The following is a 243,793-nucleotide window of genomic DNA, read 5'->3' as shown; positions in this document are numbered from 1 at the left end:
CTCTCAAAATGGATTAAAAGCAGACATTTCATGCCGGGTCCACAAAAAAGTAATTTCAAATTTTAACCCTTTTAAATTTGACTTAACCACATGGACACAATAAAATGTCATTGACCCATAGTCACATGTTTCCCCTCTGTTTCCTGGTGTTGCAGCAGAGCTTGAAGGTAGCCTGACCTGGATGACGTCATAGCACCGCCCACCCTGGCGTCAGAGAGTCAAAGTGTAAACATGGTGACAAACAGATGAGACAGACGCCAAAATGGTCTTCGAAAGCCTGGTTGTAGACGTCCTCAACAGATTTTTAGGGGACTACGTTGTCAACCTTGACAGCTCACAGCTTAAGCTCGGCATATGGGGAGGTAAGCGAACTTGTGCTTGTAATTTTAGTTGAGTAGAGCTAGCTAGCAAATGCTAACAGGCGGTAGCCACTAGGCGTGTGTGTCAGAGAGCTGCCTCAGCTGTCAGTGTCACTTGATTTGTCCCGACATACAGTTAAAAAGTGCCCAGTGCGAGCTAGATAGCGCAGGTAGATACTAGTTGGACAGTCAGATCAGTCAGCGTTGTTAATGTCTTGACTTCTACGTTCACTTGTATCTTAGCTGACTTGCAATTGAAAAGGCTGCTTGCTGAGTGCTTTTCTGTGAATAGAGAGATAAACGAGTTGTTCGGGGTCACACCCTTTCACACAGTCAGGTTATGACAATGTTTAATTCAGAGCCCTGTTCACGAGCGCGTCCAGAAAGTCGCATGCTGACCGCCCAGTACAACATATGGTAAACTGAGAGGATTAGCAGAGAGGCTACATTCTGAGTGCCACTACAAAACATGTACCAACTTGTAGCACAACTTCTAAGTCACAGTAAATTCCTTTGTTTTACTGTTTTGTCAAACCTCTTTTATCACAGCTTGACATGTGCTTCTTTCAATAGCAGTAGTGATGATCAGTGTTTCTCATGGGTCTCATGGGGAAGATTGATGTGTCATGGATGACTTTAATTAAAAACTGTCAGTCAATAGACTTAATAAATACACTTCCAGGTATAAGGACTGTTTACTTAGAGGCCTCATAAAAATGTAAAACTTTTTGGCTTATGAATATGTGCATAGTAACAATCAGTAAATAAGTATTCCTTTCATCACAGGTGATGCTATTCTTACAAATCTTGAAATAAAGGAAAATGCCTTGGTAAGTTGCAAAATAAATGTGCAAGTAAGCAAAAATGATCATTCCATTTTGGCAAATAATGATGGATTTATTGTTTGTTTTATTTATTGTTTGTTTCTTGCAGAGTCAACTTGACATTCCTTTTAAAGTGAGAGCTGGACACATAGGTGAGATTGTAGTTACTGTCCACATCTGACACTTTTCCTTTGGTACAGAGGAACATTTCTAACTTTGTGTTTCCTTTAATAGGACGACTGGAGCTAAAGATTCCCTGGAAGAACTTGTACACCCAGTCAGTGGAGGCTACACTCGATGGTGTCTATCTGCTCATAGTCCCCACAGCAAGTAAGAACACTGTCTACATCCTGCTCAATACAATAGAATTACAGAGATATAATCCATACTCCTCAAAGAAACCATAGTGTATACTGTCACTTTTCTCTGTTTGAGTAGAAATATCTGTTATATCAAATTCAGTCTGACGAATAAGCTTTAGTACTTGCAGACACAACATAGTCTAACACTGTAGTCACACAAAGAAGGTATCTTACTTATTCATGACCCTGAAGTGCATGTCAGGACAAACAGGAAACTCAATCTTAACCTTCTCTACTTGTCATTGTTCTCTAAGATGTACGGAACAATAAACATTTTAATGGATGCTGTTCATATTCCAGGTATAAAATATGATGCAGAAAAGGAGGAGAAGCAGCTGCAGGAGGCTCGCCAGAGGGAGCTACAGCGGATAGAGGAGACAAAGCTGAAGGCTGCAGAGCAAGGTTAGGATTCAACTTTCATTTTATGGAGACTGTGTGTGTGTGTGTGTGTGTGTGTGTGTGTGTGTGTGTGTGTGTGTGTGTGTCACATATTTGTGCCTGTTTTCTTCCAAGTAGGTTTTTTGACAGGTTTCAGAGACATTCTTAGCTAAGTTCTCAGCTAGAATTGACAGTAGTAATCAGCACTGTTGTGTTAGGTTGCTGGAAAGGTAGCAGCATTGTCATTGAAAACAGAGAAAGCTTTGTTGTATAAAGTTAGACGCAACAAAATAGCAGGAGCAGAACATTTTAACTTGTGTAGTCATGATTTGTCTGGTTTGAGTTCCTGTGTTATTTCTGGAGCAGCTGTTGCCACTGTGTTTCTCGGTTGTTATGTGAATACTAAAGTAAATGTGTAAATAAACTCTGGGCAAACTTTGGTGTTTTAGTAGTAAACAATACTGTGGCTTTACATTTCGCAGACCAGCTCAATTTTTGCCACTAAACTATAGATATTAACAATAAGATGGTACATATGTATCCTTATTGTCATAAAGTATAGGCAACAGTTTCCTGTCGAGGCATTGAAATTTCGAACAAACAAATGCAGATTAGACAAATGCATCATAAGACTTCTGACCTCACAGTCCAATTATGTGAAAATTCATTTACTGCTTAGTAACATCCTAAAATAAGGAAAGTTTGTACATTAAACTATGTCTTCAATAGGAATAGTGTAGAAACTAATATGCAGTCTAGTCTAATAATTAATCTTGGTCACCAGTTGCAATCATTATCATTTATGAGTTGATGCAATTACAAAACAACTCTTGCATTTGTTTTCTTCCTCAGAAGAAATGAGGAAGAGTAAGGTTATTTCAACACACAGCAATTAATAATCATTGTTAGTGAAGCAATAAATAACAAAATCTGCAGGATCAGATCATTTCTCATATTCTTAGTATTTGTTTTGTGTTTGACAGAAGACCCCAAGCTAGAGAAGCAGGACACCTTTGTGGAAAAGCTTGTCACTCAGGTCATCAAAAATGTGCAAGTCAAGATCTCTAACATCCATGTCCGCTATGAAGATGATGTGAGTATTCAGGCTTGGTATATATAATGAAACTTAAATTCAAAATGACTCAAATTTGTGTTTGTAGATTAAGCAGTAAATGTTAAATGAAGGGAAAAAGTGTTGGTTGAAATCTAGCAGAGCAAATTTAGTCTCAAGTAGTCTTAAATCTTAACTCTACCTCCTCTTATTCTTTTTCACAGGTCACTAATCCAAACTGTCCTTTGTCATTTGGAGTGTCACTTAAAAACCTCAGCCTTCAGGTAACATGTTCTAATGTCCCAAATATCAGCTGTATTAAATAACATTAAAACATAAAAACGAAACATAGTTATACATGCATAAAAACATTAAGGTAATTTCATCAAGGCCCCTGTATCTCACTTTTTGTTTGACCTTATAGACGTCTGATAAAAACTGGAATCCCAGCCTTTTGGATGAGAACGCAAAGCTCTTTTTCAAGGTAAGAAATTCAAACACTTTATCTGTCAGTAATACCTGTACCATGAAGCCTATGCACTCATATATTACTGGGAATAACAAACATATCCTGTGTGACAACCAGGATGTGTTTAATTTCATTTGATTACTTTATTTTAAGTAAACTGGAAGAGTCTCTTATTAGGCTGTTTGAACTACAGTACATGTATAATTTAAACCAGTTGGTTCATATCTGTAGAAAGAGTTTGTCAGCACTCTTTCCAAGAACACATTTTAATATTCCTTTTAAACTTCCTTTGGGCCCTGATCCAAACTTTTCATATCATTGTACACTGTCAGCTCTGTTTGTCATTGTAGCAAGCTGCACTGCTCTAATTGCTTTATGGTTTCTTTCCTGTCAGCTGGTTCAGTTAGACAGCTTGTTTGCCTACTGGAGCGTCAACTCAGTACTCTTCTCCAATCACAATGCAGAGGAAGCTTTGGTGAGTCACCTTGTAATTACTGTGTTTTACCTTGTTTCCACCAACCTCCATTTATCAATGTTATTGTCCGTCTTATTCTCTTGTTAAGGCTCAAGAAACAACCTCATTATTGTGGGCAGTTTTCACTTCTGGATAGAAAAGCACACTATGAAAGGCTTCATCCGCAAATCGTTTTTAAAGCTTTTGCCATAATTGACTCAGACTTGAAAAATGCTTCTAAGATCGATGCATTTTTTGTTAATCATTCATTTGATCCACAAATGCTTTGGCCCTTATAATATATAGAACTAATGTTTAAAGACTGTGTAAAGTGAATTTTCTTCTAAACACATTAAATAGGTCATAAATATATTTCTAAAAAAAAGGTGTAAAAAGCATTTCAGCCATTTAGATTTGAATTGTGGAGCTAGGCTTCACAAACTGTGTTTCAAGATTTCTGTGTTCAGGATTTAGGAAATCACTGCCGCATTACGTAACACGGCGGTGATTGGCATAAACCTGCCCGTGCTGTTGTGTAGAGGTATAAATACATTCAGTGCACACTACTACTACTACAGTCTACAGCAGTAGTCACCAACCCTGCTCCTGGAGAGCTACTGCCCTGCATGTTTTAGGTGTCGCCCCACTCTAACACACCTGATTCTAGTAATTTTCTCGTTATCAAGCCCTTTACAAGCATCAGTTGCTTGATAACGAGCTAATAATTAGAATCAGGTGTGTTAGAGTGGGGAGATACCAAAAACATGCAGGGCAGTAGCTCTCCAGGAGCAGAGTTGGTGACCACTGGTCTACAGTTAGCCGCTGAGCTAGCCTCTGGGCTAGCAGCTGGGTTTGCAGCAGAAAGCTCTCAGATGTAGCGTCCATGTTTCGGGTAGAGGTGGAGACTTTGGCTGTGTTTGAAACCGCATACTACATACTACATACTTCCATCCTACACACTACACACTAAACGACCAGATAGTAAGCAGTCCGTTTACACTGTAGTAAACTACACGATAACCCACAATGCATTTCGTCCCTACTCGAGCTGAAATCAGCAGGCTGAAGTGGATTTCATTTTAGCTCTAACTCTGTAAATATACAACTTTATCCGCATTTCTAACCTTTTTAGGTGAGAAAGTATCCCTTTAGAGCCACAAGGTGACGCTAATTTGTCCAAATAACACCTGTTTAAAGTTTTGTTCCTGCAAAGTCGGAGTTAGCCGTAGCGAGTTATGCACTTCTGGTAATTTTCATAAAAATAAAACACCTGTTGCCTTTTATTATTGAGAAAACCATAATGATAGAATTGGTGCTTTTATTTTGAAAACAAGAAGTGAACATACCCTCGCTGTAGCTAACTTGAAACCACCGAGCTGATGATCTGTGACGTTTATATTTTGGGTTTTTTTTTCAGAAGTTACATTGCATTTTGGGTAATTTGAGTGTGAGCAGTCAGCTCTTGATGCATACTCCGCATTTCTGGCGAATTGAGTAAACCATCCGGGAACTTCTCACATACTCTAAATCACATACAACGCAGTTGAAACACAGAGTTAGTACAAGTAGTAGGAAACTATGCGGTTTCGAACAGACCCGATGATTGATAGGTGACACTTGGTAGGGGGCGGGGTTTCAGCGAACTCGGCAGGCACTCCCACAGCGTTTGGGAGCAGAGAAAAAGGTTGCTTTTTACACAACTTTGAAGAATTCCATATGTTTGGTGATTTTTTTTAATCATTCAAATTTGGCAGAGTGGTTAACTCCATACTTTTCTGTGGTACTGTATGTCAAACTCAGAACACACATTTATTCTTACTTTACACAGACTTTAAAAGTGTTAATATGTGAATGTGATGTTATGATTTTTTAAATTTCTGTGCATGTTGTTGCAATATAAATGAGGCTGCTTTTCTTGTGTCTTCTTATAGCGATGTCTCAAGAATAGCATGGAAATCGACAGCTCTTATCCTGTCGACCATGATTTCAGTGAGTGTCCTTTATTCACATTTTTAAACTGTCCTTTAATTTGCTCACTTTTGAAATTTTGCTTTACTTAATTTCACCACCTAAAGCCACATTACTTGTCATGAATGAACAAGTGTTTAGTATGTACTGTGGTATGTGCAAATAAATGAGAGCATTTGTTACTTGGTATATAATGCAGTGCAGTCCCTGAAGAGATGCGCTTGAATCACCACCAACACATTTGAACAGATTTTCAGCACATTTGAACAGATTGTGTTTTTAGTTTCAATCATAGGCATGAGCTAACAGGTTTTTTAAAGGTGTAACATTGCTAAAGAAAAACATATTCACAACTCTCATATCCCACAAAACTACAGGTTCTTTTTTTTCCCCATTAGCCGATAGAAGAATTAAGCAGAAAATCATTAACAGTTATTCTTTTTGCTGGACCACAGTTTTTCGTCCCATCTCAGCGGCTGCTAAACTTCGCATGAATCCTCGGTCAGATGTGGACTTCTCTTCTCCTAAAGTGGACTTGATGGTCAATCTCAGTGAAGTGGCGATTGAACTTAACAGACCCCAGGTAGGAATATGTGTGTGCGTGTTATTTATAAACCTGTCTGTCTGTAAAAGCCTGGCTGGAACAGAGGTTTTTGGGTTGAGGAGTTGTTAAGTGATGATAACAGCACTTCTGTCAGCACTTGGTCCATTGAGTAATTGCTGATTTCATTTCTCTCCAGTACATTAGTATCCTGGAGCTGCTGGGCTCAGTGGATATGATGTCACGGAACCTGCCGTACAGGAAGTACAGACCTGTTGTCCAGGTCCACAAGAATGCCCGTGTATGGTAAGAACTATCAGACTTTAATTATGAATGCCCACAACACTAAATATAAACATCTTCCGTTGAACTCAGTTTAACTACAATGTTTTACCTCTTTGTCATTTTACTAAAGCTGCTACTGTTTATGTTCCTACCATCCAGGTGGAGGTATGTCATCACAAGTATCCTGGAAGTGGATGTAAAGCCTCGTCTCCACATGTGGTCATGGCAACACATTCGTCGACACAGGATCGTGGTGAAACGCTACCGGGAGCTCTACAAGACCAAGATCACCAGCAAGAAACCCAGCGAGGAGTTACTCAAGCAACTAGAGGTGGGGAGGACAGAAACTGATGTATAGATGGACTTTGTAAAGAAACAGGGTTGTGGAGAAGAACTTCATAACCTTGCAATTGAAAAGGAGCACCATAGAGTCTCTTTTCCCACTGTTTATCACTAATACTCTAATATTATAACTGAACAGAGAGAAAGAGAGCAACAGATGATATGAAGGAAAACACTAAATATTTGGTTGTGTCTGTCTGAAAAGATTTGTAGAATCTGATAATTTATTTACCATGCATCCATTATTCCTTAACTTATTTGATCTCATCCTTTGATAGATTATTTTATCTGCCATGCTAGTAAGGCAAATTTAAATGGAATGGAATTGGTAAAAAATATACGAGGATGGACGAGTGCAGAGGATAAAGGAGATAGATGAGCTGAAGAAAGAAAGGAGATAGTTGAGGGAGGGAGTTAAAATTATTCTGCAAGTCAGAGATTAGACTTGCTTTTTCTGGCAGATGTTGCTTTACAAAAAATGTGTTGTTTACAAAGCCTGACTTGACTGCAGTGACCATCACAGCTGGCCCTGACCATGTTGGTGCACTTGCTGTGGTTTTTGATTGGAGCCCCCCAAAAAAGTGTAATGATAATTCCTGCAGTCCAAGAACTTAAAATATACATTGACACTAAAATGAAGTACCTCCAGCCAAGACAAAGTCCTCCCAGTCCTTCAGACAAAAAGGCGAGTTGGGCTGTCATTCAGTGAATGTTTGGTGTCATTGCCTGATGTAGCACTTAAAGTTTAGTTGATGTTTGGATGAAAGCTAACTGACTAGTAAGGCTTTGAAAATCAAACCATATGAAAACCCTGCAAGTCAATGGGGAAAAAAGAGAGGAAAAACATCATCAAAAAAAACATCAAACATCCATGTCCCACTCATTTGGTGCCTCCTCCTGCCTATGTGGCCTATACCATGGGCTGTCTCTGGTGATCATAAAACATTGCCTGGGTTTGCAAAGGTAATTCATTATTAAGCAATTACATTCTCCACATATTCTCTCAGGATGGATGCATTTACTCTGATCACTCTCTAGTCATACTTACTCTCCTATCTGCTGTAAAACTCTAAAGTGATCGATTAAAGTGCATTTGAGGTTGAGGTTATATTTCAGAGAACTACAACATCGAATCTCAAACCACCCCAAAGCAATTTAGGTGCACTGCAAGCATCAACTTCTCATAATGTGATTAATGGACATAAAGTAATGGATGCATTCCTGTAAGGAGTAGCAAGAATGTGCTAAAACTTTCTAATCAATTTATCTGGTATCTATCCTCAGGAGCCGGAAAAGACATTGGATATTTTTAACATCACGTTGGCTAGACAGCAGGCTGAGGTGGAGGTAAGCTCTCTGTCTCACCTGTTGTGGGCACTTTCAATTTGTACACTCACATTTGTATTCATGGTATAAAATGTAATATTTTAAAACTTTACTTTGTGCTTAACTGTTAATGTCTTTCCAATCTTTATATCTCCAGAATTAAAATTTACAAGACTATACATTTTTTTTAAATATTTTCCCATGTAAACCTAAGAAAAAAAAAGTAAGCTTAGCCACCATACTGTCTCCACTGCTTCCAAAGTACCATCAACATATGAAAAACATTTAGTGCAATTAATGTAGATGTTTTTATCAGTATGTGGGTAAAACACTGGATTTCTCATTTTTTCTCATGGGGTACAACAGTTGGATCTCCTGACTTGTGTTTGTCTTCCCAGGCGAGCAAGGCAGGCCTGCGTATTTACCGTCCAGGGATGAAGATGGAAGAAGAAGAGTCTCAGGGTTGGTTAAGCTGGGTGTGGAACTGGGGAGGAGAGCCTGATACACAAGAAAAAGAGGTCAAGACTGGAGGTAAGATATGGAAAATGGATTTATCAGGATATATTGTAGAAAAACAGTAAAGCATGCGCATAGTGAATATACACATATGAAAAATAGGACAAAAGCCAACAGCTTCAGTATATATTTCTAGTAATAGTCAGTAGTGTTAGCTAATGAGTTTCTCATTCTTCAAATTCAAGTCATTTCATGCCATCTCCTGTCACTCAGGATCAGGTTTTGATGAGCTGTTAACCTCTGCTGAGAAAGCCAAACTTTACACTGCCATTGGATACAGTGAGACTGCTGTCAATTCCAATCTGCCAAAGGACGTGAGTCACTTCTTTCCCCAACACTCACTTTTCAACTAATAATACACTTCCTTTCAGCTTTCCATCGAAGTTTATCATTATTTCTATGATCAAAATACGAATAATGTATCAGATACTGTAATCAAAATACTGTTTTTGTTTTCTTTATAGTTTGAGGACATGAAGGTCAACTTCCACATGGAGAAGCTGTCCGTATCCATCAAAGACAACAAGGACAAAAATGAGATCATCACACTGACTGTGGGAGAGCTCATGTCCACCCTCACACAGAGACCTGGAGCACAAGCCATCAAGTTTGTCATCATTTTTTAGTTGTTTTATTTTGTGGGGGTGTGTTCTAAGAGTCTGCACAAATCTGTGACTAACATATTTTAAAGAAAGACTGTGATTAATAAATTAGAACCAGTAAAAGCAGATAGATAGTCAACACTTTTCATTTACAGCAAATTAGTCTGTAACACTGTAGGGAAACTTTGTTTTCATATTTCAGAGTGTAGACTCTGCAAGAAAGTAGTAACCTTTTTTTTTGGCATGGTTATGTAGGATTCACCCTTTTACTTCCATTAATGATATCTCCTTCTAAGTATTCTGCATTGGTGTCACTAACATTTATTTTCCTTTCTCCTTTTCATCAGAATCACAGCCAAGCTTAGTTTGTTTGAGGTCACAGGTCTGGCCGATAAGCGGCCTGCACCGACCCTCCTGTCATCAAGGAAGGCGGCTACAGGAACAGGGACCCCGCTGCTTAGTATTCTATTTGAGACCAACCCAATGGACGACAGTGCTAATCAGCGTCTTCATGTGGAATCACAGCCGCTAGAAATAATCTATGATGCTGTGAGTGGTGTGTTTTGTTAATCTCATTAATGAGCTAGATAAAACCTGAAAGCAGCACAAATCAAATACATTATTTGTGTGTGTGTGTGTGTGTGTGTGTGTGTGTGTGTGTGTGTGTGTGTGTGTGTGTGTAGATTACAGTGAATGGCATGTCAGCATTCTTCATGCCTCCTGATGACCTGCAGCTAGATGAGCTCACCAATGCGACCCTGATGAAACTGGAGCAGTTTCGAGACCGCACAGCAACTGGTCAGTTCCACACATACAATCTACTGCTGCTTATCAGGAGTAGATTTAAAGCATGGTCACAACTCTGATGTTTACATTCCTCCATCTTTGTTTTTCCTGGACAATTTTCATTTTTCATTACCTACACACAGATGTCTTGTCTCAGCCACTCCTTCCTGTTTATTTTTCTTGAGACTGATTATTTCCTGACATTTTGAGCCTGAGTGTTTACAGTGGCATGATGCACTCCAGCTCATTTGAGTACATTCAACAAGGCCTAAGGTTTTCCTGTTCTATCACTAAAGTAGAAATGTACCAAGCAAAGCCAACTTCTTTCCTCTTCAAAACAATGATGTTCGAGAGTATATAATCTTATTACAAAAGTGATAATGACCATAGTGCTTAATGATAAACTTTATTAAGATTAATTTGCACCATCATCATCATAAAAAAAAACAGAAATAATTGTCATGTCACAGAAGTTTGCTGTATTTAATAAAAGAACAAAAGCAAATCTGTTGTTGCCGTTATTTTCTGTTTAGCTTGTATCGTCTATGATTGACAAGTTAATGATTGTTTGTTTGTTTTTTAGGTCTAATGTATGTGATCGAGACCCAGAAAGTTCTTGACCTGAAGGTGAACTTGATGGCTTCTTACGTCATCATTCCACAGACCGGTTTCTACAATGCAACTCAGAACATCCTGCTGCTGGATCTTGGACATTTCAAGGTCAGAAAGTGGAAAGCCCGGAACTGGACTGAAAATCTGACCCATGATTGTTCTCAAATCAAAAACTAGCTGGTGTTTTGATCATGAAGAGAAAAGTATCATTAAGGAAGGGATCCTTTATCCCTATGGAAGCTTCAGATTTGTACATTTTAGTTTACTTTTGTTTTTTTGTTGTGTTTTTAGATGTCCAGTCAGAGCAAGAAGCATCTACCTCAGCTGTCGGCGGGCTCCAGCAACATTGAAGACATCATGTCCAGAGCCTACGACAGCTTTGACGTTCAGCTTAGCAGCCTGCAGTTCCTTTATAGCAAACCAGGTACACACGAGGACATGGACATTTAACACAGAGAAAACTACATGTAAAAAAGGGATCAACTATTCTTGTCGATCTGTTGGCTGGCAGCTATATCTCAGCAAATAAAATTAACAAATACGGTAACACATGGAAATCAAAACATTGTTCAAAAATGCTGTATGTTTAGCATTGAGAGAGCGATATAATCATACATTGACATCCCTCCAACAAGAGTCTGTGTGTGTGTGTGTGTGTGTGTGTGTGTGTGTGTGTGTGTGTGTGTGTGTGTGTGTGTGTGTGTGTGTGTGTGTGTGTGTGTGTGTGTGTGTGTGTGTGTGTGTGCTGTAAATGTTGTGTAAGTTAAATGTAAAACATCTACTCTGTGTGATAGATGGTGACTGGAAAATGGCCCGTAAGCAGAAACAGTCACCACTCCACATCCTGGAGCCAGTAGATCTTAAAGTGGTGTTCAGTCGGGCAATGGTTGTCAAAGACTCACGTATGGCAAAGTAAGTGTGTAGTGTTTTCTTTACACTTGATCAACAGTTAGAGACCTACTGACAAATGAGTTAAATAAGCAACAACATAAAACAAAACACAAAAGTTGTCTTTTTGTTCCCCATTGAACCATTTTTTTGCTTAAGTCCTTCACAATTTGTAATCAGCAATTTGAAAACCTAATGCTTATTTTTTATTTAGTCAGTTTCACTGACATTAAGAATAATTGTTAAAACAGAAAAATGTCAAAAGGCCCCCATTAATACCATTTCAGACAAACTACACAGTAAAAACTATAAAAAGTTCAATTGAGCTCAGCAGATTAAGGCAGACTGAAATTAAGGGTCATAGGTTTGGGTGTTTATCTTTGTGCTTCCATGTTTGCGTACGTGTTCCAGGTATAAGATCTCTGGAGAGCTTCCTCTGCTTTCTCTTCGTATCTCTGATGATAAACTCCGAAGCGTTCTGGAGCTGGTAGAGAGCATCCCTTTACCAGAGAGCAAACCACGCAGTGCTGGTCCATCCTCAACTCAAAAGGTAAGAACACTCACAGCCCCTTTATGACCCAGGCCAGAGGATAAGATAAATGGCCTAAATGGAATAACAAACACTTTTTAATGCAAATTAAACAAACAAACAAACAAACAAACAAACAAACAAAAATCAGGAAGGAAGGAAGAAAAGGAATTTGTTTCTGCAGTCGCTCCCACATTTCACAATTAACAGTTCGTGTTCTTACTAGAGGATAGAGAATGGAGTAATGAAATTAAATAAGATGAATATTAATTGATGATTACTATGTACCACAATGTATTAATAACTTTGAGATTTTAATAAAGTCAGTAATGTGATACGCTTCTTGTTGGTGTGATTCATGTTTTGTTATTTCCCCCTCAGTCAAAGCAGTCGTTCACCCCCCAGCTCACTCCCAGGAGACCTCTGAACTTAGCCGACCAGCGCTCCTCTCTCATCTTCGAGTCATGTGAGACCATCAGCATCACTTCATTGGGTGAGACACAGATGCTGCACATACAGTAAATGCAGTCCATAGTCCGGTCCTCCTCACTCTTCACCTTGCATGCTGCTCTATACACATAATCAGTGCTAAATACACTCTGTGTGTTTACTTGTAAAACACTTGGTTCAGTTTGTCTGTTTGTTAGTGTTGATTTGTCTGCAACCCCTCAGGGTCAGAAGAAGATTTGTTCTACGATGCTCCTAGCTCTCCACTCGGTGATAAAACATTCTTCCCAGACAATCCCATGCCCCTGCGCTACGCAGACTTGCACAAAAGAAAAAGTCTGATCAAGGAAGACACTCAGAAGAACATGACTGACTTCGTTATGACATTTGAAATCAGTGAGGTACAAATCATTTTTGTTGAACTAGGTGACAAACATAGTTATTTTATACTGACTTCAACTGATGCCATTTTTTTATATCTAGAGTTTGATTTTTTTTGCTGCTTGAAAGTCTAATAGCTTTTAATTAATTTATTTTTGCATTCTATTTAACTGTATATTTAGAGTATTTACATTGCAGACAGAAACCATGCAGGGGTCCAGCCTTTTAAATCTAATGTTGATCTAAACTCTCAAATTTAATTCTATCTGCAACATGTTTTTAGTTAACCTATTTATTTATCTGTCCGGTTGTTCTGACATGTAATTCTCCTTTTTTCTTCTTTTCTCATACTTCCTTCTTTTCACACATCCCTTCTTTTTATTCTTTCTCCTCCCTTGCTTCTATGACCCCTTTTCAATTTTCTCATTTCTCTCATCTTTCCTGTTATTCGTACCCACTTTTCCATTGTCTCTCTACATGTTCTTTCCCTCTATATTATCTTTGTCCATCTAGTTTTCTGTTCAGTTGTGCCGTCTGTCTGGGGATCAGGAGGTCACAGTGCTACACTTGGACATAGAGGGTCTGGGCACGGAACTGAAACTGCGCACCTTTGACATGACATCGAACACCTACCTTAAAGAGATCTGTCTCAAGTGTCCTGAATACATGGGTCAGTAATTGTCTCTTTTACTTCAGCCAGTTCAGGAGAGTTTGTGAATTAATGGTCAGGTGAGTGTCGATTGCAGTTTTTATTTGTCACCTTTGATTTGTTTCCTTGTGTAGATTCTGAAGAGAAGCAGGTTCAGCTGATCACAACTCTAGACAACACAGAGGTTGACCTGCTAACCCTGGAGTACATTAAAGTACACGTGATACCATACTTTGAAATAATATACAGTCATTCCACAAATCAACAATGTCCTGAATGATTATTATCTATGGCTTTCTCACTGAGTATTGTATGCATTTTCTAGGCGGATAAGAATGGACCAGAGTTCAAGTCTCAACACAACAATACAGAGCAGCTCATCAAGGTGGGATAAATGCAATTAAATAGTGATTCAAATTTAGATGCTCCAATGGTATTCTTCTCTGCTGGGTTATACCAGTTAAGAAAATGTATAGCATGTACATGTAGGTTTCACTGTTGTGTCAGGTTTTATGTGAAGATAACACAAATGACATTTAAAAGCAAACTTCATTCTCTTAAATCTGTTAAATAATAATAAATAATATGTGTAAATATAAAAACAATTGTACTTAATGCAAAAAAGGAAAGTTTGTTTTATTAATCAGCTCCTCTTACTTACTTTTAACATTAACATTTCCCATCAGGTGACCTTCTCATCCTTGGACGTTCATCTCCATACGGAGGCTCTTCTAACCACCATCAACTTCCTCAACAACCTCCTGCCTCCATCCCCTAAGAAGGAGGGAGGGCAGGAGGAGCTCCCCACCATCCCTGAGGAGGAAGAGGCAGAGGGGGAGAGGGAGGGGGAGAAAAAGGAGGAAAATACTGTAGCCAAGAAAAAAAGTATGGTTACACCCTGTTATCTTACATTTTGGGATTTGATTTATATACCGTATCAATAAGATCAGATGTTAACGAGTATGTCATGTCTGATGATTCATGATTTAGATTTGTAATATCAAATGATAAGTTGTGTTTGCAATAATCAATGATAAACCCTGTTTGAGCTTTATTAAATTTCACATTCTAGAGCCTTTCATCTTCTCATCTTTAATCAATCCATTTTCCTCTCCTTTGACTTTTTCTACAGCTTCAAAGAGTTCAAAGTTTGCAGACATTGTGAATCTCCACATCAGAGCTGATCTCCGCTGTCTGAAGGTTTTCATTCGAGGAGAGAAAGCCAGGATTTCTGAGATCAGCATTGAAGGTGAGGAAGTCTTTTAGACATAAGTCCCTGTCTGTTGTAGCTAATATTAACATTTCTGATTTGTTTCTGTGTGTTGCAGTTTGCATGTATGTGATTATATGAGAAATGCTTTCTCTTTGTCTGACTTTTTCTTTAAATTTTCCAGGTCTGGTTTCTGAGGTTCTGATGAGAAAAAAGAACATGGAAGTTCTGGCCAACCTGAAGAATATTGTGATCCTTGACTGTGACAATGACGCCTTTTACAAGAAGGTACAGTTTCAGTCTTCAAAAACTTTAATAGTCTACATTAATTTAGCTAATTGCATTGCTGGTCTCTTCTTAACATGTCTTTTTGTTATAATCATTTTTTATACATTTAAGACTAAATTCAGATTTTCTCTCTTTCTGCGTTTGAGCTACTTCTGTTTTTAGCATTTTTGAATGTTGCCAGATCACTATTTGAGCTGACTAGTGTTGCGAAGTCTTGTTTCTTCTTCCTGCTCAATGCATCCAGATGAGCTGATTTTTAATAAAGTAAAGTGTAGCTCTGTTTGCTTTAATTGTGCTTCATTGTCTCTCATTCATTTCTTAGGCTGTGTCAATAGCAGACAAGGAAGTGTTTGCCTTCCGCATGGTGAACTACACAGATGCAACAGAAGGAGATGCCTATTTGGACATGTCTAACGTTGACACCGCCGTCTCACTGACTGTGGGATGCATCCAGGTCATCTTTCTCAACAAGTTTGTCTCCTCCATACTGGTAAGAATCACACATCCCCGACATAATCCAAGAGTTTTAATAGTTTGCATTTTCTCCTTTTGCTCACCTGTGGGGATGGTCATGTTAAAACCCAACATATATATTTGTGTATCACACTCAATTGACATATTTCAAGAATATGTCAGTGTTTTGTTTTATAATGCAATGATAAAATCAATAATCGGACAAATTACCATGACATAACATAGAATATATTTTTCTTTTAGATATTAATTGTTATTGCTGGTATTATTCCTTGTTTTAATCCAGCGTTTGAGTGGTAATGACTATTGATCATTAAAATAGATGATATATATCATATACTATGAGATCTATCATGTCTTTAGCTGGTAAGTATCTTACTCATTCACTTCAAACTGTCTAAGGTTGCTTACATAGTCTTTTTTCTGCTGTCCCATTCCCACTACTAATCATTTCTCTATTTTACTGTTTTTGCGCCCCTTCCTTCTTCCTCCCAGGCATTTATCAATAACTTCCAGGAGGCTAAAGATGCCCTGGCTGAGGTGACAGTCCAGGCTGCAGAAAAGGCAGCGTCAGGTGTGAAAGAGCTGGCAGAGCGCAGCACACGGATCGCTCTGAACGTCCACTTCAATGCGCCTATCATCTTCCTCCCTCAGTCATCCACTTCTTCCAATGTCATTGTGGCTGATCTCGGCTTCCTCTCTGTTAAGAACAGTTTTGTCAAGCAGCCCTTTAAAGATGATGCAAAGATCCCACCTGTTGTGGATAGAATGACAGTGAGACTGACTGACCTCAAGATGTACAGGTGTGTTTCCAGCCATCCTTATGTTCACATGCTGAAATAATATAGTATTCTGCAAAGCAGTAAAAATGTGACTGAATTAAAATCAGCTATTGTTTCAATAACTTTGCTAATAACCGTTGTGTTGTTGCCACCTCCAGAACCACATACATAAATGAAGGATTTCAGGGAGAGACCCAGCTGTTGATGCCAGTCAGCCTTGACTTGGAAATCCAGAGAAATCTTTCATCCAACTGGTACCACAGCATACCTGACATAGAGATCACTGCTCATCTTAAGCCCATGAGTGTAAGTTGTGGTGTATGGTAGCATGAGGAGAAGAGTGTTTTACCGCAACTGTGGTGTTTTTAATGAGCAATCTTTTTCATTTGAGCATTTTATGTCACTTTGTCTCTTTTTCATTTAGTCTGAGGGTTGTTAATGACTCCTACTGGATTAATAATTAATATGTGTACAAACTAGGATATATTACATTTTTATTAATATCTGGAAAAGTTAATTGTTCGTCTATGATCCATCTCTTTGTGTTTTGACATTGAATTCCAAGATTAGGTACTCAGTAGTGTCAAATCCTTTGTCATTTCCCGACAGCTGATCCTCAGCCAGGATGATATGACAGTGGTCCTGAGGACTCTGAGTGAAAACCTGTCGGAGAAATCTGATGTTGTCCCCCTTCCAGCTCCTCCACCAACCACAGACCCCTCCTCTGACTGTGTGTCCAACAAAGAATCCCAGGGCTCTGGGACCACTGGACCCGCCAGCAGTAAGGAGGCAGACTTTTTGTACTGCAAACTTCTAGGCAAAAAAAAAAGAACTTACAGTAGTGGGCAAATGAGCTAGTCAGGTCAGTCCTCAGTCAGGGTTCTTAATCTCAATTTAGTACAGTATGTTAATATTAAGGATCTAAGCGTTTCCATGGTTATGAAACTCCAAGAAGAGTCAGGAAATATACAAATGTGTTCTATGACTGGAAATATTTTGGACCATTGTAAGCAAATACCATTGAACATTTAAGCATATCTTTACAGGTAACACAGTGGTGACAGCGGCTGTTGTGGAAACCCAGAAGAACAGTAAACTAAAGAGCACGCTCAAATTAGACTTCAAGTTCGACTCCATGACACTTGTCCTGTACAGCCCAAATGGAAATGAGGTAATACACACACACAAGCATACACCAGGCACAAGTGATGAGTATATAAAATAAGACTGGTCCATCCTTATTTTACAAGACTTGGTTAGCTAACACAGTGTACATGTCGTTCTGCAGATACAGCAGTTGGACTCACATGATGAGCAGCTGAAACTGGCAGAGTTTACTCTGGGAACCATCTCTACCTCCATCCACATGTTCTCTGACAGCTCCATGAAAGCTTCAGTACGACTGGCAACCTGTCTACTAGATGACAAGAGACCCAAAATCAAGATGGTCACCCCGAGGTACTGGACAAACACACACACACACACACTCACGCAGAGATTTGTATTTTGCACACTTCCTCATCATACAATATCATGATAAAATACCTAGACTCAAAGCTGAAAATATAATATTTTGTTAAAATTCACAGCAACAACATATGCCAGCTTGACTGTTGTTGTCAGTGTCTGTTCTCAGATAATAATGTATCTTTTGTAATGCAGTGAGTTAGGTTAAGTTGATATGAGTTAACCTAATTGCCATTACAACAAAGTAAATGAGCCCTCTACATGTATATAGGAAGTGGGTCCCTTTCCACAGAGCCGGCCATGTTGCAGCGCCAGGTTTTGACAGTAGCCCAGAATGGACAAACCAAATACTGGCTCTAGAGAGAGCCTTTTGCGGCCACTGTAGGTTCTCCTACATAGATGCTGTAGCGGCCCTTTTTCAGGCCGCTGTACTACCCTTTGCGGGCCCCACCCCCACAACCTAAACGCACTATTCAAATGAATACTGGGACTTGTGTTTTTGCTGATTAGGTGTGACTTCAGCCTTAAACTCTCACTTTGCCCAGTTTTTTAAAATTTCTCTCATTAATCTCTTTAACCCTCCTGCCAACCCATGTATTGTCCTCCCCAGGATGATGGAACTGTGTCCTGGTGCAGAACAGAACATGATGGTGGAGGTGAACTACCGTCAGGGCCGTGATGGCACCACTTTGGACACAGTGGTGCAGGATGTGTACCTGTGTGCCAGCATGGAGTTCCTGCTCACTGTGGCAGATATCTTTCTCAAGGCCACCCAACAGGGCTTCGCTCAAGTTCCACAACCCAAGAACAGTACTGGATCAGGAGAAAAGAAAAACATTAACTCCTCTATCACATCTAAAGAGTCTAGTGAGTTAAAGAATTGGTTTTAATATAGTTCGCTAACAGTGTGTTAAAATAGGATTGTCATTTCAGCAAGATGAAACTATAAGATAAGTTGAGAGCATATGTGAGTTGCATTAATTTAACAATGAATTGAATTAATTTGGCATTAACTGTACTCTATTGTCTTACTCCCCTTGACTGATGTTTTCCTCTGATGTTTTCTGCCGCTGTCAGCTGCAACTCAGGCCGTTGTGTCAAAGACAGAGATGAATGTCTGCGTGCGAAATCCAGAGATTGTTTTCGTGGCTGACCTGACGCGTGCCGACGCCCCAGCCCTGGTGATGACCACACAGTGTGAACTAGTAATGAAAAGTGATGCAGAGGGTTCACAGATGACTGCTGTTATCAAGGACCTCAAGGTTCGTATTTTCATCTTAATGTAACCCTGAAAAAGTGGACTTTTTTGAAACAATAAAATAATTGATATATCACAGCATTTAAGAATAACTCATATAAAAAGTTGATTTGGATGGCTATTGTTGCTGTAGGTAGTGGCGTGTCCGTTCCTGAGAGAGAAGAGAAAAAACAATGTGACCACAGTTCTACAGCCGTGTCAGGTGTTCTTCCAGAGTACTCAGTCCTCAACCTCCCCTCAGGCTATGGAGGTGTCCATCAATGCTCTCACACTGAAGGCAAGTGTTTCATGATCATTACACAGGAATTAAATTGAGAAAATATATGTCATTCAAATTGAAAATCGTGATACCCTTTAAAGTGACCCTTACCTTTGTTACATTTTTACACATTTTTTTGTTTAGGTTAAAATGCTATTAATAAGGTAATGGTACTCTAAAATGTTAGAGAGATCCACCAGGCATAGAAACTCATTATTCCATTCTCATATGGTCTGTGAAAACTCTTACCAATCATATCATTCGGTCTGTATGATAAAATTGTATCTTTTGTGAGTGCGGGGGTGGGACATAGGAGGGAGGAGGGGTTATTGCTGTTCAAGTTTTTTCAAAGTGCTGTGTGAAATGCAAGAAAGGTAAGATTCGCTGTAAGTGTCCCTTTGATGTATTAGTTTGCCTGACTGGTCAATATTGTTTAAAAATAAGCAAATTGATTTTAAAAGAGGCAATTAGTCTAATACTTCTTACGATTTGGCAACATATATTTTCTCAGCTTATATAAGTTTGTATCAGCCATCATTAGAGGAAAGAAAAAAGTGAATGTTGAAGCAAAGAAAGTTCTATATGTGTAGAATTAGACATTGAAATTTAACTTTTGATAGTTCAGTTGGTATGAAACAGTTTTATGACTCTGCTATCTTGCCCCCCTCGGTCTAGGTATCTCCAATCATCATCAACACAGTCATCACCATCCAGTCTGCATTGACTCCCACAGCAGAAACTCCAGAGGAACTGGAAAGTCCCGTCCCCGTGGACATGTGGGAGAAACGGGGCTGGAAGGAACTCAAACTCTGGTTCCTAGAGGAGGAGGGGGATGAAGACATAAAGTCACTGGTCCCATTGATACCACAGGGAGAGTCATTACAGGTATTTAACAGTAGGCTGATTGCTTGATATAAGACACCCAGTGAACAGGTTGTTTAGATTTTGTAGTGCTTATTTTTATTACATTTCAATGTCACTTTTATATCACAAACCATTGATCTCTTTAGAAGTAGTATTTTATTCCATGCACTAAATAAACTGTATTTTAGCTTCTTTTGTAAGAACAGGGTATTTCATAGACTGTCCATCCCTGCAGGTGACCATCAAATCAATCTGTCTGACTCTGGAGGCTGGAGTGGGACACCGAACAGTCCCCATGCTTCTGGCTAAGTCCTCCTTCCATGGAGATGTCACAAACTGGTCTACACTCATTAACTTACACAGCGAACTCAACTTAGAGGTAACACACACAAGCACAGAAATGTCTCACGTTTATTCCCTAAACTTTATCCAGAATGGATTTTTTTCAAGGTTTTTTTCTGTGCCTTCGATATCAGTTGCTCCATTATAAGATGAATTATGGACACATTTGTAACATTTCATCAAGATTTTGACATAATTGCAACATTTATGGTAACTTACTGCAATATTTGACATATTTCAGATGTTTATGTGTAGAATCATGTTCCTGTAGGCTGTTAAAGTTTCATTTGTGTTTTGTATGTTTTGTGTGTAGGTACACTATTACAATGAGATGATGGGAGTGTGGGAACCACTGCTGGAGCCCTTAGAGGATGAGACAAGAGATGGTTTCAGACCCTGGACATTAAAACTGAAGGTACTCATACACATACATGCGTGCGCACACACACACACACACACACACACACACACACACACACACACATATATATGTATATACGTACATATATATATATGTGTGTGTGTGTGTGTATATATGTTCAAAGTGATATTTTTCAAGTTTTTAATACTCTTATCAACATGGGAGAGGACACATTTGCTTGCTTTATACAATTGTATGTTCATTATTATTGCAAGCGGGAGGAGGGCTTTCTGTATCAGCTGTATGCTTGGCCAGCAGGTATTATTTGAGACTCAACGTACTCCGGTGGTAACTCAATTCACATAGACAATAAATGCAAATAACCTTGGTCTTGTTGATAGGCCCATCTGGCAAAGCTTTGGTGCTGAATATGCCATTCATAAGACCCTTTTTCTTTTCTGCTCGTAATCCAAAACCTTACTGTTACTTCATTTCCTTATTTCTCAAACTACCGGCCAGGCCAAAGGTCAAACAAAACGTGCGTGCGTTAATCAAAAAATATAGTGCTGTTAAAATTAATTTGCATTATTAAAGCTGTAGTTGGTAAGTCTTATAAAAGTAACTTTTTTGTCATATTTGCTAAGACTGTCACTATGTAAAGACAGCATTACATGAAACTAGTAATCTGTAAAAAAACAAAAAACAAAAAAAAAACAGGCTCATTTAGCCCCACCTACTGCTCCTACTGCAAATTGCCAGAATCCACCGCAACCAATCAGAGCCAGGGTGGAGTGTCTGACAGCTGCCAACCACTGCTCACGCACACAGCCCCCTCCCCCTACCTCCTCAGCTCAGTCAAGCTCATATCTCCGAGTTTCTAGGTAAGGTATAGCCATGTGAAAGTCACTGTAAAGCGTTTTATATCTAGCTGTGTGGAGTGTAGTTCATGTATTACCGATCGCATGCACATCCATGGTCGCGTGCCTTTGCGTGTACGTCAGCCTCCTCTGGTGCTAAGTCCTCTCTCTCCTCAAAGTTAACACGTTAACTTATATATAATATATATTTATAGTCACATATGCACACATACATACAGTGTGTCTGACTCTACTATTCCATAATTAGATGAAGAAGAAGCCAGTGAAGCACACAAGTTGGGCAGATGAAGTTGATTACAATATCCCAGACTACAAGACTGTCATTGCCATCAGCAGTAAGGACCAGCTCAACATCACACTCTCCAAATGTGGACTGGCCATGCTGAGTAATCTGGGCACGGTAAGAAAAGGGGCTGCCATCATCATCATCAACAGGAAACTGTCAAAGGATGGGTGGATATTTATCTATAATGTTCATATTCTCATCTTTCTGCAGGCATTTGCTGAGGCTGCCAAACAGACAGCTGAGTGCTTTCAGAAGGATGAAGCTCCTTTTGTGGTGAAAAACCGCCTGGGCCTGCCAGTGTTTGTCTGCCACAGTGAGATGTTTCGTCCCATTGGCCAGCAGAGCACCAACCGCACAGTGGAGCTGCAAGACGGGGAAACCCTCGGGATGGACTATTCAACCACAACAGACTCCGACCAGTTCTCCGCAATGACCTCCTTGAGTGGAAAAGACTTCTACATACAGCCTAGTAAGATACACTTGATACGCACTTACAGTATTCTGTATGCCGTATACATATTCCAAATTTCAATCATAAGTCATGTCAGCATCACCAGCTACAATGACTGCCAACACAGTCTAGTTAAATACAAAGCCTACACTGAATTTTATCACGACAACCCACCCCCACCCCACTCTCTTTCCTAATATAAGAAAATTGCCTAAACCCTGAAGTCAAACACATACTGTATGGGCTGATCTTCCTCTGTCCTCTCCAGCTCCGGTGGGCCATACCTCAACCAGTGCGATCCCCCTGATCAAGGTTGGCAGGGGAATGTACAGTGTAATGCACAGAGAGTCTGGAGTCACTCGCTTCCTGGTCTGTCAGATTTACTCTGTGGAGGGCAGCAAGTACATCAAGATCCGCTCTCCTTTCCAGGTACATCACTGATCATGTTACATACATACATGTTAACTCATTTTCTGTTTATCCTATCTGTGGGATAGTATTATATAGTGAGTAGGCATCATATAAATTACGTTGTCCCCTCAAGGTACATCAACCCCCCTGTTGTGTCTCAAGTTGATATCATCTTTTAAGCTAACTGAATATGTATTAATATCAATTAGACAGGTGGTTCATTTAAAAGGCAGCAGTGACTGTGTATTATTATTATTAGCCTTTCCTGCCAGATTGTACCAAAATCACTGAAATAAAATGTTCCTTTTCATAATGCACAAGTATTAAGTTACTTTAAAACAGATAACTGATCAATATGATTTTTTTTTAAATTATTTTTTCATTAATTTTCTTCTTTTTTTTTGTCCAGATCATCAATCATTTCTCAATCCCATTCAAAGTTTTTGAGGGGTCGACATGTTTGGGTACAGCTCTCCCTACCGAGGAGTTTTGTGTGCCTCTGGACTCATACAGGTGAGTGCAAGCACATGAACTAGCCTGCACATCTATGCACACATCTTTGTCTCCTTTTTCTCTCTCTGTCTATATTTTAATCACAGTCTCATTTTTCTGTCAGTCTTTGACCCATATTTCATGTCTTCTGCCCCTCAGGTCTGAGCTGAGCATTCAGCCAATAACAGAGGAAGACGCTGACAATCAGGGTGTGCAGTTTGATTGCTCAGAGGGCTTTAGTTACGAAGATGTCAACAATCTGCAGCCTGACTCACGCCTCCAGCAGACCTGCCGTCGCCGTGGAGAACTCAGTGGTGTGCTGATGGTCAACATTGTGCCAGTTACGGACACTGTGACGTTCAAACAAACTGGGGTTGTGGGGGAACACTTTGATGTGCCCTTTGTGCTTCACCTGTGGCCTCCCATCCTGCTGCGCAATCTGTTGCCTTATCCCATTGCCTACGAACTAAAGGTATGACCTTACTGGTAGTCACCATATACATGTACATATATATGTATGTATGTATGTATGTGTGTATGTATGTGTAAATAGAGATTGAACTACATTCTGTCACTTTTCATTAACACCCTGTTTCGTAACCAAATACCTGAAAAGCTATTGTCATCCCTATTAGCCTCAATGGTAATTGTTTAGAGCTAATTAACAAATGCTGCCATATTAACATGCAAACATAAGTTCTGCCTAGAAGGTAGAAATTTGATTTAAAAATATTCCAATGCTGCTGATCAACAGTAATGTGTTCACCTTTAACACATGGAGTGCACAGACAGTGTAGGTGGTCTAAATAATTCATTTCAGCACAGTGAATATTACTCTTTGATTAGTCAATTTATAATCAATACACTCCAAACAATGTGAAAGTGTATTTTCTCTTTTTGATGCTGAAACCTGACACTTGATGTTGACTTATGTTGTCCCTCTTTGGCTCTTTGGTCCACAGGACAGTGGAGCCTCTACCCCTGAAGCCACTCTGAACCCAGGCCACTCTGCCCAGCTTCACACTGCAGTTGTCGACCAGTCAAGTCTCAATCTCCGCCTACTTAATTACTTGGCTCAGGATTGGTCCTCTAAATACAGGTCAGACTGCTTATATATTTTGCTAGTATATTGGTCATTGCATAGATAAATAGTAATAATTATCATACATTTGATTGTTATTGATTGATTTTTGAGTGACAACATCACTGTCATAGTTGAAATCCAATACTACAGATCACCAAATTTTCTTTTGTAGGAACAGATAAAAGATAATTAATTCCCCGATAGCATGTTTTTTAACCTGCAACAGAAGAAGAGGCACATATTAATCACCCTCATTGTATCAATATATTTTATCCCATCATACAGTCTCCGTAGTGAGCAGGAGGAGATCACCTTCATCGTGTTCCAGTCTCTCCGAGAGCCCGAGGAGGATGATGGTGAAGGGTCAGAGAGAAAGAGGGAAGAGTTGGATATAGCAGTGCATGTTAAATATGACCTAGGACAGACAGTGGTTGCTATCCATTCACCATATTGGATGATGAATAAGACGGGCAGGTTGCTGCAGTACAAGGCTGATGATATCCACCGCAAACACGCACTGGACTACGACATGCCGCTGCTTTTCTCCTTTAAACCTCGTTACTTCTTGAAAAACAATAAGGTAAAGGAAGTAAAGGCATACATCAAGTAGAAATTAATTAAAAGTCATTTCAAAATGATGTTATGTTCAAAACCGAATACATAGGCCCGTAGTATCAGTACTAAGGGGAACTTTCTGAATTAGCACATTTAGCTGCAACAGGACACTAGGTAGATACTGAAGAAATAATCTGACCGATTTTCCAATTAAACTATCCACTCAGTCGAATTTTGTAACTATTATTTAACTAAGAATTACAGAAGTCACAGATAGCCCTATTTATGTTACAGTAAAATACTGCTTTGACAATAACTTGTTTTTGGCGTTTCTTTGGTTGTACACTGAAATACTGTGGTCTACATACATAACTTCTACCTGTCGTTTCTTATTGATGATTTAATACTTTGAATCCCTCAGGTCCATCTAATGATCTCAGACAGCGAGCTGTCAGATGCATTTTCCCTGGACACAGTTGGTAGCCATGGAGATGTGAAATGTAAAGGCCGATACAAAGATTACCTGGTGAGAATTGGCCAGTGATGCCAAAATTCAGACATGAACTCATTCAGACCTTTACTTGACTTTAAAGAGCTGGATGTATCAAGATTGAATTTAAATTAGGGCTGTGTTTGTGTTTGTGTTTTACACAAACACAGCATGTCATATAATGCAATGAAATTAATTAAACTAAGCTTCTTAAAAGCTTTTTTAAAAAAAATCTAATTATTCGAACTACTTACGTAATCGTTTCAGCCCTAATTTAAATGTTTTTCACATGTCAGTGAGACTTGGTTTGATATTAGAAAAGTACATAATAGTGATGCTGTGTATTGTGTGATGTCTGCCTCAGGTTGGTGTAAAGATTGATGCGAGCAGTTTCAGTCTGACACGCATCGTGACCTTTGTGCCGTTTTACATGCTGGTCAACAGAACCAAGCACACTGTCTACATCTGTGAGGTGGGGCAGGAAAACTGGACCGAGGCTCAACCAGAACAGGTCAGAGCCAAGTTTTATATTGTTAGCATCTGTGGTTTGTTAGTTTTTTTCATTAAAACTTCCACCACATGGATCCTTAATCAGACACAACACGATTATCTTACACTTACCTGACTTTTGGGGCATGAGCAAAACTGACCTTTTGTTGCAGAACTCTAACAAACGTTTCTGATAATTAAGTTATTATAAAGTACTGAATGACTTTATGTGTAATGAGATGAAGCCCTCATTGTATTATTCAAGGTCTTGTTTTATTCTACATTTAGTCAGCCATACCTTTCTGGCCTGAGAACGACACCAAGCTGCTCAAAATCAAAGTACAGGGTTGTTTATCGCCTCCTCGGATTATTGACTTCACACGACCAGAGAACTGCTTATTGCTGCACCTGGATAACTCTGTAAGTACGCACACACACAGGGCTAATGGTCATCTGTGTGTATTTAGTCATTTTTTTATACAATATGTACTGTGTAAAGACCTTGTTTTTCTTCTGTAATAGTTGATGTTCAGGTATGTCTTGTCCTTTTATAATCACCCTCAGGACATTGAAGGAACTCAGTGTCTATATTCCAGTACGTAGACTGTTATTGATTTCATTCTGCAGGTGGGCGGGATCATTGTCGATGTGAACCTATCAGAGCACTCTGCCACAATCAGATTCTCTGAGTACCATGACGGAGCGGCTCCCTTTCTCATCATCAACCACACCAAAGACCAGACTCTGCAATTCCATCAGAGGTGAGAGAACCAAACGTTGACAGTTCAGGGGAAGTAAATAGACAATCTTTAATTAAAACAAATAATTACATACTTGGTTGATTATATTTGTAAGTGGTCTCAGACTGGGAGGAAAAAGGACAAAAGTCAGATATTAAACATGTCTGAAGTGCAGAAGAGAGAAAAGGAGACAGAGAGTGGATGAGAAAATGATGAAAATACAGTTGAAGTACTGGCTGAGGATGGAGTGGCTCCACATGCTTTATTTTAGTGCTTGAACAAGCTGTTAGTAGTCATCCTTGTTTGCTTGGAACCTGATATCTTCAGTGAAATAACATTACTAACACAAATGAACACTTCCACAGCTTTTTTTTAAATATTTCACGGTGCTTCTGAAGTTCAAGTGTTGTCTGTAAATGTGCTCTGAAAGTTTTCCAACTCATGGTGTGAATGTGCCACACTTGGTTTAAGTTTAAAAAAATGCACTATGAACAGAAAATCTCTCATAAATGAAAGTAGAACATTTTGCCTCCTATGTTGTGCCATTACAGTTTCTTCCTCTTTTTATTCTGCTTCTGTGTTTGGTTTTAAACCAGTGTTTTTCTTTTTCAAAAATATTTGTTTCTAAATGGAAAAAAACAGCAGTTTTTAATTATAGTAGGACTGTTTTATGCACAATATTCACACTTGCATTGATATGTGTTTTTCATACTTGTTGAATGACTTTTTTCTCTTGTTGCAGAAACCTTTAATAGTTGACTATAACTAACAGTGCTTGTTTTTTGCTGATAGCAGTTTATGTTTGTGTGTTGTGGGTTATGCAGCGCCCGGACAGAAACCTCGTGGGTGGCTGATGAGCTGCTCGATCTCTCCTTCTCAGTGGAGGAGGACAGGTAGAAAAATATGAAAAGGGAAACTCTTTTGACACACTCTGAACTCAGAACAAGAAAGAGAGAAGTAAAGAAATGGAGGCAGGAAAAAACCATGAAACAGAAAGTGCTGCATAAAGTTGTTTATTGGTGTTGCACTTTCTGTAGGTGCCAAATGATTTATATATATGTTAAGAAAAAATATTGGAAAAGCTGAGTTGCCACATTTTATTGTGTTAAAACAATTTTCACACAAAGTTGGAACTGTGATTTAGAGCAAAATTTAAGAGTTTGCGGAGGATGACCCCAGGTGGAAGAATGATGTATAACATTGAACACCTCCAAAGATTAAGAGAGATCGTAAGAAGCAGAGAAGAGTGCAGAAATAAATAATTGATGCAGCCTTTAATGGAGGATTGGTGTAACATTAAAGAGTTTATGTCATAGTCATTACAATGTGACAGTACGTCTGAGTGCAGAGTGTGGTCAAATCGAGAGTCCAGGTAACAATAAGTAGAAAGAGACAACTTCAGTTCTGATTCTGGTTTGTGTTTGTGTAATCTGCTCCTCACCTTTACTATGTCAAAATTACATTATTACTGTACTTTTAATATTTCCTGTACAGTGAAAGTATAAATCATCAACTACATTATATCATTTGTTCCAGTATCCAATGATCACCACTATGCCTTGCTGTCACTTAAACAACATATTTATACTTCATTCCTTAGAGTGACTGTAGTAGAGTCGGAGGAGCAGGTTAGACATTTAAACCCATTTATTCATTTGTTACTATGTTTCTTTGGTCTCCTATCAAGTGTTAAATCATCTTTACTTATAGAAATACTAGTTTTGAATGCCGCTGACTGGATGGGATTCTGCCAGTGGAATCACACCTCCTGCTTCTTCTAGTAGTTCTGTTGCATTGACTAGTTTTCTCTTACTTTTCCATCTCTATCCATAGATTATGGCTTCCCTACTACCTCTCTTTCTTAAGTTCATTTTCTTGTCCGCTTTGTGTCGTCGAAGTAGAGATCAGTATCCTTGTGAATGTGCGTTTTTAAAAACTTTGTCTCTTCAGTTAAAGGAGAGGTATTGGGGACTTTTGGGATTGGCTGTTGTACTGTCATATAATGTCATATTTCTGTCTGTTTCTTGGAAATTTTTATGTACTCTGTCAGGCAGGTACGTTGGATTGGGTGGTTGTCATGGCGATAAAGTCTTGGTGTTTGGGCTCCGTTATATTGTCCTCTGCTTCATTGTTACCGCCGTCTGTTATCGTTTGCTTCCTGTCATATCAAATCAAGGGATTTTTTTTTCTTGATTTTCAGTGTTTGTATGTTATGTTACTGATACATACAGTATGTGTCTGTGTGGGTGGCTTCCATGTATGTGCAGCTCTCAGAAGGAAGTGGAGCAGGAGGAGTTGGATCCTGGGAGAGCCATGCATTACACCTGGGCTGAACCCACTGGGTCAAGAGAGCTTTGCTGGAAGTGTGGAAGTTACAGTGGGAAGCTGAAGAGTGAGGAGGTACCGTACCTGAGCCAGAACAATGTCTGTTGTTGTGGACAGATATTTATTAAGTCATTGTTTTTCTCATTTGACACCTTAATATCTCATCTCTTAAAAACTGAATCTGCCTCTGACCGTGTCTCTCTCCAGCACATAGCAGGAATCAGTCTGCATTTAGCTTGACAACAGTTTTATAAATAAAAACACCAAACATTTAATGGCTTCTTCTCTCATGTGAGAATGTGTTGCTTTTTTGTCCTTATATATAAATTGTAAATTATATGTAAGTTGTATATTGCATATAATTACTTATGTATATTACATATAATTATGTATTATGTAATCACAATATTTTTGTCATAGAGAGTAAAACATTTGACAATATCAGCTTGTGCTATAGGATACTGTGGTGGGGAATCACCATTGCTTACCAAATTGCTGCTAAATTGTAAATGTGGTGGCGGTGATGTGTACAGTTTCCATGTATTTTGGATGTAAACATAGTTGTTCACATGAGATTTTATGATGTTTGTATATTTGTCTCCTCTCGCAATCTTTAGGACCTGTGTGAGGATATGAACAATGAGAGGAAGCTGTTTGTGATCTCCTTTTATGAAGGTAAATACAAGGAGCTTGAATTGAAATGTTCAGTTGACTTAAAGTCTGTGTAAAGTCAATTCATTGATTTACTTCTAAACATATTATACATGTTGGAAAATGGTCACAGAAAACATGTGAAAAGGTTGATAACTATGGAGTACTGAATTTTGGAGATAGAGCCTTAAACTGTTTCTCAGCCTCTCATTTTTTCTGATTTTCTGAGCATGCAAAAAAGGGCTACTCTGTGATGTAGTGGTGGAAATGATTTGCCCGTGTGACCTTGGCCTCTCCCCGACCGAGAGTCCGCTCTCCTCAGTGGTTAACCTGCTTTGTGGCCAGTTATTGTTACTACATCTAACACTACTATTACTACAGTCTCTACACAGTTAGCCAGTTAGCTGAGTTAGCTGCGGAGCTAGCGGCAGAAAGCTCTCAGACGTAGCGTCCATGTTTCTGGTAGAGGTGGTCACTTTGATTGACAAGTGACACTTGGTCGGGGGCGGGGTTTTAGCGGACTCGACAGGCACGCCCACAGCGTTTGGGAGCAGAGAGAGAGGCTGATTTTTACACAACTTTGAAGCCTAATTTCATATATTTGGCATTTTTTTTAAGCATGCAAATTTGGCAGGGTGGTTAACAACACACTTTTCTGTGGTATGTCAAACTCCAAACACATATTTATTCTTACTTTACACAGACCTTAAATACAATCTGAAATGCTTTACAGTTGGTTTATTCACTTGAAATGACTTCGCAATAACTTCACAATTTGTTGAGAGTGCATGAATGTTGTTATGGACTAAGGGCACAATTATTATAACTATGTGTCATAAAACATAGTTTATGAAATGAGTAGACAGCAGGGTGCCTAGTTTCAGGTCAGAGCTTGTGTTCTTCTATGATTAATTTAACAAAGAATCAGTGAATCTGCAAAAGCTTCTAGGATACAGTGTTGTGTCCTCTCTGTAGGGGAGAGTGGATAAAGAGACAACCAGCATAATCCTTTTTTGATTATTAAGTTTGGTATGTTTTGTGTGTAATGTTGATCCAAAGGTCTCCAGCGTGTTGTGCTGTTTACTGAGGAGCATCGTATCTACAAACTGTTGTGTGAGAGTGAGAAGGCACAGCTGGCTGAACAGGAAATTATCCTGTCCCTACAGAACATGGGCGTGTCTCTGGTCAACAACACTAGCAGCCAGGAGGTCTCCTTCATCGGGATCACAAGGTAGATAGTCAGCAACATACAGAAGACATTAAATAACATGCACAAAATCTGGCCAAGCCCAGAACTGTAGGACACATGTACATATTGAGTTCAATACATTTAAATTTGTAGTAAAAGTGATTGTAACTTAAATAAAATATAATAAGATTAACTAAAATCCAACAAGTGTAATTAAAGAACTGTAGTTGATCATAGTCAGCCAAAATAGAAACCTGCAAATGAAGGATCTGCTTTAACTCTCGAGTTCTTTTGTTTTGTAAATGGTGAATTTTACATTAATATACTGCTTTATAGTTCAGATTGTTAAAACCAAAAACATATGGCTCCAGACTTTATAGGGCATACTTAATCAGTGTAATTCATTGTTGGTCAGATGGGATTTAATTGTCAGACAGACAGGCTGTAGCTACACAACCTATAATTTCTGTAACCTGTACATTTTGTACCAATTGCAAATTATTTTCTCCTACTTAGCTCGGATGTGGTGTGGGAATTAAAGCCTAAGAAGAAGAGTCGGTGGAAGACTCTGAGCACTAAAGAAGTTGAGATGCTGGAGAGCAGCTTCAAAGAGTACACCGAATCCGGACCCATTGACAACGCCATCGTCGACCTTGAAAACAACTACCAGGTTAGAGACTTAATATAATCAACTTTCTTCATTTGGTCCAGTAACAAATGATCAATACAAAATTTTACTTACAACATGGGATCTTATTCATTAAATAACCTTAAAAAGCCTCAGCTGCAGGTGGTCTGTGCTTGGTTTGTATTACTTCAAGAGCGTTTTGCAACTGTGACCTGATTTATTACTTATTATTAGCATTTGGTCTATTTCATTTTGAGCTTCCCAAAAAGAGCATACTGTATACTGTATGTTGGGGTTAATCAGTAATGAAAATAATAATTAGTTACAAGCCTGATTTTTTTCCTAATTGTCTCTCAGGTGAGCTTTACTCCCAACGGCATGGATATGCGGATGCTGCAGCCATGTGATGCTCCACTCAGAAGGCACTTCCTGCCTGGGGTGAAAGTGGAGTACAGTGTCTCACCACGACAGAGTTCCTACCGCATCCAAATCCACCGCATACAGGTAAAAAAGAAGTCCAGTTTAAGATGAAAATAAATATTTTCCTTTTAGCGTTCACACACATTAGATGTTATGTACATCCTCCCCACAGATCCAGAATCAGCTGCCAGGAGCCATCTTTCCCTACGTTTTTTACCCTGTGAAACTGCCAAAGTCGATCACCATGGATGCAGGTCTGTTAATGTTCGACTTAAGACTATACTTTTGTTATGGAGTTTTCAGGCTGTAATTTCTTTTTGTTTTCATTTTTTTTACAGAACCCAAACCTCTAACTGATATCAGCATCGTTACCAGGACAGCAGGACACTCGGATATCTCTCGCATCAAGTAATTATTTTTCTTACTGCAGTTGTTTTATTATTTTACTGTAACATTTGAAATACAGATATTGTTTTCTCAGTTTGGCCACTAAGTTCCTATTGAAATGTCTGCCTGTCCCAGATACTTCAAGGTGTTGATTCAAGAAATGGATTTGAAGCTTGATCTGGGCTTTCTTTATGCCATCCTGGACCTGTTCACCCCTGAGAACGCCAGCATCATGAGCTCAGAGCAGGAGGTCAAATACACTCACAGTCCCTCTATTTTCTTCAGATTCTGTCATACATTATCATAAACTTGATCAAATCAACATACAATGAGGTCCATGCTAATTTCTGTTTTTCTGTGCCTGTGTATGTGTGTGTTTGTCCTATGTGTGTGTTCTTGTGTATGTGTGTGTTTGTCTTATTCCTCTAGGTGGAACTGTTTGAGAATGACATCGAGAATATGAAGACAGAACTGAACAGCGTCTCTGCTGCGGACACTTCTCCTATCAGCCTCTATGAGTACTTCCACATTTCCCCCATCAAGGTGTGTATGTGTGTGTCAGTATGTTTTTTTGTGTCTTTGCTTTCATCTTCAGCACTCACCACCACTCTGATAGTTGCAGGTCTTAATGTAGTACAACGTTCATTCTGTTGGTGGCACAGTTTTTTTTTCTTTTCTTTTTGTTTGTACTTGCCTTTGTGTTTTGTGTAATTTGATATTGTTCATGCTTTTTGTTGTTTTTTAATTGGTTAGTGAGTTTGTTTTGTTTGGTTTTTGCTGAATAGCAATGTTATTTTTAAATAAATAAGTAAGAAGAGGGCTATGAACAAGCATTTTAGGCATCCTTACTTTCCTGCACCTTAATTACTGTCTTTTTTATTGAATGTATTTGTTTACTCATTAAACTAATTTAGTTTATTGTTTACATTATAGTCTGTATAAAAAAATTCCCAATACTTTTATTTTAACCTGAATGATTTCATTACTGTTGTAATTCACCGTACAGCATCCAGAAAAGGAATTAAATTACCTGTGAGAGTAATAGAAAAAGTAATAAAGAACTGTGTGGAGAATTACTACTCCATTTGTTTAAAACATACTGTAATGCTGTAATCATCAATTGCAAGCATTTTAAAAAGGACTTAACTTAACTTTAACTTTACACTAAAATAAATGTGTAAAAGCATTGAAATCTACTCAGTAGTGACACAGAGTTAAAAACAACGATTAAAATCAGAAGTGGCCATGCTTAGACTTGTCTCTGTGTTTGCAGCTGCACCTGAGTTTCTCTCTGAGTTCAGGAGGGGAAGACGGCTTGAAGGAGAAGCGAGATACAGAACTCATCCCCGTCCAGTCCCTAAACCTGTTGCTGAAGAGTATTGGAGCCACACTCACTGATGCACAGGACGTCGTCTTCAAGTATGTATGCACATGACGGTGAAAACACACATTACATAAATTATACACAGTAACTTTTCTTTTTGTGTGATTAGTTGTTGGAGGAATCCTTGCAACTGTACTGAGACTTTCTTTTATTTTAGGCTGGCCTTCTTTGAGTTGACCTTCCAGTTTTGTACCACTCAGCAGCTTCAATGGGCGGTCATCAGACATTATTCTAAACAGGTAACACACTAATACACAATGACAGTAACCCAGAAATAGTTGAAATTGCATTTTTTATTTGATTTAAACCAGACGCTGGATACATGTCAGCTTAGCAGTATCCATTTGTGTATATTTCAGGCTATTAAACAGATGTATGTGCTGGTGCTGGGCCTGGATGTACTTGGAAATCCTTTTGGGCTGATCAGAGGACTGTCTGAGGGGGTGGAGGCCTTCTTCTATGAGCCCTATCAGGTAGTAATATAACACAAGAACAAATAAGCACCAACACAATGTGTCAGCATTAAAAAACACATCCGTTTTAGAGGTCATCATTTCAGCTAAACATGTACATGATTACTTATCTATTAAAAGACACCAGAGGTATTGATTATTGTTAAGTATCTGCATAATGCTCATATTAACATAACAGTTTGGCTGCATGAAGCCACTACAGTGCAGACATTGTCTTTGTGCCTCCTTCATTTTCATCATTGGCTGTTGTCTGGGGTCTTCTAGGGAGCCATCCAGGGGCCGGAGGAGTTTGTCGAAGGAATGGCTCTTGGGGTGAAGGCTCTGGTGGGGGGAGCCGTAGGTAAGCAAAGGCCTCATATGTCTCATATTATGTATTAAGTCATTATTTAGTCATGTTATATGTGTATATTCAGGAGAAACTTGAATGCGAGTTCTGTGAATATTACAGTTTATTTCTTCATTTTGGCTTTTAGTTTATGCAGGATGAAATAAAGTTGCAAAGGATGAAGTAGATGTTTTAAAGAATATATCTGACTAAGTATAAACATTCACCTGCCTCATAGGGGGGATAGCAGGTGCAGCCTCCAGGATCACAGGTGCCATGGCAAAGGGTGTTGCTGCCATAACGATGGACGAGGACTACCAGCAGAAGAGACGAGAGACTATGAACAAACAACCCAGCGGCCTGAGAGAGGGGCTGACCAGGGGCGGAAAAGGATTAGTGTCCGTACGTAAAAACAAGAAACTTTTGGATTGTTTCTTATTAAACCTGTTTATCATAGGTTCACAATTTTTTCCATCATAAAAAGTGATACATTTTTCTTGCTGTAATCATTCCTTCTGTCCAAAGTAGTCTAATCAAGTCAGTATCTTTCAAAGTTATTGTGATTTATAGTACCAAATTCCCTCTTTTTATTTCGATCCACTGCAGCTAAACAGAAAAAACTCCATTGAGACACAGAAGGAATATTTTAGTAAAAAGACTGTAACTGCAAGATATCCACTTTAGTTGACTTACTCAGATGGCTAAAGTATCATAATATCTTGTGGTTACCTATCCTTTTAAATAAGTGTTGTGAACTTTAAAAATATAATGACTTAATTGAATCTGTCATCGCTGAATGATTAAACACTTAAAATAGAGCAAATTGACCACTTAAATTGCTTCTACTTGGTAACATTGTCATGGTTTCTTTTCAGGGATTTGTCAGTGGTATCACAGGGATTGTGACCAAACCTATCAAAGGTACGTTTAGTCTGTCTTCCATTTTTGTGATGGCATTAGAAAATTGAATGGTACAATTATTATGAACAAAATTAATGCTTTAAAATATTATATCAGGATAACTGTCAATCCAGCTAGTATAGATTCCTGTTTGTGGCTCTTGCACTCTTGCATGTATTAATATTAATCTAATGTAATCTTTATGATGATTATGATGTACTGTTTTGCAGGAGCACAAAAGGAGGGTGCGGCAGGCTTCTTTAAAGGTGTCGGCAAAGGTCTGGTTGGTGCTGTAGCCAGACCTACAGGAGGCATCATTGACATGGCCAGCAGTACCTTCCAAGGGATCAAGAGGTATGGGGATTTTACAGCCGTGACATTATATAAAAAATGTTATTAAAATACTCATATTAGAATACAAACCATGAACGTTTTCACATGTTCTTGTGAATATTTGTGTATGTGATCACACTGTGTGTATATGCAGTGACTAGCTCACTTTTGTGTTTGAATACATCAAGAATCTTCTGTATTCCCATCATGAATTTACATCTTGTCCCATTTCTAGAGCTGCAGAGACTTCACAAGATATTCAGTCTCTGCGTCCTCCTCGCTTCATCCACGAGGACAGAGTCATACGACCATATAAGGAGAGGGAGGGCATTGGCAGTCAGATGCTGCAGGTAGGACACACATCTCCACATCATCAGATTCCACGCTCAGGCCTAAACAAATCATAGTTTATGAATATTATTATTTAATTGAGATTACGACAGGATTCATCTTTGTATTTGCTCAGGTTTGCTAGTGAAGTTTTGTGTCTGTGTTCATGCAGACACATGAACACAGACATGTGATTCCTTCAAGAAAACTTTTTTAACCCATACCCTCAGTCCACTTTATTTTAATTAGCCTTTTACTTATTTCAGTGATGTTTGTGGCTTTTCATGTTAACAGATCGGTAGAAAGTAACTCAGCTCAAATCTCTGGTGTTTACTAACCTCTGTGGCTTTATTTTAGCTGTAACAAGGTCAAATCACTTCTTTGCTACCAATCTAAATGTGTGAGGAAGAGGAAGAGAGATATGTGAAAACCCTCACTGCCAAAGCAAAGATTATGTTTTCACCCTTTCATAGGTTTTACTAAAGCATAGCCACTGTGCAGTGAGCTGCCTCTCTGTTTTTGCTCTGCTCAACTAACATGAGGAAGCTTTGTGATGTGGTAAATGATGGTATCTATATCTGCAAGGTTTTAACAAAATCAGCTGTAATTATAGCAGCTGCTTGGATAACGTGTTGTTGATAGCATATTCATTTCAATTTGGTGTTGTGACACATATTTAACAAATATTTTAGAATAGGTTAGAAGTGTCTCAGTTTTGCTTCATTTAAGCTGCTGGTAACTTTTTGGTGCCGATATTATTCTAAAGTTGTACTGGATGGAGTGGGTTGAAGTTGCTGCTTACGAGTCTCAGGTCAGAGCTACATTATTGCCTACTAGTAAAGACACTGTCTGTAGAATTTCCCCTAAAGTTTACAGATGGGTGACAAACTAGAGAAACCAAGTCCCTTAGTAAGATTTTGGGCAACAATGATCCTCCCCAACAGCTTCAGGACCTCTTTATGTAGACCATTATTCCAAAGGATATTTCATAATTTGGTGTTTTGATGATGATGGTGGGGATCTTCGTCTAACATGAAGGTCCAAAAGCTCCCATAGTTGTTTCTCCATTCATGTCATCTATCTGTATCAGCAGCTTTAGATGTAGGCCACGTTTGTATGGGTATAGATGTGTTTGTGATAGTTTTAACCCCTGTGCCGAATTAGGACTAACTGAAAAATAATAATACATTTCATGCATATGTTTCATGTTTCTGTCATGGCTGTGTGGGAAACAGGCTTCAAAATGCATTGTGGACAAATTTAATTGACTTCAAGAAGCTTTTAACTACAAAGCAGATAAACACAAGCAGTTTGTCCACAATGCATTTGAAGCCTGTTTCCCCAAATAGAGAGTTGGATAACCACGTTTTAGAAAGCTGCTGGGTAAGGACCAGACTGTTGTTAATTTATGGAAAATACATTTTTTATCATTGACTGATGTCATCAGGTGAGGTTAAATCAACATCTATCATTTATCTCAAATGATCACATCACGTTTACCACTTTGGTAGGTACAGCTGACTGGGTAGAAGCAGGTTTCGTCCCTGTCGGTCTGACCTCTGTCTTCTCTCTTGTCATGTCCACAGAGGAGATGGGCCTACAGTGAACGGAGTAGAACTGTCTCAGAGGATGAGGGTGATGAGGAAAGCAGCTAGCAGTGACAGCTGTAGTGTAGTATTGGTGCTTTGTATGACTGTAGTCTGTACTGGAGTTTGTTATCTCTCTGCTGTCTGTTAGTCAGGAGTTCCCAGAGGCCTTAGGGTGAAAGATGTGACAGAAATGTGTTTTTATGCATCTTATATTTTGTAATTGTTAATTAACTTTTCTTTTATTTTTGGATTGGTTTAAGCTTAAATTAATGAACTCCTATCATCCTTTTTCTTTCATCACAAAACACTTATTTTATTATTACCATTGTTCAGATACTCATTCACTGTTTAGAACATCCTCATCAAGTCATAAACTCCCGGAAGACTCATTTCTCCTCATTAATCAAAGTCTGTTTCATCACTCTGTCATTCACTGCCACTATTCACTTCTGTCTTGTTCTCAATAAAGTCTTTCAGTTTCAACTTCTACCTGTCATTGTCTTTGTTTCATCCCATCCTTCCTCACCAACCCACAACATCTTTCTGTAAATTTCACTTTGCTGAGAATTGTGGACTGTGTTTTTAAAGGCACTTGAATTGTCATAGAATATACACATACTGACATTCACATTTTAATTTAATTCAGACATACCGCAGTGTATAATAATTTGGGTAATTCTGAATGATTTATTCTTCTTTTCTTCCAGAAAATTGAGAACGGACGTTTTGCGAAGTACAGATACTTTGCTCATGCCAAGGTCAATGACTCCGACTTCCTGATGATTACCAAGAGGTTAGTGTTTTTCATCATCTTATTGAGTTAGTGAAAAGCATTCCAGATGTTTTCTCATCAGTAAAGAGAAGCTCCCTTTTCCCAACGGACACAGACTCATTGCTTAGTTCAGCCAAACCATTTAATTGTTTCGCAGCACATTTGATCATCATCAGTATCTGACCAATGGGGATATTTCTATGAGTTTGCTTCACTCTACTCTACATGGAGTTTTTTTTTTACACATTGTGTGCTTTCTTTTCCAGGGGCATATTTTTCGTGACCAAAGGCACATTTGGCCAGTTGACCTGTGAGTGGCAGTATCTGTTTGAAGAGTTCACCAAGGAGCCACTGATTGTAGAGGACCGCCGACTTCGCATCGAGGCCAAGGTACAAAAACAACAAATACAGACAAGTTTTACTATTGTAATCCAAATCAGAAACTTCCCTTTTTACCATCAGGAGACTTACGTTGAAATAGCTTCTTCTTTTTTTTTTTACAAGTTTCCACATATAGGTAAAAGTGTAAATTGCCCCAGAAATATTCATTAATAATATATCAGAGTATTCAATCAAAAATGTTGTAATGTTATTTTTTGTCAATATTGTCCAGCCCCACTTGGACACACTGAAAAACATATTACATATGAAATGATTTTGGTACAACAATCCTCATGTCACCTCTCAGCAGAGATTTCAGCAAGTTTGGCTTTTTTTTTTGTTTTTTATATATGAGAAGAGATTAAAGAAAGATACAGTTTTTTAACACTGAGGTTTTGTTTTTAGCCATCATTTTTGTTGTAAATAGAAGATAACTAGATAACCTGTTTCATTCATTCTTTACTGAGATTCAACAATGCAGCGACACTGGTAGTCAAGCTCCTTTTAGCTTTGAATAATTCTGCTGCAGATTTTTGCACTAAACCTTTTGTCTTGTGACCTGTAGGAGAGAGTAAAGTCTGTCTTCCATGCCAAAGAGTTTGGGAAGATTATCAACTTCAGAACCCCCGAGATAGCCAAGGTAAGTAAGATGCTCTGACAAAAATGTACATGTATATCTTTATTTAGTATTAATTTTTTTGGTGAAACTCCTCAGAATGATCTGATATCCACTATCTCACAGTCATCTGTTTCTCTGTCACATCTAGGCCAAATATCTGTATGTCAAACCTGTTGTCGTAGAAGATAATGTTCTAACATTTTGTTCTCATTCGCTTCCAGTGGGTTCTCACCAAACTGGAGGACGCAAGAGAGTTTACGCAAAACCTGACTGAGAAATGATCTGAGTGAGAAATGATCTGAGTGAAAAAAAACAAACCCACAATGAACACACGAGAACAGTGTGTGTGTGTCAGTGCCTTTGTCCTTTACTGCATGCTCGTTTTGTTCACCTCTATGTGTGAGTAGTGGTAAAAACACTCAACAATGCTGATAGCGTGTGTTGGGGGGGTGGGGGGTGTAGTTTATATGTGTGCATGCTTACAGCAGTGCTACAGTATAAATGAACAGTTAATTTACTTATAAACATTTACCACAGATGCTCTGATTCTGAATGCATCAAACCAAACATTGTCTCACTGTCTTTTGCTGTGATATACAGTATAATTGATTTTAACAAATTCTTTTATAGTACCTAAAACTAACGCTACGTCTGAGTTTACAAGCACACCTCATCAGTATATGCTTTAGTCTTAAACGCTGAGTAAATTGGAGAATTTTCCATTTCCTAGGCCTTCATGTTGTCATAGTTCTGCTGCCATTTTCAGTCAAATGCACTTTTTAGTTGTATTTGCTTTCATGATGTATTTGCCTATAGAAATGTGTATTTTACACTGTAACAGCTACATTAGTGAGAGACAAATCTTGAACATTTTTGTAACACTGTGTCGACATACTTTATAATGTTGTTTATTTACTGGATTACATAAAAGGGAAGTTAATTTCAATCTTGAGTGTGGCTTTAACACATCATTTAAAATGCACAGTCAGTGAAACCTGTTTTCTTTTACTTCACACTTTTCTTATTTTTTATACATTTCTGCAAGATAAAGACTGTTCTGTGTGTGATTTAGAGACGCATGCTATTTTTATACTGTACTTACATCTATCAATCTGCTGTATATTGATCTAATAATATCCTGTATATATCCATCCTCACACAGTAGTCTGTATTAAGACGTTGCAGATTGTAATGTGTGATTTTTATGTTTTTATACCACACATATGCAATGCCAACTATGTTGATGAAATATGCAGAGAAATGTCTATTTAAAAGAAGTGAATAATAATGATGAGGAGCTGCTGTTTGCTCTGACGTATATTTTAAAAGTTTGCTTTGGGTTTGGGGTGCATCGCAGTTTAATAATTACTAAAAATGTCTCTGTTGCCATTAGTTCTTGTCTTTTTTGTTTTCGGGGAGCAAAATGTTCACTGCAGTGGCTTATTTTTTTCTCACCGTTTTCAAAAAAATAAAATATGTGTTTCAGATTTCAGTAGTGTGTCATGTCAATTTTTGTCATGTACTGTACAGGTTTTCATTCTCTCCCATAGTTCTCTTTTCCACCCAGAAACACACAAAATACTCTCTTTAATTAAGTAACTATAATTTATTTATTTGTTTAATTGGAAATGACCATAAATATTTTTCCATTTCTCCTGAGAAGAGACTGTTGAGTAAAGTTATTCAAAGCACAGTTTGGATTATTTACATCTAAAACCAGATAAGCTGTGCTGTCTGTCCTGAGTAAATAAGGCACTTACAGATGAAAGAAGACACTGGTGTTAGAGAAGAAGGGTAAAACCAACAGAGGGAACTCTTAACAACTATCAGTTCAAGCACACAAGTTCAGTGTCTAATCACAGTACATTTTAAGAAGTAATAAAATAAGTAGACCACACAACTCCCATTATATTTTTGGTAATTTTCTCATTTTCACTTCTAGTATAAAGTATTTTCTTACAGTTTGTCTCTACAAAGCCTGAAATGGAAACTACAAAATCTACACAACAACTGACAGATGATCATACTGACAGACTGTTACATGTTCATATTCTCTCTAAAAAATATAAATATCTTCAGTGTTAAGTAACCCAAGAATCTTTTTATGTGTAAACTGGGAGAAACTATGAAAAATCTAAATGTTCTTTGTTTTGACTGCCAAGAGAAGAGAGTTTTCTTGTATTGAATTCTCCTATTTTGGCTCTTCTCACGTCTTCCCCTTTTGGCGCCTCTCCTGTCGTGCTCGGCATCTTCACACCAGATTGAACTCCTTCAAGTTGTGTCTGAGGATGGTGTCTTTGACGGCCACGAAGACGAAGCGGATGTTTTCTGTGTCTGTAGCGCAGGTGAAGTGAGGGTACAGGGTCTTGTCCTTGTCTGGGTTTTGTTCTTGGTACATTTTCAGGATGAATTCTTGAGCAGCTGTGGGATCCTGCTGAGGTCCTGTGATTAAGGGTTGAACATTTTGTCAGTGAATAGGACGTGAAAAATGAAAATAGTCAAATATGATGAGAGACCAAATTTGAGAATGTGTATTTTCTAAAAATCTATGTTTTTGTGTTTTTTTGTCTTTTAATACACATTTTCAGTAGCCTTGGTATACCCATGCTCTCATTCCAGCCAGATTCTACTTTGCTCAGAGATTGAGACGCGGTCAAGTGTCACCCAGGCTACATTTTCAGGGTTTTCTCTCCCACATTTTACACATTACGTGCCACATACAGAACCAGTCAAAAGTCTGGACACACTTTCTAATTTAAGTGAATGGAAGGGTGTGTCTTAACTTTTGACTGGTACTATAATCACAAGTTTATCACAAGATCCGTGCATAAAAACTGTGGGCGCTTCTTGTGATTGTACTTGTATAAAAGTAAGAATGAAGATTAACATAGATATATAAATAGGGGAATATTACTTTTCCTCCTAACTTTTAATTTACATCTAATTAAGCAAAATCAATGCCATAGTGCAATATTAGAATTCAGTCACTGATCTGAAAGTCCCACAAACCCCAAACTCTTGATTGTTCTTGAGCCATTATGTTTTCTTTCATTTAGACAAAATTGCAAATGCAGTCTAACATGTGATATTCCCTATCAGCATATATCCAGGATGATTATTCATATTAACTAACTAACCTGTGAAATCAGGAAAGTAGTCTGCTAAGTGAGAGTACATGATTTTCTCCTTGATGATGTCAGTCTTGTTGAGGAAAAGGATGACAGAGGAGCGCTGGAACCAGGAGTAGGTGATGATGGTTTTGAACAATGCCTTGCTCTCCTCCATACGATTCTGAAATAAAGAAAGAAGCATTTTTTTCATAGAATCAAAGTTGCTCCTAAAAAGAGCTTTAACACCGCATCATGATCTACTGATGAATTGAAGTCTCACCTCGTTGTCGCACTCGGCCAGGACCTGATCGTACTCGCTGAGCGCCACCAGGAAAATGATGGACGTGACGTTCTCAAAGCAGTGGATCCACTTCCTCCGCTCTGACCTTTGACCCCCCACATCCACCATCCTTACGTAACAACAGCCAACACCAACCATAACAGGAATGGCATGCCATGTCAAAAATCAACTGTGTGCTACATAAATAATCATCATTTTTATTCAATGTATAAGTGTATTGTATCTGACCTGAAGATGACATTCTCCATGTCAAAGGGATATTCGATGATCCCCGTGGTTGGCACTCGGACTCTGAGGATATCCTGAAGGTCAGGTATGTAAGAGGGCTTTGCAATTCGATCCAGGTCAGTGAGATAGCTGAAGAAATGTAGAAGAAACATAGTGAGAGACTGAGTAAAGCAAAATAACAGACATGAAAGAATCCAGAATCCAGAAGAATACAAAAAGAACCACTTAACACACGCCCCTGTTTTTTATGCTGTTAGCCTAAACGACATGCCCAAGTTGTGAGCAGCACAGATCCCACATAGTTTGAGACTCAGAGATGTGTCTGGTATCATTGGAAAGGAAACACTCTCAGGATTCTTGTAAAAGTGTCTGTGTGATTCTGTGACTTACTGACAAAGAGTGGCAGAGGTTACAATGATGGGGTTGTTTACTCGCCCATAGGTTTGCCTTTACAATGACATGTGTACAGACATTCAGGGACCTCTCAGCAGGATATAGACACAATGAGGCCACAGCCACATGTCTTGGCTTCATGCAGTCCAAATTTGGAGTCAAAAGACCAAAAGATGAATTTTTCTGAATGATTATTCAACAGGTATGTCCATGCGTTTTCCTCAGGTCCTTTTTGGAGACTCCAAATGGACACTTGGTTACCAAAGCTGTATAACCGCAATCAAACACCTATAACTTCACATCCCCTTTGCCTACAATAAAAATCTTGGTCTCTAATGAAAGCTGACGCCATATTATTATTATTATTATTATTATTACATATATCTATCTATCATACCATCTATCTATCTATCTATCTGTTTATTTTGGTATAAGTCATATGTTAAGTCGAAGAAGAACCAACCGTGTACCAACATGCCGATTGCCGAGTGCCTAATGATATATGGTTCAACTCTTTTACGCACAGGGCGCACGCCGGTTACGCTTGGAGTTTGTTTATGGACAGCCAAACTTAATAGCTTAGTATCATACACCGTTGGAAACCTCTGACTATTGGCTAAAAGGTTATCAACTTCATTTCACCGAATATTTCCATAGGCTATAACAGCAGTCAATCAAAGCCATGTCGTCATTGTTGTCGGTCACATGTCCTGATTGGCTTTGGAGACATGTACTGCCTAATCCTAAACACCGATTGGCTTGTGTGTGGTGTCGTCAGAAGCAGAAGAGGCTCACGGTCGTAAAAATCTAGTCACGTGTACTCTGAGATGGACGTGCGGGTCAGGAAATGACGTAAACGGACTGTATATGATTTGTTATTTGTGTTATTACGTTACGTGTTGGACTAAATACATGGACATATTGAGGAAAGTATTTCGGTTTTATGGAAACGGATTTCATATTTCACAAGAATGGATATTTGGCGAGCTGTACAGAAAGTGCTGAGTCATAAGATGATCGTTGTGGATAAAGGGAAGACTTTGAAGGTATGTAGCATTATAGCTTTTCTTACTTAGCTCAGGGGCTAGCCGAGCTAATCGCTAATACTATTACGGCTGTGAGCAACCATATAAGTCGTGAGTGGTCTTGAATGAATCAGAACAATCTAAGCTTTCCAACAATGTACAGCATGAATACATATGTTTAGGGGTTGGTGTTTAAAACATCCAGAAGAACTTGTGGCTACCTCCTAACATCCGTCCCGTTCCGTAGACGGAACAGCGTATGTTAAGTGGTTAAAAGAAAATATGAAAAATGTATTTATACTAACATGAATGTTAGCAGTGACTTATTATTTAAAGTCCCTCTCCACTCAAAAATGTGTTTTGCTTTTTATCACCTGCACTGAATGATATACGTGCAGAGTTTGACACTTGAACACTGTTTTCACATTCATCTGCTGCAAGTTGAAACTTTCTCTGTACTCTGCATAAACATCTCAGTTTCGAGTTTATGTCTTATATCTATTATTTTTCTATTTATTTGTTTTTAGAATTTGATCCAATTTTTATTTATTTGACTTAACCATCTTTGGTGACAAGCAGTAAGATTTGAATATTTTAAATCTAAAAATACAAAACCATAAACTTTATAGGTGAAAGTAAAAAGGACCTCAACTCATTGTCTTCAATGGAAGCTGTAGTACAACAAACACTTACGATATAATATAAACAGTATATTACATTCACTGAGACTGTGTCAGAGAGATGTTGTAGTAATATGCAATATTTATACCTAAAGTTACATCTATTATTGTTAATTTGTATCAGCAATCACCTCTTTTTAATCAACTATGTATTCAGTATTCAGCAAAGAGAGTCTGAGCTATTTTACAAGGTAGCATTGGGTCAATAAATGGCAGTGGGATTGTTATTGTGTAGTATTTGATAGTGGTAGTGGTTGTGTGGTATCTGGCGTTTGTTACAGTAATAGCACCAGTGCAGAATATCCATTGCTCACTATTTTGTGGAGTCGGACAGCTGGTACTCCCTGCGTCGGTCATAGCACTCCTGTACTCCTCCATCGTTCCACAGATTCCCGATGCCTGCTACATGCTTCAGATCTAACTCCTCCACCTTATCCACTTCCACATCCAGGACTGAGTTTGCAATACTCTGTAAAGACACAGATAGACAGAAAGACATTGAGAAAGAGAAGAAAAGAAACAAGATTAGATTTTACTTTGACACAAGATACTTTCTTATATTCTATTATCCTGAAACTTAAAATAAAGATTAAAGGACATGTGGGAACATATTTCTATTTCTCTCTCTCTCTCTCTCTCTCTCTCTCTCTCTCTCTCTCTCTCTCTCTCTCTCTCTCTCTCTCTCTCTCTCTCTCTCTCCCTCCCTCCAGGAAAGAAAAGGTAACACAGGTTTTGTAGATGTGCTGTATTTTCAGGATAGTAATATCATTCTGTACTCTACTTGACATCAGTCATTGATTAAATTGAAAATTTATGGAGAAGGCCTGCTCAGACTCTGTACCTGGTTGTTGGAATCAGAGAAAGCTATACTGAGTGTCTCCATGGCTCGGATCATGGTCTGCATGGACGTGTAGATATTCTGGTAGACCAGTTTGGCATAGCTCTTCCTGTCCTCTTCTGAGTATCCTCCTCCGTGGATAATCCTCATTTGTTTGATAAAGGTGCTCTTTCCACTCTCTCCAGTACCTGTTACATAAAATTAAGATTCAATCCAAATAAGATGTTTTACATGTGCCACTTTTTTTTTTTCAGTATTACTGCATCTTCACACAGACACAAGTATTCAGTGAAACCTTTGGCCAGATGTGTGTACAGGAATTTACCGTACAGAGCTGATCTTTCTTTTGTGACAGCAGTAATGTTATATTTTGTTTGTGTGATGTTTATAAGTAATTTTGTGTAATTTTGTCCACAGTAATTGTGACAAAAAAAATGTTTTAAAGTAGCTACTGCTAGTATCAGTTCAGCAGTGCCATTGTTTCAGCTCAGAAGAGACTTGATAATGGCATGTAAAATACTGAATTTGTTTAAGCTTTCAGCAGAAATTGCACACCTTACATTTTTTATGATATAGTATTATGATTGCAAGGCCAGAGAAAAATATATGTGATGATTGATTAACATCTGGATTTGGAAGTAAAACTAGCAATATCACAATTTTAAAAAGTTTTTCATCACATTTTTTCGAATTTTCACTTTAAAAGTCCAGCATTAAAAATGTAACAAGTAAAAGTACTGATGTATTATCAGCAAAATGTACTTAGAGTATATAAAGACTACCACTGATGCATTGAGGTGGAATTAATTCACATAATGTTGAGAAGCACAATAGATCATATGTTAGAAACTTTTTATATTTGAACTCAATCTGCCAGTTTACTATTAACTAAAGCTAAATAAATGGAGTAAATGTAATAATTGTTAGTTGAGTAACATATTACCACTTCTCTATGCATATGTGTAAGGCTAACACATATGCATAGAGAAGTGGTACACTGTAAGATCAGATATATTAGAACATGTGTCAGTCTTTTTCTGTGCAGCTTGTTACTAAGGATTAAGTAAATACTAACAAACAAACATGCACTATGACCATGTCCGTGCAGGGACTGACAGGTAAACTGAGCGATTTGAATGTATATTTGACTGCCAAAAGGGCTCCTGTCAATATCTGGGTGTAGTCATTCACATGACTGACATCCTTACAATAGCATTTTGTCTAAATCCCCAACTTGGCCAGCAGCACAAGTATTTCATAAAGAAGATAATTGGTACATGAGAGTATGCAAAGAATGATATAAAATGTTGATAAAATATACAGATATTCAGACATCACATTTGAACGATGGTTACACTGCACTAATAAAACAGGTGTATCAAATTTAACAAGGCTAATTTACTCCCACTATTTCCATGACCGTGTGACACACCATCATCATTCAACTTTGCTTTAAGCTGGAGCTATTAGTAAAACGTTTTTTTAATCAACCTTTTAACCCATAGCAAAGCCATGTCAGCAGAGCTTTTTCTTTTGTTCACACAGGTACATATTTAATGTCTTCACTAAGTAGAGATCAGATTAAATCCAGACAACAGATGAGTGTGTGTGCAATGCTGACAGAAAAGTGAAGACAGTGAAGAAAGCAGAGAGACAGGGTAAAGGTGTATGTTTGACAATTGGGGCTCTGTAGAGTGTTAGTGATCTGCATTAGGACATATAATCACTTTCAGCTGTTCCACGTACAGTCAAACAAAGAAATACACACTACTGATTTATACTTCATGATAATAAATGCACAAATTCACTAACTTTGATGTAAAGTTGCTCTTTTTTATTAGGGTAACAGGAACGAAAGCTTGTTACACTCTCTCTCTCTCTCTCTCTCTCTCTCTCTCTCTTCCTCTCTCACACAACACACACACATACACACACACAACCTCCTGATTTTCTCATTCAGACCACATGGTGTTGAATGCATTTGTTTAACAAATATGTGTTTGTTAACAGACTTGAATATTGGAAGTTACACAATTTCTGTGCATGTGCTCACAGTATGTGTGAGTGTGCATTTTAAGTACACACCTTTATCTGTATCTCTGCCTGTCATCTCTTCCCAGGAAAGTGTGTTGAAGCTGTCTGATGAGTGAGAGTGGTGCTGCAGTTTTCTGCTCTTCTGGCTGTTTTGCATGCCATTATGAATACTTGCGTCTTTACATCTTAGCAAACAAGGCTCAGACAAATCATCAAAATTTGAATGCATCTTGTTTACAAGTCAAGTTTCTTGGAGATGAGTGAAGCCCAGTTAAGACAGGCAGGAAGACACTGTGAAGGAGGCAAATCAATGTTCTGCATTTCTATAATGTTTTTACTTGTTCAGAGTGAGAGTTGCCCTTGAATGAGCTGACATGTTTCTACGAGGCCTCTTTTATCATTTTATCCATCCTGGTAGTCTTCATGTAACATATCAGTCCAGATCATGAGTTTGGACCAACAACTGGAATTTGAGCTTTAGCCCAAGCATCAAACTTTTTTCTTTCTTTTTTGCTCAATACAGAAAGGAAAAACATTGACTCTAATGTTCCTTTATAATATTATAAATTACAAAGATGTATAGCAAATGTCTGAACCAAGCTAAAAATATTATTCACATTTTTTACATTCATACATATTAGAATATCATAAAGCAACATATGCACCCCTTGCTATTTGTTGTGTCTGTGCTACTGTTTGGTATTTGTACTTAATAAAGAGATTAGAATGACTGTTAATTACATGCTCTGTTCATCTTCTAATTAACTGACTAAAAACTTCAGCTCTGTTAGATAAACACACTTACAGTATATCTGATATAAACCAAATATTCCAAGGGTTGAATATAAATACATTTATTTTGTCTTTGAAAATTCTCCCCCGGTTGACACTTCCTGAATGACTCACCAATCAAATACATTTTGAGACTCAAGAAAATTTTACACATGAAGATCAGTTTGGTGTTACCCAGCCTCCTGTCAAAGTTTGAAAAAAAAAGAATCAGGGTTGTTTTGGATTTGCAAAATTGAGTATTATTTTGGTAAAATTTTAACTTTTTGTTGGTTTTGGTCTAAAGAACTAAATACATTTTAATTTAGATCAATACAATTTTAGTTTAATTTTTGTCTTTAGGCATTTTATGGCTGCAGCTCTCACTATTTTTATTGTCTACAGTTAATGTAGTTATAGGTGTCATTCTCCTCTGTCACAAGGTTAGAGGAAAAGGCTTTACATCTTCACAGCCAATGTACTGTACATATCATTCTGCACTGCAGTAATAAAAAAGACTGACTCTCCTCAATAAATCTTGCTGTTATTTCCCAAACTCGCTCCGTCTATGGCAAGCCATTTTAACATTTAAAAGCCAGACTGAATATGAGTTGCAGATATCTGTAATTCAGTTTTGCCTAGTCAAAAAGAATATTTCAGATATCTGCAACTACATTCTTCCTATCCACAATTGTCAATTCAGATATCCACAACTATGTTCTTCCTAGAACAAATGACGTCACTTTAACCATTCATGTGTATGGGGTTTGTCATTACAGATATCTACAATTCAGTTGCAGAGCTGCTATGTGAATTATGGATATCTGTAACTGAAGTACGACTAGTACTAATACCAGTTCGAGATATCTACAATTTGATTCTGACTAGTCATAATTCCAGTTCAAGATATCTTTAATTCACCTCAATTAAAGGTATCTACATGTCCCTTTTCGGATATCTTAAATTAAGTTTTGACTAGGCGAAATGACGTAATAGATATCTCAAACTGGAATTAGGAATAGTCATAATTTCATTGTATCTATTATCAAGTTATCGATATCTTGAACTGAATTTTGATTAGAGATATCTGAAACTGAAGATATCTGTAACTTACATTCCACCTAGTCAGAATGTAACTACAGATATCTCTATATGTTGTTTCGCCTAGTCACAATTACGTTACAGATATCTTGAATGAAAAATACAACTATCCAAAATGTAATTACGACTAGTCAGAATGGTGTTGTTGATATCTACAATGTTAATCCTGGATAGTCAAACTTTGCTTTTAAATGTTAAATCTGCTTGCCATACTCCCTCTCTGTCACTCCTGCTCACCTAGAATTACCACAGCTCTGCTCTTTTGTGTAGGTTAGTGTATGATGAAATCAGCTTATTTGTCTGTGTTTGTTCTATGTATCTACAGTATGTATGTTTGTGTTTCTTTGCTAATTTGAATTGTATGTCTGGTTTCACCCACAGGGAAACTCACACACTCACAGTTTCCCCGTGGGTGAAGCATACTGACCACACACGATTAACACATTCACACATATATACTTGAACCACCTACAAACTTTCTCACAGGGGAAGGTGGTGTGGTGTAGTGCTGGTTGCATGAATGAATATGTCACAGATAAGAACTACTATCACCTGTTACACTCTGCCCCCTCACTTTTGTTTTTGCAACTGAAATGAACATGGTAGCTGAGGCTTTCAAGGAAAAGGTCAGGCACAACATAAACTATTGCCATCATGCACACAACACAATCCTAATCATCTCCATTGAATCAGTCTGTTATATCAGTTCAGCCTGATCTAAACATCCACACTACAGCACATATGTCAGAGGCTGATGTTTCACTATGAATGTCAGATGGTTTTATTTATGCAAAAAATAGTAACGCTGATCATTTGTCATAATAAAAATGACACAACATGCTGATGATAATATAATGATGAATGAACGAATGAACAAATGAATGAATGCAAACATAATAATCATAGAATATTATCATTCATGTTATTTCTCATTATAAAAATCAAGAAAAGATGTAAAGGTTGTAACCAACAAGAAAATGACTCAATTAATGTGTGTTGATCCCCGTTTCCCAGTTGTCTTCCTGGGTAAAAGGATTGAAAACTTGTTCAATCTTGCATCTATGTTAATATTTGATATAGATACTATGTGCTTGCCTACTTGGTTCATAGTCGGGTATAGAAAAATGCACTTTGCTGTTGTCATGTTTAAGTGCTTTCACTCTTCATTCTGTTTTTCCCAAAAAGTCCCGGACTTCTGCAGTCAAATTGTAGCTGGATAAATGAACACTACTTCAGGGACTGTGCAAATACATAATAGCATTGACGTGGGTACTTCTCTGGTCTGGTCACTGAATCCAAACAAGAGTCACAATGTGAATGTGTTGATCGTTCATGTAGCTTCACTCCCACTTGCCCTCTCTGGGGATGTGACAGTTATCATCCAAATGAATCCACTGAGACCTCTGAGTTGCTCTCATCAGGTAAATAAACATAATTGTATTTCATCTAGATGTCAAAAATTACAGATTACTCAATAACATGTAATGACTTGTTATAATATTTTCAGATACTCGCAAAATCAACAAAAATATGAAGGTATGACACGTACATTATACTAGTTAAAGTAAATATTGTAATGTGACTTAACGTATTCAGATTTTAAGTAACCATGATTGCTCTTCTGTAAAATGTTGTATAAAATAATATGTTCTCTATGTCAAAATTTGTCATTGTCAAAAGTTATACACAAACTAAATAATGAGTCTTGGTAAGACTTTTTTCAGGTAACCAGTTATACCTGTTTCTGCTTGGTGTCCAGCTCATCAGATTTGCTCAGAGCTTTTCAGCAGCTCCTACAGTACATTGTTACCCCCAGCAGCAGTGAATGGAAGCAGCATGTGTCACAATCCACATAGTGTTCAATGTGGATGTATGTCATCTACTGCTCTTAACTATCCATGATGTGCTGGTCATCCACCATACAGTGAGCTGAGGAAATCATTCTTTTTAAACAAATTGAATGGGTTGGTTAAAGTGTTTTGGGCAGCAAGCTGAAGCTCTATTTCAAGAGAAAGCCCTTTCTAAGAGAGCAGTGGTGGTAAACTTATGGCTCATATCCCGTTCAGGGCTATATTTGCATAACTTTTGCATGAGGTGCGTCTGCAGCAGCTAGTTATGGTTTTCAAACACACCACTGACTGAGGCCTTGACAGTGTCTGGTGTCCCTGAAGTGCTCCCACACTGCTGCAGTAAAATATGTTGTTGCCAAACTACGGATAGGTGTTGTTTGGATGCTGTTTGGCAACACCCTGTTTCTTCTTTTACTGGTCATCCCAGGTGTTTCCAAAGCCACAGCAGTGAACATAGAATATAACATATAATATGGAATATGGAGCCTCAAGACCATCTCAGCCAGCATCAGACCTGTTGAAAGGTCCTTGAGCAAGTCAGTGAACTCATACCAGGAAGTGAGCCATTGTGCCAGTAAGCCAAGACCCCACCCTCAGGTAGTAGTCTATGAGCATCAGAGGCCTCACATTATGGACATTTGCACCATAAAATACATGATGTCACACTATTTAAAGGCCACCATGAAGCAGGACTATACTCCTGAAATATACAGGGACCTGTTACTCTGCTTACTGACACTGTCTATCTGCAGTAGACTACTGATCACTGAAACCTTGACATCGATATTTTCTACTAATTTTTATTTTCTAACTCAATTTCATGAGTTTATCCCAAATGTGGGGGAGGAAATACAGTCCAGAAACACAGTTTACAGTGAGGGTTAAACTGGAATCGAGCTGTCAAAAGTAAATCTCGATTTATTTTAAATGTAAACCAGCTGAGGTCAAAGATGCATCATCTTGAACTGCAACCTATCTCTCTGAATGTGTTTTTATTTAATGTATTTCTGCACCATGCGGTAATCTCTCCATAGTGCGTAAAATCAATGGCACGTTCATGGCGCGCAGCTGCTCACACTGAAAGTCCGGGAAATGTCAGTGCGCTGTGCTCACTGGACCACATCCGCAGACAAGAAAGATAATGAAGATATACAGATAAGAAACATATGTCTCCTTAATGTTTTCATGACATAAAACTTCCACAGTCATGCCTATCAAAATTAAACGGGGAACGGCACATATCCCTTTTCTTTCCTGTAATTTCCCTTTTATAAAGTGCGCTGTCCCACCTGCCTTGATACCTATCTGTCCTGACTCCAGGTGTGGTCAGGAAGCAGTAAAGTAATGGCAAATTAAATGCCTCACCGACGTCCCCACGGATACACCAAACAGCAAGCAAAATGACAAATGATTATTAATGTAATTATAAGGACAGGAAGCCACATCCTTATACCTTCATAACTTGCACCAGAGTGACTTGACTGTGGTCAGTGATGCTCACCTAATAGCAGCAGCTTCAGCTCCCTGCGAGAGTCCTTCTTGTCTCTCCTCAACTGCTTCTCGATCTCCTCGTTGATCCTCTGGTTCTCTTTCTCCTCCGCCGAAACACAACATCCAGCCATCATTTAAGCTTCACTCTGCCAAGTGCAAATGTTGTGAAGGCGTGTGGAGATGTCCGCACCGTTTAGTCTCTCCACTCGCTCTCCTCCCTCCCTTCACAAATTCAGAGGGAACAGGCGCAAAGCATCTTTGAACGTGTCTTTTCTTCCTCGAAAGTCCAAATGAGAAAAGCTTATATTTAATGTTTTATTATGGTTTAAATATTCCGCGCCTAAAGCAGAAAGCTTTTTAAGATTAAAAAGTGCTGGCCTTCTTTGATAAGGTTGTGTGGTTGGTCTGAAACTGGAGGACACTTGTTGAACTTTATCTAGTCGACTCTGAAAGGCGTGGCACCAGTTGTAAATAGAAAAGGATGAAATAGGAAGTTGACATCCACAGCCAGCAGCAGATTGTCTTTACCTACAGCCTGTCATAGATGATAATGAATCCTGACAAACACTGTGAATGGATGTGTAGGGACGATGGTAAGCTTTTATTAAAGAAAGCTGCAAAGGAAAGTGTCCCAAAAAGTATATAGGAGATATATTAGACCTATGATCAACTAAATGTAGCCAACTTTTTTATACGCTAGTAATGTTTTATTGGACGGGTATTCTGCTTCAGTCTGACTGCCATGTGTCCTGATGTCCACCAGGGGGCAGGGAAGCCAGCTGAAGTTTTTTGTCTTCTTCCTGAACTCATAAAATAAACTGTGCTTATCTTAATAACAGCATTTAAAACTTTGCGCTTGGAAAGATGAGAAAGGGTGTTTGAGAAGCATGTGGGTCAAAAAAAGTGTGTTTGAATTTCATTATATGATCATTATAATAAAACAAAGGACAGAAAGAATTAGATGTTGTATAAAATGAAACAGAGTCAAACTAAGATGCTGTTAAGTAGAAAATTATAACAATTAACTCAATTATATAGCATATATGACCCAGTAGGAGTATGATGGTGATTATTATTTAGATTGAGAGGTCAGCTCCTCTGATACAGTTAAGAAGGCATGTTTATAAGAGCTCATGAATTTAAAATCCCAAAATCGAATTTTTTATTTTTTTTAATTTTTACAGGATGCTGACTGATTGTGCCTCTATGTTTTGGACATGTGCTCTTCCAATGTGACATATAGTAAAATCCATGAAGTTCTTGCAAGTCTCAACAGTGACTGAGGCTGTCTTTTCAGCTGAGGCAGAAAAAGCACAAAGTTTGTTCTTTTGTATGTGTGATTGTCAGGATAACCTCGAATCGTCCCACATTCACCAACAGCTTATTTAATAGATGTCAATCATTTAAGTATATTGAGAATTGTGTATGGGTAATTTTGACAAAATAACCACAGGCAGTCTGAGGGCTTTTGTTTGTGCAGTTTACTCTCTTTTTATCCATACTGTTGTCCCCTTTGTGAACAACTTTCCCAGTACATACATTTATGAGAAGCCCATCATAATGATTGCTTTGCAACAAGAACATTTACAAAAACTGAAAAACTGAATGTGTTATCTTTAGAGAGAAACAGGAAGTGCAAGTATTTCACTTTTCTTTTGGGTTGAATGTTGGGCTGTGCTCTCCTTGCCTAAAAACAATATGTTTTCTGTCCTGTTGGAGAGATTGTTTAGGACATGAACATGAACCCTTTGAGTATATAAAAGCAAAGAATTCATGAAATATGAATTTTGTTTTCTTGAAGTTGTTCAATGATTTACAATCAAAATGTTGTCTCTCATCTAAATGAATGGAGGCATTAGGAGTTTTACATCAGAATGTAAACAAAGTTAGTTCTCTGCCAACCAAATGTTAATATTGTTTAAAATATCTTTGTTTTTAAATAATTTTGTGCACATTAAAAGAAATTATGAAAAAGAAAAGACCTCAGATTAACCTCTAAGGGGCAGCTTGTTTCTTGGCAATATGCTTGCTATGCAGTATATTATTCTACTTTACAAGTAACTGTCCAAAATTAAGTCACATCTGTCTTCACCTGACAAAATTTTCATTGCTTGACAGAACTTTATAGTACAAACTGTACTAGTTCAGTTACAACATGTCTACAGTCGTCTGGCAGAGCATTACGCTCATGTTGTGATGTATTGAATTATATGATGGAGAATAATGATATAGATTCAAAGGTACTGAATAGAAATGAAAACTCAAAATAAAAATCAGAGTCGACATACTTTTGAAAAGAAACATGTTGCTTCATTCAGAAACATGTTGAAAGAGTGCGAGTTTATGAATACAGGAGACATTTTTACACAATCATGACTGGAGATCATAATAACACTATTCAAATGAGCTGTTTTACTTCATATAATCAGGATTTGGAGGAAAAGAAATGAAAAAGTAGGCTAGATGAAAGCAATCAGATGACATGTCTGAGTAAAAAAAAGCAGTATATGGCTCTGCAGTTCTACATAATGCAGTACTTAATATACTGAACAAAATGCTGCACAGCTCTTGAACATTCTGCATGAAATCTGAACAGCAGCAGAGTTTTCCAACACTGTGTGTCAGCAAGTCAGCACCAGCTGGAGTCTGTGTTCTCTTAAAGGGAAAATCCAACTTCAGTTTAACTCCTATGTTCTCCCTCAGAGAAACGTTGTGAGCAGGAAAACTGTAAGTTGTGCCTCATATTTGTTTTACTCAGTTATATATATGTGTGTTTTGTCAATTTTTATCACTTCGACTTTGCACAACACTTATTGAGGCTCAAATACCGATGGACACTCAGAGGGTTAAAAGCAGTATGTGGTGTTTAAACAAGGATTTTCCCTTTAAGTAACAGTGACAGTGTAAATAGCCACTTCACAACAGCGGGGACACAAGTTACTGATTACTGTAAGTCTACAACAAGTGATCATCAACACTGATAAGTTTAAACTATAGTCCAGCTTCAAAACATCTCCTCTGGCAACAAGTAGAACCACTTTAACACCATTGTAAGCAAAATCCAGTAAAATGTTGGATGAGTTAGCCACTCAGTTTTTCTATTAGGCCCTGCTGTTGATAAGTGGTCACTATACTGTCCTTATTTACTTTAAGTACACTCTAAGATGGGGCTTGAAATGAACTTGTCTGCAGTGGCTGTTGTCTGCCCGAATCAATGCTCCTTGGAAGCAATTTCAGCAGCCAGCCGAAATATGGGAAAAATAAAAAAAAACAAAAACACAGGACCTCCACGTGAGGGCTGATTACCTGCCAAAGTGGCTGGTAGATGCCGGACCACAGCCAAATGTGGCAAACACTCTCAGTGGGAGGCTGGTGGTGATTTGGAGTCCAGATTGTGACACCTTGCAAGCCTATTGTACACATCCTGATGTGTGATGTATGAGCTCTGTATGTGTTGTAATGCACCGTGGCATTGGATTTTAAGACATGAATCTTGATGTGACAGCAGTATTACAATTAATAGTTGTGTTTGATTACAATTCACTCGTGATGTGCTTATAATGTTCTGTTGATGTCATAGCTACATGTGCTACACTTCAAAGCCAAGTGTTCCCGGGGCTTCTTATAGCGCTAAATAACAAAGGGGTTAGACCACCTAGCTAAAACCAAACAATCCTCCAGCTGCACAATGGGGCATTATTGGCCGCGCTAGCTGTACTTCTCATAAAAACACAGGTGCCTTGCATGGGACTTCAGAGGCACAGCTTATTCAATAAGGCAATATGTACATGTGAATTGTTGTTTTTCCTATATTTTCATTTCATAAATAAAGTCTAAAATAATACTGTACATTCTAATTAAACGGTGGATCAAGATGAAAAAAATAAATTAAAAAAGCACCTGTAAATAAACCATCCTAATTAGGCCAAATGGGTGAATCATTTTTTTTCCCCTTGTGTACACTGACTCAAGAATACTGAGCTCCTGTCAGGGTGGAGGTTCATTTGAGGTGGTGTAGAGTGTGATGGCGTTCCCGTCTATTAGCGCAAATAATCACACATCCCTCTAATCTTTCCATCTGCTTGTTGGCTAAAGATTGTTACACAAATTTGGAGCCAAAGCGTCATTTTTCCTGCCTGCCACCCACCTTCCTCTAGCACAACTTGTTATGGGAAACATCTTGCCTACAAAAGGTGGTTGGTGGCGAGGTGGGGAGATTCTCAAAGTGAATTAATGCTTTATGAGAAGCTGAGTAATGTACTAAAATACAAAAGAATAAGAATCAATGTGACGTGGTTACACCTATGACAAGTGCTCTGTTCCTGAAGCCAGTTAAGAACTAAACTATTAAAATTAGCCCTGTAGATTGGATTCAGTCTGCAGTTGTTGTTTTTTTTTCTCTTTTCATATAAAAGTCAATTTAACAAAAATGGCTACTATAAGTACTGGCATACCAACCTGCTCTGCTGCTAGATAATAATATTCCTCTTTATGCAGTTCTGAAGCTGAACAATGTTTCTTTGCTGGGAAATAAAAACTGGCAAAAAACACAAAATGTACATTCTCCTCTTAAAAAAAAAAGGAAACAAAAACAAACATGTAAATAACATATTTTTTCTTCCAAAAAATGAATTAGCCATTAGACATACAATACAATTACATAGATACATATTTCCAATACCGCACATTCAATCTGCCAAAAAAAGTAATGATTACAAAGCCAACAAAGATGCTGCCATATATATATATATATATAGAGAGAGAGATGTATGTACAGTGATTATAGCATTCATAATTGCACTATGCCTCAATAAATGTAAATTACAGGCTTATGTTCTAGGGAATTGTTACAAAAAGTACTCAAAATAACTCAGGGATGAGTAATTGCAAATCAGAGGTTCCAATCAGAAACGAGAAGGGCTTCCTTTGGTACAAACTGAACATCAACACTTGGCCCTTTTACGCAGAAATTAGCCAAATGTATTCTCTGCTATGGAACTACAATAAGCTGGACAATTATAAAGACACGGGTAAATTGTGATTGGATAGTCTGTAGGTCAGGGGGGAGGTACTTGCAGCCATGCGCAAGCTTGATAGTTCTAGCGCGTTGGGTAGCTTCCTCCTCTCCTCTCTGACAGCCTGCTAACAAACTGTAGCTTAAAATCAGTTCAAGCTCTATGTGCATGTGTGTGTGTGTTTGTGCGTGTGTGTGTGAGTGTGCGTGAGAATGTTAAATACTTCAAAACTTCAGGAATTGGTTGGCCAATGAATAAGTCAGGCAGTAAATTCAGTCAGTCCGTTCCTTCTCCGTTCATTAGCTCCTTTTCCTGTCCTCAAACACTTGATTTCATTAAAAGTAGTAAACAGAGCAAAGTGGAGTTTGGTACTTGAGTTGTTTTGGCATTGGCAATAAATATACATATCACCATAACAAAAAGCGTTAATGTGGCACAGTTGAACATAATCATTGAACCACATTGTCTCATGAATTATTACCTAAGCTCCCTTCAGACTTAAAGTGACCGACCCCGTCATGATTTTCACAACATGACGGAGTGGGTGTCCCTCCTCACCTTGTCACTCAGAACTCAGAAAGGCTCTCTACCTCATAGTTAATCGATGTCGATGCTGGAGAGCTGACGAAACATGTAGACATGCTTTATCACCCCCCCCCCCCCCCCCATCCCCACAAAATTGTCCATTCTACTTCGCCACTGCCCTGTGCTTCCATGCTCTTACTCATCAGATGGTATGAAAGTCAATGCAATGTTATAATGATAAGGATTCGATCAATATGGAAACAATGTGAAATACTTTAAAGAAATCACAGTTAATGCCTTATTTATGAAGAAACTTGCCAATCAGTCCTTTGAATGAAGAAGGAAGCTGTCAATTAGAGATCTGATGGGCAACGGGACGAAGCATCAGAATGAGCGGACAGGTAAGGAGGGAAGAAAAAGAAAAGAAAAAAAAAGGCATGAAAATCTTTTTTTCCCCTTCCTTCTTGTTTATAAAAAGGCAGGAGGGAGGGAGCCGTTGTCATTGTTCCAGCTCTGAAAGTATCACGCTGACAGACAAAATGAGCCCCCAAAATCTCGAGTGCACAAAGAAGTTTCTTTCTTTCTGTCAAAAACCAACAAAAAAAACTTCTATGTGCCAAATCTAAAAATGAGGATTGTTGCTGCACATGTTCAACAATCGCCCCCCTAGGACTCTTGCGAATACCCCCCTAGCTCCCTACATTTTATCAACTCCTTTAAATAGCAAGATAACATTTACTTTGCTCACCCTCTGGGACCCAAGAGATCAACAAATAGCAAATAAATTAGTATTACGCAACCATCAGATTTGTTTTCCTCAGATCTTTTTCATGTGGGTGTATATGATCTATCTTTTCACAGATTGCGTCAGTCAGTGTGTTGAGGGCATCCTGTTGGTGCCCCCGACCCCCTGCTCTCCTCTGCTCTGCTCTACACCAGGTTGTATTCCTTTAGGTTGAGCTGCAGGATGGTGTCTTTCACAGCCGCAAAGACAAAACGGATGTTCTCTGTGTCAGTGGCACAGGTGAAGTGAGAGTAGATGATCTTATCGCTGTCTGGATTCAGGTCCACAAACATCTTGAGGATAAATTCTCGCCCTGCTTGGGCATCCCTCTGGGGACCTGGAGAGAGGAAGATGATGCTGTATTAACAAATAGGCCAGAAGGTAGACTGAATTGTTGGTTTCTTCTTCTTTAAAAAAAAAAAAAAAAAAATAGAACCAACCTTTTTTAGAACATCTCCCCTTGCAAGCAAGTGCAGGCTTATCTTATAATATTATAACTAAAAAGCGTCATCCTATAATTAATTCTATTTAAGACTGTGGCTGTTTTGCTGATACCGACATCAGCTTTTTGATAACTAGTCGTGAATTATTACTTAACACTACACTGTTTCCAAGTGTCTGCATTCACTCATTAACTTTAACATTTTCAATCATCTTTTGCATTTTTTTGCTCTTACATCAAGGGGATTATTGGAAGCTTTCTTGTTGAATGCTTGCTATTCTTCCAACTTCCAAATAATGAAAATCTGCCCCTTTAATTATTTAGTACACAGAAAATTAGATCTGTTTAAAGTCAGGCAATAATTGTCACATTCACATCTAACCTGAATAAGATAAAAATAACTGACAACTCACAATTACCCACTTATAATCAAATCAACCCACAAATCATTAACTAATATATTTTGTATCCCACTAATCCAACACATATACTAGACTACAGAGAGTATTTTTGGTGTGTTTGCAATGCTGAAAACTTTTAAAATGTGTACAAAGACAGGTGTACATTTAGCAAATATTAGTTTTAGTAGCTTAAAAACAAGCTCAGTGCTTGATGCCAATGTTTGATGTTTTGGTGGGGCTGGATTCCCTCGCCTGGACTGCCTGTCCTGCTGCTGATACTCACCATCATACTCTGGGAAGTAGTCGACCAGATGAGAGTACATGATCTTCTCCTCCAACAGGTCCTTCTTGTTGAGGAACAGAATGACTGAAGAGTTTTGGAACCAGGGGTACGTGATTATTGTCCTAAACAGGGCTTTACTCTCCTCCATCCGGTTCTACAGAGAGAGAGAGAGTTTGTGTGTTTGTGTGTGTGTTTGTGTGTGTGTGTATGTGTGTGTGTGAGGAGGGGAAGTGTAAAGTGAAGAGGAGAGAGACATACAGAGAAAGGAGAGGAAGAGAGTTTATCATTTAATTAAACCAGTCTTTCATACTCATTAAGTACAGATTTTAATAAATGCTCTACCGCACCAGAGGGAGAACTGTAAGGATGAGCGAGAAGGGCGGCCAAGTCGCCTTCAAGGCTTTAATTTCTCCCTCACACTTGATTTCAGTATTCAGCTGAACAAAACAACCATTCTGAAAGTAAGCCTTAGATATCATCACATCACCAGTACTGCAGCGCCATACATAATATCTCTTCTATTGTATTAAAACTAATCTAATGGCATCAGAGTACAAAGGACGTGCAGCTGGTCAGTCTCTCTTCACTACAAGTAACAAAGGAAGGAAAACACATGGACCCACAGTCAGACTCACATGCATAGGAACACACACCTGCTCATTAATGCACTTTAACAAACTGTATTCAAAACAGCTGGCTGATCATTTACAAGTGCTTTCCAAGGGAAAAAGAGGTGAAGCAAGGCCAGGCTGGAGGAGAATCTGATTTCCATTGTTTTAAATAAGGAATAGCTTTTCATCTTCAGAGCCAACTCATCATCTACATCATGTCAAGACATTTTAAAAGACGAAAGTGCTTTTCATATAAAAAGACATTGTTACTTAATTCTGGTTGCTTAAATTAATTTAGCTCGTGTGTGTGTGTGTGTGTGTGTGTGTGTGTGTGTGTGTGTGTGTGTGTGTGTGTGTGTGTGTGTGTGTGTGTGTGTGTGTGTGTCATTCACCTCGTTGTCTGATTCCACCAACACTTGGTCGTATTCGCTGAGGGCTACAAGGAACATGATGGATGTGACATTCTCAAAGCAGTGAATCCACTTCCTCCTTTCTGACCTCTGACCCCCGACATCCACCATCCTGTCCAAACAGGAGCATCCAGAGAGAGATGTTATCGTCATTACAACACTGGAAATGTTTGCAGCTCTATTTGAATGTCTTCTTCATGCAGAGATGTACACATTTTAAGGTGCAGTGGGTAAGTTAAACAAGTCAAATAGGATGACTCTACTGAATATCACATGTCACCAAGTGTTCAGCAGAGTAAGAGCAGAGTGCCACTGTGACAACTTCTATTTTATTTCAGCTGAAGTGAGGAAAGGGGAATTTGCTGTATATTTCCTGTAAAATCCTCAAGTATCAAGAGTGAAAGTACATGTTCAGTGTGGTGCTGTTTCAGTGCCAATGCCACAATCTAAAAGCTCTTAATTAAAAAATCTGCATTCACTGTTGGATATTTTAAGCTTCAACAAAACATATTTTCTTATCTTAATGCACTCTTTAATAGAAGAACAACTTACATCATTTTTTTTAAAATTAAGGACAACCCTCAGTTTAGCCTCTGTCTGAAACAGGCCATTGTAGCTCCTGTCTCTTTAAAACAACCCCCTTTAAGACTTTTACCTCATGTATTGGAACTTCGACTAGTTTTATATATAACTAATTAATATATAACTTACAAACAACCCCCCTCCCCCAAACACTAAAAGCATTTTATGTCCCCTTTAAGCCTCCCAAAACGGGATACTCACATCATGTAAACTTCCAGGTCTGTATGGTCCCAGTGACAACAGCTAAGTAGTTGTAATCTTTGTCTACAGAGGTCATCATCGACAGTGCTGTTCTGCTTCCAGATGTCAGATTAATCTCACCTGAATATGACACTCTGCAGGTCAAACGGGTACTCAATGATGCCCGTGGTCGGTACTCGAACCCTTAACACATCCTGCTGGGTGGGAAGGTAGGCTGTTTCAGCGATTCTGTCCAATGCGTTCAGGTAACTAAAAAGAGAGTAAAAACAATCCAGGATGTCTAGTATTTGTCATCACAGAAAACATCCACTTTAATTCTGTTTCACTTGATACTGTGCTTTCTAGGACTAGCTATGTCCATTTCACCTTCATCATAGTTTTAAAAGCCTGTACCACTGTGCTTCTACTCACTATTTGGTAGAGTCAGAGAGCTGATATTCCCTCCTTCGATCATAACACTCCTGGATGCCTGGGTCATTCCATAAGCTCTTGATTGCATCTACGTAAGGGTTCTCGAACACAGCGACCTTTTCGACGTCCACCTCTCTCACGATGTTGGCGTTACCCTGGTGGAAAAAATATGGAGAAAACAGCTGTGATTTACTGGGACATACAAATTGATTCCTAAAAACTTCATGAAGGTTTTTTTTTCTTCCTATGAAATATTATCAAGTGTCAATTCTAATTATCACCGGTTTATTTTCTTACTTGCATATTCTATATTCGGAAATGTCTTTACACCTCCAGGCTCAACTGGGACCTAATATATCAGGGCCAAATCCCACTGGGCCTATTAAGGGGAAAGTTTTGCTGCCCCAGATTCCCATTAAAGCTCTCCTGTGTCTCATGTAATGGGACACAGGAGAGTGTTGAGATGTTGAAACTGTTACTGTGCTGTTATTCTTAATGATTATGATTTCTTTATTGTAGTTTTCAAACTTAGTCATGTTAGGTTTACTAGACTTTTACACTACACATTTAACTAGGACATTTCCCACATATAGCAGCCAAATGATAAGATATTCAGTATATTTTGACAAGCCAGTATACAAAAAAACTGCAAATTATAACAACAATATATTAACATGAATATGTATCTGTACAGTCTGCTTTGAAACTTGACTGAAAACTGTGTAAATCCATCTTCATTCTGATTGTGTATACTCACTACTGACTGTATACTCACTGTCAATAAGCTGCAGTACTAGAGAAAGTAGGAATTTAATTCTTTGATGTGCTCCTTGACTCATATCAGCAACGTGATAAATAGTAAATAGTAGTAAGATACACTGCTGATGTTGCGGAGTACTCTACAGGCCTACAATAGTACGATTAACTACCATGTAAATGCTCAGAAAGAGAGGGTAAACACGATCAACAGGTTTCATTTTCACTTCCTTCGTGATGTCAGTGAATCTTTGTCTAAAGTAAACTACTTCCCATTTTAGCCTTATGTATAGGACAGCACTAGGATGTTGGTTACAAAGCATGACAGTAGTTCTTGTATTTGTATTTGATTAATACCGTACATATCATAACTCATTTCAAGTCTGGGCAACATGAACAAAATCAACTATCCCAATATTATTGACCAAATAAATACTGTAATACTGATATTACAACAATATTGTATGGATGACTATTTGTGCTTTCACAAAATATGAATTCAATTAGATTTTTGATAAATAATCATCTTAAATGTGGATGTAATGACTAATTAAGTCACTAACTAACTAAAGCAAATAATAAAAACAGCTCAGAAACTAATTTGATCATTTTACTGTAAAAGCCTTTAAAACTAGGAGAAGTGAAATGTTAGTACTTTGTCTTCCTTGACCAAGAAATTTGAGATGTGCAACCTTTTCATATTTTTCAGAACACTTATGTCATATCAGGATATTACAATATTCAAAAGACAATATTTAGTCTCATATCACGATATTGATAAAATATGGATATACTGCCCAGTCCTACTGTACATTTATTTTGTTGTATTTGTACAATTAAGTTGATCTTAATAGTTCGACAGCATTATAGTACTCTCATTATACAGAAACTAGTTAACTGACACAATGAAACGAATGACAGGGATTAGAAGCATGTTTTGCAGTGTCTGACTGGGCCATGGCAGAAAAAAATGCTTCATTGACTTAACTAATCAGATCAATAAGATGGAAACACTGGTGGTGCACTGGAGCTATTGTATAGTGAAATGAAGGGTGGGAAAACAAATACACACTTTGTATATTTAATTGCATGTTTAACAAAAAGTAAATATGGCAGCATTATTTTCACTGGGTATATCTGTGGGATGTAATTTAATGTTCAGCATGATTAAAACATTGGTAATGTCTCGGGGCTGAAACAGTACATTCAGTTTCATTATTGTGGAAAAGGAAGTGAAAGCAAAAATGATCAAATATGATGCACCACGACAGCACAAATTCAAAAAGACCTGCTCAATTTAACTTTCAACTAGGTGTTATACACTGCACACCTGGTGTGACAGATTTAACACTCTTTTTTAACACTGGTTGTTACAGCCTGCTGCTTTAGTATAAAGATGTGTTGTTCCACATCAAGTCTAATAAACTCAGTGCTGACTGTGTGCAGCAATGCAACATCACGTTCATATTTCACCATTTAAAAGATAAAGTTGTTATGATAAAAGCTTTTTGTAGATTCTCAATACGTCAGATATACAGTAACAGAAATGAAATGGTAGCATTTAATACGTGGCAACCTGTTGTTTTATCTGGTTCTTATCTTCCTGAAATCTGACAACAAGATCTGCTCTCATTATTCAGAAATCAATACTGAAATACCACTGCCACTTAAGATATAATACCTTTGATAAAAACTCCACAAACTATGTAAACTGTCACCGACTGTGGGAATCAAATATTCTCCACTGTGCAGACTGATATAAAAAAAGGATTAATTAAATAATCCCAGATGGAGGCATCTGATCAACACCTTCACAATCAATTTAGCAACAGTTATGGAGATCTCTGATCCCTCCTGTAGTTACACGAATAGGAGCAAAGTAAAGTAAGTTCTACTTCATGATAAAATGTCATCAACCAAACAACATCTCTAAAACTATTTGGATTGTTATATATTCACATCACTATGCATAGTTTTTTAATTTTTCTTTTTTCTATGCATTATTAGTAAAATGCTTGATTTATCAGCTCTTCCTCCCCAAATCCCCATAAAACCTTCTGATCAACATATTGTCAGGCTGTGACTGGGCAGACAGGAGCTGCTCAGCTGTAACATGAAATGGACTGATTTATAAACAGTGTTGCTGAGGTGATGACTTCTACGCTCCACTTCCTTTCATTTGTCACTCTCGCAGGGAATAAACTGCGTGCAAAAGGTCACTATAACAGCTCCCAGAGCTATGGCTACAAGGGCAACTCATATGAAGTGGCTGAAGTGAAGTTACGGAAAGTTGAGGTCAAATTTGGGTAAATGGTGCAGTGTGGGTCTCTCCTGTGTATTTGCATATGTACTGTATGCATCTGTGGATTGCAGTGCATGGAAACACACAAGCAAACACAAACACACAGGGGTGTGGGGTGTGATGGAGTGCTTTAAGGACACAGGAAGTGTCAAAAAGGACAGGAAACGATTATGGATGGCTGCTCCAAATAAGATAGACAGAACTCTAAAAATATACAAGCACACTGCATCTACTTTCTTTCTCTTTCTTACACCATTACAGAGCTAATTTCAGTTTGGGGAATTTGAACTGTTTTGAGTGAAAGGATCTCATTTACCTTGTTGTGCTCATATTTGTAGGGGATCTTGAGCGTCTCCATGGCCCTGATCATGGCCTGCATGGCTGTGAAGATGTTCTGATAGACCAGTTTGGTAAAGCCTCTTTTATCCTCGTCAGAGTAACCAGTGCCGTGGATAATCCTCATCTGTTTGATGAAAGTGCTCTTCCCACTCTCTCCAGTGCCTGAAAAAAGTAGACAGGGAGCAGGGACAAATGATCAAAGTTTATTTATTTTCTAGGTTTGCAGGGTTTCATTTTAACCAGATAACACATTTAATCTCTCGTCTCAGCATTCGCACTCCTTAAATGGACATTTACTAGTTTATGACTTTCATGGGACAACAGTGCACATACATTTTTAAGTAAACCTCTTGAGTTAAGTGAAAGGGCCTTAAAATGTGTGAAATATGTTATTATTCTTGTAGATGAGAGTCCATACAGAGAGATAGTGTTGCAGTTGAGGTGGTTGCATCCTCAGTCACTGGCCTAAAAACAGAATATGGTCTTTACTATTTTGTCAGTGATACCTCTGTGGCCTGCTCTCTAGTCTCTTCTGCTGTGTTGTCAAAACAATCAGGTCAAATTCCACCTCAGAGTTAGTCTGGGATCAGCTTTGTGTTAAGTAGACATGGCCGTGGAAAAATGCAAACACTGATAATAATGTACATATGAGAAACATTCACTCTTTCATTTAAAGCACAACACAGGATTGAAGTGTGAACGAAGGGTTAACCCACTACCCTCAATCAAAACATAAGAAGGGATTCAGCCATCGCTCCTAAATTGATTGACAAGTCATTTCATACAGAGACTAATACACGACAACAACTAAACCAAAATGATATGGTTTCTACTTGCTATATCAATATTGATAAGGTATATATCAAACCTTTGTGGTGTTTTGCCCTTTAATTATCAATACAACAGCACTTTATCATTCCATCTTCACCTTAACTGTTACCCTGTGGCAACACACCCACAGCAGAAACCACGTTCAACCATGTTATAGTGCTAATATTGGTCTCAATGAGCCCAAAGCAAACTAAACGTTATCACCTTATAAAGTTGGTACTGTAAACTGATTAGTAAACAGCTGCTGATGTACACACCCAATAGACAAGGAGCAACATTAGCATTACATTCATATTATACCCCTGACCATTACACAAATGTGATTCAATATTCATTTGGCTCAATTTGAGTCTATATTAAGCCCTGAGTGAATCCTGCCTGCTGCAGCTGGAAACAAGCTTGGGGAGAGCAGAGCTGAGGGCCAGAAATCCAAAACAATGACCTAAAACAGACTTAAAGGCTCTGTAGCACTACAAGGAAACTGCAGAGGTAGTGTTAACTATGTCGGCCACTATGAAGGACTCCTTACATTACACATTTTCACTTAATCTATGTTAACAGTAAAAGTTAATGCAGCTTTAAAGTCAAGTGCAAGTAAAGTGCCAACCTTGAAAGAGTGGAACTGACAATATTCAGGAATTATGGAAACATTTAAAAATGTCTATAGAGGGAAATAAGCTGAATCATCGCTTTTAAGGGCACAACATCCTGTCCCGGAAGAAACATGTACACACACACACACACACACACACACACACACACACACACACAAACACAATGTACAGACATGCACACACACGTACAGTATGTATCCACTCACTCATGCACCCAGTCACTCATGCACATAATATTATGTGCTGGCAACATTCCTCCCTGCCTGTTTACTTCGCTCGTCTCAGTGGTGACAGGAACTATTTGGGTATGAAGAGCTGGGGGTGTAGTTTCTCTTTGGTTCATTGAGAATCTTGGCAGGCTGACTGAAAGGTCTAACTTTACCTTACCGCTAACTTTTGAATAACTTTGGCAGTACGGAGTGTGTGTGAGTGTGTGTGAGTGTATGTGTGTGTTTTATTATGTCAGTGGCCAAGAGACATGTGATGCATTCCAGTGTAAAGTCTCTGTTATAACAGTCTGGATGTGCTACACTACTTTGCACTGTGTAATATAAACTCTACTTCAGCCAAATGAGCCTCTCCACTGTGGGCCCATAACAAAGTCTAAGCACTTTACAAAAACCAAGCTGCAGACTAAACTAGCACTGAAATCCTATTAATTCTAGTGAAACAGCTTTTCTATATTAAGGTTGCCGACTGAGATGCCTGATATGAGGAGGTGGGGTAGTGACATACAGTGAGTGAAGACAACGCAATTACCCTTAAAGTACTCTTGAGCCAAGCATTGTGTTGAGCGTGTAACAAAGAGGTTAGATAACATATACACAGAGGGATCAGAAAAACTTAAATCTAAAAAGTGCTTTTTTATCTACCTGTGGTTAGGTGAAGTAATTTGGATATATGGAAGTAAGGCTACACCAATTTTATTTGCAACTTACTAATCTGTTCTGACATATTTGAATACATTAAAAGTCACCATGATTACGTATCATCACCTTCTTACACACACACACAGACAGACAGACACACACGCACACAAGCACACACACACTCCAATAACATCAATGACAAGTTGTAGGTGTTGAAGGCCATAAATAGCGCTACACAAGAGTTAATGCCTTACTGCATCCAGCCTAAAAATAGATGCTGTCTATTTTTTAAACAGGCAAAGTGGAACAATGAGTAATCTCTCAAAAACTTACATTAAGTGTGCCAGTGGGTTTTGGATTTGTTCAGGTACAAAGGATCTGGGTTGCTTTTGTGTGACACAGTTCTGATCAAACAGAGACAACATGAGATGCAGGCTCAAAAAGATGACTAGTCTGAAGTCAGACACAGAACAACTTTCTTCTGCATCTGAGTCCTGATGGTTCCTCTCAAATACCAACACCACAACAAGAAAGGGAGAGAAAGAGAGTGAGAGAGAGACAGAGAGACAGAGAGACAGAGAGACAGAGAGACAGAGAGACAGAGAGACAGTGAGTGTGGTAGGCGGCATACTAGCATAAACTCTGGCCCTTAGAGGCTGCTGAGTCACCTTCCAAACCAATGCAGTGACCCCAGATTCATGCGCGTTTCAGGTTGGTGTGACTGGATCTGGTCTGAGTCGAGTATCTCTGATCTGGCTCTGTGTCCTGAGGCCAAGCTCCAGGACTTGAGAGCATAGCTGGAAGAAGAGGCAGAAAAAAAAGAAAAGAAACAAACAAAAAACCCCACACAAAAAATGAACACAGGCCGCTATGTGTCTGCATGTGGTGCCTTCATTTACCTATCTGAAACTTATCTGTGATCACAACCTAGCCCATCAGACTCTCAAACTGTAAAAACAATAAGATCAATGTCATACGGATAAAGGGAAATTAATGACATCCTATATTAAAAGCCAGTTTTGGAGTGGCCACCACTATTTCTTAAAAAGTTGTGTATTTCAACAGCACCTGAATGCACCACAAAAACAGTGTCAGCTATGCACAGAGCTGCCTTCAGATGACTCTTTCGACCAAAAAAGGTTGCAAAAACACTGATATGGTGCTTGAGCAGTCAGGCATCAAATGCATGAATGAAGAAAAGGAAATAAATTGACCCTGAGAGCTTAGCAGCACCTCAAGGAGAGTTAACACACAGAGCAGAGGGAAGGAGGGTGGGCCCGGGGAGGCATAGTACCATATTCACTTATGTTAGTGCTTCAGTGAAAGTTGCTATGTGTTGCTGTAGCTGCAGTTTATAGTATCTGAGCTGTAGCCGAACAATGTTACATACTTAAGATTTACTGCTTGTCAACCTGTATTTTCAGGCCTTGGATTATAGCCCTGTTCCCTGGCTACCGGGGTCTGGGGTTCAACAAGGGTCAGAACACAGCTTGGCTCTGAAATATAAGGGTGAACTATAGAATCATTACAGGAGCACTGAAGCAGATATTGGTTGGAATCTCAAGCCCTCTCCATCATAAATTCCTCTCTTCTCAATCTCAGTTACTTGAGCAGCATTTTGAGTTTTGCATTCACTCTTAATCTGAATTTTAAAAAAGCAAATAAAGAAAGCACCACCCCTTCAGGTTAGGTTAGAAGTGAAGTGTAAATACTGCAGTAAGCACTTGTCATGAAGATAAAGCTGACAGCTCAGTTTAAATGATTACACGATTTACGAGGTATAAATCTGTGACTGAGCCGTGATGTGTATTGAACTGATGGGAAATCTCACAGAATATTCAGCAACTCCAGAGTCAATTTTGTGTCCCTTTCAAAAGGAAACTCACTCACTGGTTGTGAAATGTACTCAGTGTTACTGGCAGGCAGCCCTTAAGCTAGGACCAGGAAATCTCAAGGCAAAACACAAAGCAGAGGCATGAACTTGATAAAAAAAAATAGTGCTGTGTAGTCATGTGTCTGATATTCTTCAACAGCATTTAAAGTGTGAATATATACATGTTAGAGCAAGTCATTATGTAAGAACAGCTGCAGATGTCAGCTTATATGTCAGTAATGTGAAAAAGTCTATATTTCCTGTCAATATCATGCAACATTGGAAGTGCACTGTATAAAATGCAGATACAGTGTTAAGTATTTAATTGTATCATGTTATAACACCATAATAAATGACTTCAGTTTAACTCTAATTCTGCACTTTCTATTGCTGCTGTTAACTTGGCTGCATCCATACTAGAATCATATGACATCTTTAGTGCTTCCTCTCACAATTACAACCATGTGTTTGTTAAACGCTTGTTAAAAAGTTGCGGCAGACGTTGTTTCGGTCGTAGCCTCGACAACATTTCCACAGCTTTCAAAAGTGTGTGATTGATAAAAAGCGGCCGACAGTGATTGGGCAGATGAACAGCAGCCCTTACAGATGATATGCAAAATATGAGTGTCAAAAGTACAACCGTGCAGATTAAACATGCAGCGATGACTTTGTCCAGCTGTTGGATTTACCAGAATAAAAGTTGATCAGAGCTGTTCTGCACGTACCCCATCATCCCACTTCTCTATGATTTTCTTTTTTTTTATATGTGTGTATGTGCATGTGTGTAAAAAGGGGCCAGACATCATAAACTGGATCCAATGATCACTTGAGGATTGGAACTAAGCTGTGCCACTTTTGTAATTGAGCAATTTCAAATTAATTTAGCTGATAGACACAAGCCTGATAATTATTCATGTTCATCCCTTTTGACAGTCAACTGATGATTGAGACCTCATTGCTTAACACATATAAGTCAGAGGCATATCAATATTATAGTAATACACAAATGATTTTCTACACTCTAAAATGTGGCCTCATGTTTGTAGATACAAGTATTCATGGTCCATACAAACATTGAGCAAACATGTTCTTCCTGTTGCACCATGAGCTCAAAGCACCAAAGCATGTTCCATTAACATTGGATGTAACAGTAATAAAGTTAACACAAATTAACTTAATAAAGATGATTGATAGTTGATTACAACCTACAGGAAGTCCTTGGCTTCCATACTGTACTGACACAAACTGACACCAATGCCTGCCTAGAAGGTGGAAAATGACTTTGAAAAATGTATAAAACCACCTGTATTGTCCACTTTCTGAAAAGTATCCTAATTATCTTAACACAAACCATCTCGGTTTCCCAGTTCCCTTTCTCCAAGAACACAGAGCCTCTGTTTCTTTCCAGTTTCCAGTCAGCATGTCACCCTAAGTTGCTGCTTACTCTGCTCCTCCGTTCATCAACATCCCATGACTGCACAGGTTTGGAATCTCGGCTGATGTTAAGGATCTTCTGCACATCTCAGAAAAATTTTATTCTCTATCTCAGCAACCAGTCAAAAATCCCTAAAGCATTGTCCACTGTTCCTCGGTCAATGACCCAGAAAACAAATGTTTCAACTTTTGCTGAATTCTGTCGTCAAGAAAATCCTAAATATCCGCACTTTACCAACTCAATTTTGACTAGGTTGTCAAAGAGAAGGCCTCAGATTTAAGCTAATAGCACAGTTTCCATAGAAGTCCAATTTCTCTAAAAGAAAAATCTCAAAGCTTAATCCAGCTGTTGATGTCAGAGGATTGCTCTGACTCCTCTTTAATCTCACAAAAGTGAATTTGAGTGAGAGGTGTGCCCTTTTTTGCAGATATATAAAGATTAAAAATTATTGGGCTGCTGTTGATGTGCACTTGGACTGCTAGCATCAGGACTGGCTTAATAAACTATATTTTATGTCTTAACTCGGATAACATGAAGCATTCTATATGTCCATTCATTATATCCCGAACTCTTTCTGTCATCTGTCGTTTTGGAAGACTCAATAAATCTGGCTAAGCTCAATCTTAATAACTTCCTAGCATCAGAGCACTGCATTTTTGTAGACATTTTGATGGAGGAAAGCACAGGTGTTACTGATAACACTGACGATGGCTCCTTTCCAGTAACTATTGCAGCACAATGCAGCAATTAATCTTATTAGATACACCTGTGTTTGACAAGTAAACCCTAACCCTATTAAACTTTAGTTCCTTTCCACATTCCTGCTTTTGGATCTATGTTATTTCATTAGCTCTTTCATTAGTCTTTACGTATGGTATGTAATGTACTGTCTGTCAGTGATCAGTTTCAGCAGGTTCTTGCCAAGATGCCCTGCGTCATTGTTCTTCATCCTTTGGCACAGTTTTAAATGGAACTGTCTTGAGTCACCTTTGTTAGTGAAGCCTGTTGTATCTCTAACTAATCAGCAAGCTTTAAACCAAGTGTGTGCCAGACTCCCCCCCCCCCCCCCCCAACTCCCACTGCAGCTATTCTTCCGAGTTGTTGCTAGTTATGTATTCTTGGTCATCTGCCCGGGTTAAATTAGCATTCATTTCTGTACATCTCCTTTATCACTTTAAAACACCTTAAACTGATATCACATGGACAAGGAGGATGGGTTAAATGCTTGTTTGTTGTGTTTTGACATCCTCCATCCCTGTGGACACAAAGTATTTAGCAGAACTCAAAGCTTATAAATTCTTAATTATAAGATTATACGTAAAGCTCTGAGGATTGGTAAAAAACAAAGCTATGGGTATGCTGTGCTGAAGAATTGACAAACTTCTAAACTTGACTGCAGAGTTTTGTGCTGAAGTCCCACCGGACACAAAGCAATTAGGGAGTGAAAATCCACAACACACAGATAGCATATGGGTTAATGGAGCCATATAGAGGACACACACACACACACACACACACACAACTTCCTCCCGTTAACTCGACCACTTGTAGTGGGAGTGGTGGTGGTGTCCATAAGAAATACACACAGGGACAAATGGAGATGTATTTCACTGTTAATTCAGAGGCCTGTGGGTAAGATGATATATTCTATTTGTTCCTGTCAAACTGAAAAATGCTTCATTTAAATGCTTTTTGAGCACAGGGGTCAGCGAGGTCTGTTATTCTGGTTTAACATAGACCATATTTCTATCACATGTCCAATTTATACGCCAGTCACCCCCTTTAAATCACCCCCCTAACACCTCCAGACTGCAGACAACCATCTATCCATATCTCAACAACTACACTCATGAATGCCGGACAGACATAGAAGTACGCAACTTTCTCATTATAGAAAGTTCATAAACTATAAGTAGGTTTGTTGAGAAATCACACGTATGGTTAACTATTACAGGAACCTTTTAACTCTACAACTTAATGCATCATATATTTCTCATGACTCCATATTCAAGGACAGTAATTGAAGGCATTAGAGTGCTGCTAAACCACTCAACATAATAGCCTGTACTGATACTGATAACAGTTACAACACAAACCATTTTTGAATATGAATCATAACCACAGATTCTTTGGTTTCAGGGCAGCAAATGTTTTGTATCAGATGAGAATAGTGACAAATTATTCAATAAATACTATTAATATTGTTGCACATACAGTTATTTCCTCATTCTTACACATCATCACTTTTTGTGTTGGGTCATTGGCTGTTTATGTGCTTACATAATGTGCAAATTGTTGGGTATTAAAAGAGATTAGAGGCCCACAACAACACAATTATTTGTGCGTATTTAACAACGGAGGTGGTAGTCAGCTCCTTCAAATCCTGTTAAAGGGGATTCATTTAATCAGTGTGTACTAACGGGGGGCAAAGAGGAAACCTTTCACCTTGAAACCCATCTTAAAACATCCCTAAGGAGCTAAAAGGAGTCTGGATGAAATTATCTAAAGTTCCCAGTCTGTTCCACCACATTCTGCTCCATGCCTATTCTAAGTAACTGAGAGAGGAGGGCACCGGATCAGGAAGCGAGGGGTTTCTGGCACCACTCTACAACCGCGGTCATCACATCTAATGGGCTTTTTGATGAAAATCTAATTAAAACCGGAATGGTGAGTAAATGACTTGTTTTCCTCAAATTTCTCCAGTATGACTAATACTTCTCGACAGGGTTGACACCCCCTTTTCACAACACCACACTGTAAAAATTCAGTACAAACATTATGAGAAATGTTTTTAAATATTATTAAGATATTTGTGGCTTGAAAGGGAAACTAGGCCTACTTATCCGTTTCAACTTATTGTGTCTCTCTACTTATTGAACTGTTGCTGCATAGGGTTAAAATTAGTTTGAGACTGATTAAAAAGAATGAAAACTAAAGCTGGGCAATATAGACAAAATCATATATTGCACATATTGTACTGCATATATGCATACATTGTATTGTAATATAACAGCTAGAACAGTATGGTAAGTTCAGAAAAATACATAATGTTACTGTAATGCAGCCTTTAAAACCAGGAAACCAAACCCCTTATGCCATATTAGGACATCCAAAATCTAAGAAGATATTTAGTATATAATATTGATATATTGCCCTGCCCTACTAAAAACTATATATTATAGTGGAACCATGGGCATACCATCACACAGGCTTCTATATATTACAGGACAGCATGCTTCCAATCTTGCTTTATAGACTGACACCTGTAATATAATCATTGCCAGAGTTAGGTGTTCAGCTGCAATACTGTCTTGATTACTCCCAATAAAAGGCTAGACTTTGGCCCAGTCAATATGAGACACACACACTCATAAGCACAACACCTGGATGGGCCCTCTAGGCCTGGCTGCACAGGTTGCTGCCCGGCCAGTGAGAGGAGGCATGGAGGTGCAAGGTAGAGAGGTAGAGAGGTAAGGTTTCCAGTGAGTGGCAAGCATTTGTTTCCTGGACACTAACCAGCAGCAGTTATTCAAATCAGGTGGTTTATTCTTTTTGGTTTTACACAGGGAGTCATATAGTACAGTCCTGGCTGGGGCGAGCATCTCCTCCCTCTGCTGCTGACCTGCCAATCTGTGCACTCGACTCATAATAACCCCCTCAACTTCACTCAGGTGGAAAGCCCCCCCACCCACCCACCCTCCCATTAACAGACCCCTCACTCCATGCACACCAGCACCACCTCCTCCTCCTCCTCCTCCTCCTTCCCGTGTTTGTCCCCGCAGAGCTTACCGAGAAGCAACAGTTTCAGCTCCCGGCGTGCGTCCCTCTTATCCCGGCGGAGCTGCCTTTCAATCTCGTCGTTGATCCGCCGGGCTTCTTTCGCCTCCTCGCTGAGACAACACGCCATTATGGATTCCAGGGTCATTTTCTCCCTCTATCTCTCTCCTTTCTTTTTTTGTTTTTTGTTTTTTTTAAAAAAAACACGCACTTTTTTCCGCTTTTTCTTTTTTTTTGTTGCTCTTACTGATTCATCCAGATTTCAGTACGGATGAGTGGAGGCCTGTGAGTGCCAATATAACGTCCTCATACAGGCCCACTTGTGTTGAAATAACGCGTGGACCCCCTTCCAAATGAAGCCTGTGAATAGCCAACAGATTGTGGTGTGTGAGGGGGGGGGGAGAAAAAAATTAAGATATTTTTTTGAGAAATTATTGACAAACCCCCCCTCTCTCCCTCCTCCTCCTCCCCCCACCCTCCCCCAGTTTCGGTTCGCTTTCTGAGGCCTCTCCGACAGCTTCACAAAATAGTCTGGAGGTTTGAGTTAATTGGTGTAATCTGCTTTTCCTTCTCAATATGATCAACAGATCCTTTTGAGACACATCCTCCGTGCTGCTCTGTGATCCCGAGCCACCCCCTCCCCTCTGTCTCTCTCACTCACTCTTCAAAGTCTCCAATGTTGTTATTTTTCACGCTACAAAATCCCGTCCCGTGCTCAGGTTACAGTCCGTGGGGTGAGCTCAACACGGGGGAAAAACACATGAATAAAGCTGTCCGGTTGTTTTCCAGAGGATCGACTCCCCGGGCGTGGTAAGGCAGAATATGGCGGACTTTCACTCCAATCCGCTAGGCTGGGATACAGTACAGTTATCTCTCTCTGTCTGCTCAAAAAAACAAAGTGAGCCACACATAACGTAGCGTTTCAGCTGGAGCCCTCGACACGGCAGCTGTAAAACACATCCCGGTTCACGTCCACGGCTCAACAGTGGGCTGATAGAGAGAGGAATAAACGCCGTGTTGTTGCTTTTCCCCTCCCCTCCCGGCCAATCTTCTCCTTTTCCTCAATTCTCTTCATGTATTTTTATTACAGAGGCCATCCGCTCCTCCGCTGGCAGGGTGACGTCGGCCTCCCATCGACAAGTGGAGGCGGGGGGAAGAGGAGAGGAGGGGGTGTCACGTCAAACAAACGCCACACAAGTATTTGTTTATACCCCAACCTGTGGAATTAAAAAAAAATGGACAAGCTGGGCTCTCTATGAGCAGGCAGGGCAGGTCCTCTTAAATTCTGTTTTTGTGCTGATTTTGTGGGATAAAGTCACAGTGGAGTGTAACATCAGTAGCTGTATAGCCTAGTTTAATGGGAGGCAACTAAAGTTATTATTTGTTTATTTGTTGGTTTATTTAACAGGGGCAGAACACATTAATAAACCTTGCTGTGTTTCATCTGTAGCTCCTGGACAGATGTTACAGAGCCACCCTATAAACAGATAATTGATAGTAACAAAGTTACTGAGATCATTTTTATTTTATTATAGAGAATATTAATGTTAATTTAAAATATATTATTTAACACATAAACACAAAGGTTCATAATACAAGACATGCAAAACAAAATGAGAGACGCTGTTAGTGGAAATGTGGACTAGACCACATTGTCCTTCACAAACTAAAACATGCAAAGCAGAAGCACAGACATAAGAAGTTTGCACAGTGTATAAAATGCATAAATCAGTCTGGCACAATAAAGGCAAAACCACTAAGACATATATGCAGGTACATGTGGGCAGACTGGCGACAGCAAACAGCAAGGGAAGTTCAGCACAGACAGACTGAGGACAGTAAGATGCTATTGAGTTTCAGTGCTGACAGAGTACTAATTAACCATTTCTTTACTTGTTTTTGGCAAATATCCTTTTTTTGGAGGGGTATGGCAGTGACTACATGATGATCACTCATGGAGGCCATGGTAGTCTCAATGTGCAAGCAGTGGGCACAGTAAAAACTATACATGGATGTAATCCAGTGGCAATATAGTAAAATGTCCTTTTGTGAATGATTCTGCCCTTGATTCAACACCAACTATTTTGATAATTGATTAATCGATTGGTGTCACTTTATTATTGGTCAGGACAAAACAAAACATTTGAAGACGTCATCTTGGGCTTTTTGAAACAATGATCGACATGTTTCACCATTTTACAGACCAATCCATTGATCGATTAATCTAAAAAATAATCAACAGATGAATCAGTTATTAAAATAATAATTAATTTCAGCCCTTAATTAATCTTGGCCACATGCCATTAATTTTTTTCTTTTTTTGAAAATACCACACATTTCTAGTTTAGTGACCACCTGGCAGAGGTCATGCTTGCACAGTCTGAGTGTGCAGATAACCGACTTAATATCATGTATACCTTTGTGCGGTTCATTGGCACTGTGATAACTATTCCCTTTGTGAATGTTTTATTCATGTTGAGACTAAGAGGTATCCACATTGTGATATTATTGTTGCAGACTTTTTTATTTCTTGAAAATGCAGAACTGTCTCTCACAAACACCAAATATATTATTTATATATGATTTATATTAGAATGCATTGCTTTTAGCTAGCGTGCCTATAGCTTGCAACGTCATGTTGATTTGAGTCTGTGTCTTAACAAAAACAAAATATTGTGGGGTTTATACATGTCCTACTTATAGCAGGCAATTAGGGTACATTATTGTAAGTGTCTTCAATTGGACCCCATCCATTATAACAGTTGAATCATCTGATCTAAAAGTCTTTAACAAACTGGGGAGTTGAAGCAGTTGTTAGCCGCATTATTCCAACATCAGGCCCATACACTTACCGACTGATAAAATGATAAGTGGATGGATAGATAAAAGGATGTTAGAGGCATATCACATGTCTTCAGTTCTTCCATTATGATCATCCCCACTGTTCTTGCTTTTTCCATAACTAACCATTATCATGCTCTCATTATGGAACGAAACTCAATCATAAGTCAAAACAATATTATGTAAGCTGTTTTGTTTTGGGGGTGGGTTTTAAGTGGGTCATGGGCCTACAGTGGACTTCTCGGGGCCTACAGTAATGAGAACAGTAATGAACTTGGGTCCCAAGTGACACAGTGAATTTCTCATTTGGATCTTGCATTTGGCTGTAGAATGAGCGCTGGTCTGCTAAATAGGCCCGTTTTTGTTTAAAGTTTTTGTGTTTAATGCAATCCTGAAAGTTTTGCAGATATTGTTTCTTGGTTGGTCACATGCTGCAGTCCACGTGCCTGACCGATTTACTGAGCAGCCCATATACCTATTCTTTATATGTTATGTGCCATCTAATCATTTTTTTACTCTCAAATATTGGTATCGGCATCAGCCCCAAAAAACCAACATTGGTTGGGCTCTAACCTGTGATGGCAATGACAAAGAATCCCCCCCCCCCCTTCTTTTTAGGTATCATGGAAAAAAGTGCACAAAATGTAAGTCCTAGTCAAATGAGATAATGGGTATTTCCAGAGCAAAGTTTATGACTTTTTAACATCATCATAAAAGATCTACATGATGATTTTATTGCTTTCTGCTGTGTGTGACATAGATCTCTATGTTATGTCCTCGTGACAGTGTAGGTGAGGCAAATGGAATTTGCACTATAAAGTCAGAGATAAGGGTTAGAGTGAGGTGAAGACATTCATGAGTTACTTTTGTTTTGCCTTACTGCACATATTTTAGTAAGTGAAGTACTGCAAATAAAAGCATGTCAAGAAGTCTTGTCCATTACACTGGGGAATCCAAAATAATGTGCTATCATAGACAACCTGAGGGCCTATTTTTATTATTTATTTTTCAGACAGGAATGTACAAAAATAGGGATTGTTTTACTGTCTCCAGTGTGTGTATGAAATAGTACAAGTAGTGAAACATGTACATGCAATAGTCATACATAATCAAATTTGGAAACTATTATCCATTGAGATAACATGTTTAATTTATAATTACTTTACTTTGTCATAGAATGACTGAAAAAGAGCAATTTGCAGAAGTCCTACTTATTTAAACTATTCTTTGTAAACAAAAAGTTACAATTGAGGTCACCTCACATAGGTATTGAGCTGTGTTGATTGTAACCTAACTAAGTGGCCCATTTAGACCATTTAAATGGGGACATGCCAGTGACTCAGTGCTTAATTTTATTCAGCACACTTGTTTAAATCATGAACGACTGTGTGCGTATCCCTGTCTGTTGGTTTAATCTTTCCTGTCTGTATCTACCACACTGGCAAAAAATCAGAGCCAGAGTGAAGCACATAAAAATATAAAAAGAAAAATGGTTAAATAGTTCTAGTAAAAGTAATGTTCGCTGTCCAGGGACCCGTCTGACTCGTCCCAGATTTGCAGCTTGGGGAGCCATGTCAACCTGTGACTGTAATGAAGGGCAACCAACCAGTTCTCTAGAGTGACATTCAGCCACAGGTCAGTAACATTTTAACCTGTCATGTGTTGCTCAGCATAATATTGTTTAAAGTAGAGATTCCACTTCCCAGTGCACCATGCCGATAGCTGAAAACCATGTAAATGATTTCATATTTTCTCGTATATTTCTTGGGATGGAAGGATTACTGATATCTACTAAATAATAGTTTCAGCCATTAAACTAGGAAGAATTAAAATGACACAAAACTACGGAACAATAGGATTTTCCTATGTCAGTGAACATTGCTGGGGCACAGACATCATTGAATGATGTACAGATGTGTTACAAATAAAGGAAAAACTGGTAGAGGTCTGAATGTTTTACCCCTACATTGAGGGGATCTTGTAGCTCTGTGTTGGCCCAACTCCTTACTAAGACACTTAACGTTTGTTTTACCTTTAATTTGTCACCCATCTGTAGGCTAGATGTACATTTTTACAGATCTTCAGGGACATTCTCTCAGTTTGGGGTGCAGGGATGGTTCTCTGTGTCTCAGGTTAATTCTGGCATGGGTATAGATATACCAATTAAATCACCTGTTCATAGAGATAAATCACATAAAACTTTCTGGGTCATTTCATCATCTGTGTAAAAAATAAACTTGAGTATGAATAGCAATACTTACTCACCTTGGACACAATCCCACAAAACAGTGCATATGTAATTCATGTGTTAGATTTGAAAAACATACACAGTAAGAAATTTAACAATCTGTTGTTTTTTCTTAAAAACTTTTATTTTGTAAGATATTATACTTTGGACTACTTCCTGCCTCATGTCACATGACCGCGTCCTCGCCTAGCTACGAGAAAGCGTCGCTCCATGGTCGCTACGGAGAGAGGGATGGGCTTTTGTAGTTTGTAGACACTTGTGTGCACTTTTTCCACGCAGTTAGGAGCGTTTACTGTCATGGCAAGTTGCAGGAAACGATTCTCGGTCGTTTCGATAACGGCTCTATCGAATTTAGACGTTTGTTCATTCACGTATAGGCGCTGTTAGTGCATTGTATCTATCCTGGCTGGCATGACCGAGAAAGATTAGTTAGCATGCTAGCAAGCTAGCCACACATCCTCAGCATCACACAGCGAGCACGCCTGCCAGTGACAGGTAAGATTAAAAAAAAGAAGAAAAAGTCCTTCTCTGCATGACTGTGTACCAGTACTCACCCATTATTTCTTCTACTATTAGTAACTCTGGTGAAAACCTCTTGGTGTTGTTGCATAATGATTGCCAGTACAGTTCATAGCAGGTGTTTTCGAGTGATTAATTCCTTGTGACAGTAATGATACGGCTCTAATAGGATTTTCGCCCTCTCCATCCTGTCGCTTGTTGGAGGAGTGCGGCAGGAATGGGGGGGGGGGATTTGCTATGTGTTCTCAGAAATACACTTTGAAAAACAACCAGACTGCAAGGAAAGCTGTAAAACTATCTCAGGCTTTTCAATCTGAATTATGTATCATAACAGCCAATAATGATAAGCCAGTGATTTGCGGTGGAACATGCACTGTGCTGTCGCTTTATTCAAGCTTAATGTGATTATATAGTTTCACTTACTGACCTACTGAACTTTTGTAAAGTAAGTCAGGTTGTAAATAGACTTAAGCCATTGCTCCTCAACATCACAGGTACAAAAAACATGGACAGACATGTAGCTTGTAAAAATAAAGCCCCTGAGAAACCTGGAATGTGTGTCTCTTTGTATTAGTGTGGTTGCAGGTTCCTAGGCAGACATGGGCAAACTACAGAGCAAGTTTCGCAAGAGGTCTGAGCTCTACAGGTGAGATGTGTCCTCTGCTGAAAACACTTACCATGTCCATGTTTCATATTCATTCTAATCAGGCTTTGAGTTTGTAGTCCATTCACACAATAAAATGTCAAAAGAAAGTATTATTAAAGATGCCAGTATGCATCCTAAACCCCTACATTTTGGGCTTTGTTTTTGATTATTATTGTCGGCAATGCAGTGCATAAATGAAATGGAGGATGTTCTTATATATATAAACTGTGCATAGGAGGTACATAGCTAAGGAAAATCTCCTGAAACAAAGAAAAAAAATCTATGAGAAAATATTTTGCTTTTTCTATGTAACGTTTGAAATGGGCAGGAGATGTCGATATTATGAAGATCAGTGTAGAACGTACTGTATAGTATTAGACTATAAGATTGTTTTAATTCATCTTAAGAAGGTTAGTTTTAGCAGTGTAGGCACTAATGTGGGAATAATACAGAGCTAAATTTAAGGCTGTTATTTTTACCAGCATTGATATTGAAGAAAAACAAATACATTTGTAATAATAAATAATCTTTATTTATATGTATATGTTTCATCATGTGTATTGATTCCTTACTGTTTTTTTCTGTGCAGGGCATCTCAGGGGGAGAAAGCAGATAACACCTTTGACAGTCAGGTGGTGCAGTATGAACCTGCACATCAAGGATGTGTCAACACTGTCACCAATCTCAGCCCAGATCTGTGTGTTTCTGGTGGAAGTGACCAGGTAAACTCATGCATGCACCTCACACTCGGCACAATCTGCAAAAGGCCTCAAAATTAGATTATTTACAGCGACTACAGCTGTTCAAAGGCCTTATCTCAGACGTTGTTTTAATTGATTGCAAATGTTTTTAACTTCACCGTAATCTTATCTGTTTATTTGTGTTCATTTATCATTTTATTTTCTTCAATTTACCTACCCAAAATTGTATTTCATTTTTGTTGTTGTTTCTCAACACCATTGTGTTCATAAATAAGTTTATTATGGACCAGCCAGTCTTGTCTCCAGAGATGTTCAGGTGGTAAATTCAACTGTGTAATGCTTTTCAAATAAAAGGAACTCATTAATATACTTTTGTTGTGATTTGGCGCTATATAATTAAAGATTGATTGATTGATTGATATTAATAATATTGTCCAATTTACATGGTTATATAAGTAGTGTGATGCACCATGTAGGCCTAATTCAAGGGAACAAATTAAAATAAATTGTATGTGTGTGTGTGTGTGTGTGTGTGTGTGTGTGTGTGTGTGTGTGTGTGTGTGTACCCCTGTAGACGGTGGTGGTCTATGACTGGAAACAAGGCCAGATGTGTCAGTCCTTCCAGGGTCACAACCGAGAGGTCTCCAAGGTAACGTCAATAGTGTGTGTACTGATAAAGGTGTGACGCTTGTTCAGAGCCGTCACACATTTCACATTTATGTACGCTCTGTTCTCCTCTTTATTCTACCTCCATCTTTCTGCCAGGTGGTGTGTTATCCAGGCAGTACATGGATCTTTAGTGCCTCACGGGACAAGACTGTTCTGATGTGGGACATAAACCAGGGGGACGAACCTATTCAGGAATATTGTGGGCATGAGTTGGTGGTCAATGGAGTAGCTATCAGTCCTGGTACATACAGTAAACACAGACACACAGACATAGACACACACACACACACACATACAGAATATTTTCACCCACTTATTTTACCAAAATACAGAATCACTTTGTAGGTAGCTTACTATCAAAAACAATGTATTTATTTATTTATCACTTACTTAAGCGCTTTCAGTTTTACTGTGTATTTCACATTATGAATATTAAAGATAAAGTAGAGCAACACTGCCATCAACAGCTCATCTCTTCTCTCTGCAGAAGACAGTCACCTGCAGACTTTGTTAAATATCTGTGTTTTATTAGCTGCCAGTCATCATAGCATTAAATATGCAAAAGTGGTGAAAAGCTATGCACACAACTGATAAAAAAACCAAACCCTATGGGTAACTGTTGGATGGACATTCCAGAGACATGTAAATTAATGTTTGTAAGGATCTTCACTGTCTAATCTTGTTATTGATCTAATTTAAGATGTGATGGAGACTTCTCAACAAGTTAATATCTGAACTGATCTCCTGTCTTGATGCTGCTACAGAAGATGAAGTAAAATATCAACCAGCTACAACATTCATTCCACATGTTTTGATTACTATGAACACTGGTACAGCCAGTTGGAAACAGTGGGTTATCTTTGGATTATTCTTTTTGGCAATAGGAACAATTCTTTCATGTTTTATGTTGATGTATTAAAATTGAATGTTTCTAACTATTTCAGAGCCTCTGTCTGTGATATAGTAATTTTATGCACATTGCCATATTTTAATTAACTGATCTGCACTGAACATGTGGAACTTTTTTTATTATGGTTTACAGAAGGGACAAAGCTGTGTACAGGTTCTCGGGACAACTGGATGTGTCTGTGGGACATTGAATCAGGAAAATGTGAACAGAGGCACAACATTTCAAGAAACCTGGTGAGAATAATATGGTGTGATTTTGTCTGTATGTACACAGCCTTTTACTAAATGTTGTTTCTAGCATGCTGACTTGCCTCAGGTGTGGACCTAAACATGAAAAATAATTAAATCAATAAGCCATTCAATCTGACTTGTACTTCCTCCGTTCATGCCCTGCAGGCTCTAAACTTTTCCACTTTCCTCTCTCGTCTGTTCAGGTGACTCATGTGTGTTGGGTGCCAAGCAGCTCCTCTATAGTCCAGACCTCTGAGGATAAGACCATAAGGTATAGAAAGATTTTGCTACTACAACTTCACACGGCAGTTTGAGCTCGAAATGATACATTACAGTAGAAGTGTATATGTGCCATCTGCAGCAAAGCAAGTATCAAAACTGAGTGGAAATCCACTTTGTACACCGCTGGTTGTAACACTTGTTTAGTTTATTGTCCGTTCATAAACTAATACTGGCAGAACATGTTTAGCATGACCTGTGCAAGTCAGTAGGTCGCATGAAAACATGAATTTATGCAGTTGTTGACAATTACTACTGTTATCAGGTGCAGTATAAAATCTTGAGATTGCGCCTGTTGTGCATTCTCTTTCTCACAGGTGACATGAGAAGGAGAATGCCCATATACTGCTAAGTGAAACATACAGTTCCAAGAAAAAGTATGTCAACCTTTTGAGATTACTTGGATTTCTGCATAAATTGGGCATAAAATGTGTTCTGATCTTCATCTAAGTCACAACAATAGACAAACACAGTCTGCTTAAACTAATACTGCACAAAAAATTATATGTTTTCATTTTTTTATTGAACACAACATGTAAACATTCACAGTGCAGGGTGGAAAAAGTATGCGAACCGCCTAGGCTAATGACTTCTCCAAGAGCTAATTGGAGCCAGGAGTCAGCCAACCTGGAGTCCAATCAATGTGATGAGATTGCAGGTGTTGGTTAAAGCTGCCCTGCCCTATAAAAAACATTTTTGAGTTAGCTGTTCTCAAGAAGCATTGCCTGATGTGAACCATGCCTCGCACAAAAGAGCTCTCAGAAGACCTACGATCAAGAATTGTTGACTTACACGAAGGTGGAAAGGGTTGCAAAAGTATATCTAAAAGCCTTGATGTTCACGTGTATACGGTAAGACAGATTGTCTACAAATGGAGAAAGTTCAGCACTGTTACTACTCTCCCGCAAGAGCACAGCCGCAGAATGCTCAATGAGGTGAAAAAGAATCCTAGAGTGTCAGCTAAAGACTTACAAAAATCTCTCGCACATGCTAACATTTTTGTTGACAAATCTACAATAAGTAAAACATTAAACAATAATGGAGTTCATGGGAGGACACCACGGAGGAAGCCACTGCTGTCAAAGAAAAACATTGCTGCACATTTGAAGTTTGCAAAAGAGCACCTGGATGTTCCACAGCACTACTGGCAAAATATTCAGTGGACAGATGAAACCAAAATTTAGTTGTTTGGAAGGAACACACAACGCATGTGTGGAGAAAAAAAGGCACAGCACACCAACATCAAAACCTCATTCTAACTGTGAAATGTGGTGGAGGGGTCATCATGGTTTGAGCCTGCTTTGCTGCCTCAGGACCTGCATGGATTGCTGTCATCGACGGAAAAATTAATTCCCAATTGTATCAAGACATTTTTGCTGGAAAACTGACCAGACCATCTGTCCGCCAACTGAAACTCAACAGAGGATGAGTGATGCAACAGGACAACGACCCAAAGCTTAAAAGTAAATCATCAACAGAATGGCTTAAACAGAAGAAAATACGCCTTCTGGAGTGGCCCAGTCAGAGTCCTGACCTCAACCCGATTGACATGCTGTGACATGACCTCAAGAGAGCAATTCACACCAGACATCCAAGAATATTGCTGAACTGAAACAGTTTTGTAAAGAGGAAAGGTCCAAAATTCCTCCTGACTGTTGTGCAGGTCTGATCTGCAACTACAGGAAACGTTTGGTTGAGGTTATTGCTGCCAAAGGAGGGTCAACCAGTTATTAAATCCAAAGGTTCACATACTTTTTCCACCCTGCACTGTGAATGTTTACATGTTGTGTTCAATAAAAAAATGAAAACATATAATTTTTTGTGCAGTATTAGTTTAAGCAGACTGTGTTTGTCTATTGTTGTGACTTAGATGAAGATCAGAACACATTTTATGCCCAATTTATGCAGAAATCCAAGTAATCCCAAAGGGTTCACATACTTTTTCTTGCAACTGTACATACTTGCATGTGATGTGATTTGTCATTTTATTTAATAAACCAGCATGTCAGCATGATTATGATTCATCTCCCTGAACTCATTGGGCCTTATTTACTAAGATCCCAAATAAAGTGTACTAAATTGAGTGCACAGTGCAATAGATTGCATGTCTTAATGGAGAGTTTGGATGAGCAGAAAGCCTGCAAGCGCAGAATGAAATTTGAACAGATCCTAGTGGAAGAGGTTAACAAATATATTGAGTTATAACAAAAACAAATATTACCAGAAAAATAATAAAATAAAAATATTAACACAGGTGGAAAAAATCTTGCACCATTGAAAGACGCAAGCCTCAGTGCGCTGCATTAGTAGTATTTGCATTCATTTTCTTTAAACTTGGATTAGGTATTGTCCCTGGCTTGACCTAATGAGATGTCACTGTAGTTGATTTGGTATTGAATTTTAAAATTAAGATAAGTCAAACAATTCTTCAGATTCTTGCTCTGATAAAATACAAGCACTTGCTTCACTTTCATCAGTGTCTCTTCTACTTTGTTTTTTGGATAAATCTTAGTTTTTGTGTGTAAAACTGTACATATACAATGAGTGTTTTTCTATAGTAATATGTTTGTGTGACTGCACAGGGTGTGGGACAGCCGTGCATGGCAGGTGACCAACACTTTCCCAGCCAAGCAATACATCCAGACCCACTGTGACGTTTCTGAAAATGGACACTACTTGGTGTCCAGCAGCAACGGCTTTGGAGGCCAGGGCTGTGAAGCCACGGTGAGACCGGTGGAGGTGTTTGTATAGAGGTGGTTGTTGGCTGTATAGGTGTGGTCGTACAGATGATACAGGTTGTCAGCTTGTTACCTACTTCCGTGGGATTGACTGAGTAGAAACTAGACAAAGCTTTACTGGAATAAACAATGTGAAATGAAATCAAAGAAAAAACAATTGGCCATTACCCTGGAGTACCTAGGTTTCCCTTGAGGGTTAAAGTCCACCATCTAGCAGTCTGTTTGGGCCCTGGTTTAGACGATGGGCTTTGCTTGTATACCGACCAGTTTTCTGTCTAAACTGTAAATATGGAGATATTAATCTGGTGCAGGCACACCTACTTGATTTGCTACCAGTGGTTCTGTAGTACAGTCTGTTGTAAAATAAAATATACATGATTATTAGAATGTTTTTGGCACAGTCTCAAATGTGTCCACTGTGTCGTTTTGATACTTTGTAAAAGTCTGACATCATCATTTGTATTGAGTGGAGTTATGTCTGTGTTACCAGCTCTGGGACCTGCGTCAGCCTGGCTGTAAGGTTGTGGAGTATAGAGGTCATAACCAGACCACAACCAGCTGTGTGTTTCTGCCTACACCTCCTGGTGGCACAGCTCAGGTAGCAACGTCCTCCCATGACTCCTCTGTCAAAATCTGGGACCAGAACACAGCAGGTAACACACAGAAAAACAAATACTGATACACACACACACACGCACATGCACACACACAGAATCTTTTCATCCACTTATTTTACCAAAATACAGAATCAGTTTGTAGATAGCTTACTATCAAAAACAATTTATTTATTGATTTTCACTTGCTGAAGTCCCTTCACTTTTACACAGATTTCACAGATACAGACACATTTTGTGTTTCTAACTCTCCTCCAACCCCTCTTCTCCCATCCCTCGGCTTCCTCTCTGCTCAGTTTGTTTAGGGACACTGTGTCTGGATGGTGCTGGTCCACTGATTGCTCTGGCTCCAACTGAGTCCTCCAGTCTGCTGTGTGCCAGTTTCAACAACGGCATCCATCATATTCAGGTGAGCCAGGGATCAAACCAGGCTCAGGGCTCTGGGGCAGGTTCAGGTGGAGCTGGCGGACTGGACATTAAAGTTGTGGCACGCTTCTGAAAGCCCAGAAGAGCTTGATGTGACCTGACCTGATCTGTGAACATCCATTGGTACAGTGAGCACTATCACTGGATGTGGATGTCATGTGGACATTTACAAAAAAAAAACAAAAAAAAAAACATATTTTGCTTTACTAGCTTGCCATACAGTGAAGAAAGACACAAGTGATTAGAGAGGAAAAAACAATGGGATAATAATGACGTGCATTGCACAAGGGATGCAGCTTTGTGCAGCAGAGCCACCTGGATGTACATCATGTCTCTTCCTCTGAGAAGTTGGTCTGTAGAGTAAGTTACCCATGAACTGAAGGGACTATACACACCAAAACTAATCTTGATTGGACCGCTGCCTTTTTGGACCAAGCCAGGCAACTTGGGGATTACTCTCAACTTTCTACTTCAACTAGGCGGGGCTGACTGGAGGCTTCTTGCACTTGTTGTGTTGCTTTTATTGGTGTTGCAGACTACAGCTTCATGGGAAATTTGAAATTGGCAGGAGTGGTAGTAAAAATTTGGAAACGCTGAATGAAAAGCAACTATTTGGTGAGGTGTCTACTTCTCATGAGTCTCAAATGAAATATAATTTTATACTACGTACGTGAGTACGTGATTTTCTTTTCCTGGATGTAATTTAGGAAGTGCAGTCAGACTTGAAGTCTTGTTTGTCAAACACTTGATAATTGTTTTTATCACCAAAACAGAGTAATGAAGAATATGTATATGTAACTGTTTATTAGTTGGTGCTGTACCTTTAACCTGTTAAGTGTTAGACCAAATGAATACTTATGACACAGGGCTGTACAAACATGCTTTGTTTTGAGGTAGAGTTCAGTCAATAAGCATTTTTAAAGATACAGATTTCAATATTTTTGAACTGAAGCTGCCAATAGCTGATGTCATGTGCCGTTTTCCAATATATTTAAATTTGAAAATTACTATGCAAAATAAATCCCAGAGTCACTCCCTTTTTGAAAAAATATTGTTTTCATAAATAAATGGGGAAAAAATATTATGAAGGAAAACAAAGTTACTCAACATTAAACATGCTAGTTACATCAGAAAGTGTTTTTTCAACATTGTTTCTAAAATGTAAGTGGCGACCATGCTATTAACCAGATATTTAACCACTTTTTTAGAATTAACAACCCAAACTTAATGTAGTTTAAGCAGCAAATGCTAATGTTAATGTTAGCAGCCTTAAATGAGTGAGCTTGGCAGCTCATTACATTCCTGCCTGTGCAGATAAAAATCAGTACGAGACCACGGTTTAAACATGTGTTCAGATTACTAAGAGAATTTCAACCACATTAAAGTCACATGATTTACTTTTTTCATGTAGACTTCCTCATGACCATCTTTCCCCCAAAGATGTGTAGGTTAAAGTTTCTCAGGGCTGAGACTCAATCATTTCAAACAATTCTCTGCAAATAGAGAACAGGTTGGCCAGGGGGAGGGTCACTGGTTGAATCATTGTCCCCTCAAGTGATTCCAAATGTACTTAACATGGATATTAAGGTGAGGGCATAAGAATGAGTTGTTGAACAGGCATGAAACAGTCAAAGTATCACAGGCTAGAGCTGAAACTCAATTAGGAAGAACATTCAGTCAACTATGATGTGTGGCTTTGTCATACGGTACTGAGGAGTCCACATTCAGACAGACGTTTTGGGAGAATCTGTTGTTCACTCTAAACATCACCAGTTTATTAGATTTTTTGTGTTTGTTTAATACTTTATGGTAAAGCAATAAATACAGCATTTTACAATGTCTGAGGAGTACATCTTTGTTGAAGCTTAATGTTTGACTTGGTCACAGCCTTATGTTTAATATGCTTACAATAATACTTTCATATTTGTCATATAACATTCATACTTTCAGTGGTGGAATGTAACTACAGTGACTACATACCAAGCATTTTACTGTACCTAGCACACATTTCAGGCATTTGTACTTGAGTATTTTCATTTTGTGCTACTTAATACTTCTACACAGCTGCAGGTCAGAGGGAGATATTGTACTTTTTTCCTTGCTTACATTTACCTTACAGCTGTGGTCACTGGTTACTTTACAGACTAAGATTTTACATACAAATATATGAGTTTATAAAATATAATAAACTACCAAACAGTATAAAACAGTTATAATAGGCCCTGTCTTGACCAACAGTAAAATGCTACTGACACATCATTGCATCAGTAATACAAATCCTATACATAATAGTGTGACAGTACAGGGGCCATTTGTCTGCATGGAGTGTTTTTTACTTTTGATACCTTAAGCACATTCATCATAGGAATGCTTATGTACTTTTACTTAAGATATATAATCAGACACATTATTTAAGAAAATGATATCTCATCTAGCACTAAATGCTTTCCTCATTTCCTTCAGTAAGAAAGAAAAGTACTGCAGACAAATCAAATCACTGATGGTATACCAGCTCAATCTGGGAGAAAAGAACATTAGAAATGTAAAAAAAAAAAGAGTAAATACTGCCCTCTATTCCACTAACATAACTGATGTCACTGTCACATTAGAGGTGTTTATGCTTGAAAGCTGCTCTGCATGACTTACATTTCCTATTAACAGTCAAAACTCACTGGAGGAAACTGGAGTTAATTGTTTTGCCAAAGGGCACCATGACAATCTGTTTAGAGAATGGACTCCTCCTGCCCAGGGTTTTTCCAACTGGCAGCCGTACAGTTACAGGCCTGTTTCTAATCTTTAATTCACTGTAACAAAGATGTTCTTGGCCATCACCTTGTGGTTCTTATCTTAGAACCACACACACACACACACACACACACACATATTCACAATAAATTATTAATGGAACAGAAAATGGAAGACTTTCAATCCTACTGCAGTGTTTAATTTATTCAAATCTGGACCTCATTTTCACTTCGTCACAAAGAAAATTTAATTTTTGCACCAACAGGTTTTCATAAACTCACACACGCATACAGAGTAGACAACAGCAGGCAGAACAGTTTGGCGCTCGTCATGTTACTGAAGTACAGAATTTTGTAAAAAAGGTCTAGAAATGTTGAAATAAAAAAAAATAAATTCAAATTTTAACAGATACAAATAATTGCCTTAAATAAAAAAAAAAAACATCATTGGCACAGCATGTCAGAAAAAGCAAGCTACATGTGAATAATAGGAACAAGTAGGATACAGTACATTAATAGACAGTTTCAACAATAAATATAATCTGTAAAATTCGTTCAAGTGCTGAGGTGTCAACAGAGACATCCATTGGCATCTTTCAACATCAATGCAGTGATGTCAATACAGCGTCATGGTATTTTGAGTCAAAACCTTGATCCTTTTGGAGCTTTTGGAATATTTTTATGTTGTATTTTATCTCAGAAACTGACATTTTTGTGGCGCTAGAAATAATTAAAACTATGTGAGAGCACTTGTGTGAATGTTAGGATTAACTGTGTAACTAATTCATGATTCTTTTCTTTCCAGTTTTAAGTGAAGTGCCCCTTCAAATTCTGAACCAGTACAGTATAGCACATATGTGTTTAACATTAATTATGCTTGACATGAAATACATTAATGAATGGAAAAGTCAGCCTGTTCAGATCAATCTAAGACCGCCTTAGTGGCAATATTCAATGGGATATCATGTAAAACATTCCTCAACTAACATACATAATTACTATTCACATTAACACCTTCATAAATCAGACATGCTGTTATTAGTAGAACATACATAAGTCATTGGAGATAGATTGAGGAGCCACAACACAAGACACCAGGATCGAACCCCTCTTTCACACAAGCTATTCTATCATATTTAACCATTGTACTGTAGATCTCTGAAAATGTTTCACTTTAGAATTTTCTTCCATCCCCCTGTTCTGTCAAACTAGTCTGAGTGCAAGGGTTGCTCTAAACATAAACATGTCAAAGATAATAGAAAGCATGGCTGTGATGATAGAATTAAAGAAAACACCTTAACGACACAGAGGGTTCGTGTCCAGTTGTCTTGTAATGTGTAACAACCCTCATAAGAATGATAATTTGATCTATACAGTACAGTAATCAGTGCAAATGTTGAAATAAGACTCATTAAACAAATATCCATAATATAATTGATTTCTCACTAATTGGTCAAATGAAACACTAACATTCAAATTCCCACAATCATATTTGGAAGCGGTTTCTACCTAAATTGTGAACAATATGTATATGATGTAATAATACAGGCATAAAAAAACATGTAACATGCAAGAAAATACCACATTACTTTGGTTGTGTGGGATTTACTGCAGCAGACAAACTATATGTCAGGGAAACATGAGAAATTGTTTTTCTTGTGGAGAAAAAAAATGGAGATATTTTCTGACTAGTGGTCCACATTAAGACAAACTGGATTCAGATACAGCATTGAACTGTTTTTGCACATCAAGCCATAAGTCCAAGATAGAGATGCAAGGCAAGAATCTAATGAGAATCTCAACTCAGCCGTTGTACTGGATGCATGAAAAAGCACACACATAATTATCAGAATATACAGAGAAGCAGCCACATACTCTCACACTTGAGAAACGTTAGGAAAGGGGCAGAAAATGCACCCCAAGAATTTCACACATACCGAGTGTCAAGAGTATAAATACTGGTTGGTTCTTTGGCCTCAGTGGTGTTAACTGTAAGAGCGCTCGCTGATCTTTGTAACCATCCTGCAATATTACTGACTTGTGTCCCTCTTTAGTCGAGTCTTTCTCGTAAGACACTGAAAGCAAAAACCTTATTTCCCACATTTGCACAGCGTTAGGGTCATTTGTATAAAAACAGGTTTACACAGTCCAGATTCTATAAAGTGAATTTACAATTTTACACTTAAACTGTGCAGAGGGAAATATGATTAGATTAAGATGTAAAGAAACACTAACAAAACTAATCTCTTCATATAGTACATGATGGGAAAATAAAAACACAAACTGGCTACAGTGATGCATACTATGTCTGAAGCACTGTTTTAAACAAGATGTTATACTGTATGTTTCCATGTAGCTGGTTGCATCTATCATTAGATTTTTATTAAGAGCAAAGAGTCAAATGGGCTGAACTGTATAGTCCCCTATAATTTCAAAGGCACTAGACCTAATTTAATCTGTCATTAACACAGTCAATCTTTAAAGATATTTTAAACCACTGTGATCCAACTCAAAACTAATTCATTCTTTTCTACTCCACTTTTGAGGATAATTTGCTTGTGCATTCACACATCAAATGATAAAAATGTTACTTGTACATTTTAAACTTGAGAGTCATTGTACAAATTGCTACAGTGGAAATTTCACACCAACATTAAAATGATGAATGACAAGCCTCTGAAAAGCTGTTTCATGTTCTGGACATGAATCAAACCTAGCAATTCCAACAAGATGCAAGAACACACACTGTGCAGCCATTAATCAATTAGTCATGTGAGTTGTGTCGACAATTTCAAACCATATCTGAAAACCTGTGAAGTGACTCAAAGAGACCAAGACATGATTTTAATATACTTGAAATCTCATTACCAATTCTGAATATTTGTTGGTTGAGTCCCTGAGATATTGTCTCCTGTCTGCATTTTCTCAGTCTGATAGTGACTTTTCAATACAGTGCTTTTCCATCCCACAAACCTGGAACGCACACAAATATTCTATACACACAAATGCGACCACTCACATACATACTCACAAGAAAAAGAGGTCCTGATGTCAAACTACTGTTGCTATGGTGAAGTGACTTAATGAAACAAACTAGATCTACATGATTTTAATGCATTTGGATGGAAAACTGAATAAATAAATCTTACTATGAATAACTATCCAACATCTTGAGGATTTTACATATGAGAATAAGAAACACGATGTTTGTAACCCGGTCCCCTGCATCATACACCCTTTCCTACTTCAATAGTTTCAAAAAAGGGAAAAATGTTTGTGGATAAGACTTTCAGAATTATCTCCCAGCATATTCACAAACATACATAAAATATGCTTCATGTTGTGCAAGCATTGACAATACTTATCAAAACACCAAAAATTTAACTCCAACTTTGGAGTTTCTCAAAAGTAGTTGAGGTGTAGACTGAGGGCTGCATTTAGAAAAAACATGGACATCTCTTACAGATGTGGCAAAAACCTTTCAAACCTTTGAGGTGCAAAAAATGAAAAAGTTGTTTGGTTGATTTATGACACTTCCTGGTCATCTGTCCACACTTCTGAGGATTTCATTTTTAGGTATCTGGAAACTAAAATCAACTCAAGCAGTAAAATACTGTTTTCAAATCTACTTTTGTCCCCATCTGACAATAGCGTTGTAAGGACCCAGTAGTTGTGTTACTGTAGATATGTGCAGGAACAGCAATCTGACATCAACTGCAGCTGGTTCTAGGTTATCCCCTCCCTCCCCCCATCCTCGCCTCCACCTAGGTCTACTGCTCCCCGGAGCGTTCCAGGCCATCAATGACCCGGCTCAGCCTGATGTTGAGCAGCCTGATCTGAGTGTCCAGGTGGTCGATTTTCTCTTCCAGTGAACCTGCCCCGCCTCCGCGACGCCAGTATGCTCCCACAGGCCCCGTCATGAAGTACACTACCATGATGAAGCATAGCGGCAGCACCGCACGCTCAGGGTCACCCTCAAACTTCTGCAGAATGTAGAGGCAGGACAGGGCGAAGAGTGTGACGCGTGCTAACCAGAAGAAACGGCCGAACAGGGCGTGCAGCAGGTAAAAGAAGCCTCCCAGGAACATGGAGAGGAACCAGTAGGCCAGGAGAACAGCGGCGACTAGGAGCAGGGCGCGTGCCGGGGAGTTCGTGAGTGATGTGACGCTGAAGTAATGGCTGAGGTTTGAGGCTGCAAATGGACGAAAGGGAGAAAGACGTTAATTCAAAATTATACAAAAATGTGCATAAATCTTACGGCGTATTTATTAAAAAATATGTCTTTCTCTTTGTGCCCATTTCTCTGATATTCTTATTGAAGAAATGTCATAAAATGAATATAACACTTACAGTCAATGCCCATCACATCCAGGAGATCTGACCACACTTTCCAGATGGTATCAAGAAATGAGTCCACCCCATGAACAAACCGCTCGGTGGTTTTGGAGAAAAACTACAAACAACAAATCAGCAGGTTGGTTTAGTATGTTTTATCTTTACATTAACAATCTGACTACATACAAACTATACACGCAAAAGGATCATTCACAACATTATAGAACCTTCGTTGTCAGTTCCCATCTCCCTCTTTACTCTTTTCCTGTCATCTCTTTACTGTATGCAAATAAGTTTTTTTTAGCATGACAGACATTTAATGTTTAATGGTTTCCACTGTTCTAATATTAAGCAAAACAATACTGTGTTTGTTTCTCATTCTAGCTGTTGCCTTTCTTCTGAAGCCACAATATGAAATAAACTGCACAGGAATATAATATGTTAAAGATCCCTTCCAAACATGTTTTGAGATGTATATAAAATACTCCACTTTGAATAATAATTTGAATCTGATGTAGTTTTTCCACACAAAAAAAGAAAAAAGTTAAATAATCTTGTTGTTTGTACACTGGAGGCTTCAAGTTTCCACATCACACTTATGTCAGTTAAATACTGGAGCAGGATTTGCTGGCAAACTAGTTGTGATGTCACAAATTCTGCTCAATGGCCTGTCCCTTAACACTGGATTCTCAATGATCACAGAGAATATTTCCAATTTCAGCAGATCAATGTGAAAACATTGTAGTTTAAAACTTTGCCAGTCTGCACAGCAAAGCTCAAACATTCAACTGAAGGAACAAGCATAAAAAACACTTTAATGTAAACTGTTCCAGGAATAGCACAAGGGTAACTAATAACACTAATGATGTCTCCATGTCGTTTAGATGCACCAGAAAGCCATAATGTCACGAGTTGTTGCTCTCTCCCCATAACTTCTATCAATCATCAGTCATTCTCCATTTGCATGTTATCAGCGAGGCAGAGACAGACACATAAGCTTCCATTATGCAAGATGAACAGCCCACATGAGGAAATGGCAACTCTGTGCAGCCAATAATAACCTTGCTACTTTGGTTGACTTGGCGCGGCTTTAAGCAGGAAATACATTGTGTCAAAATGCAGGAAGTGCAGCTAGACCAATGAGAGCATACAGCCTATTGTATCCCATTCAAAAGATTAGCTTTTTTGAATGAATTAGTTGAAACTATAGACTGTATAAAAGAAACAGACATAAAGAAACAAGCTATAATGGCCTGGACCAGCGGGGGGGTTACATACATCTGAGTGCTGTCATTAGATACGCTCCGCTGATGGACACTGTGTTGTGAATGGCAATTGGCTGTACAACATATTGGAGTGAAGTAAAAAACTACATGACACACTCGCATGCCACATTTTAATGTTTACAGCCATAGTGCATCATCTGACATCTTTTGTGGAGGGATCAATGCTAATTTTTCAAAATGGCATCCGTGAAATTGTTGGCCAGGCCCGTGCCGCTTGTTCCTTGTTCACTGTCCTCTGGCCATGCAAAAAAAAAAAAAAAAAAAAAAACCGCCTTGGCCGCCAGCCACTACTACTACCGGGTCGCCATAAGAAAACGAGCTATTGTCTAAACAATGCATGCACCACACTCACCTTGTACAGCCCTCTAATATTGTCCTCTCCGAAAACACTGCTCAGGGTCTGGTAGATTCCGTTAGCTGCCCGTCGGAAGCTGTTCTGATTGCTGGTCCTGCTCCTGCCCGCTTCGGTTGTGCACAGCAGAGACGCGGAAAGCACCAAGAAAACCACAAAAAACCTGATTCCCTTCATGACGCCAAGTGTCCCCGAAATGCCAAGCAGAAATGTGTAGCAAAATGGTTAAATTAAGCGTAGTGTAAAGCCGGTGGCTAGCTGCCTTCTGTGACACCTTCGTGGGGGATGATGACAGAGGCTGACTGTGATGGTGGAGAGGAGTCGTGTTGCATTCAGGGACACCTCGTAAACTCATCTTACTACTAACGCCCAGAAAGAGCTGGTCGATCTTTACAATGAAATTGATAATTAATGAAAGGATAGAGTGAGAAAAGCAGCCAATTGATGGCTGCTGCTTTACTTTGTCAATCAGACAACTATTTTCTAGTCTGTTTTCCAGTGGCGTAGAGAATTAGGATACATTTCGTTTGATGTCAGTTCAGACGAAATGTATCCTAATTTGCAACAATTGTAGCACGTGTGTCTGCTTTAAGCATGCAAACATTAAAAGTACATATTTACATCAAGACAATTTCGAGTCTCAAACATTTTTAAATCGCATGTGCCTTTTTGAAAAGCGTATCTATCCTAGGTGTCATATCCCTGTGTTTGTGATATTTCCGTGAACCAACAAATGCATCACCTGTCTTCATATGAATTTGATGTTAGATCAACTCATTTCAAACTAGTTGCTGCCCTCTACTGGTCAAATAGCATTATCTCTGGGTTTGCTTCAGTCAACACATCATCCTAACCTCCTTCATCGCAAAGCATATTTGCGTACTACTGCATATTTACATTTACATACATTTTTCTTCATAACAGCCCCATCATGCTTGGATCAGGGCATGTTCCTGAATTTTTCAGTCATCATATGGATAGCTATGACACTAGAAGCACTTTGTTTCAGCTGTGGTTGTTTTAAAGTGCTATATAAATATAGTTGAGTTGAGTTGAGTTGAGTAGAAGCAGACTACAGAAAAAATAAACAAATAACAGAATACATTTGACATGTGTAAAAAGTTGTTGATGTTTTAAAAATGCAATAAGGTAGAGTACAAGTATGAAGATGTACAAATTCACCATGAACAAAAGTAATTAACTGCACAATGCAACTACTAACCCAATTAAATTGATTTTGCAGCAACTGTAGTTAAATAAACCCTGTGCCTTAGTGATCAGTTTGATGACTTTCAAGGCAAATGTAGCCAGAAACTTCAAACTGATCGAAAATGCTTTCTTAATTTGGCTTGCAGAAAAGACAGCATAGACATTATGGACGATTACAACATGGATGCATCATGGATTTTTCAGTGGCGTTAGTAGTTTCACTTATTGGCTAATGGTGCAGTTTTCCGAAGAGCAACACAATGTTTTGCATTTGGTCCTGACTGAGCAGCTGAGAAATGGAGAAATGGAAACAGAATTGCAAGTATTAGGAACAATCGGCTACCGGAGTGAGCATATGAATAACAAATTATTTATGACAAATTAGTTAGATGTTATAGCACAATCATAATTTATTGCACCGCTTTTTAGATGACCTCACAGTTATCATGAATCATGTTTGATTAAAGGCACTTGTTCCCTGTACCCTATGTAACATAATCATTATTGTTGTGTAATTGGATGCTTGGTTTATGACTGAGTTTCCCTTTGGGGAGTTAATACCATTTGTCAAATCAAATCAAATACCAGTGTGCAGGACAAACCTTCTGCTTATGATAATTGACAGGAAATTCAAATAATGATGCATTTTAGTGCTATTGCAGAGAGGCACTTCAATGACTCTCCCATGAGTTCTCATTATCTAAATCTTAATGGCATTGTAGGGCAGGCTAATAGTGCAAGAGGAAGTAGGTCAAGGCTGCAATTAATGATAACAAGAGTGGTGACAAAAGTGGCGCTATAAGGCCAACTGCAACCACAGTTTTCTTTACTACCCAAACAAACAAGCTATGCTGCCAAAATGTGTCTCAAAATGAAGGCTTGAAGCCATATCTCCCAAAATGCATTAAAGCAGTGTGTGAGTGTGTGTTTGTTTGTGTGTGTGTGTGTGTGTGTGTGTGTGTGTGTGTGTGTGTGTGTGTGTGTGTGTGTGTGTGAGAGAGAGAGAGTGTGTGTTGGTGTGTGAGTGTGTGAGTGTGTGTGTGTGTGTGTGTGTGTGTGTGTGTGTGTGTTTGTGCGGTTGTGCGGTTGTGTACATGTGTTATACAAATAATTACAGCTAGAAAAAAAAGAGAGTGCAAGCTCTATGGAAAATCCTTATCAAGATTGGTCAGGGCTGGACATGAACGTTTTAAAAATGCTTCCAAATTCAGCAGTGTGTCATTGTGTGCCCAATGACACACTGTGCTCTGTGTAAATAAAGTCTTATCTTGAAATGAGGTTTCAGTTGACCCCCCCCCCCCCAAATGAACAGTAACTAGTCCACAATACAAGATACTTGGGTAGTTGCCTCCCTCTCACATTTATCCACTAGATGGTAGGATTGGACTATGGTTGCTCTTTAACAACACTCACCCTTAAAAGTTTGAACATTAAATTAACCTACTATGGCCTCAAACATTTTGCAGTAGGCTAGGTGAAAATGAATTTTAGGATGATTTTTTTTATTACCAACAATAATAAAGAAAAAAAAGTAAGATTTACAGAAATGTTCCAGTTATACAGACGTTATAAAATATAATATAATAAAAGGAGGAGATGAGTTGTACCTATTTGACCAGTTTTTTTCTTCACCTGACTGCAGTCGCTCTGTAACTTTAGAATGTAACGACACGTGGTATCCAGGCAACGACGCACGCAAAGTAACGCAGAGTCCAGACGAGGCACCATAGAGGAGAACAGTGGAGGAATGTAGTAAACTCGGGCCTCAGCACATTTAGCAAAACAAATGAAAGCTATCCTTAGATTCAGGGTGAAACAAATGAAGTCTCATTCATTTGGCTGTTCATTTTTAGAAGGGTAGCTAGGGGTAAAAAAAAAAATGTATGGGCGAGCTCCCCGAGTCACCCTCTTGACAACAAGTGGAAACCTTTGTGGAACACCATCTACAGTTGGCCCCGGATCGTACGAAGTCACCCGAGGCAACTTTAAAATAACAGGTAAGATACAGCTAGCATCAAAACTGTAGCATACTCCAGTGTCGTTTGGTTATAATTAATGAATCGGCACTTTTGTCGAGTGTCACGAAATGAAATATTGTATCGCGCAACGTAATTGGGTAGTGCTACCAACGTTGCCATGGAGATGTAGTTTTCAGTAATCTTCCTTCTTGATATTTTGGTATGTAACTTTAGATAACGTGTAGCGATGATGTATTGTAATAAAAAAACAGCTGGAGGATAGCGCCTGGTTACCATGGAGACGACTGAAACCTTTCACCGATTCTTCAATTTCTGCCAAAATTGATGAGCGACCTACCATAAATCAAATTTTAGACACACTTTTAACTGCATTTAGCCTACAATTCTTAGTGATATGACGCAGAATTAAAACTTAAGTAATGTTATCCCATATTATGTTGGCTAGGCTGAGGACAAAGCAACAGTGTAACTGGTAGTGTATTATCTCTGTTTTTCTCCAGATGGCTATGCTCCTTTCTTGTCCTTGACCAACAGACCGTCTCTATTCAGCAAGTCCGGAGAGAGGATACCAGCACCTGGAGAGTATGACTACTCACCTGTTAAGGTATTGTATGATAAAGACGATTATTCACATGTACTGAAGGAAAGACCTGCTGAGTCATAGACTTGCAATGGGTAATGGTCATTTGGGAAATTGTTTAAGAGGAAGATAATGTTTATATATTGATGGTGAATAACATTTGTTTATGCTAATCTCATTCTTTATCCCTCTGCTTGTCTTTCTGTTGAATCCCTGTCCCTTCAGCTAAAAGTTCACGGTGGCTGCAGTCTTCAGAACCGTTCCAGGCGTTTTGAGAAGGTTGCATCAGAGGTTCCGGGCCCCGGGGCCTACGATGTTCTGCCTGTCTCAGGAAACACGCTATGGCCAATGACTCCTGATGCAGGGCAGTCTAAGAAGCTTGGCAGGAAAATGGTAGGAATATGGGTGAATAAGGGTGAAAACTGACTGACAATCAATTATAGCAGAGTTGCTCCTTCTTGCCTATTATGTCTACATGTAAAACTGCTCTTAGTATTACTTGATGAGGTTGAACAAAATGTTGCATGTACTTTTTTAGTTATGCACCGGTACTATGCTTATCTCTACTCTTTACAAACACATACTTTTGTCCCCTGTATTATCAGCTTCATATTGAACCCAAATATCCCTCTTCGCTGGTGGGAGTTCAGCCATTTCTCTCTGGTCTCCAGCTAATCCTGCCAGCACTACACAACTTTCATTTTTGCACAAACAATAAACAAAAGACATAACATGTAAAACTCTCCTCAGCACAGTGTACTGTGATGTACTGTATCTGTGCCATTTGTGATACAAACAATATGAATATGAGGGCCTCCTCCAAATGTGGTGACTGCCAATACTTGCAGACAGTGCTTTGCCAACACCTTGGTCCTTATCTTTGGCAGTTCTGCCATCTGTAGACCGCTGAACACCAATCTACGGGGGATTACAGGCTGCTATTTTAAAACTTTATAGGAAAGAGTTTATCTAGACTTTGGTGAAAACAGTTACTTCTCTCCTGTTTTTATTAAAAAAAATTCTTCTGTTTTTGCTGCAACATTTAAAAATGAATCATTTTCAGTAATACATAATTTGAACATGCTAGGAGAAACAAATGAATTCTCAAAATATGTCCTTGTATCACATTTTGTAATATAAAGCCTCTTGCATGTGTATTAGTCATGTATAACATGCAACACACTCAGACATAAGTTCAAAATAATCAATATGATGATAAGCACAGGTACGATGAGCCAGTTTTCTGACTTGTATTGTTTCTCTTTATGCCACTATTACAGTGTAACAGAAGTTTTATAAGGCTTAATATGTTAAAGAAACAGAAACAGCCACAGAGTCAGACCTCATTCTGTCATACTCTGACTAAAGACTAAGGACAACAGTGTGTCCATTTTACCACAGTTTTTTGAAAGCCCCAGAAACTTTGCTCACCTTTTCATCTGAGGTGTCGTGAAACAAGTGGGTTTTGGCAAGCATCCCTGACAGTTTTATTGTCGCCATTAATCACATTCAACAAATACAACAGCCTTGTAGCTTTGTAAATCTACCTTTAGTGCAGTGAAGAACCCACCCTTCTGTATGGTGTGAAAGATAATGTCTCTAGTTACGTCTGCAGTGAAACATATGAAGTTCAACCTTGCAGTGAACTCAGAGACGGTATTAAGTTGCTCTTAGTGTTCACCTGCTATGTTAAATTTATGCCCAGAGTGTACATACATAGATAAGCTTTGAGTTAATACTGAGCTAAGGGCTTTTTATCTCATCTAAACTGATATAAATGATTAGCTCACTTAATGCACAGAATTTGGAAGAATTTAAAAATGTTCACCTCTAGACCTGACCAATCTTGAAAGGACTCCCTATAGAGCTTATGCTCATACTCTCATCCTTCTATGCCACCTGCAATTATCTGCATAACACACACACACACGCACACACACACGCACACACACACACACACACACACACACACACACACACACACACACACACACACACACACACACACACACACACACACACACACACACACAGACCTTCCCGCTTACTTCTCTCTCTGTCTCTGTCCTTCCTTCGGTCTCATACCATATTGGCCCCAGGCAGTCCTCAACTACTTTGTAAGCCAGGGCATCCTCTCCATCACAAACCCTAACTTCTCTTCCCGCTCTCCCTGTCTTTCTGCTGCTTTATTTCTCTTTGCACAGTGGCTGGAGGCTAAAAGTCTCCGGCTGGTTCGTCAGTCAGATATCCCATCCATTCCTTCCCCGGGCCAGGCCTTTGGCTATGAGGAGGACACCCTGGGTGTGCTCCACAAGCAGCGGCCTCCACCCAGGGATACAACCCTGGGGCCAGCCTACTACAATCCACTGCTGGTAATGATGAATGCACGCACGCATGCACGCACGCACGCACGCACGCACGCACGCACGCACGCTTGCACGCACGCACGTTAAAGTTTGAATGTACATCCATCAGAGAATATGAAGTGTTCATTTGTGCACGCATGTGTGCTTTCATTAGTCTGTGCAAGTGTGTGTCTGAGTGTACTTACTCTGCCCGTGAGGCAAGGTCCATTAGTGTTAGTGAGATCTAATGCACCACTGAACCCCCACCCCACCCCATTCTGTTGGCCCAAAACCCATTTCCATAGCTAATGAATGCAGCTCCACTTTAAAAAAGCCACAGCGCACCAATGCTCATCCATTTTACATGCCAACAAAGAGAGCCATTAGTAATTATTCTTCAAGCTATATTACAATATTCACTTAAAATAATGCACACGCCTGCTGGTCTGGCTCTCAATTAAGTCATTTTTCATCTGTTAATGACCAGAGGAAGTCAACAGCGTCCTTGAGTGTTGGCCGAGGTTGTGTCAACACACCCGCACAGGCACAGAGGCGCGCTGTGATTTAGGGCTTTCAGCAGTGCACCCATCCACTGCTCTTTTTTTCGTCTCAACTTCTGTGGCTCTCCCTTTGAAAGTTCAGCCACCGTTCCTTTCTGTCTGCTTCCTTCTGTCTCTGTATCTGACACACTCGTTGCGTTAAACTCAAATGCTTCCCCCGCCCCGTGCTCCAGCTGAGTTCAAAAGTGCGGCAAGGCGGAATTAAGTGGTTGTCTGAGGACGTAACTTCAAAGTGGCTTGGGCAACCTTTGAATGATAAGACATCAGACGGAAATGAGAGCAGAATAACTTTGTTTTCTGTCTGAATGTAATTGAGAAAAACAAAAACATCTTAATCGGTTTCATCCATCCACCATAAATTTATGTTTCAAGCCTGCATCGACCCAACAATTACTTTGCAGCATCGGCTGATGCTTATACATAATTAGAAACAGACAGAAATACTTAAGTAGTAATATTATTGACCAGACATATCACATAACAGGTATATTGGTTTAGGCACATATGTTGGCAGCTATGTAAAAATGCATAATGCAATACAAATCACTTTTAATTATTTAGAAACATGACTATGAGATAATTTTCTAGTTCAGACTCTGTAGTATTAGATTTGGAAGATAATTATAACACAGCTGGCAGAAGGTGATGTGGAGCAGAGACAACAGCTACAGCTCCTTCACCAGTCTGTTCAAGAAACTATAAATTACATTTTTTATGCCTTTATTAAAGAGCAGGTAGTGTATAGATGACAGGAAATGAGGGGAGAGAACTATGTGTTATTCCACATTTGTGCAGTTCTGCTCTTACTGAGTATGACGTGTAAATTTCAATATGCAGCCAAGAACTGTTGACTCTGAATTTAAAGCAAAAGCAGGCACAGATATGTGAGAGGTTTTAGATTTACTTTGTATTAGTAAGGTGTTAAGCCACCACAAGCTGTCAGAACAGCTTCAGTGCTCCTTGGCATAGATTCTACAAGTCTCTGGAGACCTACTGATGTGAACATCATTCTTCCAAAACATATTCTCTCATTTAGTGCTTTGATGATGGTGGAGGAGCATCTGCATTTATTATATTTCCTCACTTATTTCTTCATGTTTTTGGCATTTTGTCACTTATCCGTATGTCTTGTTAGCTGCAAAGCTTTTTTTAACCAACAGACTTTGTTGCATAGTCTAAAAGGAATAATAATTTCATTTTTATCTGTAAAATACTGGGCAATGCTGGCCCCTAGAAATAGAGTACTGGTTAGTCTCTACACAGAAACAGAATTTGGTCTGTAGATGGTATATCTGTCCTTCCAGCTGAACCTGAATCAGGCTCAGACCCATGCTGTGCTGTGTATATTTGTGGAAAGTACACCAACAATTTCAGCCTGCGGGATCCTGCCCACACATGACCCCACCAGTAAAAACTTTTACTTCTGGTCGACATTTTTATTCTCATTTAAATAATAAATACCCTGTCATTTCCATTTATCAAAGCTGAATGAATATGTTTATACCAAATAGCTATGTTTATGTTTTGCTTTTAAAAGCTCTCCTTGACATAAATAGGCAATTTGTGCCTCTGAACTCAATGCCAGCTCTGATACCATCACAGTGCTTGTATGTGTCTGCGTGCAATGCAGAACAGTTATGTTTTTCTTTTTAACTTTAAGCATCTGAACATCCTTGTTTCCTATCTGCCCCCCTCAAAACTGGATTGGTGGATCACAGGGGACAGACTGTTAGATCTTGTCCTCCAGTCACTGCTGAAGTTGAGATAAGGAGACAGGCACCACGTAGAGTTTAAGACTCTCTGCCAGTCCTCCTAGAACCTGTCTCACACAGACAGCTGTATCAAGCAAAAACTTAGAAAAGAGACAGAAGAATTTTAGATACTTTGATTTTTGATTCACTAGATTTTTTTCTCCTTACATGTTTTTTCAAATTTCACAGACAAGCAGTATCAGTAACATGAACTGAAGTAAACTGAGAACCCTGCTGTTAAGTAGAAGCCCACTGTGAAGAGCTTCTTACTTGTCCTGACAAGTCTTGTTGATGTAACACCTTTCTGTCTTAAGGATGATTTGGGTAAAAATCCAAAACCCTGTAGTCTTGTAGTCTTGTTTCATTTCTTTTTCTTCTTTTCAGCTTATTTACAATCATTTGCATCTCCCACATAGTATCTTTAAAATGTGTTAGGCTGGCCAGCTCATTTCCAGACGTAGCCTCTCTTGGTTGTTAAGCTGCAGAGTGGACTGTCTCTATCTGAAAGGCCGGAGGCAGAGGAAGGCAGGCTGTAAAACAGAGAGATAAGAAAAGACGGAGGGTATCCCCTAGATCTCTGACATACTCTGGCATTTGGCTGAACTTCACATTTCATTCATCCCCAACTTCATGAGCTCAGGCTGGAAGAGAAACCATATAAGTGTGAATGGGTCAATCCTATTTTCTCCTTCTTTGTTCTTCCATTTATCCTCTCGTTATCTTTTTCTCTCCCTCCTCCTCTCATCTTCTTTCTCTCTGGCCAATCGTTTTTTCCCCAACTCCTCACCTCTACTCTTGGTGTCTGTCTTCCCTCTCTTTCTCTTTTTCTAGTCAGAGAGGAGTACTGCACAGAAGTATAAAGGTGTCCACTTTGGCAACATGACAGGGAAGAGAGGTGAGGTGCTAGTGGAGGAGGGACCAGGTCCAGGACAATATTACCCTGCGATGTGAGTATCATGACATACTATGATATTAATTTAGTGTTTAAGACCAAAAGTTAAAGCAATTGATATTCAGGGAAATGCACTCATTCACTGTCTTGCTAAGGTAGATGAGAAGTTTGCTCTCAGCTGGGAAAGTGGTATTGATCTTCTCATGTAACTCTTGTCAAGAAGTGACTAACATAATCTGAACTATTGACTCAAAACACTCACTTTCAATTTTAATTAAAGCGACCCTTACCTTTGTTATATTTTACACATTTTTTTGTTTAGGTTAAAATGCTATTAATAAGGTGTTAGAGAGATCCACCAGGCATAGAAACTAATCATTATTCCATTCTCATAATATTCTGTGAAAACTCTGACCAATCATATCATTCGGTCCAAATGATATGATTGGCCGAGCGACCTGCCTGTTTTCCCCTTCCGCATTACATAATCGTGCACACCCCCACCCGGAAGAGAGTCTGTTGTGCATCCACGGCATTATAATACATCCATGATCCACGGAGATAGCCGTAAACAGACAGTAGCGACTGCCAATGACCGACAAAAGCGAGCCACGGCTTCCACCTCCAGCTGCTCCCACGGGGAAAAACAAAACTATATATATATATGGTTCGCATGCGCGGAAGGGAAAGGAGTGTGGGGGTGGGACATAGGAGGGAGGAGGGGTTGTTGCTGTTCAAGTTTTTTCAAAGTGCTGTGTGAAATGCAAGAAAGGGAAGAGTAGCTTTAATAAACAATGATTGTTGATGTAGTGCTCCATTTTATTACTATTGCCTTTTATTACTGAGTAATCTAAGGGCAGTTGTTACATCACTGGCGATTGTAGAAATGCCTGCGTTTTACTGGAGGTTTCCACTAGAGGGCACACCAGAGAACTATCGACATAAATAGAGCTTCCAGATGTGCATGATTTGAGATATGCCCCCTCCAAAAAAATGCAAAGAAGAAGAAGAAGTATGATGTAAAAAATAATCATGGATCCACTCAAGGAGAATAATGCTTTGTCAATTTATGCATATTTGTCACTGTGCAGTGGCAATGACACATTGTACAGATGCAGGTCATTTATCATCATGGTCATGCTGCTTTCATGCCTACTGACCTCTGACCCTGTCACATTCCCACAATGCCTCTACATTACCTCAGCCTTTTATGTGCGTATTGCATTTTGCAGACGCAAGGATGTGCACAAATGGATGCAGGAAACATGTGGCAACTATCATGGGCACATGTGGTAAAAAGCACATATACCTCCAGGTTAATGGAGACACCAGACCACTACTACAGAACACTCTGGCTGTTGGTGATGTGGTGGTTGATGTACCGCAAGTTGGGCAGTGCGGGTATTGGGTATTTGGGTATTGGCTTGATTATTTTCGTGTAGTTTGATAGTTTAATCTGACTTTTGCCAGCTAACCATATTCAATATTGAAAGGGCCTCATTGGTCAACTTGCTATGCTGTATCCATCTTTCACCATGTGGTTGAATGGCCTGTGCTCCACAGAAAATGTCATCAACTTGACATCTGTCAGAGGATCCAGTATGTCTGTACCATTATAGAGATGTGTGTTGAACAGAGAAACGGTTCCACCAAAGTGAAATATTGCTTTAATCCTCCAGCCAGTTGATAATATTTGACATGTCTCACATGGTGATTCTATTGATGGCTATAGTGGATGGGCCTTACCAAGCACTAGATTGGGTGGCACACACCCAGCTCTGCTATTCATAAAGGAATCGACTGAGCAATAGAAGCGAAGGTCTACATGTGATATTCACATACCCATACAAACCTGTCTGTAATACATATTTGATTTTTGATATAGTTAAAGCTGCTGCCTTTAATCCCCTTACAGTTGCTTGCAAACCTGTTATTTCAGTCTCACCCCCCCCCCGCCCCCCTTCACTACTCCCTCTCCTGTTCATTCCACCTCTCTTTCGTCCTCTATTCCCATCTGTCTTTGTTTTGTTTATCTATTCCTATTTACTTTTCCATTTACTCATCTCTCTTCCAATTTCTCTCAATATATTGTATCTTCCCATTCCTCCTCTCATCTTCTTTGCTTTGGATGTTTTTAAACAACACAGCTCTCTCTCTTTTTTTTTAATCTCTACTGCTTGTTTGTTTGTGTCTTCTACTCTCATTGTCATTGTCTCTGTCCGCCTCAGAGTCCCAGAAACACAATATGTGAATGTGAACCTTCAAAAAGAGCAGAAAGGCAGAACGGAGCTTATCGTCCCTCGTTACCATGAACTGGTGCCCAAGCAAGAGGAAAAGAAGGCAAGTATGTGTTTGTGCTTGCGGGTGTTTGTGTCCATGTGGAGTTATATATGCTTGGTTTGTGTAAATGAGAATTATAAGAGATAAGATCTCCACAGGACTAAGATTCAGTATCAAGTTCTGCTCTGTAGGGGATGTAAGGGCTCAGCCTGGTCCCTGCATCAAACTGTATTCCATCCCATCTACATAATTAAGGAGGTTTGCATCTGTGTGTGAGATTACAAAACCATGCAGCGGTCTTAGTCCTTTTGACCATTATGGCCACAAGTAAAAATTACATGACAAGGGTAAACAATTACATTTATGGCCAAATCCACAAAAGGATTGTGTGGATTTTGAAGCAGCTAATTGTGTGCAAATGAGACGAAAAGATACAGTGTAATTCACAAAACACCTCTAAAAAGTGAAATACACAGCCAACTGTGCTGCCAAGCAAATAACGTCATGGTGGGCCTGTGCCATTTGCACGTATGTAAATTGGGTAATAATCATACATTCGGTGCAAAATTGGCCCCTTTTCTAGGCAAAAAAGCCTTGTTGCAAAATAGTTCAATTTACAAAGACCAGCCACATGCAGTTAGAGTGGAGCTATTAGCGTCTACAGATAGTTGATGTTAACTGTGCGCACACTCGCTCCCCTCTCTCTCTCTCTCTCTCTTTCTCTCTCTCTCTCTCTCTCTCTCTCTCTCTTTCTGTCTCTTCAAATCTTAACGCTTATGAGGCTTGAATGATATTGAATGTTATTAAAGGCAAAATCTTCAGTCAGACATGTGGGTGTGTTGGGGGGGGGTATTCAAGTGGGCATGTGGTTTTAAGCTTATCTCAGACATTCAGCTTCTTGAAATTAAAAATGTCCTGACAGTTCTGATGGAGCTCAGGGTCCATGTATAAGGGCTGCCTTATTACAAACAATTCTACTGTATAAACCTGAATCTATGTGTAACAGCTGACCTGTGTAGATGGGCAGGACACAGAACATTACTACTTTTAGAGCCCAACCAATCCACCTTTTTTTTTCTCAGTTTGGACAAGCACTTGTCCAAACTGACTTGTCACATTTCAGCTGCTGTGTGATGCTGCAGCTAGCTGTAATACACATCCAGCTGTGGGCAAAAAACAGTATATCAGTACTGATATTTCTGCAAAATCCCAGATATATTCAGTGACACCTGAACAAGATTGTAACATTAATCTAACTTTTCTAACTTTTCTTTATAATTTAATCTTTCAGACCTGCCCGAGTCACATTAATAACTGTGTTTTGACATTTGACATTTCAGTAGATTGTGTTATAGATGAGAAATAGCAGATCATTTAGCAAAATACATTAAAGCTGGTTTGTGATTGTGGAGAGCTCTGTGTGTGCGCACCTCTGTTAATTAAAGACACGCAAGTTGAGGCTTTTGTGCCCTCTGCAGTTTTCATTAAGGACCAATCTGTGCTGAAATGTGGAGAAAAGCCTGAAACACTGGAAACCGCTCTACTTACTCAGCCAGATGCAAAACAAGGGCAAATTACACTCAGCTGCAAAAATGTATGGCTATATTTGAGCTGGCATATCAAGTGCAAAATATTTTGTGAAAAGGATCTTATAGCAAGGCAAATAAGTGCAAATGTGGTGCAATTCACAGGGATTTGACCCATAGTGTACTGGCAATATAAGGAGAGAAGAGTCATAAAGTCAGCAACCTGACTCACTAACCTGACTATAACAGTATCTATCTAAAGATACCTAACATCAATTATCCTTAGCCATCACATGCTACTGGTCATGCAAGACAACACAAAGCTGTAGCAGACAAAAAAACCTGTGTGTATTGAATTGACAAGTGTGCATTTTTTTGGTGTATTGTTTATATTTGTAAGATAAATTTAATGTTTATTTTACCCTCTTTCAAAAGTTGTATATTTATGTCTGTATGTATGTCTAGTCCTGCATTAATACATAATGCAATAATGGAAGCAGATGAGTTCAAATTCCTGTTGATTTAATTTATTTGGACAACCCATCAACTGAATCAGCCTTAAGGAACACAATAGGATTTTGAATACTGCAGATTGAGAATGAGTCATAACAGAGCACCATGATTTACAGTGAGAAAAGAGTCAAGGTAAGTACTTTGGTTTTAGTCTGGATTTATTCAAGTATAGTTGATTAGTAATTCAATCATTCAAACCCCCTCCCTCTCTGACTATGGTTTGTCAGTTTTTCAGTTCACCCTTAGAGGGCAGTAGAACATAAGCTTTAACCACCGTCTGACCGCCCCAGTCACACACACATGCACATGCACAAACACACACAAACACACACAAACACACACTGATGCATTGGAGCCGGTTGAGTGGAGGGGAGTTACTCACCTGCATATGAACTTGAGTGTGCTGGCAGAAAAATACTTCGTGATGGGTGCCCTGGTGGCCTGATGGTTAAGGCACATACCACATAACCACATTGTCCACGGTTCGACACCTGGCCAGGGGACTCGTGCTGCTTGTCATAACCCTCAGTCTCTTTCCCTAGCTTCTTGTCTCTACCCTCTCTCTCTCCTCCTTGTTTCCTGTCCTCTCTTTTAGATTTTAGCTTATTTATTTGATCATTTGGTTGTTTGATAACTGCTGTTAGGTTCAAGTAGGAGTGCTACCACTTTGAACATTTCAATACAGTGCATAGTTTATTACGCATTAGACATTTTATTGCATCTGATCTTGTATCTTTTTATAGAATATATAGCATTCATTATTTAGTTTTAATGTCAATTATATGATATTAATGTTAACAGAGTGACACATGGAGAGACAGACTCTCTTAAAATACTATCCTTTCAACTGTGACTTTGAACAACTTTGCTCACTCTCTTTGTGTGTGTGTGTGTGTGTGTGCGCGCATGTGTGCATGTGTGTGTGCGCACCATGCTGTATTTGGACCCCCTACCATGATGGCTGTGCCTCCATCCGTCATCATTAGTACCTGACACCTCAACTCACATGTACTCCCACATACACAAACAGACACACACATACAGTGACCAGATGGGTCATTACCCACAGTGGGGACACTCAGGACAAACACCTTTACTTCCTAGAGATCAGCAGACAGTCTGGCTCTAATGGCTTGGGGCTGCTGGTGTCCCATAGAGTTAAAGAGTCTGTGTGTAGGATTTTCCCATTAAATAGGCATTCTGACATGGCAAGGGCAACGACTGAGCAAATCACTTTAAGAAGCCTTTACTGTGTGTATCCCTGCAATCAAAAGAAAGAATACTTGGGATTGTACCACTGTAATGCCTGATATTGTAATGTAAAAATGAAATCATGTCAGCTCATCTTAAAAATGTTGTAAATTCCATGCTAACATTATCATGGATGATGCTGATATGTTTGCACCACTTGTTATTTTTAGAAATGTGGCAGCAACACCGCTGCCAAAGGGGAAAGAAAGGACAGAAAAACTCTGCACTGGTGCTTAACACTGAATCTTACATTTTCTACCTTATAAACCCACACGCAAATGAGACACTGTCTGACCAGTAAGTTCAGTTCAATAATAATAATAATAATAATAATAATCAATGTGCCATAATTATTCCTTATTTGCATTTTGCAATGATTTGGTGAGCTAAACTAATCCTGTCCACACAGTTGAGTTGATTTAAAAGAGTAATCCAGCAATTTAGTCTTAAAATGTACTAGAAAGATGCAGATTTAGAAAAAAATGATGTAGAATTATATTTTGGCTTTTAATACATATTGTGGGTCGAAGTACAAAAATGGTGGATTTTACACTTCCCACAGTGCAACTAGACAGCTCTTTGATTGTTTGATTACACACATCTTTCAAACTCCACAGTCTCAGTTTGTTGTACAGACTTTCTGTTAAAATAGTTGGGATACAAGTCAATTTATTTAATTTTAAAAGGCTCCACAGTCGTCAAATTTATTAAACAAAAACTTTAACAGACTGAGTCATTGGAATGCAAATTTAGGGATTCTAGAGGATGTCCTCTTCTATCCACAGACTGAATCTGTCACTCATAATTTTCCGAATGGCAAAGAAAAGATGCAGGGCCAAAGATGTTGCTAGATGTGAATGGGCCTCAGATGTCACAAAAAAGGCGTGTTTTTGCTCCCTGTGTCAAGTAACTTTACTCCAGAGAACATTTTACCCAACAAAAAGCATTCACAGTGACAGCTTTACATACATTAACATATGTCAGTATGTGAGATATCACATTCTGAGGAAAAAGAAACTTGTTTCTGGCAAGAAGACACCGTAGTCGATGTTCATGAATAAAAATTGAGCTTTCCTAAGGCAAAGGGAGGACATATAGTGCTGAAATTCACCACTGTTCCCATTAAGATTATGTAACTGCTTACTATCTCCACAGAAATCCATGCTGTTTAACTGCATACTCAGTTAAACCACCTCTGGCCCAATAAGTTAATGGGTTACCACAAATACAAAAATGCTCAGGCTCTGCACTCAGTAGTGTGGGAATGTATGTGTGTTTCCTTAACTCTCACTGACAGCATCTCTGTGAGTGTGAGGTGTAGTGTTGTTAGTTGGTTTGCTATTTACAGTTATTACTGCGCTGAAGTGGTGCAGTAGTCTTGAGTTGGCATATGACGTGCTTGTTTCCAGGCTATGAAAATGTGCAAGTGTACACCGTATTGAACCTCTCTTCCTGTCCTTTTTTCAGCACATAGATTTTAATGCAAGGTACGGATGTGAAAAGGCATTCAGAGCTCTTTAAACAGCACCAGCACATTTCCTTCTTCACTTAGTTTCCTCTAATAGTCTTTACAGTGTGATATTCATTTACTTCAGGAACAGGTAAGAAATTCATCTTTTGGACTCAAAACATCTTCTCTCCTTTTCCTTTAATTGACACAATTGAATGAGAACTGATATAACCAGAGCATGTACCATCCCACCATCCCAGTGCAACTATTACCTTATGTTTAACTTTCTCTCTCTCTCTCTCTCTCTGTTTCCCACCAGGCAGTTCCTGGTCCAGGCCAGTACCACATCAGAGGTCAATTTGAAAAGCCTGTGAAGTCCAGTCGCACCATGCAGAATGTAACTAGCTCCTTCCTCTCTCAGACTGAGGTACAGTGTACATAGTTCACAGTGAAGCCATTCAGTGCTCAGCGCGAACCCTTCTTAGAACATTTTTAGATGAATCGGGTTGTTTTCTCTTGAGCAAATTTACAGTTTATTTTGTCCAACCCTGGTTATGTTCACATACTGTAGACTCCAATATTCCACTAATAATGAGAATAACACCCAAATTAGAATAAAAAAGGTCTCACCTCAAAGGTAATCACCTCAATTGGAAGAGACTGGCCTGATCCGACTTCATTGGAAGGAATCTTCAATTGAGTTGAGAAGGGTGTTGTAAACTTTTTTCTTTCAATAGGAAAATATTTGTGCTTAATAGCCACATATAACCTTTAATTAGATTGTTTCTCTCTGGTTGGAGTAAATATATTGTTTCTGTGGATGTTTGCCCAATGTGGTGACACTATTTGTCAATGAATAAACACTAAAATTACTCAAGACTCCAGCCAAGTTCCTGTGTCCTGCTGGTCACCTAATGATTAAAGAGAAGGGGGTGAGCCCTGAAGTTAGCAACAATGGGTTAGCCTAACCTGACCAGTTCACTTAAGGTAGACTGACCTAAGGTGGACCAGCTGTTGTCATTGTAGTGACAATCTCAGCAGCTCATGACCAGGGAGCAGACAAATGTCTGGCTTCTAAGTCTCTCCCCCAGTTTTGCTCGGCAACCCCCCACCTCCCACAATTCTCATTAATGCCTGAGAAGTGAACCTCATATTGTTAATGTGGCTAGGCTTTTTGTTTAAACCTGCATGAATTGCTTTTTTGGCTGCTTTGGGGAAATGCAACAAGCTGTAAACACCACACTGACATATTATCACTTAATAAAGCTGATATGGTGAAGGAAGCGTCTGAAACAGTCCGTGGTGGGAAGCAGAGCCAGGCAGCAGAGGAAAAGGTGACGAATCAGCCTGTCGTAGAAATGATCAGTTTGGGCAAATGCTAATTTTTCATTTTAAAGCCTTTATCAGCTTCGATGATGTGCCGATATTACCCTACTGTAAATGAGATTGATTAGAGCACTGAGAGTAAAGCAAAAGTGTAGCTGTAGTTAGCAATCTCTTAGCAACTGCAGCTGCTGACATAACTTGATAACATTCATTTACTACAACAGAGTTGTTTGATTATGCACCTGTGAAAAACAAAACAGGAGGCCCCGGTGTAGCTCCTGGTCAGCTGATAGAATATCATTCAACTTGATAGAGTATAAAACTAATTCAACATTTTTCTTTTGTACATTTACAATAATATTACAGATCAGGCTTGATTCTGCCTGTGGGATGAGATCATCATGCACAAATATCGATTTAAATGACTAAGATAAACAAATTTAGATCCATACATTTTGAGGCATTACTCTACATAATGGCGTATACACAGAGAAAACAATCAGCCCACATTGAAAAGATTCCTCAGACATAATCTGGAAGACAAATATATTCAATTTACAATTTCTCGAAGGAGACTGGATTTCAATATGGAATATCTAAGATTAAGTTACAGATCCAAGACACTGAGCCAGGCTTTGGTTCTTTAATTGATGTGTTGGGAGTGGAGGGTTTCTTTAGATGGGGGTGAAGATGAGTTTATTAAGAGGCTCACAGGAGCTGAGATGAAGGATGTGAAAATGTGTAGTTTGATGTCTCAGGAATAGCTGAACTCCTCTGTGGTACTGCCCCACAGATTTACTCCTGTGAAACTCTGACTGATATATTAATTATCACTCTGATACACATACACATACACACACACACACACACACACACACACACACACACACACACACACACACACACACACACACACACGCGCGTAATGCGACAATGTATGCTCACAGACACATAAACTCAGGCTTACATATGTGCGAATTTCATCTGTAGACAGATATAGACATGAGACAGACAGGTTTGTCAGTGTGATTAGCATGCATGAAAATGATCACATTTTCACATGCGCACTAACTTACGCACATACAGGTTCCCTGAAATTACCTTAATCATGTCAGAAACATAAAACATTTTGCTCATTTCCTGGTGAGAATGTCTGATGCAAGATTATGGATTTCATTTGATGTGTGTGTGTGTGTGTGTGTGTGTGTGTGTGTGTGTGTGTGTGTGTGTGTGTGTGTGTGTGTGTGTGTGTGTGTGTGTGTGTGTATGTATGTGCTTGCATATGTACTGTATGTGTGTGTAGTTTGCTCTGACCTAATTTCTCTGGCCACATGCTGTGTTAGTGCGACGACCCTGTGATGTCGTCACCGACACCCACCGAGGAACGTCTGTGTATGTGTGTGTGTGTGCGCGCACGTGTCACAAGTCATCTCCAGTGCAGAACTAAGAACGACAGTTTCCTCAGATCTTCGTCTCCCTGTGAGTCCGGTTCCATCTGACACTGTTATCCTGCAGAGGGATGGAGAGGAAACTAGGGAAGGAGGGAATGAAGGAAGGAGGGAGGGAGGGAGGGAGGGAGGGGAAGATAAGAGGACCAGCTGGAATCTTCCAGTTTTTGCCTCTACTCCTCCCTTTGACTTCGCAATTTCCCAATATCAAAGCATCAATCCGACATTTTGTGAAAAAAAAAAATCCCCTTGCCCTCGCTCCTCCACTGATCCTTCTTTTCCTTTTTGTTCCCTCCCTTTCATTTCTCCATTAGTTCTCGATTTTAATTCTTTTCTTCCTTCCTAAGCTTACAGGCTTTGTCTGTTTCCTTCAATTAGTATTGTATTTTTTTTCTTCTTTGGTTTCCATTTTGTATCCTTCTCCTTATTTGTGGCAATTATTTTACTCTTATCCTTGCCCATTCCCATCTCGTTTCATCCTTGAGTCCAATTTGTCTCTGAAGGCTATCTTCTGTTTTGGTGCTTTAATAGAATTTTACATAAAAAAACAGACAAAGCACAAGTATAGTGTACTGTAAAAAAAGCAAAAAGCAACATCATATGCTTTAAAAACACCATACATCCATTTTTAGATTTTCATTTATAAATGACAACACTGAATGAGCCTACATATATCCTTCAGCTCACAATGCACATTCAGATTTTAAAGACATTGCATCTTTAAAGTGGCTATAATCAATATTTTTTAATATTAACTATAGATCACATAATTAATTAGATACAAAGGTAGTCAGTCGTAATAACAGAAGGTTATCAAAGACTGTATTTCCCCTGAGCTCTGAAGAGCTTTATAGGACCTTTCAGCTCATTGTTTTGGTTTTCTGGTGGCTTAGAGGTTAAACTGTGGATTTGAGTGCACTGTTGCAAAAATATTGTTAATATACAGTAAATTATATGTGAGATTATTGTCATTTGTTTGAGGCATGATGACACTTACATTGCTGCTACAGTATAGTGCCCTCACTCTGTGGCCTCATTTATCCACATTAACAGACATTAAGACATTTTGTCTCTGGTCGGCCCTCATACAAAAGCAACATGCATTGGTAACATGTTGGCTCAGGACATCATTTTCAAAAGTGTTCCTTTGGCATTTCTTATCATATGTGTCTGAAAATGGAACAACAGGAAGCATAACAAAAAGAAAAGCCACCTTCAAAACAGATCCAGCATCCTAGTGAAGTACCAACAAAGCTCAGTTGGTCGGTCTGGGAGAAAAAAAAAGTGCCCATGAATAAGATTTAACCAAAGCCAGTAGGGCAGTATTGGATTGACAGATGGCCACAAACCCCAGCTCTACAACTGGCTTTGATTGAACACAGTTTGTCTTGGCCTTGAAACAGCGTGTCTTGCGACTCCCGCTTCTCTCCTTTCTTCTCTTCAAATACTTCAGTTCTAACCCAAACACTTCTCTTCTAAGTCATTTCGTCTCCTCTCTTCACTTCCTCCTCCAGCTATATATCTCTTTACTTGCTCTTTTTCCTTCTCATTTCTCCCTTTTGCCTAAAAGCCCAATAATCCAGCTGTGCTTTACCAACACAGTTTTCATTACCCCACAATTAATTTTCCATAGGCTGCATCTTGTTTAAATGGAAAGTCTAAATCAATGATGGGCATGTATCCAGCCTAAGAGGGGATTTTTAAGATTGTCCTTATAGCTTTGACATCATCTGGGGAACTGCCTTATTGTCTGTGTGCATGTGTGTGATGGGTGGGTGTATGAGCGGGTGGGGCATGGCATTGTTAAAGAAAGAAGGAGTCACGTTCTTTTTATTCCTCCATTGTGTTCGACAACAACCAGTCGAATGGTTCAGTTGTGAGGAGCTGAAGAGAAATTTAGAATTACACAGAAACAGAGTTCACCTTCAGTAATTTTGACTGAAAAGGCAACTTATCTGCTTTTGGGCCCTTGATTGCCTGTGTGGTTATAATAGGCTATCAGATATACACATTTATACTCTGGAAGTGAAACTGCCAAGCAGCACTGAGTAAGCTGTGGTATTAGCAAAACAGTCAAAGAACATTACATACCTGATTGTATGCATCATTATCTTTGAGTTGGAAATGCTGTTTAGCCCATCTCATTTTCTCTCTCCTCATCTCACCACCTTATTCTGTCCGTATGTATTTTAATCCTTTTTACTGTTTCTCTCATGCATCTTTTTCTTTGTCTTTTTTCTTGCTCTTTCTTTCTTTTTTTTTCTTTTCTGTTTTCAGTTCACTTCAGTGTGTTTTAATTTCAGTGTGTTCTAATCCTGATATAATTGCAGTACAAATACAGGATTTTTCCGGGAAATTGTTCAAATGGGAAACCAATGGGTTTTTGGGGTTGACAGGTACGGTTCTCCCTGTAAGTTATGGATGCTGTGTATCGCTTTGGGAAGTCACATGTTTTTTGGCAGTTGTGTCACTTTGGGTTCTCTTGGCAGTTCCTGGTGCTGTATGTTGCTTTGGGCAGGCTCATGTTCTCTCTGTAGTTTCCACCTGCTGTGTCTATGTTAATTTAATATTAATTTGGTATTGTTAAATGAATTTTTACCCCCAAAAGGGCATACAGTGTGAAAATGTGTCCTGTCACTATAGCTCATTCCACATAACTGCAAACTAATATAACTACAGCTGAAGCTGACCTATTGCTGAATCTGAAAAAGTGAAGCTTTGATGAACCGCCTGAACCAGGACTACAGGGTGGGAAATTAGCTTTTTAAAATGTGAACATCTACCAGCCACTGACAGATAAATGTTCAAATTCAATGGCCACTCAATAGTAAATCATTACTTGTATCTGAAATTTACCAGCCACTTTTATATTTTACCACCGTTTGGCTGGTGCTAATTTCCCACCCTGCAGGACTAACAATGTCAAACTGATCCTGACAAGCTGATCCTGAGATGACATGACTTTCTTTTACTAAAAACCATCATTGTACACAGTTTTTCCTCTGGCTCTGCCCCAAGAATCAAACTTTGGCCATGTGGTGTGTAATGAGCAGTACAGTTCAGGCTGATAGACTTTTAATCCTGTTGTCTACATGTGGGCTGCAGGTTGTAGTCTGTATTTGGTCAAGTTAAGACTCTGTTCGGTACTTCTGACAGCGAGGAGATGCAGTGCCCTGTCAATTTTGGGTTCCTGTGGATAAAGCAAATATTCATAGCTTGATTTGTTTTTGTATTCTAGATGGGCACTGAGTCGACGAAATAAACTCACTATTTGTCATTTTAAAACACTGCTGAATGTTCAGTTGATCAATAGAAAAAGCTACATCATTAAATTGTACTATGACTGGCTGACAAAGTGGACTTTGATGAATAGCTTTTTGCTTGATATCTCCTGGTATTTCAGTGTGTGTTAGGGACTTGACCAGTTCTCTTTCCTGCCCATACTTGCTCTTTCTTGTTTAACTCTAACCTTTATCTGTCTCATTCCCTTTCATCTCCACCCATTAGAGGTTTAACCCTGTGAAAGAAGTGGCTCCTCCTGTTGGTGCATATAACGACCCACGCTGTGCTCTGGAGCTGTTGAAGAGGACAACAGGAGTGAAGAAAAGTCCATTTGGCCTCACTGCAGTGCGCTTTACTCGTAATGACAAAAAATCCTCTATACCCGGTTAGTATGTGTGTGTTTGTGTGGCCAAATGTGTGTGCTAATCTAAGCTGTGTTCAAGCTGGTTACTGTTCAAAGTGATATTCCTCTTTGATATATAGAGTTATATTTTATGGATGTAACAGAGGTTTTTTTTCCTTCAGAGAGTTTTAGCATCCTTCTGTTTGTGCAAAAGACGGAAAGTGTTGCTTTGAACTTATTTCTCATGATGCTTAACATGGATCTATCCAAGGCTGGATTAGTACCCCCAGGGGCTGATAATTTTTCCCTCAGACTCGATACAAACTAACCACATTGCATTATGGCCTGCTAACCAGTCATCACTTGCCCAGTTATCCTATTGACAAAAAAAACAGTCAATCATGAGACTTATTTTCCAGGTTGCCCGTATGGTAGATCTGGCCATGAATCTATCCCTTGTAGTTAAACCAGTACCCTGTCAGATATGGAGGACCACAAGAGTCATGGAAAGAGGAACAAAACATTTAATTAATTGACAACTAACTGTACAATGAGGAATTATGAAAATGGATGAACAAAAACAACTTTAAATTAGTCATTAAAAACATGATTTGAAAAGATACGAGTTTCTAAATAGATAATTGAATTTCCAAATCTATTTCAAAATGCGGTTTTAAAAACAAATAAATAATTGAATTTGCATATCCAATTAAGAATATGACTTCTAATTGGGCATTTAAAAGGGCAATTCCGTTTGTATTTCTTTGTTGCTATTCCTTATCCTATTTATAATCAATTTGCTGAGTCATGTACCCTCTCCATTTCACCTCCCCATTTCCACTTTCCATGTCCCTTTTTGCCTTGCATGGTAAAAACTGTGCAAATGCAAATCAGCCATGAGCTGAGATGTAAAAAGCTATCTGATTGGCTATCGCCTGACATTCAGTCATATGACATGAATGTTGTAGGAACACATCTATCGTTTTTTCAACCCAGTTTAGGGCAAACCCTAAACCAACCATCCCAAAATGCATTGGGTCTGTTTCAGACTGCGCTGTAGCAGAGATCAGAACAGAGATGAGCTAAACCGAAAGCAGTCACAGTTTTTGCTCTGGAATTGTTAATAAGTCACTTTATTAAGATTTAATACTTTTACAGGCGAGAAAGCAACTATTTAGATTCCCAATATGTGGTCAGTTTATCAAAATAGCACCTGTTTGTAAATCTGCTGCATTTTTGGAAATGTGAAAAGCCAGCCAGTCATCTCAGCTGTTAGCAGCCCGACTCTGAGATGATTAACCACCGTCATCTGAAGGAGAACATGATCTGATGAACTGATCTGTGCAGCTTTTTGGTGATTTACTGCTAGCTCTAATGTGTAGCATTTTGATATATGATATAATTCCCTTTGGTCTCACAGGTGAAACAGCTGTAGCTGCCACATGTGTTTGTCTGAATGTAAAGTGATGCTTCATGTTTTTACTGGACAGAAGAACAGCACTGCCTCCAGGCTCTATATGTACAGATATCACCAGCTTTACATAAATATAAATGTATTATTTTACTAAGCGTCCTTCCGCTCTCAGAAGTTTACTCTTGACTCAAACTTGCTGTCCTTAACACACCCACCAGACTGTACTGTGACAAAAATCATCTCAACTCAAAGCTCCACTAACCCTTTTTTCCCCCAAAAAATATTCTTATTGACAGAGATTAAAATAGACGTGTCTGTTCATTTTAATGCATTCATATTTATTGAAATGTGGTGATTATTGAAAATTAAGCCTGAGAGCGGGAGGACGCTTAATAAAATAATACATTTATATTTATGTAAAGCTGGTGATATCTGTACATATAGAGCCTGGGGTCAGCGCTGTTCTTCTGTCCATTCAAAACATGAAGCATCACTTTACATTCAGACAAACATATGTGGCAGCCAGGCTTTGGGAGTAATGGAATACATGTAACGGTGTTACGTATTTTGGATACAAAAAAAAGGTAACAAAAGACTGATCTTTTCTGTAATCTGTACCTGTAATCTTTTTCTGTAAAACTCCAAAACGCGAGCAGAGCATGAACAAGAGGGAAAATTAACCCACTGATCCACAAGGTTTGAGTAGAGGATGATACCGCATGAGGGGTGCAGGTGCGCACAGTGAGCACACGTACACACACTTCACACACATTGAGCTTAAAAGTTGGCAGGGACATTTGTAACGCACTGTGGCAGTCCCAAAGACTCGTACAAATGAGTTAAAAGAGAGCTTGAGTTTATGACAGCTTTTTATGGGTTGTTGATTGTAAAATGGTGTTTTAATTTAATCCTTTTTATAATTTCTCTTTTTAATTGTACGATTAGTTATTAATTAATTAAATGCTTTATTTCTCTTTCCTTGACCATTGTACAAACTATTCTTCGCAAAGTATGCTTCAGTTTTTTTTTCACTGTAGCTGACAAAACAAACAAAATATAAAGAAAAGTATATGAATTCAATTAATTTAGAGAGATATAGAGAATGAACAAGGAACAGGAGTAGTCAGCAGATAGCCACACAGCTACCCCTGCAAAGCATGAATGAAACAGCTGTTGCCAATCAGTTAACACAATTGCATCTTTACCATAACAAATTCTGTGTTTAATTTCTGATATTTTCAGTGCAGCAAAATGTTCTTTGCAGTTAAAAGGCCACAAGCAATGAACGGTCTTTGAAGCACAGCTCAATGTGGTCAGTGTCTTCGATGTGCCAGAAACGATAAGTGTGGAGTCTGGTTGCACTACAGCACTACTTGCATATTGTAGCTCTGTGTTTACTTGTGTTTCCTGTATTTGTAGCAGGTTTATAAATGAATGTATGTATGTGTCGTCAAATTGGTGACATTATTTTCTTCATTTGTTTCTGCTTAAGTGTTTTTTGTAAGTTGCAGTGAGCAGTGGCTCTCCCAGCTTCAGTATTAATAGAAATCATGGAGAGAGAGCCATTCTTTTGTGAGTTTGAGCGTTCACAAAGCAAAGTGTTATCAGAGTAGACACATACAGACATGAACATTTTTATTTCTTATTCTTGCTGACAAATTTAGAGTAGTGCAGGTGTAGCACAAGTGTCATTTTTAGTCCAAGCCAACCCAACATGAATCCTACATACACTGCCAAAACTAATGACTTGCCAAAGTCACACCTACGCTAAATGTGTCTAATACCTGGGTCTTCATGGGTAACATATATAAATTCCTTTGCATCGTCACAGAGATTTGGACAGAGCTAGCAGGTATTGGTTTGAAGGAAGTTAAGAGGTACAGGTACAGATTCCGTAGGATGTTGTTAGAGGAAAAAAGAAGGCATATTTTAAGACATAAACACAATGATCCCCTGTATGTACTCTGTCCAGGTCCAGGTTCCTACAATGTGTTTGACTATGGTTTAGCCCAGGACAGTTTTAAAAAGGCATTTTTTGAGAGAACCAGGAAGGGAGGCTTTGGCTCCACTGTTCAGCGCAACTCCATCTTTCTCAACAAGGAATCGATAGAGGCCCCAAGTCCAGGACAGTATGAGGTAGGATGATCCATCAATGTACTCATACATTCATCTTACTTTCTATCTGTCTTCATTTTCATTGTTTCCTTGTCTTGTTTTTTTTCTTTCTTTCCTACTTCTTTGCTGTGTTATTGTTTGAGCCCTACAGAAAATGCTCATATCCTCATCCCTGTATATGTGTGTGGATTGTGTATGTTTGCATTTAGACAAAAATGAAGACAGAGGAAGACTACAAAAAGCAGCACACAGCTGTATTCAAATCAGTCACAGAACGTCTTGCATCATCCCTGCTGGCTAAAGTAAGTCTCTGTGTCTCTACTCTGTGTTGTTGTTTCACAGTTTCCCCAACAGTTGTCTTTGTCTCACTCTTTTCTATACCCACACCAAGAGTGTGCTGCAAAGCTGCTGAAACCTACTTAATAGATGAGTCTTAGATGTAAGTAAAAAAGCATTACATGCCAAGTTTTTACTTTCATAAATGGGCCATCGCAGCAGTAGCATCTGACCCACTATGCCAAGGGCCTGTTCTCCCGCAGTTAATTTTCTTTGACTGCTTCTTTTCTTCTTTTCCTCTTCCCCCTAATGCTTATTTTGTGAAGAAAACAGGTCACAATTCGTTATAATTAGTTCCTTGTTCTTCTCCCTTCTCCTATTCACTGATCTCCCTTATTCCTCTCTTACTCCCACTTCTCTCTTTTTTATCCTCATGCTAAAAGAAACATACAGTTTTAAGATGAACATGACATCAGTTTTTACAAATCAATATTTGTGATAAAATAGTAAAACTGAAACATAAGGTTGTGATATCTGTGATAAGCTTACTTTTACTTTATGTACATTTGAATATCTTGATGTCCTTTAAGTGAATGGACCATTAACTTCAAAGAGAGCCACTGTATGAGGGTATTTCTGAATTTACTCAAACAAAACTGAGAACATTTCTTATAGCCACTGCACACCTTAATCTTATTGCAATGATACAGAAGACTGCCTCACAGAGACTCATTCATTTAAATCTCAGACGCAAACAGATCTCATTGAATTGTGTTGTTTAAAAGTCTACTGACTCCTTCAGGGTAATCCAGCAACAACCTGAATATCAACATACTAAATAATTATGGACATCTTCTTCAGTGACATCAGAGAATGCTGCTGTTATATTTTTCTTTGCCCACCATGCCATAATGCAGTTGAATTGTCTTTTTAAACTTTCCTAGGCCTTTGTGTTTTATGAATGCATCCATCTTAATATATTGCTAAAGCCTGTGTCTTCAGGTTTTACTCTAAAACAGCCTACTTACAAATGAATAAGCCACACTGATGCTACATTTGAAGTGGCAGTGTTTGGATTGTGAAAACTGGATTTCTTTGACCTGTATGACAGAGGATGGTGTTTACCTGCATAAACAATGTGCTAATGAACAAACATAGTGAAGCAGCTGGATGCGAGGGTTAGCAATTAAATATTACTGACGCTAGTATTTCGAAAAAAATCTTCTCTGAGAAAATTATGTTAATATCCTGTTAAAGTGTATGATACAGCATTTTAATATTCAAGATACACAATTTGTTTTTTTAAGTACCCTTCTGGGTAGCAGCTGGTGTTTACTATGATGAACCCCAAAGGTTAGAAGTGTTATCTGAATCTTGAGGCAAAGGTCTCTAGATCTGATCTTAATACTGCAAACTACACCGTTCTCCAGTTTAAAGGGTAATTCAGCACTTATCGCATAAGTCTTTAGATGCACTGCTTCACAACTCTGGGTTTACAGTTTGTCATTTTTGCAATTTTAATACACATATCTCACTCAGTTGTAAGATACTGATATAACAAAAACACAATAATTACCCAAATTATCCACTCTCTCACCCATTAATTTGTGCCAAATAAAGGAAGATTGCACTTGAACTTGCCCTTGTGACACACACTGAGTCGGTTTGTGTCATACATTTCGAGCATGTGCAGTTGTGGCCTCATTAAAATCAGTGTTATGTCACAGCAGGTGTTTTCTTTCAGCTGTCATTGCAGCAGTATGCTTGCTTTGTTAATGATCACTGGGATTTGGCGACAGTTTTTTTATGTCCCTTTGACTGCTACTGTAGGGCACACCTTCGAAAGAAATACTGCCTTTTTACTTAAACTTATGTTAACTTAGTAACAAATAACCATTGTAAGAACAGAGCCAAGCTAAAGTCTCAAGCAGGCTCAGAGGTTTTCAGTCCTCAGCGTCAGGACACAGAGCCCTGCTGGTTTTTATTCCTGCTGTTTAATCAGGGAATGATTTATACTTTGAACACCAAGTGAATGCAATTAAGTACCTGGTAGGACATAAAACCGGCAGGGCTGTGAGGAGAGCAGCCTGAGCAATCTGCAGGTGGTCCACATTAATAATCAGTGTAATAATCTTATATCTACAATTTCCATTGGAACATTGTCTTGCCTTCCTCTGCAGTTGAGGTCAGAGGTCACAGTCAGATACAAGCAGTTTATTTTGTTTGGGTAGTCTCAGTAGTATATTTAGAGATAATCTCTTTAGACCCAGTGCCACCTTACTATGGCCAGCATAGTAGAAAAATAATGTGTATGCAAAGTATTACATCACTTTCAGTTTCAGTGAATTTTGTGTAGTTGTTAAAAAAAACCCATTCACCAAGTTTGCATGTATAGATTTACATTATTGTTGGTGTTAAATTGTTTATGCATTTGAATAATTTGAATCTTTCACAATTTATTGCATATCACAAATGAACTTTTGCGAAGATGATGAGACTCATTAGAGCAGCGAGAATGATCTATTAAGCATTCTGGTGCTGATGCTTCTGTAATAGTCTCTAAGTCATATATCTGTCAGCACTGTTTGCCATTTTGCATGACAATGGCTTCGTGATAGTTTTCTGTCACACTGCAGTATATCGTGCTGATGGATGATCTGGCTCACTCAGAATCCTGTAGACAGTACAACAAGTTGACAGGCACGTTACAAAGTCCATATAATGTCTAAAATTGCAGGTCTGTAGGTGTATACATTCAGTGTAGATTTTCATTATATGCTGACACACTGCGTGATTAAATATTTAACAATGGCTTTAACTTGATTGAGTCCCCAATAGCGGTACATCCAGTTTGGTTGTGCGTTTCAGCAAACATAATTGGCTGTATTTGCAGGTGGGGAGCCGGTGAAGTTGAAGAGAAGTGATTTGGGGCATTGTGTAACACGGATGTAGCATATGTCTGTCTGCAGCCCTCTTTGGGCAAACAGCAGGGTAAGCCGTGATAAGGACTGCAGTGTATTTGGATTGTATTTTCCACATTTGGAGAAAACAAGGACAAAATGGCAGTAACAACAACAAAAAATACCAAGAAATAAATTGTTTGACTGCAGTTTAGAGACAGTATTACCTCCATATTTTCTTTGCTGTCTTTCTGTCGCTTTCTTGGTAGTACCTCTGAGTGCTCTGTGGAGAAAATCTGAGGGCAGTTGTAATGGCTCCACACAGAGCCTCCTTTATGACTAGTTAATGAAAAATCGCCCAGGGACATCTTAGCTGTAATAGTTAGCCACATGCCGCGCTGCAGCCTAAGCTGTATCCCTGGTAACGGTACCCCACAGGGACAGATATTAAAAGTGTCTAATCAGGAAACAATCACGATCATCTGAAGGGATGAAGTTAAAAAAAAGAAGAAGAAAGAAAGTATGTCTTCATTATCTGTTTCATGTTAGGGAGCTTATGTCTTCTCTACTTTGACTGAAAGGCTTCATTTAGCAGTAGAGGTCGAGTTTTGTTGGAGAAATTATTCACACAGAAATTATTGCTTTTGAAATCAAAAATATTTTGCATCAGTTGAAATGAAGCTGTCATGTGTGGTGCATTAAACACACCAGGGAGACCAGTAATCTGACTTCTAAAAGGTATTGCTTTTTTCCCTCTGTCTTAGCCATGTCTTAGCCTGCTTTACCTTTTATTTTCAGATCTTTTGGTTACTTTGTTTTAGGGCCTCTGTTTATTCAGTGGCAGTTCATGATCATTTTTTCTATTGACATTACGAATTTCAAATGTATCTCTTCTCAAATCCACTCTATAAGGATTAGATTGGCAAACAGTGGTTAAATGCATATTGAATGCATCGTATGATTTATTTAGGGAGAGTTTCCTTATCTTTTGCTGTGCCCTCATTCAAAGGATGCTTGAAATTCTGACAAACAGTCTAAATCAAACACCCCTCAGCTTGTTCAAATATTTGAGGCCACGTCAGATCTGTACTTTAGCTACAGGTCTGGATCTGATAGGAGATGATTATGTGTCTGTGGAGAGAAGAGAGTCAGACATGTTGAGAAATGACAGATCTGAAAGGAGAAAGACGATTACAAAGAGTTTTCATTTCTCTCTCTCTCTAATTTGGCGTTCCTTTCCACTATTTTTTTCCTCTGTTCTCCCCTCCCTCATCTCTTTCTCCCACATTTTTCCTTTCTTCTTCTTTTTTTTCACCACCTACACTTTCCACATTCCCCTAACTCTACCTCCTGCTTTCTCTTCCTTCTCTTTCCTCCTGGCTAACCCTTCCTGATAATGACCTTTCTGTTGCAGAGGTCGTGGGATACCCTGAGGCAGCGCTGGGAGAGAAAAAGTGTAGAATTTAATTTGGACCTATGTTTTACCCAAGGCAGTGAAATTCCTTTCTCTTCTATAGATTAGTGAAATATTTCATGTCCCTTAAAGCGACAGGAGAGAGGTATGACAGGGCGTTTTATCAGTTTTTACTAATATGTTTCTGCCTTTCGTCATTTCTGTCAATTTTATTGTGTTGCCAATGATGTTGAGAGTGATAGAGGTCCTGATGGATGTTCATTGTTATACTGAGGGAGAGTGAGGTGTTGTCAATGGCAAGGGCATTGGTTGAATAATGAGGTGCTAGCAATAGCTTGATTAAGAGGTACACATCAGTGACTTGTGGGTAGGGGGTTAAAATTGCTACGTTATCTATTGAAAGGCTGACATCAAATAATATGACTATTAATTAATCTTGGTCGTCTTTACAAACATTAACTTAAGCATTAAGTTCAACATGGGTAAAATAAAGACACAGAACATGAGTGGAGAATATGAATAAGTTCAACTGCCTCAGGCCCATCATGTTTTTGTTATTGTAGGCAAAGAAATCCATCAAAGAAGAAGAAGAGACAGGTTTCCCCAATAGCCACATTAATACACTTTAAAGGTACTTTCAGACTCTGCAGCTGCAACCTCTGTTGTTTCCAGTGTAAACACAAAGGCTGTGCAGGTAGACTCAGTGGCAAGGAGAAAGAGGATAGCTGCCTCTCTCATGAATGCATACAAATATTTGCTGCTGCTGTTTTAGTGGTTGATGGATGAATGGCAACCACAGAAACAACGTAAGGAACAATGATGCTGGAGCTAATTTTTACTGGTTTGTTAAATGATCTATGAACATGTCAATCATCAGAAATGGAGTTGAGCAAAACATCCTACTGCCATTTTTATCCCGTCTTGGCCAATAAACAATTTTTATGGTGTTAGTTGGCTTAGCTTCTGATGTGCAATGTGCAACATTTCAATATTTGAAGAAGGGTTGAGGAAAGGTGGGTGGTCCCAAGTGATCAAAACACAATTCAGAAGTAACCAAAGTTGACTTATTTAAGTCACGTACTGTACACAACTTGCTTTCATAGTTTCTTACTGTACATTGATCACTTAAAATTAGATTCACACCTACTCATAACATATTTTGATTGTATCTTCTGGAAAAACAAATTAAAACGCGGTGTGGGTTTTCATAAAAGTTTAATAAGTAATACTTTTGTAATATCTCATATAACACTCAATAACAGTGAATAAAAAAAGTTTGATTTTATTACAATAGCCAAATATTTGACAATATAAAGTCTTTGATCAAGGAGGTCTGTTGCCTCCATGCAAGTAATTTGAAACTGATGTAACCAAGCAATAACATCTCTGCCAGTCAAACAAATTTTCAGTTTATCTGCACTAATATCTGTCACGCTGACAACGAACAACACTTCCTAATTCTCCAGTGTAACTGGTGCGATAGAATCCGACAGACGATATTAAAACATGGCTTTTATTAGATGTGCCACTGACAGTGATTGGAACCAGAATTCATAAAACATCAACCGTGTGAAAATAATAATGAAAACAAATAGAAAAAGGAGACTCTTCATAACTGGAGACATTTCCATCTTTTGCAGCTTGCACTGTTGCTTGTAGACGTAATACACAGACATACAATCCCATTACACCATACTTAAATGTTTTTTACTAGCCACACATTGTCCAGTTATAGGGTATATTTTGGCCAAACCAGGATTGACTGGTAATAAGGTACATTACGGCATTTTGCAGTAAAAATAATTAACAATGAAGGTGAAATTATGCAGGTGTTGCAGTATGTGAGGTAGCTTCATATTTACATATTGTGGAGAATCCAGTCATTCCTAATGCACACCTCCTGTAAGTAAAGACTTCCAGTAGGAGCTGCTGTGTGGAGGCCAGGTGGAGACTGCAATGTGGAGTCAATGGTCTGCTTCAACTTCTTTATTTCTTCCTTCCTAACTCTTTTCTGTCATAAAAGTCACATACAAAATAAAAATCATTCAGTAGCTATAATTCTCCTTCACCAAGGCAGACAGGCATCATTCATAAGGCCTGGCGCAGTCAAGGAAACACTCATTTGTGTCAATGACAAGTGGAAAAACACCATATTGCTCTCAGAAATATATACCACACACAAAGGGCTTGGGAGAGAGAGAGAGAGAGAGAGAGAGAGGAAGAGAGGAAATCAAACTAAAAGAAAGAGAGGAAGCAGTGGGAGGGGAGTAAAGGAAAAACAAAGAGAATGAGAGACAGAGCCTCTGTTTATAATGTGTAATTATCTATCCTATTAGCTCTGGTTGAGATAATTATTGTGTTTGCTAAACATACATTTATCAAACTGAAGAGCATCACCCCCCTGTTCTGCGGAGGGCAGGGTGAACAACAAAAAATCTAGCAGTTAAATTTATACTGAGAATGACAAATAAATAAATGATGAAGGAAGATGGACAGATAGAAAGAAAGAAATGGCTGATGACAGAGAAGGAAAGACAGAATTACAAAAAGTGAGACACGACTGTCTGTGGCTCTAGAGAGAGACAGATGATAAATAAATAAATGCCATGTGTGTCAGACAAAGAGTGTGACAGTTGCGTGGATAGTAATGCCATGGGCAAGATATTCTTGAAGTATCTTGAATAGGAAAATATGCAGCAGTCCAGGTTTGTCACTTATTGACTTTTTGTCTCTGTGTTTCATTGCATTTTTATGATATATCCATGGACAGCTAATGGCATGTCATGGTGCAGCCGCTATTTATGGGAGACAAGGGAGTCGGGTGATGAAAGAAAAGAACAAAAACAGGAAAATGGAGTTATAGATTTGATATGGATTTTACTGTCAGCTGTCAGGGTAATGATGATGATGTGAGTGCCGTGAGACTTCAAGCACGGTCACATGCACACAATAGTGCACATACAGATAAAGTAACTGACTCGAAATGTGCCCTTACACTCATATATGGACATGCATATTCAAACAGTAATACCCACAATGTACATACAGTATACATATATGCAAGCATCCATTCGCATGTACTTAAGCATGCACATACACACATAATGTTGTACGACACACAGCCGGCACACACATGCACAATTAAGTGACCGAATGACAAGAAGTGCTTAGTGACAAGTCCGCCCCGAGGCGTCAGACAGTAACACTCCCATCATGCCCTTCTCAATATTCTCCTGAACAATTCATAAACATGATAGATAGAGGGATTTAAAAAAAAAGGGAGGAGGGAGGAGGGAGGTGGGCGGAAAGGGGGGTGGGGGGCAGAGTAGTGGTGCTGTCATATCCAGTAGCTGTTTTGACTAGTCTTTCTGACAAGGGCTTTTTACTGCTTTTTTCTTTCTGCTTCACCCTGGCCATTTTCATTTGCTTGCAGTCATAAACAAAATAAAAAGGGTAAATACAATGTGATGACATTCATTTTGTGTGCATGAGTCAGGGAAATAACCAAAATGTAGCTGTCTATGTCTGTGGCATGTACCTCACTATCTGTTGAATTACTTTTCTACCTGTTCTATCTACCTATCTGACTCTGTCTCTCTGCTTTAAGCCAACTAGAGTCAATTTAAGTCCGCAAGCAACACTGCTCCTTCTTCACTCCCTGTGTGTTACAACTGAAAATAGCATTGTGTTAAAAGGAGAAAAAAAACCCAGAAGTGGCTCTGTTCGTGTGGGCGTGTTATTTCAGGTTCTGGTGAGACAATGAAAAATGAACCAGGAAGCTACGTAGTTTGGATCAGGAAAATAAGAAACATGCCATTCCAATTCCAAAGTAATGTACCAGACATGTGTGCTTGCACATAATTTAACTGATCCAGAGGAGGAGGGGGGGGACTCAGAATTTCTGAGATTAAACGCACAAACTTGCCAGAAATAAACTCACAAATTTGGGAGTGAAAAACTTGGAAAAAAGGTATTTTATTCTGCCAAGCAATCACCTCACTTTATAACACTAGAGATAAGTCGTTTGTGCATTGATCTAATTGTACTTTTCAGTTGGATTTAACAATAAGCAGCTTCTGTGTTTTAGTTTTATAACCTATTTAAGTATAACACTCGGTTACACAAGTATCTTCTTATTGTTAAACCCAGCTGTGTGCTGGTTTTAGAGGTTATTGCCCAATAGGTAATTTCTGCCAGATAGTGATCTGCAAGGGTGTAACTAGATGTACAACTTGCTGGAAAGCTTAAATCCATAAAGCAGTATATATTTACTGTGTTAAGCACATAGGAGTGTTTTAGGTAAAAGCCTCAGGACCAGTGCTTTAGCTTCATCTACTTCTGTATTTTCCCTTTTTTACTTTATTTGCTGAATATTTTTAGGGTATTGTCTGGTCTGTCAGGCAGAACCGGCCTGAAAAACAATTTGAACTGTCCCGAAGTGAATATAAACTGTCCCAAAGGCATGCTGCTTACAGTAAATGTAAATGTTTCCATGGTGAACTGTGCCTTTGCAACACATTTTCATGTTTATGTACTGTGTATGCTGCCTGCTGCGTTCTTGTTTCTGCTCCTGATAACTCATGTGGTCTGGAAAGATTGTAGCATGCTGAGTGTACCTATTTCTCCAGTAATCTCTATTGTATAATTGTAGAAATAATTGTTATTAGTGTCTGTATATTTCTTAGTATACCCTGTTGTTGGTTTGCTTAGTTGTAAGTCAGTAATTTGTGCCTGACGAATAATGAAGCTGAGTAGCAGCGGACCACAGCTCTGCAGCTCTGTAGCTCTGTAGCTCTGCTCTGTTATGTTCACATTTTAGAAAATTTATTTTCTTAATTAATGATGTATTATTTCACCACCTGAGACCAATCCACTACTAATTATAATCATTTTTATGACCCGAGCCGCCCAATAAGTGGATTAACTGCAATCTGCTCGTCACTACTGTCTGTATACAAGCTATTTTTAATGGCTAGTGTTTGAGGGTTAGATTATCACAACAAAGACCACAATAATTTATTAAATTGTCTACATGTGTGCTTTAGCTAATATACTCACACACAGCCCGGGTAGCACTGTGTTTTGTTTAAACTGTGGTCAAAACAGTAGTCAGTACTCGGTTAATTGCTTAGTGATAGTTTAAGATAAATAAATAAAAACCTAAAAATAAATACCTTTCGTCCCAGATGCGTCACGAGGAGGATTTCTTTTTGCCCAAACACATTTTCTACTGTCCCCAAAATGACGGGACACTATTAGACTCATGTCGTGCTGTTAAGTGCTGTTGAGTTCACCACATTATTTTCACACACATCGCCACAGCATGTCAACAACAAATATCAAATACTTGATTTTCCAAGTATTTGTCCTCATAGTGGTGCTACAGTAAATATGAACACACACACAGAAATGGAAATCCGACTGCTAGTTTTTACGATACGATGGACCAAAGTGTTCATGGCGAGATTGTCTTCAACAAAAATGTTTTTATTCATATTATTTTCTCAATATATAAAAACACTTTATCATACAAAGATGTAAAATTAGGGAGCTGGGTGAGTACGACAGAGTCTGGCTTAAAAACACAACTTAGCATGTATTCATACTGTATGTGCGTCATGGCTGTATGTGTTCTTGAATGCTTTTTGTTTTGTTTTTCTTGTTCTCCTTTTCTTTTTGTGCTGATGCTGATGTAAAGCGCTTTGTAACCAGTGTTAAAAAGGGGATATGCAAATGAGCTAATGAGAAAGACACACAGTCATCAACAGTTGTACAATGCAATTCTAGGGTTAGGGTTAGGGTTAGCTGATGTTAGCCACTGTAGCTCAGGTAAACAAGTTGTAACCTAATTTATGGTTAGTCAGTGTTAATCACTTGCTAAATGAAATGATGCTCACATCTGATCTAACCTGTTCTCTAATTAAGGTGTGCTAAGCTTAATTTCCTGCCTTCAGTGTAATAGATACAATTAGGTGATTCATATCTAATAAAGATAATTCTGACATCTTTTAATAGCAGTAGTCTGTAGTTTCAGATCTATCTTGATTTACAAAGACACTCTGGGGAAGGAGAGGGTTGTTAGGATAAGTGAAAGGGAGACCATGTTGACAGTAAAAGGAGAGCATCAGAGACAAGAATAAATGTGCAAAGGAAGAGGCATGCATGAGCAACAGAGAAAAGAGAGAACAGAAAAAAATGGTGATAAAATGTGTGTTGGGATACAGATGGAGAACTTGTCTCTTTGGCACTTTTGGATTTCATGATGTGTGGATGCTCTCTAACTTATTGCTTGGAGGAAAACATCACATACGCTCTGTGAAATTCTTTTTCTCTCTTTCCTTCTCTTCCTGTCTTGCTGTGAAGTCCTGGTTATTGTTACCTCCCTGCTGTCTTGCTGTTATAAAACAAGTCAACTGAAAAGCAGCCCTAACTCACAAAAACCCTGTGACTTCAAGTGAAAGACATTTTACAAGTGAGGTTGGATTAACACTACATGATTTCTAATACATTCGCACAACTCCAGTGCGAGCCTTTGTAGAGGCCATACTTACTGTATGCTTCATTAGTATGCTTTATTCAGCTGTGTTTAGCTGTGTTAGGTGTCACCAATCACACAGCGGTATTAAATACAGTGGTAGCCAGGCTCCATATTTATATTAACTTTTCAAGTCATAACTTTAACAGCTGCTAGAGGGTCACGTGATCATGTCATTTTTGAGCATTTGCTGAGTGACTGATGCTCTTGTGTTTCTTGGGAGAGCAGTCTAAAAAAAAACCTATTTGGGTAAGAGAAAGATAATGGTCACAGATAAAAAGAGGTGCACTCTTAGACCGTACCTCATCCCTAATCATCCCTAATCATAATAGGTTTCTACTGGAAAACACAGCAATATTTGATTAAACCAAACTACAGATGCAATAATATTATGTCCTGCAGTCTCTCAAAAGCATCACAAATATAAAATCTACATTTGGTTCACTGCTAACTGGAAGCTAAAAGGCTTTATGATGTCCAGTCAGACACAGATATTTAAGTATTCTTTCACATATTTACATTTATATTCCCCCTCTATGTCTAAATCTGGTAGCACACAGAGGAAAATGGAGACATGGAAATACGAAATTAAGAAATGTAGTCAGGCAGTGACTTCTACATGAAGTAAAATAACATCATTTTGATAACTGAAGCCTTTCAGTTGAATCGCTTTTGTCTTGTGTCAGAATCAACCACGTGCTCCGTCTGTCAAATTAATTTTTTATCGACCTGCTTTTGAAAAAAAGCATGCAAGAGATTGGATCCCATTTGTATTTATTTATCTGACAATAATGGAATTGTCAGCAGATATCTGTGGACCTGTGACACTGCCCAGAATAGAGATCAGCATTTAAGCAAATTTACAATTTATTTTACACTTTCAGATTGGATTAGAGACAGTGAGATGTGACCCAGCATGGCCCCTTAATTTGATGCTGTCTTTTTCTGTTATAAAGGTTGAGTTTTACTTCTGCTGCCAATTTTCTCAACTTCATTTATTTTCTTCCTCTTTTTTACCTTGGCAATCTTTCTCCATTTTTCCTTCAACTCAGTGCACCTCTGCATTTAGTTTTTTCATTTTTCTCTACTTCTGTTGCTTCATATAAGAATTTATTTCTCCCTGTCCATTAATCAGTCTCTCTTTCTCACTCCTCATGTGGATGAAGTAGGCACATGTGGTAAGCAGATGTGTCCAGTGTGTGCATGTGCATGTGCATGCCTCATGTATATAGTATGGGCACCAGATGTAGCCGGCAGATGTGTGTATAGTACATTTGTGTGTATGAACCCGTATGCAGGTGTGGGTACATTTCCATTTTATCCAGCAGCTGTGTGTTTTGTGTGTGTTTGGTTATGGACAGCTGTTTAGTAGCAGGTGATGATTTTAGTAGCCAAGCAGGCAGGCGGCCAGGCAGGCGGCCAGGGGTACAACAGGGAGAACTGAGCCCAAAGAGAAGTAAGAAGGCCTGGGTCGGGCGTTTACTCAACCAGGCCGTCTGGACCTCTGCTGGGTGGCTGGTGGTTCAGGAGGGCCCCATCTGTGGGTGTCAGTGTTTATTCAGGACTCTCAACATGCCAGACTCTACAGACAGTTTACTGATTATTACACAAATTAATCACAGGGAGACTAAGCTTAAAAAGGTGGTTAAGATCTAAGATAAAAACCCTCCACATTGATGTTCCTTATAAATAGACTGTACACTGTTTCTGGGTACATGTAAGTACTATATGAGATGTTGTAAGATGACAGACCTGAGCCTGTCAGGTAGACAAACTGAGCACTTGTGAGATAAACACAGCGAAAAAGGGAAAACTGGAAAGATACAATTGATTGGACAAACAGTAAATACATGAAGAATTTTACATGTTGGAAGATTAGTGAAGAGAAAAGGTAAGGAGAACAAATAGCGAGCAGTAGACAGAAAAGGAGAAAAGATGAAGAAAGAGGGAAAGGAGCAAGAAAGACAAGAAGACAAGATGAAAATAACACAAGGCAGAGATAAAAAAATAAATAAAGGAGAAAGTAAAATGTAAAAGTCTACAAAACAGCAGAAAACTGTAGCTGTCAGCAAATTGTTAGACTAACTGCTGCCTATAAAGTGTGAAAAGGAAGTGAATGGGACCCATATGGTTCCTCTCTGTCATTCCATCTATATTGAAGACCTGTCTAAAACCTCATTAAGGCCTTATGACACCAGCCATACCTCCACTACTAAAATCAGACAGATGGTTATCAGGCTCTATGATGAGACACCAGCTGTGCTTATGCCACAAAATGACATAGATTGTCTATTCTGGGAGGAAAACAAGCAAATAAACGCTGTATTCACTTCTCATTTAAATGCTAGCAATCTATTTTGTTACATAAGGTAAAGCAACACACATGGGCAAAATTAAGCTGCTTAAATTAAAAGACTGTGCTACGCCACAGACATTTTCAGTGCAATGCTTGCTACAGCTTTCCTGAGGATTGTAGTTTGAGTGTAAGGACAGTATCTGATAGAAGCAGACAGTAATAAATGCTCTCAAGGCCAGACGTCTAAGAACTTTGGCAAAGCATTTAGACCAATAGTGGCACTGATAAACCACAGACACATCATGACCTTTGTGCTGCTTCAGGAAAGCAAATATATATCTTTTCTCCTCAATCAGTTAGTTTGTAAGATGATTTGTGTCCAAGAATTTAGGCTTAAAGTTTGTTATGCTGCTTATGTGTTCTAGCATCAGGCTTGGTTGGTGTTCCTTACCTAACCTATGACAATAGATTAATATGAAAGATGACATATGATTGACCTAGAATCAGGTTGAGTGCAGATGATTTGCCAGAACAACACAATATCTACAGGACACCAAAAACAAGCTTATAAAATGTGAAGTTATATGAACTCAAATGCTACTGACAGATATCCCAGTATGTGTAAATCCAGCTGCTTGGTACATCAAGTCATATAAGGGAAACCTGTTCATCGTGAAACCATTGTGTAAGAGATTTGATTTGTACCCACTTTTTAATAAGCCATCTGTTTCAGCCGTATACAGTACAGGAGTAGATTAAACTCATGTGATGCTGTGGATGTAAGAAGTATCAGTATTAATTATTGTACTGATATTGAACCTGTTCATGAACAGTATGCCAGCAAAACTGAGGACAAAGTGCAGTCAAACTGAGGATGTACAGCCTGTGAAATAGATATTTCATAAGAATACTGCCACAGTAATTAAGTGTAATTAAAACACAGTTATACTTTTAATTTCAAGCCTGCAGAATCGTTGAACTACAAAGCAGTTTCCAATAAGAGTCACGATTGACCCTTGGACTGGTTTCAACCTTTCAAGATGTAGCTTTAGTAATTCCGATTGTGCCAGTTGTCTCTCAAAACACCACAGCTAGCCAAACAGAATACACATGCGCATAAACACAGACGTGAACATGCATTTGTGCACACATTCTGAATATATATATTATTTTGTTAACCCTTCCTTTTACAGCCCCACTTATTATTAAGTGTTTACTAGGTAAATATATGGTGAATTATGTATAAAATTGGTTAATTAAATAGTTTAATAACGAAAACCACAGCATAAATACTAAGAAAAACGTCTACCCTTTAACTCAGTTGAGTAGCATGTGGCTGTGACTGGTTTAGGTTAGGAATAACCAATTCTTAAAAAGCACCTCCTTTATTACAAATCAATCAAGTTACAATTGTTGTTGTACATGTCTATGTTGGTAAGAGCCCAAATTGAATAATTTACAATCTAGAAATTAAGAGAGTTCTTTCCAATAATTACTTTTTCTTATATAATTAATTGTTCATGGCTACACCCATTTATAAAGAGTTTATTAGCTTCACCTAATGCCTACTTGGTCACAACCTCCACAGGAACAGTTTTCCTATATTTTTATGACACATCTTAAATAATGTTCTTGTGATTGGCTTTACAGTTTACTCAGTAAGTAAGGTGAAATTACTGTAAGTTAAAGCTTTATTTATGTGGTATTACCATGTTCTTATCATAGCCTTTGTAATAATTATTCCATTGTCCATGTCAGTTAACAGGAACTTATATCTTCTGCAACTTTACAATTTACAGAGTTAACTTAGGCTGTACTGTTAAAGGAATGCAATGTTTAATCCCATGGTATTACAAAGTCCTCACCACATCCACATTCACAATGGATGGATGCAATAGAGAAAAATGTGTACCATATGTTCCATGGTGTTACTAACTAAAACTTGACATTTTATTGAATGAAATGAATTTGTGTAAAATTAAGCTAAAGTCAGTTGGAGTATTTTGAACTGAAAGTATTGTGAACAGCACTACACAGTATTTTGGATGAATACTGTGTGTCTAAATGTATTTTTATTGGTTGTATTCATGATAGTAATATGTTGGGTGTAGTTATACTAGTCTAATTTCTGAAAGTTATTCTGCTTTGTCAGATCTTGTTTAAAGGGATTATAATTTCATGTTACACGAGAGATGTATTTCATTTATATGAGCAATGCCTTGCTTTACTGCTACAAGATGAAGTTAATTTTTGGTGGGGCACTATAAAATTATAAGAAAAATCCCTAGATGATAGGGTTGTGAAATTGAGTTTTTGAGGAAATGGTTGAGATCTAATTTGAAAGTAGACTGTATGATGATTTATCTGATTTATTCGGTACTGTATGTGCAGATTGGTTTTTTGATCACCCCAGATTTGTAGCTTCAGGTTAACTCATTGCGGGAAAGTGATGATGAAGAAGTCCCAGTGTTGAAACATTCTGAGGGAAACGTGGAAGTAGTTTGGGAAGCTATTTCAGATCCTATTCTACAGGACTGACACAACGGGTTTGCAAAAATGGCCAAATAGAAATGATCATTACACCACACCACAACTGGATAGAGAGACATTGAAGGGGACCTAGAATGTTAATTTCCAGCTGTATATTTTTTTCTGGGACTCCATTAGAGTAGCTTTGCATGATTCACAGTTTAAAAAAAAGGGTTAGGGTTTATGTTATATTGGCATTTTATGCAGCCCCTCAATTCAGCCTCTGTCTGAACAGGCAGTTTTACTTACTTCATGTTAGTAATGATGTGGAAAATAGATGATACAAATTCCTGTTTAAAGCAAGGACAATGGAATAATGTATTACAAATAAGAGCACGAAAACAAATAAAGCTTCCTTTTACAGCACAGTTTCAGCTTACTCCATCCATCCATCCATCCATCCATTATCTGGGACCGGGTAACGGGGGCATCAGACAGAATAAATTGTAAAAACAACTTCCCAGTCAATGAGAAAAGACAATTTATTGAAAGTACTATCTTAATTTCTTGATCAAACATAATTAAACTTGGGTTGTTACCAACAAACTTTGGATAACAACAATAGTAACTTCAATTGATGGATGATAGAGCAGATGTTTTAAAATATTGGTTGCCTACTTTCTGAGGAAGTATGCAATTATTATTCCCAAACCTAAACTGGTCACAACCGCATGCTACTTAGTTGAGATAATAGGTAATAGTGGAGGTTTTTCTTAGTATGTAGTTTCTCTGTATTTACCTACTTATATCAAGTAATTATATTATATTCCAATATTATCATTTACCCTAGTATTTACCGGTAAATATACCCCTAGTATTTACCGGTAAATACTAGGGGACTGTACAAGGAAGGGTTACCATTATCTCTGCTACAAAGTTCTGAGATATGGAAATATAGACTGAGTCTGAAAATAGAACTCTGCTCTGCTAGGAAGAATGAAAGGTTTTAAGAGTAATGAGAGGATGAAGAATGGGATATGGTGGACACACGTGCTCACACATACACACACACACACACACACACACACACACACACACGAAAAAACATACAGACACGAGTTATGCCTGGCCATTAGTCAAAGCTGTCATTGTACATACTAAGCTAAATCGTTAGTATGGCCACTGTCAGGTGTACTTGAGCAGTCATTAGAATGAGGGAACATGGTGTGGAAGAAGGGCTTTAAGAAGATAACAAGCAACATTTGTGTTTGCATTTGGTTTAGTTTGAACTGTTGTGAAGCTACTTTACATTTTGTATCTTGTACCTCCATAAAGGATGCGGCTGTACAATATGTTATTGATCCTTGTAGAAAGAGGGTTGAGAGCAGAGGCTCACATATTGTATGTTCTCAGGTCAGTGACAGATATGGCTCATTAAACAATTGTGTATAATAAAACAGGTGAATATTGGATAAACATATATAAAATAAAGGGATTGTGGAAATCTTTAAAAACATAGTTATTATGAAGGGCACCGGTGCATAATTAGCCATTTATTTGTGTTTTAAACCCCACAAATTGATGTAATAAAATTGATGTGATAGAAAAGATTTGATTTGACCTTTTGATGACAGTGGCCAACTTTTGTCAGAAACTACATTTTGCAAATTGTCTAAGACAGATATTTACAGTGTCTGATGATTACTTGTCACTAATCAAAACAACAAGCACAACATTTTTATATTGAAAATGTTTAAGCTTGTCTTATTCATCAGTAATGCCAGAGATTAGTTTCTAGCAGCCAGTAGTTATTCAGTCAATATTAACCACAGAACATTCTTAAACAAACACATAAACAATAGGAAAAAAAAGTCATTGCTGCAATTTAAATGTGTATGTGCCAAAGTAACAGTTCTGAGTTATGCATTTCAAACACCTTCAACATAATGAAAAACGATGGAAATGCACAGTTTAGTGACTAGGAGAGTAGTAATCTCACACAAGCCAAGGATTATTATTATTATTATTATGAATTTTAGAAAAGTCCTTCAACAATATCAACAAACAGTTTTTTACTTTTTGTTTGTCAGTTTTAAAATGTTGCTTTGTGTTTGCATAGATACAATGTTGTGTATTAGGATGTCTTATTTCTATTTAGACATGTGACTTGGACTTTGTGTTGGATACACTTTGAGTGGGCAAAGTGTGCATCTGGATGGTATCTTATGTATTATGTACATAACATATGTCTTTACCAGCTCAGGTTGTACACTTTTACTTAATTTAGTAGCTACCTGTTACTTAATTTAGTATTTACCATGACTTCATGCTCAAATTATTTTCTCTCACAATGTGGTTTATTGTGTCAACGAACCAGAGCACTTATGCATATGTTCATGTGTGACATTGTGCATGCTTCTTTTTAATAATGTTTTTGTTTTTTTGTGTTAATTTGTCTCATATTGCTTTCATAAAAAAAGGCTGTCAGGTCTGGCAATCTGGTGCTTGCATTGCATCAATATTCAATTTCAGTTATTCTGTCTCACAGTCTGCCTGCCTGCCCAGTTTGTATCTGGCATCTGTAGTATATATGAACTCTGAGATATTTTTCTTGACAGTCAAGGGCAATGTGACAGAATCGTTAGGAAAGGGTGTGTTTGTGTGTCTCTCTGTGTGTATATTCGAAGATAAGTATTGAGCTGTCTAAATGTCGAGAGTGTGTAATTAAAGTCAACCTGAGTGCTGTCAATAGGTGATGACTGCTACTGGGAACAGTGGTTTGCTCCATATTAGGATATAATTACAGACCATATGCTAGCCTCCTCGACAGGTATGTGTTTGTGCACAATATGTTCCAGGGGTTGGAGGACGATTGCTCTGCACTGTTAGATAGATCTGTGACAGATGTGTGGCTGCGTGTGTTTGTTTGTGTATCTAAAGCACCCCAAACGAAAGCAGAGGAAACAGTAGCAGGTGACACAAATTTTCCTCACCATCATTCAATTCATCTTACTTTTCAGCAATGCCACAATTGCTTTCAACATCACACAGAATCGGTTTGTGTAGGTGTGTGTGCGCCTGTAAATTGACTGTCTTTGTGTATGTGCATTTACTGTATGTGTGTGTGTGTGATTGGATTGTCGTGCGCATGTTGTGCTCGCCTCCTTTTCCTCCCACTGTGTCTATAATGAAAAGCTAAATGGCCTGGGTTAGCGATGATTAAAGATGGACGGCTACCTAGGAGGAGAAGGAGAAAACAGCGGTTGGGAAATGACAGTTTGAGGTAAATGACAGCTCTGCTATGTTTAGGATAAATGGATGGTGCAGCTATATTCAGTCTTCGCCATCAATTATTCAAGGAGCCACCGACAAGACAAATCCCCAGTAACATAGATTCCTCTGCAGCGGTGGTAGTGCAAGTTTCTCACCAGGTGACAAGATTCACCTATTTCTCTTTTCAGAAGTGAATTTCTGTAACTATTTTCAGTGGGATCTGTTTCATTCACATCAATGAATTAGCAATGGATTATTAGCAATACATTAATGGCTGTAATGGCCTTAATATACTGACTATTTGTCCGAAATTACATGTAATGTTTTTGACATGTTACCAATGTTTCTATCATTCCTCCCTCCCGTAGAGAAGACACATAATTACAACTGAAAGCCAACCTTTCATTTGGTTCAAGGACAAGATCAGTGTGTGTGCGTGTGCGTGTGCGTGTGCGTGTGCGTGTGCGTGCGTGCGTGCGTGCGTGCGTGCGTGCGTGCGTGCGTGCGTGCGTGCGTGCGTGCGTGCGTGCGTGCGTGCGTGCGTGCGTGCGTGTGTGTGTGTGTGTGTGTGTGTGTGTTTGTCTGCATTTGAATGTAGATGATATGACATTACATCCTTTCTTGTTGGTCAAAAGATGGGTGATTGGGTCATTTGTTATTTATGTGTATACCTTGAATGTCCATTATAGTGTGGACCTGACAGTAGTGTAATGTAATGAGGGGAACCCTGAAATGCCACATTTAGTGTGTAATTGTGTTTTACATATTCAGACTTGAGTGTTAAACAGTGCCAGGTGTGGATATGGATATTCATTGCAGACAAAGTATCCTAGTGATTTTTGATATTTACATTTGAGTTTTTAAATGAAATATCTCGATTTATTTAATTCAATCTCAATTATATTGTTGAGATATTTCATTTGTAAACACAAACTGACTCCATCCAATAATTATATCGGATGGATTCCCCTCAGGATGAATTCTAATAAGTTTGTTCCCCTGAGTCTTCATATATGGCCATCATCAGTTCAACATTTTTGTTTTTGCAATACTTTGGTCAATGATCAAGTACCTGCAGAACTAATTACATTTCCAACAGCCTCAGCTGTAGTTTGCATTTACTACTAATCAGCAAATATTAGCATGCTATCTCTCTAAACTAAGTTGGCTGTGGTGGTAAAATAATAAATGCTAAACTTTAGCATGCTATAATTGTCATTATGAGCCTGTTAGCATGCTGATGTTAACATTCAGCTCAAAGCATCTCCTTACACTAGCATGGCTCGAGACTCTTGGTCTATTTTTTGTGAACCCTGTGTAGCGCACCAGAGGCATGTCCAACGCAATAACACACTTTCGTATGAAATTTAACCCAAGCAATCTTTATTACATGTTACAGTTCACAGACACATGTCTGTCATGTCTGTCCTGTATTGTAAATAAAAGTGTAAAGCTCCAGGTGACACTTTGGCCAGACCTGTTCATTTGCACTAAAAACTGTACAGAATGATTAATCATAACTGATAACTTGTGCATATAAGCACAGAGGTTTCTGTGGTTAGTTTGCAACTGTATGGTGCTGGTTGCACACAGTGTAACCACCAGATCTGGCCTGTGTAATTGTGCGTTGACAGCATAAAGAACATCATGCCAATTAGAGACTACAGGCAGAGCAGGTTTTGCCTTCGAGTGGTTTTATAAACAGTCACCAGGGTGAAGAAAAGGCCGTCAGTGTAGGATGCTAGCTGTTGTAGATGACTGATGCTGCTTAGAATCACTCATTAATCTTTATTCAGTCTCGCAGGGATATCATGCCATTACCAGAAAAGAACTGTCTGAAAAAGACAAGCAAAACACAATGAAGGCGGTTGTTTATGTGATGAGAGGTTTATATGGGTGTGCCTTCACCAAATAAAGTGACAAAATATTATGGAACTTAAGTGTGCTGAGTTTTCAACCTACTCTGAGCAGGTTAGCAGCAGACAGTGTGAGACGCGCTCATTCTTGGCACCAAGATTGCAGTTCGCTGCTGGATTGGCATTACCACACCCCCCAATACATTTCCCCTCCCACTTTGGCTCACAGCGAGTCACCAAGATAATAACTCGATGCAGTCGAGGAAATAACTTCTTTGAACCACAAGAAAATAGCAGTTCTCCAGTGCGCCACTGCACTTTACACCCTACCCTGGCACAAAAATAGTCCTGTTATGTACATGTAAACTAAGAAACTTTTCCCTCTCCTTTCCCTGTAGGATTCCCCTCCACCCAACAGTTATGATGTGGTTAAGGCATTTGAGAAAGCTAATGGCAACTCCTTCTCAGAACCCCGGAATGAGGGAGCCAAGAGACGACAAACCTGCTTTCTCTCAGCTGCACCACGGGATGATCTCTTTTTACAATGTGACCCCAGTATACCAGGTATCAGATACACATAAACACATATAACCACATCTATCTATCTGTCTGTCCGTCCGTCTGTCCGTCTGTCTGACTGTGCAGGTCTACCCTTTCCCATCATACTGTCCAATTAGCTCCATCTCTGTGGGCCTCTAACCTAATATTTACCTCAATTACACTCCCATTGAAAAATGTTGTTTCAAAATTGATAGATTCATGACTTACTTGGATAATTTATGACCAGCCCCATTTCACCAGGGGACTCAACCCATGAGGCACCCCAAACCGTTTAACCAAAATCCAATTTGCATATAAATAGATTTGGACTGTTTGCAGTAGTGTTTCTTCTTTCATACTCACACACATACACACACTGAAACAGATATGCAGAGCACCAGCATACACAAATGTAGACACTTTTGCACATATGTACTTGCACTGGGACACACACACTGAAATATACTTAGTAGAACACACATACACATATGATTATTTAACCCATTATTGAATTTGCATTTATGAATTGGCCTACAGTACATGGAACATTATGGAAAATTATATTCCTCATCATGCTGTGTCCCCTGCGATCACATTCCTGATGACACAGGCATTTAATGATAACACATAGTATACACAAAGTCCCTGCAGAATGACAGTCTAATCATAATGCTCTGTGACATTAACAGTGGATAAATGGGCTTATTATGCATGTGTGTTGTGTGTTTTTTTTAATGTAGGCTATGTGTTTGTGTGTAACTTTGAAAGTCACCCTGTGTTTGTGTAGGCATAACCTAACTGCAGCCGTTGGGTCAGACAAAGCACCTGCTGCTGTCTTACAACAGCGTTGCACCAGTAATGGATTTTTTTCTCATTGTCGTTATCATAATTCTCATAGCCCTGAGGTCCATTAAACCATTTCAGAATCGATTGTAAAAGTTGTTTCCATAATTCCTGAAAAGTTGGCGGTTGAGGTTTTAAATAAAATGGTTTATGGAAACATGTTGTGTAATGGATAAACCCCGGAGGCTTAGCTTCTTCATTTTTTCATTTTTTATTTTTTAGAGTAAAATGTGAATGGAACTTCTTTAAATAAAAAATAGCTTAAGAAGGAGTTGGTTTTTACTCCTTGCAACACTATGAATAAGTATGTGGGTGTTTTGTGTATCTGTGAGTGCATGTTCACAATATAGACTCTTTTATACAAAACATGTCACTTTGTAAAAGACTTCCTAAATCTTGCAGACTTTTTGCAATGTTCAACCAGCAGAGTAATGATTGCATGCCATGTCTCGGTGCTGGACAGTAGGGTAGGTATTCTGGTAGCTGGAGCTTTGACCGTAGTCCAAACAGGTACAGCTACATTACAATGCAACACATAAAAAAAGTCAGCAAGTCCTGTAAAATTAAAAACATAAATTGTATTAGATGAAAACACATCCCAACACATGTTGTATGTTCATTCATGTTATAACCCATGCTGTTGCTGAAGGGGATTTTATGCTGTCCTATAAAACATGCCTCTATTAAAGCAGCTAAACATGAAATGATGTATTTGAAGCTTAGGTGTGGATTATGTGTATGTGTGTTTATCAGGCCCTGACCGGTACAAGCCCAGTGTAAACTCCCTCTCTCAAATGGCTCTAATCACCTCCAAAGAAGATCGATTCAAAGTCTCAGTAAACACCAACCCTGGGCCTGGATCTTATCAGGTAAACATGCTGTTAAAGTAACATTTTACAATTGTACAACATTCTTACATCCCACTACACTCTGCATTACTCTCTCAGGGCTACACCCTGCTTTACTCTCAAAGCAGCCGACATTCAGTATTAGCATATAGTACATTGATGTGTGTATGGATGTGTGCATCCTTTAATTTCTCTTAAGAGTCAAAGAGTTCTGGGATGCACAGAGACCCTGCTGTGTGTGTTTTTGTGTGTCTGGTTTGTGAGGCACAAATATATGTCTGACATTACACTATCTTGTGATCCTCTGTGAATGTATCTAATCTATTTCTCTCCGTGACCTTCAGTTGTGCAGGAGAAATTGATTGTTTCCTAAAAAAAAATCCAAACTCCAATAAGTTTCTGCATTTTCGACCAATCTCTGTTTTCTCCACCAATGCAACACAAGGCTGAATGATGCCATTTCCGGCTCAAGGCAGCTTTTTACTTTGTGAGAGAATTTGTTCTTAATTGACCTGCCCATTTAAATTAAACCAAGAAAAAGTGAGTGCATTTTTATTAAGTGTAATGTTGTTAAATACAGCCACCTTAGACTACTGACAAAGACAAATGCACTTTTTGGTTGAAGGATGATACAGTTGTAATGAAACCTAATCTCTCTCTCTCTCTCTCTCTCTCTCTCTCTCTCTCTCTCTCTCTCTCTCTCTCTCTCTCTCTCTCTCTCTCTCTCTCTCTCTCTCTCTCTCTCTCTCTCTCTCTCTCTCCCTCTCTCTCCCTCTCTCTCTCTCTCCCTCTCTCTATCTCTTTTTAGACTGAGGGATAAAGCATGGGCAACATTTTGTCAGTAAAGGAAACATGCTGACTGGGAAATGTACAGACAATTAAGAGTTATCAGCAAGACTCAAGTCGCAAATGCAAAATCTAATTACGATAAAGAATTTCTGAGTGATCATTTGAAAAATTAACCTTAACCTCAACAATTCTGACCTTGTCAGGCAGCTGGATTTGTAAGATCACATGATAATCCATCTTCTGAGGCTTCAATTTATGCACTTTTTGTCCAAACCATAGTGGATCAGACCAATCAGTGTCTTATGAGGATTCTCGCATGATATTGTTATCTCTCAAATCCAGCAGCCTCATGAGGTAAGACGGTGATAGACAGTGATAGGCAGATGGTTCATCCAATCACCTGCCACATCTTTTGCCTACCCTTTTCCAAACATGTGCCTGGGATTATATTTCAGATGGTTTCGTAACAAACCATCTGGTGCATCAAGTTATAACAATTCTGAAGCAAAATAAAAACATATTTTATACATCAGATAAATGTTCTGCTCTTCAAAACAGTTGCTAATATAATACTAAATGATCCCTCATTTATTGAATGCATGTTCAATCAACATTCTCTCTCTCTGTTCTTATTTAATGCCTGACAGTGTACATGGCATCTAAATCCATTTCAGTTGTCAAAGTTCTTTTTACGTGTAAAATACCAGCTACTTGGAAATCTTCATGTTACGCCTGGTTCACACCAGGGGCGGAAGCGCCGTGCTTGGAAATTCTCGCGCATGCCACAGCCCTTCAGTTCACACCAGAAGCTTATTTCTCCCCGCCGGTCGCCAAGCGACTCTGCTCCTCGGCTCCTCTGTTGTCACACATGGAGCTGTTTTTTCACTCTCTGTTTGCGTGTGTATGACACGCCACCACTTACAGCCAGCCCACTCTGTGTCCCTCTCTCTCTTTTGTGTGTGTGTGTGTGTGTGTGTGTGTGTGTGTGTGTGTGTATGTATGTATGTATGTATGTATGTATGTATGTATGTATGTATGTATATGCACGCATGTGCCTGTGTGTGTTCATCTTGTGCTCTGATTAGACACACACACACACCGCATTTGTCAAACGGGGAGTTTAATTATTGAAAAATAGTTTTTATTTTGACATGCTTTATTTAGAAAACCGGATTCTCTCATTGTTGCTTTGTTTGACTTCCTGCCCGGCTTGACAGATACGGCCGCGACACGCAGAGAAAATAGACGGCGAAATGATCGGTGCACGGCGCAAGCCGACAGCAGGGCAGAGCACCGCGGTTCTTCCTATGTGAACGACACCATTGATTAACATGAGTAGCTCTGCTCCTCGGCGCTTCGCAGCTGATCGCGGCACTTCCGTGCCCGGTGTGAACTAGGCCTTACTCCTCAAGCTTAATGTTATTCCCAACATGCATTGCTATTGTTTAATTTGTCTCTTCACAACAGAAGCAATGTGTCGTTTATATAACAGATACTACAGATTTATACTGATGGTTCTTTTTTAAACACCATTGTACAATGGTAGACATAGACTCTAAAAAACCTCCAATTTCACAGGTAGATACTCTGATCAGATCCTTTTTATGGTCCGCTCTGTATCTACAGAAGTAAGCTCAAAAGCTTTTCTGTTTCTGGCTCCTTCTCATTGGAATACGTTACCTGTAAATATCATCATTTTTCTTATTGAAAATGTTTTTGTTTTTTCATCTTTAAAAAATGTCCTATGTTTTCAGCAGTGTTTGGGAAGTTACTCAAAAAATCTATCCATCTATCTTTCTTAACATGTTCATCTGTTAGGGCTGGATTCAGGATCATTGACCACATGTAACAAGATAAATAATTATAAGAACTGAGGTGTAAGAAGTAAAATAGCACAGTGTGCTATCACTGAGAATGATTTCATTATTCACTTCATCAGGTTTCAGTACAGCACTACAGCCAACCTGAACTTGACTTCACCCTAATGAAGTAAAGTCTCTCTGCAGTCCTTGTTTGAAGAGTTTTTACTGAGTTGCTTTGTCTTTTCAGTGCAAATTTCATTGGAAACCATTTTTGATCGATGCCTATTTCTGTTTCTGCAGAAGCATTGGTGGATATTGGGGGTTGCCTGGAGACAAAACACTAATTATAGTCTACCGGTCGTCTTGTGTGTTCAATCATTTCTGAATGTCAAGTGAGAAAAAAAAACTGTGCAAATAGTCATTACATGCGTTTTGTCTAGTTTTAGTTGTTTTGAACAATTTTAAAGTCTGTCTCCATCTTTAATAGCACATCCAAGAGTGTGAGCTAGCAGTGTGTATCATTTTGTGAGAACTAAACTTACGTAACGCAGGTAGACTGGACCTTTTTATTTTCTTACATATTAACATCTATATTCCTATGAAGATGTACTTTATGGTTCATCACCATATGCTATGTTTTCTTTTCTTAATCTTTCAATCCTGTCCCTCTCTACTTCTGTCCCCATCGATCTGCTCCATTTCTCTCTGTTATGAAGAGAAACTGTAGCTGTGGGAATTCTTTCACTGACTGTAGCTAGTAAAAATGTTGAAGTATCTTGTATGATCTTCTCCCCTCTACTTGTCTGCTCTTCTTTCCGTTCCTATCCTGCTCCTCTCCCTGGGTATGTAAAAGCAAAAAAAAAAAAAATCCAAAAACTATTAAGTCAACAACTGCATTAAATCAAAACTGAAATAAAGATGCACTTTTTTGGCTTGTCAAATGTTTGTCTGCAGCCACTTTAGTCAACCAGAGAATGTAGTTAATGCTGGGAGGTAATTGGCTAAAACTATACATTTTTGCTCTAGGAGGTTAGTAATATGATTAGATCTTCAATACCAGGAGAAAAGTTAATCAGAATGGCACCTAGAACTGCAGGCCAATTAATAAACAGTACATTGACAGTGCAGGAACAAATCTTGGGACAGCATGCAGGAGTTAGGTCTGTCAACTCACAGCGAAAAAGCTTACAGTAGGTCCAGGGTTTGACTCCACTGGCGTTTTTGGGTGTGGTTTCCATGTAAACCAGTAGACCAAAGACATTAACCAAAAACATGCAGGGTCAACTGTGTCAGACTGGCGACCTCTTCAGTGTTCACAATGTGAGCTTAAGCAGGCTCTAGTCCACAAACAGGATAAGTTGGTAACTGCATGGGTAGAGAAACATCCTGATCCTGAAATTTGAATAGTTGGGCTGCATATGAAATAAATGTAATGCAAAAAAGACGAAATATAAATATGTAACAAATGTCTTTACCAGAGTACTATTAAAGAGATAATTACAATTTGGGGGGCGTATGTGAAACAGATTTTAAAAATAATTTTCAAAGTGGAAGCACTTTAAGCCCAATGTCACTCCCCACAAACCATGTAAACCTGCACTTCCCTTCATGCAGCTTGATGCTATCTTTCATATAGAATGATAAACGCCCACATCTTTCCAACTGTTTTCACACACTGAATACTACTCCTCATGATGACTAAACTGAACCTTAAAATGCACCTTTAAGGAAAAATTTCGTATACATTTCAGTCACATGATGCACATTTTAATATTATTTTGTGACTTTCTCAGTCTTATTTAAAGGTGCAGTGTATAGGATGCTGACCCTCACTCATAACTACATCATCAGTTTGTAATAGTAATGTAACTTTTAACAACTAAAATGTATGTATACGTTATTTGTGTACACTCATATGTATAATGAAAATTACCCCCCAAAAAAGCAGGTGACACCTGCTACCAGAAGCATTTATTTATGTCTTGCTGTGACATGACTAAACCACAGATGTCCATGTAGAAGTCCACACATACTGTATGTATAAATACACTAACAAAAAAATGTGTCGTGATTCATGCCCAAAGTCTTGCATTGTGAGTGAGAATGACTCAGTTTACCTTTAGTGTTTTAGATGAGCTTCATTTATCCTTTTTCTTTTTTTTTTGGTGGATGTCTAATGCATGTCAAAGCTCTTGCCTCAGAAAATAGCTGTGTGGCTGCAAATCTGTACCACACCAAAGTCCATACGGAGTTAAAGATGGTGTGAAGTGGTGCAGAGAGAGGGAGAGAAATAAGAGTGTGGAAGAAGAGCAGGCAGAGAGTGTGCAATGATAGCAGTGAGAGAGAGGCAGAAAGTGTTAGGAAAGAGAGAGGGAAATGGTGGAAAAAAATGAAGAGGAAAGGAAGCGGTGAGACAGACAGCAGCAAATCGAGCAGCTGAAGAGGGTAGTTAAAGTACCTATTTCAGCATTAGCATCAGCGTGTGTGTGCATGTGTGTCCACCCGTGTGTGTGTGTGTAATGTCGCAAAACTATCTACTTGAGCGGCATTAGGCCACAGCGAGGGCTCATTTAGTGCTTCCATTAAATGCACCATGTGAGGTATCTACTTTTGGAAAGTAGGCCTGATTACCTTCTCACTCACGACACTGTTCTTATTGGTTGAGCTTAATTTAACAGAGGGGAGTGTGTGGATAGAACACGGGAATATAAAAAGTCACAGGGAGCAGACGTCAAGCAGAAACAAGTAATAATTAAATGCTGCGAGCTTTGCTGAGATATAAACCGGCCGAGTGCAAAGCACATCCAGAGCCAAACATAAAATAGAAGCTGAAGTTTATTTGGTATTCATTATGAGTCAGAACAGAAGGTGTCCTTAAGCTGACATTTCATCAAACCTTCCTCGGGGTGTGCTGTTTATGTCTCTACATGCGCTTTCTCCATGTGAGAGTTTTTATACTTTTACTTTGAATACTTCCAAGTGGGAAGCACTGTGGCCTGACACCTTTTCATCATGCTAAAACAACAAGGTTATTCACTTAGTATAAAACCTTTGTATGTTTTTGTTTGCTCCTGTGGGTTTGGAAACTGTAATTTACCTGCAGGTTTGGATATATGTGCACTGTCTTATCTTGGAATAGATTATAGTGGATATACTGTAGGAAAATTGGATGTCTATTGGAGGTTTATATTTCTAATCTAGGGCTCCACTGGAATATCTTAATGATTTACAGTTCAAAAAACGTATTTAACTCATCCTAATTCTTTAGGCAGCCCCCTCAGATCAGCCTCTGAATCCACTTAAACTCCCCCCTCCCTTCCAAGGAGCAACTCGATTCCAGAAGTTGTATATTTGCTGATCTCCAGTGGCTCCAGAGGCTATATTAACAAACCATGAAATAAACTACAGTAGTAGGGTCACTGATTTACTCAAAATGTCAACTTTTGGCTATATCCATACATATTTGAGCCAGAATCCAATCTGAAATGTGAGATGATAATGGATACAACACACAGAAATCCTTGGCAACAACTAAAAGCTATGGAACATCAGCTTGTCTGCAAGGTAAAATGAGGGTTTAGAGCAAGATAAAACACTGGCTTTTGACTTGCAAGGAGCATTTAGATTTTGGCCACAGATATAGAGAGAGATATATAGTATACAGATAACAACATGACCAGAAAAAACAATGTCCTCTTTAAACGAGCTGGTATCATGTATTGCATCATGTTTGCATCATGTTTGCCTCTGTGGTTGTAAACTGGTATGTGATATGCAAATATCTGCATGCACCTATACAGAATTAGCATCCCTAAATTTGCTGGCATGAGCACATATTGGGTGCAGCTTGTGTTGCTTTTATGTTGCATGTACAGTACATGTATGTGTGTTGTGGGAAAGACTTCCCTGCAGCGGGCTTTCTTCTGCTCCTGTGGGCACACTCGTACGCGTCTGTGTACAGACAGAGTAACATAATCACCAACTGCCTGCATAGATCACCTTTTCGTACTGCCCTTTGTGACCTAGTGAAACATCCCATAATCTCCCTCATCATTGCCATGCCGATGGTGTCGTCACTTCCAAGGGCTCTTCCCCCATCTCCTCGACCTCCTGGGCAACCCTGAGGCTGACCTGGAGTTGAACCTGCAACCCTTTTCCCATTAGGATCAATACTGAGATCTGAGCGGCCCCGCCAATGTGCTTAAATCCTACTGTGGCATCTCTGGCATACTAATGTTGGTATGTGCACCGGGAGGTTAGGGGAGGTGGTGGGGGGGGAGGGGGGGGGCAGAGAAAGAAAGATACAGGGGGAGAGAGAGAGAGAGAAAGAAAGAGCTTTGACAACTTAGAAGAGGTTGATTCCTTAGGCAGAATCTTAGTGGGAGGGATGGTGGATCAAGTGTTTGTGCATATATGTATGTATGTATTTCTGAATTTCCGTTTGTGTGTATGCATGTGAGAGAGAGAGAGAAAATATTATTTTTGACAAGTTAATTTTAAAGTCACTTTGAAGTTCATGGATTTGGGGGGGGGGGGGGGGGGTTTGTACTGTGTGCTTTCTTCAATCTTTATGACAAAAACAGCATTCATTAGAGTATTTTGTCTATTGTATGTGCATGTTTTCCTGGTTTTCAGACCTTTGAATCTGCCCACTCCATTGAGTCAAGTTGAATGATTCTGTTGGTCTGGCATCATGACATGAAACAGTGGTTTCTGGGATGAAAAAGTGATGGAGCCCATGAGCACTGCAGGGGAATACTGATTAGCCAATCAGTATCACAGATGGGACTGCTGTTGTCTAGCCTTTATTAAGCTGTGCGCTGGAACCAAAGAGCAGTAAAACTAGGCAACGCTGATCAAATATGAATCAAGATTCTGTTACCTTTTTCTTGCCTTGAATGTTTTCTGAAACATATGTTAATGTACTGTTTAGCTGTAATGTAAGAACGTTTTTGACCTGTCCACCATGTTGAAAATGCACGAGCCAAAACCAAGCACCACCCAACTCGCAGTATGTCACCCACTATGTCACCACCAGCTGGAGCATTTAGTGGGGATCGAGTCAAATCCCCCTCCCCCACAGCAATCAGTTAGAGAGGAGGCAATGAGATCTATGCACTTTTAGGGTGTAAGTTATATTTAAAGCCAAAGTTGTAGATGCAAAAATATTAATAAGTAATAGCAATTTTATAAAAATAAAAAAAATCCACAGACCTTATCCTTCCACATCTCTACAAATGCCCTACAATACCAAGACTTGAACCAAGACAAAGAAAAACAAGTGATCTAAAAATCACTGCCCTGAATATTACTTTACTTCACACTAAACTTTGAGAGATATGAAGTAATAGATATCAAGATCAGTCAAATCCAGAGCTCCACAGTTTTAAGCAAGTTCTGTGTTTAGGTAGAGTGTGTGTTGATTTCTTGAGAGACACTGTGAAGTCGTTTCACATGAAGTAAAGTTGATACACTGACAAGGGATGCCGTTTACGAGCCAGTTTACTGCACTGTTAAATGCAGTTAAATCCAGGGTGGTTGATGGGAAATGTGAAGAATTGTTGATTACTCTTGTTTTCAATTCAGTTGTGAAAGTGTGAACATGCAGCACATAAATGTACCCTGAGAATGACGTTTCTGGTGAGGCATGAGAAACATGTCTACGTCTACATTTCAGCATTTTTAACTAGGTAACGTATAACTTTTTGTGGGGATTTTTTATGTTTTAAAACAATGGTTCTCAAAGTGTGGTTCAGGGACTCAGGGTTCAGGGTCCTTAAGATGGTTCTGGTGGGTCTCCAGCAAAAATGTAATTATAATTCCATTAATAAGTAATAGTGACTTTTTGGTCATGGGTTTCATGTACTTTCTTCAATAAAACATCTAAAAGCCAAAATCTTATCAGATGGCGGTCCGTGGTCTAATTTATGTCAATTTTGGTTCTTAAAGTGAAAAAGTTTTAGAATGAGTGTCAAAGTCTGAGAACATTCCCTTTTCTTTGCGGTGTGACACTAAGCTACAATGCTTACTTTGCCTCATTATCTCCTTTCTTTCTGTTCCTTCCTATTTCTATTTGTGTCTGCAGCTGAGTCCAGGCATCATGAACACGGTGCTGAAGGGCACCTTCAACGTGACACTCAGCAACCCTCTGTGTCCCTCCTGTTCCACCCACATAGCCCCCGGCCCGATAACAGCACACAATACCATTAATGCTGTCTCACCCAACACCTTCATCTCCAGCAACACTTCCTAGAGCTCTCTGTGGGTCAGAGGTGAGAGGTGAGGGGCTGGTAACAGGTCAATCCTTTCAATTCATATTCTGGGGAAAGCTGATTTTTCATGAATATTTATGCTTATATCCATTTCTGTTGAATGTATAATAGATAATGAGTGAGCTTATTTTAAATTATTAAATTGTAACATAAAGCTTATTCATTAAATGAACAGGATTGTGGTTGTATGTAGTGAGATATTGCATGGTTATTGCAGTAGTATTGTGTACTGCAAATCAAAACAAGTTGGAGAGGTTTTCTGAACACTGTTTTAGATAGATTGTGATAATGACAGTTATCACGGAAATATTTTATAACTTGTTTAAGCGTCACTCTGTTGAGATGATTATTTTAAAAGCTTGCTAAAGCAGTCCGTCTAATTCCTGTTTGTTTTGTTGCTTTCATGTGTGTTCATGGATATGTGTGCGTGTCTAAGCCCAAAATTTGCCATCAAATATCACACAGTAGATCCCTAGAGCAGTTGTTTTGCTAATACTCCTCATTTTTGTGTGTGTAAGAAATTGTTAAAAGTGCCCTCACAGTTAATTTCACAGTTAATTTGATAATTAGAGCAGCTAATAACTTGTGACTTTTTACACCAAAAATTTACCGAAGCAATATACTGACTGATTAACTTATTTCTTTTCTTTTTTTTCTCAATGGCAGTTTGGAGGAAGATGACTCTTCTTTTTCATCTTGCATGGAGAGAAGCATACAATGTACACTGCGTCTACAGCTGCTGATTTCCTCATCTTTCCCATCACTAATGACAAGCTTGACAAACTGATTCAGCTGTTTTTGTGGATCAGTGTCCTCTGCATAAGCCACTTTGTTAAATCAATAACAATTAAAGAGCTATTACTATGAATATTACCTGGAGTGTTTCCAAAGCAGCTCTTAAAAGAAGAGAAACACACGGCCCTTTATTTTCCTAAAGTAGCAACCAAAAGATGCAGTTTGCTATGCTGCTATCTGCTAGTGTAATTCTGCATCTTCACTTCCTGAGGCCAGAATTGTCAGAAATCATATTTTATTTAATGACAATGAACCAGTGCAAGAGACAATTATAAAAAAATGCCCTTAGAATTCGTAAAGATTGGTAGCCATACATTATTGCTTAGCATGCATAAATCATGAAGCCATTCATTATGCATATTTGTGCTGACTACCAGAGAAACAGGTGTGAAAGTCATATAGAAGACTCATAACTTATGTTCCAATTTTTGTTGTACACTGATATGCTTTGCTCATTAATCAAATTAGCCTCACCTTTTGTTTATTACACACACATATGCTGTGCCAATGCACCAACATGCATTATTTTGGTCTCATTCTTGGTGCGATTGATTGTCTGTTGTGAGGTTTTTTTTTTTTGGTTGGTTTTTTAAAATTCTTTTGCTGCTTTTGGTTTGCTTTTAACTGAGTGTGCAGAGGAGCGTTCTGTCCCATATTTTGCTCAGCGGGCTTGTGTGGGTGCAACATTAAATATTGAATGTACAAATACTCTGATGCTTTGAAACACCTGTAAGAGGAAAGAGGCTCGAGAGTCAAGAAGAGTTGTGAGAGAAAAGAAGTATGGAGGAATTCGGAATAAAGGAAAATACACCTTAAATCTTGTCCTCACCTAGAGCGACTACAGTTTAACAAAAGCGTAGTGAGTTTCTCAGGTGATGTGGTACAGTAATTCAAAGACCACTAAAATCTGAAAAAGCTCTGCAAATGGTTCGTATGGATACATTTTTTAAATCAAGGACTTTTTATATACGTTTTAAAGTCAAGCACAGGGATTTTTTTTTTAAGTAAAGAAGAGAGAGGAACAAGTTTGAAAGTACATGTGAATACAGCTGAAAGGCTGAAATAAGTTCCTGACCTTGTTCAGCTGGTTTCAGTGTGTTAGAGATGGTTGGCTGTGACGACGAGATGCAGGCGGTTCAAAGTGTCAGATAAACCACTTTTACTGGCCGTTACTACTGGAGAGTGTAGATTTATGCTCCTCTTCTCTGCTGATCACTCACTATAAATCAACTATTCATGGCTTTGTGTGTGATCACAAGACAAAAAGGGACAGGATGCGAGCAAAAAGAAGTGTTTGAGCATCAGAAGATGCAAAGATGACAATGTGTAGGTAGATCTAGTAGATCTAGGATTTACCCTCTAGTCATATGTGATACAGATAACCTTTCCAATGACAGACTAACCCCACCCCCCCTTCCTGTGTAGGATCCCTGTTGTTGTGCTGCTGTGTTCAAAATGTCTCCGAGAGCATTCAGAGTAACAGGTTCGACTGAGTAACATGTCTCTGATTGTTCCTGTGGGCCTTTTAGCCTAATGAGGTGTTTACCCCCTATCATTATTCAGCTGGGAGTGGAGCAGAGGGATATGGAGGGTGGGAAGGAGGAGAGAGGGAATGGGCAAGCAAGTATGGGGAGAGCAAAATGCAGACAGGAAAATAGGTGAAGAAAAAAGAGGCTTTTGGAAGATGGGGGAAAAAATTTGAGATTGTGTACGGGCAGAGGGAAGATCAGAGTTGAAAGAAAACTAGAGGATGAGGAGAAAAGAAAGCCAGAGAGGAAGGGGAAGGAGCCTGGTGTTATTTATGCCTCCCTCGGCACTCGTCTTTACCTTTTTTTCCCTGCGAGCTGTTTTACATCGGCGATCTAATTAAATCAAATAAATCACAGTGCGTGTGCGTATACGCACACACACACACGGGCACACACACACACACACACACGAAGCGACAACAGCCCCCTCTGACTCTGGGATTGTGAACATCTCCCACCACCCCCCGACTGAATAAATCTCGATTATGGTGCATTACATGGCACATCATTCATGTTGTTTATAGGTCTAAAATATGCAAACAGACCAGGGGCATAAAAGTGATCGATGCTCAAATGGGCCCTTTTCTCTGTTCTGTTCTCATCTCTCACAAAGCACCAAGCACCGTCACTTGCAGATGTCTTGTGTGGGATGAAGACATATTGTGTCGTGTCCTTACACTGGTCCCCTCATGATGGCTATTTTCATTGTCTTTGTGCCCAGGCATCCAAAAGGCATTTTTATTACCTCATTTACTAAAGCGCTCTGTGTCTCCTGTGCAGCCATTATTTAATCTGATTAGCTTTAACAAACCTTGAAGCTGTCCCCGAGAAATCTCTTGGTAATTGTAAAGTAGAGGTTGATCAGTATTTTTATTGGTAACAGTAGGACTCTAATATATGAAACACATGCACGCGACAGGCAGCTGCTTAAGCTGCAGACTGTTTCCAGGAAATAACTGCTTCTGGAGGATAATTGTTCGGGCATATGGTGTCCAAATATGTTGTTAGCAAATGTATAATTTTTTGGCCAAATCAAGCATGAAATTAATATTCATATTGCATGATAATCATAGCTTTCTCAAGGCTCAGACATTTCGACTGTTCAAAAAACAAAACTATGCAAATTATAAGAAGGATGTTTATGTTACATAGTTTGTTTTAATCTTTTTTTATTTCCAGCAATTTTCAGTGGATTGTTCATAAAAGTCGACATTTATTTCAAGTAATCTAATGTGTTTTTTTAACATTTTTTTCCTACGACAGCACTTAAAGTATAGTCCTGGAGTTCAGCTCTGAATTTTTTATTATTTTTAAATAAACATGGTTTATTTTGGTTTTGGTTTGGTGTCTATATTATTTCTATTAGTGTGATAGAAATAAAATCTTGCATACAGTTTTGTTCTTGTTCTGATTTTCTTTTCTCGTAAGTAACTTGCAGTCCAGTTTCAAAAATATTGTGATAAATACTGAGAATTTTTTAAATATTTTAAAATACAATTTGACATTTTGGCCATAATATCCAACTCTATCTCCACTGATTTTAACAGGGCTTTAAAGCTATTTACATGCTGATTTTGGAAGCAGGAGGCGATAGCATTAAACACCTGCTTGTGAGATGGATCAAGATTGAAGCCTGATTCAAGCCCCCCCCACCACGATTGAATCAAAGTTATAGTATAGTATTTCTCTGTCAAAAGTCAAAGTCATTGGTGCAACTCACCAAAGATCAAACTATTCTTATCAATCCTCTGCTGACTTTATAACTCAATCCGTCAATACATGTAAATGTAAAGCTCTGTATTTAGCTACAATCATCTTGAAGTGACAGCTACTCACTTGCAAATACTTGCTTGGTGGAAAGCCAGATTAGCGGTGTCTTTAATTAAAGGAGATGTACAGTAGTGCAGAAGAATCAATGTGGAGGTTAACAAGTGCTGACAAGGGCAGACGAGGCAGTGAGGCTTCATTTAGATACAGTGAGAAGAACGAGGCAGGGTTACAATTAGTGCCAGTCAGTGCTCAACTCTTGCCTCCATCTATCCACCTTTAGTCCTGGAGCTGCTGTGGATAATTCTTTCCTTAATGTAGTGCAAATGAACATGAAAGGAAGCTCATGTTTGTCAGGTAGCTGAGAGTCTTGAAAGCAAAGGTACTAACATGCATAAAGCTTTGTTGTATAGATTTGTTGATGCATATCACCTCATCTTCTATGACTACAAGCACCCTGATTGTGGTTTTATTCAGGCCAAGGACTTTTGCTGCTTCTAATATTTCCAATCACTGTCAACTATGTGAGAAAAAATGTTATGTTTGCTTGCAGTGTAGCTGCAGGTGCATGGAGCAATCTTCAGATTAATTAAAAAGTTACAAATGTAAGTATTCAACATGCTGCCAAACACTTGCTGGCCAAAAAACTTGGCTGCATTACTTCCACTTTCCTCTCCTTCACTCACACAAACACATACACACACACACACACACATTGTGTCTGAATCCTTTCACCAACATCTTTTTCTCTGCCATTCCCTTTCTTTCACCCCCCCCCCCCCACACACACACACACACACTCCTCCACTTTTCGCTTTCTACCATAGCTGCAAGTTACTGATAAATTATTTAACTCTTGTCTGAGACAAACTGTTTCTCTCATTTGAAAGTTTTAAATGCTTGTGTGGTGAATTTGTTTCTGACCTCATACTTGGATTGTAACAATTTTGAAGGAAGAGATCAGTATTTTCCAACTTTTTGGCTCCTTAACTCCTCATACCTTCAAACTATCAGTATTTTTCATTAACAACAAATTTAGCATTGTAACTTTGATAAGCAAACATGGTGGCAGAAAGAGAGCCAGAAGACAGAGATTGTATTATAAAGCCTCTAATATAAGCCTTTGTTTTTGCAGGTGAAGGACTCAGAAGTGCCCTTTCTGTCACTTTTTTTTATTTTTTAATCTATGTGAGATGATTAGAATAGACAATCACTCCTGGGTTTTTAATGCATAGCAGTTTTTTTTTAAAGTTTCAAGGTGTGAGCTATTGTCTGTCAGTTTTATGTAAGTTTTTAGTTGATTTAATGGTACAATAATAATCTACTGGAGTCATCAGCATCAGTAAATATTTTAGAGAGACTGATATGCCTAATGAATATTTATGCTCTGAGACATTTAACATCTCAGCTATTTCACTTCATATCTCAAAATTAACATTTTCTATTAAAATACATACACATCAGCTGTCTGACATTTGATGCTTATACAAAGAAAGCTCTTACAATTTTAAGCTCACACACACTTTCCTGCTAGGATGAAGGTAAGGACTCCGTCACTGACCAAAATAGCTATCACTGTGCAGTGTTTCCCACACATTCATTCTTTCGTGGCGGCCCGCCACGAAAGAATTACGTCCGCCACGAATAGATTTTTCGGCTTTTGGCTCGCTCGACCTCGCTCATAAAAGCATAGTAATGGGATTCTGTCTGTGAATGTAGCTTGTCGTTACAATTCCGGGGCAGTAGGTGGCGGCAATAAAACCAAAGAAGACGCACTTAATTCACCTGGTCGGCCAGAAGAAGAAGACGAAGAAGAAGAAGAAGATAGACAGACAGACAGACACACACACACATGTCTTTGCTAGAGGCTATCTGCTGGTGTGTGGTGTGTATGAAACAGGAGGAGTTCACGGACGTAAACAAAACAGTCACGTGTCCCACAGATGCAGTGTCGGGAAAGGGACCGTGTATGGTTTGTTCCGTGTCTGTTTCCTTACGTGTTGGACTAAATACATGGACATATTGAGGAAAATATTTCGGTTTTATGGAAACGGATTTCATATTTCACCAGAATGGATACTTGGCGAGCTGTACAGAAAGTCCTGAGTCATAAGATGATCGTTGTGGATAAAGAGAAGACTTTGAAGGTATGTAGCATTATAGCTGTTAGCTTACTTTAGCGGAGTGCCTAGCCGAGCTAACCGCTAATACTATTACAGCTGTGAGCAACCATATAATTCATGAGTGGTCTTGAATGAATCAGGAGAATCTAAGCTTTCAATGTAACAATGTACGACATGAGTATATATGTTTAAGGGTTGGTGTTTAAAACATTCAGAAGAACTTGTCGCTACCTCCCAACTTCCGGTCCGTCCCGTAGGCGGAACAGCGTGTTTTAAGTGTCTGCAGTTCCGATCCTTCATGTTGGCTGAAACAGACAAGTCACCCTCAAATATGCTGAAACCCATGTTGAAGTTTGGCCTGCAGTTAGTCTTCCCTAATGTTTATGTGGCTTTGAGGATGTTCCTTACGTTGCCAGTGACAAACTGTGAGGGGGAGCGATCATTTTCTCATTTGGGGAGAATCAAAAATGAGCTGAGGACCACACCACCACAAATAGATGCCTGTCCTGTGGGAAACACTGCTGTGATTTTAATAAAATATTTAATATCCTAATTTTCACACAACAATAACCTCTTGTTTTTGGTTGACCGGACCAACACGTATTTTGCTCAAATTTGTGTCACACAGCGGGCAATCATCAGTTTCTATCTGCTGCAAGCATCTATACCAAGAATATCTTATGAGAGCCCTTATAATACATCCATGATCCACATGCCGTCCATATGGAGTGCAAAGGCATAACAGTTCATTAGCTCATTAATTAACACCATAAACACACCTGTCACTTGCCAAGCTAACGTTGCTAATCATGCCAGTTGATCCATTGCGTCTCTTTTTTCGTGTTTTTAAAACTGATGTCGAGATTGAGTGAACCGCTTGGGCCTCCTGTAAACACCCACTGAGGATTTCATTAAATCTGTTTACGCCAATTCATAAGCAAGAACGGTTCACAGCGCCTCCTGCAGGAAAAAACGTCATTACACAATATCTGAGTCTGTGGGTGCAGGCAGGTGAAGAGAGGTGAAGTTGGCATGGTTTGATGAAAAAGTAGACTGTTTGGAAAGAAAGACTCTTGAAAAGAAACGCAAGTGGCGCCAAACAACAAAAACAGAGATTTGAGACAGAAACAGAAACTAGCTAGCAACGACAAAGAGAGCAAGTGAGGACTTTTGTCTACAGCCAAACAAAAGGACCAATACAGCAACAAGTGCAGGCCATAAAGATACTGACCATTTCATCTTGCTCTGTCTGTCTGTGTGTTTCTGAAGGCAGCTGGAGTCCATGCTGTGCTCTTGATGATGTTGTGGAAACTTGTCTGGACACTGGAATTGTATTTTTGCTGTGGTCCGCACAGACATTTGAAATATCTCTGTGAACCTGTGCAGAAGGCCTGAGCAGTAGTTGCTTGTTGAGAATCAGTCTCGTTTTGTCTCCAAGCTGTGGATCTTTGAGGCTTATTAGCATGCTAAGTGTATGTAGCTAACAGTCTGTCAGCCACGTACATGAATACTTTAATGTAATAATATAATCTTACATTTATGAATGATTAATTTTCGTTTCAGACATTATTCAGTACTGATGTGTATGTGCCAGACTCTAAGCTTTGTAATATTGAATATTTTTGTACGTACAGTAGAAGTTGAGTCCTGAGACCTGCATTCATAATTAGTGTATTATTGTTGGGGTTTTTTTAAAAATATGAGCATATATCTACCATTTCTTGTGTTACACCTCAACTAAACAGCACTACATATCTACATTGTTGACTTTGTAGGTAAAATGACACATTGCCCTGCTTAATAATGTGTTTAGATGCCCTGTGGGAAAATGTTGTTACTATTTTGTTAACTTCTTGGCATTTTGAGTATGACAAACTCAGTTGTAACACTGAACACTGAGCTGACCCTAAATTAATTATTAAAGTCATAAACATATGAATTATATCAGATTTAATCAACTACACGTGTCAATTTTTAAACTCCTCTCTTTTGGGCATTGTGTCATTGAATAATTCGTTCATACAGTTTACATTTTCACAAATTATCATCATGTTAACATTAAAATATTGATTTTATATTCAATAACCAGATACATTACGCCTTTTGTGTATCACTACGCTTTCCTGTAAAACAGCATATAAAATTAAACTTAATAAAATTGCATAAAGTTAAACATATAGCAGCTCTGAAAGACTTTAGTTTATATAGGCCATATTTGACTGTATTAACTACATTTAAAATCTCCTTTGACTGGCGCGTGTGTGCATCTTTTTATTATTCAGTGAATCGCTGCCTGTGAGTTTCTTGTGTTGTGCATATGTGAAATCTGAAGATGAGAAAGAACGGCTGGCTCCACTTGTGCATGTCTGCATTTGCTATAACAACATATTCATGCGTTCACATCTGCACACGCCAGGTTTTTTCCATGTGTGTGGGAGTGTCGGAGCGTGTGTGTGTTATTGTGACATATTGAATCTATCCCTAAGCTCTGTTCGCTCCAGTGCAGCGGGGGCCTCGGGGCCACTCATCTATCTTCCTGGTCTTTGCTGGTGGGCGCAGCTACGGTGATCCTGATTGGCAGTCATTACCGAGGCCCGGTGGGAGGACACGCCTCATTGGTTCAGAGCAGATTTGAAGGCGGGTTGAAATGAAGAATAAAGAAGTGTGGGTGAGCATGTGTGGATTTTATTGATGAGACAAAGGTGTACTCCGTCTACTGTGTCACTTTTGTGTGATTCATGGACGTATAAAGAGCGATGATTCATGCACATGATGTTCTTAAACACAGCAGCACATTCATATACTAATTAAACTGTGCATCTAGTTTTGTGTCTTTAAGTTGTTTGCTTACATGTGCTAGCATTCCTGTATGTGCCTGTGCATGTGGACTGGATATCAGTCCACGAGTGTGTGCGTACATGCGTGTATGTGTGGTCTGGGTGTGCCTCTCTTCATGGCTTCTTAAGCAGGAAGGCACTTTAAATGGAAATGTACTTGACATTTAGGAGGAGATGTAATCAGTGCCCATTAGAAAGCAGCTGATTTCCTCCTCAGAGCTCCCTCACCTCCTTCTCTCCCACCCCCCCACCCCTCTCTCTTTTTTTTCCTATTCTACCACAGTATATCATTTCTTTTTCACACTTTTGATTTATTTCTATTTCTTCCACATTTTGCTGCCTGGCCTTCTCTCTCTCTCCCTTTCAATCTAATTTACCTGTGCACTCTCTTCCTCTCCCTCCCCTCCTCTCCTCGTCTGTCTTTCCCCATCAGGGCATTGTAGTTCAAGAATAGACGTCTGATTTCATTTCCACATTTTGTTGCGTTCATCTTCGTGTCATTATCAAGGCTCATTCTCAAACAGATAGCAGCAGCAGCAGCAGCAGCGTTGTGTCATGGCAAATCATGCAAAGTAGTGAATCACTGGAGAGATGTTCTGTTTTGTAGGTGTGAGGTTGAGATGGCAACATAACAAAACACAAACAAATCTACATGATTGTGAAAAAGGATAGTTCGTTTAGTCTGCCCCGAATCAAAGGATGAGTTGGTAAATTTGGTGTGTTTTCCCCTCGGTTCGGTCTCTATTCACACAGAAAAAAATTTACCAGAATGCATCACAAGAGAACCTTCACTCTGCTCATTGGTTGGTTGTGTCTGTGGTCAGAGCAAGAACGTAAATGCAGGAAGGTCCAATCTTTCTAAATATTACTGATACAACTGGAGCTGCAATAGTTGCAAACTATTAAATTAAGCACAGACTATTTTGATAATTGATTCATTTTCATTTTTTAAGGGAAAAATGTCAAAAATGTCAAAAATCTGATTCCAGCTTTTCAAATGTGAATGTTTAATGATGTATTTAGCCTCTATGTCAGTAAATTGAATATCTTTGGACTTTGTGACAAGACGACATCATACCTTCTTGTCCCTTCCTTAAGGTCCAAATGTGTAAATAGTGGAGAGTCATCAATTAATAGGTCAGCTTTACTTATTCATCCATCAATTAATCAGAATATAGTGAAAAATTCCCATTGTTATCACCAGAACCCAAATTTTAAATTGCTTGTTTTGTTTAACCCGGCCCACAACCCAAAACTATTTAATTTATGAAAATGTATCACAAAAAGGAAGCAAATTCTCCCCCTTTTCAGAAGCTGCAGTAGGAATTCAAAATTGGTTACTATTTATCTATTTTCTCTGATCGACTAATTAATTCAGCAATGGTTTGTTTCTCAGTCTATTTCTTTTTGCTCTCCCGTCCTCTCTTTGTCTTTCTTCATCAGCAGACTAGAGATAAAGAATAGAGGTCTGATTTCATTTGCACTTGTCATTATCAGAGCGTCTTCTCAAACAAATTATTGGAGGGTTGTGTTGCGGCAAAGAATAACCAAAACAATATCCTGATTAGCATTGATTTGTATTTGCTTTGAATATTCTGGAAACCTTTTGACTGATTCTCTACAGAAACAAGTCAACTTTGTCTTACGTCTTGCTGCACATATCCTTTAATATTAGGAAGAGTCAATGTCTCGTTTCTGAATATGACAGAGTTCTTGTCTGTGTTGAAGTTTAGTGTATGTGGATTCACTTTTAACAAAATTTTCATCAGCCCTTCACATTAAAAAATAAAATAAAATTTAGGCTCTTTTATGCTCAATAGTCATCAGATGAATCTCTTCAGAAAGTTCATTTTAGTTCACACATTGAACAACAAACAGCAATAGTGTTACTCACTGAGGGACGCTCAGAGGAGTATCAGAATAATAGATATGATGAACACAGGTGGGAGAACGAGTCATGATAAACAGTGGAGAGGTGAGCATGTCAGGGTCGTGTGGACAAATAGTCTGATTTAAGAGCGTAGTTTTATGGAAAGGAATATGGAATATATGAGTGGGAGTCTAAGAGTGAGAGGAGGTAGTGAGGGCAGGTGCACAAGAGTAAAGGACAATAAAAAAACATCAAATATCTGCAAAGTCGGGTCATCTGAATCTGTACCTGGAGAGGAGGAAATGCAGCTCTTTTAGCCTCTGTAATAATGAGACTGAACCAGTGGATGACTGTGTTGTTTGTAGGCGTGAGCTGTGAAGATAAAAGGAAAAAAAGAAGCTGCAGAGAAAACGTGTATTTATTTGCCACGTTTGAGCGTACAAAAGGTTGATCTGATTTCCAATTTTATGTCCAATGTCATTGTGTCCAAAAGTGACTTTATTGTTATTTTCTGAAGTTGAGGCAGATTGTCAGATAATGACATTTCTGTGGAAACACAACGAACAATGTACTCAAAGAAATATGAAGTTAATCTTTTTCTCGAGATTGACGGACAGAGACGGCATGAAAGGCTTTGAGGCACCGGCAGATTGAAGGTCAAGTGGATTTCATTATTTCACATCCAAGCTACGTGGAAGATGTGATTTTCTCTTCTTCCCTTCTCTGATTGTTTAATTTTGCTGCGAAGTAATCACAATAATTTTCCAGCAGCACTTGGATTTTTATCAGTGAAATGTGTGTGCGTGTATACTTGTGTTTGTGCAATCATGTGTGAGGTTGATTTCAGGATTAACAGTAAATACACACGCCGCCTTTGTGGCCGTTAATTATGAAGCCAGAAGTATTGACACAAGCTGCTACATAATTTACATCAATGTCACAACAACGCACTTTCTAAACCTTGATTTCTGGCAGATGGCGTTTCTGTTTGAAATCTTTTTCATTTCACTCACTCTGTATTTAAAATTGATGTGCTGCCACCCAGTGATTCTTGGCTGCTCTTGTGACAGAGATGAGACGAATGCTTTCATCTTAACAAAAAATAACAAATGGAGAAAAAAAAAAAACTTGATAAAAGCAGCATAAAATTGTTACAACTTGCACAAACACACATGCAGAATTTGTAATATTACATTGTAAATTTAATTTGTATGTTAATATGTATTTAAATAGTCATCTGGAAGAACTTTCCTCATTTTGGGTCAGGTTTACATGTTTGTTTGGCTGCTCAGTGAACTATGAAACAGACTTCAAAGCTCCAAGTCTCACCTTTGCTCTCTATACAAGTTTATTTTTCTTGTTAGTCTGTCAATGGCAACAACAGCGTGTGTTCTGTATTAAAAAGATTCAAACTGGATTAGGCTGAGCTTCATGAAAGCTTCATGAAAGCAGTATGAACATGCTTTGTCATCTCTCACTGTTGGGAGAAAAATCTTATTAAATAAATTATTTCTCAGTGATAAAAGCTCCAGTAATTGTGTCTCCACATGTATGCTGAATGCCAGTAGAGTATGTTAAGTCTGATTAGGATTGAAGTGTTTGAAACAGGAAACAGTTAAGAATTTTTAAAAAATGTGCTTTTTCCTCTCATCTCAAATGCTTACAATGTTACCTGTGACTCACCACTATTAACTGATCAAAAGGCATATCAGGAACATAACTAACCCTCAGAGTTCCATAAGGCATCGGCACTCACAGCTGACATTGCTGTCTTTGAGAGGCTGTCACGGGCTCAGTTTTAAAGCTAGAAGATACCAGGGATGGATAATTAAAACCGAATAATCATTTGTGGGGGCTAACGTCGACCTTTGTGCGTTTTTTTTTTCATTGAAAAACTTAAATTGAGCTGTGTAGTCTAGAATGAAAGGTTCATTAACAGCCACTGGAGAGCAATTTTCAATTTTAGCCACTACAAGGATGTCTAATTTTTTGTAAACCACCTCCACCTTGTGTTGATGTTGAACCTGACCCAGAGTTAATTTTTATTCCTACCCTCAGCTACTTTGGCTCAATAGCAAGTTAGTCCATTAGCAGGTTGACTGGGGAAACATGATGCAGACGAAGTCAAACAAAATGCTAGTGTGTAAAAACTTTAAGAAAATTAAGGATAATCTCTCTCAGGTGTGAAATATGTGGAACAGAGTTGAGCTGTTGTGGTTGCACATGAACAATGCAGAGTCATCTGAAAAAGCATCCATCTGCTCTGATGGCTACTGAGGGAGATGTACCTAACAATAATCACCAAACTAATAGGTCAACATTTGTAACAGCTCCTTGAAAGTGTGTCAAAAGTGTGTCTCTCATTGCTAACATGATTGTAAATGATATGCTAAGTGTTGTTTATGACGGGTAGAAGCCTGTAAGCCTGTCTTTTAATATAATGTGTTTCTGTAAACCCTAACCACATGTGATGAATATTCGGTTACTCTTCGGTTATATCCACCTGTTAACCGACCATGAAAAAATGGGCTCATGCAAATTCCTAGAAGATACTCAATCATATGAAACTAGGTGACCAGAGGCAGCCATTGGTATCAACAATGTCATTCTAGCTTGTCAAATAATGCTCCAAAGTTAGGTTAAATATTGGCGAGGGGAAAAATTTGCATGGTCATTTTTAAAGGGCCACCTCAAGATATCGGAATGAAAATAGGCTCTATAAATACCCGTGAGTCTCCTCTTTACAGGCATGCCCACTTTATGCTAATCCCATGCATGGAGTATGAATGTGCTATTTTTTTGCCTATTCTAAAAATGGTGTATTTGAATATTTCTGCATACTGGGGTCCCTAAACAGTCTTGGAGTTGCATAAATTTGGTATGACTGGAAGGCTGAGACTGTTGTGGATTCAGTTGTATTCATGTGTGGTGATGTTGGTCCCCATAGTAGCCATTACATTTTAGAGACCAATTTTTGAAAGTTGAACCCACTGTAAAAAATAACTTGTTGTGACGTCTATGATAATCACAGCCTCATGAAACTTTACAACCATAACCTAGAGACCTGTAGCATTCAGAGGATGTATGGCTTCCCTAAGTATATTGACATTACGGAGGTTTTTGAGTCATTTCCAGAACAGAAGTACTGCAATTCTTACAGAAATCTCCTCATGTCAAAAGTTTCTGATTTTTCAACACATACAAAATTTAGAGCAACCAACGTAGACACATTACACACAATTAATTAAAATGAACTTCACTCAGCTGAAAATGACAGAAGTTAATAATGTCTTAACACCAAAGCTACAAAATAAGTTGTATTTTTCTGCTTTGAATGTTTCTATTCATTGTATAATCAGTTGATCCAGCACACAGATTCTAAGAAATGAGGCATCAGAAATAGAAATGAGCTAAAAGATAAACAACAGATGTCAATTAAAATGTTGGCATGTCTTGTACTAGTATGTTCTGCTGTGGCAAACACAGACCCAGTGTTTTTTTAACAACAAATATAATTCAATATATTCAAGTCAAAATATAACTTTAGACTTAAAGGTTGTGAAAATATCGACTTCAATTACAACTGTAGTCATCATTTGGCTGGCGACAACATTTCTTCAGCTAACAAGACAAGCTATTGACTGAGTATTGACAGCTCATATATCAGCCCTAAGACAATGAATCAGGGACAGGTGCAACAGTGTGTGTATGTATTTGTGTGAGCGCGCTCCTTCGTTACTGTCTGCAACAACAAATGGTGTGTCCAGATTAAATATAGAAATTCAATGTGTGTACAAAATGCAAACACATTGTGTGTCTGCTTTTATGCTGCTGTACTGTATTTGTGCATAATATCATTGTGTGTTCACGAGCACCTGTTCTCAATTCTAAGAGTACAAAAGATGCTCTCTCACATACTAAACTGTCATGTGTTATAACCATAAAGAAGTATAGTTCTTTGCTTAGGCTTTAGGGGAATTTGTTGCAACCATATTTGCTTACATCACTTGTGAGGTGTATGATGGCGCAAAACCATATGTATGGTTAAGGAAATGTAGATATGTTTTTTAAAGCCATTTTACTGTATGAACAAGTTAGAAACTGTTGTGATTGTTGTTACAAACCCAGATGTGTCCCATTGCAACTAATGAAATGTCCTTATTTTTCTGTGCACTGTACAAAAGACATGTGAAAAAGCAGAAATTAGGACAGTAATGCTGATGTAAGCTTACTGAAGAGCTGCACATGTTCTTAAGTGGAGAAGGATATTCTGTTAAAAGATATTATTCAGGGAATAGATACTTCTGGTATATTGCCAAGTACTCTGGTAAAAGCATAATCTATCAATAGCATCACGACTGTGTGCAGATGTAGATGGAGACAGGCCTGTTGGTGATGGTGGTGCAGAGATAGGCCCGTCCGTTGGTGATGGTCGTGTCACACTGCGTAGTGCTCTTTGGAGTAACAGCATCGTGTCAGCTGGTCAACTGATATTTGGATGGATGTTGGACTTTGGCTCCGTCCAATGCTTGGCTGCTAACTACAGCTGAAGGACCAGATTGTCTTCAATATACATGATAAATATTCTAATGTAGCATGATATGAATGGTACAGAAAGCTTTTTCAGGCAAGAGTTGAGGCCAGATTTAAAATGGTAAATTAAATTGGTCTGTAGCCTGGAGTATTGTACATTGTGTAACATTTTGATGTTATCAGTTTTTAAGATGGATCATGCCCATAAGACACTCAGAAATATTTCCACAGTCAGTTTTACAGCAAACTTAAGTGTTCTACATTAATACAGCATATATCATTTCATGGAGGCTTTGGTCCAAAGTGTCTTACAGTCCATGGTTGCATTCAGTTCAAAGCATGTGCACGAAGTGGGGCTGAAGTACCTTATACCTGGCTATTTGATAAACTGACTTAAATACAACCACTATGACCAAGTATATATGTTTTCATATGCCAGCTGAACATTTATCATATCTGCAGCTGTAAGCCTGGACTCGTTCTTACAGGCTCATGAACCAACCAACTGGTTTTCTCTGGAATCCCAAATTCTCCCATCAGTACTGTTGGCAGGCAACACACGTTTGTCTAGTCACTTGTCAGAGTTTTAGACTGATTTTCATTCTTCCAAGAAGTTTAAGTTGGATCATGGGTTACTTAAAGTCACAGATGCTCACACTGCCCCAACTTTGTGCTTTGAGTCAAGCACACAGCATTCATTCAATAGAGAGGTTTCCACACAACAGGACAGCACAGTAAAAGCTTTTTGTCTTTCCAAAATGTCTTCTTTGTTTTATTAATGAAGTGGTACACTAGTTGAAGCATCCATATTGTCTGTGTATGTGTTTGACCAACCAGTGGCATTCATATGTGCAAAGCCCTAAAGTTCCTCTACCTTTGAAATGACTATCCTCCCAGCAGAGACTTTTTCACGGGTAAAACAAGCATCCTTAGAGCTTCATTTAGACTCTGGTTCCTCTGGTGGAAACACAGGCAGGGGAACTGAGTTGCTCAAAATACTTTTTTAGTTGCAAAGAAAAGTTCCTGCAGTGGCAATGCGGCTGAAGTTAGCAGTTTCCTGTATGTGTTTGACAGTAAAAGCCTTCCTGTGCCGGTGGAAAGACTTTACATGAAGCAGCAGTTAATTATGATGTACTTATATGTTGTACATAGTGAGGCTATAATCTATAAATGAACACAAGAAGAAGAACTTGTGAGGAATAATATCAGAGGTACTGTCTGCAGCACAGAGCCAGTGGAAAAACACATTTGTCACATCGGTTCCAGGTTTTTGACAATATCTGAAAAGGTGATTTGTAGATGAAGTGCTTGACAGTTATAAAATAATTGTCCTTTTCTATGCTAAAATTCATTGAGCGGATAAAAGATTTGATTGCTCTTTCTCTAAAAAGTGTTCAGTAATTATGGCATTATTCAGAGGACAATAGCATCCCTTTAAATACAAGCAGCATGTGAGCAGCATTCACTGATTGAGAGGTTGTGATTAGAGAAGAAGAATGTGATTTTCTTCATTAGTGCGAACAGTTTTGTTGCTTTGCAAAGTTTTTCATTCCTAAAAGCCTGTACATCAGAAGATGGAGAGGAAGATAATGAGATAGAAGAGGGTAGCAGTAGAAAGAGCTTTTACCAGAAGCCGGAGATACAAAATGGAAGAACAATCAAAAAATGAGAGCAGAGTGAGAGACTGACAGTAAAAGGAGGAGGGGGAAACCAACCATCATTTGTCAGGTCATTTGTAAAGATTTCTCAGTACAAAGACAGAAAAAGACAGATCTGTTCTACTTGTGCTGCTTGTTACTTTATTACAGCCAGCGGAACCGATTAATCAGCATAATGCATTTAACCAATTATGGTAGATTTGATCTGGCTGCAGAGCTAATTCAATAGAGATCCTTGGTGATTTACGACGGTCAGTTTATTGTTGCGCTGGGTTGGGAGGTCCGATGACGCTGTGGGAGATGACTTAGGGGCTTTAAGACCTCAAGAAATATCTCTCAACAGAATATAACATTATAGATATGAAGACCTTTAAGGTCCAAAACAATGACAGTTTACAATTTACAAATATCTTCTATTGGATTCCTGATCCAGAGATTCATTGATTTCATTCAGAGAGAAAGGTAACAAAGATATCCTGTCTTTCAGAGTAACAAAGACAGGAAGGAAACAAAGAAGAAAAGATGGATAAACAAGTTATGAAGTTATACAAAAGCAAACAATCAAACACTGATCTGAAGTTTGTACAGCTTGAAGTGATGACCTTAGTGTGGATGTAAAATAATCCTCTCATAGGAGATAAAACAATTCTGAGTTTTTGGAAATACTGTTAATCGAAAAAATTTAATATTGTATTAACTAATTGTGAGGGGCACATCCTAGAGTCATTTTGGTGTTTTTATTCATGGTTGGATCTCTAATTATGTTTGAATTTAGGCAGAGCGATATGCTGGGAAGAGAGAGCCAAATTCTTGACGTCATGTCTGGTCAGCTTCTGTAATTCTCATTTAGCATTTCTGACTGAGTGTCTGTCTTTCTTAAAAAAATAGAGCATGGGGTTTACTTTCCATACTTTATACTCAGCATCTACTGCAGCACTTACTGTCAGAAGTTGAAACCTTTGTGATTTTAACAAAGTTTAACAGTAATTACTGTGAGCACAAAAAAAAAACTCATTCCCATAAAACTCAGCAATTTTCTAAACTTTCAACTTGTAGTATCTGCTGTGTACAAACTTTGACAGCTTTGGCTCCTCTGTCTCCTGCTGTTAATCCGGACAAGTCTGAGCTGGCCACGACCCCTTGACTTGCTCAAGGATGTACCTCCTCTGTCGAGCCGTGACATCAAACCTGCAAACGTTGCAGGCTTACAGGAAGGTGTTCATTAAAGGCTGCTAAAAACACAAGTAATAACAGTACTGTGAGATCATTTTTCAAAAACCTACCATCCTTATGTAAATATAAGAAGGTTCTGCTTTAAGGCTGGATGTTCAGTTATCCGCTTAGTTACAAATGTCAGGGGGATTTTGAATTAGGTTTTCTTGTTTTTGGATCAGGACCCAGAAGTTCCCGTTTGATCTTCAGCTTTCTATTTTGAGACCACCGACTACGTGCACTAATAAGACTAACCTGTTCTGACAGGTGCAAAAAGACAGGAGAGGGAGTAAGATAAGTGTAATCTATATATGTATACACCACACACCCCTTACAAGAGTAATCAGACCAAGTAAGTGCCAACACTTGAGTGGGTGAACTATGGGTGTGAACAGTCATTATAATTAGATATTATTTCTAAGTGTTATTCTCTTTTTGTGAATGTTCTTCATCTAACTTTATTTTCTACATCTACCTCATTCTCTATGCAGCATCCACTCAAGCAGCCTCCTTCCCTCGTACACAGAGGAGAAAATGTAATAGTATAAGCAGGTTTAAAAAGTGCTTTACAGATGCAAGAGTAGATAAAATGAAGAGAGAATAAACACTCATGGGAGCACATAAAATACACATTATACATAAATAATTTGATGTATTAGAGAAAATATATGATTAAAAAGATGAAAATAATTCAATTAAATTCTGTAAAAAATAGGTCTTTAGTAGAGATTAAGAAAAGAGCAGAACAAAGGTCGCTAATTAAATTATTCTTAGAACTGATATAACTTGTGAACTTTTTGTGTTAAAACTGTCATCGTTATTGTTCTCTCATCTTAGTGCTGCTCGTGTCTCTTGTCCATGACCGTAAGAAGCCTTGTTGACTGTCATGACAACCAAGGTCACTCAGAGGATGCAGCCAGTACATTTCCCAAGTCTTTTAACTTGGATGGGAGTGAAAGGCTAAAGTGCCATTGTGTAATTCGACAGCAGTTGTGCATTTTTTTAAATTTCGATGTTTAGATTAATTAAAAGTAATGTCATTATTCACTAACTGAGCTAAACATTAGTAATTGTCTCGGTCTTCCTTCCTCTCCTCCATTTGTTTCTTTTCTCTCTTCATTTAACATTTTCTCAATCCACTTACTCTTTCTACCCTTTTGTTGAATTCATCCTTCACTTTTGTCTTTGCTGCAAATTTATTTCCCATATCTCTTCTTTTAGACACCTCACCTCACTTGTCTTTTTTTTCATCCTCCCTTCACCCTCCACACTCCATTATCCCTGTTTTTACTCATCTTTTGCCTGGCTAATGTTGCCTCTCCACCCTAATACACACTCACACACTTAAATACTCACCCACACACACACACACGCACACACGCACACACACATACACACACACACACACACACACACACACACACACACACACACACACACCCACCATTCAGTTCTGCCAGCTTGTCGAAGTGTGACTGATTGATTACTACCCAGAAGGCTTGGCTTTGTTGATGTCAGAAACAGGACAGGTACCCCGGACCACAGGGGGCAGCCAGAAGATTGATGTCTCTCTCTTTCACTCACCCCTTCTCTCACTCTCTCCTGCTCACTCTCTCTTCTCCATCTTTATCACGAGTCACTCACACACACACACGCTGATCACTGTAAGAGCTTTTAAAGCGTTTTATAGCCAAACCATGTATTTTGTCCCCATAATGTTCAGCTGTGAGTTGTCACTCATGGACTAGGTTAGTTGGACATCAGTACTTGTCCAATCACAGGCACACATATGTTCTTAATTTGAACATAGTAATATACAGCAGTGAAGTGTGAGTGTGACTTCTCAGATCAAGACAGTGCTGACCTCCTTTCCCCTTTCTTTTCTCTTCTGTACTTTTGAGTTCAAAAGGTTGAGTCTCAGTGACACATGGTGAAACTACTTTTACATGGTGGGTGTATGATTGTGAGGAAGCTTGAACCTCGCACATCTTTAACTAGTTGGTCATCTATACGTCCACACTCCTGTGCAAATGAGTAAATGAAGATTAAAGGTAGGCTAATGAGTGTCCCACGGGGATGCTGGGCACCCACCGTGACACAGGTGTCACATGTCCTTTAAATGTTCTGCAAAGTTCCTTATACAGCTTGATCCTTGACTTTAACTCATGAAGTCCCTAAGTGACACTTACTGAACATGCTGATGGATCATGTGACAGGTCATGTGATTTTGTGTTCCCATAAGAACATTCACACTGCCAGACAATCTTCATACATACTGGAGTATTTCAGGAAGTTCATCACAGCAGAAATTCTTGAGTTACTGAATAAGTAAACAAATTAGTAGAATGTACAACCATCTGCACATTCTACTAATGTTAACTGCACTGTTAAGCTGGAAATATTGATTAACCTCTACCTGCACATAAGTCTTTGCCAATTGATGGGAAATTTTAACAGTAAGCATTACTGTTAAAATGACACAACGTGTGCCATTGTGGCTGACAACATGTGACACAACCATTTCAGACCTTGCTCGCATCTCTACACTTCACTGATAATACTGATTTGTCAAATAGGCAAGAAGATGATAAGTTCTGGAAGATCCATCCATAGCTTGATATGTTTTACAAACAATGCCTGGAGATTTTTATTCAGTTTTCAAAGGTTTCTTTCTCCTATAAAACAACTTTTTTTCTTGGGTAGTTATATTTTGTTGCCCAGTGTTCATCTTTGGTTGAGATATTTCATCCAAATAACCTGATTCACTACAGTCTGAATCACCAGACTCACTTGACTCATCATTCTCCATCTATCTTGGTACAAGTGTAATCAGGGTCTTCATCTGAACTACCTTCACATCCTTCAAACTCTCCCTGGATGACTGCAAGTGGATCCTGAACACTGTATCACTTATTGTTAACTATACTACAGAATAAAATATAAAATTGCATTGAAATATGACTGATATAGACTGTTTGTTTATTTTATTTACTAATGGGTAGAAATGGTTTCCTTGTACATTTTTAAATCATTTAATTAATATAACATAAATTGTTGTTCATATTTGTTGTGAAATTAATAACATAAATATATTAAGTTAAATATAATCAAATAAGCCAAATTAACTGAGCTGATAATCATAACATTTTCTTGCAAAAATTTGTGTTGTAAAACAAATCTGAAAAAAAGTTAAACCTTTGTTATAAGTCAAGTGTAGTCAGTCAAGTTATACTGAAGCAGAAATTCAAATAAAAAGACAAATCTTTGTTACCACACAGAACTGACAAGACAAGATCAAGGCTGACAAGCTGATTTATGTATAAATGAAGAATAAATTTACCATTAACGCCCAATGTGACATACAGTATATGTAACTTTTCAGATCTCTGACACTACAAATAAAATGTCAGAAATGTGTTCTTTGTGGTCCATTTAGTCTGTGTTATGTCCCCCATAACTTTCCTTTAAGGAAAAATGGGTCCGGGTTATTATGGGTTAAGGGGATGAGAAAATAGGTCTTCTCTACTTGTCTATTTTCCTCACTAACCCTAACCCCCAACCCATCGTCCCCAGGAGGCATTAATGACCTGATGTGGGATCTACCCTTTACTACGCCAACCAGCTGCAACACAGCATTGCAATAATAATAGCTGATGTGGGAACACCTATTGTTCACCCCCAGCCAGGTGTTCCTTGGCACCTGGAAATTTAATGATCTGACCAGGGAAACGACCCTTTGGCTCCTTGACCAACTGTCTGTTTCAACTCTACCTCTCATACCAAATACTGTGTACAAGGCACATTCTTCAGCTTGTATAGGCAGATACACAAGCACATTTGGAAACTGCTGAAACAGACATTTGGTTTTAGATGAAGGTTGCTAAATGTGATAAATAAAATGTACAGTGGGGGGTCCTGATTGGTCCTAAAGGGACTGTGGATCAAGCTGTTTTGTTTCAGAGATTTTTAGTCTACAACTTGTGCTACCATCAGTACAGCTATTGTTACTATTTATGTAGTACTGCTTCTACAGCACAAACACCTACTACTAGTGCCAGTACGGAATCTGCTTTTATTCCAAGTGTTTCCTGACTGATTTAACCCATTTCTATGACTCCTATCACTTTTGTTACTGATCAAGTTTTCTGTCCTGGATGGTTTTAAAAGTCCTGTCAATCTGCATATTTTTACATTATCATCACCTTTTTCCCACTAGCAACAGAACTGCTAATAATACTTCTGTATTTTCTAAATACACTGTCTGAATTACATCTCTGAGGACAGGCATCATGTCTGTTTGCAAACCTGTCTAAGAAAGCAGGTACTGAAATTCAAGATTGGGTATTTTGGCATAAAACAAATAATATATAAATACATTGTCTGTGAACATTTTACTGATGACTTGTCAGATAAATTTACAATATTTCTTGATTACTTTATGAGAAAACAATCTGGCAGGCATTGAAAACCTAATATATAGGAGACAGGGTTTCTGGCTTTAACATACAGATATATTAATAGAAACATTTCTGATGGATCATTTCAAGATAAAATGACTGACTGGCTCTATATCCACAACTGTTTTTTTCCATCTCTTCTATTTTTTATCACCCTCTACATACACTTCTATATAATTACTCAATCACTCACTGCAGTGTAGTTGTGCCATTGCAATGCTGAATCAATGAAGTGAAAGCTCAGTAAAGCATCCAGACATGGTTAGCATTACACAAGCAGATATTGTGCTGAGAAATATTTCCAAATTTGCTGAGCTCTCCTTTTTAAAAAATAAAGTTGCACTGTGTAAACTGCAGAAGTGCAAGAGGTGAAGGATATGCTATCTTTAATCCTTAAAAACATCTTAATTATTTTTTTGTAACATTTCTAAGTCCTCTTCATTTATTTCCCTCTCCCTCTTTTACAAACTTTTTATGCATAGTTTGACAAATGTATTTCCAGCTCGGTCCAGTTCTCTATTGCCTATTGCGCTATAGAGAAAAAATGAGGCCGTAACTTGAAATTGCGTCTTTCATCATGGCCAGCGGGGCTGTGGGATGTGTGTCTGTCGGCCCCTCGAACCCCCTGCAGAGCTAAGCTCAATGTGGACAAAATCCTCAGACCTGCTTCTCTCACATACAGTAGATTACACTGCACGCGCTTACACTCTCTTTCACCCATACACACGCACACACACACACACACACACACACACGCACACACACACACGCACACACACACTTATCATCGCCTGGCTTTGGACTACATGCTGTGCTATGTTCCATATTATTTGAACAACCTTGAAGATTTTCTGTCATATAGTTTATGAAAGTAATTTACATTTTGTGCAACTAATTAGAGATGACTGTTTTCTTCATAAATGGACACACACACGTTCATAGTCATGTAATGTATTCCTATATGTGTTATGGCCTTGTTCATGTTTACAGATTTGCATACTTTCAGATCAGTGTAAAAAAAAAATAGAATGTCTGTTTACCACTGTTTCAATTATACAGCTTCAGGTAATTGAATAGTCTCATTTTGTGCAGAGGATACAATTCAGAATGAGAGACATATTCAGTGACAAATTACTTATAAGCAAATGCGACATTGTTGGTGTTGATTGACACCTATAAATAAACATTTAAATGAGTTCTGAAGTTATGAACAAGATCCAGCAGATCACATCACTTAATCTGAAGTTGTAACAGCTGCAAAGTGACAAATCGTTAAGGTCTGTCAGTGATAATTGTGTAGTGCATTAGAAGACTTATTCACATACACTGGATAGCTTTTTTTTATAACCAATATGAAAAAAATGATATTGATAGAGATTATGACAGATAACGAACAGCACAATATAGTATTTTAGCCCATGATTAAAATAATGATCAGAGTCTGGACACAAAATTGGGTCACTTTCAGTCTTGAGAGTTGCTGGACAGTAACCATAGTAACTTGCTCCTTAAAGGCGCACTATGTGTTTTGGTCAGAATTTCAGTTTAAAACAATGAAAAATTAACAAATATGATCAACAGAACTTGAAGAAGTTTTCAACAAAACAGTCAAAGATGTCTATGTACTGTGTTGCAGATATAGCTATTGAAATTAGCATGCTAACCAACTAGCCCCAGCTCGTCCTCTCCTGTACTGTCTTTTAATCATTCTTCTACAGTATGTGTAAGGCCACATCAGGGTTTGCTTACTTTGTGTAACACAATTTAACAAATCAATACATAGATATAAATGTGCTGGATTGTTAATTATTAATATAATGCCATATCTAGCTTAAACAGAGAAGTTGGGTCACACTGCTATTTGAGAGATCTGGTGACAACCTTCTGGCCAATGTCATGTGGACTGATTACCCAAAATGTCACTGAATGTGTGCAGGAAGACTAAGGAGTTGAAGGACTACAACTAAAATATTTCAGATATCCTCCTTACCTATATCAAATATCTTTTTTATGCCTGTTCAGTCATATGAACATCTTTATTTTGAGGACTTGTTAAAGCAATTTACAGTAATATTGAATGTCATCACCACCTGCGACAACCACTATCTCTTTTTCTTTTTTTGTGAAGTCATCTTTTTGGCATTCTGTTACTGCCAGTCGTCTGTAAATGAAACATCAAGCCGCCAATCAGCAACATGAGCCACCAGACGGCTAGAACAGGAGAAGACAGTTTTGTCTCAAAGGGTTGGCATCAAAATCTGACACTGTATTGTGCTGCATGGGCAATTCAAATGTCATTTAAAAAACATATTGTGAATGTGATCTACTACACCCATGAACATATTGTAAGAGAGTTGCCAAATTCCAACCAGCCATATGTGAAACAACAGAGGGATCAGCAGAGGGAGAGGGCTGTCGCTGTTTTCTCGAAGGACTGATGAAGATATCAGAGGCATTTTCCATTTACAGTATGTCTTACCATTTCAAGCCCACTTATCTTTACATATCTTTCTGTTTATTTGGAATAGTAGCGATTCCAGGTAGCTGTTCCATGTGACTCTCTGTCACATGGAACAGCATCCTATGTCAAGTGTGTGTGTGATGTCAGTTATATTTGTATAGCCCAATATCAGAAATCACAGATTTGCCTCTGGGAGCTTTAGTCTGTACAGCAATTCAACATCATATGTCCTAAGAGTCTTGATTTGAAGCAAGCAAAAAAAACTCCCTAAAATATCGTTTTCAGGTGGGAAAAAGTAGAAGAAACCTCAAGAGGAGAAAAAGAGGGAGGATGCCTCTCCCAGCTGCTATTACACTTGAAACAGCTTTTGAAATTCTCCCTTTATCATGTCGGAAGCGACAAGATGCCTCAAACAACCATATGTGAATGACCGGAGGGATAAGAAGCAGAAATAGACTCAAGGTGTCATCCCTAAGGGCTGATGAAGGAGTATGCAAAAACTCTTCCTAGAAAAACAACATATTGCTTCATGTTTTAATTGGAGCAAGTTAATGGTCCGTGAAGACTTGTGTATTAGTCACTAAGACAAGCTGTTCTGATCAAAAATGTGTGTGTGTGTGTGTGTGTGAATGTGTCTTCACTTGAAAAGTTTGCTTTGCTGCTATTAGGTTGTTCTCATCTCCCAAACTTTTTCTCAGATCTCACAGAAACATAAATAGAAAACACAGATCACCAGTGTACCCACATTAGTGCATCATTTTCTCTGGTAAAATAACCAAAAAATAATTACACAACATATTGTAAATATTAAAAGGTAGATAAGAGAGGAGAATAAAAAGGAGTATGTGTGGTGAAAGTGCTTGCATGTGTGTTTAGAGAAAAGCAGAAAGCTGGTGTGATATGAATACAGTGTGTCTATCATCTTTATCAGCTGTCACCACAGTTAATAGGGGACACACACACTCACACTCACACTCACACTCACACACACACACACACACACACACAAATATAAACACAACCCCGAGCGGGAAATGAGTCAATTTGATTAGGATGACATATATCATGCCTTCATGGAGCAGTTCACTTTACACCTCAGTCAATATGTTATTGAATTATTAAATCTCTCAGCTGTAATACTTCTGAGTTAAATGCAATTATCATTTTGTTATTGTTACACAAAACAAGGACTGCATCTTATGATTGTTTTCATCATTGATTAATCTGCTTATTTATTTTCTTGAATAATCTGTAACAGTAAGAAATGCCTAATGCAATACCGTAGAGCACATGGATGTCATTAAATGTCTTGTTTATTCCGCCAAACAGTCCAAAACCCCAAATGTTCAATTTAATTCAAGAATGAAAGCGGTAGTTTCAAACATTTGAGAACCTGGAACACCAAATACTTTGATTATTACATTTCATCTGATCGACTAATTGACTACTCATTTAATCATTGCAATTCTACGAGAAACATTATTATTGTATCAATGGTGTTCAACATTTTCATTTGATTTCTAACAACATGACGGGCAATGCTGATGTTTTAATAATTTGAATAATATCGAGATGAATAAAGAACATGGATTTTCTGCCTGGTAAATGATTAACTCTAGCATGTTTGTGCTGTAGACTATCCAAATGCTGCACTGCTTTTTTTGTACCGCCAACATCACCTGTTGGGTTTTTCAACAAAGGTGGCAGCAAAAAATACAAAGGTGTCCTGCTGGTAAACCTGTATATTAATGTTAAGAGAGTCCACATCGTCTGCAAGTCAACGTTGCTCTTCAAATGCTCATGCATTATGACGTGCTCTCATGATAAGAAAGGTCCGCTTTGCAATACTTGCAGGTAAACCTTTTGTGTGATGTATTGAGGACATTTTAGAATGAAATAGTTTACTTGTTACTTCCCGGTCACTATTGCACATGTGGAACTCTCAGAGATAAGAAGGAAGCAAGATGGCAAGATGCAACTAATTCTGTTAATCGATTTTGTCAACTATGTCAACTAATTATTGCACCCCAAGGAGACAGAGAAATGACTTATTACAATAGACCAAATGATTGCAAAGGATTTTAAAATCAATTTAAAATGATATAAATTCGGTTTATGCAAGGAATGGATTTAGAAACAAAATTACGCGCCCCGTATTGAGCTTTGTCCCGTATTTCCGTGAGAATCAAATTAGTCTGTAAAATGTCAATGGAATCAATGAATGACGTTTTATATGAAAATTTACGGTAATCTTATTGCCAGCCCTCTCCTACTCTGTGACCAATTAGCTGACAACAAATTGCGTCACAAATATATAAAAGTGGGAGCTGGAAATGAATGTGAAGAAGAAGTGTGTGAACAGGGACATAAAGTAACTAAAAGTCCACAATGAAAAGAATTTAACTGGAAATAAAAAGACTTGGTATTTCAGAACTCCTTTTGTGTATGTAAAACAAATTTGTGCTGGAAGGATTGTAAACAGGTTGGAGATTGGAAACGTTATACAGGGATACAGAAATACTTGCCATTTTGACCATATTGTTAAAAAAAAGAAAAAAAAAGATCTCTCTTGTCTCAAAGCACCCAACCTGATCAACTGCAAGACAGGTCAACAAGTGTACTCAATAAAAAGTGACGTGCTCCTTTAATTGCTTATTTTGAATTACCATTGCTGTACTGACTTAATTCTGACTTTGGCCAAAACTAACACCTGTTTCTTCATAGGTATTTTTTTGGGACACCTGTCATGATTTAGCATTTTTCTGTTTGCTTGCTGAAATGTGAGAAATGCTCCCCTTTTTTCAATTTCCAGGCAAAACAGGTGTGTATAATTCAGATGTGCAAATATAAATAAACATTTTGTTTGGGGAAAAAAAAAGGAAGGAAGGTTGAGGTTTGTGGTTAATCCTCCTGCTGTTTGTGTCAGCAGCTGTCACAGGACCACTAAAGCTTCCAAGGCAAGACTTCTTTATTATGGTGTGTCCCCTCACCACATTTAACCTGCCCAGCATATGCTCGTCCTTACCCTCTCCTCTCCACTGCTATCTCTCTGCCTTTTCTGTTGCTCTTTTATTGGATTTTTCTCTTTTGTTTCCTCTTCTGTTCTCTTCTCTTCCAACAGTCTTGAACTTGTATTCACGAGTCTTTTTATTGTAACAATAGATCAAAATAGGTAGCGTTACAGGCCCACTTACTTTGATCTATTCAATTCAAGCTAGGCATTTATGCTACTTACACCCCCACTCACTCGTCATCCCTCTTTCTCCATAACCTTGGTGTGAGCCAAGTCTGGCAGGAGTACATATTCTGTTATCCCTTTTGTGTGTTTGAGTGTGTGAGTATTTATCTCTCTTCCTTGCAGTGTATTGTCTACATATGTATGTGTGTGTGTGTGTGTAAGAGAGAGTGAGAGAGTGTATTCATTTCTCTCCCTTGCTCGGCAGTTTATTGTCTACATATTTTCCATGCCTAAGTGTGTGTGTGTGTGTGTGTGTGTAAGCGAGAGAGAGAGAGAGAGAGAGAGAGAGAGAGAGAGAGAGAGAGATAGATAGAGAAAAAGGGAGTGTGTACTCATCTCTCTCCCTTGCTCAGCAGTGTATTGTCTACATATTTTCCATGCATAAGTGTGTGTGTGTGTGTGTGTGTGTGTGTGTGTGTGTGTGTGTGTGTGTGTGTGTGTGTGTGTGTGTGCATGCTGGCTTGCTGGCCGTTGTGTGTTCCCATAAATTCACTTGCCTGTGTGTAAGTGTTATTGGCTGGTTAACGGCTGAGTGCTTGTGTAGATCAGGTAGTCTTCATGTGGTGCTCAGGGAGCTGTCTTTATCACTGTGTGTTGTGGTACATGGTAAACTTGTGTTTATCTGAAGGTGAATAAATCTGGTTAAAATAGTTCTATTTCTTTCCTCAGTGGTCAATGTCAGCCAAAGGGCTCCTTAAAACCAGATCAGCAGTTTTTTTTACAGGTGATCTGAGGATGATTAATATGATCTGTATACCTTTTCAGCTGGGTCAGCTTACCTGTATTGTGATCACAGAAAAAATGTAATATGTAGCCTCATGTGATGTTTGGTGCCTCTGAGAAGTATTTATGTTGCCAGAACTTCTAGAAATACTGATCTGTTGCATTACCTTAATATCTTACATCAATAATGATCTTTACCTTGTTTGTACACTTGGTAAAGGTGTCATTTACTATTTTTTAACTTATTGTATTTTTTATGTATCTGTCTGAAATATCTTTTATCTTAAAACAGGATACATTTAACAACATGTACACTAGCATAACTTGATATGGTTGTGTCTTACCTAATAAAGACTCCATTTAATCTTTGTGGGGCGTGGCCAATTTTGGTTTGTAATATTAGTGAGTTGTAAAAATACTGAACTAAACTAAACTAAAATAAACTCCTGTGAAAGCTGCAGTCGAAACTCATCATGACATCACTGTTTGAGTGTGAGAGGAGATACTGAGTGATCACTACCGCAGCAGCGCATTTTAAACAATGATTGACACAGAATTTTCTTTGTGTAGACACATACAGTACTCTCACAAATACTTATGTGCTCAAAGTATAACTGTACATGCATTATGCATATCCTAGGAATACACATGTGCACACACACACACACACACTCTCTCTCACACACACACACACACACACACACACACACACACACACACACACACAATTTCACACTCAGACCTTTATGTAATCCCTAGATGGTGTCCTTGCCCTCAGCTGCCACTGGCTAATGTGTCACGCTCTGAGGTGGTGAAATCTAGTCATGGATGCTGGCACTTGCCCAGGGTCACACATAAACACACAAGTGCACACACACAAGCGCGCACACACATACACATACACACAAATGTGCTAACTTATCCCCGAGGGTGTGACAAGAGGACAGTGAATCAAAGGACGCTGAGGAACAGTCACATCTGACACAGATTGACTCAGACAGACACGTTCTTCCACCTCTTCGTTCCAACTCAGTCAACAACACAGAGAATAACCTTTACATATGTCAGTAAACAGTACTGGACAGCACTGCATTAGTGCGTATATTAAATGAATCGCTGAATAAAACTATTTTTACCTACAGGCACTGACTTTGTACCTCGGTATCCAGAATCCATCTGTATTACCTCAAAACTAAATTACTTATTTTGCTCTGTTGTCAAAAAAGGTGATGTCAAAATGTGGTTTTAAATTAGTGTATACCACCACATTTCCATTTCCACAGACTTCAGTGATGTAGTAGAGAATGACACTGCTTTCTTGTGTGTGTGTGTGTGTGTGTGTGTGTGTATGCGGGTTGATAGAAATTGTCCTATTTTGTCCTGGAAACCAATTATTTGCTTCCAGGCCCCCTTTGAATAATTGTACAGAGTTGGTTGGGTTGGTTGTTTAAGGTCACAGCTTGATAACTTCAAGTCATCATCACTCCATTTTAACGTTGACTCTATATCCACAACATTATCATTACAAATAATAACTGAAGGTAAACAAGTGTATAACTCTCTATAACTGTCCTTTGAAGTCTTGGAAATTCACACAGATACACTTGATTGGCGCAAAACCACACTGTATGTGATCAAAACCACATACACCTACACACACACACACACACACAAAATAGCAAACCAATTTTCAAGCTACAAATATATTTTTCCATCTGTTTATTGTGAAATAAACAGTGGACCGATAAAGAAAAATGCTCCAGGGAGTTAAGTTTGCCATTCATGTGTCCTATCTGTGTGAATTAGGAGCTGGAAGTGCTGGTGTAGATATTGCATCCCCATACACTGCCACCCACCCCCCACCCCTTTATCCAAATGTGTAGAAAGTGGCAAGGTGGTGCAGACATCAGCAGTTTAGTGAATCTCTGCATGCACTGAAAAATAGGAGGACCTGAGGGAAAAGGTCAAAGCAATATAAATTTGACATGTAGATAGGAAGGGCTTTTTCACCTTCAGGGGCGTGGGTGTTCTTTCCTACAATTTTGTGCATTACACAAGGCTGTGTGCTCAAGTGCAAAATTATATTTTTATCTTTGAAATTGTGTGCACATACACAAAACTTTGCTGCTTTTTCAATTACATTTATTTAATAAGTTGGATATCTTAACATAACCATAATCAGCTATAAAGTTACAATGAAATCATATTTGGTAAACCTGCAGTTTTAGTTTGACTTGACTACAGTTTTCAGAGAAACTGACATATAGACATACTGTAAGTTAAAGAATATTATAGTTTATTTTTTAAGTACAGAACAAACTGATCATAATAATTTTTCCACATTTCAAATTTTCAAGTAGTGCTGGTTGATTTGGCAAAAGAAATAAAATCTCTATTTTTCTCAAGGCTGTGGATTCATGGTTTTAGTTGAAGTTTTGTGAAATTCAGTATTGGAACATCATATTTTCAAGACAGAAGTGTGACAATAATAAAGAACCTTTAACACATTCAGGGCTGTCATTATTATGCATAAAATACAATTTATCCCACACAACTTCAACTAAGTAGTCCACATCGAGCGTAATAGTCTATTTAAGCACAGACAGAGCAGAAAAGTCCGCTCACTAATTAAACTGCTGTTTGTGTTTCTTGACAAGATATCAACCTGATATCTGCGGACTGTTGCTGGATAGTGTTTCATACCCAGCAGGTACGGGCAAATTAAACAAAGTAGAGTCTGGAAACGGTTCAGTATTGTTCTCATAAACAGAGATGATGCTTCATCAACAAACATAATCTGAGAGCACAGATCACTGTGCAGAGTCATTTAGAGTCTGTTCCTGTCGTAGATGTAACCATTAAATAAATAATGAGACTCACCTGAAGCCACGCCAGCCCTGTCAACTGCTGCAGGAGCAAATGTAGATGAACTATTCATGTGACGGTTTACAGGACTGCTGTGATTCAAAACAGCTAATGTAGCAGCAGCCATCTGTGTTAAACTTTTTGTGTATATTTTAATAACTGGAATTTCACCATGTTTATATCTTACACATTGTGAAAAAACTAAAATTTGAATGAATTTGATATATTGCCCAGTCCTACTTCATACTGTATCTTCTTGCTGGTATGGCTGAAGTTAACAGCTTAACAAAGCCTTTGTAATACATAGTGCACACACATCACACGTCATTAGCAATTAGTAATTTGCACCCTTTAATTACTTAATTGGTTATAAGGAGTGCTGAAACACCCAATGTAGCATTCAAAGGGTTTGAGTTAGATTGTTAAGGGGAAATTGATGATATTTTTAGTTTTTTAATTTAGGGGACCAATTAATAATAATGTGAGGGCCCCTTTAAGCTTAATGACAGCTTTTGCTAACAAGTTACATGTGGGCAAGTCAATCAGTGATTTGCATGCACTTAAGTAACCAGGCTACTCAAGTAACACATGTAATGAGAGAATGTGTTTACATGCACTGTAGTAAAGTGATTACTGTAAATCCACATGTGCATGAGGCAGATCAGTAATCAGCTTCTTTTCTCTTCCCTCATGCTTCTTTTCTTTCAGCTGTGTGTGTGTGTGTGTGTGTAATCCTCCACCCTGAGAGTGGTAATCAGGTTTTTAGTTTGCACAGCAAAGCCGACTCTAACTGGTTACTTACAGTAAGTGCATGTAAACACACTGATTTCTTAATACCTACAAGGATTCAAACTATTCTAGGTGTCAAAGGTGTAATGGATTTACGAGTCTCACTAAAAGTCTTTTTAGTGCTTCGATTGGTTTTTATTTGTTTATAAATTAAGTTGGTGTAAAGTACCACATTGGAGCCCAAGCCAAAAATCTACTTTAGTGGTTGATTTATGTTGATCGTTGAACACACAAACACACACTCTCTCTCTCTCTCTCACACACACACACACACACACACACACACACACACACACACACACACACACACAGTCATGCTTCCAACAATTCAGAGGACTTACATTAATTTCCTGGAGACTTATCCTAACCTTAACCATAACTACCACATGCCTAACTATTTCCCTAACCTTAATATAACCCTAAACTAACCTTAACTTTAAACCTAAAATTAATCATTTATATAAGCAGATTTTGCTTTTTATAACCGAAAGGGTGGTGAGTCCTCACAACATGATTGTGTAAACAGATGTACGTCACCACACCATGAGAAACATCTGCACCAGACAAACATACACACAACACGAAGCTGATATAGGCCTACACGACTGATTTGTACACGCTAATACAGAACCACACGCTGCTGGTGGGGAAATATCTATTCACACATTCCTATTGACAGAGAGATGTTAATAGGAAGGGACAGCCTCCCCCAGGCACCAATCAATCAGCATGTCCTCACGCTCTAAGGCAGCCTTCATGTGGGACAGGCCGGGTGCTTACGTGCTTGTGTGTCACTCTGTGAAGTCCAGTTTCATGATTGATGTTTCTGTGTGTGTATGTGAGCGCAGTCTTTCTGTGCAAATAGCCACGTCGGTAATTGTACTGATCAAGCCCTCACAAACGAGACAGAATGAGATAAAAGGTGAAAGACTGGAATTTCTCTTCGCCAGTGTGTCTCTAACCTTCTAACTCTCTCTTCCTGTGTTTGTCATCGCCATGACGCACAGAAAAGGCATGCAGAAGTGATTTCTGAGAGGTCGTTTCCGAGATGATGCGCATAAAATGACCTTAACAGAGAGAGAGAGAGAGAAAAAAAAGAGAGTGACTGGGGGAGAATGAGCAGATGGCTGGGAGAGTGAACTATGCATGTTGTAACTGGTGTGTGTATTTGTGTGTAGAAAGGTAGAGAAAACATGTATTGCCTTCTGTGTGTTTCTCAGGGCATTTGTGGGGGGAAAAAAACTCTTTTCATACTATAATAGTGAATGGAATTATGTGTCAGGATTCAGCAATTTTTCCTGAGATTACAAGAAAATATTTTGTATTATCAAAATATGTTTTTAGGGAAAGTGACTCCTACCAGCCTCGGTGATGAACTCTTTAACATGTTTTATATTAAAATGCTTTTCTAAGTGTTTACATTTTTTCGACAATATTCACTTGAATGGCAACTGTAGCAAGGTTAAAGGGGCTAGCAAAGCTAACAACTTCACATTGATCATTTCTGTTGGATTGTATGAGCACTGCTGGCAAACAGCTGTGACATTTGGGGTTTTTGTGCAATTGTAAAAATATAGAGCAAGACGTGTGTTGCTAGTGTAATGTAGCCAGAGTCTGGTTCATCAACTGTCTCTAAGGTAGCTAATACTAAGTTTGTTCCTTATACAATTATAATGTTATATTATAATTGTTGCTGCTCTCTTCATAACTGATAGTTTGATTTTGTGAAGGGCAGTGGCATCATGTCTGCTGAGGCAGAGGAGCCGGTGTGTCAAATATGTCTACATCATATGATTTACTTATCAGTGTAGGCCTACGTGTTGTTCATCTACAGAGCCTGCTTCAAGAGTTGACCCTGGAAGGAGCCTTTTTGACCTGCAGCCAGGGCTGTTTTATACGGTGGCCCTGAAGTGCAAAACACAACAGCAAATTACAAAACACAACAGCAAATTACAAAACACAACAGCTGTTTTGTGATTTGCTGTGTTTTCTGATTTGCTGTTGTGTTTTGCGATTTGCTGTTTTGCACTTCAGGGCCACCGTAGGTTTATGATGCTCTGATGATGCAGCAGGCCATCATGATGCTTCACCATCCACAGGGGCTCAACTGCCATGCCATACCTACCTCTGACATCTGCAGCAACATGCACCCCAGATTAACAGGCACATGCTTCATTTAGAGATCAAAGGCAACTCAGTCCTGTTCAGTAGACTTCTAACATGTTTAATTAATCATTTATAATAATTTATGTTCAGAAGTTATTGTTTTGCCTATTGTTCATTAATGAGTAAACAAATGTTCTTCAGAAAATGATGTGTGGATCTGCTTCATTCACTAATAACCTAATTGTGAAACACAATAAGTTTTCTGGTTTGTGGTAAACAGTACATCAATTTACATTTCACTTGTGTATTGTCAGTGATTGAATTATACTCTCTATGCAGTAGTGGATTAAGCCAGCAGAGCTCTAACTAATACTCTATCTACAGTGTTACAAAGGATAATATTGAAATGGATGAAGCATGAATATAATCCAGACAGTTCCAGAAAACAATAATCATAAATACTACATTTTTTAGAGGTATACATCACCTTTCTCTTCTTGCTGTAACCATCTGGACAAAAAAAGATCAATTGTAAATCTATACAATCTACACTTGGCAGTTGAAATGAAAACAAAACTCCACTGTTGTACACATTGATGTATTACAGTTCTGTTTTAACATCTCAAATGTGGTTTACTACCCCTTCAGTTTATAGCACAATAGATCAAAAGCTCATCAAATTCAGAAACAATGACAATAATGACACCATGTAAGGTATATGATCAGTAGTGACAAAGTAGCAGCATGCAAAGTGTAATTCAGTATGGTTTGTCTGCTTTTGTGGCGCCTGCTGTACTCAAAGCCACTGATGAGGACGTGATGAGGACAGGACGAAGAGTCTGAAGAGTAGCTCCTGGTGTTATTCCTTCCATCACACAGCATCTGCCAGTCTGCCATGGTGGAGTAACAGCAGTATTGGGCATTATGACCTGAGGAATGCAAGACAAAAAATGTAACCTGTGTAAAAAATATTTCAGAGCTTTAATCTAATCAAACCCAACATGACCAACAATTCACACATTAAAAATTTCAGAATTGCTAAGCTGTCAATTACAATAAACTTCTTTAGTTATAGAAAACACAAGTAGTTGTAAGACCAAAATGTCTATCATCTTTATTAAAGTAAGAGTCATAGTATTTCATCACCAGTCCAATAGCTTGTTTATTATTTTTAGGACAAAAATATCATAGTTTAAATTTAGTTAAAAGTTTCTGAAATAGCAAGGAATAGTCCAGTAAAGCATGGTTAGCAGTAGCACTATTGTTACTATTATATGTACTACCCTGACAGCCTTACTGTGTTTGGCCAACTAACATTACAAAGGCAAGCCATACTTATAACCATCTCATTCACTGTGGCTGCGGCTACACACACTTTATATCCTTTGTGTTTGAATGCTAGCTAGCTCCATCATGAAGCCGAGCTGCAGCTCAGGCGGCTGTCTGCTGCTCTGTCACCGCTGAGCCTCAAATATAACTAATATTAGAGAGGCAACAGCTCGAGCCTGACCGTTAGGCCATCCTAAGACTGTCAACTAAATGAACATGATACGCGACATAATGTCTAACGTTAGTCTAACACTAACTAAACAGATATGTGACTGTATATACACATAAAGTTACTTACCGGTCCAAGAGAAGAACCTCTAGCTCCTTTTGCCTCTCGCTCTCCGCCTTGGAAGTGGAAGACCGAGGCTGACCCGGGTCTCTGTTTCCAGTAGCTTTCAAAAGGTGCGTGCTGCTCCTCCCTCGCTGCAGCGGTTATACAGGGGGAGTGGGTTAATGGTATTTCGCATATAGCCCCTTTAAAGTTAAAGCTGCACTAATCAATATTTCTACACTAACAATGAAAACATTACTAAATGTACTCTAATTTGAAAGAGGTTGCTTATAGTAACAAAGCCACAGATCACTCCACTCTATAGTGCAGTTTAGCGCCATTCAGGGTCATTTCCAGAAGCATCATCTGGCTGTTGTGAATGGAAAAGCTCTGATTAACCCACGTACGCTACGCTATGTGGCCAGCACCAAACAGCAGACAGACAAAGTTGTTGATAAACTGGTTAAGATAATACTGCATCTAGCAGCTAAAAATATATTTCCCTTAGGATGTGTGAGAGAGCAGCACCAGGCTAAAAGGAGAGTGAACATTTGACTTAGATTTCTCAGGTGGCCACAAACATGACTCTAATTAAATGCTAACGATGCTTCATGGCTGCTATACGGAAGAGGATTAGGGCCACTGTGGAGAAAAAAGTGAGTTCTCAGAATTCTGAGAAAAAAGTCAGAACTCACTTTTTTCCCCCACAGTGGCCCTAATCCTCTTCCGTACTGCGAGATGTGTAAATAAAAAACTGTAAAAAGGTTTGCCATGTCAGCCTTTTGAAGAGCTAATATAGCTTGCTGCTCTGTGCCCAAGTGGCAAACTATCAGCTAATGAAAGTTGGCAACTAAAATCACTTGGGTAAAGTAAAGAAAAGGCTGTGGTCATGTTGAAGTGGGGAAAAAGTTTAAGGAAAACTTTAACGGTCACCGACAGACATGTGGTGAGCACAGATACACTTTTTTCTTAAGCAGATGAATGTGAAAACAGTCTTCTAGTCTCTCTCTCTCTCTCAGACAGGAAGGAGAAAAGAAAAAGCAGAACAAAGTATAGCTAAGGAAAGTGAACAGGGAGAAAGGACATGACAAGAGTAAAGTGAGGGAGGAGGGAAGACAGGAACTCTAGAACTTGTTATATTTTTTGTATCAGACTTCAAAGATAGCAGAAACCCATGGACAGAAAACTCAGATCTCTCTATGTTCCTTCATTTCTCCTCTCCTTCATCTCTGTGTCCTACACTTATATCTACATCCCCTGCTTTTCATCTCTCCATCCCTCCAACCTTTACTCCTCTCATCTGTTTGTCCTCATTCTTTTCCATCCACCCTTCCTTACTCCTCTACAGCAGATCTGAGTTTAGCTCTAACCTTCCTTCCCTCCAACCCCTGCTTTCATCTCTTTTGGTCACCTTGCATCCCGCTGTCTGTCACCTCACCTTCTAACCCGCTCGCCATGCCTCCATCCGTCTCTTTGCTGCAGCCAGTTTCCGCTCTCTCCATCTTACTCTCCTTCACCAACAGCCTCTGTTCTGCTCTACCCCCAAGCTTTTTTTAGTTCACTCCTTCCATGTATCATAGCTTTCCCACAAACTTTCATTTCTGTTAAATCCCTCCCATTTCTCACCTATCCCTCCATCTTTGCCTCCTTCCCTCTGTGCAACAGATCTTTCTCTGCAGGTTTTGTACACCTGGGAGCACACAACCATCTGCTCAGTGCATCTCTTCCTTTGACTTCCATCTTTCTGTACCTCCTCTCTTCTCTCTGGATCTTTTTTAGTCACAGTCTTCTTCCTAGCATTGAATGCCACAGCACTATATCTGAAGTTAAAGATGAAAGCTGAGGTATTAATGCCTTTTGGTAAGGTCATATTTTTGGTTCTTGTTTAGATTTTGATAACCAAAGTGGTGATGTGTCTATAAGCAGATAAAGACTGTGCTTATGAGTTATAGGTTGACATTACATACACCTACCTAACAGTATCTGCACCTCTCTCTCTCTCTCTCTTTTTTTGAGTTCTGAGTTTCATGCCTCATTCACCTCAGTTCATCCTAATTTCCTTAAGGGAAATTATTGTATGTGTGTGTCCTTTACCTCATGTAAACCTTGCACATAGAATATAAGGAAAGTATGACAAAAGCTATAAGTACTTGCTTACTAACGTTTTTCCAATCTCCTGCTTTTTGTCTCTTTTGTTTTCCATATTGTTTTTTCTCATCATTTTTTTCTGTTGTGCTTTCTTTCTTCTCTGCTCTAGTTCTTGCTTCACAATATGTGAAGGTCGTTTGTGTTATGAGTCACTACCGTTGTTCGATTGAGGTGCGGTTGTTTCCCTGTGAAAGAGATTAGAGGCTACATAAGAACATTCACGTCAGGTTCACTTGCTGCGTCTTGACACTCACTCCAGGGTGAGTATGTGATTGTGCGTGTGTGTGTGTGATGGCCTATGGGAAGGTGTGTACTGTGTTAACAGACGGTTGCCGTGTGGGAGACCAGCACGTATGGCTGCAACGGGATGTTGTCACTTCAAATGATGTAAAGGAGCCCAAAAGTAGGTTGTCACCTGTGTGTATTTGTGTGTTAGAGAGCTAAGTGGGAGTTTGGCACCTGTGTGCTTACTGCAGCGATAGAAACACCAACGCATGTCACACTGTACAAGGCGCAGGAGAGGTACTCTTCCTGTGTGTGTGTGTGTGTGTGTGTGTGTGTGTGTGCGTACGTGTGTGGGCATGCTCTTGTATGTCTGTGTTTGAAATGACGAATTCGAGTTTTGGACGTGGAGACATTTATGGAAAATCAGGACATTTTGGCTGGTCCTCACTTCTTTTAAGGGCTGTTTCAAGCTTCAGTTTCAGGATTAAGGTTAGAATTAGGTGAAGACTTTGTAATGCAAGGTCCTCAGTAGTATAAGAGTGGAAGGACCCAGCTGGTGATACAATACACCTTTTAGAATTTGTAGCTTCCGTCTGCGGTCACAGCTACAACTTTGTGTTCTATCAGAATCTGCTTATTGGCCAAGCATGTGAACACATACAAGAAAATTACTTCATGCCTTTCATTAAATTCCTTCAAAGTCAGTACAAATATTACTGGACAGACATGGATGTAAACTGCAAATTGACTGATTTGCAGAGGCATACAACTGTGAGGCAGTATTTCTAGTTATTTACACAAAGACTTCACAGTGTACTTTTTAATGAGAGAAGTGCCTGAAACAAAGTAAGTGTGGATCTACAGAAACAGGAGAAAGTGTGGGAAAAAAGTAGGAGAGAAACAGGAGCGAGTAAGCAAGAGAACAATCTAATAGAAGAGGAGAGATGGAGATCTCACAGCAGTGATGTGCTGCTTAAATGAAAAAAAGGAAAAAAATATGTTTTTTTGATTTTAAGAACGTGTAAACATACTGAGTAGAATCTAACAGACATCAGCTGACCTTTAAATTGAGGAGCCATACTGGCAGCTCATGTAAAGATTCTCTTAGAAATTGTTTTTTTATTCTTAATTATTCTCTCTACATGAATATTCCTTTTATAAGCGTTCTAATTTGATTTCAAAAGCAAAATGCACAACACACAAAAACACAGCTCAAAAAGAATTGATTTAGCCTGTCCTTTACCCTCTGGACTTAACCATTTTGCTTTTTTCATATTTTTAACCAGATGATTAGAAAAGGAAATGACAGTCTTCCTTTTCATAGGGTGTTCACTGAAATGTTCCTTTATTGATGAAGATGTGTCCATTTAGAAAAGGCTGTGGAGTAAATGTCAAGTTTGCATAAATGTGCAGCTCTGAGTTAGGGCGCACTCACACTAGGGCCAGTTGTTCCGTACCGTGGTGAAGCACGAATGTCCCCCGCTGGTAAGACTTAGTTTAATGACTTAGAAGTCGCCAAGTTACTTTAACGAATTTCGTTAGTTTATATAACGCAGATTTGTAAAATATTACTTTATCAGGGTCACAGTCACAGACAATAAACTTAGCATTTCATAATTGTGGTAGCAGCGGTGCAGCAGATGTAATGAAGTCCACGCAGCACACTGGATGCAAACTAATATTAAGCCTATTGCCAATTCATTATAATATCGATGGACATAAATTGAGTTCTTTTGCCTTAATAATGATAAAATAATACACAAAAAATGGTCGGACTGGGAACCCATATATGCATAATGTCTCCTCATTGCATTTAGTGTTGCTTGAAATGACCAGGGCTCAGCTAATGTTGCCTTCTAAAAATCGTTGATTTCCCAGGATTCCCTGGATAATTGGCTTCTTTTCCCGGGATTTAAAATGTCTTATTTTTGGGGAAAATGTTAATCCCAAATGCGCATGCTTGACGAAGTGTACCGTGCTCAAGCACACCTCTTCCAAGCGTACCGTGCACTCACACTAGCCAAATAATCTGGATTTTAGGGGGCAAACGTGCTTGGGCACAGTACGATTGTCTCTAGTGTGAGTGCGCCCTTAGAGTACACACATTGATTTGCAAACACAGAATAGGGGATTAACATCATACATTTTGGCACAGAGCTGCTGTGTGCACTGATATTTTATTCATTTTATACGCAAGAAGACCTGAAAAATGTCACATAGCTTCACACTTCATTTTCTTTCATGAAAATCAGAAGTGAACTTTGTCGCAGCTTATTATTGAATTTGTTTTTGTTTTTTTTTCTGTAAATTGGCAGCCTGGTGATATCAGAGATTTATTGTATATCTTCAATTTACACACAATTCTGCAAAAACTCATTCAGTGTCAAAGTTTTTCAGCATTTCTGTGAATATGGCATTTTAATTATGACAAATACAGTATGATTAAAGTAAAATTAAGAATAAGAGATGGAAGAGAGATTAAGAACAGTAGATTAATGTTGGGGAAAGATAAAAATTATGGTTAAATATCTTTAAAGAATTATCTTAGACATAATCCAGACCCAAATCTTCGTGTTGGACACATGTTGCGTGCTGTAGAACTGTCCAAAGGGAGAGTGGGCCCGCATTTTCCCTTTTGTCAGTCCACCAAGATGTCACAGGGCAGGAACCTACAAAAAGGTACAGAGATCTTTACTACGAAGAGTTGGACAGGGTTGACATTAAAGACTCTGGGGTCGGTCACCTCTCTGTTTCTCTGTATGTTTCTCCCTCTTCACTTCTGTCACTTTTACTCAGCCCCCCTTTTGTCCTCTCAAATTTTCTGCTGGTCAAGTTAATGGGTCTTTAACCTTGTGTCAATGAGCTAGGGGCTTTGGTTTGATCGTCCACACCACCACTATTCCCTTCCCAATTAGGCAGAGATGCAGGCCAGAAGACAGCCTCTGTGTATGTGTGTGTGTGTGTGTGTGTGTGTGTGATCCTCAAAACATAGCCTGAGGTGCCCCCAATGAGTACCATTATTGTCGTTAATGACAAAGATAATGGGATACAGACGCAAGCACACACACACACACACACTCTCTAAATTCAGCACACCCCCTCACCCTCCCAACCACAGATATAAACATAATAATGACTGTTATAATACACAAAGATTCCCACTGGGGGCTTGTGGAGATAATACAATCAGCAGATTATTAGCATCACCAGACTTGAAGCGATTAATTTTATCAAGAGATTGCCTGATTTGATAGCGTATAACTGCATTGTATGGACTTCATGTCTGAGAGATTGTATTAAGCCTGATATTAGTTTGATATATTATTAAAAGCCTTTGTCCTTTTGTCTGCAACTAAGGATGACTATGATCTCTCATGAGCTAAAAACTGGTCTATAGTACATCTTATGGTGTGTTTTGACCAAATAGCCCGAGGAGCTAAACTCAGGACGCTCACATATCCTGTTTGTGTTTCCAGCAGATATGAAGAACCGTGAAGATTAGCCGAATTAGACCGATACAGGATTAAACAGAGATTTCTTTGTTTGAGACGCAATTTTTATACACAACAAGAAAATACCACCAAGTCACTGTGTTGCTTTTTTTTAATCCAAATTTAATCTTGGATGACTGTGATGTTTAAATGAACTTTTGGAAGAAGATGTTTGTTAAATTTCAGTGACCTGAACCCTACCTCAACCCAGTAAAAACATATTACTCACAGTCTCATACTACAAAGTTTTAGCAGAGGTAGATGTATGATCAATCAGAACTGGTTCTTACAATGTGTCCGACTATGTTGGAAATCAAATGGGTTTATAGTTGTTCCAAATGGCCACAAAGGCGTGAAAAGTGATAGACTGTCATGAAAGAAAAGGGAGCTAGCAAGGGAGGTTCAAATGCTGGCTCCTTTCTCACCTTCGCACAGCTGGCCAATCACTGCATGAAGTGAGTGTGAATGATGACTAGTATGTGTTGGAAAGTTAGAAAAAATGGTCTTGCTCAGACCCTCCACATCCACTGTTGGAAAGGTGGTGGTAGAGGTGGGGGAGCTATTTGATCATCTGACAGGCACATCTGAAGGAATATACAGCCCCTTAATATACAACCTTAACTCTACTGCAATTCCATAATAACAAAATTCCTATTGCAGGTCCTAAAATTGAAAAAGCATATGCAACCAGTGCTTACTTGCAGTTTCAACGGAAGCTATACATTTTTTAGCAGCATCAAGGTCGTAAGTTTGATCAGTCAGAAACTTTCAGCACTTCTCCACCCTTATCAGAAAGTAGCCACACTACCGTAGGCGCAGAAACAGGGGCAGGGGACTATTGCCCAGGAACCAAAGCTCAGACAAGGTATTTGCAAAATATAGGTAAACACTGAATGAAATTATATGTACTACTTCGACCATGTGTGCTATAAGCCCCTTGAAGCATATAGTGACTCATGATAAATTTCCGTATATTTCTCAGATTCTCTCTATGTTAGCTGGCACACACACACACACACACACACACACAGACTTGCACATATACACATTAAGGAGTCTTTTGCTGGGCCAATTATTGTAAATACAAATTTTACACTTAATTGAGTTGCCTGGTTAAATCAAGCATAAAAATTCCTACAGGCACTTCTCCCACAAGTGAAAAAGAGAGATAGTGTGTGCCTTTGTGTACGCACATTTATTTGTTTATTGTGCAGTGAGTAAAACTGAGTGTGTTTGTGTGAGTTACAGGGTTGGCATCTTGCAACATGAGCACCCCTCATCGCTCCCCACCACCACCAAATCCAACTTAAAGCTGTTCCCCCTCCTGCAGAGAGTATAGTGGGAGGGAAAAGTGGGGGTGAGGGGTTGTGTGTGTGTGTGTGTGTGTGTGTGTGTGTGTTGGGGAATGAGTGGAGGCGGGTTAGAGGAAGAAAAGGGAAGTGAGGGGGTTGGTAGGGGAGATAAGAGGGCATTATCTGCCCTGCTCATTCTCTCTTTCACCAGCGGGGGGTGTGGCGCCTTATCCTTGCTTCCTGCTCTGTGGGTCGCCTTCACAGTCTGAGAGAAACTGATGGATGTCACAGACGCACGCACACACATACGCATACTATCTCTCTCACACACACACACACACACACACACACAGACACACATTGTCATTGTCACTGTCACTTTCCCACACATCCACACACAACATCACTTTCCAATTACACGTCTGCACAAAAACACACACAAACAGGGACTGTCACTCTCATGCAAACACTCAGAAACTCAACTGTCTGTCTCTGTCTCAGTATGTACATGCTCACACTTACACTTACACACACTAAAAGTAGCTCTTGGGGCCCATTGCACGCCTAGATAGACAGCTTACTATCACACTGTAAAAGCACAAATTTCAAAGAGAAAACAAAACAAGATGAAGCAGGAAAAAAAGAGAGGGAGATGAAGGGAGTAAAGAGAGTAAACAAAAACAGTCAAGAACACAAAAAGTAATGCTGAAGGTGTAAAGTAAGTAGAAGAGAGAAAAAGGGACACAAGGACTGCATAATAATAGAAAGGGAGTATGCAAGGGTGGAAGAGATGTGAAGAGCAAGCAGGCGTTTTGCATCCCTCTGCAGCAGTTCTGGCCTTTAATTTCTCTCACAGCAGGGTCAAAGTTATCAGCCTTCCTCTGAGAAAGAGCTTTTTTAATTGAGCACAGTGCCGTTATCGGTTACATGTTCTTTAAAAGCAACAGACTGATGGTCTTTGCAAGCAGGAGGCTTTTTACATGATAAGAGAAGAATGGAGCCATAATGAACAACGGGACAAATTGTGGCAATCAGTGTAACATTTATAGGGAGACGTGCAAGAGACAGTGTATTCATGTGAAAATGCCATCAATTCATTGTTAGACACAAGGCTTTTGTTTTGTTTCTAGTGAGCATCAAAGATTAATTTGTTATTTGAATGGTCTTTTTTGTTGTTGTAAAAAATGTAGTAGCAGCATTATGTATCTCACTTTTTATAATGGCATAACAATATCCCACATTTTATATTCTAAAGGCTTTTAAAGTCACCCATCGTCCAACCATGTCATCTTAATATTTGACAATTTCCAAGATAAGTCTCGTAAAAGCTACCATGTCAAAAGTTAAGTAGATGTTGATGTCATCTCTTTTCAAATGGTAAGTGAAACAAAACAACAATGGCACAAAACATTGTTTTACTCTTCAGTAATTACATTCAATCATAGAGGCCGCGTTTGAAAAAAAATGATCTGTGGAAAAAGTCATCATAAATGTGATATGAGTTAACACCCCCACACACTCTTCTAGCCAGCTTTCAAAGTGAATCTCTTGATTTGTCCTTGAGCTGACACCGTCTGTACTTGTGTATGTGAGTGCGTGTGCCAGCCTTCCTTATTAAAGCCTGTGTCCCTGTCACTCGGCACAGCAGATCAGCGCTCTAATTACACCAACCAACAAGCTTTTCATCTTTAGTAAATAGGAGCGGTTGATAGGGGATGCAAAAGATTGTCACCTATACATACAGGGACTTCTAATGATAATACAAGTTTATTTTCATTATCGATTAACCTGCTGATTATTTTCTTGATCGGTCAATAAGCATTTAGTGAAGGAAATGTAAAAGTAAATTGTGACTCAATTTCTCAGAAGCTGCAGTGATGACTGCAGTTTGCTTGTTTTCTTTTATAGTATTAAGAGGAGACAAGGCAGCAGCAAATCTTCACATTTAAATAGTTTTTTCATTCATCATTGATTCATCTATTGATTAACTTCTCAATTAAATTGTAAAAAAATGCATGCCATAGTTTCTTAGAGCCCATGGTTATCCGGTCCCATACTGTTTAGTTTGTTTTGTTTTTGATTTCCTGTTTTATTTTGTTGGGATTCCCTCACTTCCTGTATGTGTTCTTTCTAGGTGTCTTGACTCCCTGTGTGTGTGATTGTCCATTGTCATCACCTGTGCATCGTTATCTCCTCCTCTCATGTGTATGAATGCTTGTTTCTCCCAGTGTGTCTTTGTCAGATTGTCTGCATCATTTGTGAGTAGCTTTCTGGCACTTTCCTTGTGTATGTTTCTCCTCGTGTTCCGACCTTGTTTTTTTCCCTTGTTATGAGTCTAGCCTACCTTTTGATGGTTTTGACCCTCACCTGTTTTTTGGACTACCCTTTTTACCTCGTGTTTTTGTACTTCTGCCTGTGCTGACTGCCTTTGTGTACCGAACCTGGACCGTGTAATAAACTGCCTCACCACACCTGTCTGCTCTGTGGGTCCCAGTTTGTCTGTCTGAGCCTGACAATGGTGTTGTTGTGTAACTATATCTTGCTTTGTCCGAACAACTAACTGCAACCAGCAAAATGTCTCAAAATAGTTGCTGATTCATTTTCTGCCAATCAACTAAATGATTAATTAACTAATTATTGCAGTTCTCGCTGGAACCAACTACATTTTACTGCCTGAAATGATTAATCGATTATCACAATACTTGGGGATTTAATGGTCAAGCAATTGATTACTAGACTAATCATTGCAAGCATATGTGCCTTTTAATTTCATCTGAGGTGATATGTTTGACATCTTAACTGACTCGTTTATGTTCCACAAAGTGATGTGTATATAATGCACAAATTTAGGGGATTAAGAAACTCAATGTAATGTCACATTTTATGATGTATGTTTGCTCCCAGTGCCACAAAAGTAGACATTTTTGCTGGCTATGCATGCAGAAGATACATTGTCCTTTATTTTACTCTTACTAATTAACTGAAAATAAATCAAAAAAGGAGAGTATTGTTCTCCCTTTGCAAAACATATTACATTTTTTTTGTTCTTCATATAAAGTATTGTATTACCTACTGTTTAAAACAATCAGAAGAGTTTGTGAAGAGAAAAGCACACACTTCAAATCAATCAACAGCTGAATATCCAAATGTTTCCAGCTGCACTTGGAATGAGATATGATTTCCACTCTGCCTGCTCGTAAAAGGAGAGCAGATAATGAGTCAGTAGTAGAGACACTGGGCATCTGGAGCCCGCATATGGATATCTCTGTTAATGGTGAGCAGACAGACCATAATTCTGCAGCCTTTCGACAGTGGCTTAGCAACAGCTGGAACCCAATAAACGCCAATTGTTTTGAACTGCAACTGTTACTTAATGAAGTAAGAAAAGATAAAGTGATGAAATGATTGAGGTCCAAATGGTTTCTAAATCTTTGTAAGTATGCCATGAAACCAATAAAAACTACAACACCATGCCAGTTTAGTTTCCATGGCCCTAATTCATCCTTTTTCTAAAATAGAGAGTGCTGATAGTAAGCCAAAGAAGCTGTCTGCAGTGAAATTCAGAGTATCTAATTATACCTTTTAGAAATGTTTTGTTCAGAAAACACAAACAATCTTTGACAGAAAAGTTGTGCAATATAAGACCATGAATCTTTATAAAGACAGTGCAATGTATAGGGTGCTAATGAATAAAATGCTCTCTGAATAGCCTGTAATTGTAATTTGCAGCTATAGGCATTGTGTTTTTAAACCACATTCAGGCAGTTTGAATAGATTAATTATGATAGTTGGATTGGATTTTCTTGAGAACACATTTTGTAGAAGTTAGGTATATTAGCTGCTGAATGTTAAACACAAGCCTGGCAATGGCATGATGCTTGATTCTTGGATATTCCCTTTAAACTTCTGATTTGATATTTGATTGAATTGTTACACAGGTCCAAGTTTGGTCGCTCAAATAAAATTTCAGACTGTCCTTAATGTGGGTGGGCATTGGAGGAATGCACTGCAGAATATGATATGTACAGTATATTTTGCCTTAAGCAACTCTTAGGTGAAGAGCGACTTTAAAAAAAAATTCTCCACAAAGTTGGATTGACTAAACATAAGTTCCTCAAGTTAACACATCAGAACATTTCTTTAAAACAACACACCTGAGTCAGTTCAACCAGGAAAGGAACATCTGTAGAGCAATTTCAGCAAAGGAAGTTAAATTAAAACAAACAACAATGTTGTATCTGGTGTGATATCAGCTGTCTGTTGTACAAATCTTATCCACTAACCAAGGAGGTGGCAGATACAACACATAAATGAAGTGTGACTTGTTTTTTTTTTTGAGGAGAATAGACAGCCGGCTCTCCAGAGCTTCTTTTTAAAATTTTAAACGCAAAGGATTACAGATAAAGGCAGTTTTGACAGCTTTAAATAGGAGGTGTGACCTTCAGTACATCCATGAGTTACGTTTTGATCAGACACATTATCATTTTACTTGACGTTTGTTAACCAAGCCTATTAGACCCTGAGTGTTGACTATTGGCTTTAACAGAGAACTAAGACTTCAATCAGAAATGTAATGCTCTACAGTATGTGAAATTTTTCAAAGCTTTAAAATACAAGGGTTGTCATTACCCACACTGCCTTGACACTTGTGCTACAGCTCCACTGACATATGTTACTATCAAAGCAGCCAAGCTAAAGTGGCTAGAACAGTTTATGACAGAGTCATACTGGCAGACAGCTTTATGACCTCTGTCATGTCTGCTGCACTGTTATAACTTATGTTGCGCCTATGACAGCTTAATGGGGTGTGCTGATGTATGGACTTCATACCATGCTACAAGTCTTGATAACTTAAGTGATATTATTCCCATATGCTTGGTGTGAAGAGCATCGTTTCATGATTTCAATGCACAGTACATTTTGCATTCAATGGAGAAGAACCTTTGGCACTGCTCACCTACGCACGGCCCATTGTGTTTAGTGCTGGAAAACACATTTATAGCCTTTCTTGCTGCTTTCCCATGCTTTCTGTCTCACTATAGGTGTGTGCATGCATGTGTGTGCCTGCATCTGTGCGTGTGTGTGCACCGCCCTGAAACGTAGCTATCTGTCTTGCCTCAACTCCTTTCCTTCTCATTAAATTTGGGGGTTAAATTTGCATGTCCTCACCTTCAGAAAGAAGGTTAGTCACATCCTGAGGTGTTTCTCTTTGTAAGTGTGTGTGTGTGTGTGTGCATTCGTGAAAGAGAGAGAAGCAGTGAATAACACTTAACAAGGGCTTAAAATTATGGCATCAAGAACTTTCAGCTTGCTGTAAACACAATAACAAAAAGCCAGAGGACCAATATTTGCATTTATTACGCCTAAATTACACCCACATTGAAACATGGGATCAGATTACCCTGACACCTACAAATGCATGTAGAAAGTGACTTTTTTGATAGTGACCCCCACAAGCACACATTTATTATGCGTGTACTGAAGATTGTTGGTAACTCTATGCTGAAAAACAACATAGACTGTGTGAAAATCAAAATGATTTACTTTAAATGTGTCAGACTGTTTTGGATTTCCATATAGATTCTGCTTTTACCTATGGAAATGATAAGTATTGGTGAATCACTAAAAAGCATATGTACAAGTTAAGATAGCCTCTCCTCTCTGTGCATACCCATGTCATGAATGTGGCTCATTGTGTGTTAAGATCTCTGTGGCACTGATTTGATTATTTGTGAGGGAGGGACATTTACAGATTTAATTACTTCTCAGCAGTGCTGTGGTTCTTAGTTGACATGAAGCTATTCATTATGGACATTACAGGACAATATCCAGACTTTCACCCCAGAGACATATGTTTACCTCAGATGTATGAATAAGTATAAAGAAATTGACAAATGTGACTGTTATGTAAGCAAAGATGTAAAAAGAATGGAACTAGGATTACTCTGTGAGATCAGTTCTTAGGCTCGATGACACTTTCTCCACTCTTACTGTTACAACGTGCATGTTTCTGGTGCATATCTGCGGTACTCTTCCTGGAATATCTCATCTCATGTATTATCCGGTATCATTAAATTCTTCTGACTCACTCTGTCACTCAATCTTTCTTGCTCTGCCTCATTCTCTCCCTCTCTTTCCTCCATCTCATTTTCTCAATTTTTCCGCCTGTCTCCTTTTCGCTCTATGTCTGTCTACCCATGAAGCCACAATATGTCTGATTTTTCCTGAGCGTCATTGACATTGTCAGAGGAAACAAAATCATTAAAAGCCATGGTTAAAGCAAAATGCACTGAGTACATAATCAGCATGTGCTTTTTGTGTCTAATGCCTTAAATGTCACAAGTCTGGAGTGAGAGAAAATAGGAACACAAGACAACAGCACAAGCAATAAAATAAGGTATCTCTTGTGTGCATAGTGGTACTGTAATAATGCAATGAGAGACTGTAACATTGCAATTGCTTATTAAACTCAAAGGGAAAAGTATTAGAGTAGAGTATTATAAGTTTTCATATTAAGAAATTATATACACATATATCCAGTGGACTTGGGTGACATATTATATGCACATTAGCTGCTCATCATCAGGTGAAATTGTCATGCTGTGATGTCATGTTTTATCATGGTTTTACTAATCCTTCAGCTTTAGGGCTTATATTTTTCCTCTTAAGTCTCTTGGCTTCTCTCTTTTAAAATCAGTGAGGTCGTTGATGCCAAATATTATTCTGGGTGGAGTTTAAATATCAAGCAATCACTTAGCAGTAACTCACAACTTTCTTTTTTTTCATGTCTTCATCTCAGGGATGCGAGCCTCTTGTCAGTAAAAAAGTGATCAAAGCCAAATGGACTCACAACTCTTTCTGATTGGACAGCTTTGAGACAGTTAGATTGATATATGGTCCCATCAGAGTTCTTCACAAATCAACTGCAGTTTCATTCTACTATTAAGCTAATAAATTCTTACACGCCACCCATATGCTCATTGTGCTCAGTTCGTAGGGATTGAGTCATGTACTTTTTTTGATGAATCCCTGATCCTTTGGTGTTAGTGAAACCATAGTCATAGTACCTGTATTGTATCTACACACCACAGTTGTATTATATTGTGTCATGAGGGGATGTGGCTAAGGCAAATTGTACATGCTGAATGAAGGTGGTAAAGGGCTATTTGTTTGAAAGTACAAACAAAAGAGCTTATCAAATTGGTGAAGAAGTAATAATAATAATAATAATAATAATAATAGGTGAGATTTATATAGCGCCTTTCACAAACCCAAGGATTCTTTACAAAGGATAAAACAAACAAACAAAACAAAACAAACAAAAATCAAGTGTGGAAGAAAGGGTGGGATATAGGGAGGGCTCAGAGATGCATGGCTTGTGCAGTGTGTTGGCAAGGGAGCATGTGAGGTGATCCAGTCAAAGTAAGGATTCATGGAACCATAGAGGCAGCCAGTGCGGTTTTCCTTGTGACCTTAAATGTCTTTAGAGATGGAAAAAAATGTCAGAATGTGAGTCGAGGAGATGTTCCCTGCTCCTTATTCAGGCCACTAGCTGTGCTCTGGGTCCGTAGGTGTGTGCATTTGTCAGTTGCTGGCCTTGGGACTGAAAGCTGGTGGATGCTGTCACTGGGTTGGGCTGAACCTCTGGAGGGGCACAGCACTGGGATATAGTGCGAGTCCTGTTTTCTCTATTTTTACTGTTGACTGATTTTATTTAAGTTCATCAGCAAATTAGAACATTGATCTATTCAAATCGAAATATTTTCTTAGTCATTTTGTTTACATCATCTTCATTTCGAATATATATAATATTTATTTGCTAGTATATGTATATATACATACAAAGCTTCCACAATAGCTTTCAATCCACTTTAGCAGTCAGATGCCAACTCTTAATACCCTTACCTATTACTGTATCTAGGTCAGGGAGCACTTAGTGAGTCACCTCATGACTGTGATTGCCAGAGGAGAAGGGTAGTTGATCACCATCCTCATTTCTCTCAATCCATCGCATGGAAATATCAGAGCCGGTGGGAACAGGTCCTGCTCCAAGAGTAGGAAAATATTAACTTAAGTGGAAAAATCAGGAAGCAGGTGGCTTTTTTCAGTTAGTTAGTGACACAAACACACACACACACACACACACACACACACACACACACACACACACACACATATTGCTTGAAAAGAAAACACGACACAAAATGAATGTTACTGATGCTTTGCTAAGCTAACACAAACAAGCTAACACAAGCACTAGAACACACATTGTGTTTAGTGGTAAGAGGAATGTTATGGTCTTACATTATATTAAAATGTTACCCAGTTTCTATGAAGAACTAGATGTATCAGAGCAGGAGGACATGTTCAACTCACTGGCAATAACACGGAAGTTTTACAAATTCTTTGAAATATTACTTTGACATTTCTGCCCTGTGAACAACAAAATTCAGAAAAACACAATAGGATGAACATACGGGAGGAATTATGTTACAGAGTAAGAGCCTTATTCGGAGAACCATGAACATGACTGGCACTAAAACGATCAAATATACAATGGTGACAAATGTTTCACCTCCTGACAATTTTAGCAAGACAACAATTCATAAACTCACACAATAATCGAAACAAGCAGTTTATTGAAATAAAAAACAACTTGAAAAAGTCTTGTTTCCATGCTCCACTGAAACCAATATCTGTAATCAGGAGCAGAAGAAAGTCAAGTCAGCCTAATTACAGGCCGTGTAATGAACCACCTGCTGTGAGACTGTGTCTCCGAATGTTCATGAAGTGGGCCAGAAATGCTGCGCACTCATATTGTTCGTATCTACACACAAACACAATCTCTCTCTCACACACATCCTGTTTTTTCAGAAATGATACTCATGGAATTTTAAAACAGTTCAAAAGTACAGAAAACAGCAAATTGCCTCTGTAAGTTTGCGCATGTAACCTGCACATCACCTTCCACTTTAGTAGGGTTCCTATACTGCTGATCTTGGCATAACTACAGTATTTAAATCTGAGGTTCTCTGAAATACCTCAATATAGTTCAACTCACACAACACACACAACCACTGACTTAGTAGAAAAAGATGGGGCATGTATTTATGAAAATATCATATCATGGCATATCACTTCTCAGTACCTCTTCAAAAGAACAAGATTGTTTGACCCAAATCTTAACTCCAAATACCATGAAAATAGGATAACACAAATGAATGGTTCACCAAAATGTGTAGTACTTAGTCCCTTGGACTAGAACAACCTACACTTGTCAGCGTCCTGACAAGATGAAGGCATCCACAACAGCAATGGTGATCTGGACCAGAAGACAAAGCAGCTCCACGATGTCACAGATAGAATCGTCCCTCAATAAAACCAGCCTACACACAAGTGTGTAGAACAGTTAAGACACAGTCTGTATTTTCTGGTTTTCAATGTCCATTGTTTTAGAGTTACAGAATTAAACTTAACTATAATAAACATATGAGCTTAATTATCTCTTTTATGTACACACACTTATAACAAATAACTCACATATCCAGTCAATTTATATTTTGTAACAAACACATAAGTTTAAACACATTTCAAATAAGCACAAACTGTACCATGTGTTACAGTACAGTACAGTTAGCTTAGTGCTAGGCCGCATTGCAGCCGAGAGCTAGCTTGGCTAACACCAGACCGCGTCTCAATCTCATGTGAGATTGAGGTAGGGTCTGGTGAGGAGTCGTTCATTTCCTTGTCAATAAATCAATGTTCGATCAAATGTTTCTGTACGCTACTGGACAAACTTACAGCCAATCATATCTACTATATATGATGACGTATCCAGAGCCTGTAGGGAGCAGCGAACACATCCTTTATATGAAGAAAAAATCATGTAGCACGAATTTTTGTTCTATTTTCAAAGTGAACTTGCCTTCCAATTTATTTAGCACACAAAAACAGTTTCTGCACCTCCGTGGCCTCCATGCTGGATGTAAACAGAGTCACTCTACGGTGGTCATCGTCTTGAGTCCACCTCCCTGTTCTGTGATTGGTTCACTATCTCAGGTGAAAATTTTGTCTTGGTGGCCACCACTTTCTGAGCGAAGTAGAATCTTGCTGGAGTTCTTTTAAAAAAAAAAAGAAAGTCTGTCCCAATGCCTATGACAGACCACAAACATGCAAACACATAAACACACACACACAGACACATCTGGCTGAACACAAACTTCCCCAAAATAAACAGTTGGGTGACTGATAACTGAAGAGCAAACACTTGTCAGTGTCCCCCCGCTGTGACAGGTATTAACATGATGTTTCTGTTGTCAGATCAGCACATCTTTGCACACTCTGACAAACACACATCCTGCTGTACACAAATGCACAAACACACACACGGACCCCACTGTGCACAAATTAACCTAAAATAAACTGAAATGATTACTAAAATCTCTATCCATGCCCACTGTGACCAGCCTCACACAGACACACACATACTACATTATAGCTGCCCATCTACCCTTTTATCTCCAGATGATGAATGGAGGTTATGAAGGATTCTGCCTTAGACAATGTTGCCAATTTTCTCCTTCCATGGCTTTCAAATTCTAACAGATATTTTTCTGAACTTTCAATTCATCATCCTGGACACTGTCCACTCAACCGGCGGAGCTGAACACAAAGGCCAGATCCATTCTCACACACACACATGAAATAACTTGTACATGCACACACACATAAAATAACACGTGCGTACACACACACACACACACACACACACACACACACACACACACAGGCCAGTAGATAGAGACATATGGGTTTGGCTGCCTTATTTTGCCTAAAACAACTAAGATGGAAAGACTGATTACATTAAATAATTTTGTGACAGTGGAGGAGTATTTCGGGATCAGTGCATTTCCATAAATCATATTTGAGCCATTTCAGTTTAAAGCATCATTCAAATGTATGACATAACCCATTGTGTTTAGTGGGTATAACAGTGTGAATTTCAGTGTCAACAAATCTTAAAGTGCAATTCTGCAAATGGTTCATTTTGAAAACAGAAGTCATTATCATCTACAATGATACTGATGTTAAAGGCCTCAACAAATTCAAGCTAGGTTGTAAATATTTAATGTTACTCTAAATGACATGTTACTGGGTTCAAAACTACCAGTCAATCCAATATATGTACTGTCATACAGTGGTATTTTGTATTAAAACATGCTCCTATAATTTCCAAAATCTTTTGTGCTATGTTTGTGTGTGTCTGCGTACAAAATCACACAAACTTATATTGAGAGCCTAAACCTGCACAAGAATCTCAATAGGTGATGAGGTCTGAAGCAAATAAAACAGCAAATATATAGCACGTAAAGTCAGTGAGGAAGATTTAATAAATTGTTAGGTATTCAGACACCTGTATATACAGTCAAGGTTAAGGTAACTTGCAGGTAGTCAAAAGAAAAGCTACCCACATATAAATAGACTTTCAATAGACTTGCAAACTCCCATACAAATAACCACAATGGGGACCTCTTGCCCACAACCATTTGGTAGCCTTGTGTTTATGTCCTTGCCTAAAGCCATATCAGTTCCACCAGCTGAGCTTCACAGAGATGACAACCCTATAGAAATGTGCATTTCTGTGTGTGTGTGTGTGTGTGTGTGTGTGTGTGTGTGTGTGTGTGTGTGCGTGCATGTGTGTTTGTCTCTTTTTGTTTGTAGAAAGAGGCAGAGGCAGAAGCAGAGAGATGGTCAAGTAAACAAAGACCTGTTTCCAGGGCTCTGAAACCCCTTGTGAGGAATGTTCAGAGCGAGGTAGAAAACTTCACTATTTCTGGATAAAGACTGACCATGGGGTACTGTAACAACAGCACAAAATTAGCCTTCTGAAACACCAAACTGCACACTATAGGTACAGTTGCAGTCAATTGAAACATATTACAGAGTCAGAAAAACATACATTAGTTCTGCCCTAAGCAAAGGAGAATCCTGTTCATACCCAGCGATCTTTATCCAAGTGAGCTATTCCCTTAAATTAAGTGATTTATACCCCAAGGAACCTCTTTGACTCCACCGTATCTTCCTCCTCATCCTTAGATATGTTATGGTTTTTTCATTGCATCGATTTTAACCTCTTCAAACACGCCCCTATTTTTTATGTTTTTTGCCTAAACGATGGCCAAGTTGTAAGCAGCACACTCAGACTTTGGGAACATCTGAGGGGTGGGTTAAGACATATCCCTGCTAAAGATTATGTAAATATAAAATAAGAGAAAGAGGAAATGATTAAATGGTGACACAGTTCTCTGGCATGTGTCACCTTCATGCAGCAAAAGAGGGACGGAGAGTGGCTTCACTGCTTTTGTGAGAATGAAGAGTCCGCTTGAAAATGATTGGGTCAGTGAAGTGAAGAAAGAACTGAAGTAGCTCATACAGGAAGAATGACAGAGACTTGTGGGCTATGTGCTCACAAATCTTGTCCTACTTCACTGTCATCCATTTTAACAGAGAGGGATCAGTGCAGTCTAGATTAAACATGTACCGCAGGAGGCATCTCTATACATTATTCCTACTGTTTAATGTATGACTGATTGATTACACAGTCAACATACAACTGCCAGTTTCAGTCACATAAATTGCTGTGTTTTAAAGTAAGGCAAAGATATCTTGTATCTGTCTTTTTAATGCATGGATTTCAAGGATTAGGCAATCACATACCCTTTTTAGTTATTAGCTGTTTTATATGAACCCACTAAAGCTCTCTTCATGAGTTGTTGCATTTAAATAACTCTCAATTGCTTCCCAGACTGCAAACTGATGTTTTCATCCTTTCTTCTACATTCATGCCACTAGAGGACAAATATGTGTCCCTTGTATAACATTGCTGACTACACGTCTCTAAGATTTAATGAATAGCCTAATTAAAGTTATTCTATTCATTTATTTTGTTGTCTCCTGGCTCTGTCTATCCATAAATCTATTAACAGTGAAAGAGGAAGCCATAATAGGTGATGAGAAGGGAAATTGCACATAACAGCATCAGATTAAATCAAGTGAATGAGATTTTCCTGGTAATAAGAATGAGTTACATAGTGAAGATGAAAAATGGATGAAGTGGGATGCATTTGAATTAATAGAGATCTACTGTACTAACTGTATTAACTAAAGCAGGGATCAGTTGAAAATGTGCTTTCTGTTCATATCACATTTTCCTTTCAGCTAGCTCAGGTAATGTCTATATACACATACACACAAACACACACACACACACTCACATATATATATATATATAGATAGTACAACTTCGTGCATTCACACAGATAAGCACAGGTGCATGACAACATGTGCAAAGCACACACGAACGCATAGCTGCTCATACACACATCGGCACAAATATCATGTCAAGCTGAATAAAGCACAATGACAGCTGTGTAAAATTGCACCTATAAATCATTTGTCAGACTGGTCTAAATTCTATCTGCCAGCCATACATGCAGTCAAATCTGTCCCCATAGCCACACACACACACACAAACACACACACACACACACACACACACACACACACACACACACACACACACACACACACACACACACACACACACACTCCTGTGTGTATCATTGTCTGTGATATTAGGCCTCCCTCCCTGATAAATTCTCTCTCATAAACACACAAACTCAAAGCTCTGTGATAATACTTTACAATCGGGCTGGGTGATATACAAAATCTCATATTTCATATTCCGATGTAGCACTTCTTAATACATTAAAAAAAATGAATTAATAAATAGACCCTCCCCCACCCCCATGCTTTATGGATTTTGTTACATTACTCTCCTTGTGATGCACTAACAGTAATGTAACAAGTGTTGTTGTCCACCTGGTTCAGTGTCTGTGCTGAAACACACACACAGAGGACTATACTCCACTCGAGGAGAGAAGAGTAGGAGAGGAGCTTGACCATAAATGGCAACAAAATATAGCAGAGATTCTCATACCGAGCTAAAATGAAACAAGCGCACATAAATTTGAAAATAAAAGTCTCTACTGTGTTTTATCATTTATAGTTACCGTCTTGCTGCTTTTCTTCTGTTCCTCAGTGCTGGTGGGTCTGAGCCCTCTGTGTGTTCAGCGCAGCAGAGGAGAGACAGACAGTGGTGGAAATTTGGAGAGTTGACGACAACTTAACTTGTCATGTTCAGTCATTTTAACTTAGTTCAGACAGACATGTTTATCCAGCTACACTAGCTTGCTTAATTACAGCATGATGAACAATGAGGAGATGCAGCAAAGCCTTCAAAAGATCAACTGATCTATACGGTATCAGAGCGACATGTTACATCGCATTGATGCCGTGGTGTTTTAGGTGAGCAGCAGTGAATGCGTGGATGCTCAAGGCTGCTTTTGATTGTTTTTAGCAAGGGGGGGGACATACTTGATAACATCAGCTGGCACAAAATTAAAACAACAATTAAGATATCGTCATACACAATATATATTGCACACCCCTACTTTCCAATATAAGAGTAAATTAATTAACATTTGTTAATGCAGTCATAACCTTTAACTAACATTTAATTAGCAGTTAACTAATTATCGAGTAAGGATGTACTACTGGTGTTTATATTAGCGAAGGTATTAATGTATACATAATTTAATAGTTTATAAAAATGCCATTAAATCAATTAATAGAGTAATAAGCATTAACTAACAGTTAATTGATACCATAATAAAGTAGCTGTTCATTAATGTCTCTTGCTAAAAGTTCACAGCTAAGCCATTTCATTAACAGAAAGCTGTTTTATGATTGCTTAGTTGAAGGTAATGACTGCCTTGTCCATCAACATATGACTTATTTTCGGGCTTCAGGTGTCTGATGCATCAGGCACCTGAATAAGCATTACTTAACCATAATTAAACACAGTGTTTTGTTTCTGAAGCATGATGTACTAGAAATATGTTGTGTATTTTGTATTTGCAAAACAAAATGTATTATTCTATTAATGGGGTTTTGTATTTGCAAACTACACTGTGATTGTCAGTGAAACATGTTTTGTTTGTTAAATTTTGGCAGGAAATGAGCTCTGTTCAGTTTATGGAATAAAAATCATCCGTAGTTAGAGACACTGACATCCTCAGGATACGCTGGACAAACTGTTCACTCAGTTCCATGAAAAGTCATAATATAATTAAAACTTCTCCCTCCTCACTGAAAACCCTCAGGACCATTTCTTCTGACCAATTTTCTCTGTAATGCCTGAAGCTAACATGTTTTAATTGTGATAGAGGATGAGCTGTGGCTACACAGAAAAACTGAAGCATAACCATATGCATCTGAAACATAGCGCATAGTCATCACTGTTTATATGGCAGTTTGATATTTGTGAAGCTCAAAACAAAGAAATGTTGGAATAAAAATAAAAATCATAATTACAGCAATGGTTAGTGTATACACCATGTAGAGGCTTATGCAGAAAGCAGATGGTTGTTATCTGACTTATTTTTTATAACTTCAAATCTTAAGTATGTTCAGAAAATGTATTAAAACAAGACATTGTCTGTCCATGGCAACATGTTTGGTCTTCTCCATATTTGCACTTAATTCTGCACATCCCGGACATGTTTCCTCTTGGGGGAAACACTTGAGGACTTTCCATTACCAAATTATTTATTGTATTACAGAATTCTTATTATTACCCTTAATGATGGTGGGTCATGATTGTTACAAGCCCCTAACACACCTTCTGATAATCTATAATAATTCCATCCTGGATTACACACACAAACACACACACACACACACACACACAAATCATCACAGCATGACAATAGTTTCTCTGTACAGATAAGTCAATCAATCAAAATGTGACCCACACCAATCCTGAAAAAGAAAAGTATTTCAACACAAAGATGAAATCAAGAGAAAAATAGAGAAACACAGCTACACCTTTGTAGGTAATTTATGTATGGCAAAGACCTGTGCATTTTTTATCTCACTTCTCCTATCACAAACATATTCTCATTTAAAACTGTAGGAAATCAGAAGGTGCTGTATGTCTTTCAGGTCACATTTGTCACTGAGAAAAGCGGAGCGATCAGGCCCGGGTGCTTTGGCTGGGGGCTCTGCCATCCATCATGGAGACCGGGTGGTAAATGGCTTATGTAATTCTGTTTCAGATGAATGACCGTGGAAGGGAGTGTCACCACTAACATTATTGTGATCTATACAGTTGCAATGAGAGAGGGAGGGATGGAATGAGAAAGAGATCCTCTCAGGCTCTTGAATAGAGAACATGAGACCTTTGCTGATTGAAAGTGGATGCATGAAATTCTGATTAAGGTTGAACTGTCTTGCTGTATAGGAAATCTGCATTAAAAATACAAAAATACATTCTCACGAACGTGTATGAAGCAATAAATCAATTGAAACAGTATGGATACAATGGTGTACAAAAGTCACAGTTTCATATGTACCAACGTAGAATATCTTTTGAAGATATTGACATTCAGTCGAAACCATTAAATAAACTGGCTTTTTTCCCCCTCTGTAAAGCTACCTTGGCTTTGTCAAAGGCGCTATAAATTAAACTTGTTGTTATTATTACACAGTCACTAGGGATGCTTGTCCAACTCTTAATATCCGATACTGATATCACCCAATATCGATATATGCAGGTTACATCAAAACTGTTAGGTAACAACATAACATATCTCCTATTGTGGAATTAACACATTGTGCCTAATGTCATTGTGATACCCCACTGGATGCATACATGAATGCAACATGGCTTTCCACATGTAAACACTGTCTGTGCAAAATAAGAGAACAACTTCAACTTCAAGTTACGGAAAAAAGTGCCAATATGGCGCTGCCATATTTATTATGCTGCTTTGCAGTCATTGCAAATTGCAAATTTACTATCCGTAGGACACACTGTGGTCTGGAAATAGTTCCAGACCACAGACATATGCCCCGTTTCTGGAGGCGGGACCTTTACAGGAACATCCTCTCACTCTGTCCTCTCAGCTGTTGTGTTGAGTAGCATCCAGCTACAGCCCCAGAGCAGAAGCCATCAATGTTTAATATCGTCTAACCTCTCTTGTCTTTTATCAAATAAACAACCATCTGTTACTGTGAACGAACGTTAGCGTTACATCGGCAGAATGCTAGTTAGCTTGTTAGAAAACTCGCTAGCCAACACTGGGTAACATTTAACCATAAACAGAGGTATTTGGGGCTCATAGCAGAGTAGGACCCACATAGGACCCGCCAGACTCTGACGGTGACGTCACAGAGGCGATTCGCCGAAAAACATACCAGAGAAAATGACAACAAGGAGGTAAACCTCGTTTCTGGTTTGTGTGTTCGTGTTAATGGCGGTGGACGCTATGAACTTTTTAGCCACGGTTAGCGACCCACGAGTCTAGTCTGTTGTTGTTGTTGTTGTATGTCATCAAGCGCACGCCGGTAAATGTCCCATGCTGCGTTCATGCAGGCTCGGAAATGCTGAAGCCTACAGAACAAACGTCGGTTATAAAAACCCGATACCGGTACTTCCAGATATTACATTTTTAAGTAAATATCGGCCGATAATATTGGACATCCCTAGTTCTGACACAATCTTGCTATTTGGAGCGGATTCAAACTGTTACGGATATTGTTCTATGTTCACAAGTGGTGTTCTGTGGATTACTTTTTAGAATTATTATAACATGAAATGTATTTTGTGTTTTATGTCGTGTCCCCCCTTGTGCAACAAAGATGCAGCTGTCCCTTTCAACAAGTCCTCCAAATCAAACAACAAAATATGTCATTGGTGAATCTATGTCAAAATGACACATGTAAGCAGTTTCTGATCTGACATCCCTATCTGCAGTTATCGGTGGGACATAATTTTATCTGTGTCTTCCGAATGCGTTTCAAATCATTGTTGTAAAATCAATAGATTTTATGATGTGCAATCCTCTAATTTAAGGTGCACGGACAACATGAAATTAAAGAGCAATAGTTTTATTTTAGTTAAATTGTTATGATTCACCAGTGCTTGATCCTAGAAGAATCCATGACATTGGTAGCATTAGTCTTCCATCACTAGAGCTCATTATCTACATGGGAATTAGAAACTTAACTTTATCTTCTTTATCTTTGACTGTGGCTTGACTTTGTGTGAGAGTTGTGTCTTGTCAATGAGAGAACAGAAACATAAAAGGACTGATGAAAAAGAAATGGAAGATTATGTTGACCTTTATGTTCACTTTCTTTTTAAGTGGTGTTATCAAGAAAATGGCACCATTACCAGTTCAGAGATGGGACAATAGGAACTCGAGGAAAAGATTGACACGATTAGTCATCGTCTGTTTCCAGAAATTGTATTTTTATGGCCATGTAATATTCTTATTATTATAAGAAGTCAGTGATTGACAGCATTAAACTTGATTTTTAATCTCTCAAATTCCATTCTTCATTCCTCTACTTAAACACCATTGACTTAAGGACTGGAGGTAGGCTCATATATGATTAGGCAGAAATATGATGCAGACCTTTCTTCTTGTGTTTCATGTATTTTTTATTGTACTTCAACAGATCTTTTGCCCAAAAACTATTGAAAACACATCAATGAGCCATACTGTTGCCTCAGGTGAAGTTAAAAAGTTAGGACATTTAGAATTTAGCAGGATATGTAGAACAACAAACTAACTTAAAAGTAAATGTTCCTGCCTCACACTGAACAACTCGTTGGAGACTAAAAATGTGGTTACTGTTATCAGGCTTTGGAGCTGTTTTTTAAACAAACTATCATAATTATAATCTTCAGTACAAAGTACAAAACAAAACCTCATCTGTGTGCAATACAGGACTAAAGGTCTGCATCCATCTTTCTGCCAATAGAGATCTACAGCACAGAGCAGACAGAGCAACATGCTTTATTAGGTTTTGGATACACATAATATTTACGAGTAGGATCAATTAATTGTTGGTTTTGTTCTCTCCATCAGATTTGTTGATAATAAGAAAAATATAGAAAATCGTGTGTGTGAGAGAAACAAAGTACGAGTGTGTAAGTTCATCATCATCAGAGGTAAGCTTATGTGTAAATTATGAAAGGTGATAGGGGATTTGATTACATACAGTTTATGTGTGTGCTTGTATGTCTTGCATTTCACGTCATTATCGAATATATTTTACTGCATCTTCTCAATAGAGAACAATGTCTCCCCACAAAATATTGTGACCCACATTATCCAGATGGTGTTGATTCACATCAGTAAGCTCAGCTTTTGAGCTTCACAGCCAGATCCTTGAGATTCTATCTAAGATCTACAGACTGAGAATCAGTGGAAGAGCCAGGCGGGATTTAGACAGCGCTGAAAATCTGGGCCTGTGTGTGCAAAGCTTCTAAGAACTAAAGGACTCACTCAGGATCACTAGTGAGGTCACATTACCATATGAACTTCTGTGCGGAATTTTTTGAGGCAATGTGGTGGAGTCATTTGATGAAGTGATGACAAATTATACTTTGCCAGTACCTGTTTCTTTTTTACAGAATAATATTTCATCTTGAGTGATCACATCACACTGATCAGTTCCTATTCCTGCTTAGAAACATTGCTCAAATTGATTTCAGAAGTAGTGCATACATTATCAATCTTTTACTTTAAAGATATGCAGAAAAATCACTTATGTCCCACATTACTTGATGATATTGATATGTATATGATTATCTTCTGCTTGAATACAGGTTCAGATCTTAAGGCTGTCCTGCTTTTGAGAGTTATTCACTACTGTGAGAAGAAAGAAAGAAGTCAGAGTAAGGCAGGGAATTTTCAAAAGCATTTTCTCTCAAATACATTCAGAGATCTTTGCTCACAGCTGATTTGATATCTGAAATGAAATCATTTTAAATCTGTCTCTCTAACTTTGGATAGATTGGGTTCAAAGAAACTTTATAGGCATGAGTCAATAAACAGCTCATACCTATGGATATCGATGCAGTAAAATGTAATATTCGTCCCTATATGAGTAGAGCTGTTTATATTTCTTCTCTTGTCTCGTCCATCTTCCCTTTAATATGCCAGAATTGACCTAAATCATGTTCTCATCCTTTCCATTTTTTAGTTTTCCTTCTTTTTCATATCCTGTTAACTTGAGGCTACTTTTCTCCAACCTTCTGTCTCATCTCACCTTTCTGTTTTTCTCTTTCCTCAATCTCCTCTCTCAATCTTTTTTTATTTTATTTTTCATCTTTTGGCCTGCATTTCTAGTGACAGATGGAGTCGTGGTGGCATCATTCAGGTAAAGATGACTGGGATTGACAGGCCTACTGAGGACACACTGGGCACATACATGCTGTCACACACACACACACACACACACACACACACGTGCACGCACACACGCACACACACACACACACACACACACACACACACACACACACACACACACACACACATGCACACACAGCTTGTTATGTTACCAAAGCTTTCTCCTACTTCTTGAGTGTAATATATGCAGAATAATTACCGTTGTTCTTTTTTAGCAATGGTTAATTTGTTTTCCTAAAAAGCCCACTCAGGTACGCATTGTAAGAAGAAAAAAAACAGAATGAAACCTTTGAAATGTTTGAATCTATTTAATATTTATGACAATTGTCAGCTGCAAGGCACAGCCATATAGATTAAGGGTTTCTTTAGACTTGTTAGTATACAACTCACACAACAAATATAGCCTTGAGCTCTCTTGTAAATGAAAATATCTTGCTACCATAGTGACAAAAAGCCCACTTCTCATTGTTGCGGTCCCTGTGCAATTATGAAACTGACTGAATCTGAAGTGATTTTTGTATGAGACGTTTTATTTCCTGTATATGTGCAAATGAACTTAAACTTAACTGCTCAGTGGAGTCTTTAAGCAGCTCCTGAAAGACTTGGCACACAAGGGCACACAGGTGGTGCAGGGATTAGGATTTCATGCAACACTGGAGATACTGTTATTGTACCTCCAGGTTTTGCGTTCAACACCATTTACCATGTTCGTGAGGTACGGAATAAGTGACGATTCTCTCACTTGTTGCTGTGCTGCTGACCCCTACTGGTTCATTGAGGCATCTGCAGAGTGAGTGGTGGAGCAGCATAGAATAGTCCTAAGCCTCCAGTCTCAATGCTGGTAACACCATGTGTCATAGACATGGCATATTTTTTCATATGTACTTGAAGTATAAGCACTCAAGAATATCCCAGTGCATCCATTTATATCATTGGCCAGTGAGCAGCTCCACAGGAGTAGTTGATGTACTACTCATGGGCACTTGAACAGCAAATTTTAACGGAGCAGAGTACATCAATTATTCACTTCCACTTGCAACATTTCTCGGCCATTGCTGAGAAAATTGCTTCGTGCCACAAATGCTACCATAGAGAAGCAATTTTAAGGTATAATAGACTCACACAAAAACTTTTCACACCTTCATTTTTAAAATGTCTGGTTCCTTCCAAGGTGTTTATTTCAGATTCGCCTCTCACTTTGGCAACAAGAACACACGCTGTTGTGTTGGCTCATTGCTCACACCAGATCAGCAAAAAATGGTGTCCTCATGTAGTACTTATTTCAGTTCTGTGGTACTGGACTGCTTACTGTATTCCCTCCCTATACATCATGTGTCCTATTTTGTTTAAAATTGAATTTTCTTGCATTGCTTCTATAATATGTCATGTTTGAATTTGCTTTAAAAAAACAGCTTCAGTTTGGGTCATCATTTTCACACCAGCATCATTTCTCTATTCTGGTCTTGCTGTAATGCAGTACTGAGGGTAGCAACTCTCACCCCCCACTGCTGCCCCATCTGGCTTCTCAGTGTAACTCTCGACCACAGTTGCTGCAGACACTGCGACCCAATCACCTCTGCCCGGGGTACTCATAACAGCCATGGCATCCAATTTGTCAGCTGGCCAACCAGCTAGTCGTCACAAACCAATCAGTAGGTTTTCATATGCTGAATATGTTGTTGTTTTTCACTAACAAAAGTTTAACTTTGCATTTTACATCAAAACCTAAGGACGCAGACCAAATTGTACCATGCCCATCATTCAGACACATCCTATATTTTACGCAGGGGCTGACATGGACAGTACATTCCAGCTCAGCATTGAGCACCTGTGTTGGTATTCCACTTGAATGGAGTTAGTTGTTAATCCGACAGCCTTTTCTCTGTTGAGTCAGATTACTGTGCTGTCATCAGAGTTTCATGGGGAGAGGCCATCTGCTCAGACAGATCTTACAAGGTGGCTGTGGGATGTTACTGAACATTCTAGGGGAGAGCACACCGCAGGATACCGTAAAAACCACAGATCTAAGGATTTGTTCTTAACAGCTTTTCTAACTTTCATAAACCAAAACCTTGGTTGTTAAATTGAAAATGAATTGTAAAATATAAAGCTAGATGGCTGTTAATGGGAACAGTTTTCATTGAGCTCTTCTCAATTTGCTGAAGGTGATTGTTTGAGGTCTGTTTTTTTTAAAGCTTTTTTTGAGTAAATTTATGTGCTAATATATAAATGGTAAATAGATTGGATTCATACAGAGCTCCTAATTGCTTTACAATTTAAGAGGAATTGGTGTTTTGCTCAATGATGCTTTGATGCATGGACAGGAGGAGCAGGGGTTCAAGCCATCAACATTGCAGTTAGTGGATGACCCACTAAACTACAATAGTATAAGAGTTAGACGAGTACATTTTAAATTTTCACTGGCCCAGCAGCCAAACAATGATTTTTGTGTAAAGATAGAGAGTATGGGGTACATAGGGAATGAAGAAAAGTATTCATGATAATAAAGATTCAGAGGATATGGATAATCTAGATGATAAACTCTTGTGTCAAGAACTGAGAGATCTGCAGAAATGTAGTCAGTATAGAACAGTGAGAAAAAGACCATAATGGCATTTGTTTGTGTGCGCTTGTTCACTCCAAGCTCCTTCTGTCTGCTACCATGAGCCACCTGTCCACTGCAGACATGGTGTTGAACTGTAATAAATGAAAATTAGAAATGCAGAGGAGTAAAATGAAACAGAAACCCAGAGTGTCTGTCCTCACATCTGTCGAATGTTTGAAGTTAGTTTACTTGTGCATGGGAATGACGTGAAACAATCAGAAAATAACATTTTATTTTTCTCATTGACTGCTTTGTTCTCTCTACATCCGCTCCCTCACCTCACTTGACCGATGCTTTTCTCAGCCAGCTCTCACTCCAACTCTCACTTTTTCTCGTCTTTTTAAAAATGAGTTGGGTTGACAGCAGCCTGACTTCACTTCTCTATCTAATTGAGAGAAATGTCCTCCCCTCGTCCTAAACTGTATATCCATGTCTGTGATTGGCAGTCACTGGCCAATCAACTCACTCTGCATAAACTTTCACTGGTCCTATGCAGCCATTTTGGACACTGCAATGTGCTGTGAATGACTTATCTATGATATTCATTTGCATCCACATTTACAAAATCAATGCAAAAACTTTTCGTAACAACAAAATGATCAATCAATACGATTAATTTGCATTACTGAATACATCTGATGTTCAGATTATATTTCTTATCAGCATAAGAAAGCAGATTTACATTTATGTGTAGTGCCCTACTAATTTTAGTTCATACTGTAGTACTTTGATATATAATGTAGGTTTATCCTTATGCTGATTTTGTGAAATACCACCTAATTTATTACTTATGTGGTTTTCATTTCTGCATTAATATGGGAAACTGAGTATTTTTGTTCAAATATCCTAGCAGACCTTGAACTTCTCATGTCCGTTTTCTGTTTTTTTTTGTATTGGATAGACAAGTGTCAATCAATCAAATTAGGGTAGGATTTTGACCTATGATTTTGACCTGTTGGGTTCTGTGAAGGGCGGGACTTTGTTCAGACAATTCCAGATGGGGCAAGGAGAAACACTAGGACAGAAAGAGAGGATAATACGCTGTTTTAAGTTCGTTTTATTCTTTGTAAATACAGTATTTTTTAAGAATTAAGACCCAGCGGGATGTGTGTAACCTAACCTAACCTCTGTGTAACCTAAACCAGCCGGAGTGTGAGCAGTGTTGTGAGTATTGTTGCTAAATTAGCTGTTACTGTTAGCATGTGAAACTGAGTTAGCTGACTAGCTTGCGCCTTCACAGGAGCAGAGGGGTCCTGCCTCAGGCTGCATATGGGAAGCCTGGGTTTATTTACAAGTTTCTGAGTGAGTATAGATATTGTGAACGCTAAAGTTACATCCATTTATGGTTTTCTAACAGTGTATTCATTTGAGGTTTTGACTTTTAATGTTAGTATGCTTCGGACATTGCCACTCATGCTGCTGTAATAGAGGTGCTCAGGACTTGCCGCTGCCAGGGACTTCCTGCACGTGGACAGAGCTTTTCTTCTCCCTTCTGCTCCCCGGTATCAGGGGTTTGAATGGACTGTTACTACCAGCTTTCTGAGTTTCCAAGGGGCCGTGAGTATGAACAATTCTCCACCGAAGGGTTACATACAGCGTGGAACATGGTACTATAAACTGAGTTAGAAAATCCCGGGTATTCTTTGTTTAATTATTTGTTTGGGGGTTTGAAATAAATGCTGTGATATTTTTGCAATCCATCTGTGTGTTTGAGCATGGCTTTCCACTAAGGCACAGAATAGCCAGCCATAATAAATAAGTAGCCAGCTGGGGGGGATAGGTTAGGGTTAGGTTACGCCATAGCCATGATCATATACACTGGTCTTAAATGTAATATAATAATAACATATTCATATTGGTTTTCATTTATTGAAATAATGTTCTTTTAGGTGGCATCTTTCCTTTCTCCACACCTATGGGCAGGAATAAACAATGAACATTCAAAGTAGGAGAACATTACTCCAAAGCTGTTCATATTATTATCATTAGCCTAAGTGTGCCTGCATAATAGGCAGGCTATATTAATTTCTCAGACTTTGAATTGCTCTATTATTATTATTATTTATTATTACCATCAATATCTACTCTATATATTATTATCATATCTAAATTATTATTATTACAACACATTGCATCTTCTTTTATTCATTAGTGTAACTAAGTATCCCAGACGCTAAGGCACCAATGAAAACTGTGATTTGCGCACTGAAAAGTATAAATAATAGGCTATACAAGCTCACAAATTAGTGCATCATGAGGCGTTCTGGGCTTGTAACTCTTATTTTCGGTGCGTAACACGTTCACGCAACTGAGCATGCTATAAATTAACAATGCCAGCTGTCTGTAGTGGTGGCTACACAATTAAACACTTAGCGAACATATCTCCCTTTGTAACTAATGAAAAACTAAACAGTCTCTTACGAGACTGTTTGGTTTCATTTGTGCAAACAACGCATGTCGGAGCCGCGGATGAGTTTCTCTCACTTGTGAGCAATGAAGTTGGCGTTGATCAGAGTAATTTGTGGTTATTATTATTATTATTATTATTATTAAAATTGAAAAATAATATGTATAGCCTATAGGCTATAAAAATAATAGTCATTAAAGTAGCCGGCTGGACCTAATTGTGTAGTCGGCTATATGGCCGGCAGCCGGCGCTTGTGGAAAGCCCTGGTTTGAAGGTGATTCATGTTTAATAGTTATGTAAGCCATGTCATTGTATGATAATCTGATTTGTTTGGAACATTAAAGGGCTATAGTTGAGTAAGTATGAAGCATGGGAGTTAAAGCTCACACCTACAGTATAACTATATTATAAGCATACTGGGCCTCTTGGCACCTTGATTCTGAATCATATCTGTGTTTACACCTCCCAGTTTTAAATTTGTAGCCATCACCTATACCTCTCCTATGCAAAAAGGTGGTTGAAGTATAGAGTGTGTAATCACAAGGGTTGTGTTAAAAAATAGGAATTGAGTGAGGGGCCTACATATGTACATGTGACATTTAACAATGCCACATGTTCTGGATTGGAAACAAAAAACACTGTCAGTTATCCAGGCAGAAAGTATCTTTCCTCCCAAATGCATTTGGCAAAGCAAACTAGATATTGAAATAATTTGTTTGAGATATGTTACTGTATATATGCAGCACTCCAACCAGTGTAAAAACTCTTTGAAGCTGTAGTGAAAAATGACTTGTTCCTCATCAGCTTGTCGAATCAAATAGTTAAACCTGTCTCACACACTTGTAGCTTCTGATCAGGCAAGAACACCTTCATCAGCAGTTCATAATAAGAAACCATCTGCTTAGATCTATAGGATTGATAGGGTGATACAAATACTGATGACTTCTCTATAGTAATAGTTCACCATATGCTAACCGAATATAAAAACACCATGCTTGGCAAATACGATAGAGATAATAATGAGGAGAGCAGGGCTGAAAAGGGAGAGGGGGCAATGGAATATGGAGTGATAGGAAAAGAGAAAATGCTGACAGCATTGGAGAGAAAGACAGATTGAATGAATATAAGCAGAGGAAGGAAGATGAAAGCGTTAAGATAACGATGGAGGGAGGATACAAGAAGGGGACAAGGGGAGGGAGAGAGAGAGGGAGAGAGATGCAGAGTGACAGACAGGATGAAAGAGGGGTGAGGGGAACAAGGAATCACAGACTAAAATGGAAACGGATGGACAAAGTAATGAGGAATAACGTGGCTGCAGTGAGCAACAACAAGCTATAGAGAAAGACAGTCAGTCCGTGAATCAAATAGAGGCAGAAGCAAAGCTTAGCTGAAATAAAAACACAAAAAGACAGAGATAGATAATGAGAAGTCAGAATAAAAGATTTGTATTCCCATTACTTGTCTGTGATGAATCATAGTCCATTTAATTATACGATTAGCCAACACACAAACAGAGTTTCTAATGATAGTATGGTGGTCAGCCATTAGACTTCACTATGACAGTCTAATAGAACTTCCCATTAAAGCCAGCCCCCTTCTCACAATGGCAAACGGTTCCTTTAATTACTAGATTTCCTCTAAATGTGGTGCCTGTCAGAGTCCCTAATGACTGTGACTGGAACATTATAGGGATCCATTAAAGAGGAATTGTTTTCCCTCCACTCAGGGTGAACGCAACGCTCATGTAGGGAAAACAAATTTCTCCCATCACATGAGTCTATCATTGTAACACACACACACACACACACACACACACACACACATATCATTTGCAAGGAAATCTCACTCAGCACAGAGTGTAAGAACACAAGTGTATGCAGTAGATATAAGAAAGGAAGGAGATTAAATCTATTCATTATATTTTACCCATTTTATGTATCCAGCTCAACATCCATGAATACAGCATGAGGTCAGTAGCCTGTTGATACATCTTAGACATAATTTACCTGTGCATATTAATTTGCTCTTAAACAGCTTAATTTAAATAATTTGATTATGTTTTAGCAGTATTTCAATGAAATGGTGGCAGTTAATTGATGCAACTACAAAGCCTGCAAGTAGTCTTATTAACATCATTTCAACAGATATCCTATTTATGGTAACAATTACCAGAACAAATGCTTCAGAGGTACAATAAGCTCATTGGTAAACAAGGCACCTGCTTGTTTGTTTTTGTTTGTTGATCATCCCGGTAGAGACGTATGATATAACTTAATCCTCCACCCTCTGTACCTACTGTAAATCCTCTTATCATAATGTGTAAAGTATAGCAGTGCTATAGCTCACATACAGAAACAGACACTAGTATCAATACTGCTGTTTATTAAATGATTTTACTTCTCAAGAAACTACAGTGGGTTTTAGTGGAAACAATATGTAGATACAAGCCCTTGCAGCCACATTGAGTGAATCAATAATACTATAGGTATTGTATACCAACAACAACAACAAGTCTATGTGTTACTGGCCATTTTCACTGGGAGGCGTTATTAAACTTTCTGTTAAATCTTGCAGACATGGGATGAGCTAACAAACTTTTGAGGGAATATTTGCTAAATGATCAGCAAATCCAAATGCAGATATACAAGCATCCTTCTTTTAAAGATCTATAGTGCATGGCGTGAAGCGCATGGTGCAAGTGCCTTTGGGTGGGTCCAAATCCACTTTTGCTATTTTAACAGAGGAAAAATGGTCCCTGCGCCAGGCGCATGGTCTTAAAGGGATGGACTTAAGTCCCCTCATTAATCATAGGCGTGTTTTGGGCGTAACACACGGTAAACCAATCACAGTGTCATCTCCCATTCCCTTTAATATCCAGGAGCGCTGTCACTTTGGTGGATTGCTATTATAACAGCACATTTACCCAGCAATGCGTTTCAATAATAAAACATGAGTTACTTTTGCTGAAAAGAAAGTTGGCTGATGAGCTGCTAACCTTACATTTAATTCATATAAAGGAAGAATATGGACATATAACCAACCAGTCTGATGAGTGTAGAGGTGTGCAGCAGCCTGGTGTCATCAGCTGATTTAATAAACAGTGAGTGGCTGTGTGTAATGGCACTGCACTCTGTGCAGGATCTCAGAGGCTACAGACTTTCATAGGTTGTTAGGACTGTCCGCAGCACTTTCCATTTTTTACAATTAATTAAATCTGATAAATATTATGACTAACTAATATGACATGCATTTTTAATATGTTGATGTTCATCATAATACAAATTCACATTGTGGTCCTTTTTATTAGTGATGTTTTGCATGTTTGTGTGCTGCTGCGCGCCTGTGTGTGTGTAACAAGCACAGTGTCTGCATGCTGCACACCTGCCTATCCAGGAGCATATTGGACTCTTGATAATGCGCCCCTTAAATAACAGTAAAATATGCGCCAGTGACTTTAGACCTGTTTTTTTTTTTTTGGTTAGTAGCGCAATAGCTTTCCTCTGCCTCAAAATAGCAACGTGCCACCAATGCGCCTGACCACACCTCATTTTGAGACCAACACGCCCATAGGCGCACAGACTGGTGCAAGTGCATTTGCTATTTTGACAAAATGGGCGCAGGATGAGAAAATGACAACTGCGCTGGGGGAAACTAACAAAGATACATGCGCCACGCCCGCCATCGGCTGTACGCCGACTGCAAGATGGGGCCCATGATGTTAAAATACAGTTAGGTGGATAGTTACCTGAATGCTTGTTGAGCCAGTGTTTCTAATTAGAACCAGCTGTATTGGGCCTTCACTATATTGTGGCATCATTACAATTACAGACCGTCTGCTTGTTTGTCCTGTCGTTTATACACTGTCACATGCAGTGATTACACTCAGCAGTAGACACAGGTGCTCTGGCTGGAGTCCCACCTTATTGTCTAATCATGTTTCTCTCTCTGCTTTGTTCTGGTTTGTGTCTTTGTCCATTGTAATGTTGTGTACCACCTTGTACATGCAGCTATCCTGAGGGGACTGAAGAATTCTTTCTTTCTTATAAACCTCAACTGATTGTGTTAACGTGTTGTATGCATATTGAATCAAAAAGTATTATTCCCTAGAGAAGTAATATCCCTTTAGTGTACCGCAGGTGCCTCCATTCTTTTATAACTTAAAATCACCCACTTCCATCTTTGTCATCAACTGAGTTACGGTTTATCTCACCATTTAAGATGTTTTATTCCTTTGCTTGGTTGTTTTCTTTATCCTGTATCCAGACATTTAGCTATTCATAAATGTCTTCATTTATTAACAAGGCATTGTCTGTTTTGTGTTCTTTGATGCAAGAGACAGAGGTTCATTTACCGTAAGAGCTCTAAATTCCAGATAAAGGACTGATTAAGAGGTTTTTGTATTTATTCCCTTCGATAAATATGATATCTCAATTGTAATGCGTGCAAAGACTTAATTTCTAAAAGTAGTCAACCTTACATCCAACTCCACACTGATTACAAATTAGGACACATTGTTTGTTATTATCCTTTTTCTCGTACATCTGTTTCTGTTATTTCTCTACCTGAATGTTGTCCTTGTTAACATCTTTATTTCTTTGTCTGTCATCTGTGTATTTCACTGGCTCTACTTTGGGCCTTGGGCAGAGTTGGTTTTGAAAGCCTATTCTGAAAATGTACCACTAACAAATGAGCAACAATTATTATTTTTTTTGGTCTTAGTTGTTTAGAGAACAACTAAGACCTAGAAATGTTTGTAGCAGCGGTGCTGTGTGTTGGTAACCTAGCAACACTAGGGGGGCGGCCCGAGGGTATTATTTTGATTAATCGATTAATCAGTCGATTTTTTTCGATGAATTGATGAATCTGATTTAAAAAAAAAAAAGATTTCAAATTGACACACAGTGACATTATATCATTGATATGACGCGCAAAAGGGTTAGAAAACCGATCATTTTTTGCACGCTTCGTGCCGACCTCAGCAGGATGCAGCACACACTTTCTAGTTTTATGTAGTGTGAACTGCTCCTACACTTTAGAAGATTTAGGTGCGCTCTGTCTAATAAGCAGCAACACAGATCTATCAGGACACTGTGCTCTCACATGCGCTGCATTGATAGTCTCACACACACACACACACACATATGTGCGCTCAGTCACTCTAGTGCGCGCTCTTGCTTGCTCCAGACTCTGGGAGATTGTGTCTCATTTGCGGGCGTCAAGGAGCCGCTATCAATATGCAGGAGAGGTGGGTTGTCTGCTTTTATCCCCCCCCTACTTCAGTAGCTTATGAAGGGAGGGGGCAGGTTGTGTTATGAAGCCTAGCCTATACCGAAGCCAAAAGTGAAGTTACATGGTTAACTAGCTGCTAGCAACTTCTAATGAAATTGAGCAAGTGATCAAGCAGTCATTTTTGCAGTGTTGAATGTACTTAGGGGAAACACTGGCTGAGTGAAAACTGCAACATGACCAGAATATTCAATGTATTCCCACGTAATATCTGTGTTTAATGTTTGTTAGAACTGTCTGTTCAAACGTTTGCTGAATGTACAGTAAATCTCTCTCAATGTACAGTTTGAGTTTTGCCTTTTTTGTTGGTCCACTGGTACATGCTCAGTGGCTGGGGTGAATCTGGGTGAAACTTTATCTTATCCCTTAACAGACAGATGACAGGTGTACTATAAAAAGTAGCTGGCAACACCATGTATAATGCAGAAGTGCTTGGTAGTCTACAGCCTCCCAGGTCAACAGCAGAGTTACCATTGACAGGGACTACAGTTTGCAGGGAATTGTGAATTGTAAAGGGAAAAACTGAGGTGAAAATCTAAATGAGAGAAAATGTTGCATGTACTTTTTCATAATCATGTTGAAGTATTTTGGTATAATAGAATGTATTTCTTATTTCTGCAAGTGTATGTACTGAGGTCATGCTAATCATTATAATAACAGAGGCTGAAATGTGTAAGACCATATGAAAGATGTTTTTAATTTCTGACTTTTGATAACAACAGAAGATGTCACATAATTAAAAGAAATGTGTAGCTCTATCACATCAATGTTCAAGAACTAAACATGTGACAAAATGAATGGCGCTACTTGGATATATATTGTGAGAGACAAATTTAAATGCCAGGTGTTGCTGAGTAAGCACCTTTGGGTCAGATTTATTAAGGCTTTTGCATCTGTTTTTCTGCCCCTCCCATCAGGAGTAGTCATGTTACCAGAGCTGATTATGTATTCAGCTGGATTTGCCATGGTCACACAGTTTGTGACTCTTAGTTTTGCGTTGAAAACAAATTTGTCAACAAAAAAAGTGATTGTTCAGCATAATATTTGATTGCTATTATGTAAACAAATAGTGGAGGGAAGGGGATGTGACTGCTCATCAGACTTGAAGTTGAAGTTGAACATTACTGAACTGTAAATCATTCAGGCTGCAACAACATTCTTTTTCTGCTGTTAAGATATTTAAGCATGTGTCTGGATACATTATTAACACCCATATTAACACAATCTCCACCACCACCTGCTCTACTCTGAGCTGCAGCCAGACCTGCTGAGTGCCCCAGTAAAATGTGCAAAAATATTCTCACACGTTCAAAAGTTAAAATGCTCATTCAAGAGACACTTTAAAAAAAAACTGACCAGCAGAGACTAAGTAGACCTTGGATAGGACAGAGTTTTTTTATTTTTTTAATTCAAATTTTAATTTGAAAATAAGGGGTGCAACTATACTACATTTTACCCCTGACAGTACACTTGCAGATGTGAATGGCTGTTACATCATTATCTCTGGCACATTATCAAAAACTAGTTATTCTTGTGTCTGTAAATGCCCCCAATTGGGTTAATCATAACTTCACGAGGGCTCTGTTGTCCTCTCTTCCCAATTTAAACTCCCATGTATTAACAATAGGATGAGACATTTACTGTGTCATTGACCCTCTACTTTATAGGTCTAGTTCCAGTTGCCTCCATGAAACAGTGCATATACATCTACTGCTGAAGATTCCTACATCCCTCTGCAAATCATTACTCATACAGTACTAGATTATTTCTTCATTGATAAAGCTCTTATTTCTTCAGTAGTTTCCACATAATACTTGTCAGCAGGGATTTTTGATAACAGAGACTGGGGATACACTATATATTAAAAGCAACAGTGGTGCCATCGTAGTTGGTGAATCTACCGCTCTTGTTCCAGAGAGTCCAGCACTGGACACACTGAAAACACTGATTGAAAGAGCCTCTTATAGACTGCATTGGCATTTGCTTTTGAGACATCAACTGTTTTCACAAGGTGGCAGGCATAGCAATGGAGCTTTGGCAGCTGGTATTTCACGCCATCATCTTTGTCCAACATGGTCCAACACCCACAATGTTTTCCCCCTCCTCCTCCTCTCTCTGTCTCCTGCTTGATTTGACCTTGCCCCATCAAATGATTCTGTATTATTGTTTTCATTCAGCTCAACATACACTCGACAAGCTTTTATAAAATTGGAGCCATTCATCAGTTGTCGTGTGTACAGTCTTTTTGGTCAAAAGTCCCCCTCTCTTGTCTGTTGTTCTTCTTAACGTTTGATGCCAGGTGTCTTCTCCATCTTATTCTTTTTATCACGATATGGCCGGTGGCAATCAGCGTTGTTGGAATATGAACCAGTTAGAGTTATCTGCTTCCTTCAACAAAAACTTGTTTGTTTCGTCTCGATATGCCTTGTATGTCTTTTTTCTCTTTGTGCATTTGTACTTTGTTACTACCAACCTCTGGCAGGGGTGATAAGGGTGTTTTGGGATGGGAAGAAACTTTTAAAATCTGAAAATGCCTTATGTATAACTTTTCTATTTGTGTGCAACATACTACTGCATTTTCCTCAATAATGTATTCTTAAAAAAAGGGGAAAAAACCTGCTGCTCTCTCTCTCACCCCCCCCCCCTCCATTGGTTTCAGTGGCTTGTGTAATTTGTGTTTCTTTGATTTGTCTTATTTTATCACCCTTCCCTCTTTGTTTATGCCTGCTAATGTATGAATAACTAGGTATGTGCTGGTAAGTAGAACTTCATCATTTTATGAGTATAATATTTTTCTTAGGTGGTGTTGAACTGCAAGTTCATTTTCTCAAGTTCAATATGTTATTATTGTTTAGCTGAAATTGGTGACTTGACCTCATAGAAATTCCATTGCTGGAGTGCCATGGTAGCTGAGTGGTTACTCTGCATACCCGTAACGTTGCTGGTTTGAAAAAAAAAAAATCCACTGCTCGCAGTGCCCCTGGCACAGCATGCTGTCTTAGTAAATCAGATGCTGAATTGCATCTTCAAATACATTGAAAAAGAAGCACAAAACATTTACACTACACAATTTTCTTGGTAAGTCCAGCCTTTAGTGTCTGACTGTAGTCTAGGATAATTATGATCTTCAGTATCCTTACAAAACCTATGAACAGTTGTGACCAAGAAGGGAACTACATTTCTGTAGTTACTGTTTACTGAGTCTGTTTGCCTCAATTATAAGTCTATTAGGAACAACTTGCTAAAAAAAGGAGTGTTGATTATCTGAATGATCACTTCAGTGCTGTGATTTGTGGTGCTGAGTTATATTGAGGGTTTCTTGTAGTGAATCAGTTCAGTGATATAAATGTGGTAAACCTGTTAAACTGTGTCTACCTTGAGCTGATTCAACTTATCAATATGTTCTGTGTTGTCAGAGCTGTACAACATTAATGAATACCCGTGTTGGGTACGTTACTTTGAAAAAGTAACTATTTATAGTTACTAATTACTTGTCCCAAAAAGTAACTGAGTTTCATCAATGTTAAAGTAATTAATTATTACGTTACTTTTTTAAAACTTGTTCAAATGTGTCACTTGGCTGCCCCAATCCTACTGGCCTATATAGTACTATAGTGAAACAATAAAATTCTAAAAATAGTTTAGAACTTGCCCACAACTGGCCCAAAACACGTTCAAAATTAAATTATGCTTCTTAATAAATGTACCAAAACAACAAGTAAATAATACAATTGTACATATAGCAGATGTGCAGTAATTGAATTGTATACCTCCAAAAAGCAAACTGTTAAACAATATAAACTTCTCTTAATATAACAATGAAAAATTGGACTGGAAATGAGTAAATGATAAAAAATATGTCAAAAATAGCACACCTTAACACCACAGCACAACTGGTAGGCAAGTGACATAGACATGTTTCCCTTTCACCTCTACGAAGGTGAAATAATGCCTTTATTTCCAATTGGTGAAGGCCACCTTCACACTCGCTGAAGTCACCATTGTTAAGGGGCGTTCACACCAGAAGCGTCTGACGAGAGAAAATCGCTTGAATCGCTTCTATCGCGCCGCTTGATCATGAATATACATTTTTGGATCATTGCTTCATTCGCACTTGCGTCACAGATGTGACATCGGGAGAAACTCGCCGCTGATTGGATGTTGCTGCACGATGTCGCCTGAAACATTTTTTTTTCCAACTTTATTCGCACAGCTTCAGATGCTTCATTCACACCGCCTAATATGAAGTTGCGTGTTATCGTGCCATTTACATTGATTTTCTATGTAGAATTACTGCTCAATTCGCGTCAGACGCTTTTGGTGTGAACGCCCCTTTTATGATTACAACCCAGTTAATCAGAGGGGGGATGTGCGACAGCCACCGTGCACGTGTGTGCTGACCACACTAGGGCTGGGACTATCCGTGATCAAATCAGGCGATTTGCTGTTTATCAAGGCGATTTTAAAAAAAAAAGAAAAAAAAAGTTTCTGGAGGAAATACATGACTGTTTGAGAAGCCACTTTCTCTCTTCTCTTCTCTTCTCTCAGCGCAGGGTACACTGTCAGCCAGCCCTGTGCTGACAGTGACAGGGCGCATCGCTTTGATCCGAACTGACACAACCCATTTGCTCATGCTTCGGGGTTATTCAATAGAGTAATTACAAATAAATATTGTTTTAATGTGTAACTATTGAAATGTTCATACAAGCGCTTTCATAAATTCTTACAGTGTTGCGGCACTGCCGCTTTGCAGGTTAAAAGTTCATGACAGTGTCTTGAAGTGAGGAGGAGCAACACGTCTCCAACTTGTCAGCACAGCGGTGTCGCTCACTTTTGCATGCATGTGATGCAAAACATCAAAAATAACGTCATTATAACAAAAAACGTGCCAAGGACACGTGCCCCCCCCCCCTTCATTGCCGATTTAATCATGTATTGGCAATCTAGAGCAATGACAATCTACAATTTGAAATTTAGAAGCAATCACACAGCCCGAGAACTGAGAACTGAAAAAAGTAAACAAAAAAGTAAAAAAGTAGAGTGTTATTCCCATCACTGATGAATACACAGTGAAAAGAAACCAAAATACTACCCCTACAACAAATAAAGAAATATATGTTTTATATGGGAAAGTCACCACTATTCCTCCACTGACTATGATGGAACAGTGTAATAGTTGAGATAATACAGGAAAGCAGATACACTCATACTGTATATACAAGCAACTAATTTCATTTAAATGTTTAGATGTTAATGCAAATACCTTCCTCCTATGAAAACTGGTTTATTTTAACCATGTTTGTAGTCTAGTCTACTTCTGACTTTAGCCATGTGGTTATTGTTTTAACTATGATGACAAAGGTTCCTTAACCTTAACGAAGCAGTCATTTGGAGGACTTGTGACCAACACAACAGAGACATAATATGAATAGTAAAACCATACTAATAAACTCACCACTGATATGACTATGATAAATGTTGGTGTTGGGTCGTCTCAAGCTAAAATTCAGAAAATATCTGTCTCGAAGTTGGCTGTACTTACTTAGCCTCCAGTGTATGTGAAGCATTGTAAAAAATAAATGTTCACAGTCAGGGCAGGTTTGAGTGTGGTGAGAGCTCCATCCATTGATAGCAGTATAGATGCTTTTCACTGCTGTAAATTATAGCACTAGCCATGGCTCTATTCCATTAATGTCCCAGTAATACCAAAGCCCTAATACTGGCTCAATTTAATGCAGTGCAGCCATCATTCATGACAATAATTCCACTTGTGCTTTTTCCTGTGTTGACAAGTCAAAATGTCTTCTGTGAAAAGGTTCTATTAAAGTAAAAACATGGAAAACAACATGCAGCAACTTCCCTGACAAGTCCAACACTCACAAATGGGCTCCTTTTACCCAACAGTAAATGTACTTGCCCAGTTTGGTTAGTCAGCCCTAAATCACACAGAAGCAGCCTGTGGGGATGAGGTGGAGAAAGGAGATTGAAAAGCTGCAACTGACTAATGCTAGCTGCTAAGGTGCTAGTTCCGCTGGGACTGAGGTGCCCTTTGCTTGGCTGATTTTCCTCAGGTGGTGTTCTCACCTCACCCCTGACCTCTTCTCAAGCTAAATTAATCCACTTTCTATCACAGTAAATGTCATCCGAGTGGTCAGATTTGCTCAAGCTGATTTTGTTGTGTTGTTTTGTGCATTGTTAAAAAATGTGTTAAAAAAATGTTGCTCCCACACTGTCAGCTCACCTCCATGTTTATGTGATGTGAGACAAATTTCAGCAGCACCAGGGAGAGATAGTTTTTATAGAAGTGTTTATGGCTCATTGACATCCTGTCGCCATGTTTATGACTCACTGTGCCCGTCACACCACTAAACAGCCTGACTCCCTCAAGGGCATTGGGACCAATCAATACAGACAGAACCAGACTTTAATAATCTAGCACAACATATTCTCTTAGGCTTATTGCTGGGTCGCAACTCACACCGCTGCACAACAAACAAGTGCTCAATTTTATTTTCATAATGATGACAATATAGGGGTGGGACTGAGTCTACAGCAGATATTTTAGTCTCTGATATAACCAACAATTACTGAAGCACAGGTTATAACAGCCACATCCACAATGGGAGGGTGTATTCAAAGCAATATTTCACTGTTCTCTGCTCTTTCTATTATAGCAAACATAGGACATATCAAACATGATTTGATTCTTTGCACAGTCATAATGGCAGCAACAATCAGATCTACACAGCTTGCTTGTAATAATATAAACTCATATCCCTGGAGGATTTTCTGTGATAATGAAATGATATTATGGATTGAACAGACATTCTTAGACTATTGAATGAAAAGCTTCAGCTGTGACGCATCTGATAATGTGGAGATGTTGATTTTGAATAGGGTAAAATGTGGAATCATCACATCCCATCACACACCTAACATGTTGACGATCAATATATGGATTCCTTCGGGGTAACATTTGGTTATCTGAACATACCTGATCATGTTTTTCATCTCCCAACTTGAATAAGTGGTGTGGCATTACACACTGAAATGGCATTGTGACAACTGTGATCTAGCTTTGATTCCAGTAACTGCTCTCCCAGCAGGGTGAAAATGGGCCTCAGTTTAGCCTTGTCATACAACAAAAAGCACTTAGTGGTAATGCTTATGAATAAAAATGCCAAGGCAAAAGGCAGGCTGCTCCAAGACAAGCTTTTGACAAGCTGGCAGTCTGCCATTTTGATTATCTATATTCACGACTAAAGAGCTATGAAATATGAGGAAAACTATCAAGCGACATCCCTTTGGCAGCAACACCAGATGTAACTGTTGTGTATTTGTCCAGTAATGACTTCTCTCCCTCTTGTCAATATGACCTTATCTAAACCTTATCACCAAAGTGTGTGTCAAGTTGTGATTTTTGAGCTCTAGATGCATAGATTAGCATCTCACCAGACTGGGGAAACGTGCAGTGTTGCTTGGTTGCTTTGCTTTTGCTTAAGGAATGTTGAGACTTGCCTGCAAATGTCAGCCCAAAACCTTTATCAATCTTGGTCTGGCTTTTTTATTATAAACATTATCTGAAGTGGCCTAGGAATAGATGAATGACAGCTCCCCCTGACCATAAAACAAAACAAATTAGTGGTATAATAACATGATTTTGGGAACATTATCTTGCTAGATTAGCCTAAATTTGGGGGGCAATTTATAAAAGGAACATTTTTTGAATATACTTACTGATTGCAGCACTTTAGCCTCACAGTCACTGTCTCATTTATAAATGTAATGTGCTTGGGTAGGGACTCAACAATGAAAAAAATACTTCTGACCTTATACTTTCTGGCTTTACTGTATATAAATAAAACATGTTTTTGCTCCCATATGAATGGGGGATATTGCTTTGAATGGCCTCTCCCAAGAGTTTTCCCATTTTCCGTATCTGCTCTGGTTTTGAGGGGTTTCTCATGTTTTTAGAGAGCTTGGACTGGGTCAGAAACTGTTGCTTGATGTGTGACTGTAAAGTCCATTGAGACATTGTTAGTGATACAGTGGCTCAATTACAGGGCACCACACAACTTTATCCACAAGGAGCACTGCGCAGCACATTCATCCTTTTTTCCTTCCGATTTGGGCTGTGCTGTAGTATTAAAGACATTTTACAGGGATAACAATGTGCTTTGTTTGTGGACATTAAATAAATGCATGTTGTTGACTACAAAACATACACTTCCCTCTGTCTAATGCTCACTGCTACATTTAAGACCCTTATGTCTTACAGATAGGTGACTCAGCAGTTCTTAAGGAAACTATGTGTTGTGTATGATCTCTTTTTGCCTCTATTGAGTCATTTTCTTTTCACAGTCAGTGGGAGCAGGCTGATATTCTGCTGCTCACACAAGGGACATATAGAGTCAGAAGCTGATGGAGAAAAACTTAATATATACTATTTTTCAAGCACAGTGAATGTATTTTTGGAAACTAACATGTTAGTAAAGCTGAAACAACTAAAATTGGGAGAAATATGCTAAACATTAATTTGCAGATTCTTAAATATGAATGTTTTCCATTTTCTTTCTCATACATCGTAGTAAACTGACTATGTTTGGGTTTTAGATGGTTGTTCGGACAAAAGAAGCAATGTAAAGACATCACTTTTGGATTTAGGACATTGCAATGGGCATTTTTCCACAACTATCTAATATTTAATCAACCAACCAATTCATCAACAACTGATTAATTGATAGTGAAAATAATTGTTAGTTTTAGTACTACATGGAATGAGTTGATGTGAGGTGTGACTTGCTGCTAGAATGTTGATAGGATGACTGGATCATCAGTGGTTATTGCCAGGAGGCAGAGTGTCAGGGTCAGAGGAAGGGTGCTGTTTGAAGTCTTGAAACAAAACACTTGGTCGTGTAGAGGTGTATCAGCATTCTGCAGGCTTGACTCAACTGCTACTTACATTGCTGTACTGACAAGATGAAACACTGAGACAATGTCCTGACCACAGGGAACCTGCCACTCTAGTTGGCCCCTGGGGTCATCGCTGTGTGCTGTCATTCGGCCCTGACTGCCATATGGTGAAGAGAACTAGGTTATCTTTTCATTTCTGGCCAAAAATGTTTTTCTTTTCACCTTAATGGTCTTTGGAGATGTCTTATTATGATGACTTACTGTGCTCTAACTTTTTGTACTTGTATTTTTTATTACATTTATCATCAGCTACCTCCTCTTCCTCTGCCTCAATGTTCTCCTTCACCTTGACCTATTGGTCATTGGGTCATCTATTCATGACATTACAAAAATACAGAATTGGGGTTACTGGCATGTACAGAGCCTTTGTATTGTTATGTCTCCACTACTGACTGTAGTATGTGAGATAGGTACAACATTTAAATACTGTATGTGTATTGTATAACAAACAACCAGAATATTGTGTGTACCCTGATGGTGAAAAATATGAAAGAAATAACAATTATAGTTATCATTGCAATTTAATATTTTTTTTTGGTATTAGAGTCACTTTTATGAAAAACCATAAAAAAGAGGAAGGGCATCATTACCATAATTATTTCTGTTGCTCAGCTCATATATAGAAGCTTATATTTTCAATGGCAATGTCAAAGCCCTGTCACACAGTACTATGACTGGATAGCTCCTTGCAATGATGTTGGCTGAAGTAAGAAAATATTTTCTCTTATGTGACTGGTACTGAAATCTCTCATCTCACCTGAGTGACATCACCCAAAAAAAAAAAAAAAAAGGTAAGATGCATACTGTATGATCATTCCACTTCATACTTCTCTGACAGTTGCCATGGTATAAATGTGAGACAGTATGCAACTGACCATCTTTTATCAAAAGACAGCTGACAAGAGTGCCAAGTAGGCTACTCTCACTTAATTAAAAAAACTAACTGTTAAAACACGTTGAATTACATAGAAACATGCATACTTGGGGAAAAATGCAGGAGAAAAAAATATTAATGGAGTCAACCGTCATTTTTCATATGTTATAAATTATGTCTGATCGTCATTGATGTTATTACGATAACTATTAAAATTACTATTCCAATAATAAATAAAAGTAGTTACATGCTGGGAGATGAGATTCTTTTAGGGGGCTGAGCCCAGAGGAGAAGTAGATCCATTTGTTTAGAGTTTCATTTGATGTCTCATAAAACCAAACAGCTTCCAATAATCGTGTTTCTGGGATGTGACGCCCATATAGTTCAGACCTCCATCAAGGACAAATTGCTTGAATGGTGAACGTCAGATTATGCTTTCATTTGAATGCATCTGTATAGTCCACATCATCTATTGCTCTCCATCTGCCTGTTTCTCACTTTTTCAAACTCTCTCCATCTTGCTGTCTCTATCTGTTTACCAGGCTCTCCCTGTTTTCTCTCTCTCTCTCTCTCTCTCTCTCCCTCTCTCTCTCTGATACACACACATTCAATTTACTCCTCCTTTCTTCCTCTGTCTCTCTCCTCTCCTCTCCCTCAGATATCAGTCATACTTCAGCTTGGCTGGGCAGGGCCATGACTGGGTAGAGAGGGGAGGTAATTGAATTTCTCTCCTAGAGTGACTCACATCAACACAGACAATTCAGACATAGCCAGGCGCGACGTAATAGACAGGGAGGGCATCGCGTCAGCTTAGAACCGCAATTAACTACAGGGGGGCACACCGGCGCCTGAAGCCTGAAGAAGAAACCGGGGGAAATAAATGTGACGGCACTCTCTTCAACTTTACAGCCCATGTATTCATGGTTCTAGGACTGATATGTCATTAGAGCAACCACTCTTCAAGTGAGAAGAAATCAGGAGTGGCTGTTCTTATTCTTCTTCAGGTCAAACCGCTTCAGAAGAAATATTATGTGCCATTGGAAGTGTAAAGATGAAACTACTCACTATCGACTGACCATGACATGCAGCCATAATATACTTGTGATTCATTTGAACTTAACTCTGGTAAAGATGACAACTAAGTGTCGGGCGGTGGTTAACCTGGGTGATAGAGCCAAATTAATCAAATTAACTGGATGTTTTATCATCTTCTATCTTCATTGAATACCTCCTTGAAGAGATATTATTATGTTATGTTTTTTATGTTAAGGCTTGTCAATCATTTATATATCTTTAAATGGACAGACAAGCCTCAAGTTTGGTATAATCTGACCTCTATCCCAAACACCACACCACATTTTTAGACAAATCGGACTCATACTGATACGTATATTTGGTGTGCACATTCATGCTGCCAATAAGAAGAAATTAGTTTCCAGTCTTTCAGTCAAATGGACACATCTCCTTCGCCCTTAGTTGTAAACACAATATTTGTTTATGGCGCCTTGATTACCCCATGACCTTTCCCAAAACATTGGCTACCCTAGGCATGGGCCGGTATGAGATTCTGACGGTATGATAACCTAACCAAAATCAGATCACCCACCAATTATATGTCATGTTGCAGTGCATGATGTGGAGAACACTGTAATTTTCATAAAAGTTGGATAATGTTTGTCATATGAGGCAGACTTCCTGTGTCCAGTAGGTGGCGCTGTGTATGTGACACAGTATCGATGCATAGATGTGTTCAGGGTGGGACCCTCTACACGTGTGACCAATTTGGTGTAGATGGGACAATGCTTGTAGGAGTTATAAGGACTTTCTTCTTTATGGCAAAGCATCGAAATTGTCTACACAGCCACGCCCAACAGGAATAAGTCATAAAAAAGATTTTGATAACTTTTCATCTTCAATATCTCAAGATGTTTCTGAGTGAATTTGAAGTTGGTCGGATAAAATTCCCAGTAGGAGTTAATATTTGAGGCCTGGAAATGACCAAAAAAAAGCCAAAATTTAGCATTCTTCCCAAGATGGCCGACTTCCTGTTGGACTTAGGATATGGGTCCAAATGGCGTTTTTGTGCGTCTGGAAATGATACATGAACCTACCTAATTTCATTCTTCTATGTCAATCAGGAAGGCTGAGGTTCAAATTTGAAATATTCAAGGGGGCGCTATTGAGCCGTCACGTTTCGTGAGCGTGGAGGCATCCCTTGCCCCTGAAAACTGTAATCGTATTTCATGGCGTTGAATGTGTTGTCATGGCAACAGTTTATGATGATGGGTCAAGAGACTTTTTGGTGCGTCTTGACATGATATACATGTGTACCGAGTTTCATTTGGCTCAATTTTAATCATTTGTCAAGGGGGGGCGCTACAGAGCCATTTAGCCACGCCCATTAATGCAAACCATTAAATATCAAATTTTTCGTCGGATCTGGCTTGTGTGCAAAATTTGGTGACTTTTGGGGGTTTAGGCTGTCAAAAAGGTCATCATTGTACCAGAAAAAGATGAAAAATGATCCTTACAGATACAATATTGCTTCGCCCACCATTGGTGGGCTCAGGCCCTAAGTGCAGTCCTTAATGCAGTCCTTTAACTGAGACTAAACCTGCAACTCAAGTCACGATATAAATTAATTATTTTTTGTGGAAAAAAAACAACACTAAATGCAATCACTTAACCTGTGGCTCAATATCAGGACATAAATAATGCAGGCAGGAGCTTAAAACTGAATCTCAACATTTTTTGGAGACTTGCTCACTATCATATTGGATGTATTGCCTCCTCAGGCTGCCACTGTCCACAAGCATGTTTTGCACGTTGGGACCTTCGTCCTCCAAGCCGCGGCCTTCTGTCTTTTTACGGTAGTAAGTATTCCCATACAGCTGACTTGGTCCTTTTAGACGGGTGGGGGGGGGTTTGGGGGGCTCGCCTCCTTCAGCCATCATACAGCCTGCAGAGCTACCAGTTTGTAACAGCAACCGGAGGTGCGCAGGAGGAGGGGTACTTTACGCTGCAGCTGCACACGACCTGAGGGACCTCCACTTTCTCTCTGACCAGACGTCACATTAAAAAAAATAACTCTCATACTGCAGGAACTGTATGACGGAAAATTGTAGTGGTTTTGAAACAGTGACTTTTTCATACCGTGGTATACCTTGAGACTGGTAACCGCCCCATACCTAGGCTACCCTATGTTATGAATTCTGACAGCCACCTGGTACAGTGCTGACTCTTATAGCAGTGGCTCACTGAGGAGATTATTGGGTGTTTGCAAAGGTCTGCACTCTGTCAGAAATGTGTATGCTTTTTTTTTTTAGACCTTCTTCTCTAACTTAATTAGTGCTATGAAAGTTAAAACTAAAAACTAAAATGTGTATTGAGTGTACCGTAACACACTTCTCCAAGATTAATTGATAGAAAAAGTAATTAATTTTATTCATTCTTTTAATACTTATTAAGTGTGATTTTTTTTTTAACATGCTTTTTCCATTATTGACATTTATTTGATGTAACATATTGTTTAATTCTCTACTGAAAGGGAAATAAGCTCAGGATATTTGTGGCTTTAACAAAACATTAAAGTGAACCTGAATCATGCAGACAGTGAGGGCAAAAAACTGCTCAACTAATATGTTCATTCCGTAAGTGCTTTAGCAATATTGTAACTTCTCACACCGTCAATCTTTTATCGATTGAGGCATTTTAAGGCGGATTTGAAGCAGATTAATCATCTTGTTCAATA

The 243,793-nt window shown here is 38.7% G+C and overlaps 6 protein-coding genes across 8 annotated transcripts; 3 read left to right on the top strand and 3 right to left on the bottom strand.

Moving 5' to 3' along the window:
- The first annotated feature begins 223 nt into the window (after positions 1-223).
- On the top strand, positions 224-41,148 carry vps13a (vacuolar protein sorting 13 homolog A). Of its 3 annotated transcripts, XM_053324926.1 has the most exons (76): positions 224-362; positions 1,146-1,189; positions 1,293-1,335; positions 1,418-1,513; positions 1,846-1,947; positions 2,907-3,016; positions 3,199-3,258; positions 3,399-3,458; positions 3,838-3,918; positions 5,829-5,886; positions 6,321-6,448; positions 6,606-6,712; positions 6,851-7,022; positions 8,318-8,380; positions 8,758-8,890; positions 9,089-9,189; positions 9,340-9,482; positions 9,825-10,026; positions 10,161-10,275; positions 10,847-10,983; positions 11,167-11,299; positions 11,670-11,787; positions 12,175-12,313; positions 12,674-12,785; positions 12,965-13,140; positions 13,634-13,790; positions 13,904-13,983; positions 14,095-14,154; positions 14,456-14,654; positions 14,902-15,018; positions 15,164-15,267; positions 15,590-15,757; positions 16,237-16,544; positions 16,682-16,829; positions 17,133-17,304; positions 17,570-17,694; positions 17,812-17,981; positions 18,601-18,857; positions 19,068-19,252; positions 19,382-19,525; positions 20,183-20,392; positions 20,607-20,750; positions 21,027-21,128; positions 22,200-22,352; positions 22,449-22,707; positions 22,958-23,118; positions 23,510-23,613; positions 23,752-24,064; positions 24,555-24,691; positions 24,962-25,256; positions 25,653-25,757; positions 26,086-26,232; positions 26,499-26,630; positions 26,838-26,971; positions 27,775-27,843; positions 29,218-29,350; positions 29,893-29,950; positions 30,986-31,157; positions 31,632-31,785; positions 32,101-32,247; positions 32,336-32,417; positions 32,502-32,571; positions 32,686-32,800; positions 32,980-33,093; positions 33,824-33,969; positions 34,092-34,173; positions 34,294-34,407; positions 34,672-34,747; positions 34,971-35,134; positions 35,608-35,653; positions 35,863-35,986; positions 36,201-36,315; positions 38,592-38,677; positions 38,923-39,046; positions 39,603-39,677; positions 39,878-41,148. In XM_053324926.1, the coding sequence occupies exons 1-76, from the start codon at positions 263-265 to the stop codon at positions 39,935-39,937; spliced, it is 9,849 nt and encodes a 3,282-aa protein (XP_053180901.1). In that variant the 5' UTR covers positions 224-262; the 3' UTR covers positions 39,938-41,148. The 3 variants fall into 3 exon arrangements, with proteins under 3 accessions (XP_053180901.1, XP_053180902.1, XP_053180903.1); XM_053324927.1 differs by lacking the exon at positions 27,775-27,843; XM_053324928.1 differs by lacking the exons at positions 38,592-38,677; positions 38,923-39,046; positions 39,603-39,677; positions 39,878-41,148 and adding an exon at positions 37,882-38,170.
- A 759-nt stretch (positions 41,149-41,907) lies between these two features.
- LOC128364408 (guanine nucleotide-binding protein subunit alpha-14-like) lies at positions 41,908-53,609 on the bottom strand. Its single transcript, XM_053324940.1, has 7 exons — positions 53,486-53,609; positions 46,235-46,419; positions 45,708-45,862; positions 43,296-43,424; positions 43,047-43,176; positions 42,794-42,947; positions 41,908-42,098 (listed from the first exon to the last, which is right to left on the bottom strand). The coding sequence occupies exons 1-7, from the start codon at positions 53,607-53,609 to the stop codon at positions 41,908-41,910; spliced, it is 1,068 nt and encodes a 355-aa protein (XP_053180915.1).
- Positions 53,610-59,219: 5,610 nt separating this feature from the next.
- LOC128364405 (guanine nucleotide-binding protein G(q) subunit alpha) lies at positions 59,220-76,307 on the bottom strand. Its single transcript, XM_053324937.1, has 7 exons — positions 75,949-76,307; positions 66,515-66,699; positions 63,141-63,295; positions 62,850-62,978; positions 61,929-62,058; positions 60,926-61,079; positions 59,220-60,136 (listed from the first exon to the last, which is right to left on the bottom strand). The coding sequence occupies exons 1-7, from the start codon at positions 76,082-76,084 to the stop codon at positions 59,946-59,948; spliced, it is 1,080 nt and encodes a 359-aa protein (XP_053180912.1). The 5' UTR covers positions 76,085-76,307; the 3' UTR covers positions 59,220-59,945.
- Positions 76,308-81,279: 4,972 nt separating this feature from the next.
- wdr31 (WD repeat domain 31) lies at positions 81,280-88,903 on the top strand. The gene is made up of 10 exons (XM_053324938.1): positions 81,280-81,520; positions 82,119-82,190; positions 82,780-82,912; positions 83,466-83,540; positions 83,657-83,801; positions 84,603-84,703; positions 84,904-84,971; positions 87,562-87,703; positions 88,208-88,370; positions 88,628-88,903. The coding sequence occupies exons 2-10, from the start codon at positions 82,144-82,146 to the stop codon at positions 88,828-88,830; spliced, it is 1,077 nt and encodes a 358-aa protein (XP_053180913.1). The 5' UTR covers positions 81,280-81,520; positions 82,119-82,143; the 3' UTR covers positions 88,831-88,903.
- A 6,316-nt stretch (positions 88,904-95,219) lies between these two features.
- On the bottom strand, positions 95,220-97,747 carry bri3bp (bri3 binding protein). The gene is made up of 3 exons (XM_053324941.1): positions 97,475-97,747; positions 95,852-95,954; positions 95,220-95,693 (listed from the first exon to the last, which is right to left on the bottom strand). The coding sequence occupies exons 1-3, from the start codon at positions 97,649-97,651 to the stop codon at positions 95,272-95,274; spliced, it is 702 nt and encodes a 233-aa protein (XP_053180916.1). The 5' UTR covers positions 97,652-97,747; the 3' UTR covers positions 95,220-95,271.
- A 2,815-nt stretch (positions 97,748-100,562) lies between these two features.
- Positions 100,563-155,832, top strand: stpg2 (sperm-tail PG-rich repeat containing 2). Its single transcript, XM_053325535.1, has 13 exons — positions 100,563-100,680; positions 101,163-101,266; positions 101,468-101,635; positions 103,456-103,614; positions 106,730-106,845; positions 109,019-109,134; positions 114,134-114,237; positions 120,092-120,251; positions 123,596-123,759; positions 123,948-124,040; positions 145,156-145,321; positions 146,894-147,009; positions 155,665-155,832. The coding sequence occupies exons 1-13, from the start codon at positions 100,563-100,565 to the stop codon at positions 155,830-155,832; spliced, it is 1,752 nt and encodes a 583-aa protein (XP_053181510.1).
- Positions 155,833-243,793: the final 87,961 nt, after the last annotated feature.

Source organism: Scomber japonicus, chromosome 9, assembly GCF_027409825.1.
Source record: "Scomber japonicus isolate fScoJap1 chromosome 9, fScoJap1.pri, whole genome shotgun sequence".
NCBI lineage: Eukaryota > Metazoa > Chordata > Actinopteri > Scombriformes > Scombridae > Scomber > Scomber japonicus.
Note: the sequence above shows the minus strand (reverse complement) of the source record. Positions and strands in the feature narration are given on the sequence as shown.

Excerpts from the sequence above, each read along its gene's own strand:
- vps13a (XM_053324926.1), top strand. The coding sequence starts at position 263 with ATGGTCTTCGAAAGCCTGGTTGTAGACGTCCTCAACAGATTTTTAGGG. Across the intron at positions 31,158-31,631 it reads TCCTTCATCGGGATCACAAG|CTCGGATGTGGTGTGGGAAT; the intron begins GTAGATAGTCAG and ends TCTCCTACTTAG. Across the intron at positions 32,418-32,501 it reads GTCGATCACCATGGATGCAG|AACCCAAACCTCTAACTGAT; the intron begins GTCTGTTAATGT and ends TTTTTTTTACAG.
- LOC128364408 (XM_053324940.1), bottom strand. The coding sequence starts at position 53,609 with ATGATGGCTGGATGTTGTGTTTCGGCGGAGGAGAAAGAGAACCAGAGG. Across the intron at positions 43,177-43,295 it reads ATGGAGAATGTCATCTTCAG|GATGGTGGATGTGGGGGGTC; the intron begins GTCAGATACAAT and ends TTGTTACGTAAG. Across the intron at positions 42,099-42,793 it reads CTACTTTCCTGATTTCACAG|GACCTCAGCAGGATCCCACA; the intron begins GTTAGTTAGTTA and ends CCTTAATCACAG.
- LOC128364405 (XM_053324937.1), bottom strand. The coding sequence starts at position 76,084 with ATGACCCTGGAATCCATAATGGCGTGTTGTCTCAGCGAGGAGGCGAAA. Across the intron at positions 62,059-62,849 it reads CTGCAGAGTGTCATATTCAG|GATGGTGGATGTCGGGGGTC; the intron begins GTGAGATTAATC and ends CTGTTTGGACAG. Across the intron at positions 60,137-60,925 it reads CTACTTCCCAGAGTATGATG|GTCCCCAGAGGGATGCCCAA; the intron begins GTGAGTATCAGC and ends TCCTCTCTCCAG.
- wdr31 (XM_053324938.1), top strand. The coding sequence starts at position 82,144 with ATGGGCAAACTACAGAGCAAGTTTCGCAAGAGGTCTGAGCTCTACAG. Across the intron at positions 84,704-84,903 it reads ACAACATTTCAAGAAACCTG|GTGACTCATGTGTGTTGGGT; the intron begins GTGAGAATAATA and ends TCGTCTGTTCAG. Across the intron at positions 84,972-87,561 it reads TCTGAGGATAAGACCATAAG|GGTGTGGGACAGCCGTGCAT; the intron begins GTATAGAAAGAT and ends GTGACTGCACAG.
- bri3bp (XM_053324941.1), bottom strand. The coding sequence starts at position 97,651 with ATGAAGGGAATCAGGTTTTTTGTGGTTTTCTTGGTGCTTTCCGCGTCT. Across the intron at positions 95,955-97,474 it reads ATATTAGAGGGCTGTACAAG|TTTTTCTCCAAAACCACCGA; the intron begins GTGAGTGTGGTG and ends TGTTGTTTGTAG. Across the intron at positions 95,694-95,851 it reads GGATGTGATGGGCATTGACT|CCTCAAACCTCAGCCATTAC; the intron begins GTAAGTGTTATA and ends GTCCATTTGCAG.
- stpg2 (XM_053325535.1), top strand. The coding sequence starts at position 100,563 with ATGTATGGGCGAGCTCCCCGAGTCACCCTCTTGACAACAAGTGGAAAC. Across the intron at positions 101,267-101,467 it reads ATGACTACTCACCTGTTAAG|CTAAAAGTTCACGGTGGCTG; the intron begins GTATTGTATGAT and ends CTGTCCCTTCAG. Across the intron at positions 147,010-155,664 it reads CTGGGCCTGGATCTTATCAG|CTGAGTCCAGGCATCATGAA; the intron begins GTAAACATGCTG and ends TTGTGTCTGCAG.